This window comes from Astatotilapia calliptera, chromosome 15 (assembly GCF_900246225.1).
Source record: "Astatotilapia calliptera chromosome 15, fAstCal1.2, whole genome shotgun sequence".
In the NCBI taxonomy this organism is placed as follows: domain Eukaryota; kingdom Metazoa; phylum Chordata; class Actinopteri; order Cichliformes; family Cichlidae; genus Astatotilapia; species Astatotilapia calliptera.
This window is the reverse complement of record NC_039316.1, coordinates 5133133-5421490: the sequence shown is the minus strand read 5'-3', so window position 1 is coordinate 5421490 and position 288358 is coordinate 5133133. Positions and strand designations below refer to the sequence as shown.

Sequence of the window (288358 nt, the reverse complement as noted above, 5' to 3'; positions counted from 1 at the left end):
AGCAAGTGTTTACAGATGAGCTGGCTTGTTCCATGCAAACTGTAGGCAGCCAACCACAGACAACTACACTTTACTAGAGACTAAAGCAATAGCCAGCAACCTCAAGCAAATAATTACCAACTGGTCAGGGAACACACATTTTTCCCAACTAGCCTCCGGATGTGTGTTTGATTTAAACCTAACAAAGCTCATCTTTGGCACTGTGTCTCCTTTTAGTGAGCAAGATAACTTATAAGTAAGGCTCATAGATGAAGAGGTAGAGTAGAGGTAGGCTGCAGGAACGTGACTAAGGGAGGAGACAGGATTAAATTAGCATGTTCAGAGATCTGTTCATAATGATTAGGCTGCAGAATTACAGTTAAAGATGTAATTACTAAATTTGTAATTTGAATCAGTATATGCATGTATATCCCAATACTGGGAGATGAATTACTCAGCAGACAGCGTTAGTCATTTCAGAATCAGCTAAAAGGATCATATATTAATCAAAGTCTAGCTAGAATGTCACTTGTCACTGTAGCAGGCTAATCTTGTCACCATCAATAGAGTTAGATTACAAGATAATGTGCTGAATTAGCACTGGTTGAGAGAAGAGAAGAGAAGAGAAGAGAAGAGAAGGGCTTATTTGTCAAAAAGAGATAAATGTACCTCCCATTTCCTGGTCTTTGGCAAGCGCTTGCATACATGTAAGTCGTGCAGTGCATGACCGTGTCTGTGTAACAGTGAGTCCTGTGTGCACATGTTGCTGCTACTGCAAGTGCACGTCCTCGATCATGTTTGCAGTGCAAACAAAATGTGTGAGTCGGCTGCTACGTTCCAATCCATAAATCATACAGGCAAGTTGAGTTTTTAAAGCTGCTTTACCTCCATATGAAGCTCAGATATTCAACGTGGAGAAAGATAAACATACCGAGAAGACATAAGGGAGGAATATGACATTTCTGCATGACACTTATATTTTTTACTCACATGGACACTTTGAGGGTGAGTTTCACACTAGAAAACAGAACAAAAATGTCTTCATTCGTTTGTTGCTATGTCTGCAAAACAAATATTAAGCCTGGATTTATTAAGTTTCTCAGACTGTTAATTTGTCACAGAAGCTTACAGTGCCAATGTCAGTATTCTCTTTCTGGCCTGTCAGACAAACCAGTGGTTCTAATTCAGCCATCACCAATCTTCCTGATGGTTCCTGTAATATATTTGCTAGTGTTCAGTGTTGGCCAGTTGCAAACCAGATGTATCTGGTTGGGTTTTCTTTTGTTTTTTGTTTTATTTTTTGTTTTTTTTAGAGCACTTACAGAAGACAAATCTTCAAAACAGAACAACTAACTGCATAATGATGTGTAATTCAATTGGAGTCAACTAAACTTTAGCCACGCTGTAACCACAATGGTCAGACAATATCCAGTCAACCATACACACCAACATGTTTACATTTCTATGAAGGGAAAAATTTAAATTACCCCCTGCCCCCCCCCCCCCACACACACACACACACACACACACCACTGCCTTGTTTCTTCTTCTTTTCCCCCCTCATTTTGCCTTTTTTCCCCTTCTCTTGTATTTTTGACTGTTTTTGGCATTTTAAATTTTGAATCCTTGGTGTTCCTGCATCATATAATAGGTGGTTTTGGTTAATCAAGGCTGGTTTAGTGATCTACAGAGAAGCTGTTTCTTCTTTATTTTGTTTTGGATCTTTTTTTCTTTTTTTTTTTACAGACATATGGCATGAATCTGAGGAAAGAACTGTGCTTGTTTTGTGCTGATCCAGTGTTCTCCTATGAAGAAGTGCCTAATGCTCGGAGAGGATCTTTTGTGGTTCGTTCCTGTTCAAAGGTGAAGTTTGAAGAGTTGTTGACCTTTGCTGCCCGTATTTTAAAAAGACTGAGAGTTTTTCTACAAAGAGAAAGGCTATGAAAATCAGTTCAATAAGTTCAAAAGCTTTTGGGCAAAGGTACAGTTTCTGTAGTTTAGCCTCTGTACACCATCACAGACGATTTTACATCAAATTATGAAGATGTGACTGAGGTACATGATCAATAAATATGAGTAAACTGGTTCCACTGGTCTGTGCTGTAACATTTCCTCCACCATATTTGCCAGATGCTATGGCATGCTTAGGATCAGGAGAGGTTCTTGCCAGGCACATGTCATTTCCAATGGGAGGGTCAATTGACCACTGTGACTTTTTGGATGGAGGACCTCTTGAGTTTTATTGTAGATAAACATCTTTAATAATGATTTCAGTCAAACCATGATTTTACCAGGGTGCATCTGGATTGTGTTTAAGATCTCCCACTGATCCTGACTTTTTATTTATTTATTTATTTATTTTTGCTTTTTGAGCCTGCTGCTTCTGTCTGACCGGGTCTGATCTGAGACCGTTTATGCAATAATTGGCAAAATAATGCTCTCAAACACCTCATCCCTGCCTGAATAACAGATGAGGTTTTTTTTATAAGTAAATCAAAAGTAAAAAGAAAACAACGGAATTTATTTCTCTGAATACAGAATGAGAGGAAAAGTAAACTCTATGTAAACTTTACATAGGCCACGCTCGGATAAAATTACCTCATTCATAATATGATCTTTTTTATTTGTTTATTCTTTTTTGTTAGATAAGCTGGTTCCCACCAGCTGATGGATGTGATCTTTTAAAAGTCCTATGCTAGTGAAGGGGAAGTCTGGCATTTTAGCTCACTGAGCTGCTTGTCTTTCTAATACCAGATTTATGCCCTTTGACTGTCGGTTCTTAACTGACCCCGGCAAAGGCTTTAAGGTCTAAGGTTAAAGGTGAGGGTAAAACAAAAGGGGACATACTGCTGAGAGAAAAGTGTGTCAGCTTTCTCATGTCTTGACTGACTGGCTGAGCCGATTATTCATCATCATAAAGTTGTGAAATTCAGGTTGATTCAAGAGGGGCTGGTTGTGGAAGAGCTATCCTCGTGTGCATACATGCAGGCGTATTCTCGCATGTCACACTAGAGCTATGTTTACACACGAGGCCCATAATCTTAACATCCTCCAACCTGCTCAGTCTTTCCACCCCGTGACCTCTCTTTCACCTTCCTTCCCCTCATTTCATCACTTAATGTACCCCTTCCTGACTGACTGGCATTTTCACGCATAGAGACACCCACCTGTCAGCTGTGTGGTTTTCACATGACCCATCCTGTTATGTTAAAAGACAGCGACAGAACTCTGCAGCAGGGCAGCTCATGGTTTTACTCGCTTGTCATAATGGCAACATCACAGTTTGGCGACTCAGACTGTAGTTTTTGTGTTTACATGTGAAAAATGAAACCAGTCAACATTTGTTGACACCCCTGCCTCAAATAAGATTTTTTGTCCAGTCACAGACAGTTAGGAAAGTACTCGAGGTCCTGATTGTGCAGGCAAACTTGTCGAAGAATTTTGTCCATATGTTTTTAGGAAATGACAAGTTTTTTTTAAAGCTTTGCCTCTGCCACAGTGGAGTTTGAATCAAATTGTCAATATGCAATTGAAGTTCACATTTTCAGCTTTAATTTGGGACGGTTTACAAAAAGTTTTGCAGTGATTGTGAAGGAATTTAAAGCCATTTGGACAAACTATCCTTCCATCCATTCATTCTATTCCACTCGTCCTTATTAGGGTCACAGGAGGGCTGGAGCCTATCCCAGCTGCCATAAATTGAGAGGCGGGGTAAACCCTTGACAGGTCACTAACACAGAGAGACAGACAATTATTTGCATTCAAATTTACATCTACAGACCATTTAACCCAAAACCTCTAACTGCATGTGTGTGAACAGTGAGAGGAAGCTGGAGCACCCGGAGAGAACCCATGTAGACTCCACACAAAGATCAAACTTGGGAAGCTCTTCCAGTGAGGTTGCAAGTGCTAACCACTGCGCCACCGCACTGCCTTAAAGAAACTAACATCATTTTAAATATAAGCACTAAATTTAACACTGGGATGGGATTTCCTTTGCAATTTGCAGCAACACAGCTCAGCTTATCACAGCATCCACACCAGGAATCTATTGGAGTTCAGACTTCTTTACTCGTGCTGCACTGCTACAGCCAATCTTAGGGTTCCCACATCTGCCAAATCCCACTTTAATTCTTGCTTACACTTTTTCTGTTACGGAGGCAAAATCACCTATCTTTTTTTTTTTTTTTTTTTTTTTTGCCTGTCCCGTTTGGCTCTTTTGCCATCAGAATTATTGTCTAAAGGCGAAGAAAGATGCCCAACGGATTTTCTTTACCAAATTGACCATCCCAGCCTTGCCGTAATGGTCCATTTGATTCACCTTTTATTGTTTATTTTATTTTCACTTACTGAATACGGGACAGACTTGACTGGGGGAAAGAAGGGGAAAAAGGAAGAGGGAAAGAAAAACAGCTGAGAAGAGGGACGGGGGAGAAGGGCAAAAAACAAAAACCAACAGAATGGGCAGAGAGAAAAAAATGCATATATCGATCACCTGGATCACCTGTTGAGAAAGAAAAAAGAAAACAAGCAGAAGAGAACAAGAGTAATAGAATAAACAACATCACAATGATATATGGGAATATGACAGTAAATACTAAATATTAAACATTATTGTGCAGCACGTAAGATCGACAGCACACAGTGCGCTTTGAGGTAGGAGCCAAAAAGGGTGTAGTTTGTGTGTGTGAGCTCCCGTGTGTACACCTGTGAGCATGGACGCGCTTGTTTTCCTTCATGTAATGATCTGCTAGAGGGTGTGGGGGGCCACAGCCCTGTCCTCCAGGGCATGAAGCAGGTATGGAGGAGATCAAAACTCCAGACATCCAGAGGCCCCCAGAACACAAGAGACCAAGGAAGACCAACAGAGGGGCAGCCGCGCCACTGTCCCAGAAAGAGCTGAGGAGAGTCCCAGATGAGGGCTCACTCAGCAGCCGCGGAGCAGAAGCCAGGGGGGGTTGCAGTGACGCGCCCGTGAGCTCCGCCGGCAGCCAGCTGCGCCTGAGTGACCGAGCCCCAGGCCGAGAGGCCGGGGGCACCCCACCTCCGAAGTGGCCCGAGCGAGCCCCAGGCTCCAGGCCCCGATAAGCAGCCGCCAAGGAGTGAGCCGGTGTGTACCTGGACACCCATCCCCAGACACAAAGAACCACCAACGCACCGATGTCTGAGGGAGTCCGCCACCGGCAGAGGAAGTGGTGGTAGGTGGAGATAGGCCTCCAAACCTTGGAGGGCCTGAGATGTCCCCTGAGAGGTGGCGTCTGATACCCAACCTGACATATAGACACAGACATACAGGCACACACAGACACAAACATCCATTCCCCCCCTCATGCTCTCATATGCACTTACTCCACACTCAACCAACGTGGAGACAGACATAAAGAGACGCTGTACACACGATCACACTCCCCAAGCGTACTCTATGAACCGGGTCTAGGTACCCTTGCCCCTGGAGGGGGGAACTGCACCCAGACCCAGGTGGTGTTACCCTTTTTCCCTGCGGTGGGGAGAAGCAGACCGCCCTGACTCCGCAAAATCACCTATCTAAGACTTAGGCAACTGCAAATAGAGCTGTTTATGTTCTACACAAAAGATGTTCAAGGTTGACACCTTCACTGGACTTACAATTTAGGTTAAAATTGTAAGTCCAGTGAAGTTTTTTTTTCGCATATATAAATATTATTTCATTAGGATATGAATATGGCATGAGCTGCAGTTAGCGGGTAGAACTGTCCTCTGCTTTTTTGCTTCTATGAATGCATGTCAGAGCCTGTGCTTATTCACTTTTACTTGAGTAAAGAATTTGAAACCATCGTTGTTTTTTAACACAAGTATCTGTATTTCTGTTCTGTACTTTTTCCATCCGTGCTGATCAAATATTTTGCTGTCATTTCAGCAGATAAAAAGAAAATCTATTACACTTGGCTAGTTAAGACTGAAGAAATTCAAACAGTATGGGTTTGTGTCAGCACGCAGCAATTTTTGTGCAGTAAGCACCCATGACCTCATTTATTTCTTCTTTGTTAAAGTGATTATTGTTGCTCGGTTAAAAGACCTCTTTTTAAATATTAGATCATAAATACTTGCTGTGGTTGAGCCAAGATTAGCTGACACTGCTGACAGTTTTTTTTATCCTAAAAGCTGGCCTCTTCCTCTGCTAGAGAAAAGGCCTTCCAAAACTGCAGTGAACATGACATAGAAAAAGGAAACATGGCCTTTTTGTCATGAGAGTTCTGAATGAAGTCGATGTTAAACTTTAAAGGATTTGTACTGCGAATAGACAGTCTAATCACTTTCATATTAGCCATGCAAAACGAGAAAGAAAAGAAAAGAAACACTAATCCGATTAGCAGCAGAGAAACAGCCAAATTCCTGACCTTCTCTGACCAAAACCTAAGTTTGTCAGCAGCCACTTGCAAGTATTGATATGGTCTCAAATGGCGAAAAGAAGTGGGTTGTATGGAAGCCCCAAACGCAATTTCATTGTTCTTGACAATGACAATAAATAAATAAATACTTAAATACTTAAATACTGAAAAGGAATAAAGAGTTTCCAGGCTCATGGGACAAAAGACCTGGATCCCTGCTTTAGCAGGTCGCTCACAACACCCTGTGAATGCATGTGCGTCAGAGCGTGCACTCTATAAAACCCCATTCAGCCTGCTCCTCTCGGCCATCTGAACGCAGCTGGTGAGCAGATATGTGGGGACAGAGAGGAGAGAGAGAGGGGTTGACAGCAGGGATAAAGGTAATTCAGGGTGATACAGACTGAATTTATATAGAGAAACAAAAAGGAGACGTGAGGCAGGGTTCAAGTGACATCTGGAAATGGATACAGCTGCGTTTGAGACTTCGGCTTCCTGTCTAGTGTTTATGAAAGCTGTATTAGCATTGTGCATATCATTTAGCCTTATCGCTTAAAGAAAAACATGTTCTTCTCATCCTCAGGGGGGAGTAGATGTTGGAGAGTTGTCTATTAATACACAACATGAAAACTATAATGCTTTTTTATATAATGTATTTTTCCATCCCTCGCTCTGTTTATGCACATGTCATTTTATTTGGAGGAGAGAGAGTGTAACTGACATGACTGTGGCCTAATCCCTCAACAACAGTTCTCAAAGATACTGCAGAGCAAGAGATTTGACCAACAGCAAGCATTTCCTTTAAGGTCCAACAAAAACCCAACAAGGAATTAATTTCATAATGACATCACAAAACACACATAAATAAAAGTGAGCAAGTGAGGTGCTGCCAGCTGTAACCAGCTGTTTTGTGTGTGGGGGGGGGGGCACTGCTGTTGAAAATTTGAAAGAGATTATGAGTTCCTGCCTCTTAAGCTAAATGAATGAGATCACCGGAGAGGGGTGAAGGAGGGAGAGATGAGGGCGGCATTTATCAGAGAAATGAGATAATTTCGGGGATGATTCATCAATTAAAAAAACTGGTGCTGAAATCGTTGCTAAACCACTTTTCTCTTACAAAGACAGAAAAACATCACACCACCTCAGAAAAAAGCAGACATTTATGGTGTTATTAGAATTTACAGTACTACAATATGTTTGCTGGTTTTTTGTTTTTGGGGAGGAGTTTTGTACATCTTGTGTAAAGTGATTTACTGTTATCTGGTGAGAGTTTTAAACCTACCAAAGTGGTTCTTAAACATACAGCTTCGGCCGCAAAAATTCAGATAAATATATAAATCCTTGAAGACATTTTTATTTTAGTGCAGCTTTTCTGGAAAGTAATTTTTCACGTTTTGTTGCTTTAGTTTTCCCTGAATGGTCATTAAACTCTTTTACATGTTTAACATGTTTAGCAGGTTTAATGTTTCACTGGCAGGATTTAGAGCTATTAAAATAAAAGCCTGTGCTTTAAAAACAAGCATTTTCCAACTGAAATATGGAAAATAGCCGTACATAAAAACGCACATCCTGGCTCTCAGTTTTCATACAGTATGTATTATACATTCATGGGTGTCTTGCCTGACAAGAACATAGTGAAAGTTTTCTAATATAAAAAGCATTTATGTCATTTTTGAAGATTTAAACACACATGGCCTTATGTGTTCAAATGCTCATTAACATACAATCACATGTCAGCAACTCAATTTATTTAGATGTTTAGACATGGCCAAGACCACCAACTAACTAAGTTTAAACCAAGCATCAGAACGGGGAAGAAAGGTGATTTAAGTCACTCTGAACATGGCGCGGTTGTTGGTGCAAGACTGGCTGGTATTTCAAAAAATGCTGATCTGCTGGGATTTTCTAAAATAATCATATCGATGGTTCACAGAGAACGGTCAAAAAAGAGAAAACATCCGGTGAACGGCAGTTCTGTGGGAGAAAATCCTATAGTTGATGCCAGTTGCCAAAGAGTGCTTCAAATAGAAAACAGCATCCATCCATTTTCTTCCCAATTTTAGGGTTTAAGGAGCCTATCCACTAACTAACCACTAATTACAACTAAGTTATGTAGAAGAGCATCTCTGAATGTATAACACGTCAAACCTTGATAGGCTACAGCGAGAGAAGACCACATCTAGTGACACTCCTGTCAGCTAAGAACAGGAAACTATGGCTACCTTTCAACCAGGCTCACACAAATTGGACAGTAGAGAATTGGAAAATCGTTGCCTGGTCTGATGAGTCTCATTTTCTGCTGCAGCATTTGATCGACAGGGTCAAAACTTGGTATAAAAAAATTCAAAGCATGAATCCATCCTGCCTTGTAACAACAGTTCAGGCTGGTGGTGGTGTTGTAATGATGTGGAGGATATTTTCTTATCACACTTTGGACCCCTTGAGTATTGCTACAGCCTACCTGAGTGTTGTTGGTGACCATGAACTGCAGGATAATGCACCATGTTACAAAGCTCAGAACATCTTAAAAAGAGTTTGGCTTTCTTGCACAAAACTTCCCTTTTCTTTAAATTATTTAGAGTTTCCAGTGGTAGCCACCAAAACAATTATTTGAAGCATACGAACAGATCAAGATCATAGTTTGGGCTAAAATAAAAAACACTGAATTGCTGAACAGATTTTAAAAGGAAGTCTTGAACCAGGTATCGGTTACATAGTATCCCATATCCGTTTAACTTTTTCCCCCTAGATAGTAAGTCAGATTAGCAGATGGCTTCTAAGACTGGTCTCAGATACAGAGCCTATTAGATAGCCTGTTAGGGCTGTGCACTTATGCATTATGGATCCAAGACATGGACCTTACTCAAAACTGACATGTGCAAACTGCAGGTAATCCAAAAAGTTGCCTTGGAAAAAATTTCGGGGTGTCCTTTCTAAACCACCTATGAAATAAGGTGGTATACTTGCAATGTGACAAGCAGTCACCTGCTGAAGATCAAATACAATGACTTTGATTGTTGGGTAACTTGTGCTGAATGAATGCAAATCGATGACCGTTCAAGATCCTATGGCGCAAAAGAAAAAATGGAGAAACCGCATCGAGGATAATATAAAACATCAACGACTGACCATTGAGGTGATACCGTAACCACTGATCACAGGAAACAGAAGGAAATCATAAACAACTCTGAGAATGCCCTCCTCTTCCAACTGCTAGGTAAAGGACAAAAAGATGCAACTAACATTTTGAATGCATAGCCTTGCTTTCTGTTTAAATCCCCCATTTCTCTTCTTTTGTTTCAAGTCATTAAGCAAAATTATTCTCAAAAGAAAAGTAAGACGAAGAATAAGAATAAAAGTAATAAAACTAACCTTAATATTTACTGCAGTATTCTTGACAGCAAAGCTCAACATCTGCAGTAAATATGGTTGCAGATATTTTCTTTACATGAAAACCTGTTCACATCCTCTGAGCAATTTCCACATTTTAATTTACTACAGGTCATTCCGTTTCTGCTTCCAAAGTTAAAATATACATCATTTACCAAAGAATTTCTCCTATGTGCCGCTTACTGACAGAATAATAAATTACACTATAATAGCTGATGTGAAAAGTCATAAAACGACAAGAGTAATTCCCCTCTTCTCCCAAAATTACAGCCTTCTACCTTCTTTCAGCACATGGTCACAATTTGTGCTGTCATCTGTCAGTATAACACACATCATTTATTGCTCCGGAGAAGTCTCTTCCTTTATTCCTTGCTATGATGGCAAACAAGACAGGTATCTGTGAACTAGAAGACTGAGGGCAAAAGAGGGGGGAAACACACTTTAACCACTGGTTTTACACTTTTGAAGCTCAGGAGCTACATTTTTCTAGTCCTATATTCTGCCAGTTGAGTAAACTGAACCTAAAATGAGTAGACCAAACACAAAGGACCACCTCAATTCTAAAACTTTGGGCTATTTTGGCAAGCCATTGTGCAAAAACACAAAGACATATCTGATGTTACAGAATGTTTTACTCATTCAGCGCCTCATCTGGATCCCATTAAATGATTGATGTGGCTCAACGTGAGTTCCGATGTTGTGCCACTTTGTGACGTTTGATCATTTAGTAAGCTTCACAGAGCTTCTGACAGAGGTACTATGGCATAGTCTGACCAGTGTTAGAATATTACTTTGAATAGGTTGCAGATCGCAAGTTGTCCTGTCAACTTGTTGAGCAATGTTGCTATTTTAAATGATCCAAAATAACTTAAAATGCTTGAATTTTGATTATTTTGCCAAAGAATGTTTTAAATAGGGCAATAAAGAAGAAAGGTCCCGAATGGGCTGCAGATGCTTCCTCAGTTCTGGCACTCAGCACTTTCATCTTAATATATTTTTTACGGATGCGAAACAAGGTTTACACTTTAACTGTAATGTTAGAGCCCGTTCAGATTTTGGAAGTTAGGGAATGAATGAATTATAGCACTGAAAGGTTTTCTAGACTGACATCATGGCCACATGTCTGGAGTGGCAGGCAGGTCATAGGCACGGCAGCTCAGGTTGTATATAGGAATGGACATGGGGCTCTTTGTAAGTTGTCCAGTCGTTGATGATGTTGTTGGAAATATGCAAAAAGAAGGTAAGCCTGAATGGCAGAAAGACACAAAGCAACTGATTAAATGTTACAACTTTATAAAAACCTTTATAAAGAAGGAAAGAAGCACTCCGAGACCAGTATTTAACATGTAGTTTAAACAGTTTTTTTATATGTCCATTTTTGTTATCTTTCTCCTTTTTAATAATAATTTGCAAAGTTTGTAGTTCAGTAAAAATCAGATAAAGGTAGCATAGAGACTTTGTTTACTTTGATTACACAAACATGTAGTAGTAGGTAATGGAAAACAGGTACTGACCTTTTAATAACTGGACACAATTAACTTGATCTTATTATATAATATTATACTACACTATATATTTATAACTAACTAGGGAGCATTTTGTTTCGCTTGACAGTACTTTCTTTAAAGACTTAACATATTTTGGGAACAACTTGAACAAATGGCAGATGTGAAATATAAAAGTGAGGCCAGAGGCCCAAGGTGATGTGATATTTAGAATATCCATATATCATTGTTGATATACCTATACGTTGTCAATGCAAACAATAGCTGTAAGAAACCTAGTTTTAAATAGCTCTATAGAGCATTATATAGAACTCTGATCTTCAGAACAATGTATTGTCCTTGAAGGAGAGGTCAGAGGTCAAATGTGACATGATATTTTACATCTCTATATAGTGCTTTCTACATGTTGACAATACACGCCACACTTATAAAAATTATAGTTTCTAAATTATAAGGCTTTTGGTCGATTTTCGACCAATAAATGGTTAACCTTGAAAACCTTGGTGGATCTAAGCCAAATTGTAATGCATTGTAAGCATGACCCCAGTCTGCACCTCTATAACATTTTATCAGAATTCATTCAAAACTTTATCGTGGTATTGTGTTTTAACACAGAATGACATGCATACGAATGATACCCAAAACATAACCTCTGTAGCAGAGGGGATTATGTTTGGATGTAATTGTTAAGTAAAGATAAGCATTGTCATTAGTAGCTTTAATCGAATGATTAACTGTAACCAGCAATCACTGCAGAAAGCAAAATGCAGAAACCTGAAAAACTCCACAGTCCCGTGAGGGGCAGAGGATATGAGGTCAAAAGGAATTTCTATTTGATGTAGAAGAGCTTAATCTTCAAACATATTATAATTATTGTAATTTATTTTCATGTTATGCTCATTGAAGATGACTGCAAAACTTCCTTTCTGTTTGTGACTGATCTGTTTTGCAAAAGATACTAAATTACCCTGTGGCCACATGCTCCACTGATTGATCAGATAGAAAGGCCTATCTCTGGTTACGATCATTACTGGGTTTTGAAAATGGACATTTGACCGTAACACAACTTTTCTCTTTTTCTATGGTGGCCATTTAGAAGTCCTCTTCCTATTGAAAAAACAAAAGTTGTATCCAAGATGGCCGACTTCTAAATGGCCACCATGGTCACCACCCATGTTGAGGAGTTTGCCCCCTCACATATACTAATGTGCCACAAGCAGGACTTTAATATCACCAACCATTCCCATGTTATTACGGTGTATCCATATAAATGGCCCACCCTGTATATATATATATATATATATATATATATATATATATATATATATATATATATATATATTTCCAGAGTTTCCAGATTTTCTCTTTTCACTTAAATTGGCATGGATTTTCACTGCAAACAACACATATTTGAATTTTTTTTATTTCATAAAAGTTACATCTGATGCTGAAACTGTCAAGATCTGCTGTCTGGAGTGTGGACTGCCTTAATCAAGACGCAAACACAAGAAACAGAAGTAACCATAAGATGAGCAAGTCAAAGTCAAGCCAAATAGTCCAGAGATGTCAGAAACAATGTCCAAAAGTACATTGTTTCTGACATGGAACGTAAAACCAATCAATGTAAAAGTACCGAAGACACTAGGAGTGGCAGGGAAACTAGAGGTAGGAAATATAAAGCAACCTAACAAAAAGGCAAAGGAAGAATGAGACAATATATGAACTGGGGGTTAGGGTTATGGGGTAGTGAGAATAGTATGGTAGTGACACAGAGGAGGACAAACGAAATGATGAGTTGGGGAAAGTGAAACTGAACAAAAGACACAGGGAACAGTCACTAAATTAAAACAGGAAGCAAGATACTAAAGACTAACCTGACACAAGGTAAAGCTGAAAGACAAGGAAATGAGACTGATGGAGGGAACACGAGAGGACAGGGCAAAAATATAAACCTAAAGTCATCAGTAACTTAACAGAGTTTTCAAATAAGAACACTAGAAAATATTCCATAGGGAACAAAATGCAAACATGAATCATACCAAAAGACATAAACTCAAAACCCCTGGGTCCAAGACCCCGGCCACCATGACAGAAACAAAGAGCATGGCAAACTGACTGCATGTAAATGTGTCTGAATTACGCGATGAACATACAATAGCATATTGCAATATTTGGAGACATTTGCAACATTTGTGAGTGTAGACAGTGTAAAATGTGGACATAGCTTCTGGGTCGTAAAAATGCATCAACCTGCATTCTATCTGAATGCCATTTATGGGTTTGGTCACTCAATTTGGGTCATACTGAAGAAAAAAATTAAGAAGTTTTATAAATCTTGGTCATGCTATGTTTCAAAACAACGTCTAACTGGTAAGTCTTTTGCCAATGAATGTGCAGTTTCACAGTCAGGCCCACCCTCTGATTTCACAGGCTTTTTGCTCATCTTGAGACATCAAAATGGAACTTCAGAAACCAGCGACTTACGTCACAGTAGCTAGCGCCATCTTTTATACTCTATGATTTTGATCAGGCGTTTAGCTATTTTCCATTGTTGAAAACAATGATCCTGCTTCACACAGACCTTCTCAAAGAAGCAGATTATTTTGTAACCTCAAGTTTGGTAATTTGACTGTTGCCAAAATGTGACTATGTTTAGATGAGAGGGTAGAGCTAGAGAAGAGCAAAGGGGAGTGGGGGTGAGGAGCTTAGCCTCTTTTATTTTCCATTTAACTCTAAATAGGACCATAATTTACAAAATTACTATCATGTTGTGCTTTAAACTGTGATCCAAGGCAAAAAACTTCAAGGTCGTCTAATTATCAGCTTTAATGCAATCAGACTTGGATAACATTTTTTAATACAGCTAAAGCTGCAATTCCTCTGTAATTAAAAGGAATTTCAGTATATTATATTTGAAATTACAACGTAGTTATATTTACCTACAAATATTTAAAGGTAGGCACACTAAAATAAGGTGGTAAAATACCTGAAGTTATGCAATACAGTGGTCTCTCGCTTTATCACGGTTCACCTTTCACGGCCAATTTGGCGATTTTTCTATTTTTTTTTTGTACAATTTTGCATGCTTTTATTTTTTTACAATGCGTTGTGTTCTGTGTCCTGATTGGCTGTAGACCATTGTCAATCAATCTTGTGCCGTGTCTCCTGTACAGTACAGAATGCATTCAGCTTGTCAAATTTACATAAATCAAAATCACTAGCAGTGTGACTCTGAAGTGTTTTCTCCCCAACAAACACAACAATGTCGGTAAAACTTTTTGCACCATCAAAGGCAACTGCAGGTTTTTTCATTCTCTAATACTGGACTTATTTTTCTACGAAGGTTTGAACTTTGCGTTTAAACAAGAGAGAAAAGTATGAAAATGTTCGTGCCTGTCTGAGAAAAATGTATAAAATGTGTAGTGAGGGATTTTACAACCTTAAAACATCTATAATAATTGTAAAAAATAAAGTTGGGTACTTCGCGGATTTCACCTATTGCGGGTTATTTTTACAACGTAACTCCCGCGATAAACGAGGGACCATTGTACTTAAAATTACTCATGCATTGCATAAATTATTTGCATATCATTTAAAATTACTACTTAAATTTACTCTCATCATAATGACTTCTTTGTTTTCTGTAACAAAAATATTTTCACATGTCTACATGTACAATGTCAAATAAAAGCCATCCATTTCATGACATGGGACTATGCCCTTAGTCACATATTAGAAAGTGTTACCCAGACTTCCTTTGGAGTCTCCCCCTGCTGGACAATAGATCGAATCCACTATCAAGGTGCGTTAGCTTCACTTTTTAGCCTAGCAGTTTGGCATTACAATGAGAGCTACTAGAATACAATTCTGAATCAGTGGAGTACTTCCATATGATATTTACCTAGTAAATGGCTGTAACCGGAAATCTATTCTAAATTTACATGTGATACGAAGAATTGTAACTATTGTTCCCGCAGAGAAACATTGCTTCATTCATTTAGTCAGCAACATCAGGAAAAATCGTGGGAATGAAGAAAACTTGCTGATCGTCCCATGTGGCTGTGAGGGCGGAATCTGAACAAACACAGAAACACTGGTCATTGTTAACCACATCAGACCGCAGATGAATCATCTGTGAAGAAGCTCAAAGGGGTGTCTGGATGGGTTGCATGTGCGTCTGCGTGTGTGTAGGCATGTGGGGATGTGGTTTCTGTAACCACATTTGCAATGGAAAGCTCTGTGTTCTTGTCATTTTGACTGAAGAATTGATTAGCATTTTGTGTGTCTGGCTATGTTTTTGTAAAGGTTGTTCTGACCTTTTATACATCCAATTAGAAAACAAAGAAACTCAGTATTTCTCACCTTTAAAACTTTTTAAGAGAGAATGCTTTAGGGGGCTAAGGTGAGAAAATTAATTCAAAAAAGCAGCCAGGTCTTTGAGCCACTGGCGTATCTGTGCAAGCAACCCTGTTTGTTTCTCAGCAACACCGACCTCTCTAATGAACCGTTCTGCCTGCTGTTTCTGCCAGAGGTCTCGTAATTATCCAATAATTCATGAGGAACTGTTCTGGCTGATGTTGTAATGACCTGACTGAGTGTTTTTAACAAAGAATGCTTGAATATCAGCATGCACATGTTTCCAATTCAGACTGACAGCAGTTTATTTACATGTTTATTATGCTAAAAATGCTACTAATGATATCATCTCTTTTAGTATTATATATATATCATTTAGTGCGGTTTTGTAAAACTCGTGAAGAAAATGAAACACTTTTGAATGAAAGGACCGTTTCTGCTGTGAAAATCTGGGATGTTTATACATAAACTATTGTGTGTCATTCTGGGGGAAAAAAAAGATCTTAGCAGGCAAATTGAAGTCAGCCCTTTTCCCAAGGAAGCATTACTTTCTTCTCAGTGAGAGCCTAGCAAGTACTTTGTGTTTTCCTGTAGTACACTCACAGTGACACTGCTGCATTCATGTGGTTTTTTAAAACATGTTTCATCATTCTCACATCAGCACACTGAGCATGAGCAGCACTAAACACTGGGGACCAGCCTTACTCTGACCATAATACATTTGACTTTCAGCACCTCTGAAGCTCACTAATTACTTTAAAGACTAATTCAATGTGCTAAATTCCTCAATGATAAATGTTTTAAAATGTCAAACTATACAGTATATGACCGTGGGTTATGTATGGCACTATTTCTTGGTTGTGTGTATTAACTTCCTGGAGTCTCCAAGAAAAGTAAAGTTTATTTTTTTAGCATTATTCAACAGCAAAGCAACTCAGTACTTTACTCAACTGGAAAAACTCATTTTAAGAGAATATACGGCATATACAAAAGCTAAAGAACAACAAAAAGAAAACAAGAAATGTGGAAAAGGGAAGCTTTAAGAGGCTTAAAATATATCTCAGAGATTCTCATCCACATTGGCATGAGATTTGTCAGCCGCACATCCATGATATGAATTTCCTGTTCCACCACATCCCAAAGGTGCTCCACTGGACTGAGAGCTGATGACTGTGAAGGCAATTTGAGGACGGTGAACTCACTGTAATGTTTAAGAAAACAGTTTGAGATTATCTGAGTTTGTGCAAGCGCTTGGGCGACAGTGGGAAGGAAAAACTCCCTTATAACAAGAAGGATCCTCCAGCACAGCCATGACTGTTTGGGTGGTGAGGGGAGGAAGAGAGAATAAAGACACGCTGTGGAAGAGACCCAGAGATTAATAGTAAATAATTATTAAATGTAGAGAGGTATATAAATACATGTAAACATGTTTACAATAAACATGTAAATAAAAGGTTACTGAAGGTGAAACACTCAGTGCACCATGGGAAACCGTACCAGCCTTGACATGTTGCAGTGTAACTAAGAGATGGTCAATGGTCAGTGGTGGTCAGTGGTCAATGGTAACTTCAGAGGTGGGACCAAGTCATTGTTTTGCAAGTCTCAAGTAAGTCTCAAGTCTTTATCCTCAAGTCTCAAGTCAAGTCTCAAGTAATGTCAGGCAAGTCAGAGTCGAGTCTCAAGTCACTGGTGTAAAAGTCCAAGTAAAGTCACAAGTCTGAAATTTTGAATTTCAAGTCCTTTCGAGTCTTTTAAAAAAAAACGAAAAAAATTATGTTGCAGTTATATGCTAAATGTAAATATTAGACCATGTAATTTTTAAATCTGTTTTTCTCAACACATGACAAAATAGTGAACTTAGAAAATATACACAAATTGTGAAATTGCACCTCTTTAAAATGCAGCTCAATTAAACCTAGCTCCAAGAATAATTTTCACCGACAGTTCTGAGATAAGCTGCATGTTATTCTTGGATGCGGTTGTAGGACCGGCTTTAAAATCGCATGACAAAAATATCATACATAAATCAATGATTATTTTTTTTAAATATCATTTAAAAAAAAAAACTGCATCACCAACGTAGCCTGGAAAACATTTGCTAGTTAGATGAAGTCAGCTATCTCATCTTAGCATATTTATATGCATATTTATAATCATACGGTTCTTGGAGTGAGTGCATACACTCATGAAGTTTAGTAACTTCAGGTCACTGCAACAAGCCCAGGTACAGTTTACCGACGGATGGGTGCAGGACCTTGAAATGCACAGTGTAGAAAGTAAAGACCATCGTACGTATCATAAGTTTACCAGTCTCACAAATCGTCGTCATAAATACAGATTTGTTAACCATTTATTAATAGGACCTTTGAGCTCAACGGTAATTAATTAGCAGTGGAAATAATTTCTGGTAGCATCACAGAAATGTAGCAGTGACAATAATATTGTATGTTGTAATCGCACTGGACAATTAGTGATACAAAACAACTGTTTTATCCTGTGACTAAAAGTATATGTTTTTGTCAATGTACCATAATAACAGAAGCGAAACGCAATATTGTGTCAGGACAATTCACTATTTATGCACAATAAACAAAGAAGCGACAATTTCTGTTCAGCGCCAGACTTGCTTGTAACCTATATCACCAATTATGTTAAGAAAAATGACGCATTAACTACAACAGCAGACTGACCTTCGTGTAAATGCTTGGAGCAGACTAACCTGTGAGCTGGAGGGTTCTGGGACGTTATATTTGATCTTTGAATGGCTGCAATCCAGGCCATCCGTCGCGTCTTTGTCACTTCGGAAACATGGCTCGAACAATTTCTCTTCAACGACGTAATCCGATAACAACCGATCTCTTTACCCGTCGGCTTCCCGTGGCTGTCATGCGACCGGCTATTGCAGTTAATAATACAACGGCTTCTTGACATTTTTGTGTTTCTTTTTATCGCTGTGTAACTGATTTTAATTGAAAGCCTGCATGCGCTAGTACCGCTTGCCACGAGCTCCCAGAATCCTTTGCGGTTCTACCCGTGAATGACGTCACATTTTCAATCTCTATATAATATGCATGTTAAATTTTATATTTGGGGTAAAATATCAAGTCTTTTCAAGTAAACCGGTTCAAGTCCAATTCAAGTCCCAGGTCATTGGTGTAAAAGTCCAAGTCAAGTCACAAGTCTTACAACATTTTTTCAAGTCAAGTCTAAAGTCATAAAATTAATGACTCGAGTCTGACTCGAGTCCAAGTCATGTGACTCGAGTCCACACCTCTGGGTAACTTTATTGATTTGCAGCATGTCCACACATGAAACAACACACACATAAATCTAAAAAAAACAAACAAACAAGAACAGCCCAAATTTCATCAGTAATGTCCAATAATGTGTTATTAAGCATGATAATAGCAGCAGGTGTAAAAGACACTCTGTCGCTTGGTCTTCACTGCAGGCACTTTATACCAATGACCTGAGGGAAGCAGTTGAAAATCCCTAAAGAGAGGATGGTCTGAACATAACATGACAGAGGTTGCCTTCTTGAAAGAGTGAGTGTAAACACAAAAACCTATTTTATTTTATATGCAGGAATATAAAGCAGGCGAGGAATTACAAACCCCTCATCATCAGTGGCACGCCAGTGGAGAGAGTGGACAGTTTCTGATACCTGGGTGTCCACATCACTCAGGACCTGTCATGGTCCTGCCACATCAACTCCCTGGTTAAGAAAGCCCGTCAGCTTCTCTTCTTCCTCAGAAGACTTAGAGACTTCCATCTGCCACTGAAGGTGCTCAAGAACTTCTACTCCTGCACCATCGAGAGCGTCCTGACGGCAAACATCTGCACCTGGTTTGGGAACAGCACCAAGCAGGACAGACGAGATCTGCAAAGAGTGGTGCGCTCAGCCGAACGCATCATTCAATCAGAGCTCCCTGACCTGCTGTCCATCTACACCAAGCGGTGTAAGTCCAAAGCTAGGAAGATTATGATGGACCTCTCCCATCCCAACAATGGACTCTTCTCACTGTTGAGGTCTGGGAAGCGCTTCCGCTCCCTTAAGGCCAAAACAGAGAGAATGAGGAGGAGCTTCTTCCCCCAGGCTATTCGGGCCCTGAACCAGGTGTAGGACTGGACTCTCCCACACACGTCACTATAAGACTGGACTCTCCCACACATCACCACACGCACCACCACACATTTCCTATAATCCTATAATTCCTATAATTTATAATCTTTATAATCTCTTCTGCTATTTGCACATTCTTTACTGTAAATTCCTAAGTTAATTTGTAAATTTTGTAGTAAACTGTAAATTGTAAATATTGTAAAACTTTTCTTCTGTCATTTAATGGTCGGGCATTGTACAGCTACAAGCATTTCACCCCCATGTCATACTGTGTATGGTTGTGTGTGTGTGACAAATAAAATTTGAATTTGATTTGAATTTGAATGTGCAGAAAATAGGTTTAAATGTTAAACAAATTTCTTCCAGTCAGAGAATGTTGCATATAAGTTAATGTTAGCTTGATGCATAAAGTTAAAAGATTAAAACTAATAAAAGAAGTTTTAAAAAGAGACATTTTCATTTGATTACATTTTATATGATGGATTATGCAGAAAAAGTAGATTTGGGCGGAAAGATCTATCGCTTTATTACCTATTCAGGGTGTAAATCATGTTTTAAATGTAACTAAGTAACTAAGTAAATAAATACTTTTAAGAATAAGTAATCAGTAAAGTAACCGGATTACTTTTTTGGGAAGTAATCAGTAATTAGTTACTGATTACCGTTTTTAAGTAACTTGAGCAACACTGGTCACCACAGCATCATCAACGCCCCTACAAGGCCTGTATGCAAATTGCAGTGGATCAAGCTTTTCTACTTGCTCCAGAATCTCCTTCTTGATGAGCTTTTCAAAGGTTTTCATCGCTAGAGACATTAAAGAAACAGGCCTTAAACCATTTAGTGATGTAGGTTTTGTGGTCTTTGCAACTGGAGCAAAAATTGACTTTTTCCACACCTCTGGAACCTTCTGTTGCTGAAGTGATTAGAGAAAGGTGTAAGAAAAGATGCTGCATAATTGCTCAGCACATGTATTTAGCACCTGGCCACATATGTCATCAGTCCCTGGACTCTTATTAGTCTTGGTAAATTTAAAAAGATTGTTGATGTTTTCCTTTAAAAAGCAGCTGAACAGTTGTACAAAGTGACCAGTGAGTGTTATTTGTTAACTATAGTGCTAGTTGTAACTGGCTAAAATAAAGACACAGAGACAGTAATAATGTCTTCTCTTTTAATTACGACAATAAACCCAATAAGTGCTTTTCACTAAGTGACTAGCCCTTTTATGTTGCTTTTTAGGGCCAACTCTCTCATGTAGATACAAATTTTTTGCTGAATAAAACACATGGGATTCAAAAGGATGCTAATCATATCTTTCCCAGCCACAATCACTCAACCATAACAGAAGTTTTGGTTGCTGGTCAGGAAAGGATCAACATATCTAGTGTAATTAAAATGAGCTATTAGTGGTACATAGTCTCTCATTAAATATTATGAGACAGATTTACTGTATGTAGGTAAAGTGTATGGTTAGTCAAGCAGCTGGCAATGAGCTTGAAAATATGAGCACGCACAAATAAAAGGCATGCACAAATAAGCATGCAAACATTCCTTGTGTGTGTTTGCACTTTATTCCTTTCTTCTTAAACTGTAACTGCAAGAACAACATAATGGCAGTCATCAAATTTACAATGTAAATGTGTTTGTGGGACATCTAAATAGTCTTTAGGACAACTGGAAAATAACTAGACAAACAAAAACTACAAAGCGTGGTTGGTGGATAAACAAATTAAAGTCACTTTTTTAAAGACAAAGACAAAAACTCTAATGATGTCTGCTCAAACTTTTAAATTACATCACGACCACAGACAACAAAGACTTTCTTTAGAGTGACTCACAAAAGAAGCCAGCTTATGCTGATCTAAAAGGGAGATGCATTTTTGTATAAAAGCCCACTTCTTTTTAAATGTCTGTTAAAACATAGTTTCTGAGTCAGACTTAATAGTGAAATATACTAATACACTTAATGACTGTGCAGACACCATTATATCAAAATTGTATATGACAACTCTTTATTGACTCCATTGCTCCTTTGTATTTTTTCTTCAGTCGACTCATTTTTGTTTTTTTATTAGACTCTCACATCAGTCTCACTGTAGTGTAGGCTGGTTTTGTAGTTTATAGAGCTAGAGGTGTCATATGAGTGGATAATGTGGATGCAAAAATGCAGACTTAAAGACTGAGTGACTAAACAAAAGACAAATCTTTATTTAGATGAAGCTGAAAATCCAAAGGGTAAACAAAAAATGGATCCAAAAATCCTGCCAGGGAAACCACTCAGGCAACCAGTATGACGCAACAAGGAACTGAGACAAACTGGGGCCTTAAATAAACACATGATGTAAACAAAGGAAGTGGATACCAGAGCGTGACGAAACAAAGCTGAACTAATTAAACAAAAAAAGGAAATAAAACTGAAAATAAGGCACAAGAGACAAAGACTGCCAAAGTAAAACTGGAATGAACTAAAACATGAGAACACCTACCACAGAGAACAGTATAACAATAAATCTGCAGATGTGGTTCGTAAAGGACCCAGCCACACTCAAGCACGTCTTGGTTGGTTGTAGGACTAGCCTTACTCAGGGCAGATACACATGGAGACACAACTAGGTTCTCAGGTGTCTAGCCGAGAAAGTTGAGCGCAAAAGAAAATCCATCAACGCTCAACTTTCCACGAACCAAGAGGAGCGTCAGTTTTCATTAGTATTTGTCCAGGAGGGAGACAAGCCGAGGATGAGATCCTCAACCCTGGACCTGGGCCCGCTGAAGGTTGCCAGGGATTGGCAGATGCAAGTGGACTTGGACCAGAGGATAATTTTTCCCACAGAGATCGTAACAGCTACTCTGCGACCAGACCTTGTCCTTTGGTCTAACTCCCAAAAACTTGCGTATGTCATTGAGCTGGCGGTACCATGGGAGGAAGCAATTGAAGAGGCATTTGAGCCTTGGCAGCTGAGGCAGAGGACAGAGGCTGAAAGATCAAGGTGCGCCCGGTGGAAGTGGGGTGCAGGGGCTTTGTTGCCAAGACAACAGCCAAACTGCTTAGAGAGATTGGGATCAGAGGACAGGCACAACGGCAGGCTATAAGAGAACTGGCTAACACTGCTGAGAGGACCAGTCACTGGCTATGGCTAAAAAAGGGCTGACATCATTTGGGCAGCTAAGGCAGTCAGCTAACCGCGATACACATGCCAAGGATTGATCAACCCGTGGTGGGCCTGCCTCAGCAGTGGGCAGCCACTGGGCACCCGGGAAGCAGTGTGTTGGGACGGTACCTTGCTCAGGGGTACCCATTCAGTGGATTCGAACCTCAGACCTTCCAATCATAGGGCCACTACTCTACCTACTGAGCTATCCCTGCTCCTGAATGAGGCTCCATAAATGTTAAAGAGGTAAGTATTTCTCAGTTGCATTGAATAAATAGAATAAACTGTAGAAAGACAAAGGTAGATAGCAAAATGAAATCTAAGAATAGGATGTAAACCAAAAACCCAACCATGAATGCTATAGATAACTAGTGCTATAGGTAACACTAGAAAACTTGAAACTAGGACCAAAAACTGAAACTGATAACTCCAGGTCAAAAAACCCAGCACCATGATACTAGGTAAATAATTGGTTGGACAAAGACACACTTTTCAAAGTTTTGCTTACACCACCACAGTCGATTTTACATGAAACAATAAATGGTTGATCGTAATGTAAGCTTTAAGCTTTATTTCAGCGGGTTTTACAAAAAAAATGCTTTAACTGTTTAGGAATTACAAGCATTTTTGCACATATTACCCAACTTCCTCAAGCTCAAAATCAACTGGACTAATTGACTGGCAGACCTGAAAGACCACAGAAGACAACTGAAGTGCATAATGGGAAAATTATTGCTATGGTTAAGAAAAACAACTTCACAAACAAGTCAAGAACACTCTGGAGGACAGAAGTGTATCACTGTTGAAATCTAAATCAAGAGATGCTTTCGTGAATGGAAATACAGAGGGTTTACAATATGATGCGAACTGCTGGTTACGCTCAAGAAAAAGAAAGCCAGATTAGACTTTTCCAGAAAACATCTAAAATAGGCTGCACAGTTCTGAAATTGAGAAATAAATAAATCTTCGGAGAAATCAAGATGAACTTGTACCAGAATGATGTGGAAAAAAAGTATGGAGGAGGAGAGAGACGGCTCATGATCAGAAACATACTACATTATCTGCCAAACATGGTGGAGGCAATGTTTTGGCATGGGCATGTATGACGGCTAGTGGAACTGAGTCACTAATGTTTATTGATTATGTGACTGCTGACAGAAGTAGCAGGATGAGTACAGGGCTACTTTCTCTCTTCAGATTTAGCCGAATGTTGCAAAACGGATCACACAGCACTTCACAATGCAAATTGATAATAATCCAAAGCAAACTACAAAACCAACCCAAGAGTTTCTCAAGGCAAGAGAAAAAAAAATATTGGATTGTTCTTCAATGATCATGTCAATCACACGATTTTAACACAACAGTGCATGTTAAGACTGAAGATAAAACTTTGTCGTTTTGTTTTAACTCAATTAAAAAACAAAATATAAAGAGATTATTTTCACAAAGTACAGGGATTTAGAGGTTCTGGGTCCTTTTGACCCAGTATTTTTGGGTTTTGGGGACATTTTGTATTATGGTTTATGATTTTTAGGTTCACTGGGTAGTCCTGAGTTTATTTTGTACATTTAGGCTCCACTTGTGTCTTTGCCTTTTGTGTCCCCCTCTGTGTGTATGTGTTTAGGTGTGTTAGTCCTTGTGCCTTATTTCCCTCTCCTCTGCCTTTCCCCCACTCCTGTGTCACATTCCACCCTTTCCTGTTTTATTGTGAAAGTCTCGTGTTTCCATGTTCATTGTGCTTCCCCTGTGGCGTCATGTTAATTCATGTCAGCTGTGTTCCCTGCATGTTCTGACTTCCCTCATTATCCTTCTGTGTATTTATGTCGCGTTTCCTTGGTCCTGTATTGTGATCTCCCTCGTGGTTGTGTGTTTATTGTGTGTTTCCCCGTGTGTTTTGCTCTTATAATTTGCCAGTATAGTTTCGTGTTATTTTCCTTCTACCTAATAAAGCTATGAGTTTTATGAGTTCTAAGTCCCGTCCCACGAGTCTACATTGGGTCCTTTCCTGCCTGCCGGCACACAGCCGTTTCATGACAACCATAACATTAAAGTTGTTAATTCTGTTTAAGAATTTAAATAGCATTAACACCCTTATATAGAGTTATATACCACACTTTGATGAAGGGGCGTTACTGTGTTTTACTTTCTGCTGACAATATAGTTTGTTGTTACTTATTATAGTATTTAATGCTTTTGAAATAAACAGTCAGTTCAGTCATAAATGCAGAGGACCCCAGCCCAGTGGCAATTCAAGGAGGGAAACACTCAATTTGATGATATCCAGGACTTTTGCCATCTCAGTATACTTTTAATATAAATATTATAATATATATATATATATATATATATTGAAAAGTCTGCATTTCAGTCACATCTTAATTGTGTGATTTAAAAACAATTAATTGTGTGATTTAAAATCCACTGTGTCAGTGTACAAATGCAAAAGTACAGGTCTATGTCCAACACACAGACATGGTTATGGATCTAACTATAGCCCTAGATACAGTGAATTATAGTTCCTCAAATATAAAGTTCAATTCTTGAGAAATTTGGAGATTTCTTTCTTCTGTTCTTCTCCTCTTTTAAACCAAACTCTCTCTCTCCCTTTAGAGGAAAGTATCTGAGTTCAACATAATTAGAGATTTAACATTACTCTGGCGCTCTTATCAAGCCAGAACAGTAAACACATAAACATCTAGCTCAGCAACTGACTCACTAAATTGCTGATGAAACTTTTTGTCATTTTTTAACACAAACAAACAAAAAAAGAGAGAGATGAGCTTTTCAAGTTTTTCATGCTAGAGACATTAAAGAAACAGGCCTTAAACCATTAGTGATGTAGGTTTTTGTGGTCTTTGCAACTGGAGCAAAAATTGACTTTTTCCACACCTCTGGAACCTTCTGTTGCTGAAGTGATTAGAGAAAGGTGCTAAGAAAAGATGCTGCATAATTGCTCAGCACATGTATTTAGCACCTGGCCACATATGTCATCAGTCCCTGGACTCTTATTAGTCTTGGTAAATTTAAAAAGATTGTTGATGTTTTCCTTTAAAAAGCAGCTGAACAGTTGTACAAAGTGACCAGTGAGTGTTAATTTGTTAACTATAGTGCTAGTTGTAACTGGCTAAAATAAAGACACAGAGACAGTAATAATGTCTTCTCTTTTAATTACGACAATAAACCCAATAAGTGCTTTTCACTAAGTGACTAGCCCTTTTATGTTGCTTTTTAGGGCCAACTCTCTCATGTAGATACAAATTTTTGCTGAATAAAAACACATGGGATTCAAAAGGATGCTAATCATATCTTTCCCAGCCACAATCACTCAACCATAACAGAAGTTTTGGTTTGCTGGTCAGGAAAGGATCAACATATCTAGTGTAATTAAAATGAGCTATTAGTGGTACATAGTCTCTCATTAAATATTATGAGACAGATTTACTGTATGTAGGTAAAGTGTATGGTTAGTCAAGCAGCTGGCAATGAGCTTGAAAATATGAGCACGCACAAATAAAAGGCATGCACAAATAAGCATGCAAACATTCCTTGTGTGTGTTTGCACTTTATTCCTTTCTTCTTAAACTGTAACTGCAAGAACAACATAATGGCAGTCATCAAATTTACAATGTAAATGTGTTTGTGGGACATCTAAATAGTCTTTAGGACAACTGGAAAATAACTAGACAAACAAAAACTACAAAGCGTGGTTGGTGGATAAACAAATTAAAGTCACTTTTTTAAAGACAAAGACAAAAACTCTAATGATGTCTGCTCAAACTTTTAAATTACATCACGACCACAGACAACAAAGACTTTCTTTAGAGTGACTCACAAAAGAAGCCAGCTTATGCTGATCTAAAAGGGAGATGCATTTTTGTATAAAAGCCCACTTCTTTTTAAATGTCTGTTAAAACATAGTTTCTGAGTCAGACTTAATAGTGAAATATACTAATACACTTAATGACTGTGCAGACACCATTATATCAAAATTGTATATGACAACTCTTTATTGACTCCATTGCTCCTTTGTATTTTTTCTTCAGTCGACTCATTTTTGTTTTTTTATTAGACTCTCACATCAGTCTCACTGTAGTGTAGGCTGGTTTTGTAGTTTATAGAGCTAGAGGTGTCATATGAGTGGATAATGTGGATGCAAAAATGCAGACTTAAAGACTGAGTGACTAAACAAAAGACAAATCTTTATTTAGATGAAGCTGAAAATCCAAAGGGTAAACAAAAAATGGATCCAAAAATCCTGCCAGGGAAACCACTCAGGCAACCAGTATGACGCAACAAGGAACTGAGACAAACTGGGGCCTTAAATAAACACATGATGTAAACAAAGGAAGTGGATACCAGAGCGTGACGAAACAAAGCTGAACTAATTAAACAAAAAAAGGAAATAAAACTGAAAATAAGGCACAAGAGACAAAGACTGCCAAAGTAAAACTGGAATGAACTAAAACATGAGAACACCTACCACAGAGAACAGTATAACAATAAATCTGCAGATGTGGTTCGTAAAGGACCCAGCCACACTCAAGCACGTCTTGGTTGGTTGTAGGACTAGCCTTACTCAGGGCAGATACACATGGAGACACAACTAGGTTCTCAGGTGTCTAGCCGAGAAAGTTGAGCGCAAAAGAAATCCATCAACGCTCAACTTTCCACGAACCAAGAGGAGCGTCAGTTTTCATTAGTATTTGTCCAGGAGGGAGACAAGCCGAGGATGAGATCCTCAACCCTGGACCTGGGCCCGCTGAAGGTTGCCAGGGGATTGGCAGATGCAAGTGGACTTGGACCAGAGGATAATTTTTCCCACAGAGATCGTAACAGCTACTCTGCGACCAGACCTTGTCCTTTGGTCTAACTCCCAAAAACTTGCGTATGTCATTGAGCTGGCGGTACCATGGGAGGAAGCAATTGAAGAGGCATTTGAGCCTTGGCAGCTGAGGCAGAGGACAAGGCTGAAAGATCAAGGTGCGCCCGGTGGAAGTGGGGTGCAGGGGCTTTGTTGCCAAGACAACAGCCAAACTGCTTAGAGAGATTGGGATCAGAGGACAGGCACAACGGCAGGCTATAAGAGAACTGGCTAACACTGCTGAGAGGACCAGTCACTGGCTATGGCTAAAAAAGGGCTGACATCATTTGGGCAGCTAAGGCAGTCAGCTAACCGCGATACACATGCCAAGGATTGATCAACCCGTGGTGGGCCTGCCTCAGCAGTGGGCAGCCACTGGGCACCCGGGAAGCAGTGTGTTGGGACGGTACCTTGCTCAGGGGTACTCATTCAGTGGATTCGAACCTCAGACCTTCCAATCATAGGGCCACTACTCTACCTACTGAGCTATCCCTGCTCCTGAATGAGGCTCCATAAATGTTAAAGAGGTAAGTATTTCTCAGTTGCATTGAATAAATAGAATAAACTGTAGAAAGACAAAGGTAGATAGCAAAATGAAATCTAAGAATAGGATGTAAACCAAAAACCCAACCATGAATGCTATAGATAACTAGTGCTATAGGTAACACTAGAAAACTTGAAACTAGGACCAAAAACTGAAACTGATAACTCCAGGTCAAAAAACCCAGCACCATGATACTAGGTAAATAATTGGTTGGACAAAGACACACTTTTCAAAGTTTTGCTTACACCACCACAGTCGATTTTACATGAAACAATAAATGGTTGATCGTAATGTAAGCTTTAAGCTTTATTTCAGCGGGTTTTACAAAAAAATGCTTTAACTGTTTAGGAATTACAAGCATTTTTTGCACATATTACCCAACTTCCTCAAGCTCAAAATCAACTGGACTAATTGACTGGCAGACCTGAAAGACCACAGAAGACAACTGAAGTGCATAATGGGAAAATTATTGCTATGGTTAAGAAAAACAACTTCACAAACAAGTCAAGAACACTCTGGAGGACAGAAGTGTATCACTGTTGAAATCTAAATCAAGAGATGCTTTCGTGAATGGAAATACAGAGGGTTTACAATATGATGCGAACTGCTGGTTACGCTCAAGAAAAAGAAAGCCAGATTAGACTTTTCCAGAAAACATCTAAAATAGGCTGCACAGTTCTGAAATTGAGAAATAAATAAATCTTCGGAGAAATCAAGATGAACTTGTACCAGAATGATGTGGAAAAAAAGTATGGAGGAGGAGAGAGACGGCTCATGATCAGAAACATACTACATTATCTGCCAAACATGGTGGAGGCAATGTTTTGGCATGGGCATGTATGACGGCTAGTGGAACTGAGTCACTAATGTTTATTGATTATGTGACTGCTGACAGAAGTAGCAGGATGAGTACAGGGCTACTTTCTCTCTTCAGATTTAGCCGAATGTTGCAAAACGGATCACACAGCACTTCACAATGCAAATTGATAATAATCCAAAGCAAACTACAAAACCAACCCAAGAGTTTCTCAAGGCAAGAGAAAAAAAAATATTGGATTGTTCTTCAATGATCATGTCAATCACACGATTTTAACACAACAGTGCATGTTAAGACTGAAGATAAAACTTTGTCGTTTTGTTTTAACTCAATTAAAAAACAAAATATAAAGAGATTATTTTCACAAAGTACAGGGATTTAGAGGTTCTGGGTCCTTTTGACCCAGTATTTTTGGGTTTTGGGGACATTTTGTATTATGGTTTATGATTTTTAGGTTCACTGGGTAGTCCTGAGTTTATTTTGTACATTTAGGCTCCACTTGTGTCTTTGCCTTTTGTGTCCCCCTCTGTGTGTATGTGTTTAGGTGTGTTAGTCCTTGTGCCTTATTTCCCTCTCCTCTGCCTTTCCCCCACTCCTGTGTCACATTCCACCCTTTCCTGTTTTATTGTGAAAGTCTCGTGTTTCCATGTTCATTGTGCTTCCCCTGTGGCGTCATGTTAATTCATGTCAGCTGTGTTCCCTGCATGTTCTGACTTCCCTCATTATCCTTCTGTGTATTTATGTCCGCGTTTCCCTTGGTCCTGTATTGTGATCTCCCTCGTGGTTGTGTGTTTATTGTGTGTTTCCCCGTGTGTTTTGCTCTTATAATTTGCCAGTATAGTTTCGTGTTATTTTCCTTCTACCTAATAAAGCTATGAGTTTTATGAGTTCTAAGTCCCGTCTCCACGAGTCTACATTTGGGTCCTTTCCTGCCTGCCGCACACAGCCGTTTCATGACAACATAACATTAAAGTTGTTAATTCTGTTTAAGAATTTAAATAGCATTAACACCCTTATATAGAGTTATATACCACAACTTGATGGACAGGGGGGTTACCTGTGTTTACTTTCTGCTGACAATATAGTTTGTTGTTACTTTATTAGTAGTATTTACATGTTTGAAATAAAACAGTCAGTCAGTCATAAATGCAGAGAGACCCACAGCCCCAGTGGCAATTCAAAGGAGGAAACACATCATTTGATGATATCCAGAGGACTTTGCATCTCAGTACTTTTAATATAAATATATATATATATATATATATATATATATATATATATATATATATTGAAAAGTCTGCATTTCAGTCACATCTTAATTGTGTGATTTAAAAACAATTAATTGTGTGATTTAAAATCCACTGTGTCAGTGTACAAATGCAAAAGTACAGGTCTATGTCCAACACACAGACATGGTTATGGATCTAACTATAGCCCTAGATACAGTGAATTATAGTTCCTCAAATATAAAGTTCAATTCTTGAGAAATTTGGAGATTTCTTTCTTCTGTTCTTCTCCTCTTTTAAACCAAACTCTCTCTCTCCCTTTAGAGGAAAGTATCTGAGTTCAACATAATTAGAGATTTAACATTACTCTGGCGCTCTTATCAAGCCAGAACAGTAAACACATAAACATCTAGCTCAGCAACTGACTCACTAAATTGCTGATGAAACTTTTTGTCATTTTTTAACACAAACAAACAAAAATGAACATTTAATACAGTTTAAGTTGTGCAAAATTGACTGAGCAGATTCAAACATGTAGAGAGAGCAACAGATTTTTTAAAAAGTCAGAGATTTACAAATGTTATTACTTTCTAACGTGAAGAAAATATTCATGTTTTTGATTTCTATGCATCCATCCAGTAGCTACTAAGTGATTTTACAAAAACATAAACGGATCTCATAAGAGAAAACGGATGTGACAAAGTTATTAACATACACTATCTATAAATCTGTAAATTGTGTACACCAGTTTTTGAAGAAATCCAGTAGTTATTTAACTAAAAACCGTAGCCTGGAATTAAAAATTCACCAAGAATCAACTCCTTGGATAGATACACAATTCACGGATCAACCTTACAACAGTCCACACAATCTTCCTTAAAGCCACACTAATCATGCTAAAGAAAAGTGTGGTCTGATAAATATAGGAGCCATTACCTTTTAGCAGCACATCAAGAAAAACAAACCCACATATCTGACTTATTCTGCTGAAATACAGGGTATTTATTTAGCTTAGACATGTCTGAGTGACTGAGTCTGAGTAAGTTGTTGACTTGAACACAGTCTTGAACAAGTTGGTACAAAGTCTGATGGTGGTTGTGGTTTCTAAATGTTATCAAAGGTCATGGGCATGTTAAATCCAGGCTATTGGCAGTAATTATCAAAGGGCACTCCAGCCTCTTCTAGTGACGTAAGACACTGACCTCAGTAAGGCTGCAGGCAGTGGGTCAGCCCCTTGGCAGTGGATCCACTTCAGATTAACATTAAGAGAACGTGACAGCGCTGAGAGACTTTGAGCTCGGTCGGGCAGAGGATTAACTACCTCTATACCTGCAGTGCCTACCTAGAGCTAGTGCGTCCCAATTCCATACTACGTACTAACATAAGCAGGGCTAAAATATGTAATGCATTCACACTGGAAGAGGTACTAAAGGTATACTAATAGATTTGTAAGTCACAGCTCCAAATTGCAATTTCTGACAGTGGTAATCTAAACCCATTTCAGGTCAGCTTACTTATGAAGGAGTGTTAATCAGTGAAAGCTGTTGCATAAAGTCTTCTGTACCTTCTGTGGTCTATTAAACATTATATAACCTCTGGAGCTGTGAAACAAAGCTAACATTAGCTAACATGGAAACAAGCTAGACTTTAGCAACTGAATTAACATGCATGAAGAAGGGGTATTATTGTAAGAATAAATAACAATATTAAAAAGCTTTCTCTTGACTGTTTGTAATTTACATCTGTGAAATACATTATGTATTTGATGCTGATTGTGCACCAGACTGATAGAAAAAGTAAACATTTGCTTAAAGAAAGTTGCTGTTTTGGAATAAGGATCTTGCACGTCTACCAAAATAATAAGTTTTCACATATTTCAGTACTATGTGTGTGATATTTTAAGCTATCTAAGCCAGTCTGGGTTTTGAAGGGTTTTTTTCAACAGATAAAACTATCATTCCATTAAATATCACAGTGAATCATACTGTAGATGCACTCTGCTAACTGAGCTAGCTAGCCGGGGCTCGATTTAGCTGATGGCAGCGCAACCCTCTCGTCCGAATATGATTTAAACTACCCAATGCCATCATGGTGTTCATCTGTCACGTACAGCTTATGGTAAGTTTAGTTTGATGCAGTCTGTAAAGAAAAACACAGCATGATTCACAGCTTTAGTGCATGTTTTTGTGTCATTTCACCCCTAAACATAGTTAAATATGCACATTAATTAGTTGCTTTAAAACTGTGGAAGAAGAATATAGCATATATGGTACTTCTTATTTGTTCAATGATTTAGTGGTAGGTTTGCTGGAAAGAAAACTCAGAGTAGACAGCAGATCTCAAACAAACTTAAAGCCTGTTAGCCTGCCTGCCCATTAACCACATCCCCATTATGGGCTTATTGGCAGAGCTGGTCCTGAACCAGCTGTAAATATAATTAGTGACCATACTGTGCTGGAAGTGCCTCGTGTTGACTCTTGCTTTCCACCCCACAGTTGCAGGCCCTCTCTCTGCTGGCTTTGCTTCTTAAAACTGATCCAATAACTCCTGTTTTGAGTGGCAATACTTGTTTTTATGGATTTACATCACACCAGCCACCATGCACTATGACACATTTCGCTCTGCCCAGTCAAAATATCGGTAGACTTGGTGGCAATGAGGCAAAATCCTGGGAATCAGATTTCCTGTAGTAAGGCCAAGTCAGTGAACCACGTGTAACTGCTTCCAGCTAGCTTTAGTCTACAGAGAAAATATTTTTCCTCAAAATATTGTCATGTGTTACAGCTGTAGAGAAGAATACTGTTCACTTTGTGAACACACATTCATGAAATGTGACTGTATATATGCATACAAAGTAAGTGTAGTAGCTTTCACAGGATGTAATCGCGCTGTCAGTATAATGTAAAGACTTCAATAAGGCAGTGGGGTATGGCTGAAGCAATAAGTGGGGTTTCTTGCTGTATACTATTGAAACTTCCAGCAGTTCTTTAATCAAAAGAACAGGTCTAGATTTCATTAAGTAAATGAAATAGAAGGTTTCTTTTAAGATCACTGCACAGGTGTTCATTATTATAAGAAGTTGCAGTGCAGAGCCAAGTTTTCATCAAAGGCAAAAATGAAGGGAGCAAGCCAACCAGCCCGGCCCCCTCCCACAGAGCACCTTGAGACAACTCCTGTATTATGTCTGTGGTTTCTCACTCAGCAGTGACTGACAGGCTGTAGTATAGGTAACGAAAATATTATAGCAGACCATATAGTGTGTTTTCACAATGCTATCAGGAGCAATGATCTTACAAGCTGCTCACATTGCTTGCAGGGAATCTGTTTAATTTATCTGGCTGCCAGTTTCCTAGATGTGATAGCAGCAACAGCCCACTGATATCTGTCTTTCAATAAGAACCGAGCATTTTCTGCATGTCTCCTGTCTCCGAGCGTGTGGAAGTTTCTCAGGGTTTTGCAATTACTGAGACACATTTTTAACAAGTCACTTTTAATGCAACATTTAAACTTTATGTTTTTAACGTGAACTTTACGTTCTGCTCCACAAAAGTAAGAACCGAATGTGATTTCATTAACTCTCTGGGTCTTATCCCGTAAGAGGATTGCTGAAGCAGTCAGTTCTACCTCTATACTTAAACTGGTCTGGTCTTAGAATCAGTGCTGGAGATAATTACAATACTTGGCATTTTAAATTATATGGGGTTGGTCCTCTCTAAATGAGACGTGTAATATATAAGTTTTTCTTTTCTTTTTTTTAATTCTAAATAACTCAGAAAAACCACATCTTACACATTCTAACCACATTCTATAGTGTAAGTATAAATAACATTTAACTTTCCTTAATGAAAGTAATTTAATAGAGGTTATTATAAATTCTAAATGACCCCACTTGTCACTCTAATAATAAAAACATTTTCTCTTTTTAATTATTGAGTCCTGCTTGTGTCTCTTTACAATGTTAACTGCGTCCTTAGCCTCTAAGAATAACTTTGTGTGGATGGCCAAGTGCTGCGCAAGTCAACATGAAGAAAAACAGAAGAGAAACTCTGTCTTTGAAAGATGATGATGAATGAAAATGGCTTGGGTTTCAGAGAAGGGAAACTGAGAAAGAAAGAAAGAAAGAAAGAAAGAAAGAAAGAAAGAAAGAAAGAAAGAAAGAAAGAAAGAAAGAAAGAAAGAAAGAAAGAAAGAAAGAAAGAAAGAAAGAGAAAAACAGGAGAAATGTTGTTCTATCATCGTCATCGATATGTTTCTGCATGTGGGTTCCCTTAAAGGCCAAATGAGGACAAGTGTGTGTGTGTGTGTGTGTGTGTGTGTGTGTGTGTGTGTGTGTGTGTGTGTGTGTGTGTGTGTGTGTGTGTGTGTGTGTGTGTGTGTGCACGCAGCTGTAGAGAACATATATAAGTGTGCAGCTCAATTCCTGTTTTTATGAGAAGCAGTAAAAAAAGCCCTGTTATCCCCAAAGTGGCACAAGCTGTGACCTAATGCCACATCTAGTGAGCCACTACACACAGAGAGGGATCAGCTACTGAACGAAGCCATTTAAATCTCAGCCTGATGGATATGCCGTCCTAAATTAAAACCATATGAAAGACTCTGATGGAAGATTATCCCGATCCAGATTATACAGAAACAGAGGAAGAAAACGATTCAATGCAATTAGATGTAATTGGAGAAACTGGAGCTAGGGTAGGAGAGCTAATTAAAGGAGCACGAACCTGCGTTGTTTATGGGAAACTGTTGCACTTTGCGCCATGTGAAAAGTTGCTGCACGTGTTTAACCTGAAACAAAAGCACTGGCCTATATGAAATGTGGTGATTTAATCCTGCTTAAGAATGCAGTGACCGCACACCTACAGAAAGAACACACACAGAAACCACTGAGAAAAGTAATATGCACATTCATCTATGAGCTAAATCTCCCTAGGCCTGTAATTTCCTGGCCGCACGTGCTGAAAAAGAGACTCAAAAATACATCTTGACTGAGTTACAGTCTTATTCCCATCTGCCCTCCTCGTCTCACACATTATCATAATTAACTCTGTCAACGTGAGGATGACAATGTGCTTACAGTTAGGGTCTTCCAGTTTTTACTTTTTTCCCAGCAAATAAACGCAAACAGCTACTTCATGCTGGCAGGTTTGACATCAACCTATCCCAGTTACAAGAGCCTCAAGGATGTGAAACTCCCCCTTTATTTAGAGAACGCTTTGGAAAAGCGGTATTCCCAAAAGACTTTTTTTAAAAGCCGCTCCAGAGGTATGTGGAAAATAGTTTATCCCAGGTTGCTGGCTGTGACTGTGCCCTACAGAAGGAAATTTCCCTTCCAGAGAGTTCGGTGGTTTGTGCACAGTGTGTTCCAGCATAAATCATAGACTAATATATCTCTGAGAGAAATGGCTGTGCTCTGGCATTTGCTCAGTTTGGAAACGGTGGAATATTTACCCTTTTGAAAATGGCACTGCCAGATGTTACATGAAATATGAAGCCCATAAAGTGCGATAAAAGCGTGTGAGATCAACAGATGGTAACTTTACAAGCTGCGAAAGCACAATATGATATACAGCTGGCCATGCGTGAAGTGAGATGACACTATAGAAAATAGGAAGAGTGAAAACAGGAAGTCTAGTCAGCATATATTCTCTTTAACCCCTACTACGTCACACACTCAGAACCTCAGAGCACTTCACTTCACTTTCTGAATAGGAAGTCTGCAACAGGATATGCTCCTCTGTATGATTATAACATTAGATTGTAATTATGGGATAAATTTACTTAAACGTTTATGGAGTATAAAATGTACATTTTTAAACCCCACAAAGCAAAGCAACCACAGTTTAGTTAGACTTAGCAGGACATTTGGGAATGTCAAATGATAATATTAAATGCATTAGCTTGCATTATTAAAAGCCTAACTTCCAAGTTGCCCTGATGTGCCTCCACACTGGTAGTCATTTCTGATTACGGTCGAGCCCAATTGCCTCCTTCACGTTGTGCATGTGCACAGAAAATGTCAGTGTCAACCAAACTGGAATGCAAATGTGTGTGCAGGATGGTATCTGTGTGCGTTTTCACAACTGAGGTTAAACCCACGGTAAACATCCTGACCTGTGAATTTCAAAAACTGCTTCCTGAATCTTGCGTTTTAATATCGTATGAAACACTTCATACGAGCTACATTGTAACACATACAATTAGCGTCCAGCATGTTGCACAACCTAAAAGATGAAAAAGAAGAAAAAAACAGCAGTTTGGCTGCAGATGCACTATCGATTGCAAATGCTAAAATGTCTAAAGGAAGGAAGAATATGAGCAACTTCCTATATTTCTTTCTTGCAACACTCAAAGAATAAGTATGCAAAAAAAAAAAGGTGGGGGGGCAACTTTGTCCTTTTTGCAATCACAAACACACACTGAAACTATTAGAAAGCACACAAAAACAGTTATTCGTCTCATCCGAGGGAGCGTGGGGGAAGGCAGGCCTGCAAAGAATGTCAATTTTAGAAATGATAGATCTCCTGTTAACGAAGCAAATAACTGCAAGCACCATAATTACAGTGCAACTGGAGCCATGCAAATAAACCATCAAGGCAAATTTGAATAAATTGCACCAGAGGAAGCACACTGTTTCATGCATTGTTTAGACATAATCTACTGTTCAGTTTATTTTGTATATAGTTCAATCAATCAATGCCAAATTCAGACAGCAGTCAAAACTATTTAAATATTAAGGTGTCTATTAGTGACACAGCATCTTGCAGATGTAGACATGATTACCTTCACAGACCTGTGAATGTATATGCAGTTTTTATTTACAGGGTATCATACAGGACTTAACTGTACTGCAGCAATATCAAAACAAATGGACAGAGGACGTCAGTTTACAAGTTGTATTTGGAGAGAAAGGCATTAATCTGAGCCATTACACCTGTTCCTTGTAGCTTGGTTTAAACACAAACAGACACAGGATACGTTCACATCCTTCACTGTTCTGGATGCCTACAGCCTTTTGGTGGTTGGGCCAGGTTAGTGTAGTCCAGCTGGATCTGTCACCCTTCCTCACAGAAAAGCCTATAAATGGCTCTGGCACAGCAATAGAGCCTTTTCAAATGTACTGGATTCTCCAAAACAGCACAGCCTGACACACTAGTCAAAACTAATTTTCACTTGTAGGTTATGCTGTGACAACTAACCTAACAAACGCAGACAGTGACATATAGCCATAATAATTCGATGACTAATGTTGTGACTTGGCAATACATTTTTGATAAAGGAAATGGGAAATTTCGCTCCACCAAAATACATAAACCAGCTTTCCTTCTGAGGAAACCCTCCTAAAGGAGTCTTGAGCCGGTGACGGTGAATTGAAAACTTAAAGATAGCCTAACAGCACCATCTAGTGGAGAAATCCGACAGGGACGTTTTTACGAGTAAGGCAACCTGCAGAGCCAAACCTCTAGGATGTATATAGTTGTTTTAGGCTGTGAATAGAAAGTTATTATCATTTATCTATTTTTATTAAGATATATGAATAGCAACGAAGCTAGTTTGCTTCTTAATTATCTAACTGTTTATATGTACGGTTAGTAAATGCCGAGGTTTATCACAAGTGCGACAACGCGAGCACGGCCACGAGGTGAGCTGCCATCGCCTGATGCGCGTGAGACAGTAGAGTCGATTCCCGCATGCGCAATGCGCTCTGGCTTCCCTGCTTCCAGGAGATTGGGAGAAGAAGATGCGGCTGAGCGGCCGGCACGGACCGACTGCTTAACGGGCAAACCTTAGTCATAGGTTTCCACTTGCCTTTTCTTTTGTTAGTTTCTTGCCAAATTTGCTGCTTGATGTCGAATTTGAACAGGAGCAGCGAATGAACTGATAAGCTGTAAGGGCAGAAGAAGAAGAGGGGGAGCGAAACAGTTACTGACAGGAGTTGGGCATCATATTGCCACCGGATGTCATTATACGCTTTTAAATATCGAGGACGTAAGTAAATGCATCTTTAAAAACTATTGCATGAGTTTTAAGTGTTATTGTAATGCGGTTTTGAGTATACTTTGTTCTTGTGAGTTTATTATACATGAAAATTAAACATTTGAGCTTTAATTTTGGAGTTACTTAGAGAGGGGACGAGCCTTTTGTACACCAGAAATAATGTATTTAACGCTGGCGGATGAAGAATCACATTTCTATGGCTTGCAAGCTACAAAGAACTATAGTATCAGCCCTCAGTGCCTTTCAGCTACCACCTGTTACCACCATCCGAATAAAGCTGACTGGAGTAAATCACTTGTTGGACCCCTTTTAAAATAAAAAGGGCGATGTGTTTATTCTTTTAAATCCCCATCATTGCAAAAATGACAGTATCACTGCTGTGCAGTGTGCAGGTTGTATTGTCTGTTTTCCTTTCTTTCTTTATTTTTATTTTTTGCGTATGTCATAGCACATATAGGCAGATAACCATCCGGCAGGCTGTCAAATGGTTGGGCATTTGTTCTTAGGCCTACATCTAAGCTCGTTGATCAATTGAATGTAAGCCTCTTGAGCGGTCAGGGCGAAACCTGCTGACACATGCGCCCCAGTCTTTTTGTTCTTGCACAGACCCGGTTAACCCTCTCTTATCTGATCTCCCTCCGCGGCCCTCTGCTGCTCAACTAAACCCTGGACCCTGGATTGGATGTGATGCATCCTGCAAATAAAGTTATCCTGATAAAGCTATGAGCAACTCTGTGCTCAACACTCAACACTTTCCTTCCACTGAGCGCTCACTGGTGGGCAGTAGTTACTGTACACTTAGCAATTAATTATTTAAAGGGCAGCTGATCTGACGCATAGGATTAATTATAGATTAATATAGAGACACCTGCTCCCAGCTCTCAAGTGGATAAAAAGGGTTTGTTATGTAATGCTGCCTTATCAATGGGGTGCAAATCGCCCTCTGCATTATTACTGTCTCATATGTGTGCGTTTTTTATTTGTGTGCCCATTATTACTCAGTATCCTCCATCCATTTTCCTGTAGTTATCTGTAACTGATGGGAGTGCCCAGCAATCATAATAATCAACTTCCTGTGGAGGTTTGTGGTGAATAGGTGACTAATGTGCACTTTCAATGGAGAAAAGAGTGAAAAGAAAAAACTTCATCATGCATTTATCATAACATGCATTTAACATATTATTTGAGCTGTTGAAATGTTTGACTTTAGTCCAGACATCGTTTACCAATACAGTGTAACTCTAGCTGATTTTGATATTCTGCTCTTCTCTCTCTCTCTCCACCACAGTGTAATCTAGACCAAAGGCAGAGCCATGGAGGTTGTAACGCATCTTGTGAATGACACTGTAGAGTTTTACAAATGGAGCCTTACTATAGCAGGTAAGCTAGGATCTCTTGCTTGGAAACAACACGCAATAGGAGCTTTCACTACATACGCACATCTGTGGGGTGGCAACATGGTTTGTTCAACAGTGGCTGCATAATCATAATAATGGATTATTATAACTTCACCAAAAGTGATCGATGTCTCTTGTTTTCATCATCATGCAGTCGTGTGTATGTGTAGATGTGCTTGCTGATGGTATATGGAGTGAACAGAAAACTGCAAAAGTAAACATACTTGACGCTTTGCAAGTGTGTTTACAGCTACGTGCGTGTATCAAGTGAAAGAGGAACTGCAAAACTAAACTTGTCAGCTTATTTTTGAGCCGGGAAGAGTATTTTCACCTTCAACTTACATCCTCTGTACTGTTTTTATAGAGCTAATAAATGAATGCCAAACTATAACTTCTGTAGCTTGTGTTCTTAGTAAAAAATAAATAATAAAATTAATAAAGATTATGAGGGTTTGTGGCTCAACTTTACAACATATGTTTATTAATGCTTCAGTTGAATCTATCCTGATATTTACAGCTGTAACTTTTTTTGTGTTTTTCTTCCCCACCCTTAAAATTAACTGTAACCCCTTTACCATCAGACAAGAGGGTTCAGCACTGGCCCATGATGTCCTCTCCCTTCCCTACTCTGGCTATCAGCTGCCTGTACTTGATCTTCCTGTGGGCAGGACCTAAATACATGCAAGATCGCCAGCCCTACACACTCAGGAAGACCCTCATAGTCTACAACTTCAGCATGGTGGTCCTCAACTTCTACATCGCCAAAGAGGTGAGTGCCATTGTAGCCTTTGAAGGACCGATCATAGCTTAAAGTGGAGGTACTAGATGCTTAAAAGAGCCACGATATGGTGCTTGGCAGATTCTGGGCAGAATCTAAATTGAAAATACATTTTTTGTCCATCAAACTTACAAACAAACATAAAAAAATACTTTACAAAGCACTATATTTTGTATATACATGAAATATACCTTAGAGCTTATTAAAGGAAATGGATGTATGACACAGATTCTGCAGGTCTGTGAATTCAGTTTCCAGCTTTAAAGATTGTGGATCTAATCAAATGAACATTTTATTTCTTTCCCTAATAAAGAGAAAATATTTCAACTTAATCTTACTGTCAAATAACCATTATTTGCACAAGTCAGAAGCGGCTGCAGTATTTTGTGGCTACCTTTTTTGATGTTAGCAATAATGCTCATATAACATGTTTGCAGTGAAGCCCACAGCATGAACATCTGTCACTGAATGCACCAAATAACAGCATTTCAGTCCGCTCAGAGTTTTCAAAACTCTTACCTGAGGGGGTTTAATGTAGCTTCCTTGATCACCCATTTTCTCTGGTAACTCCATTACGTGGATGGAACTGCCTTTACTCCCTACTAGAAGAACCTGGAGGGCAGCCAGTAAGATTAGTGTGGAAACCTTTGTATTGAATAAATAAAGACATTTTTAATTTGGTGCGTCATATATCCAGTCAACTAGAAGCATAAGACGTAGGAGAAATTCGATTTTTGGATATACATATTTTTTAACTGTCTATGTGACTTTAAATGAGTAGGCATCATATTTAGTGATTTACATTACCAAAGTCTTGTATTGCATACATGGCAATGCATCTGCAAAACATGTTCAATTCTACAAGAAAAGAAAGTGGGGAGATTCACGTGAATTATAGGAGCACATAGGCTCTTTCACTAATTTGATCTTTTTGAGTCAAATTTGTGTCTGCTTACATTCTTCATGTATTTTTGGATAAACTGAAGGTCCTATCTGCACAGAATCTCATGTTCAGTCCTGCTCTCTGTGTGCTGTTAATGTTTTAGCAGTGCTTACGTGAAAAAGGGTAATTGAACAGGAGTGACTTGCAGTAGTTGTCGGTCTCTCCAGATCACAGGCAGGATCTGTTGTTCTGCTCTCATCCTTGTTCCGACTTTGTGTCCTCTCATCAGCTCCTACTAGCCTCCAGAGCAGCCGGGTACAGCTACCTCTGTCAGCCTGTAAACTACTCGAATGATGTCAATGAAGTCAGGGTAGGTTCCCTCGCACGCACAGACATCTAAAAAGCAATCTGTGAACATCCTTCGCACACAGTTTACCTCTGCACTGGACATAGTTAGGGTAAAATAACATTAATATGACACTTTTTAGTATGACAATTTTTTTACTACTTTTGCTAATCTTTTGTAAAGCAGTGGGGCTGCAGTATTGACACAGGAAAGAAGAGCCACATTTCTTGACTGTACATATATCACTATAAGCATGAAGGAGAGCGAGGGCTGAGAGATACTGTATATTTCTAATGATTTCAGCACAAAGAGGGTTTGGCTCAACACTCAGAGGGGCGGGACCAGTCAGTCTCACCACCCTTAAGCTCCGCCCCATCTCCACCTTTAGGCTTCACGCTTTCATGATGGCCTTAAGGATAAGAGATGCCAGAGCAAGATGGCTTAGAGAGCAACCTTGTGTGCTGTGTGTCACAAGGGGAGTAATTTGTACTGCGACAGAGTTGAATAGGATAACAGAGAGAGAGATTTTGACATGCTGTGTTAGTATAAAGGAGTTACTAAAAATATTTGATTTGCTGATCTCTCCAAAGATCCTCAGTTGCTACATTTTTCTGTCATCTAAAGATTTTCTATTAGTACAAAGGAAACTCAGGCAAAGAATCTGCTTCATTATTTGTGTACTAGGAAGAATACCACGCTAGAGATCACCACTAAAGAAATATTAATATATATTGTACCAATAACTATGTAAATATATAATTTACATAGTTTACAATAATGTTATTTTATGTGGGATTCTGATGTTGTCTACAGTTGCCATTGGCTTTGTTTACAGTGATCTTAACTCCATGTAATCATTATTTGCAGAACATTTGTTACCAGCAATGTTTCACTGAAGAAACCTTCAGAAAAGGAATCAGAAACAGGCTGTAAATAGTTAAATATGACCTACATAGGACCTTAACCTCCTCCGGAGGTCTTGTTTAGGATGCAAGGGATGTAACAGGTCTGTGTTGAGAAGAGTGAAATATAAGATGCAAAAAAGTCAGAGAAGTCAAATGTAATGTCCCATGCATTGTCTCAAAAGGTTTATTGACTTATGTGACGGATTCACCTCGGTGTGCTGTGATAATTCACCTTGCCTCATTTTATATCTTTAGATAGCCTCGGCTCTTTGGTGGTACTACATCTCCAAAGGAGTGGAGTTCCTGGACACTGTCTTTTTCATACTGAGGAAGAAGTTCAACCAAGTCAGCTTCCTCCACGTCTACCATCACTGCACCATGTTCATCCTCTGGTGGATTGGAATCAAATGGGTTCCCGGTGGACAATGTGAGTCAAAGAATCAGACTAGAGCTTGTCTTTGTACTTGGAGCTGGAAAATAGGCACATTACGGCTGTTTAGTAATAACACAGCCACCATCACCTCTGATATAAATGTAACTGTTTCCACAGCATTTTTTGGTGCAACCATCAACTCTTCCATCCACGTCCTCATGTACGGGTACTATGGCTTGGCTGCCTTGGGACCTCAGATGCAGAAGTACCTCTGGTGGAAGAAATACCTCACCATTATCCAGATGGTAAGTGGCACCTTTAGGGATGCATCATATATCAAATAACTTGACGTTATTGATTGCGAAAGTTTAGCCAACAGTTTTTTATGCTAACATGGTGTGATTGGTGTTTTTTGCCTCTCCGAATTACCTGAGCTAATTGTGAGGACAATGAAACACACTTTGGGTTTCACTTGCCTCAGAGTGATTATTAGTGACAATGGTTATCATCTAAAGATCCACTGATCTGCTAATATGTGAAGCCCCTAGATATAGTTTGCACCTTCATCCAGTTATAATAAAGTTTACGCAGAAACGCAGAGCTTATGAAGCTAATAATGAATTGCTATAAATGTGCTACAAATGAGCGCTTAATTAATTTTTTGCTTGTATTTAATTAACTATATCTGAATTTGTTGAACTCTTACAGACTTAATTAGACCTTTCCATCAGCAATGAGTCTTTTGAAGTCTGCCACATTTATGACTGAAAATTGGTTGACAGTGTATTCTTTATTCCACACATAGGGAATATTAATAAGATAGGATAAGACAAGATGACCTTTATTAGTCCCACGTGTGGGAAATTTGTTTTGTTACAGCAGTGGACAGTGCAAAGTTGCATAGAAAAATTAGAGAAAAAACACTGGAATAATATATCTATGAGATACTGTACACAATAATAAAATACTATATACAATCGAATAAAATAGAATACAAATGCTAGGTACAATTGATTATAATACAACGATGCCAGAAAAGAGTATTGCACTTAGTGTTATTGCTATTGCACATGTGTGGATGTGTGTGTTTGATCAGTTGAAGTCTTTGTTGTGGAGTCTGACAGCAGTAGGGAGGAAAGACCTGCGAAATCTCTCCGTCCCACATCGTGGGTGCCACAGCCTGCCACTGAAGGAGGCAGGCAGGTTTTAATATAATGTTATATTAAAAAATCAACTTTTAAATCTGTAACTATATTTTCCTCTTAGATCTTCACATTTTAAAGATTAATACAATTGGGTATCATATCAGTATGAAACATTATTTAATTGTTATAAACTTTTAATATAGTGATAATAGGCTTTTAGGAAATGTTATTAGCATTGATTCTAGAGGTTCCATGGTGTAGTAGCGAACACATTAGTCTAGCACAAGGTGGATCCCTGGTTTGATACTGCGAAGAGATGCAATCTCAGGGGATCACAGGCTAGTCCCAGGTCCCAAGACTGGATAAATTGGAGGGTTGCATCAGGAAAAGCATCCGATGTAGAATTTGTGCCAAATCAGATATGCTGATTCATCCACCGTGGTGAACCACTGGGATTAAACTTGGGAACAGGAGTGAAGTCAGCCCTCTGAAACAGCTGTATGCATGAGAAACACAAATATGTAGGCTTTAGTGTTAAGTTAATCTGACAGATCTTCGTTTGTTACTGATTTCTGCCTGTTTCAGTGATAGCTCTGATTTTAGTTGGTAGTTGTATATTCAAAAATTCAGACTGCTTCTTCTGTGTCTTTTTAATCTTTTTTTCTTACATACTCACCAGATCCAGTTCCACGTAACCATCGGCCACGCTGGCCACTCCCTCTACACCGGCTGTCCATTCCCCTGCTGGATGCAGTGGGCTCTGATTGGCTACGCCGTCACCTTTATCATCCTCTTCGCCAACTTCTACTACCACGCTTATCGACGCAAGCCTGCCTTTTCTCGGAAAGGAGGGAAGCCCATAACAAACGGCTCCTCTGTGGTGGCTAACGGTCATAGCAAAGTGGAGGAAGAGGAGGAGGACGATGAGGAGGACAACGGAAAGAGGCAAAAGAAAGGAAGAGCGAAAAGGGAGTAAAGCAGGAAACGGGGCTTGCTTTGCGAAAAGCAGACAGTTATTTTATAGGCCAGAGAAAGAGGGAGGGGAGGGGAGGGGAGGGATAAACAGAGTTCAAACCAGACGATCATCCCTGCAAATAAAGTGGATGGATGTGATTAGGGACCAACTTGATGAAGTGAATGGTTAGCAGTGTGTGTTCACTGGGTGTGTCTGTAAATGGTTCTGGTTTTGAGGGGACGAGAGTGTCGGTTGTCTCCATGACAGCTTTCTTTTGTAATTAAATCCAGATAAGAAAAGAAAATTGCTGTTCGTGTAGGCCCACCCCCCCGTTCCTCTGTCCAGCTCTGTTTTGGACCATAGTAGGACCAAAATATTAAAGGAACCGCATCCTGCTCAGCATCCACTTACTTTCAACCGGAATCCACCTCCAACTTTTGTACTCTGGATTCCAGTACTGTTTAAAAGCTTAATAGTGTTTAATAAGCTAAATTAATTTATTTTCTAGTGCTTTCAATGAGTATCAATTCATTTGGGGCAGGGATAGCTCAGTAGGTAAAGTGGTCGCCCCATGATCGGAAGGTCGGCGGTTCGAATCCACTTAACGGCTACCCTGAGGTACCCCTGAGCAAGGTACCGTCCCTACACACTGCTCCCCGGGCGCCTGCTTAGTGGGCTGCCCACTGCTTCACTGAGTGAATGGGTCAAATGCAGAGAAAAACAAGTAATTTCCCCATGGGGATCAATAAAGTATCCATTATTATTATTATTTAAACTGTTAACAAGGGGAAAAAACATTCAAAACTCTGATCTTTCTTTTTTTTTCTTTTTTGGTTTGGGGGGTAATCATTGTTTACAAATACTTAGTTTACCTTAACATGGCTAGCAAAGAAACAAAAAAACATGTCTCTACATTATCTGCCATCAACTCTTTGCAGTCAGCTGCACCATCTACCAGACTTCAAATTTCACTGTCTTCTCTGATTTTATTTACCTGTGCTGCACTTACAGAGTGATACACTATTTTCTTTATGTGCTTTGTGGATTAAAAACCTGGTTTTAAATACTTTTGAGGGGGGCGGTGAAATTGTAGGTTTTTTTTTATAGAGTCACGCTAATTTATGATTATCTTTGTTATAATACACATTTCTGTGGGTCGTTCTTTCTTTTTGCTGTGCAATGTAGCTGAGGTGCAAGAATAAGAGATTGATGTACAGCTCAGTATTGTCTCACTGCCACGTAGAACGGACGGGGAAAGTCGTCTTGAGAAGAGCTTCGTCTTTTTTTTTTTAAGGAAAAGGATTGTCTTATTAAAACAGAAGTGACACAGCTTTCCCTGGCTGCACATATAACTGAAATAAAGACAATGTCAGCACCCCATAGGTTGCGTTTGTGTGTCTTTGTGCTAGTTTTGGCATTAGCGTCTGTGCATTCAGCTGCAAATCATCTGCTAAACTACCAGAAGCTAGTCTTCCCATCCTCCAACTTTCTCCCTTTGTCCTACTTACTTCATCTCTCCTATTTCCATCTGTACAATGGAAAGAGCTCTTATAGGTGAGTGTGTGTGACAGAGAGAGAGAGATAGGCAGAGGTAGGATGTGTGTTTGGCCTGCTCAGACAGATCTGCCCTAATCTTTGGGGGCAAATTGGCTTTAGCTCCAAAAGAGCTTATTTCCACGTCACTCCATAGGTTACTCAGGAAAGCGGGTCACTGAAAGAGAAGCCTTCACTAATCTGCCACCAGGTTGCTACTGCAACTCTCAAACTGCGTGGATTAGTTCATATTTGGCCTTGAAAATAGTTTATTTACAATGTGAACCATGTGTATTTAACAACTTCAAGATATTTGAAAAGAAATAGTAAATTCATCAGCCTGAATTATAACTCTGCCATTCTTGTGACACTGCATGATCTTTCCACACACTCACATTAATTTTTTTCATCATCCTGTAACAAGCAAACTACAGCCCACTCTTCTTTCGCCACACCATGAGTCACTAATGGCATCTATTCAATTATTTAGCCCCTATCATTTTCCTCGTCCATGCCTTTTCCTGTGTCCCGCAGCCTCTGCTCATTCTCAGGCCGTCATTTGTGGCTGCATGTCTGGAAAGTCAATTGCAATTCTTTTGCATCCTTTGTTGTATTTTTGCAAGTTCTCTTTATTTCCTCACATAATTTTCCCACATTCTTATCCCTCCTTCCTAGCATACATGCCCTACTCCTAAACTCCTACTTTCTTATAATGGTATACCTGTGGCTATTTTTATCTTTTTTTTTTCCACTGATGTCGTTAGCAAGGAGGTGGAAGGTTGTAGATGTGAATGATAGATTGGGTGAGATGATTGAGAGGAAGTAAATTTATCCTCCTTGGGGACACAGAAGGATCTAAGCCAGTGACTAATAGGATTGCAGAATTGCCAAGGCTTTTCTATCAAAGGCATTTAGCACAGGACACTATAACCTGCATGCTTGCTGCTGTTGCTGCAGGAAGCAGAAAAAACATGTATGCACATGCATAAAATTGACCACTATTGCTACAGTTTGATGTGGAACTTAAAACATATGCATTCATAAAAACACACTGCTGCTTCCTGAATGTCTTCTTTCCTTTTGTGGCACACACAAACCTTTACACAAAGACAATAGAAGTTGTAGCTGGGAGACCCAAGTGGGCCAGTTTGCTGGAAGGGTGAAGGGTCAGTTTTCCGGAGGGGGTTAAATCTTTGCAAACCTGACCTGGGTCTTACTCATCTCATTAGCAATTATATTACTAAGGAGCTCATTCTAGCTGAACAGAGAGTGGAAACAGTCAGCGTTTTACTGGCTCTCTCTATCTGTGAGGCAGATTACCCTCTGGGCTTCTGCATAGGCAGTTTTGTGTATGTAGAGCACCCTCTGTTGGGCCATGGTTATATTTCTTGATTATTTAGAGGTGAGAGGATGAGCCCAATGATACAAACCTGTTAAAAATGTAAATATAAACCAAATAAAATGCTGTGCAAGGAAGTTAAACTTCAATTCAGAACAGTTTAAAACCAGTGAGAGAGTAAAATGCACAGCCAGTGCGGTTAATTTTCAGCAATTCAGGAATTCAGCTCATGTTTGAGCATTTTCTCCTTGTTTCCTTCCCTTAAAAATGGCTTCTTGGCAGTCACACTTTCACTGAGACCATTTCTGATTAACCTTAAGTGAACAGTCAGGTCTTTACTGGATTGTTTCTTATTTCTTAAGTACATGACCTTCAGATATTGTTCATCTTCTGCTGTTATTTTTAGGCCTGCCACTTTTTCTTTTTAACTCCTGACTTTAATCAGTTTCTTGAAAATTTTCAAGCACAACTGCGCACCATGAAGAGATATAGCAAGTGTTTGCCAAATAGTTCTTTGGGAATCACTTTGTTGGTGCAAAAGTATAATTTTATGTCCGTTAAATGTGGTTATCATTGGCACTTTTCACAGATTCAACTAAGCAAATGGGAACAACTTCTGTGTTTTTGCAATGGGCTGCTAGCAATAAGTGCCTAAAGATACAATTTTAGCTTTTTGGAGGCAAAATAAAAGGAAATTATGGGTTGACTGAGACTTTTACACAATACTGCAAGTAAAAAGGAGTAATAAATAACAGCAGGACTGGATGTGTCAGGAATCTGACAGTTCACCTTTGCAGCTGGACCCACTGGAGGATTGCACCAGCCCTTTCAGCAAACTGGAGCCCCAGAAATCGATGCCTGTTTCAGTATCAGTGAAGTGGACTGTATTCAAACCAACCAAGAGTAGTCTATTTCTTACATTCTTGTTAACATTGTGCAACATATTGTAGTACAACAATATAATGCTCTGAATATGAGACAGAGGAAGAGAGTGGGATATGTCTACAAGCACGAGGCTGTCGGGAGAGGCTGTTTTACTTCCTGTTCTGACGTCCACCATAACGTTTACGCCCCCGTGCCCCTGCCCTGCAGTGCCTGGTGGTACCCCGTGTCAGCGTCTCCTCTCTCAGAGGTCCGCGGTAAGGATTCAGCCACTATGTAAAATTCTAAATAAATGTTAAAACGCATTTGTTTTATTATTATTTTTTAATACTTTTACAGAGTCGTGGCACCGCTCATGTGTTCCCCGCCCTCACTGGCTGTGCGTAAAGCTTTCGGGTCATATGCATATGGTTTGGGATGAGAGGATAGGGGCGCTGACAGCAGCGGCACAATAGCGACATCTAGTGGCTCACTGGAGGCAACTTTGAACTTTTAGAGTTTTTATGAATGTTTTGCTCATGTTTCAGTCAGGCTAAGATTTTCAGAAAATCCTTCTGTAGGGCTGCTTCGTTTTTCATCTATAAAAGCACGCAAATGCAGCGTGTGCGTGGAGTTTACTTGAGGTGGAAAAAATGAAGCCGACCGTGAGCGGCGCTGCAGATCCTTCTTCCACAGCACCGGCAGACAACAACGCAGGCAGGAGGAGGAGGCAGCACCGGGCTCCCTCGCCGGCTACAGCCCAGGAGGGGGCATTAAAGATTGTTCCCAGACACCCGGGCAGCTCCAGGCCTCCTGATCGTGCACGGAGAAGCGGGGATCTTGGGTTGAGGGACAGCCTGAGCACCGCAGACAGAAGGGAGAGGGAGCCCGAGAGCCGCGGAGGGGCAGCTGTTCACCCGGATGGTGCTGAAGCTGAGCTTGTCAGACCAAACAGGGCGGATGCTGTCGAGGAAGATCCGGCAGATTTCCCTGTACCGACTCTAGGCTCTGCCTTAACCCGCTTTAAAGGTGACTCCACACAGCCTTTGTTTTCCGGCAGAGCTTATTCGCTGAAAGAAAAGGAGAGGAAGCCAGCTGAGAGAAGCGGACACGGGAAGAGAACCGACGTGTCCGCGGCCTGTGGAGCGGGCCTCGGTTTGGGTCTGTGGAAAGGGCGATGCTTACAGGCTGAGCTGATTCACTTCCACCTGCAGAAGAGACTCAAGAGGAGGGGAGCCAAGATGCAAGCCAAAGCGGACAGCACTGGGACGTCGGAGACCGCCGTGGAAGAGCCGGAGCGGGCTTCAGAGGCGACAGAGGCGGGGTCCGTGACACAGCAGGACCAGGCCCTGGAGGAGGAGATGGAGAGGCTGCTGGAGGAAAACGAAGATCTCAAGGTTTGATAGACTTTAACAAAAACATTTTTTAAATAAAATTAAAATACTTTAAAATACATAATCTCACCTAACCTGAATTGTAGGCCAATGCTAAAGAGGTGAAATCATATTAGAATGACACAATTCAGAAACGTCTTAATTGTCATGAAATGACAGATAGCATATGGGGTCGATTATGTTTGTAGGACAGGCTCTCTGTCTTCAGTGAAAACGCATTCGCTATTGTAACTGTATATCGATCCTGATGCTATTGATTAATACGGATCGATTATATCTTGTGTTTAGAAGGGACTACCCACAATGCCACAGCTGGAATTCATATGTTTGCAATGTTGCATTTATATATCCCTGAAATGAACTGTGGAGTAATAAAGATGATCAGACTCACATCTGGAAAATGATTTTTTTTCAGGTTGTATATTTTAACCTGAACCTGAAAATCTGTAATACGTCTGGAGCTACTAGTCAGACTCTGAACCAATAAAATCTCCTGTTTTCGAAGTATATACACCTCCTGCTGTCAGTGTGACACATGTAGCAATCACATCTTCTGTCTGCTATGATTCTGCTAGTGTGAGATTGAAGAAATGAGGGCTGAGATGGACGAGATGCGAGACACTTTCTATGAAGAAGACACTTGCCAGCTCCAGGAAATGAGGCGTGAGCTAGAGAGAGCCAATAAAAACTGCAGAATCCTGCAGTATCGTCTGCGGAAGGCTGAGAGGAAGAGGCTGCGCTACGCCCAGACAGGAGAGATCGATGAAGAGTTGCTCAGGAGTCTGGAGCAGGACCTAAAGGTAGGGGAGGGGAGGAGATGACTCTGTGTGTTAAGGTTAATATGTTATGTATGGGAGGTTTTAATGTAGGCTAATACGAACCATCACGTTAGTTCAATTATTATGCATTTTACAGCAGCAAAAATCAAGTATAACAGATTATTAGTTATTTCTCCAAAACAGCAGGTTCAGGTTATGATTATTACAGGTAGCAAAGGATGTGTCTGTGAGGCTCCACCATGAGCTGGAAAAAGTGGAGGAGAAACGCACTAAGACGGAGGAGGAGAACGAAAAGCTGAGACAGAAGCTCATAGAGGTGGAAGTGACCAAACAAGCCCTGCAGAATGAACTAGAAAAAACCAAAGAGGTGTGTAAACGCTTCCCCACATCCATCACCATACATCAGAGGAGCATTAAATGTAATGTGTCATAAATGTCCACATATATGAATATTAAATGATCGACCAGCAACTTCATTAGGTAATACCTGAGTTGAACTTCAGCAGGTCGCATTGATCATTCACCGAGTTACTCCCACGTGATTGGCTGAACAGATATTTGCTTTAATCAGCAGTTGAGTGGGTATACTTAACAAAGTGGCCAGTAAGTGTACGCATACAAGTATACTCATAAATACATTAAGAAGTCATAATTTAATTTCAATTGCAATGTCCTCTTATAGTCTCAAAAGAGAAGAGGAAGCAAGGACGTCCAGAAGAGTGACAAGAAAGCAGCACAGACTCCCACTGAGGTGAGATCCTGTTATGATTAAAAATAATTATTTTATTTTGTGTATATTTATACATTTTTGGCATAAATGCTTACCTTGCCTAAACTGATGCAGATAATTGTTAGGAGGTAGTTCTCTTAGGAAAATGTGCAGTCTCATGTGAACTGATGTGTGAATATTTAGTCCTGTATCAGCTATTTTTAAACATGCACTTCAGCCTGGAGACAGCCTGCCCATGTATTGAGCAGTCAGGCCAAAGAATAAACAGCTTTTACCCTGCAAACTCTCAGGGTCCAACCTGAGATTTTGCGTATGAGCTTCTGTGATATCCTGTTGTGTCAAATGTTTGCCTTTTCACTTCCAGCTACAAAGTTTTAGTGAAAGCTGAGGGTTTGCAGAGCTGGAGCAATTTTGTTAGACTTATTACATGCCAAGAATCCGCTGAGTCCGACGAGAGATAACCGTCTGGCTCAGAAAGACTGTGGCTAAAAAATCTGCTCTTCACTTTAATCTTAAGTCTTAGGTCTCAATGCAGAAACCAGCCTTCTTAACAATTTAACAAATTCAATGCACTTGAGTGTATACAGTTTGTGTTTTAGGAGGACAATGAGGACCTGAAGTGCCAACTAGCTTTCATCAAAGAGGAGGCTGTGCTTATGAGGAAGAAAACAGCCAAGATTGACAAGGAGAAGGACCGGCTAGAGCAAGAGCTGCAGAAATACCGCTCGTTCTATGGAGAACTTGACAGTACCCACCCAAAAGGGGAGGCTGGGGGGCCACCCACCACGCGTGAGTCAGAGCTGAAGCTACGCCTTCGGCTGGTGGAGGAGGAAGCCAACATCCTCGGGAGAAAGATAGTTGAGTTAGAGGTAAGAGCAGACTGTGTGAAATTTCTGAATGAAAGATCATGTGATTTTTGCACCCGTCTCCCTTTTTCCTTACAGGTTGAGAACCGTGGCTTGAGGGCTGAGCTTGATGACCTCCGTGGAGAAGGAGAGAGCGGTGGAGGCTCGGGTTGTGGAGCGACAGGTGGGCCGGGCGCAGGCCGAGGCCTGGGGGATGATCTGACAGAGCTCAGACAACAGCTACAGCTGGTGGAGGACGAGGCAGAGCTCCTGAGGAGAAACCTGGCTGATGCTGAGGAACAGAACAAGAGGGTGACAGCTGAGCTGAACAAGTTACGCTTTAAAGCTGGCACTCATGAAGGAGGTGCCAGGCATGGAGGAGGAGGAGGAGTTACAGGAGGAGCAGGCATTGATGGAGCAAAGGCAGAAGCCCTCCAGGAGGAGCTGAAAGCTGCAAGACTGCAGATTAATGATCTAAGTGGCAAGGTAAGAAAGGCGTTAAACACTGACATAATATAAGATGCTGATCCATGTAATTCATTTAATGCTTTTATAATTAGTGTAAATATATGCATTTAGGTATTAATTAGTAACTCATTCCCAAGACTGAGAGTCCACAAACACAATTCCCTAACAGTCTGTGGTTCCAAATACGTGTGTTGCCATCGGGGAAGGTACTCTAAGAGTACCCTCTCATCTCTTCTTTCCTCTCTTTTTTAGCTTTCATTTATTGGCTACTATAAATATTGATGCTGATAGATCTGCAAACATTTAAAATCAGTCGATAGTATCAGCCTGCTTGGTAAATCAGTTGGGTTTTTGTTATGATCTGCAGCAGCAGATTTTGTGGAGCAGAGAGTGAGGACCTATTTGCAGACAATGTAAGCAGGAACAGAACTATAACAAAAGGCGAGCAGATTATTCGGGCTGATTGGCAAAACAGTACAAAATAAGGAAACTGAACTGAAATCTAAACTGGGAAAGACACTAGAACATGGGAAGCACTGGAAACATAAGCTGTGTCTCAATTTAGGGGCTACTTTAGCCGCGCTCCTAATCCATTGCCGCACATGAAAACTATTTTTATATTATTATAAAAATATTTGAAATACTAATTTAATTAATACAGTATTGCAAAGAGTAATAAAAATAATATTACAACAAAGTAGCTGTCGCCATTGTTGGAAACTGGAATTGGCTGGGCCGCGCTATGAATTCTGGGATAGGTTGGGCCACGAAGGATAGTCCCGACCTATCCTTCAAATTCAGGGAAATGAACGACGCATTTGTCGGCCGCATTTGGAGCAGCCTTCGAATTGGGACAGCCTTCATTGCATTGCTGTGACGTAATTGGCCTTCAAATGCGGCCTCCGAAGGATGCAGCCCCTGAATTGAGACTCAGCCATAGAACCTGAGAGACACAGGGGAAGACAGACAGACACTCAGACAAAGGACTGAGACAATACGTACACTGAGAGGTGATCAGGGAAGTGGAAACACATGGGAACACAGCAGGAACAAATTAGACATAACGAGATAGGGAAAGCAAAACTGACACAATGAACATGAGACAAGGACTATCAAAATAAGACAGGAAGTAGCACGAACACAAAAACTCAAGAGACTCAAGACGTACAGAGAGATGTAGGGTGAGAGATACAGAGCGAGGGAAAGACAAGACAGTTTTACATGCACCTTTCACAGTTCTGCATAACTTTAAGTGGGTAAAATAACTGAACAGTTTTTACAACAGGGGAAAATTGCCCATAAAGTCCCAAATCATTTTTTGTACCAGGGTGTAACATGTTCGATCCTGCTGCAAAGCCTGGTATTTTAACATTGCAGCCTATGAGGATTGACTTGCTTTTGGAACCAGCCTGCAATTTATAGTTTTATCTGTCCACCCCAGAGGTCACTGCTTCGCCAAAACATCTTAAAACAGTTCATCTCTCTCCGCCTCTTCCCATCAGGTTATGCAGCTGCAGTATGAGAACCGAGTGCTCCTCTCCAACATGCAACGCTACGATCTGGCTTCTCATCTCTCCCTGCGGCCGAGCCCACGGGACAGCGATGCAGAGAGCGATGCCGGTGGCACGACGAGTGGTCGCCGAGAGAGCGACGAGGACTCCACCTCATCCCGCCTGCTCCCTCCTCACCGCAAACGCGAGGGTCCTGTTGGTGGGGAAAGTGACTCAGATGAGGTGAGAAACAATAACGGCAGCAGTCGCTGCTTGACGCCCACCCGGGGCCTCTACACCCCTACTGGGCCAGAGGGCGCCGCCTCCTCCGCCTTATCCCGCTTCCTGCCTGGTGGCCGGTGCACCCTGCGTGAGCGGCAGCAGATGATAGACATCCGCGTGGAAGCAGAGAGGCTCGTTCGCACCATTGATAGGCTCATCGCCGATACTGCGGCCATCATCTCGGAGGCGAGGGTCTACGTTTCAAATGGCGACTTAATGTTCGGGAGGTCCGGCGAGGAGGGTGGGGAAGAAGATGGGAGCAGAATCAGGGAACATGAGCTGCTATATCGCATTAACGCCCAGATGAAAGCCTTTCGTAAGGAACTGCAGGCCTTCATAGACAGACTGGAAGTGCCGAAGCTAGAGGACAGGGAGTCAGAGGAGCCGCTGTCGGTGAGAATAGAACTGAAATATCTCATGTGAGCACGTAAAATATCCTCGAGAGTTAACTGTATTTCTTCCTTTTTCTCTCTTTATCCATACTCCCGTGTTTCTCATCTGTCGGTTTGCCGCTCCTCCCTCTCCCAGATGTTCCAGCCAATCATTTTACTCATCCTCATACTCGTGTTATTCTCATCCCTCTCTTACGCCACCATCTTCAAGCTCGTCTTTCTTTTCACTCTTTTCTTTGTTCTGTGATGCACACCTCCCTTTAACACACGTCATCCTTTGGTTTGTTTTCCCTCCGTTGATTTTTTTTCTTTCCATCCCCGCATCATTTGTTGCCAAGGTAACCGACAGCACAGTAAAAGCTCAGCACTTACCGAGGTTGCACTCACATTGGAGGAAGTGTGGCCAGCTTCAGCACTGGAATCTGCATTATCATCACGCATCGCCATCTGCATAAGACGCTCGAGACGGTAAGTTACAGACAGGTTACACATTGCAGATAGCGAGTGGAACTCTAACATAATAATGCTTAATTTTAAGCCTTAGTGATGTTTAAACGGTTAAATTGCAAAAATAATAATAATAATAATTCACGCCCCTAAGTTGTCATAAATAGGAAAATTTGTCTTACAGAGAACAAAATTGTTTTCAACTGGACTGTAAAAATGTCTATTTCTGCTAAATGCAATTAAGCATTTTAATGAAGCGGACAGCGGGGATGTAGTTTCAGTCTCAGATGGCCATCTGAGGAGCTGCAACTCCTCGTAGGCTTCATTTGTAAGCACTGGAAGTGTCCACGGGGTTAAAAACAGCCACCTCAGAGACTTATTGTAGTACAAACTTGCAGCACGACAGACATCATCAAAGAGTCCAGTTATATAATATGTCCTGTGTGTGTGTTTGTGTGTGTGGACATTTTAAGATGTGTGCCTGTTTGAATCATAATAATAAATAGTCCAGTTTTTTTGTAGTTCATTCCTCACTGTGCGGGTAATAGCTGTGGATTTAAAGCCAACGGAGATATGTTGGCATATTTGTGCGGAACTTGTTTAAGCCAAAATGAAAGTTTGGTCATATAGGTTTTATTCTGACTGGATGCAATCTGAACCACTTAGTGCTACTTAGTACATTAGCTGTTGTAACAGGACTTGACGGCAGCGACATCGTCTTTAATTTGTAGAACAACACTTGCTGTGCCGCCCTGCTGTTGTTGTTGCCTCAAAGTAAAGTAAGGTGAAAGTTTGTTTCTGTCCCACCCCTGAATTCCTGAAGGGCTTAATTATTCATTTGGGAACACAACAGGTGGAAGACTAAGGCTGATTTCACACTGGAAGGAATTCTGATCATCACCATAAGAAGGGGTCAAGGACCCCAAAATTCCCAACAGGGTCTTGATTAGGGGTTGCTATTAGTAATTGATGGCGTGGCAGATGAACAGTAGCAACTGTCTTCAGATGTTCACCGCAGCAGAATGAGTCACAGCTTTAGGTTACTCCAGGACATGGATGAGAGTGTGCATATTTTACTTCTTTGCACCATTTGAAGCATAAATAATGTGATACCTCTAGTGAGTGTGTGGCTTGATTGTTAGTTTGAAGTATTTTATATATGTATGTATATATATATATGTATATATATATATATATATATATATATATATATATATATATATATATATATATATATGTGTGTGTGTTTTTTTTTTTATTAAAGCTTTAAATATTAAATTTAAAGATTTAATATTAAATATTAAATCTCTACAAATTAGATGTAAATGCTGTATTATTATTTTTATTATTGTTTGTGTGTTGTTGTTGTTGTGTTTTTGTGACTGTCTCCAATAAAGATATTACTCCGTGTGACACATTATTACTCACAGTGTCACACGCACTCATTTGGCATCCCTTGGAAAAATGATTTGCAAGCTGGGCACGGTCACAAGGCAAAATCTGCCCAAGCGTCCGAAAGCAGAGTAGCAACAGAGAAGCTGATTGGTCGAGAGACCGCAGCAGCTGAAATAGCTATGTAAACACTTTCCCCTCTCTCCGCGAGCCCCGGTAATTATAGCAGGGATGCTGGTGACGACAGTTTGTCCCATCGAGACTTCAAATGCTGGAATAAGTTTGACAATATGATATTTGACCTCCGCCCCACGTAAACACCCGGGAGCGGTATAAAGTGTGGGTACCCCGGCTGGAACAGAAGTTGTTTACCCTTTAGCTCAACGCTCCCCGAGGAGGAGGACAAGGGGATCCTTTAAATTCAACCCCTGAGGTTTTTTTTTTTTTTTTACGTAACACAGTGGAGGCAAAAGCGAGGGGGACGCAGCGGAGAGAGGGCAGTTGAAAATAATTGGCGAGCAGGAACGGTTGAAAGGACCGAAGAGACCAGGGACTAGACTGAGGAGTTACACCCGAGGGCAGATATAACTTTTACGTAGAGGTAGGTAAGAAAAGCTGTAAATTACTAAAGTGGGAAACTTTTTTATTTTATTTTATTTAGTTTTAATTATCAACATATACAAAATGAAAATTGAAAAAATAATAACATGATTTTTTTGTTTTCTTTAAAGATTTATTCTGAGTCATGTTCAGTTTGATCATTTTTCTTTTGGCTTAGTGTCGGGCATACTTTCTGTTCCCCTGTGCCTCTCCCCTGTCCACAGGACGTGCAGTCACTTTACTATGCATAGTTACAAGATTATTAATATCTCTACTCTTACATCACAGATGGGAGGGAAGTGGCTGGTAAATTCGGGCATTTTCTACCAGGATACTTGTAATATTGAGTGGCGGCATCATCAACAACAACAACATCAGAGAAGCCTTGCTGTCTCAGTTTACCACAGCAGTTAGGCTCTTGCTCTTGGCTGGTTTTAGGGAACTGGCTCGCCGTCTTGGATGCATCTGAGGTGTTCCGCAGTTTAATCTCCAGGAGGACGTTTTTAATGTTAAGCCCCACTTAAGAAGCACTGAGCTCAAGTAGGATTTTAAGTGGTTCTTTAAAGGTCAGATGCAGAAGAGATAATGATTTTTTAAACCTTCTTACTAATAGACTCTGTCACAGTTTTGCAATTTTTGTACATTTATGTTTTTTTTAAATTAGCAAATCTTATTGTAATGATTATCAGTATAAACATGATAGGTGGGTGTAGGATATAGGGTGGATAGAGCAAAATGCCTAACAGGTGACATCATGTGTGCACATGGGCACTCTGATTCATGCGTGAAATGTTTTTTCTTTGAAATGCCCGGTCAGGCTGGAGGTCAAACTGACCAAGAGTTGAAACAGATGGCTGTGGCACTGTCGTGTAATAGTTTTGTCTACACGTGCTGCATTGGTAGTTCTAACATGCCTGCAATTATTGGTGAAGAATTCCAAAAGCAGCTGTAAATATCTGACCTTCCTGAGGATAGAAGTATTCAAGCCAAACCCAGATGAAAAAGCCTTGACTGAAAAAGTAGAAATGGGTTGATCAGCCTTTTGATTTCAGTGTCAGAAACAAAACCAGATTTTGGGCTACTTTATATAGAAATACATTGAAACACATTGAAATTAATCAACAACGCTTGTTGTCTGTCTTCTATTTCTTTGACTTTTTAGTGTTTCCAGGCCATTAATCCTTCTGCCCCTTGCTTGCAACCCTTTGGTGACCTTTGACCGAAAAGTGAAAGGGGGGGGGAAGTCATTTGAAAGAGTGTCTGGCTATTAAGCAGCCTGTCATGGCAGCTATAGATCTGGAGCGAGGGCTTGAGCACAGTGGTTGTGGCTGGGGGCAAGAGAGACCAGAGCTGATGGACAACTTCGACTCGGAGATGCAGGAGTGGGAGGACCAGCTGCAGGACATCCAGAGGAAAATCGAAGAGGTGAGACGTTACATAAACAATGCAGGACTTTTAAATGTACAGACTGTATATAAAATATGGCAGTGGCCACTGTGATGTCACCCGTTAGCTTGTGGACATGCATTTTGAAACCTCAGCTTTAGTATTGTGATCATCGCTGTATTGTTGTGGAGCCAAACTGACCTTTGGCGTCACTAACCATGCTTGCTAGCATTACCAAGGTGCATTAATGAATAATGAAAGGCAAATTTGGACATTTCATGTGACTGGTGGGTTGTACTGGGATCGTGTGCAGTTTTCTTGAAGGTGTATATCAGCTTTTGATAAAACATATTTATTTTTGCTCTACAGTTGTGCAGTTCAACATGGGTCTATGGCAGGGGTGTCAAACTCCAGGCCTCGAGGGCCGGTGTCCTGCAGGTTTTAGATCTCACCCAGGGTCAACACACCTGAATCAAATGATTAGTTCATTAACAGGCTTCTGGAGAACTTCAAGACATGTTGAGGAGGTAATTTAGCCATTTAAATCAGCTGTCTTGGATCAAGGACACATCTAAAACCTGCAGGACACCGGCCCTCGAGGCCTGGAGTTCGACACCTGTGGTCTATGGGGATTAACTTTTGGTCGCAGCCTCAAGTGGTCATTTGAGGAACTGCACCAATCTCAGGTTAAATTTAGCCAAAATTGATCCTTAATCACACATTGCATCAGCACAAACAGTCGATGTATCTACGCAGTGTTAACTGAATAGATACGTGCAGATTTCTACAGACTCTGGGTCAGTGGGTGTAAATTGTACTTACTAATACTACAACCTACTGGTGTGGAAGTGCAAAAGTAAAATTCAGTAGATTGATTTTGTGATAAATGATGGTCTCGATGTTTAATTTAAAGTGGAGTTATTTTGTTTTTGTTGTTGTTTTTTCTTCCCAGAAAGATGTATCAGTTATCTCTCAACATGACCACGTGTGGTACATGTTGTGTTTTCAGTGAGGAGCTTTTGTGGCCCCTAGAGTGTGTGTTAATTGGAGTAACATGTGTGTTTGTGCTCCATAATAAACTGTTGGCAGCACACAAACTGACACAACCTCTTGGCTTTGTTGGAGCAGTGATGCAGACAAATGTTAACAAGCTGATTAAACTGTGATGTGCTGACAGATATGCTGGACACACACACACACTGTCTGAAAAAGGATACCAAAGTATTGCACATTACAAAGATGCAAATTGAAACAGGTGCATGTGTGTAATGGTATTATGAGCTTGTCAGAAATCTAAGTTAGATTTTAAAGTAGTTTTGTAATCATTAATATCGCTGCTTTCCAGCTGTACAATGAAGTTCAGGCCCGCAGAGGAGCAAACGATATCGCCGCTGACAACCAGAAAAATGGCACCCCGTTGGAGTGTGGCCTGGGTCACCATGGCAATGGCCTTTTTGTGCCTGACCATCACAGAGAGAGCCACACTAGAGCTATAACTGTGCCACATCACTATAGTAACGGCTGCAGCTCCAGTGGGTACAGCTACCCTGTGTCTCATCAGAACGGCTACGGTTTCTGCCACGCCAACAGCGTCTCAGAGATTGGCGACCTGCTGCAGGATTATTTGGGGGCAGGGAAACAAATGGGCCGGAAGAACAATGGAGCTCGCCACGTGGTAAGTAGAGGAAATAAATTCTCTTATTTCCCTTCCATGTGCCTCATGTCGTTGGCATTTGCACGCCCGAAGGAACCCGATCAGTAAAAGTATAAGTAGGGCTTTGGTCAGGAGCATATTGATTACAGTTCCCTGTAAGTCTGCTTACACAGACAAGCTGCCAGATAGGAGCTAGTTTCACATTCTGTCCCTGTACCTGACAGCAGTGGAGAAGAAAGCCAACTTGCCAAGTGCAACATGAAAGTACAGTAGATAAGAATAGATTGAGCTATGCTATATTGAGTGGTGGGGTTCAGTTTTGGTAAAGATACAGTAAAGGGTACCTTGCCAATGATCTTCCAGCAAATATAACAGCACAGGGTGATACAGGGTTATTTTTATGTCACTTCTGATCTCTTTCAGCGCTTCAGTGACACAATCAAAGTGAGCCAGGACATCGCTGCATGCCAGGGTGAGATTGAAAGAGGATCTGGAGATAAAAGGTAAGAGGCTGTATGTGTTTTTCATCAACTCTTTATAGTCTGAGAGGATTTTTGTGCCTTGTTTTGAGTTATTTTCTCTGTGCCGAACCAGGCTTGGTAAAGAACAGTTTTTCGGCAGTTTCGAGGAGACTGAAAACAGAAAGAACAGAGTGTCTCACATGAGAAACTCCCCCTGCAGAGAGAGTTCCCCCAACAAAGAAAACTCAGCCAAGCCCCCTCTTGGACAAAGGGATGCTCCTGCGCAAGCACGCTCGCAACTCCAAGGGACTGCAGAATCTCCCGCTCTGGACAGGAAGTCCTTCAGTGCAGGTGTCATGGGTGACAGGAAATGCAGCAGCCCCTCTGTTCTCAGGAAGTTTGGAGCCATGCTGCAGGAGAATGAAGGTAAAATGCTGACAGAATCTGGAGTGGTTACCCATCGGGGGCAAGCTCCAGAAGCAAAGTGTCCCACTCCCAGCTGTCAGCGCAGAACTCTGGGAGCCGCTGCAGTCGCCGGCAGGTTGCCCACCCGCGTGCCTACCCAGAAGTGCCAAACGGATTCTGACGTGCTGACAGCAGAGATAGAGCCCAGCCAAGATCGGGGGTTAGCATTAGACCCTGGAAGGCAGAACTACAAGGATCAAAGAGGAGGGTACAGCAGTTCCAAAGGATCCCAGTCTGGTCCCCAGCAGTCTCAGAGGAGATCACAGGTGGCAGGGAGCCCAAAGATTAGACCCAGAGCTCACAGTGGGGCAGACAGAGATGGAGGACTGGCTCGAGAGAAATCAAGAAAGGCTACAGTGGAGCAAGCGGAGCCCAAAATGGAGCACAGGGTTTCAAGTGCTCCCTCTGTAATCCATAGGGGAATGTTATCAGGACAGGAGTCGACTCGTTATGGCCAGTTGAGGGATGAAGGACTCATTGAACTGCTGGACATGCTGGAGATCCAACACGAGTACAGCTCCAATCCCAGAACAGGATACAAACCCTACAGACAGGAGCCACAACAGGTAGGTAAATTTCTGCTTCTTTTTTTACTATAAATTTGATAAACCTGTAAAAAAAAAACTGTAGTACACCCTAACACGCGTACCACTGTGTTTGTAACCAGACAAACCAAGCTGAGTTGTCACCAGCCACGCCTAAGAAGAGCTTCTCTCGCCCTGCACGGCCGGCCAACCAGCGACCTCCTTCCAGATGGGCCAGCCGCACCCCTCCTGCCAGAATCACCGCCCCCTCAGGCCCAATCTACCGCCCACCAAGCCCACTCACTCACCCCCCTAGCCCCATGACCAGAACCCCAAGCCCTGCCATGAAGCACCGGCTTCTTATTTCTTACTCTCTTCCTACTGAGACCGTCATTATGTAATAGTTCCATTCGAACTGAGCTTGTTCCCTTCCTCTTTTTTTGTAAATAATTTCTATCAAACAAGAGCGCTTCGTTTTTGTTGTGAGATAAAACACATCCACTACATTCTCCAGTGCTGCTGTGGCTTTTAAATCCTTCTGTGCCTAAACTTTGCCAACACATCACCATATCGGCTTTGTTGTAATCCTGCATCGTATCTATAAACTTCTTTATTTTATTTTTTTTTGTATTGAATTTCAGGTGTTTTCTGTGTAACGTGACGAAGCATGCAGCCCTGTTTTGAGGGTGCATGCCCGTGTGTTTGATCCTTACGGCTGCTGTATTATCGACCGTTCTCCGTTCTTCCAGCGGCCACTCCTCTAACTGTCAACAACAGTGTGTTGTACTGTATCACATTGTCAAAATATATTTAAGATGTCGAAATAACAGCTGTGACAAATGACTATAATATGCCTTTAATGTCTTTTTTTCTTGGTAATAAATATGACAGTGCTTTGACATAAAGATTCGTCTCTCTCTGCGTTGAAGGACTGCATTGTCTCACTCCATTAATATTGGCTCATATTGCAGGACGTTGCCCGCTGATGCCTGCTGATATCCAATCACAGCATGCCAGTGAGATGGCAGCTCGTCCAGAGCTAGGCGGCTTTGCAACGTGACATAAGCTATTTGAAACAAGCTATGTGATTACTTCCAGCTTCCAGATTGGCATATGACACAGTTTTGATTTGTTGGGTTTAATCATGTTCTTAAAAAAAAAAAAAAGTGAAATGATGATGCTGTTAAGCACATAAACACCGTGCAGCGTCCGTTCAAGGGCAGTTACGTTACCTGCCGTTATCGGGATATTCAGCGTGCGGCACAGGCAGAGATGACGTCGCATGCTTTGTGTTTCTCACCTCATCATTCTCCCATCAACAACCTCTGGGGCACCTGACACCTGCTTTGGAGCAGAGGAAGGAAACACATTGACACACTCACAAGTTTACACACTGGCGCTGAAAGAACATTTGCATTGCATAAAAAAAGCATTCATATCACACAGTTTCTGCACCAACCAACATCATTTTATGTTCGTGCCCTGCTATGCCTTTTGCCCCATTTTACAGGGTATTTGAAGTGTGAAATGTCATTTAAATGTCATTGGTGCGTGGAAGACTCTTGGGCCTGTGTTTCATTTCATGCCTGTCACCCAACCTCTCAGTGCTATGTGGCACCTCAGACAGAAATAGCAAGCGTGACGTGTGTTTTGGTGCCAGAAATCTTATCCTGCTGTCTTTAGGAGTATAAATAAAGAGCAGGAAGGGGGTTTTGGCTCCTCTCTCTGTCTCCTTAGCTCTTTATCTTTTAGCTTATTTATCTCCTTTTCTGCCTCCTCAGGTAGAAATGCCTTTAGATTCTGGGTTTCAACTGCTCATCTGGGACATAATTTTGCCCCTCACTCATTTTCTTTTTTAAGTAATTTTATTTAGTGGTTTTTGGGTTCATTTGTGTGTGTCTGTGTGTATTTTGCTTTTTTAGGCACATTACAATAGTTCCCCTTATTATTCCTCTGTCTGGTATCAAAATTACATCTCTCTTCCTGTATCCCTGTTACAGCATTACTCATTGGTCTTCCCGCCTCTGCTTCCAGGTTCTTTGTGTGAGTAAATGACAGCCCGTCTTACAGGTTGGCGCCTCCACATGCTGCAAGATGCTGGCCATCTCCGCTACCCTCATCAGGCCCCCTACTAACTCGACCTCCCACCTGCATAAGTGAGCTTTTAAACAGGAAATCCGCAGTAGAAAGTGTGAAAAAGCAGTGTTCTTTGCCATGTACGTCTTCTCCTTCTTCACCCTCCTAGTCCAGCCTGCTCCCCCTTTATCCCTGCCGCCCTGAATGAAAGACACTGCTATCAGACCGACACAGCATGGCAGAGCCTGGCACAACATGCTCTCCACCGGAAAGGCTATTCATGTGAGCAGAAGCAGACACATGCCAGTGGGGAGAAAGGAAGAGAACACAGGAGCAGACAGCTGAAGTGTCGCCTTGGCTTACTTGACGTCAGCAACCAAGTTAACATACCCAAGGGGGTTACGCCCACTAAAAGATACTTTTAGTTTTACATCATCACACCTCGGACAGCCTCTACTTTACGCAACTACTTTACGAGTTATGCAACTTTTATTATATGCTATAAAAGTGCAGTCCTGTCCAAACACATTCATTCATGACACATGTACAATGCTGAACTGCCCTTTTCAATGGTTTGCTATTGTGTACATGCGTGTGTGTGCTGAGATCCTGGGAGCAGCCCAGACAAGGCAGCACTTGTACCCCCTTAGAGAATCGAACCTGTGGCAGTGATTGCCAACATTTACATCTATCCTCACCTCTGTTAAGAGAAAACACGTGTATCAGTCTTTCAGACATTTATCCAGACTTGGACTGAGCGTAATCTTGGACTAAAAAGAAAAGGTAAAAGAAAAAAGGTTTTACAGACCAATTTACAACTGGTCTAAATCAATGTCTGGAAAACTGAGTTTATTTTACAGGAGCAACTTATAGTTGTTTCATAGTTAATATTGCTTTATTCAAAAATAAATCCTGCTTGCTTTACAGCATATCACAGTCAGCCACGGTCATGTCATGATGCTCTTTAATGCAAGGTTGAAGACCATACAATAGAGAGAAAACATGAACAATCAGATGACCACATATGAGTAAATGCTTGGTGACAGTGGGAACAAAAAACTCCCTTTTAACAGGAAGAAACCTCCCGTAGCACCAGACTCAGGGAGGTGCAGCCATCTGCCACTACCAGTTGATGGCGAAGGTGTAATTAATAAAATTATAGATGTCTTCCTGATGGAACTGAGGCATCAATATTGTTAAAACACCTCTGTTTATCTTGCAGTCTCCAATCAGAACGTGGTTAAAATGATCTATGATATGCATAATTTGCACACACAACTATTTTGCTGTACATGTACTTTTAATGTCAGAGCTCATCTAAAACAGGGATTATCTAGAAGAAATGGTCTTCCATCCCTCTAGGAGGACTGATGATGTTCTATGTGCACATGTGCCGGTTTTAGTTCTTTTGTCCAGTAATTTTTCAGCATCCACAACAAAAATGGCCTGCATTTGTATAGCGCTTTTCTAGTCCCTAAGGACCCCAAAGCGCTTCACACTACATTCAGTCATTCACCCATTCACACACACATTCACACACTGGCGATGGCAAGCTACATTGTAGCCACAGCTGCCCTGGGGCGCACTGACAGAGGCGAGGCTGCCGGACACTGGCGCCACCGGGCCCTCTGACCACCACCAGTAGGCAAACATGGGGTTAGTATCTTGCCCAAGGATATTTGGCATGCAGCCAGGAGGCAGCCTGGGATCGAACCACCGACCTTCTGACTAGTGGCTGACCTGCTCTGCCACCTGAGCTACAGCCACCCCAAAGACCAAGAAACTGGGTCACATAAAAGGAATGTGGTCGTTTTTAATGTTACCTTTCCACAGAACGCATGCCAGGATTTCCGCTGTGGAAAAATGCCTATTACAAGTGTTAAATATATCTCACTGAGTCCCTGGTTGATGACATAATGTTTTCTTAGATGTCTGAAGAATGTGAGAATCTCACATTCCTTCCTGTCACTTCTTAGCCACATCCACCTGTCCTCTGTCCTCTGCTCTCCACCCCTGTCCCGCCTCTCTAAAGCTGGGCTTGGGGAGTCTTCAATGAAATCCCCAGCATGTGTCAGTTGCTCCTGCAACAGACTCAAAATAGTTGACTGTCATTAATTTTGAGTTCATCTCACAAAATTGTGAACAGGAGAGCAGCAGGGCCAAAATAAGTGTAAAGGAGAACAGATCAGCTGAAACTGAGCCGTTTTACAGCCGTTTTCACAAGCTCTCTCATTGCATTATATAGCTGGATTTCTCGTGTTAAAATTTAACAGACAAGAAATGTTTGCATGTCTCAAACAACAGGCATGTCTCTGTCCTCTCATTGGCATCCACCTGCCACTGCACACGTGAGCGCACAGCTGCAGAAACAAGCAGGGTTCGACTGACACCTGTTTTGTTCAGTCTTTTCAGACCTTTTGCGAAATGCTCTTTCAGAGATCTATGCGAACCTGAAATTTCTTGTCACACATTTGTAAATAAAGTTATCTTCTTGTCTCTCAAAGATATTGGGTGATAAGAATTCACACATTTTCAGCAGCTGCTGAACCTGCTCCTCTCGAATCCCTGTATCGGTAACACGTAAAAAATGGATTTCAAAGCTGCTGTACATCTCCCAGGAGTGTTGACAGCCTAAATTATGAATTTGAGGGTCAACTCTGTTAGGCCAGAGGTGTAATTTCAAATTCCACTGCTCCACGCTTCCATTTTGTGCTCCTTTTAACCATATGGCACAAAATGTCCCGTTAGACTGGAGGTGGTGTCACAGTTTGTTCTGCTCTATCTTCGTCCACCTGTCCACACTGTCAGTGTGCCTGCATCTGTCCATTGAACCAGCCGTCTCAAATGCTAGATGATGAGTGCAGCAGTACAAGAGGTTGGACCATTAAGGACAGCCAGGGGGGAGCCTAAAGTGTTCTTGAAAATTCCAGAACCCTTCATTAAAATAGAATGGGGCCCAAATATCTCCCCTTTGAAAGACGACCCACGAGGGTCGTCTTTCAAAACAAGAGCGGGGCGCTCTCGTGGGATTAGCTGGTGTTGCTTGGCAGAGGTGACTATAGTGGTCCATTTATCGTGTGACAAATGACCAATTTTAATTTGGTGGTCAGCTGGGAGCGGCAACATGGCTGCAGGACTGGCCTGTGGCCCATTCATGTGCCCATGTTCGCGTCAGATAAATGTTCCTGGACATACACATCACCAAGGAATGTCATCTGTTTTGCAGGTACATGCACCTGGCTGCTGCTGTTGACTGCAGTAATGCATTGGTACAATGTTGTCATGGACTTTTTCCCCTGAAGAAAGATTCTCAACCAAGATTTTATGCTTCATGGCTCTGTCCATTGGCCCCTGATTTTGGTAAAATCGTTCTGTACCATTAGTGGAAAATGACACCAAAGCATGTTTCCAACCCTATGCTTGACTGTGGGGATGGTGATCTTTGGGTCATACTCAGCATTTCTAAAACCAAAGAGCCCAATTTTGATTTCATCTGATCACAGCACTTTCTTTCAAGCTCTTTCTGAATCATTTATTTGCTCACCTAAAAGCAGAGTGACCTTGCAGCCACTGGAAGATTCAGTCTATTGCAGTCTAGTGTATTATTAATGGCATTCTTGGTCACTGTGATCCCGAATGTCATTAGATCATTAACAAGCTACAGGGGAGTTTTAGAGTGTTCTGCCACCTTTCTCGTGATCATTCTCACCCCAGAAGGAACAATCTTGCATGGGAGATGAATTTATTTAAGTTTTATGAACTTTGTTAATGTGGATTTTTGGTTGATATTGTGTTTCTCTCCATTGAAATGAAACTTTTTTCATTTCATTTTTCATTTAATTTATTTAGAAAAGGTCAAACTTACAAATTCATTGGATGACCAAATAATTATTTCCCACACTGTATAAACTAGAGAGCAGCTAGATCTCTAAAGAACATTTCTTCCTGTGCAAAAGCTAATATCAGTACCTTAAACTGTCAGCTCAGTACTAACCTGTCTAGTTCTCCCTTTAGCCTTCATTTGGTAGCAAGTAGACACCAAATGGAAAATACAGTGTGCAATCACATTAAACTGTTTTTAGAAATGGAGAAGACTCATAATATAAACTTTACGATCTTCATAGTAATAATGTGATACGTCACTGTTATAAATGGTTCAGTAGCACTGGGCTTAGTGAGGCATGTTACTTGATAGGCTAATGGTGTTAGGTCGATGAGCGTTACAGTAGAAGTGAAGTCATTTTTGGCTCCTGCATGAGTGAGGTACCTTGTCTGTGAATCTCTGCATTATGGTTAGAAATACTGATGACCTACTGTGCATATATGCATAGACACATCATGCACAGCTGCAAGACAGAGGCCACATGCTAATGGTTCTTGTAACAGTCTAAACAGTGTACTAACATCTTTTATTCTCTTACAAAATAAACATTTTAATATTCAATAGAATTTGTATAAGAAAACCTGAGCCTGTATTTAATGGACTCAACCAATCCACCATGTTCAACAAAATAAGGTTAGAAACAATCCCCACAATAACAATGCTCCACTTTGGGCCTCAGGGTGGCGAGAGTGATGAGACTATTTGTGGATGTATTGGAGACAGGGTATGTATTTTATGTAGTGTGAAAAGTTAGGCTACAGAAGGCATTTGACCAGTATATGAGGTTCACGTGAGATCGTTAGAGGGCAGCTACGTGTCTGAAAACATATAGCAGGCTTGTCTCCCGTCTGTCTGCCTGCACTCAGCAATAGCCATATCATATAGTGCATGCCCAGACCAGAAGTAGCCATGACCTCTCATCATAGATGCAATGAGACTCACAGTCAGGTTTTAAAAAAAATAAATTCAGAAAGACATCTTTGTTTCTATGTCAACATCATGTCTGCTCTTCTTCATTTGTCCTTCATGCTATTTTCACGCTAATGTCACATCTCATCTTCCGCCCCAGCAGATGTTCCATCTAAACACAGTCTCTGTTTCTGTGTAAAAGCAAAAGAGCACAATGTAATATCCACGTTATTATTCATGTGCATCACATTAGTTGTTCAGTGATTATATTTATGATGTTTTGACTGTTGCACAACAACATATACAAAAATATATCAGTCAGAAAAGAATACACTGCTACAGTGGTGAGGTAATGCAAGTTTTTTTTAAGTACTTGACAGAGTTTAGCCTTCATGTGTAAATGAATGGAACACACACAAGACAAGTATCAGCTGTGTTCAGGTATAGATCTCCAAAAAATTGAAAGCTACTGAAATCAATATTTTCATAGAAACAATAGATCAAATTGCATGTAATGTAAATGCAACTGGTTGTGGTGACAAGCACCCATAGATATACTCCTGAGCTTGCGGAGCCTCTCGGTTCCAAGCAGGCGTTGTGTTTCAGTTATGTGGAAAACTGATTTACTGTATTGGTTTGGTTGTCGGCTACAGCTGGAAGGTATTTTTAGAGAACAAGAAAATCATAAAACTCACCATAAACTACCTTCTCAGCAACACGTGATACTTTGGTGAATACTATTTTTTGCAATACACATAAAAGGGAAAAGAAAAGGAAATATACTGACCTCAGAAGGTGGTAAGGCCCAGTCTACCCATCAATCTGTCAATGTTACGCAGTATTTAAAGCTTTAATTTTGGGGGGTACATCTCTTGGCACCACAGGATTCAGGCACACTTTCTTGATATGCACTCAACTGTAGTGTTGTAGTGAGGCTCACTGCTATATTGATAACTGCACTGTTGCACTCAGGTCATTTCTTTCAGAAACTCTTTAGCTGGATCCCTGCACATTTTGCTGAACTGCACCTCCACAGCTTGAAGATTATTGGTGATGCAACTCCTGGCAAAAATTTGCAGTCACCACAATTGGAGGATGTTCAGTCAAGATAGCGATATTAAAAATTAGTACTTTAGCTCAGGTTGAGCGGTTTGTAGGAATGTTAGAGAGGCATCCTGAGATGGTTTGGACAGTGGATATACTGGGCAAAGGATGATGAAAAGATTCATGGATGCAGTGAAGGAGGACACGCAGAAGGTCGGTGTGACAGAATAGGAAGCTAGGAATGGGGTGACATGGAGGTAGATGATATGTGAACAACTATTATATATAATTATTTTAATTAATGGAATATTTCTGTCCAGATCCAAAGTTAAACCATTATCAACAAAACCAGAAAAACATCAAAGCCTGACATCCCTGGTTGACGTATGGGCTTTACTAATAAAAGCAATTTTCTCAATCAAACCGAGTCCAACTTTCTCAAAGAGCAGTTGATGGATAAACTTGGAGCCAGAATGGATGTTTTTGGGGTTTTTTAATCAGATTAAAATCTTCAGCCAATACGAATTTATGATTAACTTCTGAACATTCACAGGCCATGCTTCATTTTCATTGTTTTCTGGTTTTCATTTGATCACATTTCTTACAGTTCTGTCAAAACGCCAATGTTTCATGAAGTCAGAATGTCCAGCATTTGAATACAAAAATGTTTTTGTCATATTGGCTTTGTTTATTTCATAAAGTCAAACAGCTAAATGAACATCCTCTAAGTGTGGCGATTCCATATTTTTCTTGTATTTCTTTAGTGCTAAGCATTGCCAGAAACAGAATGGAGCCTGCCAACACATATGAATGGCAAGTCATTTGTATTCCAATCAGGGTATCCTCTATCTGGCTTATTTGCCATAAAGGCCCGTATGATGGTGGTTATCTATGAGCAGGTTTTCCTGTCTCTGCAGAGGACTCCTGAAGCCCTTTTAGAGTGACAGCTAGTTCTTGCTCACCTCCTGAAACAAAACACACCTTACATAGTCACTTATCATGGTCAGAAGTTTGTTTTGTTTAACTGTTAACATGACTAAAAACTACAAACTGAGTGTTAAGTTTTTACCCATTTACAACTCGATAAAGTATACAAAATTGTGTTTGAATGCTTTCTAAAACTGCTGAAAGAATGAAGATGTTCTTTTTTTCAAAAACAAAACAAAATTGCATTCACTTATTTTCCAGGCTGCAGATGAAAATTATTTTACCCAGGAACAGAAACACGACATCTGGCCACCATCGCCACTGACTAAAGAGTGCACACAGCTTTGTGAAAGCTCTGAAAAGACACAGACAAAGTCTGGCCCACAGAGCCATGTTTCTAATTCAAGTCACAGTCCAACTGCACGCATCAAGCCTGCAGTTTTCTTCACTTGGCAAATGCTGCAGCTCAGCGGCTTTGGTGGGGTTTCAGAGCATCATATAAATAAATCCAAAGGGCAGAAGGGTCCGGAGCCCAGTGTTTAAGTCACAGTCTTTAGTGATGCATACAGACTAATGCGTCAAACCAAAGCAAATGTGAGCAAGACTTTGATGGAGATACAGTGGGAGTGCAGTGGTGTTAACTGTTAGTCTGTTTGTACCTTTTAAAGGCTGTGAATAAGTTGATGTTTTGGATTGGATCAGCTCCATTTTACTGAAAAATGTGCAGAGAACCCAGAATTTATACAAATAAATTTACATGTTGCTCATGGATTATAGAAAAGGCAGTAATGATTTTAAACACACAAACTGAATATTTCTGTCCACTTAAGATTCGTAATCATTTAAGAACAAATAAATGTTAAATAAAAACTCAAGTATTCACTTTGACACAAACTGCAGCTGAATTCAGCAACTTTCCAGTACAATGTATGCTTGAGTTAGTAATTCCAATGTTAAAAATGTTATTATTCACAATAGGCACAAAAATACTCTTAGTTGCATCACGGGCAAGGTTTCAACCACCCAGTCTGTATGGAGCTGCTTAAGGGTTTCAGAAATCTGAGCAACACCTCCATCTTGTGGACTCTTGAAACATTAAATCCAGGACACTCCTTGCAAGCAAGTCCATGGATCAGAGCTTCCAGTCATCCCACAATCCTCTAATGCACTGAATTACATATTCATCCATCATAAATGAAAATCAACACACCCCATTATGTGACTTTAAATCACAGATAAACAATTTTAATAACTTGACAAAAACACCACAAGGGAAACATTCAGACTTCAGTAAGACAGGTACAGCAAAAACTTAAAAGCTGAAGCAAGAACATGGGGAGGGAAGGCGTCGTGAGGGTGACAGAGCTTGTGAGGACAGTGTGAGCTCATTCAAGTACACGTCAATGCCAAAGCTTTGATAGTAGCCCTGTGACAAGAAATAGAAATCCAAATGTGTCTCTCTACATATATAACCCAACACTTTCCAGTGGTTCTGCCAATAGCTTTTCAACACCCAACAGTGCTCACAACAAAAGAAAAAACACATCATTATTAAATAAGACTATCACACCAAACCAGGGGGGGAAATGGCCTCCCTCCTCTAATACACACACGCGCGCGCACGCGCACACACACACACACACACACACACACACACACACACACACACACACAATCTCAAATTTAAATAGCTAATAATTAGATCCTGATTAAGCTTTAAAAATAAAAAAACCTAATCATCACAGCAAGGAAGCAGTTTCAATCCTCTGTAACTTTTGCTACATTTTAGGCTTGATTTTTAAACCATCACTCTAAAAATGGAGAAAAGAGGAAAAAACATTTAGATATACATAAATCAGCCACATTAACAATGAGCTCATAAAATTGGTAAATAGAGAATCACTGAATTTCAAAAGGGCTGTATTACACTGTCACATCTTATGATAAGGCAGTGAGCTTATGGTAGTTTATAGACTGGATAGCTTTCTAAAGCACGTCACTTTTTTGTTTTAGGAACAAGCCTGCTGTTGCATAACCACTGAGCCATGAACTGCAAACTGTTTACGACTATAACAACGACCTTAAAAAAAAATTATATTCCTTTCTAAGGTTTTAGTTGTTTCTGCTCATGAGAGAGTACAACAAAGGTAACATGAAACATCAACCTATATCAGAGGTGTTATGATGAAGTTAGCTATTACATTATCCCACACGTAGCAATTTCATATAATGTCTATGTAAAAATGTTAATTTGCTTCAGGTGACATGAACTGGGGAAAGTATGCAAGTCTGCAAGCTAAATTACTTGCATTACAACTTCAGTGGAAATTTTGCTAAGAGTCATAAAATGGATTCTCTAAACTCTCTCAAAACTGGAGGACCTGATTCCAGCTACTGCCTGTAATCCTTCTTCTCGCTTTTACTACTCTCTATATTTTCATGAATTTGGTCTGAACACAGCTCAACAGACACAGGGCCACCGACAGAATGAAGTTTACATTAAAGTGGAGGGAGAATTTTAATTATTCCAACAATAATTTCAGGATAATGTTTGGCACATCAGTCAACAGGTTAATCACCCAGTGACACAGGCAACAACACATTCAAAAGGTATTGCTCTATCCATGGGATCTTTTAAAGATGCATACTGGTTTTTAAACTTTTTTGCTGAACTGATGAGAGTTTGAGAACTTTTCAAATGTTCCAGTCACACTTCTGTCACAGTGCACTGCCCATCAGGACTACGTGAACGGAGACTGAGTGTAGAACTAGAAGGCCTGCCCCTTGGAGGGACTCTGGTTGGCTGGATCTCTCTTAGCGGCCTCTGCCTATGTCTTCTTCGTGCCACTGATTCTTCTCGATCTCTCTCGCACTTCTTCTCGTCCTCACTCTCACTGTTGCCAGATGCAGATTCATACATCTGAAGCTCGTCATCTCCTTCCACCTCTTCACCCTCAGGCTGGCTGATTAGAAGCTGAGAAAAAGATGCCTCCAGGGTCGAAGGTGACAGAGGACTGGTGAGATGATGACGCCCCAGGAGTGTTTGAGGTCTAACAGGGGGACAAGACACAATAACCGGAAAGGAAGACTGCGATTGGCCAGCAGAGTCCGATCCATGAGCTGAGCTGACACGCTCTGTTGCTGCCGGAGCAATGACAGGTAAAGCAGGAACAGGGGTAGGTTCAGGGTCTAACCTTAATCCCGCCACCCCCTTTTTAGGAATATCTAGAATGTCCCTCTTTATCTTGCGCCTGCGACCATGCTCATTTCTGCGGTACTGGACCATGTTTTCCAGATCAGCCACATAAAGAAACCCCGCAATCAGCATCTCTGTGCTCTTTCTGCCCTTGGCGAAGGCCTCCTCTAGCTCTCGGCTTGTCCTCTCATCGTACTGCCACCAACCGTTGCGTCCTTCATAGTACCATGCATAGTCTCCGCAGGATTCACCTCCTACTCCCCCGCTTCGGCTCAACCCAGAAGCCGCTGCCTTCAGTTCTTCAGGTGACAGGAGAACAGGCCGCTCCAGGAAGTCCTCAGGGATTTCCTGTCGGCAGAGAGCACAGCGCTTGCTATGCCAGGAGGCACCTTTCACGCACAGGAAACAGAAGACATGGCAGCACGGGAGGCGTACAGGATGGACGCAGCTCTGCAGGCAGATGGCGCACTCCGGGGTAGTGCTGGTGGAGGCAGCATCCCCCACTTCCTCAATGAGCTTGGAAGGTCGCAGGGCGTTTGCTGAGAGGTCCACTTCTCCACAGCCTGCCATGCTGCAGGGAGAGAGTCACAGCACAGCAAATGGGACATGCATGCTACAAGCTAAACAGATTTAGTGACTCACTGACAAAAACATGGGAATGCAGCCCAAGTTAGCATACACTGCACTGCTCTGCTGACACTTCTGGGAACGCCCTCGTTCGCATATAGCACAAAACTGTTTTCAGGGCAAATATCCCCCTTTGAACATTACTTCCCAAATAACTGTAGCTTTGAAAGCCTAAATATTACAAACAACAGACAGGCCAGCATACTTCTCGTGACTTTATCGGTCTGCAAATAGAACAACAAAGGCCTCTCTGTTTGGCAGAGCTAATGTAGCCACCCAGCTAGGCTACTGTTGTGCTAACGTTAGCTTTTCAGCCCCAAGTTGTATAAACAGATATTAAACTACTTGTCATAATGTTAAACTCTGGCATTGCTTTTGTGGCTGTAACCAATCTACAGTCGAATAAGTTAAATCATTCATTCAGCCAAAGTTGGCCTGCTAGCTCCAGCAGTGCATGTAGCTAGCCTGCTAGCTGTCAGTGTGTCTCCGGGCTGCTAAAGTGGCCTATAAATACACTCACCTGAACTCGGGATACCTCGAGAAGCGTCCTCAGCTGAAGGCCAGGTTGAGATATTTCCACAGCTGCATTTATATTTGGTTATGAAGTTATGTATGACAGGAAACGACTGTGCTGCTACGTTAGTTGAGCTCTGTGCCCTGCCCAGCTAACTTCAGTACTGCTGGATGTGCTGCAAACACTTTCCAGCGGTGATACATATGTTGTGTAGATCTGGTGTGTGTGGCTGCACAAAGTAGGTAAAAAAGGAGTGTATTTCACAGTAAAAGGAGGGCTTCATTAAACCTGTTATGGTTTAGTATGTTGTACACCATAAAAAAGAACTAACTTTATTTAATTTTTTTAAATAACTGCGATTTACTTAAGAAAAACAAATAATAAACCGTAAAAAAAACAAACATTTGTCCTACTCAGGTATAATATTTTCACTTTTAATTAGACATTGTAGTTACTGTGTGTTGTGCTTGGCGCAACCCTGTTACCAGAACTCTAAAAAAACTGAACCCAGAGTTTAAAAACTATTGTTTGATAAATTCTTACTCATCAAGTTAAAGATATACATGGTCATACTGAATACTCATTCCCTATGGTGTTAACACCCAGCTCAAACACATTTTTAAAGAAATAATCAAAAAAGTAATTTGCATATATGCCTTTAAATTTGCATAATATTTGCTACAGCTTTTGTCTTAAAAATGTCTTTATTTAGGTTTACCAGGCAAAGAAAAAAAATCACACTAATGAAGCCTCAAAAAGTCATGTCTCAAATATAATGCACTTGGCATCAAGGGGTTAAAATATGTTGAAAAAAAAGTTACAAATAAATATGTTTAGAAAAAGGTTTAATATGGTTCACATTTTGTCTGAGGTCAAATGTCATTTATACAACAAGTGCATGTTTTAATATTTTGTGCAGGGATTAGTTTCACATTTATCAGTGGCACAGAAAATGTCCTGCAGCAGTAGAATGGCAGTGATTCTATAACATTTTCATGCAGTTGCTACATCTGGTGATTATATTTGCTATATTATTTAGCAAATACAATCAAATTATCTGAACTTTATTATCTGTGTTAACAGTTCAGTAGGAAAGCGGTGAAATTTTTGCACAGGAATGAGAGATAGACACACAGGATGACAAAATTACAAACTGTAAATATAAACCAATCAGCAGCAACGTTAGGATTAAAACCACTGGCATAATAGAAGATCCTTAGGGTCATGTTTGAGTCTCTTTTGTTGTCAGGGAGATCCATGGCGGGTGGGAGTTGGTGTTGGTTTTGTGGCTTATCTCAGTGCATGGAGAACCTTGAAGTGTTTAAGGAATCCACAGCACTGGTGCATCTTTTTGTATGCATTAAACATTTTGCATTTCTCAGCCATTTTGAGCTTCTAACAAGCACAAACACAAAGTTTTCATCATTAAATGTGAAAGTATAATTTGCCCCATACTTGCCCCAGGCTCTTGTGTTGATTTTAGTCCCCAAAAGAGTAGTGTTCGAGTGAGGCATAAACTGAAGCACAGATGAACCTTGGAAATTAATAGCTAACATACAAGCATGTCCAGATGAAGATGTACACAAGCACTTTAATAAAGTTAGTCATATCCATCCACTTCAGTCATAACTGTCGGGCTGTATAGAAAAATCTGGCTTCTTTTAGATGAAAGAGTTTCAATACATTGATGAACTTTCATGGTGCTATCACTTACTTTGTTTTTCTCTACCCTTTCCAGCTTTTGTTTGTTTGTTTATTTACTGTGTGTTATTTATGCTTTAAGGGCTGATTTATAGAACATTTCTATCCCAAAATTGTGGAAAAGTGATTAATTTCTTATGGTATCTTGTAATTGTTTGTTTACTTGCTTGCTTGCTTCTTTATTGGAAATGTATGCACATTTGTGCGTTTTTACACATAAGATACCTCATTTGTAGAGGTAAAAAGAATAGTTAAAATTAAAAGAAAAACAGAAAAACTGTAATATAAAAACAAACAAACAAACCAAACAGATTTTTTTTTGTGACAGGTGAACACACCTATCAGGACATACTTTTCTACATACATTTACAAATGTATGTATAAATATATATCTCCATATCTAGGGTAATATAACAAAGATAATAAAACATGATAAATTAACATGTCTTTTGCCTCATACATGAACAAAGTTGGTTATAATTAAGTTTATGTAAATGAGGCAAAATAAGTAGCCCCATATTTGGAGTATAAATCAGCCCATTCCAACTCATTTTTTCAAAAATGCTTAATTCCCACCCCTGACTCTTGGTTGTTGGGTGTTATGTAGATGACTTTGAACCCCCTCCCCCGCTATATCTGCTGTCAGGGTGCCGGTTGAGCAAACATGACACTCTTTTCATTAGTAACTTAGCAGATACTGTAAAAGAACAATCAGGCACTTTTACGACTTCAACCTTTTGGCTCACTATGAGGAACCCTGTAGTGACGTGGAACCAGTAGGATATCACTTCATCACACTAACACATGTAGTGTGAAGAAGTGAGGAATTTGAAGAATCATGGGATATAATGGGAGAACAAAACAGATTCGAGAGAGCTCATCTGCACACATACAGCTTTTTAAAACCTTATTTTGGGATCAAGTCAGCAAACTTAATCAGGTCTTATCAGGACTGACTGGTGATTATGTATATGCAGGTTTGATGAATCACTGGCCACTGAAATTTAACTACATTTAGGTAGGGAGTGATTTAATTTGGCTTCCAAATGAATGCCCAAATAACTGCCTGCAGACATTTCAATGTGGACTTTCTAAAAGAATTTGATCCCAAATGTTTTCAGATAAGAATAACAATTATTTTCTATATTTTAAGTTGTCATACATAAATTAGGCAGTGTAAAATTCATGAATGTTTAATACAGAACAATGAAAGGACAGTGTTTACTTGCACGGAAATACAATTTTAAAAAAAAACTCAAAAAAGGAATTTCAGATCAAAACAAGACATTAAAAATATGAAAGAATATTGCCACTGCCTTCCAAAATAATCTTTATGATGCTCTTCACCGTCTTCATCATCCTCTCGCCTTTTTCAATACTTTCTGTAAAGAAAGAACGGAAATATTTTAGAGTGAGCTCAATTTGACACAACACTGAAATTTCTACGTACGTTTAAAATATCTTTAATAATATGAAGAAGAAGTGCCAGCATACTGAGGGAATAAAATTATGTCTGTTTTATGTAGTTTCAATTACAATGATTAAAAGAAAAACTTCGTAATGTAACAAGATGATAGCTGTTATTATTTTACAGTAGCAGAAACTACCTAGCGTGGAGCAATTCTTTAAAAGTCTTTGAAATGTTAACATGTGATTTGATTGTGTGTGCAGAGAAATAATGTTTGTTTGTTTATTTTAATATTAAACAATGTGTATTTTCTGCTGTAAGGGCTGATTTATGTATATAAGTTATTCAATCAAGACCCCTCCAATAAGGGAAAAAAACGTAGTTTACTCTTTTACATTTAGTGCTTTACAGTTATATACAGTGATGGAAATATTGAAAATAATTCAATCTCTAATTTTAAGGTTGTTTAGTTAAACGGAGAGACAGAACCAAACGATTAATCGGGAATCAATAGATTAACTAATGATTTACTAATGAATAGTAAATCTCTAATCACTGGTTGGTTACATGATTGTGTTGTTAATGCAGTTATGTGAACATAAACCGACCTTGGAGACTGCCCTGACGTGCTGAGCTCTGATCGTCGCAGATTTCTCCTCAAACGCTTTGGCCTTCGCCTCTTCAGCCAGGCTGTTCAGGAACAGCAGTGTCAGCAGTTCGATCTGAGCACACAGGAGCAAAAACCAGCTGTTATTTAGCGTCGCTCATCTACCGGTCAGCTGCGGACAAAGCGATAGCCTACCATCGCCTCTGACGCCGGCCTCACGTTTATGTTGCCCTTCGCCTTCGTTTTAATTGTACTTTTCAGTCTGGGCGCTTTGTTCAACATGTCGATGAAGTTTCTCTGTGAAACAAGAAAGGAACACCCCACGAAAAACGTTTGTTTACGTTTTCTAATCTCCCGCTTTGTTGACTTCCGGTGTAGATTCTTCTTCGTGGTCTTATAAGCCGTTTGCCTCCTTGCTTGTTTCATCCGCGCCATCTAGAGTTTTGTACTCATTACTGCGCAAAGCAGTAAATGCTTTCTCACCTTGTATTAACATACCAAAACATAAATAAATAAATAAATAAATAGATAAATAAATAAAAATGCAGAAGATTTAAGACAAACATGACAAAATATTAGGGTTGAAACTTAGATAAAAGTAAAAGTAACATGCACATGCAGGAAATCTTATAATTTGATGTTCACCTGTCACAATTTTTTTTACCTCTACAAATTAGGTATCTTCTGTGTAAAAGCGCACAAATGTGGATACATTCTGAATAAAGAATCGATCAAGCAAGCAAGCAAACAAACAATTAAAAGATATCATAAGAAATGAATCACTTTTCCACCAATTTTGGGATACAAATCAGCCCTTACAGCATAAGTAGCACATTATTTAACAGTAAATAAACAAACAAACAAAAGATGGAAAGGGTAAAGAAAAACAAACTAAGTGATAGCACTTTGAAGGTTCATCAATGTATTTCCTTTTTTAAAATGTTCTGCATAGATGTGCAGATGACATTATATAATATCCATAAATCTGCATAAACTCCTAAAACACAAACTGCAGGATTTTAAAGACCTGAATGTGTATTTTGAGGACAGGAGGAGAGGCAGTGCTTCCTGAATAAACAGATACAAGTGTGTCCTTCGACTCGGTATCTTTACGTTGTGTATGCTGCCATCCAGCGGCTGCTTTGCGCTATTACATCAGCAAACTCAGTCTTTCTGTATCCGGGTCGGCGGATCATGATGGCGGCCACCGCGGACAAAACAGCCGGCATGAGTAAAATGCTGCAGTTTATGAAACTTATCGGACAATTGAAAGTGAGTTATTATAGAAAGAGAACCAAGACACCTCTATGTTGTTATTGTAGATGTGTACATGTGATATGTTCCTGCAGCTTCGTGTGTTTTTTGCCACCAAACCTTTAGTGTACAGTATTTCCCCACAACGGAAAGCCAGAAAAATCTATCACCAGAAGCCAGAGATATATTATCTTTTAGGTCTGCTTACCCGCTTTACCTGCAAAAACAAACAAACAAAAAACTTAAAACTATTCCTACTTGCACTCACGACGAGTTACCAAACACAGTGAAGTCAGTATCTGCACACAGAGTGTCCCCCAAAAAACCCCTGATGAACCAGTTATGAGACAGATATCTGCATGTGTGTCACTGATGGCTGATATTACTCGCAGAGGGTGCCGCGGACCGGCTGGGTGTACAGGAATGTGAAGAAGCCGGAGAGTGTGTCCGACCACATGTACCGCATGGCCATGATGTCTCTGACCATCACTGACCCCACAGTGGACAGGGACAGGTGGGTCCCATACACCTGAAAATCAGTTTTTACACCATTATCTAAAAGGAAAGCTGAAAAACATATAAATGTTCCTCTTTTTATGTGCTCTGGGTCTCTTCCTGTTAAAAGGGACTTCTTCCTTTCCGACATGGCGACAGCTGTCGCCATGTACTTGCTCATAGGAGATCACAAGGAATTGCTCTTTCATATTGCAAGGTTTTTAGCTTGCAGTATAAAGGACCTTGACTGTTGTTGTGAACTCTTGTGTCTCCAGGTGCATAAAGCTGGCTCTGGTTCACGACATGGCAGAGTGCATTGTGGGAGACATCGCGCCATCAGATAACATCAGCAAAGCAGAGAAACACAGGAGAGAAGAGGCAAGCGACTTCATCATAAAGGAGGCAAATACTAAACTTGGCTGTAGTTGTAACTTCTCCTTGCCTTTCAGGAAGCGATGAAGCAACTAACGAGTCTTCTTCCGGAGGCTCTCAGACAGGAAATCTACACACTGTGGGAAGTACGTCTCTGCAAACATGGCATTTGTTGCTTCCTGGCCATGTGCTTTATAATCGGGATGCTTTGTCCTTGTGCAGGAATATGAAACTCAGAGCAGCGCAGAGGCCCGGCTGGTGAAACAGTTTGACCAGCTGGAGATGATCCTGCAGGCGCACGAGTATGAGGAGCTGGAGGGAACACCAGGAAGACTGCAGGAGTTCTTTGACTCCACAGCCGGTACATCTCCAGCACATCTATCGTAGCATTTACCCATTTTTCTACTCGCTCTGATCTTGCTGGGCTGTCTTTAGGTCGTTTCCACCACCCGGACGTTCTCCAGCTGGTCAGCTCTATGAACAAAGAGCGAGAAAGTCACATGACCAACACAGATGGCACAAAGACGTCTGAGCCATCGCAGGCTGCTGATTCGGTGCCTGAAAAAGACCACACAACGTCACACGCTTCCTGACTGTAACACGCACACAGTGAACAGGACTTCTCAGGTAGACAGAGATGCTGGATTCAGACAAACAGTCTGTACAGGGACGCACAAGCTGTAATATTGTTTTTGTTTTTTTTGTCTAAATCACACCAGTTCATTGTTTTAGTCATTGTTTTATATGTTTTCAGTTTACACACATTATTGCGTATTTTAAACCAAGACAAAGTTAAAGCAAAGACTGAAGATTTGAAGTAGCAAATGACTTTTAAGGAACCGCTACGTTTACATATTCTCTAGTAACGCCATTTCTTGATCTTGTATTTGTGACAGCTTGTGTTTTTCAGTTATTTGATATACATGTACATCTTTAGTGTTTGATACTTGAATGTGAATCAGGTATGAATCTAAAAAAGATGCGCTCACACTTGGCTCCTGAAAGTAAACTTAGAGGCTTCAAAACCCAAGTTTGGCATCACATTTATAACTGTGGCGAGGGCTCTCATCTTAACTAATTTGGTGCTTTAAACTTTTCACCTGTGCTGGTGTGATTAGATCTGTGATTGGCTGAACAAATAAGGTGGTGGAGTAGGTCTGATATCAGTTATTGTCAAAGATTCCTTCAGACTGATCTCAGTCGTTCTGCATTTTTAAATTAGACAGAAATTATCTGCAAACCTTCCACAGTCTCTGAGACTGACTGGCGGATGCGACTGTTTGCAGACAGCTTGCCTCCTAAAAGCTGACGTTTGCAATCATCGTGCAATCAAGCAGTTGCGTGTATGCAACACCTTCAAGCTTTGAGCAAGCATTTAATCACCTCAAGCTGCAGCTGGTTTAAGAAAATGAAAAAATCAATACCAGACACTGATTTCTTTATAGATGGAAGGAGGTTGTGGTCTTATTTTTATTCATGACTGAGCTCTTGGCTTGCTCTGAATTAGAAGGTAGCTTTGTCGAGCTAAGTGTGTCCAGTGATTTTCTTTTGAGCTGATTTAATATCAGTTTGCTCACCAAACGTTGTCTCGTTACGATTGTGCACAACAACACATGAATTGAGCTGTGGTTTGGGTAAGGCCTTGAAGGGGACTGGCGGCGGCTCCCGGGCCTGGCAGATCCTGGCAGATCCTGGCAGAAGTGAAAGAATTGAAAAATGGCAGGTAGGATGGGGCATGAAAACAGCTTGCAGAACTGGGTGATCATATATAGATAAGAACAGGAAGTGGCGTGTTTAGAGACGTGGTCCTGGTTCTGAAATTCAGATACTTTAATGCAACAGTGTCGCTGCACCATTACATTGTAGTCCATAAATGATAGGTGTGTTTTAGAAACAATGCTGCAGATAAACGATTATTTTAGTATTCTGCAGGTATTAATGTTTGTTCTGTTTTCCTCATGCTTTTCCAGAGTGCTGTTGAAACTGTAGAGTGACATCAGGTTTGGTTCAAACAATCTTTATTATACATACTAAAGTCATAAAAACAGTTATTGATCATTCACATACAGTGTTATTGTACATGATGGTCACAGTTATGTCTTTTTGTGTTTATGCTGTAAAGACATTTATTACATAAAAGGTTTATTGAAATCAATTTTCCAAAGACAGAACAGAATGAGTTATTTTTAGTGAGTCTGTTTCTGTTTATGGATTTTATTGAATGTATTTCAAGGGCCAAGCATCTTCTCATGGGAGAGGACCAAAAACAAAAGTTTAACACATGGAAGAGAAAGTAAAAACTACAAAACACAAACGATTATTTACTGCAAATAATACAAAGACAAAGTAATGAGTTTGCCACACAGAGCAGATTTGAATAGTTGCAAAGATCATTCTCATCGTTTACGGCACCAACATTTTAGTTATAGTGACACTGAATTCAATTTTTCAGCGTTAAAATGTTCGTTAAAATCTGAGCTCATGTAGTTTCACTACATGCGTAACAGCATTCGCTGGATTAATGCGTCACATTTACAGCCAAGAATTGTGCTCCCGATGATACATCATGTCGCACTGATGCTTTTTCACATATACACCACTGCTTCCTGTAGTTGCTCTCACAGTTTGCATTTAGATATTCAAACAGACCCCAGCTGCAACTCCCAGCTGACTGCTGGCTGCGCCTCCCCAACCCCATGTGTATATCAGTACACTGAGTATATATCGTGAAATGCCGACGACAAAATGTTTTTAGATGCCACAGTGAAACCCGAGGAGCTAGATCTTCTGTAGTAGTGTAAAATCCTTTATACAAATGTCACCCAGGATGTTCAGGTTGATCGGTCACATTTTTACAGCATTAAGTAATAAAATTACTTAATTTTTTAAATCACAAACATATTTCTAGTAAAGATGTGAAACAGCAGTTTTCTGCTGTCCTAATAAAGAAAGGTAGCTGTTTTAAAACTCTCATACTGATGCGGTGTTGAACATCTACTGTCACTTTTTCCACTTGTCTTAAATTTACACATCTCACGGAGGAATCGGCCTTTTGTTTTGTGTCTGGGGAAACTCAGCTGTGATCTGACAGCCAAGTGAACTACATGAGCACAAATGTGCCAAATAGAAGAAGAAGAAAGTACCAGCTCGATATGCGGGGTTTAGGTTCAGTCTGTCTCCTGAAGTTGATGTGTAATCAGCTCAGACTCGTTTCATGTCGTGTTTCAGGTCATTTAAGGCCTATCTGCTAGCTGCTCCTCCCCAACCCCATCTCATCAACATCTGTGGTGTAACGTGGTTAGGAAACCTCTGGAGGACAGATGGCATTCATCAAATCCACTAAAAACCCTTCAACACTATAAATAGAAGGAAAACATTATAGGCTCCTTGCTCTCATTAGTCCCCGTATCATATGAGGTTTAGAGTTGATCTTTTAAAATAAAAGAAGACGACTGCAGCCTTAGGGGTCATTTTGGGTAAATGTAATTATTTAGGTTTTAAGACAATCTGTATTCTGCAAAAGCGCCTTGACACTAAGGATCAAAAGGTGTTGTGCACTGTTTCAGTCAGAGCTTTGAGTTAAAGTGCTGCGACACATCGGCAGCGGAGTTCCCGTTTAAGCCCTGGCTCGTGGTCCGGGTGGAGCCTTAACACTGCCTCTCAGAGCTGTCCATCAAGTTGTTGGTGGGCGTGTCCTGTGAGCTGGCGTGCGCTGCGGATGACAGGACGTCCTCAAAGCTGCCCCCACTCCCGGTGCCGCCAACCTTTGTCTGGGACAAGAAAAAAAGGCACAAAAGTGTCACTGAAGCTGTCGTTCTTGTTCTGTGGTGCTACAGAGTCGACTCAAGGTGGCAGACTTTTACAAAGACTGAAGCTGTCGGGCATTTGCAGGGCGTGTACATGGAAACAGGAGTCATTTCACCAGCTTTTGTTCCAACTTTGCCGACCACCACAGCAGATTTCAAATCAAATAATCAACATGTGATTAAAGTACAGATATTCAACTTTGATTCAAAATGCCATTAACTGTTTAAGAATTTACATTTTCAGAGGCTCATAAAGTAACTGGACAAACTAACAAATTTGTATAACCCGTGAACATCACCACATCCTGGATAACTTTGAGATGCTCTGGTGGGCCTTTACACTTTGAAACTTCAGCTATTGTGTCTGCTTTGTTTGTCATTAAATAAGGGAACACGAGTCACCTGATTACAGAACCGCTTGTCAGTGAATTTTCCAGTTACTTTTCAGCCACTGTTTGTAATTCATGAACCGTTAATGCAGCTGTTTTGTAAAGCCTCTTGAATTAAAGCTGAAAGTCTGCACTTCAATCACAGCTTTATTGTTTGATTTAAAATCCTCTGTGATGGTATACAGCGGAAAACATACAAAAATTGTGTCTTAGGCCAAGAAATCATGTACCAAACTGATCATTTACATCACATTTAAAGCATCCATACATGAATGAGTGAAAATGTGCTTTCAGTCAATTTGAAAACCAAAACTCTTAATGTAAACCTCTCTGGTGATCTAGTTGGGTAAAAACAGGGTCAGTTTCACAGCTTACTAACCCATGAATGTTGCTTCCTAGTACACTCCTCTGGACTCTTAGGACTTGTTTTGGTATCACTATAAATGTCAGTAATCAGTGGGTTCCCTGTCAGAGTGTAGGCTCATAATTACACACTAATTATAGTACTTTGTTTTATGCGTCAGTACTTAGAAGCTGCAACCTGACCAGCTTCTTTATGTGCAGCGTTCACATGAAATAGTTTTTAGTTTATCTTGAAAAACATTCAAAAGTGCCCCTAAATGCCTCGGATTAAGTGAGACTACTTTTAAGGCAAACACACTCTGTTTGAGGCTTTTCACATGTTATCACTTTATAATGCTAAATCTCTCTCTCACACACACACATGGTTACCTTGATAGTGGAAACTGTGTTCTCAACTTTCTCTTCAAAAGACCTGAAGCTGGGAGAGTTTCTGTGAAAAAGGGAGGGAAAGATTATTAAAAAATAAACCACATTTTGCTGTCTTATCACATGAGCACACAATTATTTGTGAAATCCTCTTCTGAAATAGAAGAAGCTACTTTTGGCAGCGCCCTTATTCAAAAAGGGGTCATGTTTGATTTGTAAAATATTCTGAAATAACACAATGGGGGTTTTTTGGTACTGCAACACAAAAAAGTCAAAATGACCTGAAGAAGTGAGCATGTGGAAAAAAACACACCAGGTATTTTTCCAGGTGTGTCAGGGTCAGAGTGCCTTTAACTAAATACAAAGCAGTGCAAGCGTTGCATTAACTCCTAAAGTGTTTTCAACACTGCACAGGATTTTTTTGTGTTAATACACAAAAACTTCAAATTTTAAATGATCATCTCACATATAAACATCTCTCTCTCACTCACACACACACAAAGACATGCACAAAAGCACAGAGTGGTTACCTCATAGCGGGCATGCTCATAGAGTGTTTGATAGAGTAACTGTCCCCGGAGAGCGTGGTGAGAGAAGAGTTAATGATTAACACAGGTTACACGCACTCACCAAACCAGAAACAAAGCCAAGAGTCAGAGCAGTGCTTAGCTGTTCTGTCCTGATGCTGTGCATGTGCAGAGTGTGACAGAGGATTACGTACAGGAAAGCAGTTACATGTCAAAAGATATGCAAGCAAGGAATTAGCAGCAGCCACTCCAGAGTTTCTCGTGTATTTTCATTAATCTCTCTTCAATAGATTTATTAAATAAAGCTATTAATTTAAAACTGAAAAATCCAATGTGGTACTAAATTTGTTTTTTATTAGCTTAGCTTTAGCACTCTCTGCACAGGGAAGTGCAGCCACTCATGTGACTCAGTCAGGAAGACAGTTTCTCTCCCCGAAAACAAAACTGATGTGATTCTGGGCTCAGACCAGAACCTGACTGAGTCCATACTGTGCTGTCCAGTTAGTGCTATCAGCTGATCTGACTGAGATCTACTCACTGCAACAGACTCCTTACTTTGATAAAATCTACTGTGTGGCTCCTTACCCTATGGAGTTGGATCTTAGGAAGCATGAAAAAAGACGGAAAAACATTTTAGGATACTTGGACAAGCCGATGTCAGCATTACAGTCACACTCTGTCAAATTCACTTTACCAAACATTAATATCAATACAAAACTATTTAACTACAAAAGGCAAACTACCACTACTACACTTATTTTAGGTAACACAAGTAACCAACTCTTTGAAACTTGACTCTTAAAACATGTGTAAACAATCTGTGTTAGAAGAAGAAAACAGAAGAAGAACAAGGGAAACAGTGTCACAGTGACTGGAAACCCAGCTGTGGAACTCGGTTGACAAACAACAGTGTAAATCATCTTTGTAACTGTGTTACAGACTGACTTGATTTGACAGTTTGTTTCTATTAATCTACCTGTAACGTGATTTTCTGTAGGTTGTGGGTTGCTTTTTTTGGCGTCATTGGTCAGTGTTAATTGCACAGCATTAACACATGTTATACCAGACAGGCAGCTCCTATTCATATTTGCATGAACATTTTGTGGCACATCCAGTATTTATAGTTCATTACTAAATGTTGCAAGTTAAACCTTTCAACATTTTTTTGTTAATGATCATGATATATAGATAGATAGATAGATAGATAGATAGATAGATAGATAGATAGATAGATAGATAGATAGATAGATAGATAGATAGATATCCACAGCAAAAATATTCGAATAAGTTCATGCCCACACAAACCAAACCTGTGTAGAGTGTGAGAACATACCTCCGTGGGAACAGTAACTCTAGACCAAACATGCTGGAATATACCAAAGATAATAAGTTGTTGCTTTTCTGCAATTGATATCCTCAAAAAAGGATACATTAAATTACACAGGGAAGTACTGAAAGTATAGTATAATTTTAATTGTATAATTAGAATAGTATAAAAAGTATATAAGTACAGTATTGGTATAGAATAATTAAGTGTAATTGTGCTTCCACTTAAAGCCAAAGAAAGCCAAACTGTCTGCAGAAAAGACTTCTGATTGATTTCACCACTATTACATTATTAATATGAACTATTATTATTATGAAGCACTAGCAACATGGGCCTGGTGACATTGTGATGTCCTCACTGGGCTTTTGGTTCCTAACCTTCAAAAGCTTTTTTTGTTTTCACCTGCACATCCTGGAAATACTTTCTGCATCACCATTGCGCTGTCACGCAGTCATCTGTGCACATTTAACACAGGGACACATGCTTTCCTGCAAAACACCCCAACATTGTGTGTGTGTGTGTGTGTGTGTGTGTGTATCCGTCTCTCAAACAGAGCAATGCAGACTGTCAGCTCAACAACAACAGAAAGTGACCGAGGGAGACAGCTGCTGCCTCGAGCCCTTTGACTCAGAAAGCAGCTTAGTGCTTCTTACATAATCTGATGCTGCCTTGAACTGTTTAGACCAAGAGTCAAAACTCTGCTGTCTGAGACACAGAGATGGGTAGCACAGATAGAAAGTGTCACCGAGCTGGTTAAAAGTGGAGGCGCACGCGGGGCAGATGGGTTCAACCGGAATGCTTGTGTAAGTTACACAGATGAGCCGATAATGGAGCTTTAAGATGATCAAGTGCCTGCAACGGGCACATTTAAATGGTATCTTTTGTGAGCTACAAGCACACATGAACAACATTTAAAGACTGAATGGTGAAAAAGTTCAAAGACTAAAGCAATTAATGGGATCAATCCATGTGTTTAGACAAAGGAAGCCTGGTTTAATACAAGATGCTCTTGACCTGTCAGCAGAACTACTAGCACAGCTTTTATTAAGATAAAATCCACTTTTAGACAAACAATGACTGAAAACCTTCACAAACAAGGGCTTCGATTCATTAGCACATATTCCTCTGCAGAAGGACGACATTTATCACACTATTTGGCGAACATGCTTCACTGAAGAGGCAAGATGACTTTAGACATTTGAAACAGTTTATCTAATCTATGTTTAAAACCGTTTGCAGATCGGGTGTCACAGAAGGCAACGCCATGTGTCCACAGAACAACCAAATTCATTGGGTGACTGTGGCCACACGGTTTGCATACAACTACTGTCACTGTTAAAGCTGTTTGGCAAGTGTGAAGCAGGAAATTCAATGAACATGTGACCATCAGTCTGTACCTCATATCTCCAATCTTCCTGGTGATGGTGCTGCCGAGCGTGCTGAAGGCTGCCGAGGTTCTCTGTCCCGCTGTGGAAAGCGTCTCTGATGTCTTCTTGTAGCTGCCAAAAACCCCCAAAACAAAACACACAAAGGTGCGTGCAGTGAAAGATAAAGACGCATACACAACACAGGCTTGTTCGGAGAAAACAAAAGCATGAACATGCTGTAATTAAAACTTGCACTACTGAGGTTTTACAGGAGCAAATGGAATAAGTCACAGTTCATGTTGGGTGATTCCTTTAGCTGATAATTCATATGTGCAATTATTTTTACAAAGCCTCACTTCAATCACTGGTAATAAAAATAACCATCTAGCTTATTTTGAAATTATTTGTTAGCGTTAAGTAAAAAGGCGAACACATCACTTTAAGGCCCTACTTTGCTTTTTTGTATTGTAGAAATTTGACATGAATTTATGTTGGGCCTGTTTGCTTCCAGATCGTCTATCACAGCTTCTCGCATGTCTGTGTTGCCCAGTTTCTCTAACACCACACATTGCTGTGGTCACCGTGGTTCATTATAGATGAGGATGGAGTCTGTGTGTAAGGTGATCTTCGGTGAAAAGTGTAACTGGATAAGAAAGCTGGCCTTCAGAGACTATCCTCTTGCTCTTCTTTGTCTCTTGCTGTCTGGATAAAAGCTCAGTGCTGACCATCTGATCAGAAAATTTGATTGTTTCTCTGGAGACAGAGACACTAAAAGATCTTACAGAAACAACATTTTGGAGATGAGAAGATGGCTCTTTAGCTTAGTATTCCCATCAAGAGACTTACCAAGTATCTTTGGAGCTAACTATTATCACCTGGTCTTGTACAGATAAATGAAAAATTAAAAGGAAAACCCAACACAATAGTATTTGGGTTCCTGCTAAGGTGTTAGGTTAATACATGCTGCCAGAACAGCTTCAGTCTGTCCTAGCATGTCTCTGAAGGTCTAGTGAAGGGATAAAAATAATTCTTATAGAAAACATTCCCGATCACAGTGATAAGGAACGCAGTGTAACAAGCACCGGATTCACATGAGATGTGGTGACTGGGCACGATTCACTACTTTTCATTTTATCCAACCATCTGGATGTTATCTTTGAAAAAAAAAAACACTCCTTTTGAGATAGAAATGTAGGATCACTGGGTAAATTTGATCACTTTGCACTTAACTGCTAAACCATCATGTTTTTCCATCCGTTAACTATCCCTGCTTGTCCTACAAGCCTGAGTCGATCGCAGTGCCATGCATGCAGAGCATTACAGAACCACCAGATCTTCTTACTATGGAGGTCGAGGCTTTCTGTTTTCCTTTTAATTTGTCACCCTCTGAGATTTTTTGGAAAGAACAGAAAACCAGCACATTTCCCCAAACTCCAAACTATTCCTATTAATCTTTAAATAAGATCAACTCCTGCAGATCTGCATGAACATCAAAGCCCCGGTAAAATCAAACCTAAAACCTGCAGGGCTGCACGTTTTGTACCATTTCATTCACTATTAGGTTGGTAGATAGTTGTACACTTTTTAAAGCACACAGTTGAAATCAATATTTCTTTAAGGGAATTTTTTTTTCAGAAATACACCGACAACTTCTCTTTAAAAAAAAGAGAAGTACACAAACAATAAATGTTTCCTGTTACAGGTAGGGAAGTGACATTTAAAAGAAAATCATAGTACAGTACAATGACTTCCAGCTGCTAAAGGGAACATGTACTACTAATTGTGCACTGAGGACAACCATAGCCTTCAGCACTGGGTGATGTGTTTTGATCAGGTTTATGGTGTCTGTTACAGTGAGCACAACAAAGATAACAAATCACACACATGCTGTGCAGCCAGGAGCAGAACATTATGTTTTTTTAATTAGCTTTTTGATATCTGGCACTCGTTTTGGATAGTCAATGCTGGCTGTTAAGAAGAGAGAAACCTGCTCTTTGTGTGATTACTTTGAGTGTGTCCTATGAAGGGCATCAGTGTTTACAGCTAACATAAAAGCCATTCTGCCGTGTACACTTCGAAACACACACCTTATTAAGCACACAAATTCTTTCTTTGTTTCTTAGCTGTGTGATGTAGCCTCTCTCTCTCACACACACACACTGTAACTTACGCTACTGAGCTCTGCATGTCGTGCCAGCCTCTGCTGAAGTTGGTTTTGAGCTCGCTCAGAGGAGTGATGCCCAGTTTCTGTTTGAGCTCCGCATGCTGCTTCTCTTTGGAAGACAAAACCTGCCTCAGTGTGCCGATCTCCTCTTCCAGCTGGACATGCACAGAAAGACACAGCTTCTAAAGTGACTTCATAGACCGAGATAAAAAAGTCATCATCCTAATGCTAAAGATATATTTGTGTTCTTGTGTGTGTTTACTTTAGCTAACTCTTGCTGAATCTCCTCCCTCTCTTCCTCCGTCATGGAGGCGCTCAGGTTGACGTCTGACACAAAGTCTTCATCAGCCTCTCTCAGTGGCTCCGAATCTAGAAAACCTGTGTGAAACACACACAAAGGCACCATAAATGCACTTTAGCGTGTCCATGTGTGACCTTAAAACTGACGACACCCTAATGACAAGGTGTGAATTCAACATTTCAAGGTGAAAATCTGGTCTCTGACCACCAGTAAATCTGTACTTGGCGCCGATTTATTTCCTGGTATTGTTACTCGTTTTGTTGCCATCGTGTATTTTTAAATGAGCCATGTCAGAGACAATCTGGCATCCATGCCTCATTCTGCCTTTTTCTGCTTCATTGTTTTTTTTGACTCTGCTTTTTCAACGTTTTCTGTGTCTGTCTCCATCTCTGATCGTGTCTCTGACAGTTATGTAATCTGAGGCTGCAGCCTGTAGTGCCCTAATCTGGCTTAACTGATGTGGATTATCGTGCTTAAACTCTGCTGACCAACACCACGGGCAAACACAAACACTCAAACAAGATGGGTTGAGACTTCAGGGAGGAGAGCAAATTTTAAGTTGCAGTGATTGATTTTCAGTTTTGTAGCAAATGAAAAACATGCGCTTGGGGAAAAGCGTTGAATTGAGATTAAAGACATTATGTAAAACCTCCGCTTGCTTACAAGAGCAGCATCGCAGCCGTCTGCCCAACTTACGAGCTATAAGAAGTGAAATATGATTAGACAGGACAGAACACACACATAATTCAGATACACAAACAGAATGAAACAACTACAGTAAATGACGCTTTCTGATTAGCAATGTTTATTTACCTTTTAATTCTATTGAAATAATAGTTGCAGAGAGGTGCAAACACCCAAAATAAAGCATGAGCTGAAGGTGAACTCGCTTAGACTATTTTAGTATGATCCGTCTTATACTGTTGCACCATTTGCTTTTATGATATTTGTAAAGGGCTTAACAGCAGCACACAGTACCAGGAAACAGCAGGAGGGCAGTGTACACACAACGCAAGAAAGGTAAATACACGCAAGTCGTGTGTCAATGAACACTTAAAGTTATCCCTTTAAATGCTGACTCAGACGCCATTTCGACAGGATGGAAGTAAAACGTTTTCACGTACCTGCGGTGAGGTGTCCCCTCTCTTGATGTGGCCGCATTATAAGACAGGTGAGGGGACAGTGAGGTTAGTAAAGACTAATGTACTGCACTGTGTCGCCACTCTCCACTGACTGTAGTGGCTACTTTAACATATCAGCAGTTCAGTTCTTTGAAAACTAAGGTTAAAGGGGACACAGCAGCAGCTCATGCAGCAAACTCACACACAAAAACAGCGTACAGCACGAAACTCAAGCACAGCTTGCAGCAGTTCAGTCCGTTGCAGGTCTTTCTACAGTAAAGAGCTTTTTCTGCTAACATTACACAGCAGGAGGACAATGAGATTTTAAACCCCTGCGGTTTCAATAGAAGCTTTTCATGTCTGTCTTAAGTGCACTCAGAAAGCAGTGTCCCTGTTTACACAGCCTTAAAAAGCCAGGCAGAGCCCCGGTTTAGATATTTTCTACCAGAGTTGGTAAAGCTTGGGAAACAAAACACTACACAACACAACACACCACACCATCTCTGCTGAAGTTCGTCTGCAAGGTACAGATTATGTTTTCTTTTCAAAGTGCTTTTGAATATAAAGGTAAAAACCACTGCAAGGTAGCTATGAATGACCACATTTGAGTGCTGTTCTTTACTTGTTAGCTGATGATTTTTGCAATTTTTTGGCTAACCTTGATTTCCTTTTAGCTAACTTTTTTTTAAAGACCTAAGCTATGTCTGTCTGTCCAAAACCTTTGAGGTCCACCAAAATATTGCTTTAGCTAAGAAATACCCTGGTTAAGAGTAGTTATAAGGCATCTTATGCCTTTATTTGACAGTGAAATATAGATAAGAGTGAAAGGGGAATAACCTGCAGAAAGGTTAATGTTCATTGGGTAAAATCAAACAGACAGACATTGAAAACAAGATTCAGTGTAAGATCAGGTACTGACAATCTCAATTTCCCAGGTCTTCACACAGGTCTAGAGACCAGTTGGGGATCCTCAAACAAGCAGTGGTTGCAAAGGAAAAATGTGTATTCTCTGACTGGCTGGCAAGTGGTTGCTGGCAGTCGCTAGCAAGAAACTGGTTTCAAAGAAACGGTGCTACTGCAGTAGAGGCGATGATTGGTCGCCTTCAAAGTAAAAGTTTTGCGATAATACACAGCATTTGATTTCTCCGTGTCTAATTGCTGTCACACTTTTTCAAATGTTGCTGAAGCTCGGTGGTTTGTTAGCAAGTGTTTGCAGGCAAGTCTGTGTCTTCCATGCAAACTACAGTGGACGGTGACAACCTGCTAGTGACAAAAGCAATCACAAGCAAGTTTTAGCTGTGGGACGTTCTCCGCGACTGACTTCACCTGGCAACAGCAACCAGTTCAGAAAAACACGTTTCCCTAGCAACCAGAGGTTGCCAGGTGTCAAAAACTGGTCTCTAGGCCTGTGTGACTGACACTTTTTAATTAAACAGGAGCAGTGGGCCACTAGAAATGTGCAGGCAACATCTAACAACGAGAAGATTAAACTTTGTGAAAAGTTACAATGCTAATTTCATGTTGTTTTTATAATACAATATACAATATACAATATAAAAACTATGTTCTACAACAAAAAAAACTTTTGATTGAACACTTAACATATTGTAGACACTTGGTAACAGAAAGAAAATAAATTCCCCAAAAAATTGCAGGAATTTGGATTTATTAAATTTATCTGATTGGTTAATTGTTTGATTGCATTTTCCTTGTTGCTGCTGTTAGGCTGAGTGTGGTCTATATTTGAGACTAAATGCAAACTGTTTTATATACAGTGGGGTCTGTGTGTTTGCTTTTTAATTATAACCGCTAGGGATACATCCCATGTGAAATTCTAGATGGCTATTATGTTAACGTGACACGAGTGATAAACAACAGTCACTGCCACCTCTGAGTGCATTCTCATTTGAGGACACCACAAAAATCATGTATCGGCAGATACAAATAATTCAATCGTTACTGAGATAAAAGACTGAATTTAGTTTTTAATAGCTTTGTCACAGATCAGATTGCCTGATGCTTACCATGTTGCTTGTGCCAACAGAAGCCCTAGGGGTAGCTGTAGGTTTAAATGTTCAGCCAAAGTGAACGACTGATCTAATCTACAGGCTCTATATCTACATCCCTTGTCACCTGTGCTGTCCAGCTGCATATCCCAAGCGGTGGACGTGGCCCAGGTGTCAGACACTGATGTGTGACCCCACCGGCTGTCCCCTGAGGGTGAAGTTTTACCCCATTCTGTCAGGTTTTCCCCATTTTGGACGACGGAGGTAAAACCATATGAGCTTTTCCTAAGGGACTCCTCATCAGAGGGGTAAAGCTTACCTTGATTCAAACCTGAGTAAAGTCACAGTTTAAAACATGTTCAGTACCTGAGGAAAACAGAATTTTTAATTTTGCAAGCAATTAGTTCTTATTTAATATTTTAGCTTAAGGAAGGGGAAAAAGGCAAAAGTGGGAAAGCTCACAGGCTGTGAAACTGCATGTAAGCATACAGGAAGTTCCTGCAGACAGAACAGAGTGCTTACTGGTTTAAGGGAAACACAGGAATGTGAGTAATTTCATACTAAGGAAATCATCCTATCAGTCAGCAACATCTCATATAACTGCCAACGTTTTTTGCTAGTGGTTTTACGTATACAGTATATCCCTCAAATGGTTTGCACTGTAACAGAATTGCATTTTCTTCCAAAACTGATGAAAGACGTCGAAACTTCACCCAGCAGACACAATGTTAGCATTTACAAGGTTTCATAAAACCTATGGAGGCTTTTTAAAGGAGACAGCTGCATGTAGTGGAAGAAAACACAATTGGTGAGAGCTGAGAGTGTTAAATGAAACGGTAACGTTGTGTACCGCGATACCGAAACAATCCACCGAAGATGTTAAAATGCTCTGAAGGGCTGAGGTGGACCATAATTTTCTGTAGCTATGAGCAAAAACCTGTCATATTACACGTAGTATATCTTTTTCTGTTCTATTGCAGAAACATTTCGTGTGGTTTAAATGCATTCCCACATATACATTCATATTTCAGGTCTTTGAAAAAATAGATTATTTGTGATTTAACAGGTATCATGCACTCAAATCAGCCTGATCACTGCTGCTTTGGGTAAAGTTATATCAAATTCAATGAAAGGAATGACTTTCCCTTCAATTTAAGGAATAAAATTCCAGTCTTTTTGTCTTTTTACTTGTTGGTTTATTCGCACAGACCAAACTCACTCATCTGACTGTTCATTAAATCAACACTGAATAACAGAAGGGCAATAAGTGCTCCAGTAATTCCTATAGACAGGCACCTTTAAACATTCTGCACCTTTACTGCTTCAGCATTGCTCAGAGCACCACTGCATGACGTGGTTTTATGCTTTTTGTGATTCAGGGTGGATTTACGGGTTTCTTTTGCTTTACTGGGAGAGTTGAGTCTTACCCTGCTCTCCCTCGTGTATGGCTGAATCAACCCATTCCTCTCCGGGGCCCATGCTGCCCCAGTCCACCACTGATCCACTCAGAACACTAGAGTACATCTCTGCAGCGGAGCAAGGCAGCAGGGTGAGGGGACACAAGAAATCCGGTTATACATGCAAACATGGAGACTTCTCCTCCCTGACAGCTGTAGTTAGGCCCAGCTCAGTGCAGGAACAGGAAACCTGACTTTTGACCCTATGTGCCACTGATATGAACTTCTCCGAGTTCTTTAAACATGATGTAGCTCCTTCTTATTATTTAGAGACCCAGACCAAGAAGAAATCAGTGCCACAGAGGGTTCACAATGGGATCTTGTATAACTTTGAAACAATCCAGAAAGAATATCTGAAGCTATTAGGCAATACAAGCTCCCTTCTTGCAGATGAAATCTCATTACACCACACTCCAGCACTACAGGAGGAAGTTGGCCAGGATAAGGCCAGTTTCACTTACAATATGTCCCTCTGGTTCCACATTTTGACAATGAGGCAAAGCTGACTGGCAAAAACAGTTTTTCCAGGGAAGAAAAAGATCACGTACTTGGGTGGAAAAACACTGAGCATACATTTTAATCTAAAAAGCATGTTTTATGGTAATAAAGAAGAATAATTTCCTCAGAGGTGGGTCTTATACAGCAACATGTGTGATTTTAGCTACTCAAAGCAGGTCATACCAGACTGTGAGGGTCTTTTAGCACTAACACTGATTTATGTCATAGGGTGCTCAGAAGAAAATTGTCTCCTTCTTTACTGTCCATTCTGTGTGTCTCCTCCCTCCCCCTGCTTTTTTGTGGGGGTGAAATACCTTTGGTCACAAGATTACCATTCGGCCCAGCGGTCATGTGGCTATGCTAAATCAGAGGCTTGGGGATGGTCATACGGCTGAAAAAATTAATTAAAGCTGGCAAACAGTAGATACTGCACATAACATTTACAGCAGTTAACACAAAAAAAATCCCTGTTCCAGACATTACAGCTGCTTGTACATGGGTAACCATGAAATATAACCAAAAGTATTGCTTTATAAAAAACAAATAAGTTGATTATAAAGTTCATATTCCCATATCAGAGTCTTTTCCCCCCTTTTTCCTCCCTCTCTAAGCCTTTCCGGCTTCCTGTTAGCTGTAACAGGTACCTATTTAGAATCAGACTGCAAAAGAATGCAATTACCTACCTGAATAAGCAATCCTTTATATCCCACACAAGCAGAGCTACTGCTCGAGCTCCAGCTTTCATTTTCACAATTCATTTGGTCTGAGCAGTCAGTCAACGTTATTTATCTATAGCTTGGAGTCACTCTGTACTCTAAAAACAACACAGATTCTTTGCACTGCTGTAGAAAACGAAAGCAATGCGTCTTCTGTAAAGCCTTTTGCAGCAGTGATTTTATCTCCTGCAGTACCTGCAGCAGACCAAAGCGCAAAGGTAGTGGACAGGGGAAGGATGGAGGGGGGCTAAGCCAATTCCTGAGGTGAATAGAAAGCATTCTGGCTTTGCAGAACTTCCACAAATAGCCTGAAAGTCACCACATAGAGGGGGTAAACAGTAGCCAGCCCAGGATTTGGTCAGGAGTTTCCATGTCGTCTTACAGTGTGCGTGCGTGTGTGTGCATGAAGCTTCTTAACTGTTGCACTGCTTCTTAAAAACGCAGCACCCTCAACAAACAGTCTTTACACTGAAGGCGCCATGCAGCAACAGATGAAGCTGACATAAGCAGCAGCAGATGCTCCGCTTTATACACTTTTCCCCCCCTCTTCTCCATTCCCACAGCGACGTCATAACAGTGGCGCGTGCAACACTCAAGTTCAACTCATTATCAGATCAACTGGAAACAAAAAGTAACGCTGCGGATTCAGTTATCCCGGTCTGAGAGGTAAGAAACGGCACTCACTCACCTTGCTGCCTGGTTTCCATGAGCGACGCACAGGTGAGCTTCACAACAAATAATAATAAAAAAAAACGCGCTCTGAGTCAACAAGGATCGGCCGCACGGGCAGCTGCACCGCTCCTCGGGTCAGTCCGTGTGTCAAGTTTCCTTGGATGTCACGCGCGCTGGGCCAGTTCCCGGGCGGAGCCTGCAGCGCGAGCCAATGAGCGCGCGCAGTTTTAATGTAGTTAATTTGCTCCGTGCACAGGAAGCTGCGCTCGGTGGACACAACGAAGATGCCACAGCGACAAAGGTCCAAAAAATAAATGTTTGTTGGAGGTGGAGAAATATTTTCATTTTCATTATTAAAAAACAAACAAACCGGAACATAAAAATACAAATAAAGAGATAAAAATAAGGTAAATATTTAAATGTAACCATCTTGGATGTTGTGAGCTACTAGTACATATAAAGTAGTGCATGTACTACACCTCTGCACTGTCTGTGCACTTATTATTTCACTCATGTCTAATTGTACATTTTTTAATCGATTTCATTTTGTGCTGTAATTTAATTATATTTATTCATGTAATTTTTTCTAATGTATTTTTATTCCCGTGTTTAACACTTTGGTCAGTGGTTTCTGTTTTTAAAGTACTTAAGTAAAGTAAATAAGGTTGGCTTTGCTCTTACTGGTGTGTTTGTACCACTCCTGACACGACTACTCACACTTCAGTTGAACACTAAATAAGCCACTTACACTTAATGTTATTACTTGTTTTTAAGCCATTAATGAATCTGCCATTTTTTTTTTCAGAATTCATTACACCGCTGTTTTAGTGTCTACTTGTTCATAGGAAATAATGAGGTTTTGGCCTTAGACTGCCCATGGTTATGTTGGCTTCACCTCCTCTGGTGCACTTATGACCCCTGCTGACATAAAACTGCAGTCACAGCCGTGCTTACACGAATACACAGACTGTAGCCACTTAAACACCCTGTCAAACAGACCTCAGAAAGAGCTGCATAATTGAGAGAGGCCTCCACTTTATCTACGAACAAAGAAGCAGAGTGTTTCGGTGATGCGTTAATATAAAAAAGAATCAGGCAAACCGGGGCACTTTGGCATTTGACTTACTTTACTTTATTCTCCGTTAATAAAGCAAATGTTCAGGAGAAAACAGTGTTTGTGCCTGGCTAAGTGAGCAACAATAACAAATATTACTAGCAGATGTTTCAGCAGGTGGAAGAAGGTTTTCCTGGTGAAAACAAGGAACATACTCATCAAGCGTCTCTAACATTTCCTTGAATAGGAATACCCGTGGATAACTGTGTGGCGTGTACACATAAACCTGCTGCTGTTGTCGTTCCAACAACTTTGCATGTCTAGATAGGGAAAACCCAACCCGATGTTACTGATAGTACACCACCATATTGCAACATCACTTGTCCTGAGTCAAACTTATGCTGAAATGACACTGAAATCGTTTTTTTTTTGGCGTGATTAACTCTTTCATCGAGACAGGGTTAGTCCCGTGTTGGCCTTAAATTATATTCATCTGATGAGTGCAATAGCCTCCTCGAATTAATCCAAAGAGCGAGTCGGAAACATGGTGACAGAGTAACTTGTGCAAAAAGGTACAAAGAGTATTTGGGATGTAGCGAAACCCACTGCATTGTGGCACTTATAAAATTTCAGAAGTTTAGTTTAATCTGAAGCTATAAAACATATTTTTAGCAGGAAAACACTGAGTCATCTGCATATCTTCTGTGTGGTATGGGTAAGACATCCATAAATATATATTCCTTCAACAGTAGTTTCAGACAAATTTATTTTACATCAAGAAGCCTGTTGTACTGCTCTATTAACTGTTCTAATAAATAACACATACAACAGCAGGCTGATAAGACTGCACCCTTGTCTGTAATATTTGCAGGACCCTGAATAAAAAGTTGGTAATCTGATCTATTGTTGATGTGAAGGCACCATTGCATATTTATGCCAATAAAACCGGGAATGTCATATAAACAAAACAAAGACCATGGGTGTCAACCAGCCAATGCTTCCCAGCAAGGGGAAAAAAATCATGACCTGAAACAACTCTAATGTCACTAAATGAATATACAGAGCAGCTTCTGGTTACAGCTTTAACCAAAGAGCTCCTGGCTATAGTAACACAACAACAGTAACAACAAAGATGGGATTTCTGCATGGCATTAGCACTGGGCAGAGTTATGCAACACAGATGTGTATAAAAGGGTAAAAACCTGATGTGACATGGAAAAGAACCATCCCATAAGACCTCAATTATCTGTATTTACAAAAAAACCCCAAAAACAAAAGGCAAATTTGCCATCTTTTTTTTTCTACGAGCTAACCATTAAAGAAAAAATTTAAATTTAGGAAAATGCTAAAGGACAATAGTCTAAAGGACATATTCTCTGTCAATCATTTAATAACTTAAAAAAAAAAACAAAAAAAACAAGCAGCAATTCAATACACCAGTGTAGCTGAAACGTGCCTGCATGAAATGCATGTGAGTAAATGTTAAAAGCATTCAGTTTGGCCCATTCATTGCACACCCGCCTCCATGCTGCTGATTTACTAATACATATTGTAATGTACAGGTTTAACCCGTGACCAGAGTGCAGACCGGACAGTGGCGGCTGCACCCAGACAGTTTGATCTTCTTTTGACACTACAGTGGTTTTACTTCCTGGAATTTAAACCAGGGTTTCTAATCCCTGAAGCTCCAGGCATCAGGAAGAGCTGCGACTCTAGAGTGCAGTTGAGGATATCTGTGGCACAGCTCAGGTAAGATGGGAGTCTCTGGGTTACAGTGAAGAGAAAAGCAAACTTCCTGAGAACAGATTCAAACCCAGAATCGTGACCCTGTTGTGGTTGTTCAGATCGGGTGTGTAACAATCTGTGTATGTATATTGCGCCTACAGCTGACACGTTGTATGTGTTAACTCCCAGATGTAGAAAAGAGATCAGGTCATGGGATAAATCCCAGTTAATGGCATTGCACTGCAAATCATCCAATCATCTGCTTCAGTGATGAAACGTGCTGTAATATTCGCTCCGACAGCAACTGCTACGGATGCACAGACACAAACTTTCCACCTGTACTGTAATCACCCGCCTCTCCACATCCACTCACAGCTGAGGTCAGAGTCCAGTCACACCTCACGGGGCAGCGGCACGGACAAAAGATGTTAAAGGACAATCACGAGGCATCAAAGGTATATATAAAAAAAAAATGAAATAAAGCAAAAAACAAAAAGAGTGACAGGATAAGTGGAGAGAGCAGCTGGCTGACTGCTGCCAGGTGGCGACCTTTAAAGCTCTTAAAAATCTGTCGTTTCCTGGCAGCACTCGCTGTGCGCACTCTCTCTCGTGCCAGTGCGAATGAATTCAGAGGTTTGCATCAAAACTGCTTTGTCACTATCCAAACTGTCAAGCAGGCAGACAGCTTCAAACAAACAAACAAACAAACAAAAAAAACCAAACACAAAACTGATCCATATACAGCTGACATCCAAATAAACTGGATGACCTTAAGAACAATAACACCCTGTTTAGCTCTTTGGTAAACCGCGGGCCTAACTCTACATTCTATTCTCTGTCTTTTCAGTCAGTTTCTGGTCTTCTGAGCACTTTCCAACTATCTACCGTACTTCTACAGCTTGTTTTGATCCCCATTTCTTGTGCACACTCCATTACACCTAATCGACACCCCTGCAAAAGTTCACGTCTAAAAGAACAATAAAAACAAAACAAATAACAAAGGGAAACGGTAAACCGTCTATCCCGCCATATTCAGCGCTTTGTTTTGGCACAGCAGCTCCTTTTTTTTTGATGATGCAGATACTGGCATACAGCATGTAGGCTCACTGGAAACAACATGCCATGCAGAGAGGGAGAGTGTAAACCAGCATCAGCTCAGACAGACAGACAGAGAGGTGGGACAAAAAGACAGCAAGAGAGACGGGGACAGACAGGATGAAGGTTTGATGGAAAACCATAACAGAAAACAACAGAGGCTTGTTAGAACTCCAAAGGGCCTTCCAAAGTTTCACTTTCGTGTGTGTTAGTGTGTGTGCGGTCTTTAACACCAGACGTCACTCTTAAGGTTGGGTACACACCCAATCTTCAAACCTTCTAGCGAGAATTTGAGAGGCAGTCGCTGTTACCCAGAATAGTCAAGTATCATCCTTCCTTTGACATTATTGTCCACGCTGTCGGTTTGCCAGATACTCAAACTGCGATGGAAATTTTTCCAAATATCTGACCTACGCTGGGAAAAATTGAGGTCCAGCTTGCGTTGCATCGGTGAGAACTTGATATCAGTGCTTGTTTCAAATTCATTTCCATTTCTCACCCTTTTTTCCTGCAGCCAACAGCGGCAAAAACAACCTTTGCAAATGAATAAAAACGTATTTCCTTCTTTTTCATCCGCGAGGCTCTGCTATCACCGTGCAGCCGGCATTTCTGGCACCTTCATAATTACCGGTATCCGACACAATCAAAGCCTCGTGTCCACAGTATTCCTACATCTCAGCGTCAAACTAACTGCAGGTAGGAAAGCAAGGGCGCAAACCAAACTGCAGCTGTTTAAGCTGCGATTTATGGTTGTTCTCCTTTAAAATAATGAAATAAAAAGTGTGACATTCGTGGAAAATGTGCACTGATTTAAACTTCCTGCAGTGTATCCAAGAAAGTCCTCAGAAGTTCCTGCATTTAACATCCTCTATGTGACGAGCACTGTGCAAGACAGCAGCTGATCGGGGGGGGGGTTGCTTTTTTTCTTTTTTTTAACTTTTTTTTTTTTTAAATTACTCTTCTGCGTAAATATCCAGCATTCATTTTGCAGTAGTCCCACTTGAGAGCAATAATCCAGATGTAAAGATGTGCATTCATGTAGTCCTCACGTTATAGATTTAGGTACATCATTCCACCTGAGGTCCTTCCTAACTGCCAGTGTTTAGTTTGTGTTGCTCATCTCAAGAGTTTTGTGATGACTCAGGCTGGGAGGTCTGTCCCTGAGGAGGTGCGGGTGTTGTCTTTCCAAACCGTGTGTGTGTGTGTGTGTGTGTGTGTGTGTGTGTGTGTGTGTGTGTGTGAGGTCTGCGTGGAAAGAAGGACGAGCTTCAGATCCATCGTCCGGAGCCTCTGGTGCGCTGCTGCTTCTTCCTCTTCTTGCACACGTAATAAATCGGGAAAACAACCAACCCTACAAACAGAGAAGGCAGAAAGTGCAAGAGAGGTCAAACCGCTGTCTTATCTACAAGCATTAAATATTCTCTGTTGTGCAGCGCTGCAAACAAATGTGGAGCTGAAAGGCATCGGAGAGAGACGGCAGCACAACACTGATTCTATTAATGATGAACCCGCCAGCATGACTATCAGTCTGCAGAGGACCATCAGTCGGACTTACAGACGCAGGAAACAGATTAACAATAATTACACTAATAACTACAGGTCAGCTGAGGCATGAGCAGTTCACAGTGCAGTCTGATTAGTCTGTAGCTGGATGTTCCTACAAATGTACAGCACTGTGCAAGTCTTGAGCCCCTGACCTTCCTCATTTCTTTATATTTTGCAGGGAAAACTGGAGCAATGAATTAAAACCTGCAAACATACACGAAGCTTAAAGGGCTTTAAAGTCAATATTTGGCATGACCACCTTTGTTCTTCAACACAGACTGAACTCTCTTAGGCAGCTTTCTTTAAGTAGTCTTTAGGAATAGTTCTTCTAGAAGGACATTTAAAGCTCTTATGCTGATGTTGGCTGACGTTTGTTCCATGACTGATAGTGTTCCACTGTGTGCTTTTTATTTAAATCAGGATATGTTTTTACTGCATTGGCAGTGTGTTTGGGATCATTTTCATGCTGCAAAATGAAGATGAGGCTTCAGTGAAAAAAAATTCTGAAGGGGAGCTGCATCTCTCGGGTCCCTCTTGTCAGGTCTGTGTTGAATTTCTAGCTATTTCTTAAGTTACTGTTCATCCGCTGTAAATCTCGTCTCCCTCAAATCTTTAGGGGCACAACTTCCAGCTAAAATCTCTTTGGGAATCACTTTGCTGGTGCAAAAATATTATTTCATACCTGTGAAACTGCCTTATCTTTCTTATCTATAAAAAATAGGAACAAATGATATGTTTTTGCTATAACAAAGTGCAAATTTTAAAGATAAAACTGAAATTGGTCCATTGCTAGGTTGTCTCTTCTGTGTAGACACTGAACTCTAGTTCATCCTTTGTGTTAGCTATATTTTTAAGCTTCAGGTCAGGTACAGGGACTGGACTGAAAAAGAGTGAAGAAGCAGCCCAATGTCCTATGACAACCTTCAGAAAGCCCAGAGAACTGATGCTCAAAACCACCATAAAAAGTTACTAGAAAGCTTTGTTCATTGGAAGCCAAATACAAAGAAATTAGGGGTGACTAAACACTTGCACAGTCCTGTCCTTCCAGGAAGCAATAGTTACTCCATTATAGTGTTTCTCTGGATCAACAGCTTTGTCCTTTTTGAACAGAAAAAGTGAACTTTTACAGAAAATAAAAAGATGCCCATGACCGAAAACAGATGATAAGAGAGCTCCTTAGCAGCCTGGAGGAAAACAACAAGGCGAACCATCTCGCTGATAAGTGTTAAATGCTCTCACCGAAGCAGATTAGAGCTCACGTGTGTTTGTAATATGTTACCTATCACCAGTGCGAGAGCTCCGAGCACCACGACCAGCAGAATGACCACAGGAGCTATCAGCACCTTAGAGGCTGCAGAGAGACACAGGCAGAGGAAAAGATGATTGTCATTTTTTTTTCTCTTCATAAATTGCGACATTTGGTCATCGGTGAATAGCTGCGGGATGGAAGTTACTGTAACTACAAATTACTTCATCCGCAGTGTAATGTTCTTTATTAAATGCTACATCTTTGCCGCTAGCAGTGCATGGCACGAGAGCAGTTATGAGCGCTGTAATGGGCCAGTGGCTCGTGTTAAGCGACAAATTAGCTCCCGGTTCACGGGCACCCTGCTGACATAACGAGCTGAAGCTGTCGCTGAGAGCAGAGTGAAAGAGAGCTATCAGAGGGGATTGCATGTATTTGATAACCGTGAATGGATAATAAGAATGAACATCTGATATGTGATTCTAATCATGCTTCATCAGGAATCTCACGAATGAAGTACAGAGGTAGATGTGGATATGTTCACTTCTGTTGTTATTGGGTGGTGAATTCACATCAATCACTTAGAAACCAGAGAATCTGGTTTCTAAGTGCAGGAGCCCCAGGAAAGGCTTTTTCATTAAAGTGATGCAAGCAGTGGAGCTTTAGGGATGGCAAGTCTGCTTAATTCCGGCTGTTCCGCCACTCTGATCCAAACTGTAATAGCTTCAAACTGTTAAAAGTACAAATACCTCTATTCTTCTCTGTGTTTAATACTTCTTAGCAATCGCGCTAAAACACTAAGACAGGATGCTGAACGTGGTAAGGAGTATCCCTACTAATTCTTCCTGCTTCAGTGCAGCCCATAGACGGTTATAAAGCCTCAGTCTGAGCGTCTTCGCTGTGGTTTCAAGGCGCCGATCTGACTGTGAAGCTGACTTGTGATCAACAAGTCCTTAGCACATGAGGATAGCCTGGATCATCCTCCTTTCTGACTCTCAGAATGACCATAATTTACAAAATGGACTGCGTGTTTTGTTCAGTATGACCTGAAAGTAACAACTTAGACCATAAATAAAGGTGATGATGATGATGATGATGATAAAGTCAACAGGAGCGTGATGACTGAGGTCACAGAGAAACAGCAGGCGAGGGCTGTTTGTCCACACACTTCTTTACAGCCAAAGATCTTTGTGCAGCCACAGGAGTCGGCCCCTGCTGGCCATTAAAAAGACTGCAACTCAAAGGCACCTAACGCTAACCCTGATTGAATTTACAGGCTCAATCACTCATTTCAGGTCACACCAAAATAAAAATTAAGCGTATTTTGTAAATCTCGGTCATACTGTGTTTCAAAATGGAGACTTATCCGTGGAGGAAAACACACCTTCATTTTCTAACAAGAGGCCAAAAACAACTCCAGATTGGTTCAAACAACTATACTTTCAGTACAAGCATTTGTGCCACTTTGAAGACCCAAACTGTCACCCTCAGATGAGAGGGGATTGGTTAGGATGTTCAGGAACCATCAAGGCTCAACCCTGCCGTAAACAGGTAACTGTCCACAGTGAAGTTTTACATCACCAGGAACTGAGAGGATGCTTTCCAAAAGTTAAAAAATCAACACTTTCAAACTCGACTGAAATTTACAGCTACAAGGACAAGTGCCTTCTGGAGAAAAGTTTCATGATCAGACAAAACAAAGAGTGAGTTATTTTGCCTCAATTACAGGAGGTCTGATAGCAGGAGTAAAGCACGGTGGTAGTAGCAGCTGCACTGGCACTCCATACACTGCACAAAGCGCATGGGATAATAAAGAAGGAGGACTACCTCCAAATACTTCGACAGCTTGACATTTGAAACTTGGACACAACAGCTAAATGAAACCTTGTGCTGTACATATGAGGGAAAAGAAATCATTTCCAATAATATTCTTGAAACTTTCAGGGAATGTACTGGTTCTCTGTAATTTCAAAAGCACTGTCCAACTGTCCAAAGCATCAACACATTACTTGAAAGTAGAAAATTGGGGTACGGTGCAGTCAAGCACACATACGGTACTTCCCCTGAGTTTTCTGGATGTAAGGTGTCTGTTACTCGTCTTGCACACACTTGTGTAACGAGCAGAGGACATTGTCCTAGTCTGACACTACTGTTGTGTGACAAAGCCAGTGACCAGAGTTCACTCTCATCACAGCTTGAGCAAACAGCTCTGTTGTTTAAATCTGTGGCAGAACACACGGTAACTGCCATAACGGGCCACTCCTAGTTGTAGACATGCAGCTGTGTTAGCATAAAGCTCACTATAGCTGAAAAGAGCAAACATGCTATGAAAACATCTCTTTATCAATTACACGCAGCAACTTACCACAGACAGAGCCTCTAATTAGCCGTCTCAGATGAGGTTTATCGGGGAGATAGCGATACTTGCAGCCAAACACACTGAGGTTGGATGTGTGGTCCCCAAAAAATCTGCTGGCAAAATGAAGCGAAAGATGAAATCGGAGAGAAGAGATGGGCGGACAAAGCAGCCAGAATGAAGAAAGTGGAGCACAACACACCTCAGGTGTCTGTAGCGCTCTCCGCAGCGGTAACAGAAGTTGGTGTTGCACTGCACACAGGTCATGTGATCGCATCCCTCCGTACGCTGAATATGAATCTACAGACGAAGATTAAAACAAAGAGAGGTGATGTAACATTAACTGAATCTCAATAGTGCAGCTTATCCACTATCGCTTTAGTGCAATACCTGAAGTCTCGTTCGGTTTCGAGCTGTACACTATAAGCATCTAACAGCATCCGCAGTAGTACAGTACATCAGCAGTACGCATCAGGGAGCAGACTTTCTATAACCTCAGCAATAACTAGCTTTGAGCAGCTTCTTTTACTTGACACCAATCTGCTGTCTTCATCAAACATGAGCTCCTCTTCCTGCTTCCAGAGCCATGGAGCACCAGTGTGACAAACACAGATGGAAAGTGTTTACTGCTGTGAGCAAACAGTTCCCATATACCGGTAATTAGCTTAATTTATGTCTTCCTTTAGTCATCTGACAGTCAAATTAGATATTGCATAGACCAACTTGGTCGTAATGAGACTGCACGATAAGACCAGGCTGGTATTATGGCTAGCAGGGAGATGCCAGTGAGTCTACCAGATATGGTTTTGTGCAACACACATGGCCATCATTTTTCAGCGTGGACTGCCGCTGCCACACGTGCTTTTTTTTTTTTGCTTTTTTTTTTTTTACATCTGTGCATCCATCCTGTTCTCTACAGCGCTCCATCCATCATCTACAGCTGCTTCAATGCTTCTTAACCTTCATTGATTCATTCATCTACACCGATAACACCCTCCATCAGTCAAATCCCTTTCTGTTTACAGACACTGTGGCTGCTTTCAGGAGTCCTCTTCCCAAAATGTTGGAAACTAAAAGCTTGTGGCGTGTGTCGTTCATCAGTGTCTCACCTTGCACTTGGGGCATTTCTGGGCGTTTCTCTGTCCGTGCTCAATGACGCTCGCCCAGGTACGTAGCAGCTTGTCTCCTTTCCTGTAGTCGCGGCATTTGAGCCCGTCGTGCCAAGGTGCGTGGCATTTAAAGCACCACACAAACTGGCAATTGCTACACTGGATCTGCAGAGGAGACAGAAGACAGACATGTTTACCCACAAATAACCAACATGCTTAGCCTTAAAAATGGACAACTGCAGTTTGACCAATCACATTGAATGTGGTACTTTTGAGCAGAGGTGCAGATTTAGTACAGGCTATTAATCCTTAAACCAAAATGCATTATTTTAGTAGCCAGTTATTTATATTCATATATACACATGACCCTTAATGAAATCCCAGGTTTATCTATTTTCCAACCGATCTGATCTTTTAGTTCCTGTCTCCTAAAGCATGGAACTCCAGAAAGCCCCTTTTGATTGGTTCCCCCTCGCCTGGCTTCAGCAAACAGAACCTGCTGCTTTTAAGCTCCGCCTTCTCACCGAGGGCTCACCCAAACCCACACCTCCAGCTGTGTAATAGATGACTACAAGAGGAAAATATATGTCGAGCTGATGTCAGATAGGCACAGGCTGGAAACCAAGGCTTAGGTCTTACTTCCCACTGATTACCTTATTATTTTAAAACTCTGCCCAATTTCATAAGAGCATTTGACATTATAATACACAAATAAACACACATCACACAAAAGTATTATTTAAGACCTTTAGGTTTTTGAATTTGCCTGTTTTTTTCCCCAGGATTGTGAGGCATTTTATTCCTAAATATAAGAGTTTGCCAGTAGGGAGATGACAGGGAATGGGGGAAGAGAGATGGGAAACGATAAGCAGCAAATATCTCTGTGCAGATGTGAACTATGGATGTGGTTTCGGTTGAACAAATAAAATCATACATCAATAGGGGACCCTGGTCTTTGTTGCTCTTGACGTGAATAAAGGCTTGGGATCTGATTTGATCCACTCGCAGTTAACCAAAGCAATTACTTTTACCCCAGCTCTGCTTTTGTTGCCTAGTGCACACACCAGCGGCACGAGGCACTTCTTTTTAATCACACAGCTCACTGCGACTCGCTGCGAGCATCCCTTTTTACTGTACAACATTACGGCAACTGTCAACGCCGGCACGTCAACTTACTTTATACTTGTGCTCGGAGCGGTTGGGGGTGTGCGTCTTGAGAGAAGTGAACTGACTGCACTGGGGGCAGGGCTTTGTGCTCGAATCCAGCTGACTCAGCTCCAAGAAGTAACGATATTTTGCCACCTCCTCTTTGGTCAAATGGGAAATCACCAGTCCTTCCTCCAGGTTGCCACTACACTCCGTGATCGGACAGCTGATAAGAGCTTTCCCCACTCGCACCTGGGGAAAGAACACAGACAGATGACATGGCATCGTGGAAAAAGCTGCTTTTAATGCACGCAGAGGCTCAGAGGAGGGTGTTCTACTTTTAAATGTTACTGATAAACCTGTCAAAGGCTCCACAAAGAAATCGGTAAGCTTCATAAAATGTGTGTCACCACTCGGCGGTTTGTTATGGTGTGTTTCTCTGGCCCAAATCTACATGCTGAATATATTTACACCACTGATGAGAGATGGTAAATAATTCACCAAAGACCAGAAGGACTGAGGGGCAGAGGGAGGTCGTGCAGCCGCTGGAGGTTAATCTACGACAAAGCGTGTGCACGTGGGCACATTAGTGCAGCGTGAGTGCCTGGAACTTGGTAACTCTGAGTGGAACTGAACCACAGTCTGGTGATCCAGTAAAACACTAACTAACCATAAGGTCACGCACTCTGGAAGAAGTGCACTCTTTTATTTAGACTTCTCTTGAAGGCGTGTGAGGCTAAGGTAAACAAACCTGCTCACCAAAAGGTGAGCCGGATATTTTGACTGTCTGACTAAGCAATTTCAGGAGGCTGACATGTAATCCTGGAAATTTCACAATCTGTTATTATCATGAGTCATTAATTTAGCCTTTACAGTGCTATGTGCAAATGTCCGGCAAACACAAACTCATCTCATCTAACCCTGCCTATAATGCAGTATGTGATGCAGTAAATGTCACGGGCAGGATTAGAGACAACTCAAATCCCACTGGAAATATTGCCTCCTATTCTTTTACCATCTTTCGTTTCAAACTTTTTTCAATGTGCTTCCTCCCAGCTAGGGCTGATCTTCTCTAGTTCCATTCATCTTTCATTTCCTCATTTTTCGCTCTCTCTGTCTCCTCAACACATTAAATCCATCAAACCCTGCGAGACCTGTTATACTGACACATGATCAGGTCTTTTCTCCCTTTGTGTGTGTGTGTGAGAAATGGCAGGCCGAAAACAAAGCACAATAGCATCAACTTCTGATGGTGTCACACCCATATCACCCACCCCTCAAAAACCCAATATTGCATATAAAGTTAGCATATATCATCCAAAGCTATATTGATATTGTTGCCACAACAGCAGCGCAGGGATGACCAGCACAGACTGGTTTGACTGGTTATTTCTCACCTCCACGTGTCACAGAGTGTGGTCTGCTGAAAATACAGGTGACTTTGTTCTGTGGTTTTAATGTCTTGAGTGAAAACATAATCAAATATAACCAGAAACCTGATTTTACCACATAAGCAGTGAACCGTTCACCTACCTGAGCCAGTCCGAGCACGTAAACTGCCACGTGCTGCACGTATTTGAAAACTAGCTGACTGAGGCTGGGTTGTAAACTAACAGCATTGGGTTACATCCAGCTTTGAATAACAGATTCGTAAGAGCAGCAGATGATGTCAGCATGACGTGGACCAAAATGAGATCATGCTGCCTTAAAGTAAAACAACTGGTAGTAAGTGTTTAGGAATGTAGGAGGCTTTAAAAGGGACCTGTGTTTGGCAATCTGTGATTCAGTATTTGTATTCTGTACTCTACTGGGGTAGCTTTGCACGATTCACAGCCCTGTCCCCCTTCCCTCATACCCAACCAGTCAAGGCAGATGGCTGCTCCGTCCTTAGCCTAATTCTGCCAGAGGTTTCTTCCTGTTAAAAGGGAGTTTTTCCATCCCACTGTCACCAAGTGCTTGCTCAAAGGGGGCTATTTGCTTGTTGGGGTACTCTCTGTATTATTGTCAGGTCTCTACCTTACAATATAAACTCCCTTGACGTGGCTGTTGTTGTGAATTGGTGCTATAGAAATAAAGCTGAATCGAATTCACAGTAAAACAATTTGTCTCACAGGTTCAGCCAGCTTATCAACTGCATGAAAAAACTGTTTTAGCGCTCTCTTCCTGTTCCCTTTAAGCCGACTTTCAGCTGAGTGCCTGCCTCTGCTGAACTGAACATTTGAAGAGCAGATGGGTGGATGTGTCCCTGAGATGATTGATTAGGGATTTCCACTTTTGCTGACATCATACAGAGCACAGAGTACAAAATAATGTCTAGAACTTACTATTATGGGCAATGTGAAGCCTGAGGTTTTGGCTCATAGGGTTTTCCCATAGTTAATCTGACCTCATGAAACCTCTCGTCACTATTTGTTTAATAACACTAAGCTAAAATTGAGACGCAGTGTATGAAAAACTAAATAAGACCCATACTGCTTCTGTCATATGTCTAAGCGGGTAAGTAGCAGCCAGGTGCTGGTAATCAAATGAACCCCATTAATGGATCTTTAGGAAGTGCGAGCACCTCTATGAAAGCAGAGGTTCTGGCAGTTTGCTGGTCTGAAGCATTCAGCTGTGTCTTAACATGCATCAGTAATGATCTCAGAGGAGCGACTACTGCTGCCCGTTAGCCTGGAAAAGGTTATAAGGCCATTTCCAAACAATCTGGAACCCATCATCCCACACTGAGAAAGACTAAACATGTAAAATGTTGAAGAGATTTTTCCCAGGAGTGGATGATGCAGCGCATTCACCTCAACGTTTGACCCCCCAAAACAAAAACTAAAAAACAAGTTCAACTTCTCAGACTCTAAAGTGCCACATTTTTCAAAAACCCAACACAGCCTATCAGCACCTCATAACAACTGATGATGGAGGGGTGATGATTTGAGTCAACCACGAACTCCTCTGTACACCAAAGTATTCTAGAGTGAAATGTGAGAACATCAGTGCAACAGCTGAAGCTTGGCTCAAACTGGATCACCAACAAGACAATGATCTCAAGCAGAGCAGCAAATCTACAGCATGATGACCGAAAAAGAAAAGAATCAATGTGTTGCAATGGCCCAGCCAAAGTCCAGACCTCGACCTGATTGAAATGACCATTGTAAAGACCAACGGGCTGAAAGTTCCTCCACAATCATGTGAGACAAACAGAAAACAAACACTTCAATTTACTGCCGCTAAAGGTGACTCCACTGAATCACGTAGGATACTCAGCTTTTCACACTCTGCTTCTGCATTTTGGCTTAATTTTTGTTATATAAATGACAACACAGTGTAATATATCGTGTGCTGGTGTTCATTTAAGAACATGCTAATGTCCTGATACATATAACCTTGGAAATGAAAGCGATTACACTGCCTAGATTTCATTAGGTCTTTATTTAGCACAACAGGAAAGTTGCAGGTTTAATCCCTGTTATAACAACTGTCATAACAACACGGCTGGCAGCGGTTCAGTGCAACATCCATCCATCCTGCAAAGCCTGACCAAGATCCCAGGAGCAAAAACAAAAACACAGAAAAACAAAACAAAAAAAACCACCAATTCCCAAGTGTCTGTGACCACATCCATCTGACATACCGCTTCTACTGAGGGTAAGCGCCAAGCATGTGTGCTAAAAATTCCACCTCCACAGGATAATGTACATGACCCTTTTAAAAAAAATAATAATAAAATAATTCACAGTGTGCTCATCAGAGAGCCGGCTTGGTTCTGTATTTGCATGAATGTTCATGCCCTGTTATCAAAGCAAGGCAACTGCAGATAAAAATGAGCCTCAATGACTGATAAAAAGTGTGTTATCTACACAGATTAAAGCCAATCTTGGCAACAGTAGCAAGGAGATGAGAGTGCAGCTCCTCCCTGGGCTGCAAAAGCATCAGGGATTATGACTGAAAGATTGCTGACCAGAACAGCCTGATGAAGAAGCCACAAAAAGGCAGAAAATCCATCCTGAAACACTTTACCTCTGGTAGAAAGCATCGCGGGCTGGCAAATTGTAATTTTACTGTCAGTGCAGTGAACATGTACAATAAACGGTTATTTAATTTATCTGTTCAGTGGACTAGTCAGTGTTTCGGGGTCTGTGTTAGCAGTGGAGCTATTAAAGCAGAAAATAACTGCTAATACGCACAATTTTATATTTGCTTATTTATCACAGGTCACACAGTCATGGCAGCGCTGACCCCTGTTACTGAACACTGCAGAGCTTCCTTACATCGTGCAGGCCTGGTAGGAAGCAGCAATGTGCCTTGTGCTGCAGTCTGATAGCTGTTTATACTGGAGAGTAATCAATCTATCAATTATTAATTCTCTTAATGGATCAGCATAAAGCAACAGAGACTCCACACTGATATTTATTATAGTGGAAGAACTCATTCGTCAACTATGACGTTGTTGCTTCTGTGTTGACTGCTGCAGCTGTTTTTATCCATCTTATTCCTCCAGATACCAAAAGGCATTCTGGGAATGTAGGAATCAACCCAGAAGGGGATGATCCCACACTTTGTGCCCCTTTGGGATGCAACTGGACATACTAATGCACATAAGAATAAAGGTCTTCTATCTGAAGGTGGGATCCTTCTTAAAGAGCCTGAGAGAAAGACGCTGAATAAGCCAAAGAGCTCTCACAAAGTCCTCTATTGTGAAAACCACCGCTGCCAGGTCCCAATTTTGGTGTGGCATGCGTCTGTGACCCAGATTCACCGAAAAAGTACTCATCACAAGACAAGAAGACCTGTAGATTCTCGCACTCACTCGTTAATTAACCCTTAACGTGGATCTTTTTGGACGCATGCGAAACACGTGGGGTTGGGGGTCACCACCTGGTATGCTCGAAAGCCAAGCCCGTGCTTCTAAATGTGGATAAAATGCCAAATATAGCCCCAGAAAAGTGTGACGGAGAAGACTGCAAAGTTACTGCTGCTCAAGGACACCTCGGCCAGCTGCTGCTGACCGACCCAGCGAGGCCTGCTTCTGGGACAGGCCCCTTTTGTTTTCACTGAGATACCCCCCCCACTGATCCCTAACCCAACCAACCTGGGAGCTGACGTAGAGTTTCAGACACTCGTCACACACGGCCTTCCTGCAGCAGGGCAGGGGTGCGATGGTTTTCTCTTCCATGCACACCCGGCAACTCTGCATCGCACCCTCGGCGCCGGCCTGCTCCGCGGACAGCCGGTGGGACAAGTCCCCGAAAGGATCCACCAGGTCGTCCACTGTGTACGGTTGCGGCTCGAGACTCGAACCCGCATCCTGCCCAGTCTCCAAGTCCCGTTCTGACGCGTCTGGTGCGACCGTGTCATCGGAGCGGTCCGTGATTTCGGCGTCTTGTCTATGGCTGTCGTTGGCAATGCAGTAAACGGTGCAGTAGACGTGCTCTTTGGCACCGACAGACCCCTCCGGAGTGGCCGTGCTGCCGCTGTTGTCACACGTATGATGGTGCTGACCTGTAACGGTTAACAATTCAACTGCCCGAACACCCAAACTCGGTAACTCGCTCGAGGTTGGTTCGTTTTCCACCTCGGCTTCGCCCGTTTCTACGTCCGACTTTGTAGACCCGCTACAATCAGGTACATAATCTTGAGTGTCGTTAACGTTTCCTTCGTGGTTTTCAAGCTCGGCTCCGTACTGCATCCGACTGCCTCTGTTAAGACGGAAAGAGGGAGATTTTGAATCCCCGAAATTCTTCCTCAGGATGTCGACAGCGCTCGCCCTCCTCCTCGCTCTCCCTCCGCCGTTGCAGTTGTTGTTGTTGTTGCCCTCCGCATCCTTCCCCCCCGGGTCCCTGTCGCTTTCGTCCAGCGATAGCCGAGAGTTTGACCTGGTGACACGTCGGCTCAAATCTCCGAGCGTCCGCTCAACTTTACCGTCCGTGAGGGAAGTTTGTGTCGGCAGGTTGCGGGACAATTTCACCCTCCCCTCCTCGATGCCGCTGATGAAACTCGGCATTTTACAGGCGTCAGCTATCGGGCCGTCATTTTCCATTCCCGATTTAGCTCTCCCCATTTAGAGAGCGGCTCTCTCCCATGCGTACCGCCGCCTGCTCGTCTGTCTGCCTCTCACCCAACTCCCACTACCAAAACAAAACAAAGCAGTCAGGTCGCTGCTTCCGGGTGTCGTCGTAAGCGTGAAGGAGAGCAGCGATAGGCCGATGGAAAGCCTAGTGGTGGAGATCGGAGAGAGCCTAACTCCCCTTTAATCTATGCCACCAAATAAAAACAGTGCTCCCGGTACTTAGTGTGAGGAAGAGGAGCCAGAAGGGCTGGCCCACTGGTTATTTTGTTTTTTTGTCCTAGGCCTCTGTACATGGGTGTCAAACATAACGCCAGGATCGGCCCACTAAAGACTCTAATCTGGCCCACTGGATGGTTTAGAACAGCGGTCCCCAACCCCCGGGCCTCGGACCGGTACCGGTCCGTGAGTCGTTTGGTACCGGGCCGCGAGAGTTGAGGCTCGGGTGTGAAATGTATGGCTTTCAGGGGTTTTTTTATTTTTTTTTATCGGTTTTTAGCGTTTACTGTGTTTCCCACTGATAAAGACCTCCTCCATTAACATCCACGAAGTAAAAAGTAAGTAATAGATAAACATTTAAATGACAGAAAGTTCCTCTTTTTTTCACTAGTTGAAATAAATTATTTTTACTGTAAAAAGAAAAGACAGAAAAAAATCTGTTTTTCTCCCAATCCAGCCTACTGTACAGTTTTAGCAAATGTGAAGGAGTGCACAGATTTTGAACTTTTAACTGTATTTCATAGGTTTTACAGCTTTTCCTGATAAAGACTCGCCCATTGACATTCATACTACACCAAAGTACTTAACTAACAGATAAACAATTTCAAGACAGTAAAGTTCATGTGTTTCCATTACTACAGCGAGTCTACAGTTTAACAGAAACTTTATCTTTTATCATTACAGGACAACCTGTGCAATGAACTGCCATAACCTTTTTTGTAATTTTACACATTTATCATTCAGTTTCACTTAAGATTAAAGCGGCCCTCTTATGCGGCACATAGTATAAAACAAGTGACATCCCTGCCCTCGTAGGTTCTTCAACCTGTCCTTGTAACGACTGCAGCTCTGCAGCTGGATCTTATAATGTGCAGTTAAAATAATTAAATGAAAAAAATCCATCACATTTCTTTGACATTTCAGCATTAAATTAATATAAAATTACAGCCTTCTTTTATAACTATTGTTTGTAAATCTAAAGAAAATGTTCAGTTTAATAAGTTTTGCTTGTAAAAAATCTGAGCTATGATCACATTTAGCAAATACAATATTAAAACATTAAAAATCGTGAGCATTTGTTGTCTGAACAATTTTCCATTTTGTCCCATTACGACAGAGAATTGGACCATAATTTAATTTATTTTTTCCTGCCACATTTCAGCTTTTCATAAATGTTCATAAATGTAAAAAGCCATTAGTCTGTATTTTTACAATAACTACTGAACAATCCAAACCATTGAAGCATATAATCATCATTCTGGTAATGTAAAAATATTAACAGTCCTTCTGACCAAGGTTTGTGTATCTTAATTCATAATAATGTGTTTTTGTAATACAAAAAAATACAGATAATGTCTGTATTTTCTTACTGTACCCCCCCCCCCCCAAGAGTCTAACAGGTCTTTGGGCAATTCATTTCTGGGAAATTTTATTGAAGGAGAACAAAAAACTTCAGATTGCTGTGTATCTGCATCTGCTGTGGCAATGTCCTTGAGCAAGATACTGAATCTTTGTCAGCTTCGTTTACAAGAAACTGAATACATCACTTTGTACTGCTGTGCAAATCATTATAACAACTCAGAGAAGAAAGAATCGAGCAATAGCACTTGTTGTAGACCACTTACTCTTTGTTGCATCACACTCACAGTTCCCCTCTTTATAAAAATCCAGCTCTGGTTAAAATTCATCAGGAAAAGTGAAGAATGAAAGCAGTTTGAATGGACACATTTTTACTGCAGTAGAACTTTCAAATGAATCTAAGTAGGGTACCTGTAAAATGGGTTGTTAGCTTTGTTACAACTTCTCATTAATGCCACAGGGCTGGGGCCACACACTAATTAGTTTTCTTGTTCTGGTTGTGCCCAATTGGTTTTAATGGAGAATGCCAACAATGTTCAGAGAGGAAAAAAAATCTTTACAAGTGCACGTTTATTACATAAGGCCTCAAACCCAATCAGGAAGGTGCTGTTTTACACAAAACAGGTCAAAAAGTAACTAGTGTGCAGGGTATAAAATAGTTCAACTACTTGCATTCTTCAGCATTTCTTCAGCCTTACAATTAACTGGCCTTGCTCACTCCGGGAATGTTTTCCCATATAAGTGGGTAGATGTGTCATTCCTTCCTTTAACATTGATATGTTGAAATGACTGTTGTAGTTTTTTGGAACAGGAACAACAGCTTCCCAGTTTTGACTGCATGTGGGAGTTAAACAGGCGTAGTTGTTGATGACAGGGTGCACTGAATATTTCAGAATCTGCTGATCAGCTGCAGTTTTCCGACATAAGCATTGCTAGGGTTTACAGATAATGGTTGGAAAAAGATAAACTATCAAGTAAGCAAAAGGTCTCTGGGTGAAAATGTCTTCTTGATGCCAAAGGTCTTAGGAGAATGGACAGACTGCTATGAGCTCACATGAAGGCAAAAATAACCTAATTATCAATCATTATAATCGGGGTAAGCAGAAGAGCATCTCTGAATGAGCAACACACTGAACCTTGAAGCAGCAGAAGACTAAACTGGGCCAGTTATGAATAGAATACTAATACTACAGTTCAAATTCATACAATAGACAAATGACATTTGTCTATTAATAAATAATAAATCCACCCTACCTTGTGTTAATGGTTCAGATTGTTGTTGGTGGCGTAATGTTGTGAAGGATATTTTCCAACATACTTAGTACCAACTGAGCATCATTTAAAGGCCACGGCCTACCCAAGCACTGTTGCTGACCATGTCTGTACCTTTATGACTATAGTGCACCCATCTTCTCATGGCTGCTTCCAGCAGGATAACACACCATGTCACAAAGTTCAGCTAATCTCAAACTGGTTTCTTGAACATGACGATGTGTACTCCAATGGCCTCCACAGTCACCAGATCTCAATCCAATAGAGCACCTTTGGGATGTGGTGGAACGGGAGGTTGACATCCTGGATGTGCAGCTGATAAATCTGGAGCAACTGTGTGATGCTTGCATGTCAATATGAAGCAAAACTTTCTAGCACCTTGTTGAAGCTGTGCTACAACAAACGAAGGCAGTGCCAAAGGCTAAATTGGGTCCAACCCAGTCCCAGCAAAGTGTGAGCGTATACTTGATAAGAAACCCTGAAGTCCACAGAAATAGCCCGGTCTGTAAATGCTAAACTAATTTACATGCATAATATAGCTGGGATGAATAATCTGAGCTAATGTCTAAAAGGAATCAAAGAATAGAGGACACAGTACAGACGTTCCTTCTCCACACTCTACTTTAATCCCAGCTGTCTAGTTTATGTACAGTCAGTCACCTGTGGGAAACCCATCATATGAAGAGAAGGCGCTAACATACATACATGGTACATTCTAGTCAGTGGTGAACTTCAACAAATCAACCCAGAGCCACAGAGAAAAGACTGGACGTCTCTGCTCCCACTTTCAGTAAGTGGCACATTTCCGTAACGATGTACTGTGAAAATAGTTGCTAAATATAAGATGATCATGTCTTATTGCATTTTCAAACACTCGTCTAACAGAAGATTATCTGTTTCAACAAACCAATTTCCCTCCAGAATGTATGCTTTTTTAAATTAAAGCGCAAATTTCCACCTAAATCAATTATCTAAGAGAACTCAGCTAACTGGTATCTCATACCACACAGAGTATCTTGGAGCTTTTTTATTGCAGTGTCAAGAGTTTTACACTGGCTTGATTGAATGTTTATTTACACTGATCAACACAATAATGGCTTGGCTCAATTCTTCTACAAATTCTTTTTTCCTTTTATCACACAAAAGCTCTATTGACTGTTCCAAAGTCTAAATGGGCTCAACCAGCTCTCAAGATAAATAACAAACAGTGTAGCTGCTGTCTTCCTTTTTACTTTAAAAATGTATTATTACTGTTGTTATTGCTGTTTTTTCACCTTTAACAAGCTCTTCCTTCAGCTTAAAGTGGCACCTCGCTTTAGAGCAGAGCGTGTGTTTTTTTAATTGTCTTTTTGTTAGGTTCGGGGTTCAAGTCTGCATAGTTCACCATGACATAGAAAACAATGCACTGCAGTACACAGTCCCACATGTGGTCTCACACACACACACACACACACACACACACACACACGGGTCACATTATATTTCTGAAATCCTTTCTCGCTTGTTAAATGTACCAAATTAGGACTTTCTAGATCACTGATTACACAGCGTGGTCAAAGACAAATTTATTAACAAATAAAATCCACTTTCAGTTCAAATAAAGTCATTTCATAATGCTGCGACTGACCAGCTCTTTCAATTAAGCTTCACAATAATGGAACATTTTCACAGTTTCCCGATTTGAACTGTGCAAAACAAACCAAGCTGTCAGAAAGCCACATGTGCATGTGTTTGGTTGACAGTTCAAATACAAATGAATATTAGTTAATTTAATTATGTGTTGAATTGAAAGTGAATTTTAAGGCCTAACAGACCAGTTAATTAAACAATTACAGCCTATAGTGCAACTAATACTCTCCCTCCGCCTTGTCCTCTCTTTCCCGCTCTGATTTCAAATATACTATACAGTTAGAAGAAGTAAAACATAGTAGTCCCACTTATACACAACATCATACAGTATTAGTCAACTAGAAAAAACAGTAAACACAGCCACATGTGAATAAAAAACGTCTAGAAGGTCAAAGTTACATTTCATAGTTTTACATCGTAGTAGCTATTTTTCTCCCTTTACTCAGCAGACATTTCAGACTGTGTTATTTATAGAAAAAACCCCACAAAGTTCACATTTAGGACTCTTGGAGGAGCTTTTGAGGAGCATTCGACAAACCAAACAGTTCCCATTTTTAAGTAGCTAGTTAGTCACACGCAGCATGAGATTAAATATGCAACAGTTTGGGAAACACCTCATGCAAACACACAAAATGCTGTTTCTGTCCTCCGGAGCGACCGTCGGCGGAGCCCCACAGGGCAGCGATTTGAAACGCCTGGAGTTTCATTACAAAACGGATATACTGCTGAAGATACTGGCCGAGGGGGTGCTTAAGGTGGATTTTGAGACGAATTTTGTTGAGGAAAACAGTCTGACCTTGTCCATCCTTCTTTCGTGAGAAGCCAGTGTTTTTCCTACCAGAAAAAAAAAAAAAGTTTCTCAGTAAAAGAAAAAGGCCTCAAAACATTTGGTCCAGTGATTACAATACAAATGCAACATCAGTCACATTTCCAGGAGGAGTCAGTTGAATAAAAATAAAACATAAAATAAAAAAACCTGCTGGCTATCTGGAATGCCAATATAATTTTAATTTGTGATTTCTTTTATCAGTTTTCTTTCATGGAAACCCTGCAAAGTAAACTTGAGACCTACTATTATTGGTCCCAGTGTGTGGCTCTCTGAAACCGAGGTCTACAGAGGTCTATGTGATGGTACAGTTGGCACTTTAAGCATTAAAAGTGGAGCAATGAAGTGAAAGAGGAGAACTGCTAAATGTCTTTCTCTGTTTTTTTGTCCTCATCAGGCTGCTGGCGAGGGTGTGCAAGGATACGGCAAACCTTGCTTTCCCCATTTGTTCCTTTCAATCTTTTATCATTCACCACAAAGGCGAAACATCAAATAATGCATCAAAGAATATCATTTAAAGGCTTCCCTGTTCTCCAGTGACGGTGACCACCATCTTTCGGGAAGGTTTCCTTCTCTAACATCCAGCTCCCTGAACTGACAGAAAAATGCCAATTCACGACACGACAGGCTGCTCTGACTGTGATTGTCATTTATATAAAGTGTTGCCTGCAGAAGATTTTGGCTGCTTTTGAATTATTATTAAAAAGAGCTGGATATTGCAAAAAAGGGTGATTTGCCATTCTTTCTTTAAAAAAACAAAAGAGTCTAATTAAGAAAAAGAGAATCGATTGTTCGGTGACAGATATGGGGTAGTCTACACAAGGACTGAGACGGATGGGAACCTGTCGCTCTCCTGTGACATTTTCTGTCTTTGTTGCCATCTCTGTATGTGTCTTGGGTGGAAGACGAAATATTTATACAGCAAGAGACACAGCTGTTTTTTTTTCCTTGTATGGCTGAAAACACCCCGACCTTTGGGATGCTGCAGCTAAGAAGTGTGGGTCATCTCTACCTGCTGCGTCAGTCAAGTGTTCAGTCTCTCAATTGTAAACATTAAGATTCACATTAGCAGTAAAAAAAAAAAAAAAGTGAAGTGCTAAGATTTGTCCTAAGTTTGTGTGTGTGTGTGTGTTTGTGTGCATGCATGCGTTCACATGTACATTACTCAACGCCTGTCTGTGAATGCGTCTGCTTCCTGTACGCATGCACAGATGAGAGGACGGTAAAATCAACGCTGTTGGATAACATTCAACATTTTTTTGCCAGAATAAAATGTGTCCTCCTGCCGTCTTGGCCATCACCGTTAGAAAACCAGATCCTGAAATTCACCGAAAATAAATAAATAAATAACTAAAACAAAATAAAAAAAACTTTGAAAGGTGTTTAACATTCCTTAATCGGTAGTCATGTTCGGAGATTCTTCGCTGGACTTTTCCAAGTGTTAATCAGTCAGGCACAAAGAGCAAAAAGTTCCAGAGAAGGTTAAACAGGCTCTGTTGTGTGCACGGGGATGGTTTTTAAACTCTTTGGTGAGGCGCAAGAGCTGTTAGATACCAACACACTTAACCAGCGCTCCTGAAACATGTTTTTTTTTTTTCTTTTGACAGCAGAAAATTGAACGAGTTCTCATTGGAAGCTCGCAGGAACACGTGACCGTCGACCGTCGAGCGTGGCCTCTTTGCATCCCTTCGGTTTCCCTCGTAAAGCAGACGCCCAGCAGCACAAGGGAGAAGCAAGTCACTGGCTACTGACCGGGTCTGAGGAAGGAATGAAAAATGTCCTGCAGTTACCATGCTGAGCCACATGAGGCCAATGTTTCATCAGGAACTCCACTGAAAGACAGGCTAGTGGGAAGCCATCTGACCAAGTGTTTGGGGAGATTTGTGAGCTGAATCGCAGAGAGTCATCTGTTCCCTGTCTACTTGTCTGTGTCTCTGTTGTTTATTAAAAGACAGTTGGGAGTAATAAAAACAGGATTTTAAGCAGGAATCGTTGGTAAGGCAGCACTCTTGGAGTCGCTTCTGGGCTTATTTTGACCTGTGGGGGGAAAAAAAGACAAGATGAAGAAAACCCAAAACAATGCCAATGATTTTATTTCTATTCTAACTGGTAAATAGTTATTTTTAAGGTGCGATAAGACATGAAAACATAAAGTGTATGTGACACGGTCAAATCTTCCGTAAAAATGAGAACACTGAAGGTTAAGAGGTTTATGCTGAAATGCTAAGCAGTACATTGTGTTCAGTACGCTCCCTGACTTAGTCATTTACTCATGATAATGTTGCTGGATGAGAACATCATGAGCACTTGTCCCATGTGTTTTGTGAAAGATAACACTCGAGAGAGAGCCTGACAATCTCAAGGGTACACTGGCTCTGTGATACCCCACACCCCCTTTTTGTTGCCAAAACAATCATCTGACATTAATGCAATCATATTACATCATCTTTAATGCAGTGATGTCTAACTGTAAGAGTAAGACTAAGATTTGGTAGCCGTGTAACCTGTACTTTGAAAAAGTCTTGAGCCATCTGTTCTTGTCTTTTTTTTTTCTTTTTAGAGCGCTCTTGAGCAACAGCTCTCCAGATTTTTCTGAAAAAAGTTTTTCTTTGGGCAGTGGCTGCTTTTTCACTATTTCGTATCAGCCCATTTCTTTTACCTGACCATTTTCAGAGAAGTGTTTTTCTTCTGTTAGGCCCTTTAACACTGACCCTTGAAACATTCAAGTACAAAAAAACCTCCCCTCACTCAAGTGATAAACCAGTGGTGTATCTACACATAACAGACAACTTAGCTAAGAAACCATTTTAAAATGCATCTTGAGGCACTTTGTTACCAAAACACATTATTTGTTCCCATTTCTTCAGTTTCTAGTCTTTAGCTGAAAACATATCATATTTTAGCACACTGTGCAGTGTTTTCAATCCATCCATCTTCTTCCACTTTTAGGGCGTTACAGGTTACACTCTTTACAGGTCGCCAATCTATTGCAGGGCTATCACAGAGAGACAGACATCCATTCACACTGACATGTGTACCCTGTCAATTTAGAATGACCAATGAATCTAACCCTCTGCATGTGGAGCTATGAGAGGAAGCTGGTGTGCTAGGACAAACTCGTGGGGAACATGCAAACTCCACACAGAACAGCCCTAGACAGCTGACGAATTCAAACTCAGGATCTTGCTGCTGTGCAGTGACGATACATGATGGTGAACCACGCCTTCAAGAGTTATTCCTGAAGACTAATTTAAAAAAAATAATACAAGAAAGATTGCCTGAGCGAAATCAGGCAATGTTTAAAAATAAGGTTATACCAAGGTTGCTAGAATTGTACAAACTCATGTATGTTTGCACACAATTCAGTAAATCACTCCAAGTTTTCCCTATTTTTCTAGCAAAACATAAAGAAATGGTGGATGGCTCAAGACTTGTAATTTCTCATTCTAAGGATAACAAATATTACAAAGCGTCGGATGTAGTGGTTTAAAGTATGCCACCACTGGACTCTAGAGCATTAGAGATGTGTTCTCTGGAGTCTCGACTCACACTTCTCTGTCTGGCAATCCCATGATGAGTCTGGGTTTGGCAGTTGCCAGGACAACAGTGCTTGTCTGACTGCATTGTGGCAAGTGTAAAATTGAATGGAGCGGTGATAATGGTGTTTGTTGTTCATGAGTCAGGTTTGGCCCCTTAGTTCCAGTGAAAGAAACTCTTAATGCTTCAGCATCCCAAGACTCTTGGACAATTTCATTCTCCCAACTTTGTGGGAGCAGTTTGGGGACAACCCCTTCCTGTTCCAACATAGTTGCTCACAAGTGCAAAGCAAGGTCCATAAAGACATGGATGAGCCAGTTTGGAGTGGAAGAACTTGACTGGCCTGCACAGAGTCCTGACCTCAACCCAAATACTTTTGGCAATACAGCGCACTGTACTCACAGCAGTCACTGCTGGTCTTATGCTACCTACCAGCAACCACGTAAAAATTGAATCCCCTCTTTCTAACAGAACGTGTTTTAAATATTACAAGTGAATGCTGTCAAAATAAAGCACTTTGAAATCAGATGATTCTTGGCGATACAGCCTATCATTCAAAACTATGCCACAATGCAATAGAGGTCAGCTGCGTTAGGAATGGGAACCAAGAACTGGTTCTTGTAAACAACTGGTTCCCAATTGTTAGTCTGCTTGCCTCGATTCCACTTATTGGTTCCACTTGTACTCGTTCTACAGTCGGCTGATTTCAGTTTGCGTGTCAGAGGAGCAAATTAGCGTCAAAGTCTGCAGCGTGGATATGGACACTACTTTTATTTCTATTACAGAAACGTATGAGAGCATGATAAAAAGAGCCGGAGCAAATGAAGTGCAAACTGCATCGAGAACAGAAAGAAGATGCATTACACTGCTAACACAACTTTGCCTCTTTGCAAGCACCTGTGCAGAGAACATGCTAACATTAAGCTAGCCAAGAACCCAGAATGATGTTAAAGCTGATAAGTGAATACTAACCCCAGCTCAGCTGTCAGACCCTGAACTTCAACACGTAGCAACCTGATGAGCAGTCAGACTTCTCAAAATGTCTTTGTGCTGGTTTTCATCTTTGCTTAGCGCTGTCAGTTTTGTGTTCATAACCAAATACTAAGAGAAAGATCGTATGTGTGTTCTCATTAGGACAGGGGTTTGTGTTGATGTATGGGGCTGTAGCCTAAAGAGACTTTGAGACAATGTGTTTCAGGTCATTTTACAGAGTAAAAAGCAATGTAACAAATTATTTTCTTCTAGGAGTTATTAAGTATCGTACTGCAATACCTCCAGCATGCACAAACATTTGACCACATAGCACTGCAATCAATTTGCATGAATGTAATGTCTTTGATATGCTGCTTAGCAATGGCAGAGCCAATGAGAACCCACTGAAAATCAATAAGAGAATGGATAAGGAATCAAATAGATAAGTGTTATTGATAATGGAATCAGAATTGCTAAATTCTTATCAATTTCCACCCCTAATTAGCGTGAGACAAAAAGATGAGGACTAAATAAAATGTGTAATAAATTCACTCCAAGAGTTTCAGCTCTGTATATTTTTTTCTATCATAAAACCACAAAAGTCATTTTTTTCTTTGTAAAAAGAAAGACATTTCTACAGAAGGCTGGAGGGGTGACTGTTGTGCGTGTGTGTGTGTGTAGGTGTGTGTTTGTGTGTTTTTCCTTTGGGATGGTACAGCTGATGCTTTTTTATTGGTCCCTTTGGCCAGAGCCAATAAACACCAAACTGAAGGGACAACAGCTGGAGAACAATGATAGCATATTGATGACGTTTGTGTCAGTATGTGTGCATATACTGTAAAGTACGTTTGTGTGTCCATATGTGTACAAGCACAACTACTGTCTGGATGTTTCTGCGTATGAGTTTGTGTGTACTCATGCTTCAGCTCTCGTGTGTATGTTTATGTGTGTTTGTGTTTCCAGCAATTATCTTGGGTGGGGAGGTGTGTGTGTGTGTGTGTGTGTGTGGAGGGTTTTTTGATGATTTATGACCCGTGTTATGGCTTCCACAGGGGAGATATAAAACTACAGAATGGTCCTTTATTGCCTTTCTTCTTTGTTTAGTCCTATGTTTCATCCATCACTCTCTGTTTCTCTTTTTAGCCACTCCTCTCTCTTTTTCTTTCTCTTCATCTACTAGCCTCTCACCCATCTCTCTCTCTCTCTCTCTCTCTCTCTAATTTGCTCTGGCTCTTTTCTAATAAAAACTGTTATTGATAACCTGCCCGCTGCACATCAGTGGAATCACCATTACTTTTCCTCGCTGTTTGTTACACTGGTGGACCTCTTTCCTGCGTTCGCTCGGCGCCTTCCCCACAACAAACCGAGACAGTGAGATTGATGCACGGTTGTCTGAGCCTGGACTCGTCTTGTGATCTCCTATTGGCTTCGCTGCCTAAGAGCAGCCGAGGATTTTGATGAAACTGCAATCCACAGTTTGAGTCTAGGGAAATTACCATATAAACTAGGATCTATCCTGCAAATACGCAAAAGAAAAACCTTGCAACAACAACAAAGGCCACTCCATGAGACAAAAATAATACTCTGGTAGGTGCTCGTTCCAGTCAGAGTGGAAAAGATGGTTAAGAGCTAATTATCAAAAACAGTGTAGTGGTTTTCACTACATGGCTCACCTTTATTTGTGAGGGGAGTGATAAAAGCACCACAGTGGTGATAACTGATGAGACCTGAGCTGGTAAATGATAAGCCCTTATGCTGATAGAGCAAGAACGTGCCTATATCCACCTCTGTAGAATGCATGATATCAAACCCAGATGAAAATGAACCCCTAAACAGATTGTTGGAGTTGAATTTTAGAGGGTGAGAGCTTTTCGGGGTTTAAAAAAGTGAGGAATGACCATGGCACTGATGTTGTTGGTACAACATATGATAAAATTAACCTCAAAGCATTTTAGCCAGGCATCTGCAGAAGAGACAGAGTGTCCCCATACTTACATGTACATGGGTTGTAGTTGAAGGTGGGAGGTCTTCTGAGGCCCCTGGTAGCCATACGAGTCAAACCCTCCTATAAAATCAACTGCACAAAAAAACAAAAGCAATTAGAGAAAGCGTATGTCACCGTGGTTATCAAGTGGGAACATCCCACAACAGATGATTCATGCCTTTAAACCTACTCCACCTACAGAGGTCTCAGCAGTACATTTTGAACCAGAACCACCATCTCTGTTGCTTCTATTCCTGCTAATCAGGATTGTAAGCATGAAACGGCTTCAAGTAAAAATTCTGCAATGCAAATTTCCTATCTATTTTTAGGTGCAAGACTAAGACTTATGCAGCGATATATATTTATGCCTTGAGAATACGCTTAACTCCTAAATTATCTAGGATAGCTCCACAGATTCCTGAGCTGAGGAGCTGCCAGCAGGTGGTTGCTTTCCTCACACAGAGGCAAAAAGCCTGGACTTTTGAAGCGAGGGAGCCATGATATTTCTTTTACTTTGATGTTGCAGAGCTCATAAAATGATACTTTCCTGCCTTGATCAGCAGCATACATTCCTATTTATTCTGTGAGATTTCATAACTTCAAGTACAATGCAGAGTTTTGGCTGTCACTGCATAGAGCAAACGTAGCTGTGAATTTACCTTAAACCTGCAGAAAACAAGTCTGAATAACATTTTACAGCAAGTACCACATACAGTCAGGCATCTTTATTCCCAAAACAAGCCCTCATTATGGCAGATAGCTTTTATATGTCTATTACTAAGATAATAACATACATACATTGCATGTATGTATTGCATCGTGCATTAGATGAGAAGATTGATGTAAATCTTTATGCAACCCAATAAGCTTAGCTCTACAATTATCAGATAGATAATCAACATGTTAACTCTTGTTTAGTTAATCTATATTAAAAAAAATGTAAAAAAAAAGAAAAGAAAAAAAAGGCAGTTTTTTTTAGCAACTTAGATTATTTGATTATGTACAGTTAGCCATCCTTTAATCACTAAAATATTATATTTTTAAAATCAAATAAAAAAGAGATAATGTGTTACTAAAATTGTAGATGTAGATGTTTTTGTTTGAGAAAAATTTCTCCTGTTTCAAAGATTTTGCTATGCTAACTCGCAGCTAGCTTTAGCCTCAACAGCTAAGCACTTGTTTAGTACTGAAATAATAAATATAATTTCTGTATTAAGTCGCACCTGTATTGCATGGAAGCCTGTAACTCAAAATTTCAAGAAAATCTATCGGTAACTTGAAATTGTGACTTTTTTTCAGTGGGTTAAGGCCCTACCAGGACCTCCCCTTGTGTGGGTGTGGCGTTCTCTCTCAGCCTCCTCCTCCTTTGCTCCACCCCTTTGTCTTTCTCACTCTTCTCTCTCCCCAGGACACAGCTGGTGTTCATTGGCCTAGTTTACCACCTGGGCCCAGTCAGCAATCACCTCTCTGAGATTATATAGGCTGGGGAAGAACTGTGTGATGGTGGTGATTTTTCTGGTGTTTCTTCATTGTGTTCTAGATGTCGAAAGAGGTCCTACTGTGTGATTGTCCTGCCTGTGGCGTGGAGTTGTGGGAGCAGTGGGGAGAGTAGCTGCTTCATGTGAGTAGTGTGGACTTGTGGGCCTCAACAGCAGCAGAAGCAGCAGTAGTGGAACTTGCTGCTGCTAGTGATAGGGTGGGCTTGTGGGCCCCCGGAAGTGCCTGTTTGGTTGTTGTGTCCTTTGTTCTTGCGAGCTTTTTCTTTTTCTAGTGTTATTGGTAAAACGGCTTTGCCGTCTCTGTCAGTTCAAATTATTTGTAATAAAACTATATTATATACTGAACACCTCTGTCTGGTTTCCTTTTCATTCCATTCTGGACCCATTTGTTACGGGTCCCCACACTCACAACCCAAGACCTCTTCGTGGGGATGTAACACAGTGGTGGAAACAAAGTGTTGGATGGTTTTAATATTCGCTAGCTCTGAAGCTAGTGAATAATTTTCGATCAGCTTAACTAACTTCAGTAACCCTTCAAAACTTAGTTTTACATCTTTATTTTGCTTGTGACCGGCTGGATGTGGGAAGAAAGACAAGAGGCATAAAGATGTTAACTAGCTAGCTAACTTAGTGCAATCGTCTTGGCTCTATGAATCCTGATTTTCATGCCTCGAGATTTATTGCAATATCAGCTGCAAAAGACACTGATCATTATTGGACTTGAAAGAATTTAGACTGCTGCTTTAATGGTCAATGGCAACTCTGTTTGCTTTTGGAAGTTGAGGAACATTTCAATACGGAAATGGATAATGATGCTGGACTTAACAACCAGACTGTAATTGCTTTTATTTAAAAAAAAAAAGTTGAAATATGCCTGTGCACATAACTAAATCTTCACGTTAAATTAAAAATAATCAATTAATATAGATCTTGCAACACTGAGACATTTAAAATTTTACTTTAAAGACAACCATACTCTACATTATCAGTAAAGAATATGAAAATCTAACACTGATTATTATTAAAAGCTATTTAGTATTTTAGGAATTTGGCATGACATACTTTTCTTGATTGTTTATTTCACTTAAAATCTTAATCTTTAGTCTTAATTAGTTGTAAAACAAGTTGTCCTTTATTTTTTCACATTGCTTGCATGAGAAATTTGAATATCAGCCTAACACACAACAGAAAAGCAGATGGAACAGTTTCTGGTGGTCATTCAGCTGATTGTGACTGTTCAGAAAGACAAGACAGAGCCTCTGTTGGTGCATGGAGCTTTCCTTCTTTGTGTGGATCCTTTTGTGGAGGAATGGCCTGGTGTAAACCGTAAGGGTTTCCTGCTGATTCATGCTGCAGTCAAATAGCCTCAGCAGAGTTTCTGCCATGCTCGACCCTTTGAACACTAGAGAAAATGGAGCCTCTGAGCTTGTCAGCGTGCTGCCTGTCAAGCTGTAGCTACCCAATTTAAAAATTCAGATTTGTTATTCATAAGGCTCAAGACTGTCCAGTAAGAGTGTAAGCACATAAGCAACTCTCTCAAAAAATGTTGCAAAACTTTATATTTCTTTACATTTATTACTGGTCAAACATTTCTATGATGACTGTTAAATAAAAAGTTGCTGTTGCTATGTTAAAGTGTTCATTCATAACTGCGTGTCGTTTGTGTGTACGAATGCGTTTGATAAAAATCTGTCTGGCACATTTGAGTAGCTCTGAGACAGATAACACTTACTATCTTGATTAATACACATGCGCACACACACACCTACACATATGCTCAGGCAAGCACAGAATAATTATCAAGGTAATGAGCTTTCTCAGCAACTCAAATTATTATTGGTCCTGAGTTTTCACTTCTTCACCCAAGGCTGATTTCCACCAAGCTCCCTTATTGTTTATTCACCCAGGATGGATCATTGTGTACCACTTTCCACAGCCAAAATTTGGGACTCACTGCTTAGCATCACTATCATTGTTTTTTATATATTAAATCTGATGGATTTATCAATGCTTTATCTGGAGTTCAAGCCTAGCTTTTCCAGTTCAAAGTCAGATAATTATTGTTTCACCACAATGTACCTCCAAGGACTTGTGATTGACTAAAAAAAAGACACAGAGCTTGAATTACAATATCCTGAAAGGTTTTTATGGTTTTCAAAACATGTTGCCTATCCCTACTTTAACAGAGGGCTGAGACTTTAATTTGAATCCTGATTCTTTCTGATAGCATTTTCCCCTTGAGAAGTATTAAAATCTTCCATGCAGTTTATTATCTCTCATCTGTGTGCAGTTTGAAGGTTTTCCTCATATCTGCAGGAATTTCCTCTGTGCCCTTGTTTGCTCCCACAGTCCAAAGACATGCAATTTCGATAGACTGAAAGCTCTAAATTGCCTGTTGGTGTGAACGTGAGTGCGAATGCATTTGTCAACATGCATTAACAATTTCATAGACTAGCAACCTGGCCAGACTCTACCTTGTGCCTCCTTCTCAGTGTACACTATAATAGGCTCCAGCTCCCATCACTTTTAATATCATAATTGATTTAGAAAATGGATGAATGTATGGGTCAGCTGTTAATATGTGGAGGTGAAATTTGCCCAGATTTGTTAAAGTCCCTCACAACATGGTTTCAAATTATAGCTTTTCTATCTACTGTGAAATGTTCATGAATAAATAAGTAATGAAAAGGGCCCCACTACACTCATCATGTGTTGATTGATGAGTTTTTTTCATTATGCTGTTAATGTCAACAGAGCCATTAAAGGAGAGGAAATATGGCACTCAACGAATCCTGTCTAGAAATATATAAAGGACTATTCTGTTACCCAAAGAATTCCCATCTTTGCTACCAAAAGGCCAATCAACAGCTAAATAATATTTAAAAAATTCAACGATACAATCACCATGCAGTTCAGACTCATTTATAATGGTTCATGACCGTTTCAACAGTTTGGTAGAAGATATTATTCCTTACTATATAAAGTTATAGAGATATATCTTTCTCAGGTTACTGTGACATTATTTAGAATGCTCTCCATTCCTTAGTACTGATGTGGTGAGAGACTCAACTGTAAATGAAATTATAATGATGTTCAGGTAGTACATGTGTAATCAGCAGGGGAACAGAAGCTCAGAAAAAAACGTATTTTGGGGCAAAGACACCAAACTTTTTAAGAACTTTTAATAGGAATCTCTTTTGATTCTATCCATGCAGTTTTTATGTCTCATGTTTATCTATTTAGGGACTTTGTCTTGTTAACATGAAATAATTGTCCAAAAAAGTCCTGCCACTTGTCAGCCTTCTTGCTAATGCCTCTAGACAGTTATTCTGAACATCCTGTTTAGATAAATGGGAAGAGATCCTGCATGTATACAATGTATAGATAATTGGCGTTCTGCAAGGGCAAGCAAGGCAAGCAGGGCTTGGCCTGTGAAATCTCAAAAGAGGTATCAATTAAAGTGAAAGCAATCTCTCTTTTTGTATCTCAAACAGCGTTTTGTCTTGAACTTTCCACCATCCTATAAATTACTGCCATTTTGTAGATGTTGCAGGCTATTAGGAGGCTTGCCTCCAACCATTATTGGCTAATGCCATGTAGACAGAGTACATAAGCCTGCCACAACATAGCAGAAACTACTGTGAAAATGTATGACAACAACACAACTGACTCTCAGGTTTCCTGGTTTGACTGTTGCTCTTTTGAGGTAAGGGTGGGATAATTACCATCCTTGCCACTACAGAATTTTCTCAGATTTCTATTCAAGAGTCTCTCGGTGACATCTTTCTCTTAGTCTCTGTTAGTGCATGAAAATACTGTGAACTCTGACATCTTTTAGCTGAGCCCTATCAGCTCAAACCAATGAAAAATAAGAACAGGCACTAAAATGTGAAAAAATAAAGCTGTTGCACTTTGACAGAAACATGTGCTCAGACAGGACTACATAACTCATGGATGAGTAAATGTTATTTAAACTTTTTCCAGGGACTGGATTTGTTACCTTAAAAACTAAGAATGTTTGTTTTTGGCAACATTTCACGCCACTAAGCACAGTGATGGCAACACATTTCTCTCATCAAAGTCTGCTGCTTAGTTCTGTCAAACTCTCTCTCGGGGTGCAGCATCAGGAGGAATGTGCAGTATCGAAAGCCAACGGCCAAAATGCAGTTAACAAAAGGGCAAATACTAAATGTTGCACATCAATTATTTAGACATGGAGATGAAGGCAAAGTGGCATTTTAGGTTTACTGTCATCACTGAGCTTATTAAAATGCAGTATTAAAAAAACCTCCTCTCAAAAACAACCCCTGAAACTCAATTATTTTCCTTTAAAGTCTCATAAATGTAACATTACATTACTCTCAGCTGTTCTTAAATTTTTACACTATGATGATTTCACTTTTCGCTGTGACCTCGTTTAACATAGAGGTCGTCCTGTCCCAGTACTGACCCACACTTTTATAACAGACGGGATAAATTTGCCCCCTTCAATCTCGACTCCCAATCTGTTCAGGGCAGGAAGGAAAGCAGAAAAATGTGTCTAGTCTCGAGGCTTCAAACTATTTCCACTGATCTAGTCTGCATTTATTACCTATCAATATTTATGCGTTAACAAGCAGCCTCCATGGTTCACTGTTGAATAAGACATGCCACGGTATTGATCTTTGGGAAAAACGGCTGCGTCTACTTTAACGGAATAACTTAACTGATGGCCTCAGGTAAATGGGCTCATTCAAGTAAATGCACAAGGATGCACACTGCATTTTAAAAGCAACAAAAACTGAATTAACATGTTGATGTGCCACATTTTCATCTTCTGCGCCACATGCAAAGGCAACTATTTAGACTCACATCTTACATAAAACGCTTACTATATAGTAGTCAGTGTCACCTCTGGAAAACCAGCCCAATTCCAAATCAGCATGGTTGTATTAATGAATTGATGTATCGATAAAAGCCTCAATAAAGACAAATACTTTGTGAATTGACTGATGAACATCTTTTAGTTCCCTTTCTCTTCACACATTTTTCCCTCCATGACTGTTGCTTGGTGATGGTGGTTGAAAGTGGGAAGCATGAGGGAGAGACCTGCAGTATGAATGAAAAGCAACTTTGATCTAGCAGAAATGTGCTCAGCTATCTTCATCCTCCACACGTTCTCTCACGTCTCTTTCTCTGCATGTTGCTGTAAAATGAATGAGCCCGGCTGTTAAGTCTGTGGGCTACAAGTTTCACTGTGAATTTGTGTCGGTAAAGTAGTGGTAACGACCCTCAACGAGACAATGGCTCCATTCAAACCTTCTGCTTTTTTTTATTAAGAGAATAAACAAGATGGACAGGAGGAGTGTAGTGAGAGGGCGACAGATTGAATTTATTTTAGAAGCCTGACCCTTCAAAGCAACTTTACCCAGTATATTAGAAATCAACCACTGAACCTTGCCAAACAGAGTTTAGTCAGAGCTTAGCAACCGTAACCAGGAACAGCGGGTTTGTCAACCTTTGGATTTCTACACACGCTAAAAGCAGCCAGAGAAACAATTAAAATCCTCAGTTTAAATGGCTACAGTTTTTAAAAAAATCTTTTCAAACGAACAAACAAAAAAATTCAGAACAGATTAAACCATTCGACAGAACAAAAAAACTGCAATTTTTTCTCATTGTGCAACGTCATTGGTTGTGGACCCAGAGTTTTGAGTATCTGTTGACATTCAATTCTTTGATAATTTATTTGTATATATATATATTTTTTTTTTGATTGTCATGCTCCTTTGTATTTGTAGCCTTAAGTACTTTGTTTCAGATCCCATGTATTTACATTTGTTTTCTGGCTTGAGGTTATTCTGTATACTTGTTATTTTTCTAGCCCTTTTCCTTATATACTTCTGTGTCAAGTGTGTCTTAGGGTTTAGTCTCTGTGTATAATCACTTTCTTTTTTCATTTTGATACTCTCCTGACTTCTGTTTCTCAATTCTAGGTTAGTCTACTTCCTGTCTCATTATCTTTGAATAGTTTCACCTGTTTCTTGTTCCCCAGCTGTTTCCACTCAACTCCGTAACCTTCAGTGTGTTCCTGTGGCATTTCCCTGTCTTTCAATTAAACCTCGTCATGTCATTCTGTTTCCATACCTGCCTGTTTCACGGTGTTTTTCACTGTGCTGCCTGTATTTTATTGTTTTGTATCGTGGACTTTGTTTTACTTCTGTTTTGTGAAGATTTATGAATTTTACAAACAGTAAACTAAAAATACCTCAGGAGTTGGAATGTGGCTCAGTGCTCAAACCTGAGGATGTGTGCTTTGTGACAAATGGTACGACTGGTGTTTATAAACTCTGAGTGAGACAGCTCACCTGTCTGAAGCAGAGAATTAAATCTGATGGTAGAATCTCACTAATCCTGTCTCCATGTTAGAGATAATTAATAGTTTGAAATATTTAATAAAGTCACAGCTGCTGTGCGACTCGTGTAAATACTTGCAACTCCCTCTACTCATATGGATCCCGCAGATGCGATTCTGCAGGTATTTAATGAATGTTGATAAGATTGATATTTCAGAAGTCGCATATTTTCATGTGAATCAATTATAACTTTTGTTTGTGGATCTCAATGTAACTCCCCATATGTAATCATTTATTCCTCGCACACACTTAAAAGAGATGAAAGTACTCATTTAAATCGAGGATTATGTAAGTTTCAAAAAATAAAAACATAATTTTGCTTTCAAGGTATTTTTCGTGTATGACCATGTGACTCCAGGTGTGTGACTGTGTACTTACAGCTATCCTCCTCTTCAGAAATAAGCTTGACCACGTAACAGGCGTAGATAAACCCCACCAACTAGAGACAAAGACAAAGGAAAAAAGACAAAAAACAGAGGAACATTACTCTTTTGTGCAACACAGAGAGAAAGCGGAAAACATGTGAGGGTGAACAAATAGTTGGAACAGACAGAGAAAACAGGTGTTGGTGGAAGTGGAGCGGAACAGCACTGTGGTATTTTGCTCCAAAATAGAGCGCTGTGTGTGTGTGTGTGCAAAAACATATTTTCAATGACAACCACAAGGTTATCCCAAATTTTCATGGTTTTAGAGCTCCACAGACACTGTTTTAATGCACATGCTGTGGGTAAACATGTGCCGTCTATTGCCTCGGTCACAAGCAATAACTCTAGCTTACAAAGTCAAGGCAGATAATGCTACATTTGTGATTATCATCAGAATGAAAACCTTACACCACCGCTGTGGGGCAGGGCTTTGTAAGCGTACAACCAGAGGTGAACCTCACAGTCTTCCATCTCGTCATGTCATGTCCGTTTGAAGCCATTCACATACCTGGAAATAATGAGGGCCAAACAATCAAAAAAGGATGCTGCAGCTCTGTGCTGTGATTGTTACAGGGAGAAGCTTACATTAAACATGTGTGTATCTGTGTGGGTTATGTTTAGACTGTGGTACAGCAATCCACACCAGCAAAACACCTTTTGCTATCTGATCTGCTTTCCCATTGGCTGTCTGTTTCCTAGGAGACCGATAGGAGGTGGCCGATTGGAGCAAAGATGCAGGAAGGTGCAGTCGATGTAAGGTCGGGATTTTAGTGACCTTATTACCCCGCGATGACAGAGGAGGAGAAGAGGATGGAGGGAAGAGATAAAACGTGGGATGGGAGGAAAAATAGGTATACACGTGTGTTTGTATGAGGCATTAATTTAACCTATTACCCTGAATAAAGAGGACTTATTGCTGAAATATGGCTTTAAGTGTTGGGAAAATGACATTGACCTGGTTGGTATTCTATTGACTACATGGACGGATGCCAACACACACACACACACACACACACACACACACACACACACACACACACACACACACACACACACACACACACACACACAAGCGCATAAACACTCAGCTAGCTGCAAATGTGAGGAGCTACATTTGAGATTCAGTGTATATCTCAAGGTCCTGACCTCATTTACTCTAAATAATGTTCAGCTCCCAAAGCTCCCCTCCGTTTCTCACACTGACTATTCCTTCCAGCTTCTCTTCCTTTTTCTCTTGCCATTATACATCCCATTTCCTTCCACCTTGTACTCGCTCTCTCCTCTGCCTCACACAAGGAAACGAGTCAGGAATACAGTGTTTCGCTGCGCGGTAGATGAATTTACTTAAAGCTAAGCCACATACAGGAGGAGGAAACTGCTGCCGGTATCAGCGGGGGGATCAAAACTGATGAGAAAACAAATGTGCTTTGTGCAGCAGATATGCCATGAGAAATATCCACTGGTCAAAGATGCTGATAAGTTTACGTCCTACAACATCGCAGCTGTCGGTACTACTGACAGCATCATTTCAAAGATTAGGATGACCTCGACCTCAGGCTGCGTCTCCTGTCTGCCGCCAATCCAGCTTGAAATGATTTTTATATTAGTATTCACTTGAAGCAGACTTTTTGCATTGCAAAGTCAAAATGTTGCTTAAAAGACTATGAAGAGTTTAGGGAGTTTTCCACCAATGATCGGGAGCTTGTTCTGTCTTCTTCTGCAGGCTCATTGGTTCTGAAAATGACTTTTGGGTGCAGTTGTGTTAGCGCGACTGAACAGGGAGCGGAGAGCCATGCCCGCCCCGCGATAGGGAACATTCTGATCAGCTGTGACGGAGTACGTTTCTCTGCACATCAATATCCTGTTAATATTCGTGAAACTCAAGTATTCCGTTTTTGGTGTTTGCTGCATATAAACATAATATCCTGTTTACAAGAAGTCTGATTATATCTCGTCTTGGAGTCAAGAAATCCAAATAAGATAGCTGGGGTTCACCAATATTAGCTATGGGGCTGTAAGCATGTGTGTTCCTTATCTTGTTTATTGCTGGAGTTCTGGGTGTGTCTATGTTTGATCCCTGCAGTTATATTTGGACTTTCCTGCTCATGAACCCTGGAAAATAGCATATTTGTTATTTTAGGTTTTGCAGGGCCAAACACTTCCAAACCACATTTTTAGTTTTGACTAAGATTTTGATTAAAAAGTGCCAATAGCAACCAACTAGAAACACATTATCAGTGTAAGATACAACTTACAGACAATTACAAAACAGGTGTGTGTATAAATAAAAACTGAATGGCATGATTTGCAACTCTCATAAACACCTATGTTATTCACAAACAAAAATAGAAATCACATCAAATGTTTGAGCTGTGAAAATGTACCATTTTAAGGAAAAAAAGAGGTCATTTTAAACATGTCTCCAAAACATTGGGACAGGGCCATGTTTAGCAGTTTGTAGCATCACCTCTTTTTGACAGTCTGTAACCATCTGGGAACTGATAAGAGTAGTTGCTGGGCTTAGTGGATTGCAGGCCGACCAGTTCAGCACCCGCGATCCACTAAGAACATTATTCTGAAAGTGTTCAACAATTGAAAGACACAATTTTTTTGCAGATTGGTAAAACCTTGCCCATCTTTACTTCTCAGAAACTAGGCCTCTCTAAAATCAACTTTTTTTTTTATCGGGGATTGTAAAAAGAAAGAAATACGGTGTTTTAGCTTCTCCACAGTACATGCTTTCTGCCTTTTAGTGAGCTATACCCCCAGGTTTCTCAGACAGACTCTGGCTCCTTTTTTTCATTTTGTCTGTGGATTTAGGTTTCCTAGTTACTGAGCGATGTTCAGTGTGACGAGTGGAAATGGAAAAAGCACCACTTCAGCATCAACTCAGACAGGATCCCTGCCCCTGATCAGCCTGACAAGCAATAACTTGTACAGCTTCACCATTTCGCCGCACAGCACCGTGCACCTCACTCAGAGCAGAAGCCCTTTATTCTTATTAGGTTTTATGAGCACAAGGGCGCATGCAATCCCAGGAGGCAGGAGTTTATCCCATTTCTTAAACATACCGTTTATCGAAATGCCTGTTGCCATGGTAAACACTGCAAATGTAGTTAGTTATGCAACAGTAAGTCCGTAAAACCTAGTTGCATTATTCCAAGGTAGAGAAAAGTAATGGTATGGGTGATAAATTGTGAGATATGCATGTTCTTCCCGCTTCGATGTAGTTGACTGCAACATTTCTCCCCTTTAGAGCTTGAACAGAGTGTTCTGAACAAATGTTTGCAATGATAACGATGGCAAAGTGGCCTTCCTGCACTGCAGTTACACCTCCTAGTTTCACAGTGTCTGTGAGTGGCTGATACACATGCACGTGCATGTTTTCAATCTCAACTCTTCTTCTTGGTGTATTTGTTTTACGGCTCCCATTTGGCATTTATAACAGATTAGTCCATGTTAACAATGATTCAATTAATTTATTAAATGAAGTAAGAATGAAATGGGGTGTTGCGATGGTAAATGCCATTATCTGGCAAGGCCTGGACTCAGCTACCCACAGGTGTGATTGTTAAGTGTGAAGTTGTCAATACTACTAATCTGCAAATAAACCCAAAGTACAAAATAATAGGATGTAAGATTTACTAATGATATTTAATAAAGACGTGCAGTGAGCTCCACATGTATTTGTAGATTCCCATTCATGAGTTCCTCTTTTATGGAAAGAAGAGAAAGAAAAGTCATACAACATGAATATCAAGGCTTGCAGTTGGCAATTTCCAGCTAATTGCACCATTATTTGATACAGAAAAAAAAATCATGTCTTACCTAATTTTCTATTGACATCATCCTGGTAGTGGTTATAAGTACAAGTGCATAATAACAGTTTAAGAGCAGCTCATAGCTCAAATGTTTAGAGCCATATCTGCATATCTCTGTTCCTTTTAAATGGCTAAATTGTTTGCAGTGAAGCCGCTTTTCTACGTATAAATCCTGAAATTTGAGATGTCAGAAATTAGCCAGAGAAGGAGTCAAAACACCCCTGATGGAGGATTTTGTCCACCATTCTATTCATGCTGTTCATAAGCAAAAACCTAAGCAAACACTTAGCTGTGTCTGTCAGATTATAAGTAGCAAGCTGTGCAAGTGTTATTAGTTGGTCTGTCTGCTTTACAATCTGCTAATTGGAGAAACTCCTGCTAGATTTTGGTTGTTATCACTTGAATAAACTAGCTCCATCTGTGATCATAGATGGTAGTGGATCACCCAAAGAACTTTCAACTTCCATCTGCACTTTTTCCGGGCTCTTGCTTAATAAATCTTGCACTAAGAGTCTACAGCTATATGAGAGGTTCTGTGAGCTGGGGTGAGAAATGATATGGAAAACCACAAATATCAACCTCTAGTGGCGCCAAAGGAAAAGTAAATGTCAGTGGCAGTGCATTGTCAGGATATCTGAACTTTTACCAGGTCTTTGTTTTTCTTTCAACAGGCCAAAATCCTCAGGAACATTGCCACATTGCTAAAATCACTTTCATTGCCGCTGTGTGCTACGCAGGCAAAGAAATCCCATTAGACAAAAGGAAGATAAGTGAATCATCATACTTTTCTACAATCATGATGCTCCAAATGTTCCCTTAGCAGTGATTCTGATAACACCTGGAAGTTTTGAACGGAGCGCAGGGAGAAATTAGTTGAATGTCAAGCAGCTGGTGTTCGCTAAGGATGGAAACTCTACGTTCTGCATGGCCTGAGAGCAATAATTCACTGATACCATCACGGGATGAGACCTGTTAGAAAAGCAAGGACAGATGCCATGGACGTGCATGCATAAGTCAGTCTCCCAGTGACGCAGTCAGTTCTACACCAGAAATGAAGAGGAGTTAACATTTTGCATGAAGCACAGTGCTTTTTAAGTAGATCTTAAACCAGCTGAGTAGATCCGCAGGTTAATACATGACCACCACCACCACCAATTACCCCTCCCATTCACTGTTGCTTTATTCTCATAACATTCACAGTGTTCATTCTGAATCTTAACGATAGAGCTGTTGTCTATTTGTCTGCTAATCTTGCCTTGTGTTGTGGATGTATTGCTCTTTGATGAGAAATGAATTCATCTCCAATGAGCAAATCCATTACAGCTGTCTGTGGAATTGTACTGAAGATAAATTGTGTTGTGACGAAGATGTCGCATCCATTGGATTAAATCTATTTACGTGCTGATGATGTCCTCTAAAACTTAAACAAATGCTGGGGGAGTTGAGGGTGTGGCGAGGGTGTGGTGTATTATATTTTGTCACCAAGAGCAGGAGTGAAAATTTACAGCTTTAATTAATACTTAATTTGTTTTAAACAAAACAAAAACCAAAAAAAGAGACACCATCAAGAAAACAGAGATGTGGTTCATCAGGAGAAGGATGACAATATCATACATACAAGACCAAAAGAACACTGTGTCAGAAGACCACGTTGAAACAAGGAGGATTCTTTGGACACATTATGATAAGAGCAGGAATGCAATATAATGATGACGGAATGAAAGACTGGATGAAGAAAGCAAATGAGCTGCTGCACTGTGTGAGAGACAGGGCATCCTGGAGGACCATGTTCGCCAATACTATTCGGCAAGGCACCTAAAAAGACAAACAGACACGTAACCACCAACTGTGATTCTACACTCACCGTTTACTCCCTGGACAAGCTGCCATTTTGGTATTATTTCTGTCGGTCATGGGACTTTGTGCTGCCACTACAGCAGGGTGACATCATGGTGACAATGTAGGATCAAATAAATTCGGTTCCAAGCAAACAGGCTGACTCTGGAACAATCCGTGCATGATGTCACACGAGAAACTTCTAAAAAATTTCATGCACAACACGGTGCATGGATAGCAACAAGGTCTTTTCTTAGTTTTTAGAAACCATCTAATTTTCACATTCACATTATTTGCCAGATTTCCTACTGGTATTTGGCTCTAGTAACTCTGTTTCTATTTCTGCATTATGTTTTCACAATTTCCAATATGTTTTTTAGGATTATAGTTTGTTGTTCTTATAAGAAACGTGCAGCACGACCCGTGAATGCAGCTTGACCCTAACATGTCATTGTGTTTGATCCCACTGACAATGTCACATAATTTCCACCTTAAAATAACCTGTAATTCAAAGGATTACTTTCACAAGATGAAGGCTGAGAAAAACTCTACAGCTGTCTGATAGATCATACTGAAACTACTAGTTACAGTCCATTTTCACAGAGCTTTTTTGGGTACCATGCCATGGACCTGCCAAGCGCAGCACTCTGGAACTATTGGGAGCACAAAATATTTAACTGACTGTTGATATTGCGCAGTGTTAACCTAAAAGCAGTGCTGTACCAATCTGATATTCAGTAGACATACTGGTCTGGCAGCAGTGAGCTCTCTAAATCAGGGGTATCAAACATAAGGTGCGGGGGCCAGAATCAGCCCAGGAAAAGCTAAACCAAAGTAATTAGCAACACGTTCTCATCCCAACGCGTAACATACAGACGACTGTGACAAATTGTCGATAGGCATGAGAACGGGTTGGAATAAATCTATACATGCGTTTTACAATCAACCTAACAAAGCATTATGTACGTTAAATCTGTTCACTTTCAGATCCTGAATTACTTTGGAATACACTATGTGATAGGGTTAAGGTGATGGTTAAGGTTAGGATTAGGGCTGGAATAGACGGCTTAGAGCTTCTGCTCTAAGTGTGTCTTACCGCTGTGAGCAGCTTTCTATTTGATTCAACTGAAAACCGAGAGCGTTTCATAAGGATGCGGAAGGGTACCTTTCGCGTTACTATGTGACGCCTAGGGTTGTGACAAATCGTCGGCATGTTACGCGTCGGGAATGATAATGCTGTGTAATTAGGTAACCAATAAACAATTCAGTGAGAGAAAAGTTCTTGTCTTGTGCTATAGAAATTTTTTCATAATTTACAGTGGGTCCACAGATAAACTTTCTTTTTTATAATTACAGGACAGTCTCAGCAATTAGTTACCAGATTTTTTCCTGTAATTTCACATATTTATTCACTACAATTTACCCCCAAAGACTTGGGCTGACAAATTTCTTTCATTTACTGCAGTAGCATTTATTTATTATGAAAAAATTGAGACATACTGTTGAAATTGTTCAATTTTTTTCTTAAATGAAGATATGTGAGGACTAAATGTCTAGTTAAAGAGTAAAGAGTTAAACTTCTTTACAATGACAGAAAGGGGAGTTTCACTCGTCCACCCCACTTGAACTCAAACTGGGGCTGTATGTGGCCCAAATTCTAAAACATGTTTGACATCCCTGCTCTAAATTGTCTAATAAATAAACAGGATAAATAACTTTTTTAAATCTGGTTTTCTGTGTCATTTATTACATTACTCATAAATGCCAATTCAGTTAGTGTATTTATTTATTACATGTTGGACACGGTTAACAAAACAGTGTTTTAGTCCATCATAATAATAATAAATGCCCAGTCTCTTTCTCAAAGTGAAGAATAAAGATAAAATCAATTCCCTGGTTTTAAGTGCTCCTGATTTAAGCATATTCTCTGTGCAGAGTTGTAACATGCAAACAAGCCGACATAGCTAATGGTAATTTTCATCAGTCGATTATGTCTCAGAGACAGGGTTACTCAGCTGTGTGTGGGGACCAGGCTATATGCAGCCATTCCTCCCAATCAGAGAAAGAAAACAAAAAACAACAGTAGGTGATTTCACTGATTAGTATCTCCACTTTAGATGAAGTTATGCTAATCACTGAAATTACTTGCAGGCATGCACTTTAGACCACGGAGCCAGCAGACAGCCTCTTAGATAATGTTGTTTAATATAATTATCACTTTGTTTGTGCTATTAGGATGTACAATAGCGCTGAGGGGGAAAAAAAACGTAATTAAAGAAGTAACGCTCGTGCATTTCCCCACTGTACTATCGTCTGGGATTGAAGGCCTACATTTCACTGAGCACGCTCCAGTTCTCCCCGGAGAAGCCTTATGCTCTACGTCAGTACAGCTGATATTCACTCTGTGGAACAAACTGTAAAGGAATTGAAAGTTTAGAAAGCTAATTAGTCCACTCTTCAAAATTAACACAGTAATTCACTGTAAAAGTCAGGCAGCAAACCAATTAACGATTTATCATATACACTTTATGAAATAAATGAACCATGGGACAAAGCCCAACGAGACTGACTGTGGAACGAGTTGTTTTCTTATGAGACAAATATTCTCATCTGTTGTAGGGAGAAAAAAAAACTAAAATAGATTTGCGGTCACAGTTGTTACATCACATGAAGTCAGTAAACTGGAGACGAAAATCCAACTGCTGCGAGACACTTAGAAAAGCAAACTAGTCCATCACACACCCAACTAACCACCCAGACAAACAAAAACATGCAGTGTTGAAGAACCTGACAGCTGCAATGCTTCAGTGGCTATTTGTCTTCCTCACACTGTCCAGACTTGTCTACATTTAGATTCCCCCCACCATCGAAACACGAGAGCCTTTAATTCTTGAAAACACAAGCATTACCCCTTTTTGTCAGGTTGTCAGATATTACCTGTTAGTATTGATCCAGCACCATTAACGTTGCTCCAGGATCCAATCACCTGGGGTGTGTAAGTTCAAACTTGACAAGAGCAAATAATGAGATTAACCTGTTCATGTTCATTTTTTGGTGTTTTCTTTAATGAGGTCCTCTGAGCTCTTTTTCAGTCGAATGTCATCCAATCATCCATGCACACCCCCAATCATTATCACCTTTCAAACATGCTTTGCCACTTAAATAATGTGTCATAAAGTAGGACATTTCAAAACAGGTGAGTTTACAAATGTAATTCAACTCTTTCTGAACTTTTGGCTCATGCTCTTGCCTTTCGTTAATGACTCTTTAATGTTATGGGAGCTTGAGATGCCATAAACATCAAGGAAAAAGATCATAATGATACTCAATAATAATTTGTTTATTAGCAGTAAGAAAGTAAGGAGTAAACTTCACATTGCAAATGTTTCAGTTTGCGTGCTTGATTTAAATATTCTCTGCTTTATAATTTGCCCCTTGAGAAAGATGCTCCTAGAAATCCAACAGAGTCAGTCTGAAAAATCTCTTACATGTAACCCTGCGCTCTTTTTTTAAATACAGATGATTCTTTTATAACAGTAATTTTCTTTAACGTCAAAACCCAGTTTGCACAAGTGCAATGCATACATAAATCTGGCCCATAGTTTAGTCCCATTTAGATTTTTGCAAAACAATATAGTTCGATTATAAGACACCTTTTTCACAATGTTAGTCACATGTTAGAAAGCCTTTGTGCCAGAAAAGGAAGTAACAATAAATACGAAGCTTTAATGACACCAACAGACCAATGCTGGATTATGTGCCAAGCATTGGTTATTCAGACAATCAACCTGATAACGACCAGTCATTTAGTTTAGGGTGTAATTCAAGCAAACTCTAACCCACACTTAGTCAATTACACCAAACAAGGCTGGCGGTCGCCTGGTGAACCTGTCAGACTGTTGAGTTTGTGCTCATGGAGCATGACAGTGTTTCAACACACCAATTACAGTGAGACAGTGGTACAGCTGTGCGGCGGCTTGGCACTCAGCCACACTATAAGCACCACTATCGATTGTCAGAGAGACACAGAGTAGGCATGAGAAGGGGACAGTCATGCACTGCAAGAGAGCGAGATGCAGAATGAAACCGAAAAGACGGAGAGTCACTCGCTTCCGAAACCTTTTCCCTGTTCTTTGTTGGCGTAATGATGCACGGCCGTGGCATTAAAGCTCTGACTTGTTTATTGCGTGCACTTCCTTATTTGAATGTATGTGTACAAACAGAGCTACAGTACAGAGGAAACTGATATGAGAAGTGGCAGGCCTCCCTCATTCTCGCTTTTTACTTCTCTCTGTATGTTCTCTCTTCTGATCCTCCTAATTATCACAGTTTGACAGTGCAGGAGAGGAAGAAATACTGAGGGCAGAGAGAAACAGAGAGGAAAACTATCACGTTTGCAAAAATGAAATAAAACAGAGAGACAGGCAGAAAACCGAGATAGAGGAACGGTTTCTAAAGCAGCTTATCCAGCCTATTCTATGTTAATGAGGGTATGAGTTATTAACTTAATGGAGACTCATTTTAGTCTAAAACAGGTACTAAAAAGGCCCAACCCGCTGCAGCAGACAAAGGAGCTGTCATGGCTGTGGTACACTTTAGAATACGTTCAACTTATAGCCGAATATAATTTGAATAATTGCAATTTTAAAAGCACCGTGTCACATATCCATACACAGACAAAAAAAGTACAAAGCCTAGGATGTAATTGCCGCATATGTTAATACTTACCTGGACATGTAAACTAATGCAGAGATAGACACATTTTTTCTTTTTAGCCAAATAAAAGAACCATGTAATTATTTATGATCAAAAAGATTTATTTATGGTTGGAAACAAGAAAGGCTCGATGTACTTTAATCTAACAACACCCTTAAATATGATGGTTTAACTCATTTTACTTAATTTTCTAAGACAGCGGTCCCTAACCTTTTTTGCGCCACGGTCTGGTTTAATGACAGACAATATTTTCACGGACTGGCTTTTAAGGTGTGGCGGATAAACACAACAAAATAAAATGATATGACCAAGGCAAAAACTGTGGTATTTTGTAAATATAAAAATAAACGCGAATTCACTGTGTAATTGCGTAACATTATTATTACCAGCGTCCTCCTGAAATGCGCCAACAACATTGAGAGTAACGTTCTCCTCTCTGCTCGCTATGGTAATGCGTAAATATTTCTTTCAAAATAAGACACCCAACTACAACACGGGAAAAGACCCAGGGAAACCAAGTTAACGATAAAAACCCTGAAAACCATAAAGCCTCAACTCTCGCGGCCTGGTACCAAATGCAAAAAGAATGGATGAATCTGCTAGGTAGGACAGGATTAACACACTTTTGAAGAGTTAATGGTGGACAGCTGCATTCATTTAAATCCATTTCCTTATCTCCAAATATTCTTTACCAGTACTGACCAGCTATCACTGGACAGAGCCTTACTGTTCTCGTGGTGCGAAGTTGCAGGTTAAGCATAGGTGAATGCAGCCACCTGTACGCAGGCCCACTCAATGCACAGGCATTAGGTTTTTCCTTTGGAGGCTGCCTGATGTTCCCCTCATAATTATGGCAAATTTAGTCGGCTCTAAACTGCTACAGTTGTATCTACAGTACCAGCAGGTCATGACTGCCTTTTAAAGCAATAAACCCCGAGTATGTCTACTACATGCAGGCACTTGAGTTTGAAATTACAGTGCATTGTACTTATTCATCTCAAGTACTTACAGCCAGGAGTATCTGCAGCGAGGAATGAGCCACCTCTATGAACTGAAAATCCATCAGACAGCCAGATATAGATATATATCGGTGGTCCTCGGGTGCCCAGGAGGGAGGAGGGGTGATGGGCGTCACCCTGCATCCTGGGCCATTCTCCATCCACCAGGAGCGGTGCATGGACAGGTTAAATGTCAGGACAAGGTCAGAGTCCTGGCAAACAGAGAGAGACAGACAGAAAGAGGTTGATTACATCCTCAGACAGAACACGAACAAGGAGCAAAGAAGAGGCCGTCTGAATATGTCGCACCCTGAGAGCTAGACAGAAAGGTAAGGAGAGAGGTTTGATCTAAGATTTAGATTTAAACTCACCAGCAGCTTTATTAGGTATACCTGTTCAGCTGCTCATTGATGCATATGTCTATTTAGACACATGGCAGCACCTCAGTGCATTTAGGCATGTAGGCATGGTAAAGACGACCTGCTGAAGTTTAAACTGAGCGTCAGAGTAGGGTAGAAAGGTGATTTTAAGGGAATTTGAGCGTGGCATGGTTGCAAATGCCAGACGGGCAGACAGTCAGAGTATTTCAGAAGCTGCTGATCTGCTGGGATTTTCCCACACAGCCATCTTTTAGAGATGAGAAAAGGGCAAATTTGGCATAAACAACATGAAAGCGTGGAACCATCCTGCTTCGTAGTGGAAATATTTTCTTCCTGTGCACGAGCTGAGCATCATTTAAACTGGTTTCTTAAACATGACAATGAGTTCAGTGTAATCAAATGATCTCCACAGCCAGCAGATCTCAATCTAATAGAGCACCTTTGAGATGCGGTGGAGTGGGAGATTTGCATGATGGATATGCAGCCGGCAAATCTGCAGCAACTGTGTGATGCTATCAAGTAAACATGGATCAAAATCTCAGAGCCATGTTTCTAGCAACTTGTTGTGCCACGAAGAGTTAAGGTAGTCCAATCTGGTGCTAGCAAGGCGTACCTAATAAAAAGTCATTCCAGTGATTCTGGGCCTGGATGTGAATTGTGCACATGCAGCTACTGTCATCATTATCACTATGACAATGATGACTTGGAAACTTAACCAGAATCAGAACCAACCTATCAGTAATTAGCATCTGTGATTTTTGCCTTGCTAATCATGGGACGAAGGAATAAATATTCACTAATACTCACTAAAACACATTAAAAGCCCCCCCCCCCCCCCGGCCCCAAACCACACATGCACACACACAAAAAAGTCATTTTTTTATGATCTGAAACTTAAGGTTAGGTTTATGGTAGGGTCACTAGAGCGTTAACTTTACTGTGGGGGTTTATAGCTGCACTGCCAACGTGGCTCCATAAATGTCAGCAACATCATTCACTATACCACTCTGACCCAGATTTAATTATCTTTTCACATACTGCCATGTATTTCCATAAAACTGCAGAAACTCATTTGAGTGGAAGAGCCCTAATGACTGGCGATTCCTTAACTTTTCTTCTAGCATCAGCAGCAGGTTTCTACATCTCCGGATGACTTTCGCTCGCAGACCTTTACTGCGCTGCCACTTTGATTTAAAACTTTCCAGCTCTAACTGCACCACTGTTGTGTCGTACTTTGTGTTTAGAGTTAAACGGCAACTTACTGTAATGCTAATTTGCAAGAAGAGAACACGGTAAGCGTGCTAGCAGCTGACGTCAGCATTTTACCTACATAACTGCACAACATCACAAAGCCACTAGCTACAGTCTGATAGCGTGTACTCATATGAGGCAGGATTGCCTTATATCGTACAGATTTGTTAATTACCTAAAACAGAGAAAGCAGTTGTCACACTTTATGTCCAAATAAGCATGAATAGTCCCCTCACTGATGGAACAAACTCTAAACTTTTACATTTTCTGTGGTAAGTCATTTCAGTTCAGCAACGCTGAAACGGGCCCAGTGTGGAGCATCTGTAGAGGCTCCTCGTCATTACATTTTCTAAAAGCCTCAAAGACGCACAATGAATCAGCTATGATTGTCGTCTCGGATTAAACAATGCACATATTAACGACTCCATTTAGCAAGAGGAGGCATAGATCATTAAACAGACAACCATGCGAACCACACGGGCGTCTGTCCATGTGTTACTTCGCCATTAGCCGAATGAGAGGCCCTAATGCTCTTTAAAAGCACCATAAATCTTTATACTAAGATATAGAAAGAAAAAAAAACATCATAAAACCGATTTTCTTGTGTGTGCCACTCAGATTTAGAAAAAAAAATCTATTAGTTTTTGTTGCAAGAAAGTGTGCCTATTGTGGTTTGATGTTACCCAAGAAGAAGATGAAACAAAGTCTACATAGCATCCTCACAACAGTCCCATAAGTACACTGTCTGCATTTAAAGTCACTTCTATTGAAGCACATAAATCCTTAAAGAGAGCTTTAAATAGAAACCCTGTTCTTACATTACCTGTTTCTACTCCATATATCCCACCTTATCTTGTCCTTGCCTGTCCCTCTTAACCTCCCACCACATCCGCACTTGGCTCTGTCACCTCTTTCTGTACCGTTACTTAATTTTTTCCTGCTCTCTCTTTTTCTCTCTCCATTCATTTATATTGTGATCTCACCCCCCTTCCCCCCTTTTCTCCCCTTCTTATTCTTCTTCTTTCCGTGGCCTCTCTCTATTTCAGCATAATGAGTAAATGCCTCATTAGCGCAGAGCTCTGATTAATGCCATCTCCCCTTGTTGTGCTCCTCTTTTTAATGAGTAAAATCTCTCTAATTTTCTCTCTTGCTCCCTCTCTGCCATCACTCTCCCCGTGCCTGTCACTGCGTCGCCGCAGCTTTCTCTCTGTCTTCTTCTTTTTCACTATATTTCTTCATTCTTCGCACCTCCTCCCTCCCCCCCGTTTCCGTCAATGCTCCTCTCACTCTATACACCTGCTGAAATGCTGGGGAAACAGGTAATAATGATTCCAGCACAGCATCATCCATCAGTACTTTCATAACAGGCATTTTCAAATCACAAGTAATTCTCGTTAAAAGGCTGAATTTGGCAAAATGTTATGAAGACCCGAGAGAATGCGATGCCAACTCTTCTCATTCTGTGAAGGAAGCATTTATGGACATGACAAGAATAATGCGTTAAGATGCTTGGCTAAATTAGTTTGGCTAAATCGCTAACCACTCGGGGAATGAGCAAACAGAAGGAGCTGTGGTGTTTAATTTTAGATAAGGGAAATACATTTTACAAAAAGTAGTTTGGAAAAAGCTTTACTTTTTTTAGCTTTGATTATAAAATATATGAAATGTTTCCTTTAGAAAACTGACGTTGAGAAAGAAAAGGAGTCATGTCTAATTCTAAATGGCATCCTCTCAGACATCGATTTTAGCCGTTAATCTTGCTTGTTATATTCAACAAGGAATATTTAGACACTTTAAGAAAAGTTTTATTTTATTTTATTGTTTTGGACCTTGTGAGAATCTGATGAGAAAATTGATACCATTCCTATATCTGTATGTTAAATATGAGTCTGCAGCAAGGGTGTGGTTAAGGGGGGCCAGGGGCCTGGGGGGTACTGCCCCTGGCCATCAAAATTTCAATGTCCCCCCTGCTGCCTCCCCAAAAAAGAGGTCAGCAGTGAGGTTCTGGAAGTAAAAAATCCCATTAATATTCTCCAAAAGGGCTTTTAATTATGAGCCACATAATTATGTCGACCATCAAAACCATATTTACTATAAGCTATCACGTTATGAATTGATAGTATGCGTGTGACATCAATCATTTTATTCACAGTGCTACAGAAAACAACTACTCTACCTAATCCTGAAATAAAACAGTGACCTCTCTAATTGGTTATGTTGGCTGGTTGCTTTTGTGAAACTCCAGAAACCGCCCGAGCGGTGACTCGAGTCAGGCTCGAAGTGCAATACCACATCCATAACTGAGCTATATTTTAGTACACATAGGGGGCACTGCGTTACTGTACACACACAAACACAAAAAAAAATCCAAAGATATTACAACACAGTATTATCATTAACCATAAAAAACACTGATGATAAAAAGGATTCAATCAGAGAAGGGTGGAAGTCGTTCGCTTTGGACTCTGTTTGCAATTCATTATGTGACGAACAGTTCTTTCACCAATAAAAGTAACTACAAATGCTGTCTTGTACTTTTTGTTTTTAAAAAATTTCCATTATTTTATTTATTGACTTTTTTTCCCCAAATCAAATATTTTTCTACTCATGATTCACCCCACAGCTGGTTAGCTTGGTTCAAGGCTACAAACTCTTCATATAAAAGATTTTCTGAAACGTCAGTAGAAAAAAAATGAATGAATAATTCTTTAACTAGTGGACGTCAATTTGAGCTCTACTGTACTGTAATATTAATGCAATCATGGGTGGAAATGAGAGGGAGGGGGTCTAGCTCTCCTTATACCTCATTGTAAAGTCCATTACTCCATTACATTTTTTTAGTGTATGCTGGTTCTTGTACTGGTTCCTGTAGCCAGAAGAAGGTTAACTAGCTTAGCAATGAGCAACAGCTAGCCTAGCTAGTCTGAGCTAAGAAAACCCACCTTACAAAATCTCTAAGTTAATAAATGTTAACAGGAAATATGTATTAGTGAGCTTTAAGTTTTGATATGTATTTTAATATTTCTTTAGAAGGAACCAAGATAACTGTTTTCCCTCAGTTTTACGCGTACATGCTAACCTAAGCTAATCACCTAAAAAAAATCAACTATACTAAAGCAGAGCCATTATGAAATTATGTGGTAATACTCCTCCAAAATAAACAAACAAATAAACAAAAAAGAGACTTTTCTGTTTTCTCTTTTTTCTATTGAGCCCTGTTTCAGGATTTTGTGCATGTGTATCACAAAGGTTACAGCATTTCTAATATAGCTCGGCCCCAGACTGGAACTAATAATAAAAAGCGTATTATCCCCTTTGTATTCATCCAGCTGCAGTGAGCTCTCTCAACAAGGCTCCACCACCACAGGAAGAGAAAATGTGACACATTAGAGATTAAGCTCATTTTTCCAAACCCATAAATAATGCAGATATTAAGAGTTTTAGAGTTCACAACCTGTTCAACACACTGGGAGGCGAAAAAGAAAAAAAAGATTACTCCATGTTCACCAGTAGAACACAAAACAATTAAATTGCAGCCTGCACTGGCATTGATGTATTGAACTTGAGGAATGTATTTATCAGTGCACTATTTAACCCAGTAAAAAGATGAAGCTGCAGCTCCAAAATAATCTTGAGATCTGTGTGGTGATGAATGGGCTGTTTGGCTTGCAAGCCTAAACAAAACCCCTGGCTGAAGCTGTATTAATATTTCTAACCCAGTGTGTATGTCTGTGTGCATGTACAAAGCACCATTCTGGCTGTTCTTAGTCTCCCTATATTGTTCCTCCTCTCTTCCTGTCTCTCATCCCCCTCTCTCTCTGGCACACACACATGCAATAGCACATACAGTCTATAATTTCCAGTGTTCTAGTTAAGGATCACGCACTCATGCTCTCAGGTCTTTGTCTCTGACTGTGGGCTAGTGCCGCTTCAATGAACCAGATCTGTTTTTTCCACCACCTTCCTCTCCACCTCTACTTTTCTCCTTCTGCCTCCGCTCTTCACTCCAACCCCCTCCCACACCTTCAGTCTTTCTCAATTTCCCCTCAATTTCCCACCTTCATATTTTCCTTTGTCTTCATCTCCCAAGAGGGAGAGGGGGGGGGAGACCATTCAGAGTGGTCGTTCCTCTGATGGTCTTACAGTTAACAGGGGAAGAGTGCTGCCATTGTGACATGAAACTACAGAGACTATTTCAACGACTCGAATAACAACACATGCAATCAGGCAAAAATTACATTTCATATTTTTTCACATTTTCAACTAAAAAAACAAAAGAAAAGGAAGGAAAAGTATAAGCCTTTAAAATGAATTTTGAATACCTTAGAGTCAGTTCTAACCAAAATCGATGTGTTTTTGTTTTTATTCATACAGCATGTTGAATTTCCAGTTTAATAAATGTGCCTACTTATTTCTTCTAAGTTAATCAGAAAAATATCATATGGCTGGCTGGATGGATGATGGGCAGAATAAGATGAGGGTGAAAGTAGTAGATTTTTCCCATTTGTACCCCAAGCAATAGTATATTGTATCACAAATGCAAATATCTCGTCAGACAATCACATGGAAGAAACTTAATACATTTAAGCATGGAGCTGTGGTCAACAGGACATGCTGAAGTTCAAACTGAGCATCAGAATGGGCAAGAAACAAGCCTGGTCTGATGAGTGCATCCCTTTATGACCACAGTGTACCCATCTTCTGATGGCTGCTTCCAGCAGAATAATGTGTCATGTCATAAAGTTCAGATCATCTCAAACTGGTTTCTTGAACATGACACTGAGTTCTCTGCACTCAAATGTCCTCCACAGTCACCAGATCTCAGTCCAACAAAACCTTTTTGGGATGTGGTTGAATAGGAGATTTTTGGATGCAGCAAATGTGTGACACCATAATACCAACATGGGCCATGTTGGCAATGTTTCCAGCATATTCTTAGAACAATGCTACAAGCAAGTTTGGCAATTATGAAGGCAAGAAGGGGTCAAACCAGGTACTAACAATGTGTGGTTAGTAAAGAGTCTGGTGAGTGTATATTAGTTTATAGCTACCTTATAGCTTTCTAGTCTAAACATACCATACTAGCTCCAGCAGTTTTGTAGCAAATAAAAAGGTTTAACAGTCTAACAGACAAACCAGTCACCCAGACAGTCAGTTGCCTCAGCAGGCCACCACAAAGATCAGCAGATCATCACACTAAAGGGCAGAAAATCAGTGATGGGACGATATTAGCTTTATTCTCTCTAAAGTCAATTTTTCACTCTATTTAACTGAACCTCACTCTCTGGCTGTATCCACTTTTCTGTCATTTTCTCTCACTGTGTCTCTCTCTCTGTTATTTCACACCAACATAATCAGTCACTGTGCATCTCCCTGCCTTGTTTTGCCATAATTTCCCACGGGTGTTAGATGAGGCCTTAACCCATAATGCTTGAAGCACTTTTCTCCTATCAGATTGGATGGGGTTTTGGGGGAATTGTTTGTGTGTGAGTGTGCTGGGGGGTAGATAGTGATGAGGTCTGTTCCAGATCATAACCCTGACCTTAACCATACCAAACCTATTACCATTTCTAATCAAATGCCTCAACAAAGTCACTCTAACCTCTTCAATCTCTCTGATCGGTGGGCCAATTATAGTGCTTCTACCCCAGGTGGAATCCATAATTTCATGAAAGGGAGGGGCTGCTAAGAGAAGCATGGAGCGAGTAAACTATTTCATCCAGCCACACCTTAAGGAATAATTCAGAATCCTGTCAGAGCTTTATACTTGTGAATTCCAAAACAAAGAAGAAGAAAAAAAGAGAAAGAAACCCTAAACAATATTTTCACACGGAAACAGAACAGCTGAATTGTTAAAGCTGCGCTAATCATTATTCGTATATTAAGAAATGATCAAATTGCTGTGTGAGAAGTGAAAAGGTGTTACTTTAAAGAAGAATGCAAAAATTCCATGCAAATTCTGCATATCCCATGGACTGTAAGGGGCTCGTTTTGGCTCTTACAAGGCCATGCACAATATCTGACTCTTTAAAGTGAAACATAACCAGATTTCTCACATATATTTAAGAAGACGTCCCCTGTCAAACCAAGACAAAGCATCTACTGATCTCAGTTAGTCCTGAGATTCATGTTATTTGAATTTTTTTAACAACACCCGATAAAATAAATTACTTTTAAAAATGTGTGACTTTGGCTCTGATGCAGCCCCCACACTTTCTCTGAAGCCACCATTCGGTGGTCTCAGGCAACATCCCACCCACACAACTTGGTTGCATGTCACAAGTAATAGTCAACACTGAAGGCTGCTGTGCCACAGACGGGCACAGAGGGGCTCATTTGCAGACTAGAGCCTCTCTGGTGTGCAAGCAGAGGTATGTTTTGAAGGTAAAAAACAGATACTGGAGAGGTTGCAAAAAAACCCAAAAAACCCAACAAAACCCCACTGCAATGCTTTAACCTGAACTCGCCATTAGCAGCAAAACCTTATGAGCTATACTTATGATGTTTCCCAGTACAAGTGAAAGCTTACAAATAACACACTTTATGCACTTCCTACTGATAAAAGAGTAATGGTATATTTGCATAGACATATGGGTAACTAAAGCAAATTTCAGTCAGCACGTTTATTTTAATCGTGGCTCAAGAGTTGGCAGTTCGTCTTGTAATCGGAAGGTTGCCGGTTCGAGCCCCGGCTCCGACAGTCTTGGTCGTTGATAAGAAGTACACTGTAAATTACAAGTTGAAGGCTAGGCAGATTAGCAGTTTAGCATTTACAGTGAAATCAAACTCTATCGCTAACATAGTTGAGCTAAATCCATTAAGACTTGAAAATAACACAAGCTGCCATCTGGGCCCTGGGACAAGTTTGACTGCAGCAGGCAAGTCAATCAAATCCATTATCTACTGTGGCATTAAGCCAATCTGTGCTCTGCTCATTTCACATGAAACTGTACAGTAAAAACGAGTAACAATCAAATGGAATCACCAGTAATAATAGCTCAGGGCTCAAGCAATAGAATTGGTGGGGTAGAAATGTCCCACTAGAGATGTGTTGAATGGGGAAGGGGGGAAAAAAGCAATTTCATGCCACAATTTCAACAAATGCATCCATTGATCAAACACAGACGGGGCAGATGGATTAAGTCAGTGACTCAGGGTGGATGTTTTAACTAGAACGCCTATGATTAAATGTGTGGGGATCCCCTCATTCATCGTCTCAATGCAACTATTAGCATAGAAGCTGGAAACCTGTTTTCAACTTTCTTCAGCAATGAATTGGGTGGCTTGGAGTTTGATTTACTGTCATATTTCTACTGCAATTCATCCCGGAGTAAAAAGCCCACCGCATGCTGACAACAGGCGCATCTGATGTTAATATGAAATTGATATGAAAGCCACATTTGATATTTTTTCTTCTTCTTTTTTTCCTGCTCCTCTGTTAGATAAGCGATCCTATCTTGTTAAGAGGTTTTGTTGAACCAACTTTTTCCGTGTTTCGACTTCTTTTTTCCCCCTTGTCCCCGCTTCACCTCTTTTTCCGCGTTGAAAGACACCCGTTGATTCACTTGTGGCTCCATCTCGCAGCACATCATCGTCTTCTACAGCTCTTATCACACTTTCTCATGTCTCATCCTCTCAGTCTCTCTCTTCACCCCCGATGCCTCGCTTTTCTTCTTTTCGTCACCAAAACTTTTGGCCTTCTTTAATTTTTTTCCTCCACACGTTTTATTTTGTCGCTGCTTCACTGTGTATGTGGAAATCAAAACGTTTTAAGGCAGTCTGGATTTAGTCCATGCACATAAACAAATATGCATCCCTCATGCACACACACTTTCACAAATTTAAAAAGTATGCAGGACACCCTCCCACACAGTACCCCCTCCCCACCCCGACCACCAATAAATGACTGACAGTTGGTGCGTGTGCAGTTCTACGAGCCACTATCTGTGCGTTGCCCAGGGGGGTGGCTGCATCTTTTATATGACACAGTGGACTTTTCTGACACTTAGCTGTCTGAGAGTGTGCATGCATATGTGTGAGAGCGTGAATATGCGAGTGTGCGTTCGCAACATGGTGACAGTTCTCTCTCTCTCTCTCTCTCCACAGGCTCCTCTCCAAAACTGTCAGGGATGCCACATCAGAAATCTTTTTAAAGATTAATTTTATGGCATTGCTGCTATATTAGATAGTGCAGCAGCGAGTGACAGGAAGGATGGGACTGTGACAGACTGATATATGGTATGAATCTTGGGCTTAAACTCAAATTACTGTCAAGACAGGATGTACACCTTATCTTGCCTCTGGGGCTCCACGGGGGCCTCGTGGAAGGCAAAGATACACGTTAGATAGAAAGTTTTATCAAACACAAATGTTAGAAAAGCCAAAAAAGAAGGCTTCACAGAAAGGCAGACACAGTTATTTAGCAGAAATTTAAACATAAACAAATATAAACTGTCTGCTTATAATACGCAATTCTAATACATCTGAAAATCAGCTTGTATAAAGTGAAAACATCCATAGGTGTGTTGTTCTAGGATTTGTACACAAAAACCTGCCTCGTGCTGACATATGTTAGCAGACATGCATCAGTGTACTGTGTGTCTACTTGGAAGCAGCGTCCAAAATGAACTGTTTGACTCAGCAGTCAATAGGAGTGGTTAAAAAAAAAGCATCTTTTTTTAGCTCAATAAAGTAATTTTTTTTCGGCCTTGTTTGTGTCACATTCGTATTTATTTCAGTACACTGATTTTAGATAACCAAATATCTAGTTGAATATTAACATAAAAAGAGGCTAGAGTGAAATTATTTCAATATTCATTCATTAGTACAAGCATTAATAGAACCAAAGACACGTGGATCTCAAAATTCTACTTATCTGTTTTTTATGTGCCATGTAGAGCCTAACACTACACGCCTAACACGCCGACTCTGGCAAAAAGTAATTAAGTCACTGAAGATTAAAGTGACGGGCTGTTCATGCATCTGTTTGTCTACTTAGGTTTCTCATTGCTCAAGAGTTGTCTGCCATATTGGATGTGATACAACAACTGTTTGCTAGTGGAAAATGTATATTCCCCAACTTGCTTGCTGTGTTTCCTGGATGTTGCTAGCTGTTGCTGGGTGAAAGTGGTTGCAAAAATGGTGCTGCACCGAAAAACCTGGTTGCTAGCAGATAACCACGGTTGACTGCAGGTTTTCGTATTTGTCAGTAAATATTTGTTAACTACTAGATGAATAAGTGCGATGCAAACTAGAGATGGCGAAGTAAAAGTTGTGCCTCAGCTCTTATGCTGCACCCAGTGTGTTTTCGAACGGTGCCACTTTTACTTGCAGATGAATGGTCTCTATGCCCATTTTGTGTTGCACTCTTCAAAGTTTCAGTACAACTCAGAGATAGCATTTGTGGTTTTTGCCACTTATTTGGAGAATACATATTTTTTCCTAGCCACAGATGGTTGTCACGGGATTACCGCCTGGTCTGTAGGCCTGTGTGACTCAAACTTTAGCAGTCATCTCCCTACAACTGCCATTCACCTCCACCATACACTAGCATCCAGTTGGGGAATACTCATTTTTCCTATTACATCCAATGGTTGCCAGATGGCTACAGACCAGTCTCTGAATGAGTAGTGCCTTATTCACTTGATCCTACGTTGTCACCATGATTGTCACATGTCCAACATGGTGGACAAGTTAATGTCATGTGGTTAGTACTCACTTGCCTGTGAAACCTCAACACATTTGCACTGTTTGCCTGCAACAAACAATCCTGATGCAGGCAAACAGTCAGGCATTATTTTACACAATGCAAAATCTCAAGTTCTGAAAGCAGCTTCCTTCTGTGACCGGTGCCAAATTATAATGGCTGCTCTGCCATTATAATTTGATCTAATTCCTAAGTCCAGTAACAAATAATTCATTCTACATTTTAAGAATCGCTTTACACCAATATTTTAAAAAGAATAATATTGTTTAACCCTAACCCTAAAAAATCTGGGCATGTCCCCAATTAGTCTAAGGCTACAGGTTAAGATGTACTGTGTGAATATCCCACTACTTTGCATCTGATTGGCTAATATTCACTGCTTGGCTATGTTTATGGCTAAACGGTTAGGGCTGGTAAAAAAGCCAAACTCTATCACAGAAAGAAGAGCACAGTAGCATCACCCCTGTTAATGACATCGTCCTAGCGTTTTGTTAGTGTGGCAAAGACAACCTTTTGAAATTTACTCAAAGAATCGGAAAACATACCCCACCTGGTCCTGGTACAATCTAATATTAGATTGTATTAAATGGTACTTGCTACTATTGGTCAGAATGGATAAAGACCATCATTGGCTTGATTGCTCACACACTGAAACAGATACCTGTAGAGTCATGTAATATGTAATTTTTCTTGGTATTTTATAGACAAAATTCAGTTCAGTTCAGTTCATTTTTATTTCAAACATGTGCCTTCACAATCATTACAAAATATGATTCCATTATTTGTTTGAAAAGGAGTAGGCAGAAGTATTTACTTATTTGCAGAAAATAATGCAACCGTTGCTGTCTCTAGATTCATGAAAGATCAAGGAAGGTCAGCTTTGGTCAACATAAATGAGAAGACTTAGAGGATGTTCAGTTTAGTTAAATAAGAAGGAGAATTTTTTAATGTAGTATCAGTGCTTCCCATAGGCCTGAAAAATAAAGCTAACATATCAAAGGAGGCAAACTGAAGTTTCTCTCAGTGCCAATTGAGGTTGGTTCCAAAAGGGAGTCAATGCCCATAGACTCCATTCTAAAATGGCCAACTTTACAGCATTAAAATTATATTTACAGGCCGCAAAAAAAAAAAAAAAAAACTAAAAAAAAAAGAAAGAAAAATCATTTTCTCATCCCGCAGCAACTCTGAGTGGGGTCATCCACCTGGATAATTGAGTTAGGCAGCCTATCAGCATCTGCTAGGCCTCATCCACTCTTCACTGTGTGTGTGCTGCTGGAGCATTTTTAATGGATTGGCTGGCTAATATTATGGCTTGTTGTGCAGAACAGACCATCCAAAAAGCGTCTACCTTGGATTTACTGGGGGAAATACTAGTATTTTATCAGTCTGTTACTTTAGCCAATAACATGGCACTCCACTCTTTTAGTTCATAAAGCTTGGCTTCAAAAAGCCAGCATAGCAGTAACATCTCAGTGATTCCTAGCATTATACGAGGCACAGCATTGATTTTAATGAAACAAACACGCTGGATACAACTGCATTTCCATTAAATATGGGTAACTGTTACGGCCCTAGCTGGGCCTCCTGATACTGCCCTTGTGTGGGCGTGGTGTTTTTCTCCGCCTCCTCCTCTTTTGCTCCACCCCCCGTCTCTCTCTTGCTCTTCTCTCTCCCCAGGACACAGCTGCTGCTCATTGGACTCATTTACCACCTGGGCCCAGTCAGCAATCACCTCTCGGAGGTCATATAAGCTGGGGATGAGCTGTGAGCAGTGTGTGGGGTGTTCTCTGGTGTCTCTGTGTTGTGTGTGGTTAGCCTGCTCAAAGTGTGGAGTTGTGGAAACAGCATAGCTGCTTTGCGTGAGTGGTGTGGGCTTGTGGGCCCTGAGAGTGTTTCTTTGGCGTTATTGGTAAGACGGCGTTGCCGGCCCTTTAAGTTAATGTTAACCTGTACCATTTTGTAATAAAGTTTTATTGATGCAGAACAACTCTGTCTGTTTTCCTTTTCATTCTGATTCCGGACTCATTTGTTACTGGTCCCCTCACTCATATGCCTAGACCCCTTCGGGGGGAACGTAACAGTAACCTTAATCTGCTGATGAAATCTGTGTGATACTGTTGAAATCTCCAGAAGAAGAGAATAAGCCAGCTGTCAACTGCTGTTCCCACCGTTAATAAAAACTGTCAAGCTCAAAATAATTCAGGAATAAAAAAGTGAGTTCCCCCTAACTTTGATTTACGGGCTTGCTGTGTGTTTGTGTGTGCATGTCTGTAAGCGTGGGACAATGTCAGTGAGTCATCGCTGACGTGCACCATGCTCCCACAATGTCCTGTTAGCTCTCAGTGTCATGATGTCTCATCAAACCCACTTTGCCGTAATCTCAGTCATGATAATGATCTGCCTGTTCTTTCAGCGTCTGTCCATCTGGTTGCCTGGTTTTAGGACGTCAAACTGAGCTGACAAACGCGGACACCGCCCACCCATCCACCCCCACCCCACCCCCATCCACCCCAACCACTCGGTGTCTCTCCTACTTTTCCACTCACTTTCATGGGGGTTTACTTTCCTTATCAAGAAGAAATGTCATGGGCATTTGGCAAATGCCATACCTTTACAGGCCTAATATTTCTGACTTTTCCTGCTGTTGTACTACAAAACACCAAGAACATTTGCAGTTAGCAGAACATCAAACAGCCTGTGTGCCGTGCACCACATGGTTAAAATGAAATCTGTCATCAGGAAGGAATTGAGAAGATTCGATGCCTTTGCCTGCAATATTTCCCCTAGTTTAAAACATATCATGCAGAAAAAATATATAAAATGAAGGCAGGCCCCTAAGCGCACACTTATTTCCCTGATAGGCTGATAAACGTACAATCTGCATATCAAGTCTATTAATGGTTAAAACTGAGTGTTGGGCTGAAAAAAATGACATCAAAGCTACATTACAAATCCAAGTGTCAGTGATAACATAGCGTAAATCAAAGGACTGTCACCCTCTTTCATTTGGAGACGCCAGATGGCTTTTATGAAGAAAAATGCAGCGTGTCACAATCAGTTTTGTCCCGTGACCCCGCAGTAATGGTGTGAGTGTATAAAGTAATGGGCTGTACACAAATCCCTGCCCTGTATTGTCCACTAATAGGAGTGCCTTCTCAACAGGGCCACGTTTCCCCGTGTCTCTACAAAAGAAATTTGAAGGAGGAGGGGGAATGAAGAACGAGGCGAGAGATGAAGATGTGCGAGACAGAAGAGGAGCATGGGACTTTGGAAAGCAACTTGAAAAAGACTTGATTATAGGGTGAGCAGAGGGAGAGGAGGGATGACTTACATGGAGACAGAGAGAGTGAGGCGCAGGAGGAGGGAGAGAGAGAGACTGAGCGAGAGAGTGGCATTGAGAAGCAAATGAGAGAGAGAGTTTCAAAGAAATTTCATTTATATCATGGCATTCTTGAAGCGCGTGCCAACCTCAGCCTTATCAAATACCGACAAGTGGCAGCGTGATACATAAATAGAGGCAGCAGGAAAAGAACATGTCACGATGATACTCATCTCACTCTCTGGTAAATATACTGTACAAACCATGTATTATTGATACACTCGTATTCAAATCCGAGCTTGAAGTCTGTTTTCGCTGGGCTGTCATGATATTATATCAACTTTTATCAGCTGCTGGTTGGGATCCAATTAAATCTGGCGCTAACATCTAGTTTCCCTCAGGGTGATTAAACCGGAGAGTGTTATAGACCAGGAAGCCCACAGCTGACCAGCTAAAAGGTCAGCTGGGACTCCTCTACATGTGGAACTGGTTATTCTACACACCTGCAATCCACTTTGCAACCCACCTTCATCTCCAGCCTCTATATATATAAAGGCAGGGAGGTGCATTGCCTGCTCTGAGGCCATTTACACAAAGCATGAATTTCTGAGTTTTTAGGATGAGAACTTCTCCTTTAATGCAGCGGTCCCCAACCTTTTTTGCCAGTTAAACCAGTACAATACCAAAAAACAGAAAATTTATTCATAAAGACCCAGGGAAACCGAGTTAACGATAAAAACGATGTTTTAAAAAAAGGATAAAAACTGGTAAAGACCCTGAAAACCATAAATTTTACACCCAAGCCTCAACTCTCGTGGCCCAGTACCGGCCCGTGAGTCACCCGTAGGTTGGGGACTGCTGCTGTAATGTATATACACACCAAAACTCAGCACCAAGCTATCAAACCAGCATCAGAAACAAGACGAGCTGGTTCTGATGTTTCTAAACAACAGAAAGAAAAACTGAGATTCTGGGTTCATCTAATCCTCCCGAGAGGTAAGAAGCAGGGAGAATTTCATGGTTTGGTCCAGGAGTTGAAGTTATATCGGAGCTGCTTTTGTACATATTTCAGGGTAGTTTAAGCTCTTTGGCGGAGTTGGGACCACCTCTGAGGAGGCAGAGAAATAATTTCAAAGCTGACTGACCCTTACCTGCGTCTAGCTGTGTCTGAAGTAAAACAGTATTATATTACTATTTGTATATTCAGTACCGATGAGTGTTTTGAGATAAGAGCGCACTTGTTGCCAAATGCAGTGATCTGATTGGTCAGATCTGTTTATTTGCATCTGAAAATCTTTAAAAATCAAGCTTAATCTTAAAAAGCAAAATGCAGCACGCCTGCATTAAAGATAGATGAATCTGAAAAATATTTTTAACATACAATATATTTGTACAGATTTACAGTTAATGCAGAAGGGATGAGAGGGTCCAAAACAGAACCATACCAATATAAATCAGTATAGATGGAAGTATCCAAGTTAAATAGCTTTGGGGATTCAGTGGTTGCTGGAAGTTGAGAGAAGTTTATGTTGGGACCTGCTCACTTCAAGTCACTGAGCATAATTTACCTCCCACTGTTCACCACATCGCTGCAAATCACTTCCAGTGTTTAAAGCTGTTTAAGATCTTAATTTTGTAAAAAATTTTGAGGCCTGTTGCCAAATTTGTTGTTATTCTGGCGTTGACTACCACTCACAATGCGGGGGTACAGAAATTAGTTTTCTTATGTTTTAAACTGGATGTGTACACCTGTGGAAACAATATCAGACTTGTACTTGTTTTACATGTGGACCAGAATAATAATAGCCCTCAGGTCAGAAATTAAGCCTCAGAACGGTTGGTGATGGATTTATATCTCACACTGTATAACAGCTGGTGGAGCCGATCGGAGGAGAAGCGGGACTTTGTGGTTTTCTCTGCTGCGGTAACTGGGTCAAGGAGGATGTGTCCTTGAGGCACGTGCAAACTGTTCTGGTCATAAAAGCAAAGCTGTTTAGCATCTGGTTTGTGTGTGCTTCTGTACGATTGGTCAGCGGGTAATTGATGACGGTATTGCTAATTAACTGGCTGCTTTGCCCTCATTAGAAACCAGATGTGTTGATTTTGGTCAGGAGAGCTGAAGCCTTTTAAATGACTTTATCTTACAGAACACAGACTAATAATTTTAACCCAAAGAAAAGTGATCCACACTATTTATTTTGCTGTGCCATTTCCGCATGTTTCTACCTTCCACTCTATCCGTTTAAAATGACAGACTTGCTCGTTTTTCCCGTGTGATAAAAACGAAACCCAAACAGTAGTCCCCTGTTCTCTCAGTTTCAGTGGTTTCTGTTACAACTAGGCCATGGGGATATTGAGAGGTATATACCAATCAGCCACTGACCCACTGTCGAATGCGGTGAATAAAATTTATCGCCCTGCTATTTGGATTTCTGAACAGAAGGCGGATTTTAGACAACTTTCAACTCAAAATTGAAATGTGTAAAAATTTGTGAAAAAGGCTGAGAGTGTAGACTGTGTGCTTGTGTGGGAAGAGCAGAAACGGTATGAGTATATGCAACAAGTACCAGATATAAAAGAAATTGTACTCCCAAATATCATTAATTGATTGATGGATGACTGATGGAAAAACCAATAAGATGTAGATTAGAACAGATTAAGACAGATGGTATGAGGCGGCTGTAACCGCAGTCCTGTGTCAGATATTAAACTGATAGCAAGCATGTTGTGAAACTGTCCAATAAAATAAGTAAATTACAGAGAAGTGAGGCAATTTTTTTTTTTCAACAGCCACACACCCGAGTGTGTAATCAGCAATAATCAGCACTCACATCAACTGATTTCTTCTGTTTATGGAAGCACTGATTAGCCTTAATAAATCATCGAATCTGATAAAATACATTTAAATCAACAAATTTGGAGTTTAGATAAGGCTAACTTTTGAAAAACACATCAAAAAGAATTTGAAAACCCTCCAGTCATCTCTAATATTTATTAGTGGATAATAGCAACATAGTGATTTTAAAATCAAACCAATGACGGCTGAAAGGAAATAATTTCACTACAATGCAATGTTCCACTAAGAAATCTTTGGTCTTGACATTCATGCACATTTTGCTTTGGCACATACCACCAATCTCACCACTGTTGCACTCAAAGTACCCCAACACTCCATATAGCAGTGCTCCCCAATGGCCGCTGCCTTCCCCTAGCGGGACGATATATCCTGGCCACAGAAAAAGCTCAGCAACAGCTCAAGAAACATAACAAACCATCCAGCCTTGCCAGACCCCAATCGATCAATCAGTCAACCAAGCATCTACAAAATGCACTGGAACAAGCCCGATCCGCAGAGGCCAAAATCCATGTTTCACAAGACCCAAAGGGTGCCAGAGACTGCAGGACATCCCCAGAAGAATTACAACTAGCTTGGTGACACAAGGGGAACCAACGTACATGTAATGGCAGACGGTTTTAAAGTTGATTAAACCCTCACAAATAATCAGCTTATTTAGTGAGTTAATTCTTTTCTTAATATTTGTGTGACTCATATAGCATGCTGGGAGTAAACAAAGCCATATCTAAATGCAAAAAATAAAATAAAATAAATAATAATAATAATTAAGTTCCCTACACCACTTGAATGTGTGTTATCAGATTTATATCCATATTTTGCAATGGTGCTCCCTCCCCTCTACGTGATGGTTGAGAGGTGCTTCATCAGAGGCGGAAGTTTGACCGAGGTCCTGGTGGTGATCGTCTCTGCTGAGACCCGGGACAGCAGTACAGTGCTGAATTTCAGTTAACCTGAAGGAGAAAGGTCAACCCTTTCTCCTTCAGGTTGAGGGATTTTGGCTTAATACATTTTCATGGGACTGCGTTCAAACTTTGTGAACAAGTAAACAAGTTTGAGAACACGTTACCCAAATGAACAGTGTGGCTCAAGTCACTGTGTCTAACCTGTGTGTATAACACAATATGTATTTGGGCCTTTTTTTGTGTTAACGCTGGCACATTAAGACTTGACAAAGAAAAATGTTCTTACTCTGGACAGGTCTCCAACCTCCAGGTAAAAACAGATGATGAAAACGTTCCAGGTCATCCAGACTACGAGCCAGGCTGCATACTGCGGAGAAACAGGCAGAGAGATACGCAGAGAGGAAAGTGAGATGCCGACAAGACTTGACAAGCCTTTGTTAGAGAATTTAAAATGCATCTTCGTGTCTTGCATTGGGACTGGGTGAGACGGAGAGAAAGACAGAGGGCGGCTTCACTTTTGATGTCGTTGAGATGCAAAGAAACAGAAACAACGGCAAATAGTACAACAGATCACCTGAATCAAACCAGACAGGAAGAGAAAATGGATAGGGGTGTTGTGTGTATGTGTTTGTGCAAGTTATAAGAAAGCGAGAATGATTTTACAAGCTTCGATACAACTTTCAGTCTCTTTCATTAACTGAATCTTCTTACTAAACCTTGTGTGTCTACTTGAAGGTCTTCTGATTGGATTAATACAATGTGGCAATGTGAAGGGGAGCTTTGCACTAATCTGCTAATTCCTCCTCAAAAGTTCTTCCTACTCCCACTCTGTTCACACCATCTTTTTACACACACACACACACATATATATATATATATATACACCGATCAGCCACATCACCACCTCTAACCTATTAGAGCGTGAACATGGGACCTCTGGAGTCTGATGGCACCAGGATTCTGGTATAGACTGGGTGGAGCTGCTTTACATTTGGCTTCTGTCTGCACATCCCACAGAAGCTTGATTAGACTGGGATCTTGGGAGTGTGCAGGCTCTGATAATGCCTTAGGTCCTTGGGTTCTTTGTTTTAAAAAAAAAGTTTTGCTAGCAATGTTCCAGGTTTTTGATTTGCTATTCAATTAAACAGGAGAAAACCCAGGAGTAGTCTGAAAGCCAGAAAAATGAGGTTAAAATTGGTCCATACAAATAGATTTTATGTATTTAATGTCTGTTTAAAACCATTATTCAAACTCTTTAATAATCAAATTGTATTTTAAATCCCTTAAAAACACGTCTGCAACACGGCGGTACAGTCACATGGAAAACAAAGTGTTCACTGTGCAGTCCTGTGAAAAACTAATTACACTCCATAATTCTAGCTTGTAGAAGCACCTTTAGCAGCAATAAGTTGAAGTAATTGTTTTATGTATGACTTCATCAGTCTCTCACACTGTTGTGAGGGAAATTTTGGACCACTCTTCTTTACAACATTGCTCGAGTGCCTTGAGGTTTGCGAGCATTCGTCTATGCACTCCTCGCTTAAATTTCTGCCACAGCATTTCAATCAGGTTAACTCGTACTAGGGCACTGCAGCACCTTGATTCTTTTTTTCTTCAGCAATTCTATAGTAAATGTGCGAAATGCACGTGTCAAAATAACATGAACATGAATGCCTGGAACCAGATTTCCCAGCAACACTTTACATTGTGATGAGATAATCAGAGTTATTCACTCAAACTGTCAATTTTAATGTAGTGGCTCATCGGTATATAAAATAAATACAGTACATGGTCTTCCATCAATCTTGCATCCACCAGCAGATGCGTTTTTATTAATTATTAATGCAAACTGTTTAAATTTTCTCTGTTATCCATTCAAGTGGATTTCATAGTGCATCCTCCAGGTATGAATGAAGTTTTCACTGTCCTGAACTTTTTTTTAATGAAAGGTTGTGAAAACATCAAACATACTACTTATATAAGTTATAAAGCTTTAAAAAGAGAGAGAGCAGAGTATACGTAAAATGCTTGTTTTGAGTGCAAAACTCACCCCAGTGACATATCTCGGCCTGAACTGAATGGTGCCAAAAAGGCCCAGGATGACAACAATGATGTGCAGGAAGTTGGTCAGGATGGGAGCCCACTGGTATCCCAGGAAATCTATCACCTGGCGCTCCAGCACACTGACCTGATAGAAAAAAGAAGCAAAGGAGTGAGATTAGACGCAAGAAAACAAAGGCATGTTTTCTGTAAAACATTTGACTGTTAAAGGTAAAACTACCAACAGTGACAGAAATGACATAAAACTCTAGTTACAGCTTTGCAGTATGGTACACCTCTACCAACCACGATGGCTTTTCAATAAAAAAAAAGGTATTAAGTGTATTTATGTTTGGGAAATGCACTGTAGACACGACACTAGTGATCCTTCACCCACAGAAAGCCACAAATTCTAAAACACAGATGCTTTACAAGCATCTTGAACCCCAGCAGGACCTATTAATCACCACAGTTTGTAGTTTCATCAATCAGTCTTCTGACCATATGGTCATGACCTTTGTTCCTAAGTAATGGTGTTGCAGAATAAGTGTTTTTACACAATGTTATGATGTCACATTGAAGATGATGCCCTTCTGGATCTAAATGATCCGACTTAGTGTTTTCACCCGTCTGGACATTTGAGAGAAAATTGTGTCATTATCCTTGAAAAACTTCCAAAAACATGTTTCATAAGCCCACAGTGAGCTTGCCCCTTGACTGCCACGTTCAGATCCGTTCATTCTTGAGTCCAAGTCAACATTTGTGCCAGATGTAATTAAATCCCTTGCAGCTGCTCCTGAAATATCACTTTCACGAGACAGCAACGGACATGAGATTACTGGGACCTTGGTCTTTTGACCTCTGACCACAAAAATCTAATCAGTTCACCTCTGAGTCCAAAGTCAACGTCTGTGCCACACTGGGAGAAACCCGTTTAAAGCTTTCAAAAGGACAGCTTGGCATAGAGATCGGCACCGTTTTTCCAAATTATTTCAGACATGCTGTGAAACCTCAAACAACTGGTCGACCAACAGAAAATTAATCATTAGTCATTAATCATGTCTAACTCCCTCAAATGTAAGGATTTGCTGTGGTTCTTTGTTAAATGCAGAAAACAATTTTGCAGATGAATCGCAGCCTAACTCTGACGTAATATTTGAACTAACGGTGGCTGTTTTTTTTGTTTTTTTTAATTCACCCCCTTTCTTCAATCAGCTGATTTTTCTGTCTTCTTTACACAGATTTATTTGGGACTCTTAATGATGAACTCACTGATGGGTCTGATAGGGTTAGAGAGGTCATTTATCATAATAACAAATATAAAATGCTTTGTCATAATGAAGTAAACTGTAATCAGTTATACATGCATTACTGTTAAGCTCTCAGGGCTGTGTGTGTGTGTGTGTGTGTGTGTGTGTGTGTGTGTGTGTGTGTGTGTGTGTGTGTGTGTGGTAGAGCCAGTGAGTCTGGGGGGTGAGGGTTATTATCATTCAGTCACTGTAGGCTCATGCTGAGATAGTTAATGAAGTTAGCACAGCGTATGATATGGCACTGCTAAATATATTAACGCACACAGACAAAGACAGGGACAGGGAGATGGTGAGGGGGGAACAAAGAGAGAGCATGAGACAAAGAAAAGGTGTGCACTAAAAAGAAATAGGAAAAAAATATAACATGAAAGCTAAGGATGCCATTATTAGCTTCATTTAGTGCAAATGAGACTGATATTTACTGTTCTACGCTCTCAGCTAGAAGAGATTACACATCATCGACTTACATATCAAATCAAGGGCTTCATTACCAGCCATGACTGTGTAGCTGGTATTGTTTTCAGCTTGTGAGGCTGCCTGTCTGTGAGTGTCTCTCATTTAAATGAATACTGTAGCAGGAGGTAACGCAAAGGTGGTCTGTCTGCACAGATTTTGTCAAGATAGCATTGCAACCCTGCAAAATACTGTCCCGAATCATTATGGGTGTGTCGTTGAGTTTAAAATGAACTTTGTTTACACCTGATCTCTTCTCACACACATGCAGGCAAATTTCTGGACGGCTGAGTTCAGAGTGCCCTAAAGGTAAGCCATACGGCAGCACTACAGACAAAGCTAGAGACCGTGTTGAGCTGGGATCACACCAGCAGCGAAGCCTGGGTGTTCTTGGACAAAAACCCATTATGAAAATATTACATGTTCGTACATCAACTAAAGGTGTAGTGTAGTGGTTTACGCATTTGCCTAGCAAGCGAAAGATCCCCAGACGTGACACCAATCTCTTTGGGGTTGCATCAAACAGGGCATGCGCTGTAAAAAGAAATCTGCCAAATGAAACATGTAGACCTGCTGTCTGTGGTAATCCATGTGAATAACAAAGCAGCTGAAAGGTATCTGATACAGAATATTTAATATAAGCATTAAAAATACAAATGATTGTGTAACCATGGTTGTTTGTTTGTTCGGTGTTAATGTTCTAGCGCTAGCATGAGGCTATGAACCCATTGTGGTACATTTTTGGCTGCACCAAAAGCCTCTTTTGAAATATACTTTGGTCATTCTCAGATCATCTCAGTCACTTGTACTTTTGAAAAGCTGAAAAAGAGCAACACTACTGGGAAACGTAAAAATGTTTGCCTTGAAAGTAAAAGTTGTGATTCAATTGTGTTCCAAAAGGTGCAAGTTTTACTTTGAAGAAACTTTTTGCAGTTTCTTTCAAATTTAGCAAGTAGTTGGGGAGTTTTTTGGTACAACATCAACCTAGCATCTGCCACCATCCTCCCATAAATGCTCGCCAACCAGTTGTTTTTTCCGTGGTTGCCAGGGGTTACTGACTGATAGGCCTGTGTAAACGCAGCTTTAAGCAATAACTTACAATAACAATGACCAAATCCTCATTTTTTCCTAGCAACCTCATTGGTCACCAGGTGGTCGCCAACTTGTCTCTAGGCGTGAGGACTAACCTAATTGGTAAACACAAGTAATCAAATTTCAACTAAACATTAAAGCATCAAAGTTCTTTTGACTCTTTCAAGCTGATTCTATATTTGTAAAACTGTAGCAGAAGGCTGGTCACTGGTCATTGTTATTTTATATCTCTATATAAATAAAATCATATTTAATACACTTTTTTTAAAATCCCAAAGTTTACGCTCAATATTTAACATAAAGTAGGGCTGATGGGCACTGGAGGAAGTCCTGCACAGATGGGAACATCCCAACAGTACCAGGCACGCTGTCATGACTACAACCGTAACAGTGCATAAACTTCACCAATCAGACCGTCGTTTTAAAAATGAGTTACTGAATGTGAGAGCTACACGGAAAAGGAAGGTGTATGAATGAGTGTGCGGCGTGCTGACATATGTGCATCCATCCATGTGTGGGTTTCTGTGTCAGGGCAGGTCTGCTGTGCTTGCACTTGACAGCACCTGCTGTTATTGGACACACTGGGCTCAGATGGCTCAACAATGTGTGTGTGTGTGTGTGTGTGTGTGTGTGTGTGTGTGTGTGTGTGTGTGTGTGTGTGTGTGTGTGTGTGTGTGTGTGTGTGTGTGTGTGTGTGTGTGTGTGTGTGTGTGTGTGAGTGTGAGTGAGATAGAGAGAGAGAGAGAGAGAGACTGTGCTTCTCTGTGTGAGTGCCTTTATGTTTGGATAGACTCTCTCTCTCTCTTTCTTTGTGTATCTGTATTATGTAAAAGTGTGTCCTCCCATTGACAATTATATAGTGGTACAATTGTGTCTCTCTCACAAGCAGGCACACACAACCATACAGACCATTATAAAAAGTCAGAGGCCTCCCAGCCTATTATAGAGGCCTCTTGGGGCCCCTCTTTCATCACCAATAATATAAACAGTCTTCACTCCAGCTGGGACACACACAGACACACACACACAGAGACACAGACACACACACACAGACACACAGACAGAGACACACACACACGCACTCACACAAGCAAGAGAAGTCACAGAAAGGAGTATCCAGTGGAGAAAATCTGAGAAATGAAGTAAAGAATTTCTGTAGTTTAACTGTCAGTCACTTAAAAAAACAGTTGTCGGGGTTTATTGCTCTAACCTGGGTTCATATAGGAACCAATGAAAGGAATATTCAAATTCAGACCATCTGTTCGTGCACTGCACTCGTCTTTTCATGTGAAACTCTCATTACATGTCTCAGCTGCAAAACAACTAACATCAGGTGCCCCAGTAGATCATCCTTTGTATTTCACTTCTTCAATTCTCCTAACAGAAAGGAGACATGTAAGCACCCCCCCTCACCTCCCTACCCTCCTAACGCCTGCATCCTTTTTCATGAATCGTATGACAGAAGAAACAGTTTGAGTTTCTTCTGCTTTTCAACAACTTTAACTCTGGGGGAAGGGAGATGAAGAGCTGTGCATAGGAGCCTCGTTCCCAGCAGCAGTTTATGGCCTGCATGTAAGCAGATATGGCAGTTTTGTGATACGTGCAGCTGATGAAAGCTTCAGTGGTGTGCAGGTGGAGCTCCAAGCTGGCTAGCCGGGTCCTTTGGGATTAGATGCAGCTCGCTTTGATGCTGCTGACAGATTTGGACATTTCAGAGCCAATGCTTAGGCCAGGTATGCATGCACACTAGGGTTATTTTAAATGCTGTACATATGTACTGTAAATCTGCAGGTGGACACAGCAAATTACTCTCGATATGTTCTGGTCTAGCACATAAGAATACTTGGAGCTCTGGAGAGCCAATGCTTGCATCTATGAATGCGTGGAAAATAAAGTGGGTACTCCATTTCTCTGTTTAACAATGGTTCACAAAACACAGAAAACAACTTTATATTCAGCCTTCTGTCAATCTATCTAATGCCAGCACAAATTCCCTCAGGGACCAAGAATGTTTATTCCACCTACTGTTTTGTTAGCATAGACTGATGCGTGTGCTCTTCCTGGCATCAGCTTCCCAAATGCAGACGGAGTCTAAGTAGAGCTACAGTGAATCTATCACTCCCCTGCTATCCATTTACGTGGAGAGAGGCCAAATTCCTGAGAAAAAATAAAATAGATTCTGGGCTGCGTTTAAAGGGAAAGTAATCTAACTGCCAAAGTAACAAAGACCAATCACCTGCTTGTCTCAAACAATGATTTGAAGCTTTGCAAAAAACGTGATTTTTATTTGTTACCAAGCTGCAGGAGGTGAAAGGTGGCATCGACAGCAGTTTTCCACAAACGACACTGTGACCTCTGTTGCCGGCTAATTTACTCTCCTGTCGTTGATTAGCGCCGTTAATGAAACTCTGTCAGTTACACACACACACACACACTGGGGTGCAAAACCATCATAGCGTTTCGAACATTTAGGTTTTAGTGGTGAGTAAAGATACACAACCTACAACACTATCCATGTATCCAGGTTACTCCAGGCCAGTGTTAACTGTGCATATTTAAAGTGTCAGAAACAATAAACGTATGGATTTTTATTGTTGTTTTTGTAGGCAGGTTATTTGTGGCTGATGTGATTAACACTACGGGCAGATAGGTGCAACATTTGACAGTCACAGCAAATCTGTAGAACAGTTGGTAGCGGCTGTTCTTAACTTGATTATGCAATTGAATGTTTAAAAAAATGTGACATTTGGTTGGGAAAACTAATGATTGATTGTGTAAAAAAAAGCAGGAATACTGCCAGCCGCCTGGTCTCTGGAGACGCACAGAATGCAAAGCAAGGTTTCTGCAATAAAGGTTCATAGGTCGAGAGCTGCTGGGAAGTCTGGGTAAAGTCCAGAAAACTGTGTGGTGTTGCCGAACGCATCGTACTGCTGCTAATGAATGATGATGAACAAATGTATCAGCTGAACAACTGAGCAAAACTGAATGGTGCCCACTCTTTTACATGTATAAACAGAGGTTATTGTACTGGACTAATTCCATGCACTCACTAAGTGTTAAGCTAAAAATAAATAAATGAATGAATAAAATCCCAATGCTTTGTACTAATAGTGCTTCTGACAGAGTCTGTCAGAGTCTGACAGACATAGGATTTTTAAGACAGATACCATTATTTCGTGATTTGAAAATCGAATATTCTTTCAGACACATGACACATAAACACATTTCCCTAATATTTACTATTATTCGCTCATTTACGCTCTGCCCGACTACCTGCTGGTGTTTCTGGCGTTCCAAACACGGGTGTTGTAAATAGGGACATGTAGAGTGCCCTTTGTTGGACAAACGATGGCAACGTCAACATTTGCAACATGGCTAAAAGAAGTTTCTCACAATTCATTTTTTTCCTTTTTAATTTTTAATTTATCGGCTGTTACAAATGCTGACATAGATCAGCATAGGTCAATAGTACTGGTTGCCGACATATCTAGTAGAAGTAAATATGCCTTTTGTTGAATTGTTTATCTCTACAAATTGTGGAGCTAATGATGCCATCAACGTAGTTTCCATCTTCAAATATTTAACTAGTTCAGCCTTATCGATCATATTTAGGTTAAAACACAGCTTATTCGGCTTTGTTCTCACTGTCCCGCTATGCTATGAGTTCAGTTGACTTTAGGCTTGTTGCTTTAGTTTTTACACTATGCAACACCACCCACTTAACATTCAGCCATCCAACTACTGACTAACACACTTCGTGAAGTCAAATATGTTTTTGCTTCTCTTTGGTTAATAAATTGGTAAAAGCTTTGCCTTTCCCATTATTTGTCATGCCTCATGGAGGTGGACAACGAAACACGCAACAGCAGGAAAAGTGTGTGTGCCGCATGGTTGTGGTTCTTGACGATGCTGTGCGCATTCCTCTGGGAGTGCTGGTGGAGGATAGTGACGTGGTGTCAGCAACTTATCGATGCTGCAGCTGTGCAAAGATGCCACACTTCCTCAGCCTCCTCGGAAAACAGACCCACTCCTGATGATGTCATATGCATACTGCGACTGTGGGGGTCCCCGCTATGTGCACACAGTGAAACATGAAACTGCTGACCCTTTTAACCTCAACAAAGCCAGTGTGGACAGAGGAAGGTTTCCACCCCTCTGCTGTCTTCTGCAGTTCATTTGTGCTGCAAATTGTTTCTGCCACACACGCGCGCACACACACTCGTACACACACGCAACACAGTGATGCAGATGCAGTGAGGGCAAAGACGCACCGAAATACTTCAGGAATAGATTAGCAGCAGAAAGAAATATGAAGCTGATGAAAGGGACAGCAGAGAGGCAGAGCAGGAAAGGGTCTTCGGTGAGGTGGAAAGAGTTGGGTCTATTTGATGATGAATGATAGATGGAAATCAAAGAATGAGCCTCGCTGCCGACAGGAGGACATCTGCACTGCGTGACTATTATGAGACACTGCCGAGCGACGAGTGTCTTTTATCTTAAACACAAGACGAAGAGAAAGAGAGAGAATGAGACAGTGAAGGATGGAGAGAGGGATCTGATGAGAGAACATGAGGAGATGGAGAGGTGATTAGGATCCCATTGTTACTGAGCAAAGAGATGAGTGGCACTGGGTGAGAGAAATGAAAATATCTCCATTCCTCCTTCCTCACCGTCTTTCCTTTCCCGACCTCCCTTTCCTTGCTCTCATCTCCTCATTTCCTCCCATCCTTTTCCTTTTCTCATCATCATCTCCCAGCCTTCTTCCTTCCTTCATCTCTCCTGCATATTTAATATGTATTCATCTGTTAACAGATCTGTTATGTCACAAAACTGCAAATTACCTCATCTGCCCCCTCCCTCTTTTCCCCCCCATTACCTCACTACCTCCCACTTCCGTGCTCGCTTCCCATATTCTCTCCACCGTCTCCCTCTTTGTCCTCTATCTCCTAGTGAAGTTTTTCCTTCCTGTCCCGCCTGCTAGACTCCTCCACCCTCACCTACTTGCTCCCTCGGCTCTTTGGCTGACAGTTTTCGCTTGGTTGTGTGACCTTTAAAAAACTGCTGATCAAATTCTGCCGCTCATCCCATTAGGAACGACAGCGAGGGAAGGAAAGCAGAGAGGGATGAAGGGGAGGAGATCAGGTCAGATGGGCTGTGGTGAGACAACAAGAAGAAGCTGGAGAACGAGCTGGCAGAGAGAAGAGGCAGTATGGAAAGCAGCAGGGATGGAGCAGAGAGAAAAATAAACAGGGAGAGAAAAAATGTGAGAAAATGCCCAGAAACATCATATATGAGTCACGCAGGGAGCATCACGACCGAGTAGCAACATCCAAGCAAATCACAAACACGGTGAAACAAATACGTCCTTTTTTTCTTTACACAACTTTCCTTTTCTGTTTCTCTAATCACCCGAAACTTATTTTTGCAATAAACCTCAGAAGCATTCGTGGTTTTACTGTTAACTTAATTAAGGCCGCCTGCCTGCGCAGTGCCCTACTGTGTACAGCAAAAGCAATCTCCCATCGATTCGGTTCGCACAACGATCAATTCATCTCCATTGGAGGCTATTAGGGACCATTTGTGGCTACTTAGAGCTCGGAGAGAGAGAGAGAGAAAAGACGGCGGGGAAAGGTGGAGCGAGCAGAGGAGAAGGAAAAAGATGAAAGGATGTCGTGATCCGAAGAAAGGGAGGGAGAGCAAAAGAGTGGAAGAGGAGGAAAGAAAGAGGAAGGGGAAAGGAGCCGTGATGGAAAGAGACAATGATGATCACAGGTGAAAATCTCTATTAAATATCCAATTTCCTCCATTCAGGCCTACTCATTGTCATCACAGCTGTTCAGTTATAGCTGTAATAGCCATAATATCCTTAGTCACTCAGCCATACACGGACTATGCACTATTCCAAGTGGAAGTCCCACTTGAATTAACACTGCAGGATGGCCATAGTCATAAGCCATGCCGCTTTAGTGGAAACGGGCACTGAAAAAACATACCTGTGACTCACACAGGTGACGTGTTGCCTTTATATGAGTTGGATGAACTTTTAGGAGACTTGTGTTAAGCTACTGCTGAGCCTTCAGGTGCACCTATTATTTTTCCTGATCTTATGGGCTTTTGAGGCTGGTGAATAAGATTATGAAACTACAGCAGGAGATATGGCTTCATATTTAGTTCTGGCATAGCGTTTCGTCATGTGGATCTGAAGCTTGCATGCAGAGGTGAGGCTTAAGAATCACAGCAGGGTGTGTATTTCAGCTCCTGGTGATCATATTTCAGAGAAAAGGTGTAGAAAAGTTTAATTAGAATCCGCGACCTGCGACCAGTGTATCCCGGCTGGGATGAGCTCCAGTCACTTGTGACCGTGAGTTGGATAGAAGGTTAAGAAAATGGATGGATGGATGGAAATTGTATTAGAATTTGTCTTCAAAGGTAAAGCCATTGCTGTTATTCTGTTTTCAATGCTGATGTACTGTTTGGTATACCAAAATAGCATGCGAGAATCTTCAGTTACAGTGGAATACTGGAGCATGCAAGCCTAGGACATTACATTGGCAAAATATTTCCACAGTTGAGTCACCTTACATACAATCAGACAATATAAAACATGTACACAGCTTCCATGTCTAAAATAAAGGCAACATGGAAGCTGAATCGTTAAACTTGTATACTTTTTTGTGGCCAGCAGGGGGTGATTCCTCTGGTTGTAAAACAAATAAAAATAAAATAAAAACCTATTGGAGAATGGCACCAGGCTTATGACCTTTATGACCTCTATTACTATTTTCGGGTCAGATTATCCAATATATGCTCATTTGCCCTCCCTCTCATATGCTGTCTATGCCCATATTGCAGAACAGTGGCCCATGTTAAACAAATTTGGGCTATGACTGTAATGTGTCTCCAAGTGCAAATGGACTTCTCTGTAAATGACATGAATGCACTAAGAAGTCCAATCACAAAGACACATCCTACTCCGAGGTGCACAGTTTGGGATGCAGACCCCCTTGCAGATTCTGCCAAAGATTATAGTTATTCTGAAAGCATTCAAAAGGTTCTCGGGTGAAAAGCTGCTGGAGTAGGGACTTTTAAGAGATTTAGGATTTTAAGCAAAGGAGAAACTGGCGGAAAGACAAAGAGGTGAGGCGAAATTATTCCCCAAACACTGAATGACAGTGAGTTAATGAAACGCTACAGATTAGACTGTGCAGGGATAATGTTTGTGGTCGATCTCATTAGAGATTCGCTCACATCTCCCACCCAACACATTAACGCTATAATGCCGGAAATGAAAATGATCATCGCAACACGAAGATATCTGGCAGCTGGAAAAATGCAACAGTGCAGCACTGATGTCTGTCGCAACCTTTGATCAGCAGACTGATCGCACACAACAAAAAATAACGACGTCTCCGCCTGAGACACACTTCATTGTATCACAGAAACTGAAAGCAGAACAATTTATTTTAGTCAGTAAAGACAAGAAAAATACTATCAGCGTGTGAAGAGGCTACACTGCAAGTAGGTGGGACTCCTAGTTTATTAGTAATTTTGAATGTTGTCAATTCATTTCTATTTATATAGCGTCAATCACAACAGTCGGCCTCTGTGGACTTTAACATTGTAAGCTAAAGACCCTACAATAATACAGAGAACCCTGTATGAGCAAGCACCCGGTGACAGTGGGAAGGAAAATCTCGTTTCTAACGGGAAGAAACCTCCAGCACTCAGGGAGGGGCAAGTTTTCTAATAAAGCCTAAATTATATGATTAGGTATATCAACTTGAATGGCCAAAGTAAGCCAATCATCACAAAAAGTGTATTTTTCTCTTAAAAATGTATCAAACTTTAAAAAGGAACCAGGTCAAGCCCTCCTTCTCAGAACCTTTTTACCTGCTAGAACTCTTTGGCAGAAAGTTTGTGGCTTAGCAGCTCTATGAGAGGATTCCCTCAATGTTTGTCTACAGGTAGATACTTCAAAGACAAAGTCTCCTTTGAGCCTGAAGTGAGGAGGCAAGCAGAAAACCTTGATCAAATGACCTCAGAGATCTACTGGTGTTACAAGGCCTCGGTGTGTCTCTTATTACAGACAGAGCTCTAAAAATGATCACAAGAATTTCTAAATGAATTCAAAATATTTTCGACAGCCAAGATGACAGATCATAATCATGGTTACATGAGAGATTTAAGTGTCGCATAAATTTTGAAATGAATACAGTGGAGTGTCATTGGCCACACTGGAAAAGTGTCTGGAGCTGTTTGGTCACACCTGAAGGTGGGATGAAAGGCCAGCACTCACAGGATCGTGTACGAATCAACCATTTAAATAACAGCCTAGAAAAAGCTTGAAGGAGGAGTCCAAACCTTCATCAAAAAGTGACACAATAAGTCAACGTATTTTCTTGGCTGGGAATGATGCCGGAAATGACACTCATGAAAGTCAAGAGAAAGTTTCAGGTCCAAGAGAATGTTTGAACGCTGGTTTTCCATGCCAGAAAGTGCTCAGGTTTACATTAGTGGCTCTTACACTTTTATATATGAAGTGATTTGCTCAGAGCTGGTAGTTTGGTCTCCAGGAGGCATTTCAGACTCTCAGACAACACTCCATCAAATGTCAGTCAGAAGTGTACAAGACTTATATTGATACGCACTATTGGACTGAACCATCCATCCTCTTCCATTTATTCAATTAACTGTTGCAGGGGGATCCTGCTGCAATTGCACCACATCACATATTAATTCAACTCAGGACCTGCTGGCTTAGCAACCCCTGTGGTTATTTTACGTGTCATCACATCAGGTCATGGTCTCTCACCACCACATTCATGTTCTGGTTTCTTCCTGTGTGCACACCTCTTTAGTCTTTTAAAGGTCTTTTCTAGTGATCAGAGACTAGAAATTAATCAATTCATTTTATTAAAGACAGGCTACAAGAAACAAAAAGGACATCATAATGTGTACAACAACAAAATGCAACCACAACTTCCTTGTGACCAGGAAAAATCAGTGGTTGCCCAATGAAGTTTTATGATTCTGGTGACTGATTACAAGTAGTTGCAGCAAAAGGTATTCAATCAAACGTAACGGCACAGATTACCTGGTGAGAGAGGAATTATTTTGGTCGTTCCACAATTTTCAGGCACTGTTTTCCCTATTGTAACTGTAGCACAAGGAAGACCTGCAGTCACTCATCTACCTGGATGTGTGGACTGCTTGACTATTCTTTACATCACTTCCACTTTCCCATGCTTTCAGACTCATTTCTCTCACCATTATTCTGGCAATCAGTCATTTTCTCGCCCACGTTCTGCAAGCCGATCAGCCCCTATTCCATGTGCTTTAAATCTCAGGGCTCCTCTTTCATTCTCCCCTTTCAGGCTCATTCATGTGATCATCCTTGTCCCAACCTCCACCTCATCTCCAACTGCTTCATCTCCCCCACCATCAGCATCAGCACTCTGGGGGGCGCTGTCCTATTTCTTCATCATTGGACTCCGCTCTGCTGCGAAGTTTCATCTGAGTCTAATCGCCGAATAATTTATTACTCAAGCTTTGTACTTAAATAAAATATGTTGAGTTCTTCCAAATTATCTTTCCTTATTGAAACAAGATATTTTTTTAAAATGTGGGTGGTAAAACTGTGCACACAGAAGAAGCCAAAAGAAACCGAGTACACTGGCAAAGGTTCAAGACCACTGACTTCAGGCAGTTTCTACACTGAGTTTAAATGTCACTGCTCTGACCTGCCCAAAAAACTAGTGGTAGTACGTTTCAGGCTCCAGGGCTCCCAGTAATCAATGATTAGTGTTCCCAAAAACATGCGTCACTGTGAACTCAGACTCGAGTAAGTATTTCAAACTATATGGCCAACTATGGTTATATAAGTCTACTGTTAATCTATTGCAGCTTAATGAGGGATTTCATTTCACAAAGAATGAATGCAGTATCTAAAATATCACAGTTTAGATAAACTAAACTGTTTTTACCTGTCACAGATGGCCAGTAGTCACAATAAAAGTGTGCTGCACGACTGCCCAGCATCTCACATTAAAAATACTGGCCCAACACTTGTCACGTCTCATAGATTCTTGTCCAAATTATATGCATTTGGTTCATCTGTTTTGCACTTTTGTTGGCCTGTCATAATGTCAGTTTTTATAAATCTGGCTGCCGTGGCTGTCAGCAGATGGAAAAAGAGGACGGGAGCAGTGTTAGCCAGTTAGCAACACGCTGTAAGTGCTCTGATGTGTCATGTGGAACAACTGAGATGGATCAAGATGGCAGTGTGTTAATGAAAGCTGCGCTGCCGAGGAGCACTCGTAGGCTGTTATTATGGTCACACATCTTCACACTACAGCTCAAGACAGGCTACCTGGAAATATGATGAGTAACTACTAGCCCACAGGCAAAAATCCATTTTCCCACCTAATTTGCAGTAATAAGCCCCAGCACCTGAGCAAATTGGAACTGCAATTTGGATCCCACGGACATCTGACATTCTCAAAATGGAACGTCATTGGAAAAACAGACAGATAGATAGACGGTGCTGAAATCCTATTTCTGCAACATAATCAGAAATACCACGAGGGGGGATTTCCCTCGTTTTGTTCTTTTTGTCATTTTTTATTCGCAGCTCAGAGCGGCACTGACAAAGTACCTCAGTGATGAAATACATTCAGGTTCTCGCTCACTTCATACAAGATGCCACGGAGCCACTTGCTGGGAAGCTGTTTCATCCCAGCAGTCAAGATAAAAGTTTCTTAGATAGACTGCAGTACATGATTTCACCTCTTAACTCAATGGGTTGTTCCACATTGGGACCACTGATTTGAAAGATGAAGTTCTCAATGCTGAAAAGACCTGCACTGGCATTCTACTGTGGGACTTCTTATAACTACAACTTTGAACCAGAGCTTCCACAAAGCCATTCAAGCATTGCCCAGCAACTGGGGTTCAGTCTCTTGTCCAGGGACTCTCCAGGACTGGCCAAATTCTAACCCTGCGATCAATGGAGCACCCACACCACCACCTGAGCCCCCTCTATTTATTGCTGGCCTTTTATTCTAATAATAACAATAATAATATGATGGGTAAGAAGTGCAGCAGACAACTGACTACTAAACTTACATTGCAGTAGTTTCTATCAGTGGTGGGGCAAAATTACCAAAGTGCAGGACTTATTCATTGGTGCTTATTCCTTTTCAGTTGCACACAGTCATGCAACGTATCAAACAGAATCGCTGCATTTGCTTAGTGCGGGCAATGAAATGAGACGCTACCGTATCATGAGCTACTCTGTGACTTCTTCCCCTTGGTTTCTATTTTTGTAGCATTGCTGCTAATATCATTAACTTCTGCAATTGCTCCACCTGAATTCGTTCCTCACCTCCCTTCCCTCTGTCCCTCTCTTCTGCCACGAGCACCACGGATCCGGTACACATCTCCTCGTGAATTAACTAAAGTGATTAATATTCCTTGGAAACATTTCTCTATGTAAACGTGGCATTTAAATGTCAGAAACACCGACTAATCAGTTTGGTATTTCAACAGATCTTCCCTCTCTGCCTGTGACTGTCCGCCCCTCCGTCTTTGCCTCTTTCTGCCGCTGCTCTTTTGTTTTTCTGTCAGCTGGGTGCTGCTCTCCCTCTTTCTCTCTCTCTTTGCCTGGAAACAACATCCAAAAAAGTCTGGCTGAAAAGTCTTGCTTCTGTTATCATCATCTCCTTTTTTAACAGTCAAATTGTCCCTATTATCAGTAAATCCCAGTGTAGGATAACACAGATAAAACAATGTATATTAGCTCAGCTTGCCAAGAAAAGAAAAAAAAGCCCATTCTAATCTCAAACTGTGAGGCACAATTGATCCCAATTCCCAAAATATAGACAGCATGAGGGTTATTTATAGCAGCGATATCAGAGGGGTGCACACGGCACATCTGTGCGAGACGGAGTACACACACACAGGTAGGCAGACTGCATGGATACACAGGCGCACACACGACTGGGGGGGACATCCTCTCTCTTAGACTATCAATCAGATATCATTAGGCTGCCTAAAACAAGTGCACGTGTGTCTGAGTGCCTATGACAGTGTGTGTGTGTGTGTGTGTGTGTGTGTGTGTGTGTGTGTGTGTGTGTGTGTGTGTGTGTGTGTGTGTGTGTGTGTGCTTGTTTGATGGCCGTGTGCCGATCCTGAGCTGAATGTGTCATTAGCGATAATTGCAGGTTGCAGCCGAAGCTCTTTGCAGTCATTTAGCGTGATTGACCATTTGATTATGATTAATATTATACACATAAACTCAATAAATGCACCTGTCCCGTCTTTTTCCACCGTCTCTTCTCCCCAACCATCTCACTTTCTTTCCCTCCACATCTTCCACTTCTTTACCGTCCGCGTCCTTTTCCCCAACTCCCAGTCCGGTCACCTTCTTTCTGATGCTCTATCCTTTTTAATATACTTATTAAGTGATGAATTTAAGGCCTTTGATGGAAACCTTGTCCATCTGTTTGTCTTCCTGCAGCTCCCTTTGAAAGCTTTCTCTTCCTCTAACTGTCTGTCAGATTGCCTTTTTTTTCTGTCTGATCCGGCCAGACCAAAGAAACGCTGACATTATCAGAGGAGACCAGAAAGAGTGAAATACTCGGATTTATCTCAATATGTTTTATCTGCCCTGCCGCTTTGATCTAAACTGGACTGACTTTGACAAAAGCACATAAGAGAGGGGGAAGACAACAGAGCTGGGGGAAATTTAAAAAAAAAAAAAAAAAAACTTGTAGAAGCGATGAGGTTATATTTGAAATCATATTTCCAATACACTGCTCCAATATCATGATAGTTTAGCTGGGGTTTTTTGGGAACCAGTATGGGTAATTCCTTGTTATATCTTGTGGTTATACACTGAAGAACTTGAAGGTAATCGTGCAGCTGTGGTAATTTCAAACTGATGTCAAGAGTTGTACGTTTTGTGCAAATGGCTCTCTTCTCCTGCTTTTCCTCTCCTGGCTCCTTAATGGCATTGGCTTTCTCTGCTTATTGCCTTCTCCCTCCTTCTTTATCTTCTCTCCTGGTGGCTCTCTCTGTCACGGCGGGGTGCGCCGATGTGTGCGGAAACAGGACCCAAAAGCAGATGATGACGAGGAATAGTAATGATTAACAGAAAAGTGAACCTTTATTGCGATGACGGCAGGAAATGAACCAAGAGACCAAAGCAAACAGGCAAAACACTAAGAAACAAAACACTGAACTGGCAAAACACTAAGAAACAAAACACTAAAGGTACTAAGACCAAAAACTATAACTATGACCGAGGTGGAAAATAAACAGGCTAAGACTATGACTATGACTGTGACTGTAACTCTGGTGAGAATAAACAGACGAACTGACAATGGCATGAAGAAAACAAAAGGCTTAAATACAGACATGAGGTGATCAGGGGAAGTGGCGACACATGGGGGAAAACAGCTGACAGACATAAACCTAATGACAGGACCAGGAGAGGAAAGCTAAATACAATGAACAAAGAACACATGACATTGTCAGAATAAAACAGGAAATGACAACACAACTTAACAGACCTAATACGTGATGAAATAAATAGAAAACCCCAAAACATAGAAAACCCAGGAACAATAACTGCCTAAACTAAAGGCAAATAGGAAATAACACAAACTAATAACATATCAAAAAATACAAAGAAAACTCAGAGTGCTGGGTCGGAGACCCAGCCTGTGACAGAGCCCCCCCCTTAAGGGCGGATTCCAGACGCCCTAAAACCTCGAAAAACAAAACCAAAAACAACCCACCAAGGGCGGGCGGTGGGGGTCCAGGACGGAGGGCCAGAAACAAGGCCAAAAAAACAAACAAAAACAAAACGTCCATCAAAATCACAGGAGCGCAGGGAACAGTTCATGACTCCTCAGGGGGCCGACCCGGAGGGTGACGGTCCAGAAAGTCATAGTTCATGTGATCAGGGGGCCGTCCGTGCGGACGGCAACGGCGGCGACACGGAAACGGTTCAGGGGGCCGACCTCGACGGCGGTGACGTGGAAACAGTTCAGGGGGCCGGCCGTGCGGAAGGCGACGGGGCGGGAACCATTCAGGGGGCCGGCCGTGCGGAAGGCGGCGGCGGCGCCCAAGTGTCAGGCGTACCGGCCGAGGCTTGGAGGGCACAGGACCAGGTGACGCTGAAGCAGAGGCTGAGGCCGGACCAGGCGTAGCTGAAGCAGAGGCTGAGGCCGGACCAGGCGAGGCTGAAGACTCTGACGAGGCCGGACCCGGCGAGGCTGAAGACTCTGACGAGGCTGGACCCGGCGAGGCTGAAGACTCTGAGGCTGAGGCCGGGCCAGACGAGGACGAAGACTCTGAGGCTGAAGCCGGAGCCGGACCAGGTGGAGCAGGAGCAGCTGATGCAGAGGCCGGACCGGGCGAGGATGAAGGCTCTGAGGCTGCAGCTGATGAAGCACAGGCTGGAGCTGGTCCTGGCGTAGCAGAGGCAGAACCAGGTGACAGTGAGGCAGCCACAGGTGGTGAAGCAGAAGGTGGCCAGACGGGCTCCTCGGGCCCTCCAGCTGACGTGGCGTGAGGCTGGACGGGCTCCTCGGGCCCGCCAGCTGACGTGGCGTGAGGCTGGACGGGCTCCTCGGGCCCGCCAGCTGACGTGGCGTGAGGCTGGACGGGCTCCTCGGGCCCCCCAGCAGACGTGGCGTGGTGCCGGAAGGGCTCCTCGGGCCCCCCAGCAGACGTGGCGTGGTGCCGGAAGGGCTCCTCGGGCCCCCCAGCAGACGTGGCTTGAGGCCGGAAGGGCTCCTCGGGCCCCCCAGCAGACGTGGCTTGAGGCCGGAAGGGCTCCTCGGGCCCCCCAGCAGACGTGGCGTGAGGCCGGACGGGCTCCTCGGGCCCGCCAGCTGACGTGGCGTGAGGCTGGACGGGCTCCTCGGGCCCGCCAGCTGACGTGGCGTGGTGCTGGACGGGCTCCTCGGGCCCCCCAGCAGACGTGGCTTGAGGCCGGACATGGCGAGGCTGATGTGGTTCTCCTGAACCTTCAGCAGACGAAGCATGAAGCTGGCTGGATTCTCCTGAACCTCCAGCAGACGAAGCATGAAGCTGGCTGGATTCCCCTGAACCTCCAGCAAACGAAGCCTGAAGCTGGCTGGATTCTTCTGAACCTCCAGCAGACGAAACATGAGGCTGGCTGGGTTCTCCTGAACCTCCAGCAGACGAAACATGAGGCTGGCTGGATTCTCCTGAACCTCCAGCAGATGAAGCATGAAGCTGGCTGGGTTCTCCTGAACCTCCAGCAGACGAAGCATGAAGCTGGCTGGGTTCTCCTGAACCTCCAGCAAATGAAGCATGAAGCTGGCTGGGTTCTCCTGAACCTCCAGCAGACGAAACATGAGGCCGGACGGGCTCCCCGGGCCCTCCGGCTGACACTGAAATTGGCTGCACCAGCTGTACCTCCGTCTCCGGCTCCAAACCGGCCTGGATAGCAGTCCCACAGCAGCTTAGCTGAGCCTGATGGCTAGCTTTTCCAGGGCAAACAGTCTCTGTATAGCCGGGCTCATTAACCGGAAAAGTAGTGTCAATTTCAACAACTTCCTGAGAGAAAACATGAGGAGCCAAAATGTAATCACTCACTTGCGTTTGTGATACGGAGCGTCGGTGGCGCGCACGCCGCTTTTTCTTAGGAGTGGAAGACGGCGGAGCGATGGGTGGAAGTCCCTGGTAACTCCGAGGTCCCCCGAGAGCCAGTCGAGTTCCCCGGAAAGAGTGCTCGTGCTCCGGAATGAGCCACGGCTTCCACCGGAGCTCCTCCTCCAAGAGAGCGCAGAATATAGACTGGCGCTCGTTGTCGTCCAAGTCTATGGTGTGCGGCGCTTCCTCGCGCTGAACTGTGACAGGAGTATGGCGAGACTGTGATGAGGGCGTGGAAACTGGTGAGCTGAGAGGTGGTGACGCTGCGGCGAATCTCAGCGAACCGACACGAACACACTCAGGTTCCGGAGGCAGCAATGGAGATGACTGATTGTGGGGTTGTTGTGACTGGTGGGTGCTGGAAGCCATTTCCTGACTCGACAGTCCCTGGGCCTGCAGCATCTCCTTTATCCTCGTAAAGGCATCAACTATGGCAGGTGAGTCCGGGAGCTGGAGAAGGCGGGGATCCCTCTCCATAATAGCTTCAGCAGCGTTAATCATTACCAGCTTGCTCTTCAAATCGGGCGCTGTAAAGAAGCGGTCGAGGATCGCTTGGATCCGAGCAGTCTCCTCCAGACACTCGGTGAGAGCAGAATCCGCTGGGTCCATGACTGGTCAGTTCGTTCTGTCACGGCGGGGTGCGCCGATGTGTGCGGAAACAGGACCCAAAAGCAGATGATGACGAGGAATAGTAATGATTAACAGAAAAGTGAACCTTTATTGCGATGACGGCAGGAAATGAACCAAGAGACCAAAGCAAACAGGCAAAACACTAAGAAACAAAACACTGAACTGGCAAAACACTAAGAAACAAAACACTAAAGGTACTAAGACCAAAAACTATAACTATGACCGAGGTGGAAAATAAACAGACTATGACTATGACTGTGACTGTAACTCTGGTGAGAATAAACAGACGAACTGACAATGGCATGAAGAAAACAAAAGGCTTAAATACAGACATGAGGTGATCAGGGGAAGTGGCGACACATGGGGGAAAACAGCTGACAGACATAAACCTAATGACAGGACCAGGAGAGGAAAGCTAAATACAATGAACAAAGAACACATGACATTGTCAGAATAAAACAGGAAATGACAACACAACTTAACAGACCTAATACGTGATGAAATAAATAGAAAACCCAGGAACAATAACTGCCTAAACTAAAGGCAAATAGGAAATAACACAAACTAATAACATATCAAAAAATACAAAGAAAACTCAGAGTGCTGGGTCGGAGACCCAGCCTGTGACACTCTCCCGCTCTCCCCTCTCACTCTTTCTTCTTCCCTTTATCACAAACTTTTCTTCTCCGTCTTGCTTTTAGCTTGTCAATTCTGCTTCCACTTTCTTTGGCTTTCTGTCTCCCTTGCTCCTCCATGAGTTCTTCTTCTTCTCTCCCCTCTCTCACTCCTTGCCTCTGCTTCCATTATCTCATCTTCCTCATCTCTCCTCCTCCTCCATTCACCCCACACCTCATTCCCTCCTTCTCTTAATCGGTTTCTGTGTCACTATTCAACGCACACACACACACACACACACACACACACACACACACACACACACACACACACACACACACACACACACACAAATGCAGTAGCATCCCTCCTCAGTCAATCTGTAAATGAATTATCAGCCCACCAATGGTTTTCCCTTCGTAGACTCTGATATCTTAATGGACGATCTATGCAGGCAGTGCTTTTATGAGAATAAAACGTGTGTGTGCGTGTACGTGCATGTGTGTTGGTTAGTTCAACTGCTGCATGATAAATAGGGAGTATTAGAAGGCAACCTCTATCGTACCCAGGGGCTCTCGTTTTGTGTGCGCTTGTGTGTTAAGTGCATGTCTGCATGCAGCGTGTGTGGTTCACTGTATGAGACCCGGTTTTGTCAGGTTACTGCGTGTGTGTGTGTGTGTGCGTGAGCGAAAGTGAGAGCAGTGCATGAAGTGTGTGTTTAGTGCAGTTTTTTGTATTGTAAGTGTGTGTGTGTGTGTGTGTGTGTGTGTGTGTGTGTGTGTGTGTGTGTGTGTGTGTGTGTGTGAGAGAGAGAGAGAGAGAGCGCGCGAGAGAGCGAGACAAAGCGGGAGTGGAAATGACAACAGATAAACCCACAGATGGACGCCCAGCGGGCTAAGAAACATTAAGACTGCACAAACACATTAACACACACACACACACACACACACACACACACACACACACACACACACACACACACACACACACACACACACACACACACAATGGTAAGTAGATATTGGCCTCTCCCTCTCTCTGAATAACCTCATGGGAGCCGAATGAAATCAACCACATCATTGGTGGTTGTGGCGTGCATGTCTGTATACACACAAGCAGAATGTAACATGAGTGTGTGTGTGTGTGTGTGTAACTGGTAACAAAAAGGATTACTTTGAGGAAAAATATATAAAACAAAGGAAGTAGCTTGTGTGTTAGTTTATTGTACTGTGTTATATGAGGGCTGACTGCAGCGTGAAAATAACCAGGTAGAGGTTTTAAACACAAGCTGTGTCCCAAAATGTTTCAGCTGCCTCAGTAAGACCGTAGACAATAGCATCAGTGCGGTTTATTGTGTCTGTGTCGGGGCCAAAACTAAATTAACTTTGTGTCCTGGGCTGAATGGGAGACATGAAAAGAACCCGCAGTGTCCCAGCTGACAATGAACTGCCGGCCATCTTTGTCACCTTATTTAAATGAGCTTCATTGTGCTCACGGCGCTCATAGCATCAATGGGCGCCAGGCACTTTATTTCCTCCTGCTCACTGTTATGAAGCAGAAAATATGGCCATATTTCCATAATATTACTCTGGCTGCTATCACTGAGGCTGCATTGCTGATCACCCATTCAGTGTCAGTGGAGCACATCCAGGCAGCATTCACTCCCGGTGCATGTGGACACGAAAGCTCGTCTGTGTGTTTACCGTACAGAAACACCCACGAGCAGATTGCACTTAAGCTATTTAAGATGCAGTGAATCTGGAGCCTCTGTAAGTTTCCATTGCAGGGTTAGGTGCTACTAGAGGCCAAAGAGACTTTAAAATAAGGGCATGATTACCGTTCTGGGCTGGGCTGAGAAAACTTAGTTTATCTGTCAAGCAGTCCATAATTTACCTGTGATTTATTTTTTACTCTTTTTTTCATGCTGGTGCTGGCATATATTCAAAACTGTAGGTGCTTACTGAGTCATAGCAAGGTTAATTCAGTGCACTAATATAAAACATAATATCAAGGAAATATTTTGTTCTTTGGTTGCCACAAGCAGTTGTTTTCATTATTGAACTGCTTGCCACCTATCTTTTGTTTTTCCCATTAATAGATTAGCTTATAAAATGCCTGTAAACATTAAGACATGACCAATCAAACACAGATCATAAAATAGTCACTTTAAAAATACTGATTCTTGTTTGTGGACACAAATTTCCCACACTAAGTTCGTGTCTGTGAACATGACAGGTCTCATATGTCCATGTACACGTCCAAGTGAATAGGTTCCACTTTTAAAGCCCGAAAAAGATGACATTTTGGGATGTAGAGTGGATTATTTTGCAGCTTAGTTTGCATAGTAGGAGTTACACAAGTAACAAGTTACACTTCACTTATATTATGATATTATTTTAGCTATGATATTAATTCAAAAATACAATTTTCAACTTATCAACTTGTTAAATAATGATTTGGTTGGGTTTAAGCACCAACCATGACTTGGTTAGATATTTGGTTAATTAAGGGAGACCCTGGTAACACACTGCTTTGTCGTTGGCAGTCATTGGCTAGTAGCAAAGCGACCAAAACTGCTAGCTACTTTCTTTTTATACCAAAAATTTAAAAATGCGAATACTTTTTTTTTTTTTTTTTTTTTGTACAAGTCTAGTCACCGTAGGCAATACATATATTGAGGCTTTTTCTCAGAAGTGTTCTTGTCTATCATTAAATGTTGTGGCTAAAACACAGGAAAAGCTACAGCTACCCCAATAGTTCCACCTAAACTTCTTGATAAGAAAGGCAATATGAGCCAGTTGGTAATAAAACATAATGTTAACATTTTAAATAAAGGATCTACCACGACTATTGACTTTTCAACATTTTAAGCTCATGGGATAATCATTTTTGTTTTCTACAATTGGGTGTAGAGAATAATGTAATTCTACTGGTATTGGTACTAACTACTAAACCTCTGGTATTGTCCCAAGTTATAGTTTGGGCTTTCTAGGCAATCCTTTAATGTAATTACCACCCTTCATACATCAGTTTGCGATGTTCTTTGCTGTCATTGGTGGAGTTTAACTCATTGTGTTGCCAGTGGTTATTTCGCCCAACATCATTTGAAGTCCCCAAATGTCTTATACTGTGGTCTTTGGTTGCCACATTGCTGCAAAGTGCTTCCCATTTATCTTTAGAAGATTGTGGTTTGGTTTCTAATCCAGCAGCTCTGTACAAAAGCTCTGTTTTCTTGGTCGACATGGTGACCAGGTGAATGAAGAGCCTGGACACAAAATTACCTATTTTGTGTCCAGGCACAAAATATTATTATTACCTATACATAATATAGGTAATATTATATAACTATAAGTTTCAAAGAAGGCTAACTGTCATGAAAAAATTTAGCATGCTCATTAGCACGAGCAACCACAGTTAATTACTTTTTCTCAAGCATTACAGCTTCACAGCAAAAGGCGAGGTTTTCAGGTGAGGTTTTGTGTGAGAAAAGTTCATTCTAAAAGGTAATTATAAGCCCTCACATTTCAGTGAAAAAACTAAATGACTGGTTTAGTTGGAACTGATCTTAAACCCTGATAAAGTTTTTGTATTTGTGTGCGTGTGCGTGTTGAGTTGCACCCTTTTGTACTTTTTGTGCACGGTCCTCGAAATGTAATTTGTGTACCACTTCAATCTATTAAGTGAGTGTGCGTACACGTGTGTGTGTTTCTTCCCTTAAGTCAACTAGCCACTTCAACTACACAAAGGCATTTCTTTTGAGACTTCAAAAACAAAAATCTCATTTTTAGCATTGTCTGGCTGCTGAATGAAAGCTCTTACAAAAACTCAAAGAGCTTCTTTTCTCTACACACAGAGAACAAGCATTTGTCTTTGTGTGCATTTCTACCCCTACGTGTTTGCTTTTCATTTAACTAATGGCATGAAAAAAGCATCAGCACTTCATTTTAGTGGCAGTTTGGGAAGGGACTGGTAACTTTAGTGATTTTAAATCAATGATCATTAGCAGGGTTGGAGGGGTGTTTGTAATGACGCTGGTATTATCCTTGCTGCCAAACACTCGTTGCCATCACACTGATCACTACACTGCCTAATGTCCACTATTAATAGTCTGAATAATATTGAATCACTAATTTGCAATACTGCTGGGAAACAGATTATAATGTTTATTAAAGGCAGAAGTTGTTACCGCTAAATGCTACGAGTAAAAAGCATGGATCGGAGTGCTGTAACAGGCTCAGTTTGCTGGGTTAGTGCTCCGCTTTCTTTATTGAATAAAAGTTCACAGCATTACAGCCAACAGACACTCACACCAGCTTTATATCAAATGCATTACACAGAGTGTTGAGCACTGAAAAATGTCTCTAAAATGACAATCTCTAAAACGGATCGCAATGTTTTCTGGGTGCTCCAGCTAACGTAATGTGATCCTGGCGCCTGAAAGTCACATGAATATAAATCAGTTCATTTACACAAACAACATAAACAAATTCACTTTATGCGTGCTAAAACACAGAAGCTTGGTTATGTTCTAAAAAAAAATCATAATTGCAATTATTTTGGTCATGACTCAGATCACGGTTATGTAGCATGATTAACTTATAAAAAAATAATGTGTGAAACTCAACTCAACTATTATTAGGCTGAATTTTTTTTTCTATTTTCATGAACTATGAGTATACTTTGAATACACTTTCAGTGAAAACTAAACAAGAAAATGACAAGAAATGAAGTGGAGGTGGTGGAGATTGTGAGGCCCTTCCTGTAAGGGCAGCTTTCACACTTGGAGGCTTTGTCTGTTATCAGGAGACATCCCCACCTCAGGAGACAACCGGTAAGTGACAGCAAGTTTCCTCGAGTTCACCTACAGAAACCTTGTTATGACTTTTACTTCTTCCACGTAGACCTTGTTGGCTCTCTTTCGGTCACACTGGCTCAAGCTCAGTTAAATAGTGAGTGAGTTGGGTTTTTAGGAAGGGATGAAAGCATGCCAATGTAAAGAAAAGAGATCTGCTAAATTTACAACACAAGAACTAAAGCAAGCATCATCACCTTCTTTACTATAATGATCGTAATGTATGTATGAAAGTATGTACCCCATCTCCTCCCTAAGGGGTGGGCCAATCTAAACAAAACTTTCCATGAACTTTGCCACACTTACAGCAATCATTAACGGCTCTATGCTTTAAAAAAAATCCCAGTTTTGATTTTTGCATCTATGATGTTCATCATCATGAATGCGATGTTACATTTTCTGTTTATGTTAGTTTCACGCGTCACGTTCAGCGAACATCACCAGTATGTAAATTAACGCTCACTAAAATTTGCATTCTTGATGGCATTTTGTTGCTACTGACAGGTGATCAGAAAGACAATGAATAAAAATAGAACAAAAGCAATGACATACTGTATAACATTGGTCTATTTTTAGACACTTTAATGAGAATCATTCATCATTAATCACTGTTTTGTCTTAAGCATTTACTTGTGCCATTTTTCAAATTTCCTGGAAGAGAAGTGATCAACTCTAAAAGAGAAACTCCAGCACCAGCTAATGTTTTGGTGGCAAAAGCACACAGGTATGAATGCTGGCAACACCATCGCGAACTTCGGCTGGCTACATTGTAGCCTCTAGATAATTTCTACTTATGCATTTAATCTGAGCTTCATAATGTGAAGTGATGGCATCAACTTAATGGATGTGGAGCTTTTGCAAACCTTCTCTGCACAGTGTGATCAAACTTAATGCTGAAAACATTGATATTAATATAAAATTGCATTAATTTACTCCTACCACTGTATCGTAACAGTGCTGGAAATATCTGAGTGTGGTGTGATATGGTTTCTTTGTATCCTGCCAGCAAGCTACGGAAAATAAAACCACCCACAACTCTTCTTATAGCTTGAACATACAGGTGTCTGTACACAGCATGTGGGCCTGGCACTAGGAACTTGGGAGTCAGTGACCTGACAGGCGTACTCACTCACACAGACACATAATAGTCAAATAACATCTGACCTAGCCCGCTGTGTCCTCTTGACTCTGCTAAAAACCACACATATAAACACAGCGGGCTTGATTATCCTGCAGTTTGCCCTGCCACTGACCTTACATCTAAAACCACACTCACATACACACACACACACACACACACACACACACACACACACACGCAATGATGCATTTATACCCACACACAGAGCTCAGGATGATTTATGCCCTCGCAGTGCCTTTGAAGATCACATTTTACATTTTAGATGGAGTGTGTGTATGTGCTTGTGTGTGTAGTGGTGGGGTGACTGGAAATCTAAAATAATAATGTTGAGGGTTTGTAAAAGCATAACTTTGCCTCATTATTCGAGGGGACTGCTGTTATGACACAAAAGAACAAAGCAAAAACGATTTTACAAGAAAAAAAAAGAAAGAAAAAGAAAATATTATTTGGACCTTGAAAACTTAACTATGCGAAACAGCTTCTGATGACTGTGAACAAACTTTCATTAATACAGAGCGCCATATAAATTATAGTCAGAGTATTTGTCTTTTGTCTACAACACGAACATGATGATAAGTCTTTTCTCGGCTTGTGTGGGAATCTTCACGAGTCAGTTTGTATAAGGATACAGTATACAGGTGTTACACAGATTTACAGTGCATTTACTACCAAATCAATCTGCTGACACGCTTAGCCATTACATTAAGTGTTTAAGCATCGACACTCCTTTACAAGCTTGCTGTCATCGAAAGAGCCACTCCAAGGAGGTTAATGCTTCAGATTGCTGAGGACACCCAGCAGCACAGAGACAAAGCTCAAAGGATGGTTTATTTATTTATATACAGATCAGGACAAAATCATTAACTTTACTTGGGAAAATCCTGCTAAGATATTAGTGAATGAGTTAGCCAACTGTAGAACTGTAGTCTCAAAGAAGGCAATCACCAGAGCTCTGAACAGGAATAGACTGCAAGGTTACAGACCAAGAAATTCTCCACTGCTGCAGAAGAGACACCTTCGGCCAAACTGAGGTCTGCTAAGGAGACTGGAAGCATGTCCTTTGGACAGATGAGACAAAGCTAGAGCTGGAGATGGAGAAAGAAGGGTGAGGTGCACAACCCAAAGAACACCACCTTGTTTGACAGCTACAGCGACAGTTATATTGAGGGGATGCTTCAGTAGGTCAGGAACTAGGAAGCTCTTTAAGTTGGAATGAATCAACAAGAAAGAAGGATTTGTGAAGATTTTAAGTCAGAAGGTGAACTCAGTCTGAGTAATTGCTTTGCCTTCCAATCCGTCAACAACACAACGTAACCTGGTGAAGAACTGCCGCCAGAAGACGAAAGTAAACGTTACTGACTGGCCTGCATGAAACCCTGACTTGAATCCCATTGAAGATCTGTGGGGTGAACAGAAGATTTGTGCCAGAAGACCTTCAAATCTGAAGTAGCTTGAGAGATTAATCAAAGAAGAATGATCTGGGATTGCACAGGAGATGTTTGTGAGGCTGTTTGTGATATAGCAAAAGTTTATACTAATTTCCACATGAAGAAAATATGTGTATTTGTGGGTTGCAGAATGATTCGTTATTGTCAGTGGTTCAAACTTTGGAACCCAACAAATCTTGTGCCAGTGTCAGGCTTTTGCCATTTTCTTCCAGTGGAAATGTGTGAAACCAGTTAAAGATTCAGGACTGGTGCAGTAGTGGTGGCGATAAGTACATGACCCATGTTTTCATGGCTGAAAGTCGAGGTTTTCATTTACCTCCATCTATTCCTCACTTCATCCTTACATGCTTCTTCGTCCTTTTCTCCCTTCTATATAACCTTGTCTCCCCCTGTCCCTGTCTGCCACAGCTTTATTTAACCATCCATCCATCCTTGCCTCCTTCCATTTCTTCTTTGGACCTTGCCTGGTACGTATTTATTTGTCTTTCCCATCTTATACATCCCTCAGCACCTGACTTACTCCTGCTGCCATCTATCCCTTTTTTTTATTTCTTGCTACATCCTCAGTTGTCCTTCACTAGCTTCCTCCCTCCTTTAGTCCCACATTATCACAACCAGCACTCAGGTTTCCACAGCAACTCTCTCTCTCACTCACACACACACACACACACACACACACACACTCAATCAGAGAATCACACATGGACAGCCAGCAACGTCACCTTTGCACACACACAAACGCACACACATATAAATGCATGCAAGCAGACGGGCACTTGCCACTGTAATCAACCCCACACATGCAAACCGGCGCACAAACATTACAGCTCTGTTCCCCTTGTTCCTGTGTCTCTCGGTTGACACACACATGCACACACACAAATGCGCACACACTCAGATGTAATCACCGTGAGTGCTGAGAGTGCAGTGCAGAGGTGTGAGAGTTCTAAAAGCTACCGCCTGCCATCAATCATAAAATCCTTTCTGGGGATTGGACAGCTGACAGTGTCGGCATTACGCATCGTCTCCCTTTATTTCAATCAATCATGTCCTCCGCTGCAAAAAGGCCTACAGATTGCCAAATGATATTGGCTTGCTTTCATCAGACCCGATGAATGATTATGTCGGATTCAGGGGAGTGATTTGCTTTGTGTTCATGTTTGTACGCTCCATGGGGTTTTTTGTGTTTCAGAGAAACTTTTTTCAAATTTACCGCTTCAACGTGCAAAGGCGCGGGCTGTGTAATAACTACCTCACACTGGCAGACATGCTTCAAGACGATTTAGGCAAACAATTTTTTATCATTAAATGCAGCTGCTAATGTTGGCAACGCCACTGAACGAACACGGCGATACGTACGCAGCTTGATCTTTGGTTTCAAAAGCTGCGTGTACAATTAGCAGACCAAGAATCTGTTGCCAAAAGTGGCACATAAAAAAATATTTAAAAAGCAGCCTATATTATCACATCCTCTGAAACTAGCAGAGTGGGAGGAAAAAGGTGAGAAGGAAAATTTGTAAATATAGAAAATAACTGAGACTATGCTCAGTAAAAAATAACAGCACAACCTGTTGGGTTACCATAGAAAAAGTGACGTGGATTACATCCTGACAAGCAACCTGTTATATATATATATGTTGCCTTTGAAATGGTTGCTTCAAAGATGGGGGACCATCTGCATCACACATAAACACACACACACACACACACACACACACACACACACACACACACACACACACACAATCAGAGAATCACACATGGACAGCCTGCACCGTCACCTTTGCACACACACAAACGCATCTGCATAGTGACTTTGATAGAAGACTGCAATAAGATCGAGTCATTCTGCTGTCAAACTTAACCATGCAGTTAGTGGGGTTAGGTTAACTGGTAACTTGAAATTGCCCATAGGTGTGAATGTGAGTGCGAATGGTTGTCTGTCTCTATGTGTTAGCCCTGCTGCAGACTGGCGACCTGTCCAGGGTGTACGCTGCCTCTCACCCTATGACAGTTGGGATTGGCTCCGGACAAGGATAAGCGAATGGATGAATGGATGGATGGCATTCTGCTATCAGATTGTGACAACTGGGGTCAAGTTGGCAATTACATGCAAGCAGTTTGTGATAATATGGCAATTAACAGTTTTTGCTCCATACATACAGATAAATTCCCATTAAACAGAAATTCATATTAACTACTTACATTCAGCACCTCACACAGTAGATTTGTCGTGTCTTTCTTAACTCTCCCCCCACCAGCCATGGCAGATGGCTACCCCGCCCTGAGCATGGTTCTGCCAGAAGTTTCTTCATGTTAAAAGGGATTTTTCCCTTCCCACTTTTGCCAAGTGCTTACTCATAGGGGGCTGTCTGATTGCTGGGGTTGTCTCTCTTTTATTGTATGGTCTTCACCTCGCTTTGAGGTGACTGTTGTTGTGATTTGGTACTATATAAAAAAGCTAAATTGAACATGAAATGAAAATTCTTCTACGAACAGTGATCCAGTTTGAGCAGCACAGTGGTTTAACTGCAAAATGACATAGGCACTGGGCAACCTTATATAAACATAACCAGAATACAACCAGTTGGCAACAACCTGAGTCGAGTCCCCTATTACACAGAGATGTGTTGCAGGAGACTGACTCAGATTGATTACAATGTGTTGGCAGTATGTCTGTCGGAAATTATTTGCAATCTGTCTGAGTGTGCAGTCAATCTGAGTCAGACCCTAATTGTTGGGAGACAGGTTGCCTTCTACCAGGAAAGCTGTGCAACTGCCGAATGCAATGCCATCCCACTTCTACTCTAGTCCGACAAGATAATAAACATTTAAAATAAATTATTATGGAAGCCGATCAATAAACTGCTGGTACTGTATCAGTATAGAACTGGAAAACTGGTACATCCAGTTCATCAGGGATTGTGACTGCACCCCTAAAGGCTGTCCAATTTACCCAGAGCACATAACCGAAGTTCCAAGATCCAATCCAACACTGGGGATAGAGAAAAGGACTGAACTCCTCACATTTCACAACTCAGTAATGACTGCACTGTCTTTGTCTCTGGCAAACTTCGATGTAGCACAGCGGCGTTACATCGATGCTTGAAGTTTAAGGGCAGGAAGATGGGAGGGTATAAGTGACTCTGACATGTAAGATGGTCTAAAACAGTAATGTGAGTCATTTAACATTTTCTCTCTACACAAGACTCCCCCACACACAGAGACACTGAACACTACTGCCACCATAATGTCTGTTACATTCAAGAGCGCACTGAGCTCCTATTTTGGTGAGACGTGACTGCAGTTTGGCTGATATGCTGATACGGAGCCGGGCTGCGAGCTGACACTGTATCCGTATCTCACTTTAGCTGCCGTATTCAAAAATACAAGAGATTGGCGGATCTGATTACTGTGTCTGAGTGTGTTTGTGTATGTGTGGGTATGACAGTAAGAGCAATAGAAGGCAGTAGTTGGTATGTGTGTGTGTCTATGTGAAAAGGAGACAAGTGGAGCCAAACCAAAGGGCAGGTGTGTAAGGTAATAAGACTAAATCAATCCATACTTAGAGAGAGGAAGAGGGAAGAGGAGGGTTTTGAGTGGTGGAGGGTAAAAAATGATTACAGGTAAAGATGAAAGTGTAACACGCTGTGCTCTTACTGCTCTCACACATTACGCCTCTCTGTTCCTTCAAGGGATTCAAAACTGAATCAAAACTGTTCTTCTGTTGTGCCTTTAGGAGTCATGTGTGAAGACTCTCTGGATTCCTACTGTTAACATATCAGAGGAAAGTACAGAAAAACTGCATCTGCATGTCTGTGTTTACATGCCGGGTAGGGCATAGATATGAGTCTGTGCCCAGCCTGACAGTGTGTGTTCATTTGTGTGTAAAGAGAACAAAGAGCAAAGTAACATATTTATAGATCAGAATAATGGCAGCTTTTGGAGAAGTGATAGAAGACCTTGGCAGGCAGCAGTAAACATGTGACCCATATCAGATAAGACAGCCCCTGTCAAAACTTCTGTGCTCTTTTTCATGCAACAGAAACAGTGAGGCTAACAAGAATCAGTGATGCAAAATGATGTTTTGGCTTCTGTTTTTTAATCACAAAAGTGCTTGTCAAAATGGAACCAATCTGCATGCCTGAGTATTTGAAAAATGTGAGAATCACAAGGAACAGAAAAGTAGTTTTTACAAGGTTTTTTTTTCTATCAGAGTTGTGTATAGCTGGTGTGTTAATTAAATAATAATAAGTAAGATTAAACTATGAGATGTTAGTTAATTAGTATGAAATATCCACCCATCCACTCCATTATGTTCTTTAACACTTAGGCTTCAGTCACCCCCAGTTACAGGGCCACTTCCCATCTGAGCTTACCCCAATGCAGCTATACTTTAGGTCAGGGGGGTGTTTGGGCCCAGACATTAGACTGATATTGCTATTTAGTAGGGCTGGGGGGAAAAATCGATACTGTGTAGTATCGTGATATTTTGTTTGCTAATAATGTATCGATACAGGGACAGCAGAAATCGATATTTTGTTACAAAAAGGTTTTTGTGGACTGGAACATGCTCTGACTTCAGAGCATGTTGATCCTTTTTCTGAGCAAGAATCCTGACATTCCTTCACTGTCCAAATGTGTTCAACTTTTTTTTTGGCAGCAATAAACATGACAGTTTACTTATTTTAATTTAAGACATGTTTTATTTTAATTAAGTTTAAAACTTTTTTATTTAATGTAAAATTATATTTTGTTTTAATTTACTTTCAAATTCTTCAGTTGCTGAAGGGGCTGCATAGTTTTCATAAATTGCATAGTTCAGAATAGCTATAATTGCACCAGATGGTTGGATTCAGTTAAGTTGGACTAGACTGTAATACAAACCATTCAGTTTGTCAACAATAAAACTGACTGAAATGAGAGAAAGACTAAGTGCGAGACTTTGTTATTAGATAAAATGAATATTGATAAAGTTTACCTTTATGTACAGAATCTGAATATTGCAAAATATTTTTAAATAATTGCAATAATATCGTATTGTGCGTTAAGTATTGTGATAATATCGTATCGTGGGATGTATGGTGATTCCCACCTCTACTATTTAGCAATAACCCTGAGATAACATCACTAAAATACATGGGCAGAGGTTTTGTCTTAAAATGAGTCTCCCATCCACCCATTAACACATCCATCCATCCATCCACCCATCCATTTTTTTAAGCCTATCCAAAGCCTGGTTGTGGGGGTAGTCCGTCTCCACAAGGCATCCTAGTCACATGCCCAAACTACCTCAACTGGCTCCTTTTGATTTGGAAGAGTAGCGGGTCTACTCTAAACCCCTCTCAGATGACTGAGCCCCTCAGCCTATCTCTAACAGAGAGACCAGCCACCCTTCGGAGAAAGCTCAAGTAAGAGCAAGATCTGATTTTGTTGTGTGAAACTGCCTGTTAAGACAGCTTCTTATTTACATGATTTTCTGAATGAATTCATGTGATATTCTCTTTATGATAAAAGCCTTAATGCTTCTAATGCTTCTCTCTAGTTGCCTAAAGCAACCACCTCCTTCCCATCAACACTGGGTGCACTCAGTGGCACACGTATTGCATAAGTCATATGAGATGTGTTCATTGTATATTTAGAATTACTGAATGATTAATACTTCATTTGCACAAGAACTGAACAACCCGCATCACTACTGATCTGTGTGTGCCACAACAGGGGGTGTGTGAAAATGTATGCAGTCTCGTATTCTATGAAAAGACACAAAAGATGTAGGCAGGTTTATGATCTCTGATTCTTCTGTGCATCGAGCCTCTTAACCTGAGCAAAGTCTACAGTGATCAAATAATGGTAAAACATTAGCAGATCAGCTAAGGTCAAAACTATCTTTTCCAGGAGGCCTTGCCCAGTTTATTTCCAACCTTTGGTTTTATTGTTTGTGGATAAAGTTCACTCGCTCAAAACTGCCAGTTACTACATTAAAGGAAAGTCTCAACATAAAATATTAGACATTTACAAATGAGTCATGACAGTTGAACATGTCTGCTTACCCTGTACACTCAGATTGTAGGAAGTTAATTAGTAAAGAATTGCTCAAAAATGCAGTTTCGTTGGAAAACCACTAGAACACTGCAAAGTGACAAATAAGTTGAATCAACTAATCTTTATTCTTTCACCCATGTTCAGTTTTGAAACACCATAGTTGTGGCTTCTCACTGCGATCACTTCTCCTTAATCCAAACCCTCTAAAGTGTAAGAGGATGATTGTAAGACTGCAGTTCCAATATCACCTCACTTTCTTAAGGTCCTTTAATATAGGCTTGACTTGCAGCTTTGTTCAGGATTTCTGCCGAGAGAAAAATCACATAATGAAGAGCATACAGTTGAATGCTGCTGTGGTAAAAAAAAAAAAAAAAAAAAAAAAAAGAGAAAGGACAAAATCAAAGCAAAACCCTGCATGTGGAAGAGGTTAGGGCAGGGGTGTCCAACTCCAGGCCTCAAGGGCTGGTGTCCTGCAGGTTTTATATATAACCCTGGGTCAACACACCTGAATCAAATGATTAGTTCATTACCAGGCCTCTGGAGAACTTCAAGACATGTTGAGGAGGTAATTTAGCAATTTAAATCAGTTTGTTGGATCAAAGACACATCTAAAACCTGCAGGACACCGGCCCCTGAGGCCTGGAGTTGGACACCCCTGGGTTAGGGTATGCAGATGGGTTGATACAACATCAGATTTGAACACATGTGACTTTGACCATAAACTCGAAACTCGAAGCTTTACTGTTGAGGGTGTGAGACTGAATTTAAAGTAACCACACTGCTCAACTTTTTATTCATTAATTTATTTATTCAGAGCCAAATACTTTTTATACCACTTCTTTTATACGATTACTTCAGGTACTTATTTTCCTGGGACTAATAATATTAAATATAATATAAAATACAGAGTTACTGTAGGAAAATGATACATATCCTTGACTTGTATTTAGATCATAACACTGAACTTTTGCTTAAAGATGAACTTGCAGGTTAGTTTTTCTTGAAAATAAAAAGTTAAAAAGTTAATTAAGTTCTACACATTATACAGCACAAAGACAGTAAAATTCAGATGATGTTCATAGTCCCTCCCCTCACTAACAAGTAACAACACTGAACACTTTAGGAGGAATTTCCCAAAGTCAGTAAAGCTCCCATTTTAACAACACTGAAGTATTAAACCATTATCATAAATGCTAACCTGACCAGTGAACGTGGTAACATTAGCCATTTCACTATTAGCAATTACATGGTAGCAAGTTTAGCTGTCTGTTATCATTAACATAATGCCTAGCGGGCTGCAGTTAGATAAGAGCAGAATACTTATTGCACGCTGCTAGAATTTTGTGCCGTGACAGAACGGATTACGGACACATGGAGAACCGGGCAGGTTGCTGTCTGTGCAGAGGAGCGGGGAAACTGTAGTTGAACTGATCAGAGTCCAGAGTGTGGAGAACTAATCTGAGCAAATAACGAGTGAAATCCAGAGCAGAGCTGAGGATGTGAAGAGCTGCAGAGTGATGTGAAGCAGTGAGAACAGTGAAACAGGCTGCAGGCAGATGTGGACGAGATGAAAAAGTTAACTTTTCTACTTAACTTATTAAAATGGGTTTCTTTTTTTGTTGAAGCCAGCTGTGAGGTTTTTCACAGTGAGCGCAATGAGAGTAACTTTTCCATAATGCTGCATTCATTAAATGATTTAGACGTTAGGTATTGTGTTATTTTACCTTTACACTCTGTGTGTAATGATCTGTTTTTTGTAAAACGAATAAAACCTCTAAACTCAATCCTGACTACTTATTTTGTTTAAGCTAAGTTAAGATGTGACTTCTTTGCCATTACTTCTGTTCTTACAGAATGGGATCAAAAGTTTCCCCATAGTATCGAAAATGGTATCGAGCATCTAGTATTTTCATAGGTATCAGTATCGAATTTGACATTCTAATATCGTGACAACCAGCAACCACTCACCTACCAGTTGGCACTCAGTTTGTGTAACATGAGAACCAAGCTCTGAGTTTTTTTTAATGCATATATAAACTTTTTTTCAGAATAATCTAGGTATTGTTTAACTTTCTTATAATTTTATTTACTGAGGTTGCCAACCTGCTAGTCGGTCTTTAATTGGAATCCTGACTGCATGACTTTTAATTCTATGATAATATTTCTACTCTGATTACTGCTTTTATTTATTTCCTCCACCCCTGCTCTTAGTAATACTTACTGATTACTCACATTTAAATACATTATCTAGTCGGGTGTACAGAGTAGCATGAAGGGCCTTAAAGTGCTTGATTTTATTCTTAAATATAAGTTTAGTAAGCCTTATTACTATTAGAGTCTCCAGACAGTATCTGCTCCATTATAACAAAGTCAATGCACAACATATTTGGCTTTCTGTCTGCCATCTATGGTCTTTACTAATAACTCTGCCCTATTAAAAGGTCTATTCATTCCTTAATCATCTGTTCATCCATATATCTTGGGTATCCATACATCATCGATCCATCCTCTCTTGTTATCATCTGTTCTTCCCCTCCTGCCCCAACTCATCTCTCTCTCTGCCCTCTCTACATCTATTCATTCATCCAAATCTCAATCCCTCCATCCCAATATCGATCCATGCACACAAACATTCATCTATCCACTATGAATATATCTATCCAACCATCCTTCCTTCCTGCTCTCCCTCCTTCCTCCCTTGGCTCCTTATCCCAGTCGAAAGGCTTCTACAGCAAGACTTAACACGCTCCACTACCTCCCCGTCCCTGCATGTGAACACACACACACACACACACACACACACACACACACACACACACACACACACACACACACACACACACACACACACACACACACACACACACACAAAGGCAGTCCCTACAGGATGCAGACTCAAAGACACACAGACATCGTTTTCACAGCTCCCTGAGCAACTCAAATGGCCCGGGAGACTCTGCAGAGCAGCAACAGAGAGAATAAAAGAGAGAGTGAGCTTGAGAGAAAGATTGAGAGACGCAGAGAGAAAAATTACAAGACAACAAGGCCAACAATGACACAGAGAAAGAAAAGAGTGAAACAGCATAAGAAACCAGAGGAAAGACAAATGGTGAATATGATAAAAGAAGACGTAGCAGAGGTTTAGCTGCAGCCGATAAGATAAAGCTTTCAGGCAATATAACAAGATGTTTTATCAGAAGTAGGTTTGTTGCTGTTGAAAGGATGGTTACATTGTTGGTAGAAAGAGAATTCGCTTCTGTAGAAAGAAGAAAACAGCTAAATTGAATTTTCATCACTTCCTTCTTGTAACTGATTTTTTACCTTTTTTCATCTAAATATTGAGCGCTGATAACTCTAGTTTCTTCTGTGCAGAGCAACTTCGCCCAAAATCCATTAGACTCGACCAAATACCAATGTCACTCCGAAAATATGGTTGTTTTCTCTCCAAATAGCAGTTCTTAATCTGACACCGGTTGTATCTCCACATTATAATTATGTGAAATGAAGCTGGAAGCATTGCTCTGCAGCCGCTCGCCATTATAATTCAAGCACTCCTTTGATGTAATAAGATCAAAACGACTGCGCAGGCGGAATATCAGGATTCACGGTAACAACAATAGCAACAACTACATCAACAGGATATGAGTTCTCTGAGAACAATGGGGAGCGTTTCACCTTGAGGGGTAAATAACGATCCCGGAGCAGCAACGAGCAGAAAGTCAGCAGCACAACAATTTGCAGCGCTTTAAAATGAAGCACAGAGAAGCAAGTGTCTGTGGCGGCCTGTCTGTCTGCCTGAGTGTAAATATTGAGGCTGCAGTATCTGACCAAACACCATCTCGGCTCATCCGTCAGCGGTGGTCGTGCACAAGGTCAGCTTCCAGCGCCGTCGATACGGATCTTGGCAGCTCAGCAGGCACGCCCGCCTGTGATATCGCTCGCTCAAATCCAGTACATGACCTTTGTTGCCTGTCGTCGCCTCACTTTCCTCTCGCTCGCCACTGCTTAGTGTCGATATGAAACCGGCGGCAATTTTCAAAGATAGGGTCAGGACTCAGGAGTATGATGCAGGGAGATTGAAATTGGCCACCAGATTGCTCTGAAGAAACAACAGCAATCCAATATAACTGGCTGCAGTGGCCTTCATGGTGTTTTCCACAGCTGCAATTTAAGATGAAAGGTTTGGACAATTACTTTGAAAATCTAGATCTATAAGTGCACTCGCTAATGTTCTGCATTAAAGGAAGCTTTCAAGGATTCTAAACATTATTCACCATTTGTTGTTTTTCCTCATGCGCTAAAGGAACTAATTTGTTTGCCGAGGAGTGATGTGAATAAATATCATTGCAGACTAGTTTCGTGCCCAGCAGTGAGCCACTGTGAACTTTGCTGTTCCTCGCATTATCTTTGATACATTGCCTCTGTCTTTCTTGTATTGTGTATGAAATAACCACCTCTGGTTTTAAAAAGGAAAAACCTGGAATTAAAATGTATGTTTCAAGGGAAACAGTGCACACTAAGGACTTTCAGTTAGAGAGTTTCCAATCATTCTCCCCACAGACAATAATAGCTGACTCACAGATGGAGTGTTTCTTTGTCTTGGATGACTATGAAATTCTCTGGCTCAAATCATCAAGTAGAAAAGCTACATCAATTAAGCTAAATCAAGCAAGAAAAAAAAATCAATGAGGCAAACGTGTACAAAATATATATATAATTGGAGCACCAAGAGATGTACAGTTTCCAACTTTAGGTTTGTCATATTCAAGTGCCACCAAATAGCTTTTTTCCTCTCCACATGATTTTTTATTACCAAAGAACTTTGGAAAAAAGCATCTAATTCTGGCCAGTTGTGACTGGTTAATGATCAGCAGCGGCTTAGATGAACTGTTGCTAATTTTAGTTCATTAGATGTTCGGCTGGAATGAGCTAAAAATATATTATGGAATCAAGAATCCTGAGTCCAGATGAAATGTTGTGTCGAGCCTCGTAGAGGGTTGTTCAATAAAGACATCTCAATACTGCTGATGAAAACCTGTTTTTTACTGTGAGCAATTATTAATGTGTTTGAAAAAGACACCAAAAGTAAACATGAACAATACAGGATTTTTATGACCAATACCAATATTTGTCATTTAAAGGTCTGATATGCTGATATACTAGCCAATATTTTCTTTCTTTCAGACACACAAACATAAGCAGATTTCCATAAAATTTGTTATGTGCAGTGATTTACGTACTTGTTTACAGTCTACTCGAATGTGCTTGGATCAGCTGGTTGTTGTGTTCGTCACATCCCAAGTTACCAACAGGGGAGTCCCCTCTGGTGGACTGACTATGCAGTGTAATCACACAATAACATGTTTGAAGGTTTTGCTCCTGTCTCTTTACTTTTTAAAATTTAACTCATCAACTAATATGAATACTGATACTCATAGCAAATAACTAATACTGGGCAATAATTAGCCAAATAAATCTATTTATTATTTGTTCATTTCTATTCTTTCTGATCTGCTTTTAATAAATTCTTTAGATAAATTAAGTGACAATTAAAACACACATACCTGAAACAATACACCCCCAGAAATAAGGAACATAATATTTTTCTTTCTCTCCAAAGCAGCAAATACATTTTGTCCTTATCTGAAGTAGTGTCACTGAAAGTCTATTTTTCCACCAACCCCTTTTGTTTTAGTACTTGTATGTACAGCTAAATCTAGCATATTGAACGATGCACAAACTTAAGTGCTCATAATGACGAATTTCCAGTCTTCCCTTTGAATAAAAAAACAAAACATAAACTAGATGAAGATCTGAATCGTTGTAATTAAAATGGTTAACTGAGGTTTTTCTTGCAGCTTGGAACGTTCAAATTTTGAAAAGTGGAACAAAAAATTCAAAAGAGTTAAAATGATCCAGTTTTATCTGAAAGCTTTGTAAAATTGCTGTAGCTCCAATTTGCACCTCTGACAGTCTTCCTCTCCATCGCAACAGTAGAGAAACCAAACCAAATGATGGCCAAACTGCTGAAAACACATGCTTTCCCCAAAATATTAAAACTGAGGCAAGTGTGTTTCTGTGATGAGCACTGTTGATATGAAAAAAAGAAAAATAAGTGAAGAAAAGCAGCATGCTGCCACATGAACGTACACAACAAACCCACCACACAGTGGATTTCAGTTTTGGTTTGCAGCTGTGATTTCACAATATGCGTGTCAGTATCAGTAAGAATATAGAACAAACAATCCAACTGTGTAAGAGTTCAATTTAAAGCCTCCACTGAGCTGTGCAGGAATATAGATTGAGTCAGCTTTTCTAAGTCGAACAAAAAAAAAAAATCACTCTTTACTGATGCCATTCTTTCACACTTTCACAGACTTTGTTATGATGACAACGTGAGTTGATACACTATCATTGTGTTGCACTCCTTTTTTAAGCCTCCAAGACATGTTGTGTTCACAACTAAGAGAAGAACCCTGCTTTTTACAATAACATTTTTTTCATATGTATATTTACAAACAGTTTTGGTCAGAAGTTTACATCCATGCATCTTGGTCATGAATGTCATGGTAATTTTAATCTTTTTTTTTTTTAGCTGTTCTTTTTCTTAATGTTACCACCGGTCAGGGTGGAATGATTTCACAGCATAGTGTGGGAGAAATATTTAATTATTCCCCTGCTGAATTTGTAACTCTGCTCATGTAAAAGAAATGAAAACTCTGTCATTTTATGCTAGTTTTATTTTAACAGAGAGCTTCTGGAATGGCCTTCCCAAAGCTCTGACCTCAATCCTATTGAAAAGCTGGGTCTGTGCTAGGAAACCAATCAATTTAAATGAACTCCACCAATCCTGCCAAGAAGAGTGCTCAAATATCCAGCCAGAATTGTGGCAGAAGCTTGTTGATGGCAACCAAAAATCTCTGGTTGAGGTGCAACTTTCTGAGGGACATTTAACCAAACATCAGTCACAGTGTATATATATATTAGATCCTGTATGGATTACACAAAATCCAAAATAAATTCAAACTTTTATTAATTTATTAAAGGTGTATGCTGTACATTAACCCATTTCACCATAAAAAAAGAACAGTTTAAAATAAATTGTTAAAAATTACCATGACAACAACTTTATATCTCGATATAAATCAAGCTTACTCCAGCTGTCGTAGGGTGAGAGGTGGAGTATACCATGAACAAGTCGCTAGAAATGTTTATGGCCAGTTGGTTATGAGAGTCACTTGCTTTATTAAGCAGCTAAAATCCAACATTTTCGACTGTGCTCACTGGCATAATGACTTTCACAATAAAGTAGGCTGTTGCTTTGTTTTTTGTCATAAGGCATGTTGCAGGAAAAATTGCTTGAGACTCCAACATCTTGCATTGTGCAACTAAACAATGAGCTGTGCACTGTGTGAGAATGGCGCTGTGATCCGTGATGTCACCTGCCATTTGTGGAAACATGCTTTCGACACAGTTTGCTGCTCTGCTTCTTTATTGGACAAAGTTATTTTGCAATAATTCTGTTTATATGTTTTTGTCCAGCTCTATGACTGAGAAAGTGTTTCTTTCGATTTCTTTTAGAAACACTTTACATCAAGTGGCTATTGAACATCGGACATGACGACGACATTAAATTTCAGCATCATCAGGACTCATCACCTGAATGTTATTTAACAATAACTGGCAGGAATTTGTGCCTGTGTGATGTATTCGCAGTCTGTGGCTGCACCTTGCTCCCACAGGTCTACTAGCATTAGACTCTCATCTAAATCTGGCAATTAATACAGTCTTCGACTTTAATTTAGAAATCCAGCAAAGCCTTCTAAAGCAAGATGCTTAACATGCTAAGGCCTGTTTAAAACAGTATCTACGCATTGTTTTTGTGCTGATATTAGTGTTAGGATTTAGCTCAAAACACAGGTGTGCCTAAGTAGTACATCCTTCCAGAAGATTTAAGTATGACTACAGATACTTTCAGAGGTGTTATAGTTTCTCTGAAGCTGCTAGGGTCCACTTGTGTCCGAGTGATTCATGCTGCTCTGTTTGTATAACTGCGTAGAGTTGTCTGGGGAGACGGGCACTAAAGTACAATGCACCAACTACACAGTCGCTCTTCGAGAAGACTTCAAGTGGACTTCAAAGAAGTATAACAGGAAGGACTACGCCTCTGTGATGTCTGCAGCTGTCTGTGTCTGCAACTGTAACATACAGAGTATAATCCACACTTTCTTCTTGCTATACATGCTGAGTGAGTCTGCATCTCGTGAACTAAGTTTTAATAATGTTTAAAATATTTGCTATTCAGTAAACTAGTAGATGTAGTAGCTTTAGCTTAGAATCTAGACAGAAAGCAGGGCGACATGTTTCAACCTTTCAGAAAATATTTATCAAAAAGAAACATGTAAATAGCATTAAAAGGCTCTTTTATGTTGTCCACGAGACTTCTTCCCTTAAATCAACATAAGCAAAGAGATGAGTGGTAGACCACCACAGAGCACCCACACATTTTTCATTTGGTGTTAGTCCAAACCTTAATGAACTAAACAAATTTTGCAAAATGATGTGCTGTTTGGTGACAGCTATTTAATAGACATCTTTGGCTAATGAATGGCTCCACAAAAATTTGTCCCACATTAACAACCAAATAGAAAATTATAGTCCAGGTGCTCACCACTTGAGTAAAATTACTTTCTTTCTAATTTTCACAGCACTAAAATTCCAGAAGTTAAAATTTCACATTCATTTTGACAACTTCAGTAAAATGTAAGTATGGTGCTGCATCCATCCATTTTCTCAACTGCTTATCCAATTTAGAATTGCAGGGGGGGTGGGGCCTAGCCCAGCTGTCATAGGAGAAGAGGCAGGGTACACCCTGTGTAAGGCAGTTAGGAATGGACCCAAAGATGCAGCGTACAAAGGCAAAACTGGACATGAATGCGGCTTTATTGCTGAATTACCAAATACAATAACTAAGTTAGTCACAGGGTGCCTAATCTGCATCTACTAATAAGATTCAGACCGACAAAATAAGGGGAATGGAGGGAGGAGACAGACACAAGACTAGAAGACACAATACAAAGGTGAGAGACCAGGGACACAGAGCAAGAGCAGGGGACCAAGAGAAAACAGAGGAAGCAAACAGACACAGAAACAAGACTGGGGGAACAGACAAATAACTAACAGGAATCCAGAAACAAGAGGACAGGGAACACTTAATAATGAAATACTGAATAACAACAAATTCAAAATAATAACTAAAATAAAGATAACAAACTAGAAAAAACTTAAACATTCCCAAAACGCAAAACCCTGGGTCACAGACCAGGCACCACGATACCCTGGATATTTCACAGGGCTAACACAAAGAGACAGACAACCATTCACTCACGCTCACACCTATGGATAATTTAGAATGCATTCCTTTGTGAGTACTGAGTACCTGAGAACTCGGCAAAAACCCACCCAGGAACATGGAGAAAACTCAAAAAGGCCAGAGTCAGGCAGTGAATTTGAACCCAAAACCTTCCTGTTGTGAAGGGACTCTGTTGCTACCTGTTGTTAGCTACAGCTCAAGAATGTGGAGCTCATCAACCTCAGACTACAACTGAGTGGAGAGACAGTTGAATAGGTCAGTAAAGAATGAAGCAAAAAAAAACAGATATACTATAGTACATATATACTATAGAAGTACTACACTAGTACAAAAAGTATTATTTATTACTGTATTGAAGAAGGCGGTGGTGAGCCTGCTGGAATTCTGCTGGAACTACTGCAGTGTTACAACAGGCCACCTTGCTTCCGCCTTAAAGTTATTTCTTCATAGCTTAGGCGGTCATTTGGTGTCTAAAGGATGAGCCTTTAAAACAATTAGGCATTTGGTGGATGCAAGTAAGCACAAATGTGAAGATCAATGCTGGAAACAAAGAAAGGGAGAGGTAGATATGCTGGGTGTTAGCGTTTGGCTGTATAGGAGGCGGAGGTTCTAACTGAGTAATTAAAAATATCTGCTTGAACAGAGCTGATCCATTGTCTGACCTAAGATAATTTGTATCACACCACAGTGCAGAGTGCCCTGAAATCTGTTAGTGAGGTTGACTGTCAGTAGCAGTGTAATTATGCTGGGAGAGTTCAGTTACTGCAGATGTAAGTCTTACAGCAGAAAAATTACTTCGGCACGGTTGCAAAAAATACTCACAATATACGCACTATTTCTTAGTACTGGTTGACTGATCTATTGTTTTCCTGTCTGTACCTTCATTATACTGTCTGCACATTAATTGGACTGGGATAGCTTATATAGGTTATTATTAGGGGTGCAACGATACACAAAATTCACGGTTCGGTTCGATTCGATCAGGGTCATTCTTCACATGAAAACCAAAATAGTTCCAAACGCCACATCTGAATGAGGGTGGGGGAGGTTCAATTTGCCATGTTGCAACGAGCTTAGCTTCTGTCTTGCTAGCTTGCGCTGCGCTCAGTGGATCTGCACTGACAGTGCAGCCTAGGTGGAGTAGTCCAACGCAGATCCACTGAGCGCAAAACACAGACAGCATCGTCAGAAGAAAAGTTGATAAAATAAATAAAAAATTTTGTATTGTTCGATACATATGCGTACCGAACCGAAAGCACTGTATCGAACGGTTCAATATCGATACGAGTATTGTTGCACCCCTAGTTGTTATGTATCTGGTAATAATCTGCTAGTTCAAGTGTGTGACTTCAAACAATGCACTCAATCAGACTTTGCATACACAACATGGAACTGACCACTCAGTAGATTAGAAAGAGCAAAAACCTATTGACATACTCGATACCCTATCAAAAGAGTTTAGAAATATGTCACTCTTTGTTAATTCAGTTCAATTCAATTTTATTTTTCATTATATTGTGCCAAATAACAACAACAGTCTCCTCAAGGCACCTCATATTAAAAGGTAAAGACCCTGCAATAATACAGAGAAAACCCCAACAATCACACAATCCCCTATGAGCAAGGACTTGGCAAGAGTGGGAAGGAAAAACTCCCTCATAATAGGAAGAAACCTCCAGGGGGGCGACAGCCATCTGCTGTTGCCACTCGGGGAATGAGGGGAGGAAGACAGGACAAAAGACACACTGTGGAAAAGAGCCAAGCCAGAAATAATAATGAATAATTATTAAATGTAGAGTGATGTGAAAGGAGGTACACCCTGTGTCATGATGCTGTGTAAGGAGTGAGTGGAGATGAAACCCTTAGTGCATCATGGGAAGCCACTATCAGCCTAGGCCTATTGCAGCATAACTAAGGTAAGGTTCAGGGTCACCTGATTCAGACCTAACTGTCAGTTTTATCAAAAAGTAAAGTTTTAAGCCTAAAACGTAACCTTTTGCACACAGCATACCTTCACAGAAAATCACAGAACAGAAAATCACAGAATATGACACTATCATTCATGAATGTATGAGCAATACAGATGCAGCTTGGATTGATCTACAAAGACTGAGATTCAGTGTGGGACTGATTTGGCACACTGAAACTACCTCATCAGATCAGTGAGTGAAGACTTACTTTGTGTTCAGACTATTGAAATACAGTGAATGAGCTGTCAGTCAAGTCCCTGGCCAAGGTGTGATGGCCGCATTCTTGCAAGCAGAGCCAGACAGCGAGAGGAGGTGGAGATAAAGAAATGAAATGGCCAGAAAGACATACACATAGAGGGTGGGCATATATAAAAAGATGGAGACCTGGGGCAAGGGAGACTGACAAATTAGAGAGTGTGAAAAAGAAAGAGCGACAGAAAATCTATAGACTCAGAGCTGAGATTGTGTGTGGCCTTTGTTGAAAGCAGTGTTGTACATAAAGGATAGGAAAGCCTTTTTATCTCGCTGAGTTGCTGCGATGAGGAAGGAGGTCTGAAGATTGTTTGTTGCCAAAGAGCAGAGCTCTGTTCACTTTGAAAACTCAACCCATTCTAAAAGTGGATTTTCTTTAAAATGCTGAAAAAAACCAACAGCGGGAGATGGTGCACACTACAAAATAGTTGCAACTAAAGATCACTAATAAAAAAAATGGGATATACGATACAATCAAACTGAGTGGGAGAACATTTTTGCCAAATTGCAATGCTGAATTGATATTGACTGTTTATATCAATCTACAAACCAGTTCTGCTGAAGTTATTAAGCCAGCTTCAAGATAAAATGAGTTCTATTAAACTCCCAAAACATCTTGGTTAAGTACTAGTTTCTGAGTTTTGATGGTTACAAAGTCTTTTTTTTTTCAAACATGTGGTGCACATGCTGAGATACCATTTCTGCATCCATTTTGCAGCTTCTAAAAGGTAAATTATTCAGTATGTCCCTCAGTGGTGGAAATGTCACATGATCGTACTGTCACAGTAAGATAAACACTGCCTCTGATAGCCTACAGTCATTCTCTGCATAACCTCATTCCATATAAAACTGTAGTTGCAAAATTACACAAAAATACATGTGTGTCTGGTCAAATGTTTTAAAAAAAAACTTCAAATGAAATGGGTGTTGTTGGCAGCAAGCTAAAATGGGTATTTCATGCATCATATGACTTTTCTTCCACAGAAAATGATCCCTATGAGCGCCACCCACTCCAGAGATGTTATCAAAATCAAATTGTGATTAAAAATGAAAAAGATGATAAAAAATATACCAGTACTACAATAACTACTGTAAAAAAGACAAGAAATGAATGCTGCAGCAAACCCTAATCTGGTGCTGTAGCACACAGAGCGACATCAACTTTCAACAATCAACATTTTAATTCCAATTAAATATTTTATGTCTGATGTCTTGCTCTTTGTTGCTGTTTAATTCTAAGGTGCTGGGACGCACAGCTCAGCTTTGAAAGCGCTGAACGCTTACTGTCCCACAGCCTCATAAAGGAGACATGAAAATAACTTTAGTTTGCCAGGAGATCAAAGTCAAATATTCTTGGTATGTGCCTTAGTATCTGCAATTCCAGTCGTGTAAAAGAGATTTTTTTTTAAGAAAAAGCACTTACCTCAGTTTCTGGGAAAATTTATTTTAGGTTAATGTTCTCCTGTTGTGACAGTCTGAGAGATCAATTACATTTCTCTGGATTACCAGTTATTATCTCACTATAATTGTGCACTACACTGAATTACAAGCCCATCATTTTACTCCATTACCTCAATTCAATTAACGTACACATCAACAACATAATTACCGTTCCATCAACATTAACACCCACCGGCCGACTTCAAAAGCTCGACTGAACCAGCCAATGGTGGGAGGCCACGGTTGCAGTCCTGTTACCCGTCACGCCCTTAGATAATTTAGTCATCACTTCTGTGGCAGCAGCTGATGGTTGCTGTGGGCTGTTATAGCAACATAGACCTGAACCATCGCCACAGGCAGTGAGTCACCAGTGGCATGGCATGTATCTGTGTGTTTATGTTTGTGTGTGTGTACTCTATGGCTGTTTTGTTCAATTCAGCTGTATGATCTTCCTCTTATAACACAGCTTGCTCACAGCACCATGAAACTTTATGCATGTAATACAACATGACAACGCTGTTGCTATGGGCTCATTAGGACGCCACTTTTATAGTCAACAAGACTTTATTTTGAGAAAGTCTCTCATTTGCTCATTTTTTTAGTCACTAGAGACGACAAAACCACTTTTGTCTTTAGAATAAATCTGCACTCAACAGCCACATTATTAGATACACGTGTTCAGCTACTTGGTAATGCAAATATACAATTAGCCAGTCATTTGGCACCAACTCTAGGCATTTAGGCATGTGGACACGTTGAAGAGGACCTGCTGAAGTTCAACTCGAATAGGGAAGAAAGGTGATTGAAGTGATTTGTTGGTGCCAGACGGGCTACTCTATTTCAGAAACCGCCGCTCTGCTGGGATTTTCTCATATAACCGTCTCTAGGGTTTACAGAAAATTGTCCAAAAAAGAGGAAATATCCAACGAGTGTCAGTTGACTGGGAGGAAAAAAATGACTTGCCTTCAGAAGAGAATGGCCAGACTGTTTCGCTCTGACAGTAAGGGTACAGTAATTGAAATAACTACTTGTTACAACCAAGGTATGCTGAAGAGCATCTCTAAATGTGCACGATACATTGAATCTTGAAATAGCTGGCCACAGAAGCAGAAGACCACACCTGCGGCCACTCCTGACAGCTAAGAACAGGAAATCGAGGCTACACCATATTTGAATTGGACATTAAAAGACTGGAAAAATGCTGCCTGGTTTGATGAATCTTTGTTTCTTCTATAATACTCAGATGGTGGGGTCAGAATTTGGTGTAAACAACACAACAGCATCGATTCTCCCTGTCTTCTACTGACAGTTCAGCTTGGTGATGGTGGTGTACGGATGGTGGGGGGGGGGGGGGGGGGGGCAGCCAAATCAAGGGATATGAAGCCATCACCTTGGACGTAATTACATTTTACGTTTTTTTTCTTTAGAGGTTGCTTGATTCACTGAGAATATAACCATTTATTCAATCCCCCAAAGTCAATAGTCCCTTTAGCTTTACTTACTAAGTGTGGCTGTGAGGAAAAGAAAGAAAAAGATTTAGACTGGCACCGAGCGCTATCAGAAAAGCAGCACACTTTTTTCTTTGAACTAACTGCTGACATTAAATTACACATTACTAATAAAAGCAAGACCAATGAAAACAATCAGGCAAATATATACATTTGGCTGATAGAATCAATTAAACTCTGCACGCTTTGACGTCAGCTGTGAAGTAGACATATCTCCAACCTGGATCATTGATCTCTGCTCAGGTGTGGCGACATCAGCTTTTAGCAATTAACCTAGCTAATGAAGCAGGGGGAAAAACTGCTGCTAGGAGTTACATAAGACATCAGTTCCCCTGCATAAGACACACTGACCAGTCAACCCGATATTGCACCAAAACTTGCAACAGACATGCCGGTCCACTGTTTTTTTTTACACTTTGGAGAGGCAAAGCGTGAAAAAGACATGGTGGAGCGCTGTGTCTATTACATGTTTTGCCGTGATACTGGGTTGGACCAGTGCTGCTTCCTACTCTACAAGCTCCCCAATTAGGCGGAGGCTCACTTAGCAAAAACAATTACTTCTAACAGGGGGGCGTCTGAGGCAGGGTAAGAGGCTGTCTTTAATCTGTGGTCAATGTGGTTAACTCACAGCAGAGAGGACTGAGAGCAGCGTGCCTTCTGGTGAGGGAACCGCAGGAATGAAATATCTTCACATGTATGTCTTTGAAGAGTGGAAATGAGCACTTTTTGTGATGCTTCACGAGCCCTCTGCTCCAATAGCTGCAGATGCTAACCGTGCATGGCCAAGCTGAAACATACAGTAGTGTTAGACCTCCAGCTCATCAGCTGGCTTAGCTATTACAACGGTTAACAGAGCAAAACATGTTGTTGACTATGGCATAGCATTAGTTCCACCGCATTAGATACAATGACTATCTCTGTGACAGCATCTCATTCACAAGCACTCTCTCTCTCGCTCTCTCTCTCACACACACACAGAGTCACTCGTGGCCTTTATTTCACACAGGGAAATACACAGCATCCCCATTTACAGCACAGTGGTGTGTTTCTTCGCGTACAGTGTGTGCACCGCATTTGGTAAACTCATCGGCATTCTGCTGCGGGCGTGTTCACTTACAGAACTGTCTTTATTTGAATGGAAACGAGCAGAGCAACGTCCTATTTCACAGCACAATAGGCCTACAAGCACACGCTCGCTCAAAGAGGGTCATGCACATAATATCTTTATGGTAAATTGGATAGGTTTTTTTTCTCTATATTTTCCTTTTGTATTGAAAACAGAGTGCTTCGTGCTGCCGCTAACAGCTTCCTATTCATCATCACAATAGCTTTTTACTTTTGCACACAGTCACTGTACATGACTGCAAAGGCTTCAACAGCCAAAGCGTTTCACCTCATGTTTATGCATTTCTGTTCACATGCGTGTTCACTGTCCCATTCTATATCATAGCCTGTCTTTGGCTACCATACACGCGGCAGACAAAAGCTCCACAGCGAGATCCTCTAACAGCAACATTTCATAAATCTTTAGAAAATGCAGGATTTATTCTGTGATGAGTGGTACCGCTTTGCCTGAAGGGAATGATTTCCTTTATTTCCCCGGGTTAGCGTCTGGAGAATCTTTGCCTGGAATTATTGCTCTGCTGTGGCTGTTAGTCTTATAGCTACTATGTACAGTAGCAATAATAATCCTTTAGTATAAAATGTAGCTAGAATGAGCAGCTTAAATATAACAGTATTAGAAAGAAAAGTAAAGGCATCTACTTTCCCACAACTAGGGATCAATTAAAGGCATGCTCTCAGCTTAAAAAGTCTGTTTGAGGACTTAAAAGGGAGCCATTAGAAACAGCGTTTCTTTTTGTCTTATTCTTAAAGGAACATTTTTTAATTACAATCTCCAAAACTGAACTTTCACCACCAAGCAGCAGCATTTTAACAAGCAAGTGTTTAAATGTTTTAGATGTGTCCTGCTGTCCTTTTTGGAACTGTTTCTATACAAACAGTGCCGTCTTTGCCTCCTCCAGCCGATCTTCACGCACAGTCATCCATGCAGCCCCTTCAAGTAGTTAACGTTCATAAGAGTGAACAACATTTTAGGAGGAATTTCAGAGGTCAGTAAAGCTCCCGTTTTACAGCACTGAATTATTAAACAAGTATTGTGAATGTTAACCTAGCCAGTACACATGTTGGTGCTACCTGTTTAACTGTTAGCAATTGCCCAATGGCCACATTATGCATCTGAAACCATTAATGCAGCAGCTTGTGGACTGTAGCCAGATAAAAGATGAATATTTCTTGCAGCAGAACGAATACCACACTTCATCCAAAGTTTATCTTTAAATTTTCTTTAATGCTCTTCTTCTACAACAATTAAGTTACTTACATATGGTAGGTATTATGCTGTTGGTTGTACCCTAGGTTTATTATGAGTAATACATATATAAAATACATTTTAACTTCATGGTCTGTAGTGAAATTGTCTAAATAATTTATAAAATAAGTAAAATCTCTAAAATTAATCCTAAATACTTATGTTGTTAAATCAAATTTATAATTGGGGAAATTAGTTGAAAATTAACAAGTTAACTTTTTCAAGATTTTGATCGAGTCTTCACTTCTACAGTTGCACCACTGGGTCAAAACATTGCCTTTGGTTTCAAAAGTGGCATCAAGTATCAAGTATTGTCTTGGGCATCGGTATTGATATTGAAATTCTATTATCGAGTCAACCCTAGTACAAATTGGTATTGGAACGTACAGCCAGGTCCTACTAGAAATTCCTGATTATCTCTTCACCACAACACAGCACTCAGTCACTTACAACATAAAGTTTGTTCACGTTCTTAATGCCCTTCCTGACACCAGCCCTCGGTGGTCTGGAAGGGCATCCAATGTAAAAATCTGCCAAATCAAAGCTGCACAGCTACCTGTTGTGGCGACCCTTTGTGAATAAAGGGAGGAACCAGAAGTAGGATTTAACTGTTTCGCTTGGAAATTCACAATAAATACCTTTAAGCTGCCAAGAGTAACACAGATGCCGTAGGTACAAGAGATGCTTGCAATAACACCAAGTGGAAAAATGTTTACATATCGCTCAACTTTATTGAAAGAGATGCGATGCAAACAGTGGAACGGCCTTACTGAAGAAACAACAGCCTATATTTATATTTCCTATAGTATCCTCCTAACTAAGGTTGGGCAAATAGACTGTATTCTTGTACACACACACACACACACACACACACACACACACACACACACACACACAGATATAAAACTACAAAATGATAAAAGACAAAATAAAATGCAAAAGCTGGGTTTCCACAGGTAGTTTACAGGAGATTTATGTGTAGTGACTTTATATAGTGGTATACAGAAACCAAGGTGGCAACAAGCTTGTCACAAACTAACCAAAACAAGGCTAAAAAAGCCTGAAAATCTAATCAAATTTAATTTAAAAAAACAAAACAAAAAACGTTAACTGAATTCCAACAATGTTTATTCACATGCTACCTAAAAAAATTTTATCCACTTTGCCTCTTTAATAAGAAATGTCATGATCTACCAGCAGGTCACCCACATTAAACCATTTGGCAGCTCTTGCTGCTTCATTACATCGTTCTGCTCCTGGGAAAAAATTTCCTCATATTATGCAGAAGCTACAAGACAGAACTAATAAAACTGTTTGTGCTGCTCCTCACACTTCCTCACATGTATGCACACATACACACCTACAGACCATCCCTCCTCCCAGTTGTCTTGCCTGGCACCAGTTTCCACTGACACAGATGGTGTAAAAGAGAGATACACCGGGAGACAGACAGACACAGAATGGCAGCGTCTGATGCTGCAACCTTATAATGGGTCTTTACCTTCCTTGCTTTACTTGTACCTGCTTCATATATCTATCCATCTGCCATCCACCCATACCTCGTTTCTCTACAGTGCCTCAATCTATCACTCTCCACCTCCATCAATCCCTCTATATGGACTCTTAGTACAGCCCCAGAGCTCCAGGCAACAGTATTCATCTATTCAGTCCTCATATTCGTCATTCAACATCATTCCTTGTATCATGACCTTTTATTAACTTCTGAAATGTGACCTTTGAGTAATCCATCTCTCCCTCTCTCCAGCCACCCACCTCTCCTCCTGCTCCACCTCCAGATAAAGATGCCTTTTTTTCTTCTTTCCCATCAGAACCTGTCTGTTTGTGGAGCTTTTCAAAGATTTAACCCAGACTTTCCTCCCCTTACAGGATCAATAGTAACGTAAACACTCACCAGCTGCATGCCACAGATGAAGGCCAAGGTGCACCTGCCACTGCAGCACCCCATGATGTCCTCCTGGCTCTCTCTGGAGGTCCACGTGGAGCAGAAACTCCCCAAGATCTCTCCTTCAAAATCCAAAAGCTCCCAAAGGGCCGTCTGGCTGGCCTCCAGCCCAGGTAGAAGCACTCCCTTCTCGGGCTCAGAGGACAGGGTACCAGCTCCCCCCTTGTACTCTCTGGAGCTGAAGGGAATGAAAGGCAACTACTTAAGCCCGTAACAGTACGTCCTTTGGGGAGGGGGATGATTCAAGTCCACAGAGCTGGATATGTAGATAAACCCTCTCCAAGCCTCAGCAACTGAGGGCACTTTAGTAGCCTGCTAAATCAGCTGCATTTCAATACATGTGACACAAACGAAGTCAGATCCAGCTCCTTCATTCATTCATCCAGCAGAGGTTACAGCGACTTTCCAGTGATTTCTACACAGTTTGCACTTGTCCAGACATCACCTGCGATCACCTCGATTAGTCGCATCATCATCACCATCATCATCACAACGCTGAGCACACTGGAAGTGACACAGTCCAGCACACCAGCAGCAGCCACTTAAAGACACTGAAGGGCTGGGGGGGAAAGAGAGACGGTGAGATTAGATGGATGTATTCCCCTCCAGATTAAATCCCTCGTTTAGTAATCCGATTAAGAGCCACTTGCATTCGTGTGAGTGAAACAGCCTAATTTGTTGTAGGGTGGAGAAAACAAGCGAAAGTGGTCCCTGCCTCTTTTCACACAGGCGAGCTCCTCTCCTCTCAGGGGAAGTAACGGACATGTAGCGGCAACATCCTTCACCAAAAACCGCGTTTTATTTATTTATATATTTATTTCAAATCTCCAACACGTAGGTCCCAAACCTGTCTTATATCTTCCGATAGCTGTGGTGTTTTATCCAGTGAGAAAACGGTCATTGATAAAAATGTTGTGAGGTGTCAACAGCCGCTGGAAGCTGATTTCGGGGGGCGCTTTTTGGCTAATGAGTCCTCCTCCTCCTTCGGTTCATCTCCCCATCAGATCCATGGCACAACTGCTGTCTTGTCAAGCCCGTCAGCCGGTGGTTGTTTTAGTCGGTGCTGTCTCCGTTACTGCCAACGCGTTTATACAATGTTTTTTTTAAAAAACAAAAACAAAAACAAGAAAACAGAAGAGCATGTCCAAATTTCATACACAGAGGGAAGGGGTAAATTTTCAGGTCGAGGTAAGTCTCCAAACGTAAAGCATAGTGTGTGGTGTGAGCGGGAAAAAAACGGCTAAGTTTAGTTGGTCGTCTCGGGGTTGTCTTCAAGGAGTGAACAGGGGAGACAATGAGAACCGGGATGGACCAACGGACCGAGAGAGACAGCCGAGAGAGGAGCGTCTCCCGCCTGCCATCTGTCAAGTCAAATACCTCGGTACAGTGGTGCTGTTCCGGTGGGGATTTTCAAAATAAAAGCGAACAGGATTGGAAAAACTTTCACTTGCCATTAATTAAGTACACGTAGTTATTACCAGGTTGGCCTCTCTCTTGCTTTTAGTACTACCTTAATTCTCCACAGATTCAAAAAGGTGCTGAAAACGTTCATCAGATTGGGTCTGGATTGACATGATAGCATCACAGACCTGCTGCACATCCATGACTTGAAGCTGCAGTTTGAAATGATTTGAGCTTAGTGGCATGATGATTTGTCCTGTTGGAAGCAGCCATCAAGAGATGGGTGCACTGTGGTCATAAAGGGATGGGCCTGGTCGGAGACAAATACTTACTTACAATACTTAAGATGGTCAGTTAATTTAAGTTACTTTAAATCATCTTTCTAATAACTGCCGCAATGATCAAAAAAGCAAAAGCACAGTTTAAATGCAAACAGCATAGCAAATATCAGACTACACTGGTAACAGTTTAAGTGTAGCAAACAGCGCAAAGCAAACAGTATCTTAGTGTGTGCTAAGTGATGTAAGGGTGCAGGGTTCAGTTTAAACTGTTTACTGTCTGTCCTTCACATTACCTATTCCCAACCTTTAACCTGCATACTCAGCAGTTTACAGAGTGCATCACAGTTACACTAGACATGAAAGACATTTCAATTCCTTTAATTTTAAATATGTTTATATTGTCTATCCTGTAAAATAGTCAGATGTCTATTCATATTAATGTACAGAATTCACCTGCTTGCTGCTACTACTGCACATTCACCCAATGTATATACTACATATATATATATATATATATATATATATATATATATATATATATATATATATATATATATATATATATATACATATATATAATGTTCTTCCTCTACACCCCCCCCCCCCCCCCCCCCCCCCCCAATTTTTTGCACATGTCGAGGAGCGTGTCAGGCTACATTTCACTGTGTGTTATACTTGTATAACTATGCATGTGACAAATAAAGAACCTTGAACCTTGAACCTGAAAGTGTTTTTACTATAAAGCAGGTGGAGTACCACGCTGCTATCAGGGCTAATAGCACTTTATAATATTCTCGCGACTAAGGGTGTAATTCCCCAAGAATTAACTGGAAATTTTATGTATTTTCTGATGTAATTATATTTACCTGCAAATACTTACCAGTATATACACTAAAATAAGTAGGTAATGTATCAAGTATTTCCAAGAAAGAGCAAATAATGATACTGCAAGTAATTTCAAAAATGGTAAATGGTAAATAACATCTGGCTAATTTAGTATAAAAACAAATTTTCCCATCTTGTATTGTAAATATGCTGTATTATGAAGTGGCTTCACTTTGCTTTTATTTGCAAATTAACACCAGCATGCATTGGGCATAGGTATAGGACCATTTGATCTTATAAAGACAGATCCAAGTGAGATTTGATTTTCTTCTTTCACAACAGTTCAACAGCTGTGGGAAAAAGAAAACAAAAAAATAAACAAAAAAAAAAAAGTCCCTTAAAATGCAATGTATTAATTATTACCCCCCCCCCCCCCCCCCCCCTATTCTATTGAATATACTGCTAAGTATTTGTAGGTAAATTTAAAAAAATGGGATAGTTTGTGCAGTGACCTGCAAGAACTTTTTTCAGCAATTTTACACATTCATCATGTAGAAAAGCTGAGATATGCTGTTGAAGCTGCACTTCTTTACCCTACATTAAGGTACCTTATTAAATGTGCAGTTAAACGCCTTTACGCTGACAGAAAGTGGAGTTTCACTCGTCTTGCATGCTTAAGATCAAAGGGGGCTGCGTGTGACCTTCTTTTTAAAATGACTTTGACTTCCCTGCCCTACGATAACAGGGATGATACATTATAATACAGTACCTGTGATAGTGTCGACATTAACTACTTTTAATCAGCTTCAGTCAGTCCAAAATTTAAAACCAGTATAGTGTTTACAGTGGCATGTTTTTAAGCACACAATGCGTACTGTATGCGGAAGGTCTCTTCCGCGTACAGTACGCATTATAATAATAATTATTATTATTTTATAATAATAAAATATTTTTATATTTTAAAAGTTGAAATCATTCAAGCAAATTTTGCTTAGTACAACAAATTTCAGTGCATTAGGTGTTCCCGTTTTTAAACATTGGTTTTATTTATTGGACTTTTATTTTGAAGGCAGCCTAAGCCATCCTGCCGCCGTGCTGTATCTGAGCCCGGCGGACTTGATGAGGCTGATGTTCTGCTCGGCAGGGGAGCGGCGCGGTTCTTTCACTCCCTGAAACACAAACATGTAGAGAGAGACGTAGCCCTGGTCGGTGTGCAGCTGCTCATGAGCATGGCCTTTAACCATCATCGTGAATCTCTCTCTCTCTCAGTCGGCTGTCCTCTCTGAGCTGTCAAGATAATCATTTTATCCTCATTTTTCATTCACTTAATTGAAGTCTGAATGGTTTTCTGATAACCTGCTATTAAGTCTAAACATTTTAAAGAGGAGGGGGAAATGGTGTAGCTTATTAAAATAACTCGCAAATATCTATAAATTGTTGGAAAGAGCCTTGGGTGAACACTTTGGAGGGTTATTGTCTAATTTATAAATGACACTTAGTTTCTGCTCAGCGGCTCTGTGTTGTTTTCACAGTGCCTGTGCAATCCAGCAGAAGCTTTCCAGCTACCAACTGCAGCCAAATGAAGCTTCAAGAAGCTCCTCGAAATAAGCAGTTTGTTCCTAATTAAAGACTTATAGAATCTGTGTGTGTACATGTGTGTGTGTGCGTGTGTTGTGGGGTCGCTTGTGCCACGCCTATAAAATGGCCAGCAGTTTAAGCGGACACAGAGGTGGAGAGGCTATCACTCCTTTTGCTAGACAACATAATGGCCCGCTTTCCCCTCACCATCAATCTCTGTCACAGTCTGCCCCTCCCACACGCACCCAAAACAACACACACATCCAGGTACACACCAAGCATGCACAAACAAATGCAAACACACACTCGTTCCAGCCACACGCAGTGGGACAGGAGTTTAATTATGCCTCTAATCTTGAGTGACAGTAGCATGTATAATGGCTGACTCCCTGGGGCCATGTGTCGAGGCATCCACCCATTCATCCACCCAGCCCTCCTTCTATTTATCATTTACTTACTTAGTCATCCATCACTCCATCCACCAATATTTCCACTCAGGTTCTCGCTTATAGTCAGCCTCCTTTTTCTTAACCACTCCCAGCTCCTTCTCAACCTTTCCTTGTGCCTTTTCTGAGGCCTTTGTAGAAGTCAGCTTTCCTAATTCTCCCTGTCACACATCATCTGCTCTTTAGAAAAGCCTTCTGGACGGGGTCAGTTGGGCCTGTACCCACAGAGGCTCTGACCACTGAAAGCGAGGCCCCGTGTGGTTCAGGGGTGAGTAAATAACAAATCTCCCCTGCGCGTGTGTACACATCTTATATGTGATTTTAGCAGATATGGGAGGTAAGAGTAAAGTCTGAAATGAGGAGCTGTGAAATAGTTAATCCAGAGATAAATTACAAATTCATCAGCAAGCGATTATTTGCAGAAACTGTGGAAAAACTGGAAGAAACCCCCCCCCCAACAGATTCCAGCTCATTAAATGTGAATATTTTCTGGTGTTCTTTGTTGTCTCTGATTGGAAATGGGATATCTTGGGGTTTTAAACCTCCAAACAAAACAAGAGGCATCATTTGATTAAGCAAAAAATAATCTGAAGATTAAACCTTAATGAAGAAAAACAAAATCATCAGACTTTAACTACGGGAAAAGGCCAATTTTGCTGTGAAAAAGTCTGCATGACTTTTTTCCTCAAAACTGAAAAGCAAGAACAATTGTGAGTTGAATTTAATTTTATGGTTTGGTAAACGAAATATTGGAAGGATATCTTGCCCATGTTGGCAGAAAGATTTCATTTGTTTTTCAAGATTTCTTGCTGTTTCAGAGAGGGTAATCAATCGTATGGAAAATAAAATTCATTGGACTGTGTGGTGTTTACCCACTGATCAGGTTCCAGCTTTCCTTCCATCAGTCTATCTGGATTCAGTGAAATAGTGGGTTTAAACTTCAAAAGAAACCACACACACAAAAAGAAGGAAATCAAGAAGAAGAGGAGGACAAAAAGCAAGCATAACAACGCTAATTTAAAAGAAGTGCAGACACAGATGTGTTAGATAGCACCTTGCACCCTGTCTGTTGGAGAAAATTGAGTACACATCACCATCACCCAAACTGTGCGGGTACGGTTGTGAAGTAGTATTTATGCTAATGCACTTACTGTGGTACTACCTTCTTGTTAGACAGCTTTGGTTGGATATTACTGAAAACTTGTCATGTGGTGATCAAACCTCGTCCACTGGGGGGGGGGGGGGGGGGGGGAAACTGCATATATTGTTATAGCACTAGTCTTCCTGCCAAAAAAGTTATTTTAATGAAGAAGAGGCAAACAAAAGGATTTCAGTTTGGACTTCAAGAGTTGTTATCAGTGGAAGAGCCCCCAGAGCCCTTTAGTTCATCTCCAGTAATTCCCTGTAACTGCGATAAAAACCAAATGATAATGGAAATTGTTTTAAAACATTTTTTTAGTTTTATTTGTCATAGCATTAGTAAGTCTTTACATTCTCCAGTTTTAAAAATGTGTGACACAGCCTTTGTCTGCCGCCTGGTGTCTTATCCTCTTAGTTTTTATTAAAGCTTCACTGTCAGGGGCTAGCATGGATGAATAGACATCCGTGACTAGTCCTGAGTCTCCTTAGATATGGATTTGAAATCCAAATAAACAAATGTCACCACAAAAAATACAGTATTTTACCATTTTGGGCAGATTTTTATGCTTTTAATCAACACTGCTGGATTACTGGTATTCTGCTTCAGGACTTCAGTGAAAAATTAAATTGAAAGTGGCCTGTTTTTATTTATTTATCTTTAACTTATATCACTTTTAAAGCTATTGGGCTGTCGTTCGGTTTCTTTATATGTTCTTTATATGTTATTATTTTATCAAAGCAAAGCAAAGCTTTTAATTTGATTCATTTGTACTTGAAAAGATAAGATTCATAATGCTGGTTGGTTTTAAAGTAAGCCTTAGCATTTTAATAAATACTTTTCACCACCTGAACAACTTAATTGTTCAGTTTCTTTGTTAAAAAACATTATTTTAATTCTAGTTCTATACTTAAATAATGCATCAAAGACTGTGATGAAAGGGGAGAATTATTTGCAGAGTTTTGATGGGCTAATTTATACCTATTAGGCTTTGCCATCTTCATCAAAAGGCTGAAATATGTTTTGCAGCTACATGCAAATTTGTTTGTTGGAAACATTGCTCAAATATAGCTCCTTTGATATAAAAGGTTGCTGAACCCTGTGATAAATGAGGATGCAGTAGGAGAAATAATTATTTGAAGTAAGTTTGCTCACTTCCAAAGGAATGAACAGTCTCTAATTTTAATGGTAGTTTCATTTTAATGGAGAGACATAATATCAAACAAAAATTAAGAAGAAACACATTGCAGGAAGTTATAAACTGCGTGTCATTGAGTGAAATAAGTGCTTGATCTCTGTAATCTGATTACAATCAGCTGATTACAGATACTAATGATCCCAACTTGTCATTTGTATACAGTACATCTGTCCACTATCATGCAAAACCAAATGACCACAAAGAACACCATCCTGGGAGGGAAGCGTGGAGCTGGAAACATCATGCTTTGGGGTGTTTTTTATGTTAAGGGTACAGGATGACTTCACCAAATTAAAGGGCCAATGAACAGGGCCATTTATTGTAAAATCTTGGATGAGAAAATTGGGCTCCTTCCCTCAGCCAGAACCCTGAAGATGGGTCGTAGATGGATCTTCCAGGATGGCAATGACCCAAAACATGCCGCTGAGATTTTGTTGGTTTTGTCCTTTTGTCTCTTAGATCTTGTCAAAAGGAAGCGTAAACAGATTATGGCTCAGGGGATGGGAAGCTCATCTGTAACCGGAAGAGCAAGGGGATTGAACCCCCTGCTCTCTCTGTCCTGGTCGGTGTGTCCTTGGGCAAGACACTTTACCCTTCCGCCTACTGGTGATGGCCAGAGGGGCCAGAGGGGCCGATGGCGCGATATGGCAGCCTCGCTTCTGTCAGTCTGCCCCAGGGCAGCTGTGGCTACAACTGTAGCTGCCTCCACCAGTGTGTGAATGTGAGAGTGAATGAATAGTGGAATTGTACAGCGCTTTGGGTGCCTAGAAAAGCGCTATATAAATGCAATCCATTATTATTATTATTATTATTATTATTATTATTATTATTATTATTATTATTACTGCACCTTTTCAAATTCAAATTCAAATTTATTTGTCACGTACACAGTCATACACAGTACGATATGTAGTGAAATGCTTGGACAACTGCTCGTGACCTAAAGAAAACAAAAAAGGAAAAGGCTATGAATAAGATAGGAAATAAATATGAAAAATTAAAAAGGGTAAATTTAACTAAGAAGGAATAAAATATAAATTAAGGTTAAAAATGAAATAACTGTACAACACAAATTAGAATGAAGGGTAAATTTAACTGGGAAGGAATAAGATAAAATATATAAATTAAAGTTGAAAATAAAATAACTGTACAACAAAATACACAATACACACTTTTTTTTATTACATTCATGACAATTTCCACTATTAAAAATAGTAAAATAAATAGATAAAAGATTCATTAGTTTAGAATGCATACTTGGTTATTTTACCTGTTATCGTTTCCATCCTGATTTTAAACACTGCTTTGCCAGTATTTGCTGATTCCTGTCCTATCAGTGATTCTGACACAGGTCAAAAGTGATATAAAAGAAAAAACGGAGTGACAACGAAAGAGAAAGAGAAGGTGCGATAGGCTACACCTTGCTGATAGAGAGATAGTGTGTGTTTATTACTTTATCTGTCTGGACCAGATGTCACCAGATGCCTGCTGCTGCCAGCCTATCTCAGCCCACACACACACACACTTGCATCCGCACACACTAATGCAAGGAAAACACAGACACACACACACTATCCTTCTGCCACTTTGACATGCAATACCTCCTACACCGTGTCCTATGTGAAAACAATCTAACTGCAGACCCGTGATAGTTGAAAAGATGTGATTGTGAAATATCAGTTACAGTGAGTGAACTACTGAAGACTCATATACACTGTTTACACCCTGTAAAATTGAGGATGGACAGAAATGAGATCAAATAGAGGGGAAAACAAGACATGGGTGGAAAAAACAGAGGAAAGGCAATGACAGCGACAGACAAGAAGGGCGAGCATGGGAAGTGCAACACAAGAGGGTCACAGGGGGATAATGCGCTGTTCTGAAAAAGGGAACCTCCATGTTAATGGTCCTGATGTAAAAATAGAAGAAAAATGCAGATCACAGCAGCAAAAACATGAAAGCGCATACCGAGTTAGACTAAGGCAACTTAGGAGATCTCTGCACACTGCTGCAGCAAACAGGCTGAAATAAAGCGCGTTAAAATGGAGGACTGTCACATGCATTTTGTCTTACTGACAAGAACGTGGCTTTGCATCAATGAAACAATAACAAAAATATATTTTAAAAAAAGGAAGAAGAAAGAAACTGAAGAGAACGCTGACATGCTCTAGGAATATTTTTTGGCAAAAGTACGAGCCAGATATTTGATCTTTTTCCCCCCTATCTTAAGCAACTAAATACACATTTTAGTTTCACAATCAAGGTTCTCAACATAAGAAATATTACTCTCTGTGGTACAAGTCAAACCTTACACTTTTACTCAGGAGGTCTATCAGTTCCTGTTTTGCTAACTAAGACAACAAAATTGCTTGGTTTCTGTCAGGTTATGCTGTGTGGCTGTGGATGTAGGACCCAAATGCAGGACTTATAGACACGAAAGGAAAATGCAGCTTTATTACGCTGGAGCAAAAACATACTAGAAGCAAAATCCAAAAGGAGAAAATTAAAAACTAAGGACGAGGAACAAAGACACTAGGAAACTATAAACTGGGACGCTAGAAACTAGGTGCGAGGATGGTGAGGAACATAGAGAAAACACACAGCACAACCAAAGACACAACAAAGACACAAGGTTTAAATATACAAGGGTGTAATGAGGGAAACAGGAGGGAAACACAGCTGGGACTAATCTAAGCTGGGACTGAGCAAAACTAGATACACTGACATAGGATACAAACTTTCAAAGTAAAACAGGAAAAACGAGACAATCAAAAAGATGCAGACTAGACACTGACTGGAAAAACAGAGGGAACATGGAGACAAGAGTGACAAGGCAAAGTAACAGAAACCAAAATCCTAGGACTAAAAGTACAACACAAGCAGAACCAAAACCCATGAATAACAATAATCAAAGAATATAACTAAAACACACACAAAACACTGGGTCAAAGAACCCCTACCGTGACAGTTACATACATGGAAAAAACTACTTGGTTTGCTTAGGAAAAGATCATTCATCATGTTGAAATGGTAAATGGACTGGTTCTTATATAATGCTTTTTCACTCTACTTGAGAACTTAATACACCTTACTTCATTCACTTTTTTTCTGTGGAAGTGCTTTCTATCTAGCATTCACACACATTCATACTCATGCATCAGAGAGCAACGTGGGGTTAGTATCTCACCCAAGGATATTCAGCATGCAGACTGGAGCAGCCAGGCATCGAACCACCAACCTGCTCTATACCGTCTGAGCTACAGCCATCCCTACAAACATCTTAAAATGTTAAACAAGTTAGAAAACAAGCTTCCCTAAGCATACTTTTTTGCAACATAGCAGTGTAGCTCAGCTGCTGAAGCTGAGAGAACCCACTTTAAATATATAGGTGGTAACATGGTCCATTGTTCAGGTCTGCATTTGTAGATTATAAAATAAAGAGAAAAACAGAAAAGCTCGCTGTTGTTGTTGTCGATCCCATAGATATTGTCAGTAGACAGCCTCCTCCGCCAGCTAGTAGGCTCAGAAGGTCATTATCACCTCATGTAATGGTGTTTGTGCAGAGCTGCTGAAAATCCATTTAGGAGAAGTTGGCACAAGGAGGCTGGATGGGTGGTAGAAGAAAAAATCTGATGAGTTTCACACAGATTTGACCAACGGATTAGGAAAAAAATCCTGATTTGTGTCCTGCAGTGCACCTATGTGAGAAAACTCAATTTTAGAGGTTAGAGTATTAACGAGTCTCCTGGAGGTATTACACGCACTTTCTCCTGAGCACTGGAGGTCACCTACATCATACGTTCTGTTTATAATTGACCAGAATGGATGATAACACACCTGCTGGCCTGCAAATCATTCCACAAGGACGCCTACTCTCCATGTCAGAGTAATCACAACTGATGGCCATTTAATAGGCTGTTAACATTTGAATTGGGTGAAGAGAAAGTTTGCCTTCTGTGAGAAAAAAATATTGTTCAGAGCATTTCAGTGTGACTTCATGCTCACTGGCTCAGCTGTCCTTAAAACTCTGCTATGTTGATGCATGAACAAAGATGAAAACGTGATTAAAACGTATGCTTACACTGAAAGGGGCGTGTCTGTATAGGTTCTCTGCCGTCATGCTAGTGTTAAGAGCATGATAAATGAAAGCAATTGGACTTCATAACATTTGTGCCCTTTACCTCTCATCGAAGATGTTTCTTCAGTTCTAAAAACAAAAGGTGGAGAGTCCTTGGTATTTACTTACAAGGAAGTCTTGAGATCCCTTCTCTCCCCACCTCACACCTTGCTGCAGGTGACCCCAATAGGTCACATGATAGGGTAGGGCAAGGGCTACCTCATGATCAAAAATAGGTCAGCAACAAACTCCAAAGGGGACAACATGCACTTGGGTTTAAATATGAGGAGATGGTTTAAATACCACTTTTTTTCATTTCATTTCATTGCAATTCAGTTCAGTTTAATTCAGTTTTATTTATACAGCTCCAAGTTACAGAAACAGTCACCTCAAGATGCTATTTTAAGCTAAAGAACCTACAATAATACAGAGAATACCCCAACAATCAGAATGCCATCTATGAGCAAACACTTGGTGACAGTAGGAAGAAAGAACTCCATTTTAACAGGAAGAAACCTCCCGCAGAAACAGGCTCAGGCAGTGGCAGCAATCTGCTGAGATTAATTGGGGTGATCTGAAGTGAAGAACCCTCCTGGCTTCAAGCTCTTAAGACACTGAAAAAATATTATTTAGCTTTCCATCATTTCTAATCCAATCAGTACTTGGATGATGCTCTCATGTCATGTTTGTTATATACACTGTTGGTAAAACCATCGTTTCACATGGGCACCGTGACAGGAAAAAAACCCAACACATTTTCCCAATCATGGCCTTTGGTGCAGAGCCATATTGATTTGTTCTCTGAGAGGCACTGCCACCTGTCCCGTTTCTCTAATTATGGACAGTGTGGTGGAGAGCTTGTTGCTTGATAAAAGCAGAAACATTTTCAGTTCAGCAGCAGGAAAAATATTTCAGGCAGAGCCGGGAAATACAGACACCTGTCACCTACCAGGGTGAGGAGGTGGAGATGCCAGGCTCTCACATTTTTTGCACATTTATCTCAACAGTATGGGCATCTCTAACAACAGGAATTCACTCTGCTTAATACAACAGATGAGCCACAATGCGGAAAGCACAGCATGGATCGGGTGGTGGTAGAAGGTCGAATCTATCACCTAATCTGTTGATGTGCTCGGGCAACAAAACGGAGCAGTTTTTAGCTCGTGGTTTGCCCTTTCAAGACACTGCATAAAGACTTTTATTTAAACAGAATCATGACACTGACAGCAACAAATGCCTGTAAATTCTCATATTTTCCAAGAGAACATACAAACCTCAAAGTCTCAATGCTGTCAGGTTCTGTTTTTAACATCAGGAATTAGCTTTTATTTTCACAGAAGCGTTTCAAGTTTTCGAGGTCAAATAAATTTCCTAAAATTAAAAAACAAACAAAAAAACAAAACACTTTAATTTTCACAAACACTCATTTATTACCTTGAAACATAATGGTAACCTTTAAGAAGCTTTGATGACATAAAATAAGTAACAGTAACCCTAAAATAAAAGCTTCCTTTCTTGTCTTCAAAGAATTTTATTGTGACTGTGCACCAAACAAAGACACCCTCACAGTGTGGATGCAGACATTTACGTCATAAACACACACTAATTCAGCTTTTTTCCTCCTTTCTTTTAGTGCTTCTTATCTTTGAAAGCATTTTCCCTTCTTAATAGGCTGGCCTCAAGTGTTTGTCTATGTGTGAGGGCTCATGATAGTGCATGTACTCAGTCGTGTGTGTGTGTGTGTGTGTGTGTGTGCCTGGAGGCACAACAGTAAGTGCTATTAGATCTTGATATTGCAGCAGTAGCTCACGGGAGCCCAATACGATTCACTGCGTTTGTCACTTTTATCAAGAACAGGGGCTAAATGTATAATGTAAACCACAACAAGCTTGATGTCCCGTTATCAAATTCCGCTCTGGTTGAGTTTCTGTTTAATACATTTAATTCTGCCATTCCTAGTTTTTTTTCCATAACAATTATAAAATCTGAAGGGCAGCCTTCCTTCTTACATCACCACTTGAAAACCAAGTAGAAACACATCTAAGAACACTGCTATCAAACGTGTCACTTTTTTCATTTTGCAAAGACTTGCCTTGTAATTTCACAAGGATCACCGACTGTACACTTAACGGCCTCATTTAGGCATGCAGACATGGTAAAGGCAACACTCTGAACCTCAAACTGAGCATCAAAATGGGAAAGAAAAAGTGATTTAAGTGACTCTTAGCTTGACATGAGTATTTCAGAAACTGCTGATCTACTGGGATTTTTCTACACAATCATTTTTAGGGTTTACAGAGAATGGTCTAAAAAAGAGAGAATACTCAGTGAGCTGCAGTTCTCTGGGTGAAAATGCTTTGTTGATGCCAGAGATCAGAGAAAAATTCCAAGGCTGCTTCAAGCTGATAGGAAGTTAACAGTAACTCAAATAATCAGTTGTTACAAACAAGGTATGCAGAAGGGCATCTCTGAATGGGCGACGCGTTAAACTTTGAAGCAGATGTACTGCAGCAGCAAAAGCCATACCACTCCTGTTAGCTATGTAAAGCTACAATTCAACAACAGAAGATTGCTTGGTCTGATGAGTCTTTCTGCTGGAACATTTGGATAGTAGAGTCACGATTTAGCATGAACAATGTGAAAACATGGACCTTATGTCATCAGTTCAGGCTAGTGGTTGGGTAATGGTATTGGGGAACAGTTTGGGCCCCTTAGAAACAACTGAGCATTGTACTTGTAAGCACATGTAAAAAGCCATGCCCCATGTTAAAGTATAATAATTTCAAGCTGATTTCTTGACATGACAGTGAGGTCACTGTAGTGAAATGGCTTCCACAGTCATCAGATCTCAATTCAGTAGAGCACCTTTAGGATTTGGTGGAATGTGAGATTCACATCATGGATGAATGACATGATTCTAAATGTCCAACACCTTTCTGAGTTTGTGCCTCATTAAGAATGAATTAACAGAGTTTGAAGGCAAAAAAAGGAGGGTTCAACCCAGGACTTGTAAGGTGTACTAATAAAGCATCTGATGGGTTTCTATACAGTCCTGGTGGACAGTAACATGAGAAGGAAGGAGCAGAAGAAAACAGAGCAGATGTGGAATGTAAAGTCCAAAGTTGTCCCAGAGGAAACAGGAGCATTAGGAGTTACAGTGGGGCAAAAAAGTATTTTGTCAGCCACCGATTGTGCAAGTTCCCCCACTTAAAATGATGACAGAGGTCAGTAATTTGCACCAGAGGTACACTTCAACTGTGAGAGACAGAATGTGAAAAAAAAATCCATGAATTCACATGGTAGGATTTGTAAAGAATCTATTCGTAAATCAGGGTGGAAAATAAGTATTTGGTCACATCAAACAAGGAAAATCTCTGGCTCTCACAGACCTGTAACGTCTTCTGTAAGAAGCTTTTCTGTCCCCCACTCGTTACCTGTATGAATGGCACCTGTTTGAACTCATCATCTGTATAAAAGACACCTGTCCACAGCCTCAAACAGTCAGACTCCAAACTCCGCCATGGCCAAGACCAAAGAGCTTTCGAAGGACACCAGGAAAAGTATTGTAGACCTGCACCAGACTGGGAAGAGTGAATCTACAATAGGCAAGCAGCTTGGTGTGAAAAAATCAACTGTGGGAGCAATCATCAGAAAATGGAAGACATACAAGACCACTGATAATCTCCCTCGATCTGGGGCTCCACGCAAGATCTCATCCCGTGGGGTCAAAATGATCATGAGAACGGTGAGCAAAGATCCCAGAACCACACGGGGGGACCTGGTGAATGACCTGCAGAGAGCTGGGACCAAAGTAACAAAGGTCACCATCAGTAACACACTACAACGGCAGGGAATCAAATCCCGCAGTGCCAGACGTGTTCCGCTGCTGAAGCCAGTGCATGTCCAGGCCCGTCTGAAGTTTGCCAGAGAGCACATGGATGATACAGCAGAGGATTGGGAGAATGTCATGTGGTCAGATGAAACCAAAGTAGAACTTTTTGGTATAAACTCAACTCGTCGTGTTTGGAGGAAGAAGAATACTGAGTTGCATCCCAAGAACACCATACCTACTGTGAAGCATGGGGGTGGAAACATCATGCTATGGGGCTGTTTTTCTGCCAAGGGGACAGGACGACTGATCCGTGTTAAGGACAGAATGAATGGGGCCATGTATCGTGAGATTTTGAGCCAAAACCTCCTTCCATCAGTGAGAACTTTGAAGATGAAACAAGGCTGGGTCTTCCAACATGACAATGATCCAAAACACACCGCCCGGGCAACAAAGGAGTGTCTCCGTAAGAAGCATTTGAAAGTCCTGGAGTGGCCTAGCCAGTCTCCAGACCTCAACCCCATAGAAAATCTGTGGCGGGAGTTGAAAGTCCGTGTTGCTCGGCGACAGCCCCAAAACATCACTGCTCTCGAGAAGATCTGCATGGAGGAATGGGCCAAAATACCAGCTACTGTGTGTGCAAACCTGGTAAAGACCTATAGTAAACGTTTGACCTCTGTTATTGCCAACAAAGGTTATGTTACAAAGTATTGAGTTGTATTTTTGTTATTGACCAAATACTTATTTTCCACCCTGATTTACGAATAAATTCTTTACAAATCCTACCATGTGGGTTCATGGATTTTTTTTTCACATTCTGTCTCTCACAGTTGAAGTGTACCTCTGGTGCAAATTACTGATCTCTGTCATCATTTTAGGTATGGGAACTTGCACAATCGGTGGCTGACTAAATACTTTTTTGCCCCACTGTATAACCCTGAAACTGGAAGAGTGGCTCCAGCAAATTCCAGGCACAACATCAGAGATCTCTGGCCAGAAATGTGCAGGCTCAGGAGCAGCTAAGGTAATGCACTAAATCCTCAGATTTCCGGGCCTAGCTTGAGGAACACACACACACGTGGGGTGTCACTCTGTGGGTGTGATAGGGAGATTTTAAAATGACAGGAAAAGTGTATTTTACCACTCACACCCCTTAGTGGTGAGCCACACTGATTTAAGATAGTTTTCCAAGATTTGTGCTGCTTTTTAAGATTGTATTAATAAATAAAAATAAATAAATAAAAATCAGAAGTAGCATAAATTTGTCAAATTAGTGTCCTAGATTCTTTTAAGCATGCTTAGAACCCAGTTTGAATATTCCCCAGTTTAGGAATATTGTCTAAATAATGAAGAAAGCAAGCAAGCAAGCAAGCAAGCGAGAAAGCGAGAAAGAAAGAAAGAAAGAAAGAAAGAAAGAAAGAAAGAAAGAAAGAAAGAAAGAAAGAAAGAAAGAAAGAAAGGCTACTGAATAAGTCAAATCCAAGGTCAGGTGATTTCCAAAATGAATCACGTCTTTAATAATGTATAATAAAGAAATTGGATGGGAATATGAAGACAGAGAGATCGTGGTGATTGGAGCAAAGAAAAACAAAAGGCAAATGAGACAGAGCAAAGAAAAGACAAGAAGCTGGCTTGAGAGCGATATTGTGGCAAGTGATGGAGAGAGAGAACAAACAGAGCGAGATGAGAGAGAGAAAAATAATCACAGCATAAAGCAGCAGCATGAACGTCAGCGAGTAAAGGAAGCAAAGGGCAGACAGAGAGAGGCAAAGAAAAATTGAGCAATAGAGAAGGAAAAAGAGATGTAGAACAGAGGATATTGATTGGTTAAAAATGCATGAGGTGTCTGGTGTGCAGCTCCTCATTTCTAATGCCTTCTGACCAGACAGGCGGAATCAAAAGCATAATCTTTGCGAATAGCTGTGTCTAATAGCTGTTTTTATATCATTTGATGCTCTATATAAGTCAGTCAGTCAGTTAGTCAGACACTGCTGAGTAACAGGCAGATGGAAGCACAGCTAGTCAGTCAGTCAGTCTCTGGCACAATCTGGCGCTAAATAACACAGTCACTCCAAAGTCTCTATCAGAAGTACAATCTTATTGAAATTGATGAGTCTGCCTGGTTTCAGTTGTTTTAAATGCAGAATATTTTGAAGAAATTGAAGCTTTGTGTGCTTTAAACTTGTGTAAAAATGTCATTTCCATTTTTCCTTTGAATTGTGGAACCAGACAGATGAATAAAGAGATATTCTTGTCAGTCTAAGAGCTCTGCATTGTTGAACCAAAACTGAGGCAGTGAACTGTGAGATGGCATCGGCCCCTTTTACAAACGGTCAGTAAGTTGGTCAGCGAATTGGCTCTTTAAACAATTTTTTACTTTATTCACCTGTAGTTCAGTTTCGGCTGAACTACAGGTGAAAAAAGGATTTCTCATCCTTTATACAATATACTGAGAACCACATTATCGTATGTTTGAGGCTATGAGTTTGCACAGTATTGCGAATTCCGCGCTTACATGCTCTAAATGACAGTGGTAATATACAGGACGGAAATTATCGTTTTACTAATAAACTTAATTTAAAAGAAGGATGTTTAGATTTACCACTTTTCTTTCTAGTTTTCTCTGTGTTATCTAGTAACAGAAAAAAGTAACTCAATTAATGTAACACCTGAGTCATAATAAACCTTATTACGACCACTCAAAAAGTCTCCTGAGAAAAATAGTTTGTAGATTAACATGTTGAGTTGTGGGGATAGGCCATATTTGGATAACAGGTTAGAGCTGGACAGGTCTAATGTTAGCTAGCCAGTATGATAAAACCAACAGAACAGTTTTTTGTATCCGGCTGTAAATATTCTATGTAAGAGCAACCTTGGCCAGGCGATAAGGGGGTAGACGTAGAATATGGCCTGCAAAGCGGAAGCCCCTTTCTGCAACGACATTGGCTACGTCTACCCCCCTTATCGCCTGGCCAAAAAATTGCCATTACATGGTTCCTGTGCACTACCAAGCGAAAGCAAGGCTGACCAAAGATCACATGGTGTCAAACGTTTATGGATGATCTGAAAACCATCCATCGCCTGGGCAGAAGCTGAAGCAGTCACCGCTGACTGACATCGATGGAGACCGTTAGCTGCCCGATGCGCCGCTAAGCATAGGAGGAAGTAAGCTCTAAGTAAGTGTAAATATTCTATAAAGCAGTGTCATTCAGTTAGAGCAAGCAAGGCAAGCAGTGCTTGACCAGTAAAATCTGAAAGTAGACATTAATTATAACATTACAAAATGAACATGATCTCAATCATTTCAAATAGTGTTGTAACAAAACTTCTTAACTGTTTGCTGCATTCAACCTTTTAATTCCTGTGTTCTTGTGGCTGCATTTGAATATTGTCTCTGGAAGCAGGTTTGTGTCAGCTTGGCTCCTACTGCACTGGAGTCTTTAAGGGCCCAGTATTTTTGATGGGCATCTCCAGAAAACATAGCCTTTTCTGGTCATTATAGATAAACCATCTCTCACGGGAAACTGATGGAGAACTGGGAAAGCTGCCGCTCCGCTCTGTGTAGAAACAGAGCTAGAATTTGCAAGTAAACAAGCCCTCTGTGAGTTATCAGTGTTACAGAAAAGTTTTTCCTCAGTAACAACCTCTGCCAACGTGCGTGCATGATGTAGAAGAGTTAGACTGGTGTTAAAACGTTAACAAGTCCTTTTGCACATTAGCAGTGAAAACCTTGATGATTGAGAGAGGAACTATTTCCATGTCTGCTTCAATGAAACAGACAACTTGAATAGGTGCAGGCTCAGTCAGCACTTTGATGATTAGCATGGTTGAGATATCACTTGGCTGACTGAATGTACAAAGTTAAACCAGCTGTCTTGCTAATACAGCGCCTTCATTTTGCATTAATATTTTCAATCCTGGTGTAGATATTGAGAGTTAAGGTGTATACCTGTGTTCCTGAGCTCATTAAAACATTTTTTTTTTAGAGATATGCAGTCCTCATGGAACAGTTACAATACAAACTGATGATTTTACAGAATGTGATGCATTACTGGAGATTAAACAGATTTGCTGCAATACTTTTATCATTAATGCACAATTTGGCAGTAATACGTTTTTGTGTGTGAAGAGAGTTTTTTATTCCTCCTTTTGCTAAAGGAATGGGTTTAAAAAAAACCTATACGACTCATCACCGTCTGCCAATAGTGCATATTTAGATAACAACTACAGTTATGACATTTTACAACTCTTTAGCTTGGAGAGAATTCAAAAAGGTGAAGATGATGAGAAAAAGTGCAGCAAGTTGGACAAGGCTGTCAGCATGCATAAATGAACAAAAGAAAGGCGGAACAAAGCGGTATGTTATCAGTTTGTCTTGTTTCATCTAATATCCAGTCATGATGAGATAAAGACAGAAAGCTAAAGTCAGTAGTCTGTGTACAAAGTTTATTGCCTATTCATTATCAAGAAATATCATCGAATCAACAAATATTTATATTGGCTAATTCAGTTATTAATTCTATGATTTCTAATGTTTTATTTAAGCTTTATTTCAGATCATGAGTTGCTCTTATTTGAATTCTTTGGGCTTACGCTGAGCAAATGAGCTGCAGCTACATGGTAAGTAACAAACTATGGCTTTAAGGTTTGTTAAGTGGAGGTTTAATTTCAAAGAAGTGCCAGAGAGGCTCAATAGGATATTGGATTCAAATCAAATAAACAAGACAGATGTTTAGGCAATTTTAATTAAGCAACAATGGAAGTCAAAACAACTACCTAAGCATTTCAGTAAATCAGCTGAAGCGGTATAAAGCGGCACGTACTATCCGAACAATGGTGACACATTTTGGTGTTAGAAAAACAAACTGTATTTTTATTTGTTCAAACTGTAATTAATGAAGAATTGTAAATAGGAAAACTGTGCCACTGATTAAAATTGAGGTGGAATACTTTAACAGCATGTATTGCTTGTCCCTGAGCTCCAATTGTTCATCCTGACACTGTGACTTTAATTTCCACTTCCTCCCTGCTCTCTGCTGTCTTTCCATCTGTCCCGACCAAGTCTGCCAATACTGTGGCTGAACGTGTGTGTGTATTTGTGCCCATATGTGAGCCTGTGTGTTTTCTGTATACACTCCAGTATGTTTCCAGGTCTGTGAACTTGTATCAAGACACAGCAGGGTTTGGCAACTCTTATCAGTCAGTGCCACTACTATAGAACGAACTGCGTGCTCAACAGATCAGAGACCGAATAAGAGGACGGTCGCTGCCTGGCCAAACCACAAAGCCAAAATAACTCCAACATGTCACGGGCCATTCAGATACCTGTTGGGTAACTTGGCCTGCATTACAGTTAATATGTTTTATGTGAACATTGCCAATTTTTTACACAATCACATATGTTTATTCTATTCTACTCTATTCCATAGTCTAGTCTTGTGTATAATACTAACACATTGTCACTCCAAGACTGATATCATAAGCCCCAGGCCTTTTGGATTTAGCAGATTTCATGCTAATTCACACATCAACTCCACTGGTTGACATAATTATCTGAAACAGCAAGAAATTTTTCCTGGCCAGCACACTCGCCCTATAAACAGCGTGTGTGTGTTTGTGTGTGTGTACATGTCTTATCCCATCAGTAGTATAGCTCTGGGCTGGTTTACATTTGCATAATGAAGTCAATAACACTGGCCTCCTGGGAGGGAGCATGGTGACATTATTACTAATTTAATAAGAAGAGTTGTGTGTTCATGTGTGTGTGTGTGTGTGTGTGTGTGGGGGGGGGGGGGGGGAGAGTGAGAGAAACAAAGACAGCAAGGGACGGAGAGATAGATAAGTGCAGGATGTGAAAAGAGAGGGAAGATGGATGGAGGGGGAAAGAATGAGGAATGGAAGAAGTGTAACTCTAGAACAGGTTGGACAAACAAAGGGACAGGAGGAGAGAAGAGGAGACTAAGAAAAGGACTAGGGAGAGGTGAGGGTGAAAGGAGGACATACAGTTACAAAGGCAGAGAGGAGAAGTGAGAAGAGGGAGGAGAGGAAGAAAAGAAAGAGGGTAGGTGAAAAAGTCAGGCAGTAATGAAGGAGCAGGGAGAGGCATGGAAAGACAGACATATACGGTTGATGTATGACTGGTCTGTTCTTCACATCTGTTTAATAACAGTGTCCTTGCTGTCCTCTGCTGCTTAAAGGCCTGCAGCTATCTACTCATCCAAAATAGGTGACTGGTACCCCCTGGCAGTATTACTAAGGAAGCACATGGAACGAGCAAGCATCCGGCCCCCAAATTAATTTGTAATTTAAAATCACATCTTATTCAGTCTAATATACATCTTAATTTGACATGTTAAGACGACTTAGCAGCTCATTACGTGAAGTAACACTCCATCATGTACCTGTGGGTTATTACATGTTTTTCCAGAGAATTGATGGCGTTCCTCATTTAGCTTATAATTAATTCCAATGTGAAAATTAAAGCTTTAGATGTAGACTGGGAGGAATAAGGACCTGAATGCACTCTCATCAGAGGCAGGCGAGGTAAAAACTTAAGCCTACCTTTAATAAATGTTAGCTGAAACAGTCCAAAGCAGTGATCCCCAACGCCCGGCCCATGGACCGGTACGTGACTCGTTTGGTGCTGGGCCGCGAGAGTTGAAGCTCGGGTGTGAAATTGATGGTTTTGAGGGTTTTTATAGTTATGTTTTTAAAATCATTTTTATAGTTAACTCGGTTTACCTGGGTCTTGTCCCGTGTATTATGAATAAATCTTCTTTTTTGCTATTGGTACTGGTTTTATTTTGTTGTATTTATCCACGACACCTTAAAGGCCGGTCCGTAGCGCAAAAAAGGTTGGAGACCACTGGTCCAAAGGAAATGGGACCAAGGATTGAATGGATACATTTAGGGAGGAAAAACGCAAAGGAAAATACAAGACATAGCTGGGTAACATTAGGATAAGTAAACCAAATCAATGTTGACAAAGGGAAGGGAAGTAAAACTATAAACAAGGCACAGGCAGCTACAAACTATTAAAATAAGACAGGAAGTGGAAACAGCAACTACAAACTTAACACAGGGAAACTGAAACCACAGGATTAGATGGGAAACACTGAGGAACGGTTGGAAAACTATGAATTCAAGAGAAAATATTCAATCGTAAACTGAACTTGAAAATCCAAACTCAAAATGTTGGATCAACAATGTCTTGCACACATTTAGTTCTTTTTGGCCTTACAAATATATTATTCTTTCCTCAAGTTTAATTTAGGTAACACTGTAAGGAGCTAACAAGCACAACATATACAGACTGTATATAAAAGATGACAAAGAAAGCAGCCCGTTTTCTATAAAGTTGCTGCAGTGGCCCAAGTTTAAATCTGCCTCTGTCTCTTCTGCCCTGTGTTCTTTCTCAGCTTTCCTGTCTTCTTCAGTAAAAGCTAAAAATGTCCTCAAAAATACGTTTTAAATTATGGGAAAGCAACTACACAAAAAAGCCCCAAATGTATATTTTAAGTAATTTGATTACATGTAACGTTTTGATATAAGTTACAATGTGAAAAAAAATAATTTTAATGGAGTCTGGTCCATTGAAATTAACTTAAATAAACCTTTAATTTGATATAATTTTGTGCTACGTTGTGGGCTCTTGCTGAATGAGCCACTGATGAAGAATGTGAAGAGTGGGAGAAGAGGGTTGCATTGACAATCCAACACAATGGGCAGCACATTGAACGTGTTTTATAAGTGGTCAGAAACTTGTAAATAACTCATGAAAGAATAAAGTTACGCTGAAATCAAGCACACCATTGTTTTTCTTGTGACATTACCAATAAGTTTGATGTGTCACATGGCCCTCTTCCTATTGAAAAAACAAAAGTTGTATCCAAGATGGCCGACTTCTAAATGGCCACCATGGTCACCACCCATCTTGAGGAGTTTGCCCCCTCACATGTACTAATGTGCCACAAACAGGACTTTAATATCACCAACCATTCCCATGTTATTACGGTGTATCCATATAAATGGCCCACCCTGTACACCTTCATGCTGTTTAATTCTTGACATTGTGTACCACATCACTTAACTTGAAATTAAAAAAACCCAAAACTTTATCAACTGTAATCTTTTTCACTGAGCTTTAATTCAAGTCTTAAAAGTAAGATTTAGCATCATGCTAGTAGTGGTATCCAAGAACTTGTGTAAGGTTCACACTAACGCCTTCATACTCTCCCATACTGAGATTTATGAACCTCAGCTCTAACTGTTCACCTGAGGCACTGAACCAGATTGTTGGACACATCCCATCCAGCTGCGTCTTCTGGCCTCAGGTGGGAGCTTGTCCTTGTTCGCTGTCCTAGGTGCTGAACAGGAAGCAGGAGGGCTGAATATCTCTCCAGGATCTGAACTCGTGCCAGTGCCCAGGGATCAGTAAAGCTCTCCATGCACTGTCACAGAGGACCTCAATTTGTCAGTGTGATGGTTAGTCTCTTAAAACCCACTGGAATTGTTATACAACTGCATCACTGGGGACTTTCCGCACATACCTCTTCAATATGCTGAGTCACAGTTGCAAATATACAAAAACAAGATGTATCTGTGTATTTTTTGTCAGACTGGCACACAAAGCCAGACGCCGGCAGACACAACGTACTGTAGAGCAGACATGAGCGCCATTCTTGTTGATTGCTGTTAGTTTCATCAGAATTACTTTGGGTGTTTGGTTTCATCAGTACATCTCTCACGGGTGTGCATTTGTGTGTGCTCGAAACAGCTAGCTGAGAGAAAAATCAAATGAGATCACAAAGAAATAATGGAAAATCAGGACTAAAGCTGCAACACGCTCACCAGTAAACAAGTAATAAAAAAAAAAGGTTTTGGTGTGGGTATATGATCCCGAAAATGTAGTTTGAGATATGCAGAGCACAAGAGTCCTGTCTCTGTTTTCATCACTGTTTGCAGGTGGAGGATAACGGACCAACCGCATTCGCTGGAAGATTTTTTCCAGGTACTGTGCTTCCTGTCAAAGCTGTTGAGGTCCCTCATATACACGGAAGGTGGTGTATCCTGCGGTGTCAGTGCGTCGACACCACAGTGAGATGGGTCTGTCACTCTCAGCTTGTCACATATGATCACACAAAGGATCCGTTTAATTTTTGAATTCTGAAGATAGGGGTCATTTTTAACACACAACACTGATGCAGAATGGCACTGACACAAAACATGATCTTCTCAAGACATGACTAAAAAGTCTCTTGACGTGTCTTGGGATGAGAATGAATTAGATCTAGAGGCAGTAGCAAAGCTTGTGCTGTAACACTACTACTACTATTACTACTAACATAACTTTATAAGAGGCCAGCTAACCAGTGCCCCCAAACTGCACCTGATAGGATACATACTTGAATATTTATTATCCTGAGTTCAAACTGTGTTTCTGTCATTGTGGAAAATGGCGAAAAAACCCAGAATGATCCCATAAAGCCAAATTTTATTCACAATGGAACATAGAAAACATTGAAAATATTTAAACTGACAAAGTGTACCATTATAAGAAAAAAAAAATCAGATTATTCTGAATTTGATGGCAGCAACACACATCAGCATCCCCTCTGCTTTTAAAAACAGTCCAATTCCAGGAAAAGGAAAACCAGCTGCTGGATTTCTTGGGGAGGAATTTTGGATTTTAGAATTCTAACTGCTCAGCAGTCCTGGGTTGTCTTTGTCATATTCTTCATGTCATAATGTTCCAAATGTTTTCGGTTGATAAAACGTCTGGACTGCAAGGAGACTAGTTCAACAGCTGAACTCTTCTAAACTTGCTGTTGGAATTGATGCAATATGCCGTTTAGCATTGTCTTGCTGAAATATGCAAGGTCTTCCCTGAAAAGGACATCAAGTGGATTGGAGCATATACTGCTCTAGAACCTGTATATACCTTTTGGCATTGATGGTGCCTTTCCAGATGTGACAACAGAACAGTGTTCCATTTCTTTGCATGACAGAGCTTTACCCTGGATTTGTGATCCCATGCACAATGTCTGTTTGTGGAAGATCAGAGACTTCCAATATTTGGATTTTTTATTTTTTATCTAGATTATCAAAATCTTTGATGATAATATATATTATACATGATGGGATACTGAAAGTCTTCATAATTTTATGTTCAGAAATTTTATTTCCATAATTTGCAGATGCAGTTTTTTTGCAGATTGGTGAACCTCTGCCTGACTTTACTTCTAAGAAACTTTGCCTCTCCAAGATGCTCATTTTATAGTTAAGCTAATTATAGTTGCAAAATATTCCTCAGGCTGTTTCCTTTTCGTCCTCCCTACTATTCCAGCGTTTATTAGCACCCATCCCATGGAAAGTAAAATGTTCCATTTAGATGTGATTTTTTGTTGATAACATTTGTTTTTTATGTTCGTTTGTCAATAAAACATAACTTTATTAGATTTGTAAATCATTGCATTCTGTTTTTATTTACACAGCACCCCAACTTTTTTTTTTTGGGGGGGGGGGGGGGGGGGGGGGGGGGTTGGGATTGCAGAATAATTTGTGTGGAAATTTTTTTTATAAACTGAGTAATATTTTTTCATGATGCTGTGATCTCCCTCTATGCTGTTTGTAAAGTGGTAGAAATTAGTCCCAGAGTTTGAACTCTGAAGTTTTGTTATGGACTCGGGATTCATACTCTTGGAGTTTTAAAAACTAACTGATTTTCAAGCTCTTGTGAATCAAGTATCGTGTTCAATTTCCCTAGTACCTGAGTTTTTGTATTTATATTCCTAGTCCTAAGTTCCTTGTTTGATTTAGTTAGTTCTCTTTTGTCTATCTTGGTCTCATCTCTGCGCGTCAGTTTGGCCTCTGTGTTGGTTTCTCTGTCTGTCTGTGTCTGGTCTCCAGCTCAGTATTTGTTTACCTTTTTCTCGGTGTCAAGTCTGCATTTCTGTTTCCTTGTTCGGTTATTTCCTGCTTTACTTTGGCAGGCTATGTTCACGTGTCTGTCCTTGTCTCATTTGTCAGTCATTTCCACTGGACTCAGTCTGCTTCTCCAGTCGTGTCTCCGTGTCTGCTCTCTGTGCCCTGTTTCTGTGGCTGTCTGGTGAATCTTGTCTCCTGTCTGTTTGTTTACTCCTCCCTGTGTGGCAAATTTGTATATTTGGAGTCTGGGTCTCTGTCTATGTTTATTTCTTGTCTTAATTTGATAGTCTGTCATCCTGTGTGCGTTCTATTCAGTTTTGCTTCGCCTGTCTCCTTAGTCTGATGTAGTTCACCTGTGTCCCTGGTGTGTTCCATTTCCCTGATTACCTTGTGTGTATTTAAGCCTTTAGTTTCCCTCTGTCTCTTGCTGTGATCTCCCTCTATGCTGTTACAGTTTTTGGCAATAAAGCTGAGTTTAAGCTAAAGTCCTGTCTTCAGTATGCAGACTAGAGAGTCCATAATTGAACCACCAACCTTCCAGTTGGTGGATAGCCCACTTTTCCTCCTCAGTTACGAATGACCCCCCACCCGATCCAAAAAGACTCAACATACAGTGTTGGCCTAACTTTTTGTGATACATCTTACAGAAGAAAGAACACGTGTGTTTGTGTGTGTTGTGCCCTCTCTGTGTGCCCTACATTTAAAGCAGTCCAGTCCAATGTTAACACCAGCTGCTGTCTGTATCTCTAATTATAGCCTCTGCAGTACAGGCTCACAGGGCAAAGCTGGGGGGGGGGTCAGGTTACACCTTCTGAAAGCTCTCGCAAGCAGACACAAGCATACACACACATCCTTGTTTAAACTGGGCCTCCAAAAAACAGTGTCTGACAAGGCCTAAAATCTCACATGGGGCTCAGCTAGGTATTTATTCACTTATTTACTCTTCACTTTGACCTCCATTTGACAAGCCTGGGCACTGAGGAGGAAACATGTTTCCCCTGGAGCAAGTCTGGGAAAGGCTGGGAAATTTAGAAAGTTTAAAGTTTTAAGTGCTTCTGTTTTCTTGAAGTTCTTGTCAAGGGCACACAGTGAATCTGCTTGGACCCCTGAGAATCTTGTAAAATGTACTTTTGTCAGTGTTATCGAGGAACCACCAAGCATTTAATCATAATAGTACTACTTAATTCAATTTGCAGATGTAAAGGAATTGTCTTTATATTTGTTTACAGTTAGGAAGCCAGTGTGGGTGAAATGAGGTGAGGAAATGGGCCTCTCAGAGGAAACACTGATGAAATATCAGCTGTTCGCTGGTGATTAATAAGCTCTGTGTTTCTGGGATATGTGAGTAGGAGACTTTTAGACCTTCATCTCTTCACTGTATTCTCTTCCTGCCTTTTTCCTTGTTCTTTAAATCTTTTGTTCCTTTTACACCCTTTCTACATTCCTTGCTCCCTCTCTCTCTCCCTTCCCTATCTGTCTATTTTGGACCCTCAGAGGGGCTGGGTGACTCTCAGTGGGTCAAACTCCGTCTCCCTGCTTCTTTCTATCAGTCTCTCCCTTTCTGTCCCACTCTCTCCAGCACTGAAATCTCAGAAACCTCGCCCTGGTAACTTTTTGGGACACAAAACTTAGTTTCTTGGATTTTATCCCAGTTTCACGCCACTTGTGGGAAAGTTTTTGTGTATTTTTAGACCCGCTGTGATCTGGCTTAAGACAATTTAATGTGTTTTTCTCATAATCGACTCGGGTTAAAAACAGGACTTGACAAGGAGTTACATACTTGTTTCTATGGTAACACAGCATTCCCAGAGCCCTTGAAGGACTGAAGATTATCAGTGAACATCCAGCAACTTCAAAGACTAAGGTACTTTAAAAATCCATTTCACTCTTTTAAAACTTATAAAAGTAATAAATTCAAAACAGAAATGTGAGTGTTTGCAATCCACCCAGTTACTCTTTTTTTAAATTGTCATTTAAAATAGATATTAGGTAACTAACAGCCAGTGAGATGGCGCTATTAATAACATGGAGAACCATCTGGGCCATATCTCTTATGTCACTGTTTCCTCTTGAGGTTTTGAAGGGACCACAAATGGTCTTTTAAACTGAGGGTCAGTTTAAAAATGTGTTTTTGACATTGTGATTAGACATTAGTGGCTGTACAAAAGTCTTGAGACAACCCTCATTCCTTTTAATTTTGAATTATAGGAAAATGGGAAATATGTGCGGCTGGAAAATGGGAAGTATGTGCACACATGAGGTGTAGACTATAAGACTCCCATTTAGATGCTATTCATTGGTGTTGGTGATCGTGCCACAGCTGGATAGAAAAACAAACAATGAACACTATCAGTCATGGATTCTTCACCTTCACCAAACAAATTTCAGCCACAAATCATAACAGAGCCTCCATCATGTTTTACTGATGGCTGGGTTTACCACTCCTTGGGACCTGTTACCACTGATTTTCACTCTAAATCTTATGTAATTTCGTGTCCCTCAGCCTTTCCTCCCTATTTCACTTCCTTAAGAATTGTTTCTTGATAGTCTCCCTTCCATTGAAACCATTTCTGGTCAGGATTCAGTGAACAGTAGATGGATCAACTGAAGCCCCAGATTAATCTCTCAGGTTCTGTTTTGGGGTTTTGCTGGATATTTTCCTATTTCTTAAGGGCACGACTGTTTCTCTGTTGTAGACAGATTTTACTCGTGATAGTTTTTCTTGTCCTCCACTTGTCCAGTTTCCTCAAATCTATTAAGGACAAACTGCACACCATGCAGAAGTATAGCAAGTTTTCAGGTAATAGCTCTTTAGGAGTCCCCTTGTTGGTACAAAAATACTCTCATATATCTGTCAGACTGTGCTATCTTTGTCATTTTCTGTAGTTTCAATGAAAAAATGCAAACAAACTATGCATTTTTCTAACAGGCTGCTACTAACAAAGTGCCTAAAGAGACACATTAAAATTGGTCCTTTGCTAAGTTGTCTGTTATAGGTCGACACAACACTGCTTCATCCTTTTACTGAGGTGTTTTTTGATCCTTGAATGATTCATTGTCAGTGTTAAGTGGCTCAACAAACATAAGAAACTTTGTGAAAACGGTCTGGTACAAGGACTAGAGTGAAAAAGCATGAAAAAACAGAAAAACTTTGAAAGACCTTCTGAAAGCCTTGAGACCTACTGCTCAAGACTGCAAGTAAAATTACATTAAATTTCTCCTTCATGACTTAATTCTATATGATGACCAGTTGCTCTCTTTCTGCATGGATGTAATGATATTGAGCACTTACCTGTAATTTGTAATTCCAAAACCAACATGTCTAAAAACTATAAAGTGTCCTAAATGTACTATGCTTTGAAATTAGCAGTTGTCAAAGATGGAAAACCACAACCACTGTCAGCACAAAATCTAGTGAAAAAGCAACTTTTTGCTCAGCACTGTTGTTAGGACCATAATTCATCCTTTATGCCCCCATTAAACCTGTGCCTACCAACCCTTTTCACTTGTGACCCCCTTAAAATAGAGCTACGTGTGTTATTTATTAAAGCCTGCAGAGTTCAAAGAATCGAAATTTCCAAAAGAAAGGAAAAAGATATATTCCCCTTTCTTTCTTTCAAAGCATCTTGGGGTCTCTCTAACATGTCTTCGTATCCATAGGGGGTCCTGAACCCCAGGTGGGGAACAACTGCATTTGAAAACACTCGCTCTGATGTTGAAACAATTGCCTTTCTTCTTTCTCACGCTTTACTCTTTTTCCTGTTCCTCTGTGCCATCAAATAACTTGTAAAATAGAATAAAGAGAAAAGACTCACATATAAATAACTCTTCATTTATCGTGCCCAGAAACTGAACCACATGTGCAAATATATTTTCACCTCCATGCAGTAAATCCATGATAATTTTAGGAACTTATCATCCTGATAACAAGCATTTATCAGTGGTTTGGGTTGTATTTGGTGCTGTATATCAAAGTAACGAGGACAATAATGCAAAAAACCCCCCCAAAAAACCCTGCATTCACACTCATGAACATCTGGGCTTTCCTGATGAGATAAACCGTCATTTGACGGTGAAATAAAAGCAGCTCAAAACTGGAAACATTACTAGCAAGTTTACTTTGTAAGCAGTACTGTGCTGACTCCTCCTTACAGCATTCGGTGACTCAGAGTTTTGACCAAGCTGTTGTTGTCTTTCATTTGCCCTTTCATTTGCCAGTTAGTTGTCGGCACCCACATTGTTCTAATTCTGCTCATTCCTTTGTCGTGGAGGAGGAGGCAGCACCAGTCGGCCATTGTGTGTGTGAGTGCAGATCAAGCTCAGAGCTCGAGGGTAACAGCAGGTGGGCTGGGTCGTCTGTATTTGAAGGCGGATATATACACGCAGAGTGCATTACATTTCTTTCTCTTTGGTGCATTTCTCAGATCAGAAATGTTCAAAAACAGTTTGTTGTTGTGAAAGCAGTTTCTTTATCTTCTGAATGCTTTTCCCAGTTGGTGTAAATTATTATTCATGTCTGCTGTATTAATTGGGTACGGTAACCAAGATGTATTATACATGCTGGCAGAACTGTGCAGTCGCCTCAGCTATTTTCATCTTCTTTCTTTAGCTGCCACAGCTGACCATCTTCCTCCACCTCACCCTATCCCTAGCATCCTCCTCTGCTACACCAGCCTTCTGTATGTTCTCCACATTCATGAATCTTCTCCGTGGTCTTCCTTTTTTCCCATTTTTGCCTGGCAGCTCCATGTTCAAAATCCATTCCCCTTAAGTTGCAGTCCGTTTGGCCTCTCAGGGCCACCGTATGTTCTGCTCAGTGACCCGGGTGTGGGCCAAGCTTTGTCCGTCCTATGGATGGTCTCGTATTTGAATGTAGAATAATTTGGTATATAGAGGAGGTCATTGTTATCTCAATAACTGCAAAGTGACCAGGTCCTTTGGCTGGAAAACCAACCCAAAATATCACCTTTCCACCACCATGCTGGACAGTTGGTGTGGCGTGTTTGTGCTGGAACGCTCTGTTTGGTGTTCATCAATGTTCAGCGATGTACATTTTAGTCAAACATGTCCGCTTTAGTGTCATCTGTCAAAAGACAGATTGTTACAGAAGTTCAGAAGTGGTTTCTTAGGATGTAGCTTCACAAACCTAAGCCATGCTGCCATGTTCCAAAACATGTTCTCCTGGGAATAACTGACCCTCGTAGAGTCTGAGATGTAGCTTTTCAGCTTTTTGTCCACTTCATTGAAGATGAGAAACTGTCTTTGACTTGTGAATGATCTCTCTTACAGTAAAACGATGGAGATCAAATTGCCTGAAAATTGTTTTATAACCCTTCCCACATTGATCGGCCGCAACAATTAATTCTTTACGACCAGTGCTGTTGTCTCTTCTCCCTTGCCTCATGTTAACACACACCTGAATGCTCCAGACCAGGGCTGCCCAATCCCAGTCCTCAAGAGCTACTATCCTGCAGCTTTTAGATGCATCCCTACTCCAACACAGCTGAATCAAATGGTTTGATTACCTCTTCAGCATGCCATCATGTTTGGCAAAGGCCTGATAACAAGCCATTCATTTGATTCGGGTGTGTGGGAACAAGGATGCATCTAAAAGCTGCAGGACGGTAGCTCTCGAGGACCGGGATTGGGCACCCCTGCTCCAGACCATCAAACTACCAAAACATCTGCTTTTATAGAGGTGCTCACACTTGCTGATGGACAATTAATCAAGTGCATTTATTAGTGACTGTTACTTAATTCCTATGGAAGCAGTCAGGGTGTACTTGGCTTTTCACTCACTGCTCCTGCAGTGAGGTTTAGTGTTGGTTCAGTAAATAATGACACAGTGGAATATGTCATGTGCTGCTGTTCATCTGTGGTTTTATTTACATCATTTTAAGACCTGACTAAGGATCACCTAGTTTTTTAACGAAGTCCTCATACTGTATATGAAACCTTATAATTCAAAGACTATATACCACGACTCTATGCACTGCTGCAGTGGTGAATACTCATTTTAAACTAATGCATATGAATCTAAATATCAGGGTCATACAAAGCTGTTCTAGTTGAGTCCAAGAATAATGTTATTGAATTTAAAAATGAGCAAGCAGGTCCCATTTAAGTCTAATTCAGGAAATAAACCAAAGCAAGTGAGGAAAATTAAAAGGGAAAAGGTTGCAGACTGTGACACACAGTTTGACAGAAACTTTCAAACACAGAGGAAATAAACTTAATTAATACATTTAGTAGCAGAACAGTGAAGTGGATCTTTGCACTGTGCAGGTTTTCCCCTCTACCTGCTGCAGGAGATTTTGACTGCTCTCCAGTCCTTCTGTCATTGTAACATTGTTGCTGTTTTAGCTGTTTCAAATCAATATGTTGGCCCGACTAACTGTTGCCAAGGCTTCGCTTGATCAATGGTCGGCCTTTACATCACGCGCACGCGCTCTCAACTCAGCTTCTGAAATAACACAGACGGCAGCTGTTGTTCACCAGATCAATGCTCAGCTTTCTCGAATCAGACGAACACAAAAATGTGCATTAGGTTGTGAGTGGGTAGAATTATGTTAAATTGATTTTGCAACTTGTTAACTGAACGCTGCAAAAGAAAGGTCAGCCCGAGACCAGCTACAGAATCTTAACATTTTACTTTGTGAACCCCATGCTGAAAAAAAGAAAGAATTGAATGTGTGAAAAATGTAAAAGATAGCACAGCCGTGACATATTATTTTTGTACAAGCAAGGTGATTCTCAAAGAGCTGTTAGTTGAGACTTGATATATTGCAGCATGGTGTGTGTCCACTTAACACTGACCTGTGAATCATTCAAGCAAAAAAAAAAAAAAAAAGGACCTAACTCAACAGATGAATCAGTGTTCTGCCTGCCATAGAACAGACAACTGAGCAAAGAGCCAATTTTAAATTGGATCTTTAAGAACTTTGTTATTTGCAGCCTATCGCATGGCGTGCACTATGCGCTTAAAAAAAATTAAGGAAACTGGTCAAGTGAAGCACAAAAGAAGGCAGGCCTACAAACAGCTGATGAACAGTATCTTCAAGTCTCAGGTCTTAAACAAGAGCTGAGAGATGCATCTGGACCTTCAGTTGATCCACCTTCTGTTTGTCAAAGCCATCAGAAATGGCTCAGTGGAGGGATGGCTGTCAAAAAACCATTCTTAAGGAAGGGAAATAGGGAGAAAAGGCAGAGGTATGCTAAATTACAGAAGAACTGGACTGAAAATCAACAGACCGATTCATCCAAAGTTGAAATATTTGGTTCAAATCGCCAGGTCAGGAGGGAGGTCCAACAGTGAGATCACAACCGCCTATAGCATGGAAAATAGGATGAAGACTCTGCGATGGTTTTGAGCTGCATTAGAGCCAGTGGTGTTGGGGAGTTTGTTGCTGGATTTCAATCCATCATACAATACCCTTTAGAAACTGTCGAGTTGGAAATGGCTTCACTTTCTTAGGATGACAATGATCCGAAACACGCTGTCAATGCAGTAAAAGTGGATAAAAGAACACACAATATAACACTATCGGTCATGGATTGGCCACCTCGGAGCCCAAACCTCAAAATTTGTGAAGCAGTTTGGGATGATCTTGACAGAGAACAGAACAAAAGGAAGCCAACATCCAAAGAACAGCTTTGAATCTCCTTAAAGAAGCCTGGAGAAGGACAAATGTGGTAATACTAAATCTTGACTTTCAAGCCCATTAGATTTGTCCAGTTTGCCTTATATACAGTATTTCCACAAATGTCTACACATGCTTCAATACATCAGAGCACCTGTTTCCCATTTTCTTTGCAAAATATCAAGAAATAATAGCTGCTACTTTATAGAGTACAATGTAGCCCAGATACCCACGTGACTGGGTTTAACTCATCAGAAGAAGAAAGTGGAGAAATAACATGGGTATGCATTTTGCCTTGTGGTACATTCATTATGTAATAAGAGGACAGCAAAAACATTGTCACCACTCTATACTGAGTTTAAATTAATTGGCATCAAAGGTGAGAAACAGCAGCTGATTCTCTTAATGAGACTTTCATAATGAATGCTTAAACCAGACCTGCACAAAGCACGCAGCACTCACATGGATCTGCATCCTTCAGAGTCTAATTAAAGAGAAGGATACAGAGCAGTTTCTTCAAATCTCTCCTTTCATATTAGCAGATACGCCGTGTGAGAGGCAGGCGCAGAAAGAGGGGAGAGAAAAAAAGAATCATCCCAAGCGCCACATAATGAACACAAACAACCTAACACGGGCATGTAATCATGTTACTGGAGCGCGGCCCCCGCTGCCATACAGTGATGAAAACTTTGTTTAGAGAAGTAATTTGTCTTGAAGCGCCGATTTTGGAGCGGGGATGTAATCGTCTTATCTCTTCTGTTTGTCTCTCTCTTCCTCGTCTTTCTGTCGCTCTGCCCCTCTCCTCCTCATGCAGCTTGTGTTCATCCTGACGTAGAAAAACAAAATGCTGCATAAATAAACACCTGCTGCGCATTGAGCTGCTAACATCAATGCCACAGACGTGCCAGTTACTCTGTTATATTGAGCACAAATTGACAGTGCGGGTGCAGTGAATTTGTGGTGGTAACATATCTGCACAATGTCACATAACACACTTAGCAACTCCTGTAACCAGCATTCACTGTCAGTTTAGGACCACAAAACATTTAGCCCTCCAACGCTCCAGAGGTTTGTGTGGTTTTTAAAATGCTTGAAACATCTGTTTTAATGCTAATTGTCATTTAATATCAGATTATTTGTTTCTGTTAAACGTTGCTTTAAAACCTTGGACGCCTCTTAGGAAAACTACCCTAACTTCGCTGAAGTCACAGAAGAAACGTTTTTGGTAAACTACAGTCGGTAAGTAAGTTAGAACTGAGCGTTAACTAGGTAACGGTTTTGTCATCACTTAATATTTATGGATACACTTATATGTACATCTTATTATATTATTATTTAACAAAACTCCCTCTTCTTCAGCCATATTTTTGATTGTTATTTCAATGCATTCTACGGTGGCCCTGAGAGGTCAAACACACTGCAACTTAAGAAAACACAAGCAGATAATAAAAGATAAAATAAATATATAAAATATGAATAGAACACAACTGGAATAGAAAAAAAATGCTTCACAAAAAAACAATAAAAACACCCTACAAAATACAGCAGAAGTGTTTTTGTGGAGACAATAATGTTACAGAGCAGCTGCAGAAGTGACAAGCTAACAGTAAACGGCTAATAGCAAACATGTATCTACAGTATTATATGCGTCGTGTGATTAAAACAACAAACATTATCCACATCTTTTTCTCCCTCACAACACCGATGAATCCTTCACTTTGTTTAGGTGTGTCATCATTCTAATGTTTCCATTTCTATCATTCTGCAGCTGGTCCGTCACGTTATTGCTTCCCCCAAAAACACTTCTGTTGAGTTTTGTAGGCTTTCTCAGCATTTTTCTATTTTCCTGTGTTTCCTTAAGTTGCAGTGCATTTGAACTCATGTTTCGAGCTTGTCATGGTCACTTTACACTTAAAAGAAGAAATTTGTTGCACATCTATATTAAATAGTAGCACAGTAGTGCTATTTACATTTACTTTTAGCCAGAGTTTGGAGAGAATGGCTGAAGAACTGTTTATCTTCTCTTGAATATAATACACTTAAATACTTTTTGCTTTGTGGTGCTTGTACTCAAAATGAATGAGTTGCCCTAACTTAGTCACCTTAAACGAGCTGTACTTAGTTATTCAAAGGCAGCAAGTTTGCATAATTTGTTCAAGTTCTGGAAACTAATCGCGTTTTATACTGTAGTGCCCCAAAAAACATAACTCATCAGCATATGTCTCACTGAAATTATGCTCCACTTACGGTATTCTTAAAATAAATAAATAAAAAAACATGAAATTGAAATTGAAATTATTTGACATGTTATTCATGCCATGCTGGAATGAATCACTAGATTTCTCACTATTGTAATGCCTTCTTACAATCCAGAAAGCCTAGCTAGGACTCACACATATATTGTAATTTGCTAATAAATAACAAATGATTGTCATGTACACTGCAAAACACAATGGTTACACTGAGCAATGAAAGTCTGTGTAAGTACTCTTCACGAATTAACAGACAAAGCTTACATTAAATTTATATAAATAAATAACAGACATTAAAAAATACATTAAATAAATTAAATAAAGAATTGAATCAAAATATAAAGTGTGTTAGTTCAGCACTATTACAATGATACGACTTTGAGAATGCATTTTTATATAAAATTATATTATATTGTGTGCAAATTTGCCAATGCACAGGCCAATATTGTTCAGTAATCAGTCGGGGATTCAGTAACTTTACACTGAATGGGTTTTGCAGTGATGCTTTAAATTTTTTAAACATTCTTGCAAGTATTTCAATGCCCAGACCCCCTTCAAACTCAAGTTTCCATCTCCTTCCTTCTCCTCTTTCCCTCTGCTCCCAGCTATCTTCACCAATGAGCAGTCAGACCAGCATCAGGGAGGTGGCCTCTCCATCTCGGCCCAATCAGAGGACATTTCTGGATGATGTCATATTAACGTTCACCTCACCAATGGCCTGGCTGATGGTCGTGGCCCTTATCATCACGTGGTCAGCAGTGGCTATCGTTTTGTTTGATCTGCTCGATTATAAAACTCTGGCAGGTAACGGCTGTTTACTTTTCTTCTTAAAAATCCCGAACTTAATTCAGCATTTTATTCTCATAATTTTATTATTTAACTGTTTATTATTATATTTTATTATTAACTGTTATCATGATGTGTTTGTAATGTTTTATAATGCCTAATGACGCTTTCCTTCCACTCATCAATCACCCATTTTCCACATTTCACACTTCCATATTTCATCCGAGCATTTTCCAACAAGACTTCAGACATTTTTGAAGCAAACTTCAAAAGTGGACATCATTTTCACCGAGTCAAACTATGGGACACACACCATCTCCTTGTTGCTTTGACCACATGTGCCTCGACATGTGTGTGTTTTGCTTTAATGCCAGTTCTGTTCAGAGTAACGCGAGGTGTGTTTCCCATCTTCTTGACACATACTGGTTTAGCGAATGCATTTTCTCCTGTTCACATACTCAGTTAAACTTTAACATTAATTAGTCTACCATTTTCTTAGCTTATTTATCAGGGCAGTAGCTCCTCATTTACTCCTAAATATCACTCATACGGCCGTAGAATGGATCGAAAGGGTGCGTTCTGGTGTTAACATGCATACTAATAATGGAGTCACAGGGGTTGATTACAGCATTGAGCCGTACAAAGTAAAATGATTCATTTAATAACCTGCTTAATGTGGACATCAGTAGAATCCTGTGCAGCGGCTGTTGCCACATTACACAAACGGGGAGCAGCTTTGTTTTCTCATATATTTTTTTAATCCCTTTATCTCCATTTCATGACTTAATTGTCTCGAGTAATCACATTTTGTTAGCTTTGATCCGGCTTTAATTGCTTCATTGTCATGAGATAACAGGAAATGAATTTCCCTGAGATCACAACCACACTGCTGATTGAAGTGAATGCAACAGTGAAGATCTCTGCTTAAGCATTTTCAGTTCTGCTTAAGGCTTGCAAATCTGTAGAAAGCTGTTAATTTATATATTAGGGGAAACGTCCATTGCAGTAAATCACAATAATATAGCACGGAGACACGGCGGTGCAGAGCTGAACATTACACTGCTTTCACTTTGAATTCATTCTCAAAAAGGCAAAAACAAATTCCAGCCGCACTTTAAACTCATTTCTAAAATTCACTGTTTCCTACGTTATATCTTTAGTGTTTATTCCTGGAAAAAGAAACAAATTGTCTAACTGAGAAACTGCCATTTTCAGAGAGGATTATTTGGTGAATTTTCTTGACTCAGATCAGCAACTTCCTGCAGCAGCAGCAGCTGATTGCTTGGCAACTGGTTGTGTCAAAAATAACCTCAGCACAAGACAACAAATTCTCGTTTTACGCTTCTGTTTTAGCACATCAAAGTTTAACACGTTAAAGTGTTATTTTAAGTAATTACTGGCAAGTAGAGCTGTCTTTAAGCTAAGCTAAAGATGTCGCTTCTTAATTATTGGATATAAATGTCAGGATAAGACTTTAGAGTCTGACCCAGATTGTATTTTAGGGTTTGCCCTCATTTCAGATTATTAAGGCTGATGTTTTAAAAATGTTTTCATGCACATATTAATGCACATTGTCATAATGAAATAATAAAAATAAACAAAAAATTTGTAATATTAGCGTATCTCACATACATGGATGCCAGTATCTTTAGCTGGCCGGTATCAGCAGAAATTATCGACCAGCTGAATTCTTAGTTGAGCTTCACAATCTTCTCATCCAGTTCTCAGGCAGGAGTCTGTAAAAGTGTATTTCCTACTGTCCAAGTTGATTAAATACTCAGAACTCAGTTAGGGTGAATCCACTGGTATGCATGTTAACATTGTCAGTGTAAACTTGTAATTAGCATTTAATCCATAACAGGTTTGATATTTATCTTGAAATGAACACTGTTTCAGTCACACCTTTAGTCTAAATGAATGTGTTTATTTTCCACTGATAGCATCATTGTATCCAGTACACTTTGTGTCTGCTTCTTCTCAAACAGTGTTAGTTTCAATAATGAAACTATTGTCTTTTAATTGTGTGGAAGGGAGCTGGGTTGCAGTTTCACCCTATACATTTTTAATATCTCATTCATCTTGGTCTTATGCTTTAGTTCATCTACCCGGTCATGTGAACAGTCTGCTCATATTTGTCCCAGCTGGGCATTCGACACATGCAACACAAACTGTACGCAGTCCTGTGGGGTTGTCGCTGGAGGTACCGCCACATGTTTGATTTGGCAGAATTTTACACTGGATGTTCTTTGTGACAAAGCCCTGAGGGGGATTTGTGTCTCAAACCAGTGACCGTTCATTGCCAAACAAATGCGTTAACCACTACATCTCGTGATTAAATAACTTGTAGAACCATCTTTAGCTCGAATCCCTTGAGGTAAATTTTTTCTAAAAAACTTCATCAGCATCTCACATTGTTGTGGAGGAGTTTTAGTTCATGCTCCTTTTTTGCAGCATTGCTTCAATTAATTAATGATTATAGCATTTCTTTATGCACAAGTCTCTTAAGATCCCATCGAAGCATTTCAGTCAGGTTGGGGTCTGGATTTTGACCGGGCCATTGCAACACCTTGATTCTTTTCTTTTATCAGCCTTTGTGCTGTGTTTGGGATCATTGCCCTGTTGTTTGACCCAGTCTCAGCTAAGCTCTATCCGTCTGACTGATGTCTCCACATCCACTCCGGAATACTTTGGTATACAGAGGACCCATGGTCCATGCAGTGAACGTAAGGTGCCCAGGTCCTGTGACTAAAAAAACAAACCCAAATTTTTACTGATGAGGTGTTTGGTTTGGGCCAAACATCTCTGCCTTGGTCTTGTGTGTCCAAAGAACATTTTTCCAGATCTTTTGTGGTTTGTTCAGAAACAACTTTGTAAACCTGAGCCATGCTGCTATGTTCTTCTTAGAGAGAAGAGGTTTTCTCCTGGAAGTCTTTCAAAATAAGCCATACTTTTTCAGTCTTTTTCTAATTGTAGTGCTACGAACTTCAATATTTAGCATGTTAACTGAGGCCTGTAAAGTCTGAGATGTAGCTCTTTGGTTTGTTGCCGTTTCTCTGAACACGATCAGACCTTTGGGGTTAATTTGCTGAAATGTCCCCTCCTGGGAAGGGTGGCAGCTGTCTTGAATGTTTTCCACTTGTGAAGCCTCTTTTGCACCGCAGAATACTGAATTTCAAATTGTTTGGAAATGGCCTTATAACCCTTTACCAACTGATGGGCAACAACTGCCTCTGTAAGATCCTTGCTGTTGTCTTTCCTCCTTGGCAATGTGTTAACACACTTGAATGCTCCAGACCGGCAAACTGTCAAAACTTCTGCTTTTATCAAAGTGAAAACACTTGCTGATGATAAATTAATGAAGTGCAATGAAGCACCTGGCTGTGGAAGAAAAATGCGAAAAAAGGCTGTAGGTAGAGTAAACGTCCCCTAAATAAATAAAAAGAATTGATTTGGTTTTCTTTATTTTTTCTTTTTATACCTACTGGTACATTCTTTTGCTCTTTTTTTAAGTTTTTTGAAGCCATAAAAGAATAATAACTAACACTCGGCAAACTTAAATAAGCCAAGTATAACTGAAAGTTAAATATCAAACTGCAACTGAGCTTCCCTTTCTTTCCGTGTACAACAGCGACATAGTGACCCTTCTATCTATTCTACTCTCCCACCGGTTGCTACTACACATCACCCTCACTATCCTACAGTGTAAGGATAGGCCTGCCTCACACATCCAACACACTCATCTCTAACTCCTCTCCTCACTTTTCCCCTTTCTTTACCCCACTCCACTCCACCCCGCCCCTCCAATTCCCCTCCATGCTCATGCTGTCAATCACCTGCCATCCCATCCAAAGACTACACCTCATACTGTGACGACCCCGTGTGTTTACCTCCTGGTAAAACCAACAGCAAAAACACTGTTTGACTGCTCCGCTTGCTTTCAGAGTGTTGACTGCAGTTGTTCAGAGTCAAATCTGGATAGATGTGATTTTTGCTCAGCATGTTTTTCTTTAGTTCGGAGGCTTTGACTTTCACCTTTAACGGGTAAATCGACACTAAATCTCAATTTTTTAAGAGGCTAATAAGCTATAATAACTTTTTACATTCTGGATTTCCCAAATCTCGCTTGCAGAACAAATGAACCTCCATCTAAAACGATGTACATTTTCACCCACATTAATGAATCCACTGATCCCAGTGGTCAGATTGGGATGATTGCCCTTACATGCCTCTTAAAATGTATTTGAAACAAGTCTTAAAGACTAAAGCACCTAAAGACTCCAGACAGTCAGTCTGTTTGGAGAACAAACGGTTATTTTACTCGCTCTTTAAGCTTAAGGCACACAGTGTCGATTTGCCCTGATGTCAAGCCTTTGTTCATTTACTTTAGATTCACTGGAATTCAGTCTTGTTCTGTTCTGTCACCAAGCGCAAAGAGTCTGCATTTATCAATGCCCACGGATGGGTGGCAAATTAAAGGAAATGAAGGACAGAAAGGTATTTGGCTGTCACAAGCGTCCAGAATAGACTCAGTGCTCCTTGACATCATTCCTGCACTTTACTAAAACGCTGCTCCTCCAAAATCCATTTCATCATTTGGTGTTTTCATTTGGCAATTGTGGAGAGCACTGTCCCTGGCCTTGAACCTCCCAAATGGTTTGAGAAGTGCTGACTGAAGTCCACTGTTTTAATTAAAGCATTAAGTGACCCAGTGTTCGCTTTCAGTTTCTCCAATCATTTGCACAGCTTTTATTTTTCTTTAGTTTGTTACCCATCAGCGTGTCCTCGTTCTTTCCTAGTGTTGTGCATAAAGACCAGCATGTGTACTGCATGCTTGTCTGGACTTTCTGAGTGATGATTAATGTGGTGCATGATTCCATGACTGCTAACGTCATAATTCAGGATCATTTTAACGTAGAACAATAACAGAGTCCTTCAATGAGAGTTTACTTGTTTATGAAAGTTACCCATCTTTATATAAGTCAAGGAAACCTTTTGCCGAGGGGCTAGACCGGAGAACCGTAGTACACAGGGATTCTCTAGACGCTCAATGTAGGATGTACATGATAGTTTTTCCCTTTCATCCTTTCAGTTTTTGAAGCAAACATTTCCAAGGTGAAAAATGACAAAATGCTGGGCTCAATTTAACACAAGGCATTTCTTCCATCACAACGTTTCAGCAAAGAACAGCGTGTGTAAATGAAACAGCTACATTTTAAGGGTTATCAAAGAAGAAATACAGTTGTAGAGTTTTTTGTTTTTTGCATTTCAGATCATCAAACAAATTTAAATATTAGACAAAGATAACACAAGTAAAGACAACATGCAGTTTGCAAATTAAAGTGTTTATAATCAAGGGAGGAAAAATCCAAACCTACACGTAGCCCTGTGTGAAAAAGTAATTGTCCATGTTGCTAAATCATGAATTAACTGTGATTAACTGCACTTATTGGAAAGCTAAATTTCATTTAAATAGAAGCTTTCTGACAAAGTGAGGCTAAAATATCTCAAAAAGCAACGCATCAAGCAACAATTTGGAAGGTTTGAGTCCCAATACAACTGCTATAAAATATTACAGCAGCGGTCAAACATGGTGGTTGTAGCGTGATGGTCTGGTGGCTTTGCTTCTACGGTACCTGGATGATTTGCCATATTGATGGAAACATGAATTCTACTCTCAACCAAACTCCTGATGGAAATATCCGGCCACAAGTTCCTGCTCCGGAGTTCATGCACACTCAGGACAATGATCCGAAACACAGCAGCAAGTCCTCCTCTGAATGGCTCAAAAAAAACAAAATGAAGGTTGTGGAGTGGCCTGGTCAAAGTCTGGGTTCAAATCTGATCGAGCTGCAGACATAAATACCTTGTCCCCAAACCTTCCAGTCTGGCTCAAATTAAACAATTCTGGAAAGAATGGTGGGCCAGATTCATCCACAGCGATGTGAAAGACTTATAGCCAGTTATTGCAAACGCTTAATTGCAGTTCTTGCTGCCAAGGGTGGCACAACTAGTTATTAGGTTTAGGGGGCAATTACTTTTGAAAAACCTTGGAAAACTTTTTCCCCCTGAAATTAAAAACTGCATTTTAGATTTACTCAGTTTATCCTTGTCTAATATTAAAATTTACTTGATTATATGAAACAAGTCTGACAAAAAAAAGGAAGTAAATAAATCAATAAATCAGGAACAGGACAAATCATCTTTCATAGCACTGTATGTAAAAATATGCAAACTCAGTCTCTTGTGAGCGATGAATAAAAACCCTTTGAGCATTTAAGACTTAAATGTATAAAACCATTTGGTGTCTATCTGACTTTGGTAATAGTGCTGCAGATAATGCGGGTTAGGGTAGAGTGAAAAGGTTGAGGAACTGAAATGAAGTCTTCCTCTTGGCAGCTCCATCTTCAACATCTCTTGCCCAATATATCCACCATCCCTCCTCTGCACATGTCCAAATAATCTCAGCCAAGCCTCTCTAACTTTGTCTCCAAACCACTCAACCTGAGCTGTCCCTCTGATGTATTCATTTCTAATCCTGTCCATCCTGGTACTCCCAGACATTGTGGATATAAAGGATACAAAGGATGTTGAAGATGGAGCTTCCAGGCAGGAGGAAAAAAAGAAGACCTCAGAGCAGATTGATGGACATAGCGAAGGAGGACATGCAGAGAGTTGGTGTGACAGAGGAAGACTCTAGGGACAGGGTGAGATAGAGGTAGATGATCTGCTGTGGAGGCCCCTAAAGGAAGCAGCCAAAAGAATAATAATAATAGGAAGATACTTTCACATATAGGATTTTGCTGCTCTCAGGTTCAGTAGTGATATTGCGTAAAGTTTCAAATACATCCCAAACACTTACAACTCTACTTTAGGCCACAATATTTACAACACTCTGACCAAAGTCAGTTGGCTTTGATAAATGTATAAAACCATTTGGTGTCTAAGTCTTAAAAATGAAAGGTCATAAAAGCTGAAAGGGTTTTTACTCATTGCTCACAGAGTTAAAGTGATCACTCACTCTGTATGTTTTGACGTGAAAGAAAGAAAAAGTTTTGTTTTAGTCTTTTGCACAGGTGAGTCGGCATTATGAGAAATACCTTGACTGTTTTGATATCTGCTTTAGGAGTGGAGAGGATGATGTTGCTGATGTGAGTATCGCACCAGAGCAATCTAGAAAAACTGCACGAAAAATATGGGATAACATACGGAATTAGAAAGACAGAGACCCCCACACTCTCAGGGACATACTCTATAACAAAGGCAATTCAGAAGAAAGTAAAAAACAAAAATAACAAAAGCAGGAATGGAAAAATGCAGAGATGCGTGAGAAATGCAAAAGCAAAAGGTGTCACGTCTCAGCTGTGTGTTAGGCAGGGAAGGACCCAAAATGCAGGACTTGGCAGACAAAAGTATAAATGAAAACAGCTTAATTGCTGAACCCTTGCAAAAAATACAAAATTAACTTATACCAGGAGCTAGTAATCCAACAAACAGAAGTATGCAGGGAAAGATTGAAGAAGGACTCAAACAGGCTGAGGACGATTACGACAAAGAGCAGAATGAGATCAAATATTGACAGGGAACAGTAACAGGTGGGAACAAGACTGAAGCGACCAATGAGACACAGAAAGCAAAACTAAACAGAAAGCACACAAAACGAGAGACTATCAAAATAAAACAGGAAATGACATACAGACATAGAAGAGGATTACACTAAGCCAAGGGGAGGGAAAGGGGGGGAGTCAACAACAAAAGCAAGGAGGAAACTACAGGTCAGGTGTCGGACATTGGATCCACTTAATCACAGGAATTGTAATATAGTTCCATAACCAGAAGACTAAATAATAAAGAATAAAGAACCAGAATACAAAGCCAAAAACTCCCCAAGAATTTCAGAATATTCCAGGTAGGAGGAAGGAAGGAAGGAAGGAATGAAGGAAGGAAGGATAGAAAGAAAAAATAAATATTCTCTTGTATCATTTCTTTTCTCTTATCCAGTTTGTTTTTGTCTCTTCGAACTCTGCGCTTTTCTTCTGAAGTTTTTTTTTTGGGTGTTTTTTGTCAGAGCCCCTTGGGTTCCCGTTTTTAAATCTCTGTTGCACAATTTGTATTTTTCATCTATATTCTTTGTGTTTTATCATTTTGATGTGGCTGCTAAACTGCAGTAAACTAAAAACATAGCAAAAACAAAAGGCACAAGAGAGAAGAAGAGTCAGAAGATAAGCACATGAAAGTGAGAGCGTGAGAGAAAATAGATTTAAAGAGGAGCGAAGTGGAAGAGAGATGTGATTGGAAAAGAAAGAAAGAAAGAAAGAAAGAAAGAAAGAAAGAAAGAAAGAAAGAAAGAAAGAAAGAAAGAAAGACAAAGAAAGGTGGAGCGGAAGGGAAACTGAGTGACAGAGTGACAGCAATCAAAAGAAGGAGAGGGAGCGTTAGCAAGGGAGACAGCTGGCCTCCTGTTCCCTGTCTCTCTGGCTCTGTGTCTGCAGTGCCAATCAAAGAAATGTCAGTGCATTAATCAGTTGTTTTATGAGGCTCCATTAGCCTATGCACCTCCTCCGCACTGGGCGAGAAGCAGGCGGAAAGCTTCCTCCACCTGGGAGAGAGAGACTGAAAGAGATCCACGGAGAAAATCCAAACAATCCATTTAGCACTCCAGAGCCAACAGTTATCTAAATGCAGAGTATTGATGAATGTGCTAATTCCAACATGTTCCTCAGAGAGGCAGATGCAAAACACCTGCACTGCAGCGGCAGCATATGATTACAGTTTGTTTTAAGGACTTTTAGCAGCTTAATAACAGGTAATAGTTTCAGGACCAGAGAAACCAAAATAAAAATTAATATCTGGCTGCTTGCAGATATATTCAGGCAGAGCAGCGACAGGTCACACCTTAATCAGCTGATTGCACATGAGATCAGGTCATTTAAAGCTCACGTGTGCAGCTCGGTAAGACAATAAACAGACACAGCAGCAATTACTGGACAGTTTAAGAAAGAGTTAAAGAAGCTGTGACACACAAACAGCCTTTAAAGTAGACAAAAAAAAGTGTTGAAAGGCACAGAGGGGAGGAAGCAGAAAACAATATTCCAGCGTCATGTCTTCATAATGCTTCTCGTGCAGCATTTGATTGCAACCTAATCACTCTCGTGTTCAGTAATCCAACCTAGAAATCACATTACAGTTTCTATTACCGTAACGAGGAAACATTTAGCTGAATGTGTGTTTAACTAATGCATTTGTCGTTAATAGATGGCATGCTTCATTCATTCAACAAAACACCGCCTCTGAATGTAATCCAGAGCACCATTACAATCATTATGGGAATAATAGTTTAGCTGGAAATGCAATTTGTAGGAAACTGGGGGCCCAATTTCCCGTGGAAAAAGGTAATCCTTAAAATGACACAATTGGAGAAAAATACGTATCATTTGGTACCTTGGTGGCCCTCTCGGAGAGGTCGCCCTTTATAAATGTTTTTAGCTGAGGTAAGTCCATTGGTTTCATTGCTAATAATTGTGTGTTGTTGTTAAGCTTGATTGAAATCTCCATTTATTTATTTTTTAATTCAGAGACATCAAATCTTCTTATTGAATTCTTATATTTGATCTTAATAAAAATGCATCCACCATCCCATAATCCCCTTCTGCTTTTACTTCTACTTGACCTGTCCTCTTTGACAACTCCAAACCTTTATCTTAATAGATTTACCATCGCCAAAAAATAAAACAACAAAATATCTTACTGGAAAAACAGTGGCTCAGTTTCCTGACAGATCATACAAATTTAGAAAACTTGACTTCAGCTTTAAAGAACAATTTGACCCAATTTGGAAACACACGGTCGTCGTTCTTATGATACCCGGCGTGCATTTAAAACAATAACATGACAAAATCACCTGCGAGACTCCCACCATTTTTGATACACACAACCCACCTCATCTCCTTCACTGTTTCTTTGATCTTTTATTCATCGGCAAATAAATAAATTAAAAAGGTGTGTGTGTATGCGTGTGCAAAAAAAAAGTAAAAAAAACAAAACAATGGGCCATGGGCCATGTTCATAGCAGCCTGTGGAGTGAATTTGTGGACGACTCTGGGGGGGCGATTTGACAAGATGAACAAATATAAATGAGTTTTTAAAAAACACTTGTAGAGCAGTTTATGGTTGAGGCAGAGTGTTTAATATTTCAGGTATTTTTGATACTGAGCAGATACCTGGGTTGCAGACTGCAGAGAATACAGTGGATCTACTGTACATTAAATATTGATAATTTTATATAATATATATGACACATTTTTAAAAAAGCAATACTTTTGGCAGAGTGTAGATATAATAGTTATACATAGATATTAATAAAACAAGGGACAGTGTATTAGACCAGTATATATATTTATAGATCATTTATATATTAGTCTGTATAATAATAATAATATTTTCATCACATGAGTATGAATATATATTTTTTATGTCACTAACATTTGTTGCTTATTTGTTTGAAATACAGATCCATCCATTCGCTTCCGCTTATCATTTTCAGGGGCGCTGGAGCCTATCCCAGCTGTCATAGGGCGAGAGGCGGGGCACACCCTGGACAGGTCGCCAGTCTATTGCAGGGCCAACACACAGGGGCCGACAACCATTTGCACTCACATTCACACCTAGTGGCAATTTAGATTATCCAATTAGCCTCTCCCCACAAGTTGCATGGAAACGGTTGGAGGAAGCCGGAGTACCCGGAGGGAACCCACGCAAACATGGGGAAAACATGCAAACTCCACACAGAAAGACCGCGGCCTGATGGTGGAATTGAACTCAGGACCTTCTTGCTGTGCGGCAACAGTGCTAACCACCGTGCCACCGTGCTGCAGACCTGAAATACAGATCTGATTTTAATTCATATAAGAAATAATTTACAGTGAAATTCATGCTGTGACGATGTCATTATCTTTCTATTTTTGCCTCTGTATGCCACCACAGTCCACTTTTTTATTTTTTATTTTAGGTCCTTATTTATTGCAGGGATTTATGAACTATTTAGGAATTACAACCACATTTATACACAGAAAAACAGAAGTAATTGGACAACTGACTAAAAAGTGGTCACCTGCTAAAGCCAGTTCTGGTATATTCGGGTATATTCTTAACTCATTCACTGCCAGGGTTTTTGAGCATTTTTACTCATTTTTGAAGGGCCACAGAAAACTGTGTGTTATGATCACATAAACGCTGAACCTACCAAAATGAAGAACAGACTCTCCTCTTCCATCCAAAAAAAAAAGCTTGTTTCTACCATTTTCCGTTCTTTAGTAATCAGCTGTAGAAGAGAGGTGGGTTCCACCAAAAATGCCTGTTTTGACCAAAAAAAGGGAGAAAACGAGCTTTTTGTGAAAAATACATTTCAAGCAGTCTGATGTTCACTGACAAGCTGCCCGAGGTTGTATTCTAGCCCCTCCCATTGAAAACGTAATTGACGTCTATAGACGTCAATGGCAGTCAACGTAAGTTTTTCAATTGACGTCTATAGACGTCAATGGCAGTGAATGAGTTATGACCTGTATTTATATAGCGCTTTACTAGTCCCTAAGGACCCCAAAGCGCTTTACACATCCAGTTATCCACACACACATTCACACACTGTTGATGGGAAGCTACATTGTAGCCACAGCCGCCCTGGGGCGCACTGACAGAGGCGACGGAGTAAAAAATAGACGAAGCTTCCAGCTCTGTAGAATGAAGCCAATGCTAGTCACAGTAAACCTCCACGTTTTTTCAAATCTCCCGGCAGTGATATCTGTAGTTTTCAAAAAAGACTTCTGGTCCTATACAAGTCAAGGACCTACCTGCATTTATATAATAATTCAGTCCTTTTACATTTTTGGTAACTAGTAAAAAACAATTGTGTATTACTGACTTAAAGATTTAAAGATCCAGTATCAGGGTGCTTGTAATGGAAAGATTAGTGAGTCACAACTATTTATATTTGTGCAGATGAGATCAGGGGTGGAAATCCAGGTAAAAATTAATCAGGAATGTTTTAATATTTCTGCAAATTTAATACCGCTGTGGTTTCTTGCTGTGCTCTCATTCCGCATGTGCGCTGCATCATGGAGAAAAAAATGTTTTTTTAATGGAAAGTGTGATTTGTGTTCGGGAGCAGCTTTTTTTCTTTCTCTTTAACATCTTTGCTGCATTAAAGCGGCAAAGCTGTAACTCTAACGCTATATGTGGCTGAAAACACGAACTATGCAGTCAGGCGCAGAGACGAAGGCTGCTGATCGTTGTTTTTCTCAGCTCTCGTTGTGGATTATCTTTCTATTGTGCGTGTTCTTCCTTTTCCTCTCAGCATGCGTCCTGTGTGTACTTCATACGATGCAGTTTCGGTTAATGTCGTGCTTGTGTGTCTCCCCTCCTCAGGCCTCCCTCCCCCTGCCGCCATTGCGAAGAGAAGTATGAGGACTAGAGGCAAGCAGAGACTTCTAAGCCAGCATACATCACATATACACCCAAATTCAAAACATAAACCTGTCGCATAGTGTACTATACTATGCTATGCTATGCTAGATACTATACTATATAGCATATTGTATACTATGGTAGAATACTAGCATATGGTTGTGAAAACAAACCAAGGCTTACAGAACTGTGACAAACCCCATCATAGTGTGTGAGCTTGAACAGCTTCATAGGGTAAAGTCTTATATAAGCGTCTGTCATATAAAATCTTACTGTTTGGATGTTAAACATGGCCAAAGTTACAGTTGATGACATCAGTCTAATTATTTGTAATCCCCATGAGCCAAAAGCTCAGGCGAGCTTCACACTGGTCTAAACCCTCTGTGTCACCTTGGTTTTTCAACTCTGGTCTCTACACGATATCAGTGGGAGTGGATATTCGAACACACAGCTCTGACTGTGAGGTCAAAAGTGCTTGAGATGGACAGCCAATCAGAAGAAAGCCCTCTTAAAGGGAGAAGAGCTAAAACAGCTTGTTTCCAAAGTCCAAGATCAGATAACTAAGGATTATTTTTGAACTGTGAAAGCAAAGATACTCTATTAGAGTCCAAATAAATACAGGATAGTAAACATTCACTGGCCACTTTATTAGGTATAACTGTTGAACTGTTTGTTAATGCAAATATCTAATCAGCCAATCACATAGCGGTAATTCCATGCAAATTTAGGCACGTAGACAACCTGGTGAAGTTTAAACTGAACATCTGAACGTGGAAGAAAGCTGATTTTAAGTGACTTTGACTGTGGTACGGTTTTTGGTGCAGACAAATGCTTAGAAAGTGCTTAGTTTCGGTCACTTTCTGAGAGAAAGTTACGTTCCAGCGAAACTTTGATTTGCCGTTCTAGTTTAGATAAAACATTAAAATGAAAGGTTCTGTTGTTTAGTTATATACTATTCATTAGATCTTTATCTCTATTCTGCTTTGCTTTAGGTGGAGTTCGTCCAATAAAATCAAGCTCTGTTGGAGTCTCACCTCAGGAGAGCACTGAGTGGCTGGAAATGATGTGGGCATTTGCAGCCAGTCTGGTAGCTCCTGATGAGGAGGAGGAAGGTATTCATCATCTAACCGAAAGCCTCACATGTAAGAAAACATCACCTGACATTAAATTAACCCTCAGTTGTTTGACCGTTATTAACAATTCATGCAATGCTCATCCTGCCTAACGTTTTATCAAGGGCTTAGCTTTTGCAGTAGCTGACTAAGAGGGTTATGATGAATAGACAAAGTGTGCACACATGCCGCTGAGGGCAATTTAAAACTGCATTTAAAACATTTACCGTAGATTCAAAAATAACTAAAAGTCATTCTGATTCACACTGATGGCAGCAGAAAGATGTGCTATAGTTCAAGGCCAATCAAAAGGCAAACAATCATTCCTTTATGCACCCAGTCTTAAACTGATTGCTGGGTAATGTCAGCCATTTATTTTCATGCATGTAAAGGAAAGTTTGTCGTATGTGTCGCTCACCATCTGGCAATATTTAACATTAATATTTTTATGAACTCTGTTTCTTGCGTATCAGCTTTCCACTCAGAGGAACTCTGAAGGGCAGGAAGTGGAAAAGGACCAGAGCTGGAGGAGAGAGGACAGAAAGGTTGAGACGGCTGTTACAGTGTTGCACATTAAATCGCAGTAATGTTTTTTCTGTCTGTTGTTGAGCGGTAACTGATGATTTAATTTGATGAATAAAAGATTCCAAATTGAAACCTTTGCGCTTTTTTTTTTTTTTTTTTACACATTATGATCGTCATGTCTGTGTGTCTTCTGCTTGTAGTTACTGGACTATTTGATCTAAAATAGGTAGATTGTTTTTTTTTAATCAAATCACATTACATGTTCCCTGTGTTACCATGGAGACATAAAATGACAAAATGTAAGGTAATGAAATGAAACACTCCTGGCTTCCACCTCCACCATTGCAACATCCAAAAAAGAAATTTATTGCTCTTTAACAAAAGACAGTCACCTCTCATGCGTCCAGCATTACAACAGCTCATGAGTGTCTCTGCCTTTGATTTTATGCCTTGACACGAGCACCCATAAGTCTGGCCCTTTTACCAGGACTCGTGAGTTGGAGCACGTCTTTCCAAATGCTTGTTGTCTAGAGAACAACACCCCTGGAGCAACAACCGCCTCAGCCAATCAATGCTTATGATTTCCTTGCCCTTCTGCCAGTGCCAGCAAAACAAACAAGTAAAATGTCTGACCCTGGGCAAGATTGTCAAATCAGCACCCTGGGCACAAGCTCAGCAGTCCAAGCCACTTGGGACCTATGTGAGTGGCACGTGAAAACCTTTTTAAGTGTTCATCCTCAAACACATAAGTATGTACTGTAGACTATGTTTGTGTTTTTTGTTTTTAATGCAGAAGCGCTCTGAAAAAAGGAAAGGAAGAGGAAAGATGGAGTTAATCAAAAGGATACCAAGAACCTCTTAAAAAGCAGAGGAGGAGAACAGGTTAAAGACAGATACATAAAGGAGAAAACAACTCAGTCATCCTTTTCCAAAACATCATGAAAAAAGCTCCAGCTGCTTCATTTACGTTTAATTTTACATTGTCATACACTTTAAGGGTAAAGCAGTACTGTGATGATTACTTTAGTTAGTTACTGGCTTAGTTTGATGGGTAATGGGTAAATACAACCTTAGGTCAACTACAAAACATGACATATTACAAAGTGAACAAAGTGCTGATACCAAGAACCTCTTAAAAAGCAGAGCAGAAGAACAGGTTAAAGAGAGATACATAAAGGAGAAAACAACTCAATCATCCTTTTACAAAACATCATAAAAAAAGCTCCAGCTGCTTTGGCCCAAATTGCATCATGCAACACAATAATGGATTGGATTTATATAGCACTTTTCAAGGCACCCAAAGCGCTTTACAATGCCACTATTCATTCACTCTCGCATTTACACACTGGTGGAGGCAAGCTACGGTTGTAGCCACAGCTGCCCTCGGGCAGACTGACAGAAGCGAGGCTGCCATATCATATCGCGCCATCGGCCCCTCCGGCCAGCACCAGTAGGCGGTAGGGTAAAGTGTCTTGCCCAAGGACACAACGACCAGGACAGAGAGGCCGGGGATCAAACCGGCGACCTTCCGATTACAGATGCGCTTCCCAACCCCGTGAGCCACGTTCGCCCCAAGCACAGCGGCAAATCTACAGAAAAGTGGTTGAAAAGCATCAAGGTGTTGCAATGGCTGAGACAAAGTCCAGACCTCATCCTGAGTGATGGGATCTTAAGAGAGTTTTGCATAAACAAATGTCCACAAAATGAACCAAAGTAACAACGTTAAGAAGAGTGAGCCAACATTTCTCCATTATTAATTAATTAACAATAATAATTCATGAGTGTTTCACCTTGGTCTAGATGGTCTAGCACCTACACTAGCTAGTAAAAGTAAAATAAAAATGCTCTTTTTGAGTCAGATATTACTAAACATATGCGTTAAAATTGAACAGCCTTGGGATTCATTTGCATTTAGCTAAATTTTAGCCAATGTTTAACTTTTTAGCTAAGGCTATGGAGGTTATAAAAATCTGTATTTATTACACCACTCCAGGACAACTTGGTGTAAACACCAAACCGAGTTTATTTGGGTACTCCAGAACCGTGGCTTTTACATACAAAACCCAAGCAAGCTTTTCTCTTTTTTTACAGAACATTATTCTTTTCTTTTTGCCATGACTGCCCTCTACTGGTGGAAACATGTAGCAGCCAAAAAACCCAAACATATAGCTGAATAGCCCAAATACCAACAGATTTATGCAATGTTTTAGACATATTTTAGCTTTACACTTTACCAAGTGCTACATATTGTTGGTTTTTAAATTGTTTTAATCATCAGTTTTGGCTACTGGTAACCTACCTAGCTCATCTGCATCAGCTAATGTTCTTTTAAAGTACAAAAATGCTAATGAGCTAATTCTAACTTCCAGTCCTTCAGGCATTTTAACATCTGTGAATCCAGCATAAACTAAACTAAAAACCTAAAAAGTTTGGTGAATATACTGTAGATGGTTGCAACACTATTGCATTGATAAAAGGCTGCAGTAAGGCATATAAATACTTAAAGATCACACACATGCACAAACATACACAAGGTTATTACAATACCAGCCGTACTGCTGCAGCTGGTAACCAGTATTTTGGGAATGAGTTTCCAGTATAATGAAATCATGAACTTAAATTGAAATTATAATGAAATCATAACTTTGTTGCAGCTGTAATGGATTTTAAGCACGCTGGGGTGAGCACATTGGTGTAGTAGAAAATCTAACTGAACAGGGAGTTGATTCACTAAATTACATTGCATTATCCATTATTATCTATTCAAACCATGCTTAGGAAGAGTTTTAAATAGAAATTATGCAAGACAGTTTTATCCCAGGCTTTTTCTCATCATTGCATGCTTATAGCTATAAGTGAATATGAAAAATAGTCACTTACCTTAGGAGAGGTTAGGACTTTTAGCATCCATTCTCTCTAATGCATACTATAACCAGATGATGATTTAGTAGCTAATGATGACTAGTGTTAATGAAGTTTGATTATATACACCACCTTAAACAAAAGGACGCAGTATGAGAAATGGGATTGCTTTACAATGATCACATTACTGCGGATTAAATGAAGAATTTAGTAAATGGGGAAATAAGCTTGTCCACTTTATTGCAGAAAAATTAGATAGTAAACATAAAAAAGGGAGCAACTCTAAACTCTTGGATTAGCATGTTGTAAGTCTTTTTGCGTCGATTAACAGGGCATATGTGGTTTTTCTTGGATTTTCTTAACTTCAGAATGATCTTCATCTTTGAGTTTTTCTTTAAAATAAACGAAATACATATTTTGTAATAACAGGGTGTATTAGAGGTGCAGACAAACAGAAGCAGCAAAGGAAAATACATGGGTATTTGCCAAGCTTGCGTAAGCCCACTCTGTGCTGCCACACCAGGTGCCTTTTGAGCAGCGGATCGATTCAAATATCGACAGGACTGACGTAACTATTAAGCTCTAGATTTCAGTTTAGACTGTGTTTTCAGTTGTTTTGTGTTTAGTTTCCCGAGCCCCACCACAAACTGTGTGAGTTCTGAATCAGTCTCAGGGTCTGCAATTTGGGTCCGCTAACTGCTAGCAACACGTTTACACATGACAGTCAAAGAAGCAAAAATAAGTAATGTTTTAAGTCTTTAACTTGCTTTTAATATTTGTTGTTCTGCTACTAATGTAGGTGTATATTATTTAACTGTAGGCATAACACACAGATGCACGAGGGCCATGTATTACTCCAGTGAGTCCTCCTTATTTTTCCTCCCCCAGCCAACAGCAACCCCAGCACAAACGTTCCTACCACTTATCATTTACCTGATACTACTTTTCTATTTTAGGATTTAATATATTACAGTGTGAAGCTAGAGTGGTGTGGTCATGTGTGAAGTAAGTGCTGTTGGAGATCCTTTTAAGCCTCCCCCAACCTGTGCATGCTGATAGAATTATAACGCACCTGACTGGAAAATACTGTAGAGCTTCTATCCAGTTACTCTAATACATTTTTTTTACTTAAATTATCACCAAAATATGAACTTCTTATTTTTTAAGCCCCTAAATAGGAGGTTTTTCAAGGCTTTCTTTTGTATTCTTGCTATGTTGTCTCTTCTGTTTCTTTTCTCCCTTTTCACTAATATCTGATGGAAAGTGAGCTGAAATGTCAGCTTTTACTTGTTTTTGGCATCAGATTTCAACCAGAATCTCTCCATTTACTGCGGCGTGAAAAGGAGCAGTGCCCGTTGTTGTGGTTTCATTACCGGTTTCACAATGTAAATGATATTCAATTTCATCAGCAAGATAATGTGATGAGGTAAGGGCGGTTAATCTTTGAATAATTGACAAAAAATACCGACAGACACACTCGCGCGCACGCACACACCTGCCTTTAGATTCCCGGCAGTAAGAGCCATGAATAATGGATCTTGGTTTTCCCTGGCCTGAGGGAGAAGCTTTTAAACATAATTTGTTGCTTTAATTTATTTACACAACCTGGTAACGTCAGCCCTCAGGCTAGGTGCTTTACACAAAAGTGAACCGCACCCGAGGGTGGGAGGGGTACATGCGCATGGCACAGTCCACATGAAACATGCACATTTCTACACTCGAATTTCGTGCAAGAAATTTTTCTTTTAGAAACTGTGTTTCTCACACTTTCACAAAGAAACTGAGTTAAATTTATAGTTTAATATTCATTATCTGGTTCTTTAAAAACATATTTTAGTATATTTACTTTAAAAAAGTGACGATGTTTATTTAACAGGTAACCGAGGCAGTTTTTTTAAAATCATGGTTTTTAACAGGGAGATGAGCTTGTAACGTGTAATTGAGTTTCAGGTTTACACATTCTCATACTCAATGGCTCAGCATGCTGGAGTACACATCATCACAGTTCAGCCTAATCAGCAACATGGAGTGGGGGAGGGGGGGGGGCCCCAGGGCAAGTACCATCATGATGACAACACGACTCAATGAGACTTTCATAACAAACCCTGCTAATTACAAGTTGTCAATATTTTTCCAATACAGCCCGGTGTTTGAGAGGTAACTTGTTTCTGCAGCCAGGGTGCTCTGAGTGGTTTTTGTGATGGAATGTACAAAATGTAGAAATCCACAATTTTAAGTGTGCTGTTATGGATAAAACCATTACATCAGAGCACCACTCTGCCACGAAACACAGTCAGGGAAAATTTCGTAAATAAAGAAAGAAAACAGCAAAGAAAGAAAACACCATAAAACCAGTTATACAAAAACAAGTATTATATAATAATGTAAAAATGACTGTTTTCATACGACTCTGTGGAGACTTACTGCTGCTATAGCAATAACTATAAAATACCCTTACAATAAATACCCCTAAGAGGCAAAGTAGCAGCCAGGTGCTGTGAATCAAATGGATTCAATTAACTGAATGGATCATCAGAAACTGTTTTCACTTCTATAAAAGCAGAACTTTTGGCAGTTTGCTGCTCTGGAGCATTCAGGTGTGTGGCAACAAAATGCCAAGGAGGAAATATAATACAGTAGAGATTTTACAGAAGCAATTGTTGCTCCCCATCAGTCTGAAAATGGTTATAAAGGCATTTACAAATAATTTGAAGCCCATCATTCTTCAGTGAGAAAGATTCTCAAGTGGAAAACATCGAGACCATCTTCACCCCCAGATTAGTCTGTGCAATGCTCAGAGAAAAAGAAACAAAGAGTTACATCTCAGACTCTACTTAGCATGTTAAATATTACATGTTTGTGACAGTGCAATTAGGAAAAGAGTGAACAAGCATTGCTTGGTTGGAAGGATTGCCGAGATAAAACCTCTCCTCTCTAAAAAGAACATGGCAGCAGGACTTAGTGTACAAAGCTGCATCTGAACAAACTCCAAGAATGGAACAACATCCTTTGGACAAAAACCAAACACAGCACATGGGCACAAACGGCTAATACTGTCGAGCACGGTGGTGGAGAGGTGATGATTTGGACTTGTTTTGCCAAAGGACCTGGGTACCTGCATTTAAGTTGAGCTCCTTTGTATACCAAAGTATTCTAGAGTGAAATATGTTTTAAAATTAAAAGAACAGAGGTGCTGCAATGGCCCAGGCCATGGAAAGCCATTTAAAGAAGCTCTTTACACACTGTTCTTCAGCTCATCTGAAGGCCACATGAAGTCTGGAGGTCTGTGGCGACTGATTCAAAATTAGGCTTAAAACTTTTTTGATAAAGCACATAGTTAGGGTTGGATCAGGTTATCCTGAATCCTCCCTTAGTTTTGCTGCAGTAGGTCTAGACTTCTGGGGGATTCCCATGATGCACTGAGTGCTTCTTCTTCAGTCACCTCTCTGCATTTAATTATTTTTTAATATTAATCTCCGTCTCTCTTCCACAGCGGGTCTTTGTCCTGTCGTCATCCACTCACCCCCAGCCGGTAGTGACAGATGACCGCCCCTCCCTGAGCCTGGTTCTGCTGGAGGTTTCTTCCTGCTAAAAGGGAGTTTTTCCTTCCCATTGTCGCCAAAGCGTTTGCCCATATGGGGTCATATGATTGTTGAGGTTTTCTCTGTTTTCTTTACCTTGTGAATTGGCGCTATAAAAATAAAACTGAACTGAATTGCAGACTTTGTGACCTCTGTGCAGTATGCGCTTCAGCATCTGCTGACCCAGCACTGTGACCTTACACAGTCTGCCACTTATGGCAGAGTTGCTATCGTTCCCACTTGTTTCCATATTGTTATAATACCACTAACAGTTGACAGCGGGATATTTAGTTGTGAGGAAATTTCTTGAGGTGCTTGATTTTATACACCTGTGGCCATGGAAGTGATTGACAGGCCTGAATTCATTGATGGATGGGAGAGTGAATACTTTAAGCAATGCAGTGTATCCATTTTACACAGGCTCAAGGAGTCTCAGTCTTTACCTCTGATTTCATTTGAGACAGCAGCTTTTTAATGTCTAACATCTTCTTTCCCAGGCTTGTTGTTATCCAAAACAGATTTCAGGATCAGCAGTGCCACAAACCTTTGATCACGCTCACCCCATAATGAGCTTCATGTTGCCAGAAGTCCAGAGTGTGTTTACAGACGGTGTTTACACCACTTTGGATTGTCACCCATGCTGAGCTCATAATCGCAGTAAGCTGTTTACTGTACACGCATCTTCATATTCTCATTAATAACTTCTCAGCGTATAATCATACACAGAAATCAAGCAGTAAGCACAAAAGCCAACATTTGATCAGATTATCAGTTTGCAGGAGCCCCCCCCCCCCCCCCCCCCCCCCCCACACACACACACACACACACACACACTGGCCATTGTTACAATAGCAAGCAGGTCGCTGACACTATTATTGGTGTCTCAGTGAGAATTTGGGGGCTTTTTGAAACAAAGCTGGGTATTGCTTTTATCAAGTCACTTCACAGAAATATTAAATCATATATTTCATTTTTATATTAAATTAAATCTTGAGTCGTGTTTTACGTTTTTGTGTATATTTCACCTAGAAACACCTCCAGCTGGACTGGACCAATAAAATAAGTGGTTTCAGAGGCCATAGGTCGGGACATAGGACTACAATGTGCTCTATATATTAAAGGAATTATTGCACGTTTGCTTTTTTGCCAACAGTTACAGCAGAGAAGGCCGATGCTACGCTACTGTCTGAAATCTGTGAAGCTGTCAACGGCTTATTAGCTTAACTTAGCACAAAGACTGGAAATTGTCTCCATCGAAAATTATTGAAATCTGCTCAATAAATCCTCTTAAATTCCTGATTTAACTTTGATGATTTGCAACCTCACAGAAAAGACATAAGATTACTGCCAGGAAACAGGCACTACAAAAGGTGTACCTTCCTAAAATTGCAACTTGTTGTCATTAATTAATGACTGTTTAATTAAACACCGGTGCTGATAAGGTGTTGGTAGTTTTAGTTAGCGTTAGACATAGTTAGGTCATTTTAAAAGTTTCTGCCAAACTAAGCTGCTTCTTCCTCTATTTATAGTACAAATTATATATTGTACTGTGTATAAATAAAAATTACTGGTTGATGTAAGTCTTGCCACTCAGGCACTTATTTGGGCAGATATTTTGTAACATTGCCTAAATTAATTTTAATGATGATGGTGATTAGGACAGAAAAAACCTTGAAACATAGCAACTTTGAAGTCACTGGTTTATCTGGTTTATGGTCCAGTTTTAAAGCCTCCAGTTTAGCTGTATTTCTCCCCTCTTTCCCCAAACTGGATGGAAACATATCACATATTACTCTGAAATTACAGAAAATTAACGCATTATGTTACTTGATGTTCCCTACAGAGAGTAATTTGTTACACTACTCATTAAGTTTCTTTTGTGCCGTGCAACTTGAAGACAGAATCTTGCCCTAATGAGGTAACACACTGCATCTTTCTTTAAGTGTTTAGGTACACTGCCTGGCCAGTCGCCATCTGGATTTAACTAAGCAAATAAGTAAGAGCCTTCCTCTGGATAATCACCGCAGTGATTAATATGTTTCAGCTGGCAACAGGTTATTTAATCCTAAATGATACAGCGAGCAGCTTCTTATATCTTAATCAGCTGTGGTCATGGAAACACAGGTTACTCAACTCCATTTATCGGCCTGCATCAAGCAGATATGGAGATTGCTGAAACTGCTAAAACTGGGTTAAGAATTGTCCAACACTTTATGAAATCCCTGAAGGATGAAGATGAACCCTCGTCTTTGAGGGAAAAACGTGGTCGTGATCGGGGGTCATTTTTTGGTGAAATCATCCGTACAACTCAAGGCTATGTTTAATAGTGTACGTAAAAGCATTTCCACTTGTTCAAGAGAACTTGAGGATTTGGGACTAAATAACTGCATAGTTGTAAGAAAACGAGTTATCCTTCAGGCTAATCATTACAAAATTTGCATATAGATTAGCACATCTCTTTAGACTGAGGGAGGAAGCACTATGGCATTTCTAGAGTCTCTTTGGATTGTAGGCAAAACTTCACAAGGGATCAACCAGTGTTAATCACCATTATGTTATACTGTATGTTATAGTTTGACACTAACAAAAACACTGCAAATTTAAACATTTTCTTATTCTTTAAATGTTGGTTACAGCCCTTGGCTTGTGCAGATGTAATTACATGCTCCAGGTCCAAAGACTGCCGTTGGTTATGAAAAGAGCTAAACAGAATCCTGCACACCGCTTGCAACAGGACTGAGTCCAGTTCGTCGGGTCTCACTTATGAGGGTTTTATACTCTTCGTGTCCATGAGTCTATTAGAGTCTGCTTGGGACCCAGTCACGCAAATTTCATAATCGGACAGTGAGCGTGAGGCCCAGCAGACTGCAAGCAGAGTTCACAGAAATAAAACAGGAACGACTACTCAGCCGTTGGGTTTCCGGCTGTTTGTGTCCGCAAATGAGTATAATCGAGGCTTTAGAAGGTCACATCTGTCCTGCTATCACTGAAAACTTTGCACATTGTCACTGCTTTAGCTTAAAGTTTGACAGTCCTTGGGGCCTCCCACTGGCATGGGACCCCAGTCAGTTGATATGTCTTGTATCCAGAGAAGAACCCATGTAAACAAGCCAGAGCCAGCCAGTGGAATCAAACCTAGGAACTTCTAGCTGTGAGGTGACAGTGCTAACCACCATACCACAGCATAAATGGGTGGATCACATGAGTAGATAAAAACTCAACAACTCTGCAGTTTCAGTTTTTGTTCTTGGGTGTAACCTTTTTAAAAGTTAGCCATTTTATTACAGTGGTGGTGGTGGTGGAGAGGGCATGTATGGGGTCTGAATCCCCTCAGGAGCTGGTTTTAAGTGGCAATTCAAGGAAAAGGTTTCGTTTTTCAGCCCTGGAGGTTGGCATGAGAGGACTGTCAATTTCCAAGAAAAGGGCAATTTTTTAAAATGTCAAACTAATTATTGACAGCCAGAGAGCAGTCTGGGGGAATTAACATTAGCCTGAACAGGAGAGGTGGAAAGAATACGGGTATATTATTAGTTAACATACATTTGTGTGCCTGGATGTGTGTTTGTGGGGGAAAAAATAACAGTACACATTCCTGTATAAAATAGACCCAAATCAGTCCAAGCACAACTGTAACACTTTGCAATAAAAGCAACTCAGTGGTTTGTTTTCTTTATTTGACTTTTTCTTCTTCTTCTTCTTCTTCTTTTTTTGGTAGTATTCAACATTTTAATTTTTAAGGATTTGGAAGTATTTGGTTTTAGACAGTAACAATCTTTGCAGCAAATTATAGTTACTTACAAAAAAATCTTCACCTGTATCAATACTTTGGGGATCATTTTTAATCTGCTCACAGCTGAATTTGCCAAACTGGAACAATCTGTTCAGTAGCACACCTCAGTCCCGTGCTCCCCGTTTTGAGTCGACAGATATTGTCATATTATTTACTGTTCCATGATATTCTCAAATAACTTCGGCAACTGCTCGTAGCCTGGGATACGTCAGCGAAATGAGGAGGATATTAAATTTGCTGGTGGGGTTTGTCAACCTGAGAGCGCTTTTCTGTCACAAACAGCAGCAATGAAAGGTAATCGCCTTTCCACGCAGCTGTCGTGATCAAAGGAATCGCACTCCCATGACTATCATGCACAACAACCCACACAGACACATGCACAATGAGGCACGTGGATGCACCATGACACTTACTTGCACCAGCGCCGGCAAAACGACGCTCGGGGCGTGCAAACGCACAAACACTTACATCGACTGCACAAAGCAAATCTCACCACAGCTCGATGTTGTGTGTTTTCCTTAAGAAGCTTGGCTGGAAGAATGGACACACACACACACACACACACTCAAAGCAGCTGCACAGCAGAATCCAACAAGGGAGTAAGTCATCAGTCGAAGCTCCCACGCCATTTAAACCTGCAGTGTGAGAGAAAAATGTTTCATTTTGGCACATTTTTAGACTTTTTTTTCATCTCTCTCCAACATTTAATACAGCACTCAAAGAGGCTTGTAACTCTAATGTCGATTTTAATTTCTTCAAATAAAAACAGATGTGGCTCCTGCTGTGGCTCCAGTGTGGTTTCAAAGTGTGTGCAGCTGATAGTCTAAAATATTCAACATTTCTCCAAACATTTTTGCAGGCACAAGATTTTTTTTTCCTCCAGAGGTTCACTTGACTGATCTGAAGACAGCAGCTAAGCCACAGAAAATCTGAGACAAATAGGAACGCAGTAGCATTTTTGCTGGTCTCCTGGTCGTTTTCCACCTGCTCCAGTGTACTACAGTTTGTCACAGATGTGCTACTGCAGTCTAACCCATCCACTGTACCAGACCCCCCCTTCCTGCCTCCCAAAGGAAATTACCTAACCCTCCTTTCATGCTTTAGTCATCCCACCCGGGCTGCTGCACCATCCCTCCTGGCTCGACTCCCAAAGCATTCCTTAGCCCTTACATTGAGAGTCCCCTTTCCCCCCACCCCGTCTACTAACACAGTCCCACCACTGGCTTCACAAGGCTGTGTGTTGAATACAAAATCTGGTGTGCCAACCTCCAACCCGTAGCCCAGAGTGTAGTTGTGCACGTCAGGCTGTGATCTGCATTCTGTCGTTACCTGCCACTTTGCTTTGCTCTCCCTGCGGCAGGCTGGTTATCCTTCCTCTCTAAAGGTGGAATCAGCAGAGTCACTTGCTATTTTCCATCATAACCCCCAAAACCTGTCTGTTCAATAAACATGTCACATCACCTCTGACTTAAATCTTCTTCTTTTTTATGTTTATTTCCCCGTCTCTGGTGCCTCGCTGCTGTATTTTATACATCAGCACTCAGAAGAGGAGGTAATCCACAGATTCTGTTTGCGGTTATGTCTTTTAGAGAAGGAGGAAAAGTGCTCTTTAATTAAAAGGAAGCGAAAGACAACAGGAAAGACAGAAGAGAGAGCAATAATGACAACAAGCACCATTAAGAAACGCAATACAATAGAGACTGTATGTAAAACAAGAAGCTGAACACTTTGTTGATTTGTGATGTTAAATATAGGTCAAAGTAGTTTGTAAAAGCTGGAACACTTCTTTATTTTACTTTGAAAATACCCAAGCACCACTGTTTCACATCATTTTCTTTAAAAAGCTAATAAGAGCACTGAGCAGCAACAATTATTTTGATCAGGTACATTTTAAATCAAAGCCTGATTAATTATTCCAGTCCTAACATTTCCCAAATTGTGATCAGAATTTCCCGAGGGAATAAAACGAACATTTTTTAATATTTACAAAGATGCAGCAAATGAGGTAAATTATAGCTGCTATTTCTTTAATTTTTTTTTTTTTCCAATCTTTGTTGTTTCTCTCCATGGGGAGGAATTTTGGTTGGCTGATCTGTCACTCAGCAGTCAGTCAATCCTCACGGAGATAGCTTAAACTGCTGTTTGAAGTAACACTATGAGGCTTTTTTAATGGAGACCTCAGTGCTTCCCAGAAGACAAAGCTGACTGACTGGGTCATCTCCTGAATTTTGAATGAAATCTTTCAACAAATATATTCTACAGATCTGGTGCACTCATACCTCTTCTATGTCTTCGGTGAGCTCCTATCTTCCCAGGGCAAATTTCATATTTTTACCATCATAGTTTAGATTTATGTTTTCCAAACAACATAAAGAAAATATCTTAGGACATTCCCATTGATCTCAGCTGGGTCTAAACAGAAGATTACACAAAATATCAACATTAACAAGATCTAAACATCTAAATGGTGATGCAGCTGTGAATATTTAGCTTTCAGATATTTGGTCGGGGTGGGTGTGGCTCATGAGGAAGATCAGGTCATCCACTGATAGTAAAGTTGGTCATTCAGTCTCTGCTAGCATGCCAAGTATCCTTGGAAAAGACACAGTACTAAACTGAATTGTTCCTGGTGAATTCATTAGAGTGTTAAAGTTAGGTAGAAAGCACTTAAATGTAGAAAAGCATGCTTGTATGGAAGTGTGCCAATGGCTGAATGAGACATGTTGTCAAGAAGAGCTGAAAAGAACCAGGCCATTATCATGCACATACAGTATATATAACATTTTTAAAACGCCATAAATTAGCATTTTCATATTGGACTAGAATGTCTGGACCTAAAAGTAAACCCAGACAAATGTTACCGGTTTAACTGTTGTATTTATAGGCAGGGTTATCCAGAATGCAAGTTTCACCTGGGGAGTGAAGGTGAGTGTTGACAGGTAAGCATAACCTGCAATGCTGGTGTGTTCTGTTTGGGTTACAGTAGGCAGGCATGTAAATTCTTCAGGCAGGAACTTATTTATTTAAGTGGGCAGAGAGCTGTCCCGGCCAGTTAGGTTTTTACAGGTGAGAATTTCTATTCAGGGAATTTCCCAATCAAGACACCAACTGTTTGAATCAGGAGAGAACTAGGAAGGAAAATGAGAGCTCAAGATTCTCACTCTGTATTACTGGTGGTAGCACAGAAGTGTTAGTCTGTCAGCAGTCATTGTACTCTGACATGACCAGCAGAGCAAATGATGAAGCACAGGACAGTCTGTGGTCTAAAACGAGACATCTGCTGGGAGATGTATGTCTCATTGATGCTCTATGCTGTTAAACATGACATGGCATTATAGTCTTGAAACAATTCTGATTTTTTTGCCTGTTCTAAATGTTGCTTTTGTAAAACAAGAACCTCTGAGCCCACATAAAGTTTTTCTACAAGTTGTGCACATGTAATAACTTTAAGTTTCTCAGTTGGCTTGACAGTGTCCTTTGAATGTTCTTTGAGATTGACTTTAAATGAAGGCAGGTCGCATGATTGCAGACTTTGCTCGGCAAGACGTTTTGATGTTAAGTTCAAGAGGAATTTAAGATTTGAGCAGCAATGTGGAGTTTATTCAAGTTGGATTTGCTTTAAAGATGCACACTTTTACGTTTTGCATGTCCTTGTGCTATCCCAATTGAATATCCCTGATTTTCCCAATCCAGGCTCCGACTGCTTCTTTCACCAGGAATCAGCAACCAAACACACCAGGAGGTGAAAAGCGAGAACCCGAGGTTAAGCAAAGCATAAGATAAGCACAGGTCTGATTACTGCTGCTAAGTACAACGATCTGGCGGAGACTGGTGGAAGAGCCTGGTCTTCAAATCCCCAGCAGGTAACAGAGAACAGGTGTGCTGAAGAGGCTGCAGCTGGAGTGGGAATACCTGCCGAGCACTGCCAGGAAAAGAGAGCGGGACGGCTGTGTCTGCTAGGCTATGACAACCATTTAGCTGGAGGCCTATAGATGGTAGGGGATGTCACCCACTGGTTGGTGGATTACTGTTTTGGAAGCTTTTGGGATTTTAGTCATCGGTTTGTGGAGCGAGATGGCACAATATTTGGAGGAAAGTCTGTGGCTAAAGGCATAGACCAGGTGTGTCAAACATAAAGCCTGGGGGCCAGAATTGGCCTGGCAAAGACTTGAAGCTGGCCCATTGGATAACTTTGGAAAATGTAACATTTTATAACTTTCCCTACTGATAACCTCCATAGCTAATTATACTACACTAAAGTAAGTCAAACATATAGCAGATGGTAGAAAAGTTCCTGTGTTTTCACACTATAGAAATGTCACTTCAGATTAAAGTGGGCTCCATGTGGCTCATGATGTAAAATGAGTTTGACACCCCTGCCATACTGCTGCAAATACTTGCTAATTGCTAACATATGAATCATTTAAAATTGTAATTTCAGCCAACTAATCAATATTTACATCCAATAGTTGGCCCATCTAAGCTCAGACATAGAGTAGCAGCTTCCATATTCATCATTATGAGTTAAATATTTGTATTTAGAGCTCACTATGAATGTGATTGTTCAGTTTGTTCGGATCATAGTTGGACTGCTCATTTCAGAAACTTAATTAAAAAGTATTGCTGTTGTATAAACAACAATAAGGTAAAACAACAACAACAACAACAAACAAAAACCCCCACTGTGGATATGAGCAGCCTCTGCTTCTCTGTGGTCGCCTTAATCGCCTCCCCCCTCCATCCCCAGCTTGGTAAGTGAAGGGAAGGGAGTGCTATTTAATCTGAAAAAGTGTCACATTAATTCAGACAAATTCAAGCAATCTAGTTTTCTAATAAAGCTGTCATATTTGCATCCGGTGACTTACGCTCACCATCGTTTTAGATTAATTCCCGTCACAACCTTTTGATTTATGAATGCATAATAACTCAGGGCAATGTCTGTGACAGTGCGCGCTTTGTGTGTGTGTGTGTGTGTGTGTGTGTGTGTGTGTGTGTATGTGTGTGTGTGTGTGCGTGAATGTGTGTGCATCTGTGCCTACAAAGCGTTGACTTTTAATCTTACATGTTGCTTGTTTCTAGTCGAGAGAAAATCTCATTCTGAGATAATTGAGTGTGTTAAGAGGAGGAGATCAGACTCCTGGTGCGAAGGAACACAAGTTGCATCACTGTTCCCCTGTTTTAGAGCAACCTCTCATCTGTGCTTATCTGCTTGCCATTCATATCAAAGGATCAAATACATAAGAATTTCTTCTCCCCACTTGACATCGTCTTTCCACATCCACTCTTTGCTTATGAAATCCAAAGGTCAGCGTCTGCTCTTTGCAGCATGCACACACAGGAAATCATACATTCTCCCTTGTAGTTGTTTTTTTAATAACTGTGTCCATCCTTTATTTATGTGCCTGTATTTACAGTTGTTGTTGTTTTTATAATTGTTTTAATTCAATTTCACATTCCTGAAGCAACATTATCAAACACGTCATAATGTTGTCTAAGCTGTTATCAGGAAAAGTGGAATTATTACTTTTATATATGACTGCTCCATCCCCCCAAACCCTCGACTCAGTTTATATGTAATTATATGTAATGTGCACAGGCAATACAGCAGTGTTTTCGTATCACTGCCCCTGAATAAAGCAACCAAAGAGCACCCATGAGGCTTCACAATGTAGGTAGTCTTGCTATCATGACTCAGTCGAAACTCAAGTGAGTGCTATTTCTGATCATAGCATAGAAGTGTGAGTCTGCCAGCAGTCATCGTACTCTGACATGATCAGCAGAGCAGATGATGAGGCACAGGACAGTCTGTGGTCTAAAAAGAGAGTCTAATACATGCTGTATGCTGGTACACATGACATGGCATTATAGCCTTGGACCAAATCAGATTTTTTTTTGCCTCTGAGCCCATTTAAAGTTTTCTAAAAGTTCTGCATGTAGAATAATTTTAAGTTTCTCAGTTGGCTCGACGGTGTCCTTTGAATGTTCTCTGAGATTGACTTTAAATGAAGGCAGGTCGCATGATTGCAGACTTTGCTCGGCAAGACGTTTTGATGTTAAGTTCAAGAGGAATTTAAGATTTGAGCAGCAATGTGGAGTTTATGTCAGTTTGATTTGCTTTTAAGACGCAGTTTTACAAACTGTATCTCCTTGTGCCATCTGCAGGATGTACAGACAGCAGGCACCAGCCTCTAAATCAGAAATCCACACTTTTGTGGTCTTGCACTTTGCGGTAATTTTGACCATAGGTTCAAATCTGATATCATCGACCTTACTTTTTTGTTTTTTTTTAAACATACATGTGATTAATTGATTATAATCTCCTCCTCTGTGTGATGCACTTCTTGGGTCAAAAGTGCTCTGTAGTTTTTCACATGGTCAAATACATGTTTTCCCACTCACTGCTCTTTTATTTATTCAAAATGAATCATTACTTACTTATTTGGAACCAAACATATTAGATATCATCTTGATAGCTGTAAATGAGACCACTAAGTAAGACGGAGACATCTGTTTGGGTTAAGCGTTGGCTCCAGTTCAGTATTTTCTGATGCACTGCAGACTTGGCATCATTGAAAAGTTAGGCTAGAGTCCAAATGTGCTCTTAAACTTATCCATTAACGCTCCTGCATTTGCTGAATCGATAGATCCATGATGCCTGATTACCATCTTCTGGCCAAAGCTTGTCACTGCTTCCCCCTCAGATAAAGTAACGGTCACTGAAGCAGCTCGGCGTATTTGCTTACAGTTTAATTAAAACCAGAAAGAGTGAAATATCAAAACAACTTCTGCTGTTTACTGAAACTAAAGCTCAAACCCTGCTGTTAGTATTACTGTTTGCTTTCTCTTCAAAGGGACCACCGAAGAAGCTTGAAAGCCACAATCAAAAAGCTAAACACTGAGCCGTCGTAGAATGAGCAGCCAGGCGTTTTCACATTCTCAGACACGCTTTGAATGTCATTGCATAGAGACTGCTATGTTACGCAGTCAGATTCACACAACACTGTTTCATTCCAACAGCATACATGAAGGAAGCTAAGCAGAGCCACCAGGAGCTGTCTCCCCCCTGCAGTAAAGTCTGAGACAGGCGAGAGAAAAAAAAGCACTCCACCTTCTGTCAGCGACTGCCAAAAGGCCTCCAAGAAAAACTCAAACAGTTATATAGACACAAAGACAAACATGCCGCTGCTTCTGACTTCAAGATAGCTTCTCTTTATCTCTCGGCTCTCTGCAGACATACAGAGAGTGAAGCACGAATTTGACTGAGCTGTTGGTGAAACTGGCTCTGAGGACAGAGTGAGCACACACATGCTACATGTGCAGAACAATTTTTATTGAAGTTTATTTGAATCTAGTGGACAAGAAGACGTACTAATAAAAATAAAGGAAAAGTTGCCATTTTCAGCTTTTTAGAATATTTAAAAACAATAAAAAAAAATATTGCTGCTGAAGCTACTATTAAATAGCAGAAAGCTTAATGAACGGAGAGAACACAGTCAGTGCTGTACTGTGAGAGGCTGCAAGAACATCCTGTACATATGCTCAAAGTTCAAGTATTGTGTTAACCCATTTAATCACACTGGCAACAATTGTTGCTGTTTTAACCGCATATTACATTAACAAAATTAAACATATTGTGTGTAGGGGATGTCTAAGGAGTAAAATGCATGCACTTATTTTGCAGGGGGAAAATTATTTGAGATTAAATGTGTTAATACTAATGGTTCCTCACCTTTAAATATCCTGACAGCACATGAAACAAAGGAAATCATTTCTTGGTTTTGTCCCTGTTCCTTTTCAAATTACGCCCTTTAGTGTTCTTTTGGAATCTTTTTACCGGCAGCATATTTGGAGGGAAGTCTTTTTACTGTACAAGCCTGCACTGAGATGTATGGCAGTGTGTGCACTTTGTACGGGTTGCACTGGCAAAGAAAAACTGTGCACTGCTGCACCCTGCTGGTGTTTTAAGT

General features: G+C 40.6%; 10 protein-coding genes across 24 annotated transcripts; 5 read left to right on the top strand and 5 right to left on the bottom strand.

The window, feature by feature from the left end:
* The first annotated feature begins 38015 nt into the window (after positions 1 to 38015).
* LOC113006883 (elongation of very long chain fatty acids protein 4-like) lies at positions 38016 to 45669 on the top strand. Its single transcript, XM_026143115.1, has 7 exons — positions 38016 to 38295; positions 39593 to 39684; positions 40283 to 40470; positions 41652 to 41732; positions 42869 to 43040; positions 43164 to 43291; positions 44811 to 45669. The coding sequence occupies exons 2-7, from the start codon at positions 39618 to 39620 to the stop codon at positions 45105 to 45107; spliced, it is 933 nt and encodes a 310-aa protein (XP_025998900.1). The 5' UTR covers positions 38016 to 38295; positions 39593 to 39617; the 3' UTR covers positions 45108 to 45669.
* A 3354-nt stretch (positions 45670 to 49023) lies between these two features.
* Positions 49024 to 55605, top strand: LOC113006497 (protein SOGA3-like). Of its 2 annotated transcripts, none has more exons than XM_026142504.1 (9): positions 49024 to 49097; positions 49180 to 50216; positions 50789 to 51013; positions 51201 to 51359; positions 51675 to 51743; positions 52322 to 52591; positions 52667 to 53053; positions 54538 to 55226; positions 55538 to 55575. In XM_026142504.1, the coding sequence occupies exons 2-9, from the start codon at positions 49473 to 49475 to the stop codon at positions 55539 to 55541; spliced, it is 2547 nt and encodes an 848-aa protein (XP_025998289.1). In that variant the 5' UTR covers positions 49024 to 49097; positions 49180 to 49472; the 3' UTR covers positions 55542 to 55575. The 2 variants fall into 2 exon arrangements, with proteins under 2 accessions (XP_025998289.1, XP_025998288.1); XM_026142503.1 differs by having other exon boundaries at positions 49025 to 49097; positions 54538 to 55200; positions 55336 to 55605.
* Positions 55606 to 57499: 1894 nt separating this feature from the next.
* On the top strand, positions 57500 to 63033 carry LOC113006498 (uncharacterized protein KIAA0408-like). 2 transcript variants are annotated; one of them, XM_026142505.1, is made up of 6 exons: positions 57500 to 57639; positions 58801 to 59063; positions 60370 to 60699; positions 61102 to 61181; positions 61273 to 62170; positions 62272 to 63033. In XM_026142505.1, exons 2-6 carry the CDS (start codon positions 58920 to 58922, stop codon positions 62527 to 62529), a joined length of 1710 nt encoding a protein of 569 aa, XP_025998290.1. In that variant the 5' UTR covers positions 57500 to 57639; positions 58801 to 58919; the 3' UTR covers positions 62530 to 63033. The 2 variants fall into 2 exon arrangements, with proteins under 2 accessions (XP_025998290.1, XP_025998291.1); XM_026142506.1 differs by having other exon boundaries at positions 61273 to 62174; positions 62272 to 62343.
* A 9153-nt stretch (positions 63034 to 72186) lies between these two features.
* LOC113006956 (E3 ubiquitin-protein ligase rnf146-like) lies at positions 72187 to 75537 on the bottom strand. The gene is made up of 2 exons (XM_026143231.1): positions 75311 to 75537; positions 72187 to 74734 (listed from the first exon to the last, which is right to left on the bottom strand). Exon 2 carries the CDS (start codon positions 74731 to 74733, stop codon positions 73675 to 73677), a length of 1059 nt encoding a protein of 352 aa, XP_025999016.1. The 5' UTR covers position 74734; positions 75311 to 75537; the 3' UTR covers positions 72187 to 73674.
* A 2746-nt stretch (positions 75538 to 78283) lies between these two features.
* cenpw (centromere protein W) lies at positions 78284 to 79432 on the bottom strand. Its single transcript, XM_026142783.1, has 3 exons — positions 79216 to 79432; positions 79022 to 79135; positions 78284 to 78387 (listed from the first exon to the last, which is right to left on the bottom strand). Exons 1-3 carry the CDS (start codon positions 79300 to 79302, stop codon positions 78361 to 78363), a joined length of 228 nt encoding a protein of 75 aa, XP_025998568.1. The 5' UTR covers positions 79303 to 79432; the 3' UTR covers positions 78284 to 78360.
* A 695-nt stretch (positions 79433 to 80127) lies between these two features.
* On the top strand, positions 80128 to 83296 carry hddc2 (HD domain containing 2). Its single transcript, XM_026194788.1, has 7 exons — positions 80128 to 80292; positions 80667 to 80788; positions 81045 to 81147; positions 81219 to 81287; positions 81364 to 81502; positions 81577 to 81768; positions 83112 to 83296. The coding sequence occupies exons 1-6, from the start codon at positions 80215 to 80217 to the stop codon at positions 81732 to 81734; spliced, it is 669 nt and encodes a 222-aa protein (XP_026050573.1). The 5' UTR covers positions 80128 to 80214; the 3' UTR covers positions 81735 to 81768; positions 83112 to 83296.
* On the bottom strand, positions 83143 to 98531 carry tpd52l1 (tpd52 like 1). 8 transcript variants are annotated; one of them, XM_026194780.1, is made up of 11 exons: positions 98238 to 98531; positions 96306 to 96404; positions 95006 to 95209; positions 92876 to 92896; positions 91713 to 91828; positions 91457 to 91605; positions 89317 to 89418; positions 87178 to 87192; positions 86596 to 86634; positions 86069 to 86129; positions 83143 to 84911 (listed from the first exon to the last, which is right to left on the bottom strand). In XM_026194780.1, the coding sequence occupies exons 1-11, from the start codon at positions 98254 to 98256 to the stop codon at positions 84789 to 84791; spliced, it is 948 nt and encodes a 315-aa protein (XP_026050565.1). In that variant the 5' UTR covers positions 98257 to 98531; the 3' UTR covers positions 83143 to 84788. The 8 variants fall into 8 exon arrangements, with proteins under 8 accessions (XP_026050565.1, XP_026050566.1, XP_026050568.1 ...); XM_026194781.1 differs by lacking the exon at positions 86596 to 86634; XM_026194783.1 differs by lacking the exon at positions 96306 to 96404 and having other exon boundaries at positions 98238 to 98528.
* A 799-nt stretch (positions 98532 to 99330) lies between these two features.
* On the bottom strand, positions 99331 to 115753 carry rnf217 (ring finger protein 217). Of its 3 annotated transcripts, none has more exons than XM_026142376.1 (7): positions 114581 to 115753; positions 109528 to 109749; positions 108352 to 108516; positions 107445 to 107542; positions 107252 to 107358; positions 104920 to 104991; positions 99331 to 103446 (listed from the first exon to the last, which is right to left on the bottom strand). In XM_026142376.1, exons 1-7 carry the CDS (start codon positions 115547 to 115549, stop codon positions 103364 to 103366), a joined length of 1716 nt encoding a protein of 571 aa, XP_025998161.1. In that variant the 5' UTR covers positions 115550 to 115753; the 3' UTR covers positions 99331 to 103363. The 3 variants fall into 3 exon arrangements, with proteins under 3 accessions (XP_025998161.1, XP_025998162.1, XP_025998163.1); XM_026142377.1 differs by having other exon boundaries at positions 107252 to 107355; XM_026142378.1 differs by lacking the exon at positions 104920 to 104991.
* Positions 115754 to 119008: 3255 nt separating this feature from the next.
* nkain2 (sodium/potassium transporting ATPase interacting 2) lies at positions 119009 to 221125 on the bottom strand. The gene is made up of 7 exons (XM_026193855.1): positions 219598 to 221125; positions 167509 to 167646; positions 165745 to 165825; positions 147055 to 147255; positions 135626 to 135686; positions 127365 to 127446; positions 119009 to 122897 (listed from the first exon to the last, which is right to left on the bottom strand). The coding sequence occupies exons 1-7, from the start codon at positions 219649 to 219651 to the stop codon at positions 122888 to 122890; spliced, it is 627 nt and encodes a 208-aa protein (XP_026049640.1). The 5' UTR covers positions 219652 to 221125; the 3' UTR covers positions 119009 to 122887.
* A 25752-nt stretch (positions 221126 to 246877) lies between these two features.
* trdn (triadin) lies at positions 246878 to 270290 on the top strand. 4 transcript variants are annotated; one of them, XM_026142625.1, is made up of 7 exons: positions 246878 to 247251; positions 254208 to 254266; positions 255885 to 256083; positions 259917 to 259958; positions 268483 to 268530; positions 269514 to 269663; positions 270107 to 270290. In XM_026142625.1, the coding sequence occupies exons 3-7, from the start codon at positions 255897 to 255899 to the stop codon at positions 270127 to 270129; spliced, it is 450 nt and encodes a 149-aa protein (XP_025998410.1). In that variant the 5' UTR covers positions 246878 to 247251; positions 254208 to 254266; positions 255885 to 255896; the 3' UTR covers positions 270130 to 270290. The 4 variants fall into 4 exon arrangements, with proteins under 4 accessions (XP_025998410.1, XP_025998409.1, XP_025998412.1 ...); XM_026142626.1 differs by lacking the exon at positions 246878 to 247251 and adding an exon at positions 253898 to 254095; XM_026142624.1 differs by lacking the exon at positions 254208 to 254266 and having other exon boundaries at positions 246879 to 247251.
* Positions 270291 to 288358: the final 18068 nt, after the last annotated feature.

Coding starts and splice junctions, on each gene's coding strand:
- rnf217 (XM_026142376.1), bottom strand. CDS start 115,549: ATGGGGAGAGCTAAATCGGGAATGGAAAATGACGGCCCGATAGCTGAC. Junction 109,750..114,580: donor AACTCTACGTCAGCTCCCAG/GTTGGTTGGGTT, acceptor TTCTTTCCCCAG/GTGCGAGTGGGGAAAGCTCT. Junction 108,517..109,527: donor GCTCCGAGCACAAGTATAAA/GTAAGTTGACGT, acceptor TCTCCTCTGCAG/ATCCAGTGTAGCAATTGCCA.
- trdn (XM_026142625.1), top strand. CDS start 255,897: ATGAGCAGTCAGACCAGCATCAGGGAGGTGGCCTCTCCATCTCGGCCC. Junction 259,959..268,482: donor CCCCGTGTGTTTACCTCCTG/GTAAAACCAACA, acceptor TCCCCTCCTCAG/GCCTCCCTCCCCCTGCCGCC. Junction 269,664..270,106: donor TCTAACCGAAAGCCTCACAT/GTAAGAAAACAT, acceptor CTTGCGTATCAG/CTTTCCACTCAGAGGAACTC.
- nkain2 (XM_026193855.1), bottom strand. CDS start 219,651: ATGGGGTGCTGCAGTGGCAGGTGCACCTTGGCCTTCATCTGTGGCATG. Junction 167,647..219,597: donor TCATCTGTGGCATGCAGCTG/GTGAGTGTTTAC, acceptor TTTTTCTATCAG/GTCAGTGTGCTGGAGCGCCA. Junction 165,826..167,508: donor GGCCGAGATATGTCACTGGG/GTGAGTTTTGCA, acceptor GTTTCTCCGCAG/TATGCAGCCTGGCTCGTAGT.
- LOC113006497 (XM_026142503.1), top strand. CDS start 49,473: ATGAAGCCGACCGTGAGCGGCGCTGCAGATCCTTCTTCCACAGCACCG. Junction 51,744..52,321: donor CAGCACAGACTCCCACTGAG/GTGAGATCCTGT, acceptor TTTGTGTTTTAG/GAGGACAATGAGGACCTGAA. Junction 52,592..52,666: donor GAAAGATAGTTGAGTTAGAG/GTAAGAGCAGAC, acceptor TTTTCCTTACAG/GTTGAGAACCGTGGCTTGAG.
- LOC113006956 (XM_026143231.1), bottom strand. CDS start 74,733: ATGGCAGGCTGTGGAGAAGTGGACCTCTCAGCAAACGCCCTGCGACCT.
- tpd52l1 (XM_026194780.1), bottom strand. Junction 91,829..92,875: donor GAGGGGACACCTCACCGCAG/GTACGTGAAAAC, acceptor TGTTTCACACAG/GTTTTCTAGATTCGGAGCCA. Junction 84,912..86,068: donor ACACAGTTTCCACTATCAAG/GTAACCATGTGT, acceptor TTCTTGTCCCAG/ACAAAGGTTGGCGGCACCGG.
- LOC113006498 (XM_026142505.1), top strand. CDS start 58,920: ATGGCAGCTATAGATCTGGAGCGAGGGCTTGAGCACAGTGGTTGTGGC. Junction 59,064..60,369: donor TCCAGAGGAAAATCGAAGAG/GTGAGACGTTAC, acceptor GCTGCTTTCCAG/CTGTACAATGAAGTTCAGGC. Junction 61,182..61,272: donor AGAGGATCTGGAGATAAAAG/GTAAGAGGCTGT, acceptor GTGCCGAACCAG/GCTTGGTAAAGAACAGTTTT.
- LOC113006883 (XM_026143115.1), top strand. CDS start 39,618: ATGGAGGTTGTAACGCATCTTGTGAATGACACTGTAGAGTTTTACAAA. Junction 40,471..41,651: donor ACTTCTACATCGCCAAAGAG/GTGAGTGCCATT, acceptor TCCTCTCATCAG/CTCCTACTAGCCTCCAGAGC. Junction 43,041..43,163: donor ATGGGTTCCCGGTGGACAAT/GTGAGTCAAAGA, acceptor CTGTTTCCACAG/CATTTTTTGGTGCAACCATC.
- cenpw (XM_026142783.1), bottom strand. CDS start 79,302: ATGTTGAACAAAGCGCCCAGACTGAAAAGTACAATTAAAACGAAGGCG. Junction 79,136..79,215: donor GGCCGGCGTCAGAGGCGATG/GTAGGCTATCGC, acceptor CTGTGTGCTCAG/ATCGAACTGCTGACACTGCT. Junction 78,388..79,021: donor ACGTCAGGGCAGTCTCCAAG/GTCGGTTTATGT, acceptor CTTTCTTTACAG/AAAGTATTGAAAAAGGCGAG.
- hddc2 (XM_026194788.1), top strand. CDS start 80,215: ATGATGGCGGCCACCGCGGACAAAACAGCCGGCATGAGTAAAATGCTG. Junction 80,789..81,044: donor CCCACAGTGGACAGGGACAG/GTGGGTCCCATA, acceptor TTGTGTCTCCAG/GTGCATAAAGCTGGCTCTGG. Junction 81,288..81,363: donor AAATCTACACACTGTGGGAA/GTACGTCTCTGC, acceptor GTCCTTGTGCAG/GAATATGAAACTCAGAGCAG.